Source organism: Vipera berus (genome assembly GCF_964194415.1).
Source record: "Vipera berus genome assembly, chromosome: 1".
NCBI classification, from domain to species: domain Eukaryota; kingdom Metazoa; phylum Chordata; class Lepidosauria; order Squamata; family Viperidae; genus Vipera; species Vipera berus.
The window spans coordinates 308,408,957-308,697,314 of record NC_138202.1 but is presented as its reverse complement, the minus strand read 5'-3'; the positions used below and the strand labels follow the sequence as shown (position 1 = coordinate 308,697,314).

The window sequence follows — 288,358 nt, the reverse complement described above, 5'->3', positions numbered from 1 at the left end:
AGTAAAGACCTTTGGGGCTTTGGGGACTTAATAACCTTAGGGGCACACCAGCAAGTTTTTCTCTCTTTAGCCAACATGTATTTGTTACACCCTACATTTAAAATGTTGTCCCTTGTGAACCTGGAATATATTTTCCATATGTCCATGTGTTAGGAGTTTCATAAAAATGCTGAGCACATAACTTTTCAAAATAATTCTGACAAAGTATGAAACAAGCTTTAAAATATTATGACATGGCCAATTTTCATGGCATTTAAAATCAATAACATGGCATAATATATTTTATATGCATGGAAATGTACTTCATAAATATTCGGTAATGTCAGAGTACTCTGTTTTATATGTTCCCAATTCCTTTTTAAGTATAGGATGTGTGAAGAACATTTTCTGAAATGGAACTCAGACTTGTAAGAAATAAAAGAATAGGAAGGGTTTCACATGGATTTACTATTAATGTTTCTGGCTTTTTAGGGCCTTCCAGTTCACTAATTAACTTACTTTAAGGGACAAAAACTTAGAAATTACAAGCAGGCAATAATTCTGGATTGTCTTGAGGGACGACAGGAGACAGCAGGCACGGTCCAAAACAATGCGTTTATTGGGCAGAGGTCCCGGGCGATGCAACGCCGGGAATCCCCCGTATTTATAGTGAACAGGGACAACAACAACAACATCAAGAACCAATAAACAAACGGGGTTCTCCCGCCTAACAAGGACGCCCAATGAGAGAGAGACCGGCTAAAGGTAGGCGCGGCTGTAGCGGCTTGTTGCCGGGGCCAGCTGGCAGCTTTGACAGCTCCGGCTGAGCTGCGCATGCGCGGTTCTCTGAAGTTTGACAGCTGTCAGTGTACTGCGCATGCGCGGCAGTTTGACAGCTGTCAGAGTCGGCCGGTTTGACAGCTGTCAGTGTACTGCGCATGTGCGGTAGTTTGACAGCTGTCAGAATCGGCCGCTAGCTGCTTGTGTGGGGGGGGGGGAATGCCGTGGCAGCCTTTTGACGGTTGTCAACGGCTGCCGGGGATCCCTTATAGATGTGAGGGGGTTGTTGTGTGTGTGAATATGTAACAAATTCTGTTCAGTTTGGTTACAACCATACTTAAAGTATAAAGCATCCAGGCAAAAATCAAGGTTAAATTTCCTAGTATAATTTGAAGGTTCCCCCAAACCAGCAAGCACTGGAAATTCATGGAAGTGAGAACTGCCTGCCCAAATACAGGATACAAATACACCCCATGGATGTTGAAGATGTACATTTGCCTCCATGTCAAATTACCCTACAGATGAGAATACATGTCAACAAATACCAAGTGCTGTTCCAGGTTATAAACAACTTGACTTGAGGCAATGAACCAAATTGTATGTTGAGCAGATGAGCAAAGAAGTGGGTCACTTTGGTCAAGCTTTAATTGAAGAGCCCTTCCATGTGCCTCTTCCAAGCAGCCGAACCAAGCAAACAGCCCATGCTTCTGATCTGCAAAGAAACTATGCATTTTAACTTTGTTCAACAGAAAGGCAAAGGATAGCAGCCAAGTTGTGTACTGTATGCAGGAGACAGCAGAAGTACCGGTAATAGAAAGATTGTCTTCTTGCAGATTTCAGGTTAGCTCCAGTGGCTGATGAATTTATAAGACCATCAAATGCAAAGGATCGTGCAAAAGGGAAACTGTAAAATTATGTGTTTCAATTTAAATACATTCTTTTAAGAATGCTTTATAAGTGATAATATTCTGCATGCCAAAAATCTTCCATTAAGATAGCTGACAACCAAATTAATTAATTTTCTTAGCAACTATGCACAAATTACATCTTTGTTTACCCTATCCAAAAAAACCAAGCTCCATCTCTGTGCTCATTCATGGACTCAGAAAATATGCCCAAGGATTAAGCCTAAAGAATTGAAAAATTGCAACACATTGTACTGCATGAAAAATACATAAGGGTCAAATTATATTTTCATTATCTTTTGACCATTATTTAAGTGTAACAAAGTGTGTAAGAGTCATATCAAGAGTAGAGTTGGGCTGTAACCACTCCAAAACCTTCTCAGTTAGAATTATTATCTATATTATCTAGTAAAATTTTCATGCCTGCTTGATTGTTTGTTGCCTTCAATTGAGGAAAATGGTATATCATAGGGAGACAACCTTTGAATCAACATACCTCATGTGGGCTAACTTACAGAATGTGTCCAAAATCTGGGACCCCTGAGTCTTGTGGAACTGAAGTTTGAGAAAGCTGTGACTGCTTCAATGCTGCCGCAGTCAGCCACAGTCAGCCACAGTTAGGTGATCGTCATTGCAAATGCTCCTTTGTCAAGCTTCCTATAGGAAAAGTCAATGGAAAAGCCAGCAGGAAGTCAAAGCCTGCTCCCACTCCCACTATTTTTTTTTGCCCACCTATGGTCATTCTAAGGGACGCGGTGGCTCAGTGGGTTAGGACGCTGAGTTTGTCGATCAGAAGGTCGGCAGTTTGGCGGGTCGAATCCCGAGTGCCGCGTAGCAGAGTGAGCGCCTGTTACTCGTCCCAGCTTCTGCCCACCTAGCAGTTTGAAAGCACGTAAAAATGCAAGTAGAAAAATAGGGACCACTACGGTGGGAAGGTAACAGCGTTCCGTGCGCCTTTGGCGTCTAGTCATGCCAGCCACATGACCATGGAGAGGTCCTCGGACAAGCGCTGGCTCTTCGGCTTTGAAACGGAGATGAGCACCGGCCCCTAGAGTCGGAAACGACTAGCACGCATGTGCGGGGGAACCTTTACCTTTACCTATGGTCATTCTATTTCTCTCTTCAGGTAATAAACTATCTCAGAAGTGATGAATCAGCAGGGCATGGGTTGTGTAGTGATAAGCATGATGGTTCATTGCACAGTTGGCCAGATGTTCAGAATGGCTCTGGCACATTTGTCCACTTATTGAGTCCTCCCAAAGACCTGAGACAGGCCGCTGTGGATGTTTGATGGTGTTACATTGTTGTAGGATGTAAGCTTGGAATTGATCGATGGCATTTTTGTCAATGCTAATGGTGTTCAAATGGTGCTCCAGCTGTCTTGGGTTGCACCCAAGGCAGCTATTGTTATTGGTACTATCTTTGCATTATTGTTGTTGCTATTATTATTACTGCTACTGCTACTACAATGTAATACTTTTTTGAAACTCTTTCTCATTTTTTTATTACTTTCAAAGTTGAATCACATAATCAGCTTTCCCTCCAGTAAGTAATGTTTTAACAAACATTGACAACCTTCCAGGGCTTGTTAAGTGTCCTTTATTTTACTGTGGACTCGCTTTCAGAGGATTTTGTGCCTAAAAATCAAATAGGGCAGTATCCCACTAAGTTACTGAAGTTTTTAAATACAAAGAAGCCAACAGAAAAAAAAGATAGGCCTCACAGTTGGAATTCTCCTTCATTTCTGAATGACATTTCTGTTGAAGTACAGCCTTGATACCTGATCTCTTCCGCACTCTCATTTTTCAACTCAGACCCCTTTTTATAACCACAAGATTCCTGCTGATATCCATACTAGGTCAACAAATGCATGTGTCTTTAAGCCCAGCTATTATTGTGAAAGAATTTTAGTGAACCTTGAGCTACAATGTGCCATCTAACTGTGACACGTAGCATTCAGAGATATAAGTTAAAAAAATAAGAGCAAGGGAGTGCCCTTTGGGAAATGTGTTCCACAGCAATCAATTAGAAGCAGTGCCGATGTACTTTCAGAGCAATGAAGTTGGTTGATATGAAAAAAATCGCAATTGCATTAGCATATATTGTGCAGACCACTAGCCAATCCTTGTCTGCCTTGCAAATTAAAACCATTTCTCTTCAAGATGTATGCTGGGTGGGTGGGTGGGGGCAATCCTGGATAAAAAGCCTGACAACTCATTAGGTAGGCACTGGTCACATTTCACAGAGCAGCTGGCCAAAGGGAAAAGCAAAATATTCCAGCATGGAAAAGTAATAAATGCAGAGAACTATACTCCCTATGAGCTCCAGCTGGGAGATACTTCCTTCACTCTTATCCTGCTTTAAGTCAATAATAGAACTAAACTTTTTAGTTCCAGTCACTGGGATTTCAACTAATCATTTATTTTTATGTAGAACTGATTGCAAGTAGTCCCATTTCTCTTACAACCAACACTCCTATTCAATCCCTTGTATTCATATAGAGTTAGTATTAGTAATATCATAATTTTCAAAAGATTTATTTTTTTATTGAAAAGTTTTACAGTACATTTTATCTTTAACAATCCCCCCCTCCCCCCACCCCTACCTAACCCTCCCTATCCCTCCCCCCCATTCCCCCCTCCCCCCCCCCGACTTCCCAGAGCTAAGTACAAGGTATAAAAACAAAGAACAATCATAAACATCCATAAGCTAACAACAATAAACTCTTAATTCTATCGCCCTCTAGCTCATATAAGATAACTACAAGCAATATTAATATTACATATAAAAAGGAAAAAAAAAGAAAAAAGAAAAGAAAACTTATTCAAATGCTAAATGAAATTTTTTAGTCCCATATTTGTTCTGGATATAATCAATCCATTTTTTCCACTCCATAATATAACGTTCTTGCGAATGATCTTTCAAGTAAGCCGAAATCTTTGCCATTTCCGCCAGGTCAGAAACCTTTAAAGTCCATTCTTCTATAGTCGGCAGTTCCTCCTTCTTCCAATATTGACCTACTAAGAGTCTTGCTGCCGTAATTAAATTCAACATCAACTTAATGTCCACAACAGTAGCATCTGTAATTATGCCCAACAAAATCAATTGCGGACAAAACTTTATCCTTTGCTTAAAGATCTTCTGCATATTCCACCAAATTTTTATCCAAAAAGCCTTAACCTTTTTGCAGGTCCACCATATATGAAAATATGTTGCATCTTCGCCACCACACCTCCAACATTTTGGCTGATAGTTCGGATACATACTTGCAAGCTTTTTAGGATCTAAATGCCATCTATAAAACATTTTATAAAAGTTCTCTCTTAGGTTTTGGGCTTGTGTGAATTTTACGTTCCTCACCCAAATCTTTTCCCACGTGTCCATTGTAATAACTTCTTGAATATTCTGGGCCCATTTTATCATACAATCTTTAACAAGTTCTGTTTCTGAGTCAATTTCTATCAATGCAAGATATATCCGTTTGATATGTGCTGGACCCTGATTTCTAATTTGCTTTATCAAATTTTCATCAGTCATTGCAAAACCAGTTTTCTGATCTTCTTTCCACCTGGCCCGTAACTGAGTATATTGAAAAATTTTCAAAAGATTTAGAACATGATAGAGGTTAAGATTTTGCAGAAAACACACTCATAATTTTTTTCCTCACATCCCCTTACCCAAACCTTCCTAGGTTTGATCTAAAATCAAACTCTGTACAAAATAGACCCAGGGCATTTTGGTTTGTATTCCATACAATTGTTCAGTCCAAATCCCATCTGCTACAATATCAAAGATTTTAAAATAGGAAGAACCAAATTCTGGATCCATTATTTTCTGCCTCTGGGGTGAATGAAAGTATTATTGTTCCTCTGCAATAGGTGTATATAATATTGAGTCTTAACAGCATTTATAGACCTGTCCTCACCTTGTCTTGTGTTAACAAATTCCTCAGGGAAATTATGTGCTGTGTGAATAATTTCTTCCTTCTGTCTGTTTCTAATCTCCTTCCAATCAGCTTCATTGGATGAATCCTGAACCTTAGAGAGAGAGAAAAATATTCTCCTTGGTCATGTTTCCCCTGAATATTTTAATGTCACCCACAAATTTGACCAGCTCTCTGCTTATGAACAAATTAAATGGCACAATTCCCAATCCAGATCCTTGATAGCATGGGCATCCTTTGGGGGCAGGGGTGGGAAATGAAGCATACACCATAACCAGTGGTGAGATTCAGCCGGTTTGCGCTGGTTTGGCAGAACTGATACCTAATTTTTTGTTGAGTTCAGCAAAGTTGGCCTTTCCATATCCGTTTTTTTCCTAGTTTTTTCAATCCAATGCTAAGGTTTTCTCTCTCTCAGCTCCTTCCTTCAGCCATTTGGGTCTTGCCGCTCTCATACTCCTCAAAGCACCGACTGAAGCTGATGCCTTGTTCCATGCCCATCACCCTGCAAGAAGAGGCAGGTGGGAAGACAGGCGATCCAGATGGGCTGCATGATGGCAGCAAGCAAAGGCAAGCAGGGGAAGGCTTCCCCTCTGCGTCTGCTTGCTACTGCCATGTAGCATGTCTGGATCGCTGACTTTCCTTCCCCCCCCCACCTCCACTTGCAGGGTGAAGGAGGAGGTCTCCCTTGGGCATGGAACAGGGTGTCAGCTTCAGTTGGTGCTTGCAGGGTGATGGAGATCTCCCTTGGGCTTCTCCCACTTTCTCCTTCTTCCTCCTCCTTTGAACAGCCCTTTGCTCCCATTGCTGCTTTTTCAGTCCCGGATCTTGGTTTGTCTGGAGCCTGTGCAGAGGGTCTTTGGAAACGAAGTCCTGCAGCGATTGGGTGAGATGGGAACCATTCCCTTCACTTTTGGACTGGTTCTGAGATGGGCTGGAAGGAGTGGCCCGAGGACTCCAATCTGGCTTTGCAGCAAGAAAGGGGATTGGAAGCATGTGGATGTACACTAGTCTGGCATCTAAAAAAAAAGGGGTTTTTCCCCCCTTGCTGGATTTTCGCTGCCATGCTGTTTAATTTTCTTTAAAGTTTTCCCGTTCTGCATCAAGTAAACTTTAAAAAAAAGTTAAACAGTATGCCACAGGAAAAATCCAGCACAGGGGAAAAAAACCATCTTTTTGAGACGCCAGACTAGCATGCATTCACGTGCCTCAAATCCCCTTGCTTGCTGCAAAGCCATACTAGAGTCCTCAGGCCGCACCTTCCAGCTCATTTCAGAGCCGGTCCAAAAGCGAAGGGAATGGTTCCCACCCCACCCGATTGCTGCAGTGCTTCATTTCCAAAGACCCTCTGCACAGGCTCCAGACAAAACTCTTGGGACTGAAAAAGCAGCAACAGGAATGAAGGCTGTTCAAAGGAGAAGGAAGAAGGAGAAAGTGGGAGAAGTCACTACCAAACAGGCAAGGTGCGACGGGTGTTGGGACATGGTAGGCTTGGCTGCGGGGGCCCTTTGGCATGGTAACTTGTAGGGTGCATGAGGCAGCTCCTCCCTCCCCCACCTGACTCATGGCAGCACCCCCCTACTTCCCCCCAGTTCCCCCCTCAGAGAACTGGTTGTTAAATTATTTGAATTCCACCACTGACCGTAATATTATCACATGGAGAGCAGAACATTCATTGTGACATCACAGTTTACATATCAACATTTTGCAAAACCTCAGGTTGTGGAAGATTCTGCTTCAAACATTCCATTTACTACTTCCCTTCACTGAAAAAAAAATCTTTTATTCCTACATGTATATGAACATAATGCCAGTAATAAAAGAGAATGTACTTAGTTACGCAGTCCTGACAACTGTGTTGCGTTTTTGATTTTCCTGAAAATTGGTGAGTCAGGATTTCCCTTTGTAGAATCCATGCTGATTTACCTTTATGAGGCTTGTTTCTCTATCAGCCTATTTATTATTTTTTTATTATTGTCTGTGCCAATTTTTCTCCAATAGATTTAAGTTACAACTTATTTAGATTGGCTTTGTCACACAGCTGAATGCCTTGGTGATAATGATTACACTCATAATCATTGAAAATGTTGCATTGTGTTTAAACTTTTCATGTTTTATATTTAGCTGCCTCAATGGAAAGTTATGATATAATCTGAAATAATACATTTTTGTTTGTTTATTGAATTTCTACACTGTCCATCTCATCTAAGTGACTTTGGGTGATTTACAAATAAATACCAACAAAAGATCACACTTTTCATTACTCAGGACATGACAAACAAAGAAGAAATTATTTCTTTAGGAATATAGCAACAGTGTTTGGCTACAATGCAAAGTGCACCATTGGGAGACTTGAAAAAACAAGTTACAGATAGATTGTCATAAAGAAAATATCTATATGGTCACTAGGATTTGGAAACAACTAGATGGCACATAATCAATCAATCAATCAATAATGTACATTCAAGGATGTCTGGTTGAAAGTTGGTTTTCATCTTGTTAATTGAGACCAAGATCAAAAACAGTTCAGTGATATATTTTCTGTAACAGTCTGTTTTATTTAAAGGCATTATTTATTTAAAGACCATCCCTGTCCAAAATCTGAAAAGGGATAGAGACCTTAGAATTAGTCCTAGCCAGCAGACTGAGTAAGAAATATGTCCCTTGATCCTTAAATAGATTTGCCTCTAAGGGATATTTCTAAATCACAAAGATTGTTGTCAAATAAGGCACACAAAAGTAATATATTCTTTTGATATCATTTTCATTATGTTTTACAGGCCATTCTATATGATATAATGTTGGGAAAATAAAAGAGATGAGATGAAATTAATATATATTGTTAAAATATGGAAAGAGAATCCAAAGTTGGTGGGTGAAAATGATGAACCGGAGAACTGATAAGATTAGGACTTTCTGAGAATCTAAAACTATTAACTTTGGAAAGAAAGATATGACTGTTGATCTACTATCTCTAAAGCATATATAGTTGTTTCAATTATTAGTTTCTGAAACAAGCCAAGTCGAGGACAATCATCATTTATCAAGAAATTTTATCCTAGAGCTTCCTGTTCTTGGATTCATTTTCTCACATTAGATTTACATGACAATATTAAGAGATAACACCCATTAAGTAATATCTGAAGTCTCAATAGGCAGATATACGCTTTTTACTCAGTGACTAATAGCCATAGAGCTGTCTTGCTTTCAGAGATAAAGCCAGTGAGAGAGAAATAAACTTGCTGTTGTCTTTTGTCAGAAGAACTGCAGATAGTTCAACCCTTCATAAACAAGAGTGTCTTAACTACATTTATTGAGTGAAGAATAGCATAACTTTAGACTTTGGTGGGAAGAGATTGTGAATCATTTCTGAATTTCTTGGAAATGTCTTCATGATTCAAAATAACTCACCCAGCTATTTGGACAGTTGCCAAACTCCTGAAGAATACAGCTATACATTATCCAGAATTGGTGGCATTTCATTGGCGGCAGGACATGGTTGCTACCTATCTGATTTAGTAAATGAAACCTGGAATGTTTCCTATCAAGAACGTGATGGATGGCTAGTAATGAAAATACAAACCAGGGGATCTGTAATGTTTTCATAACCACCTACTACCTTCTGGCATATTTCTAAAAGCAAGTAATAGAAAAAAGCACTGTCTCACCTTTACCCTTATTCATGGGAACAGTCATTATTATGCATCACTATGACAAATTAATTCTTGCAAGCAACACGGGCAAAAGAGTGCTGACCTTAAAACACTATAGACTATGGCTCAATTTGAGTCTATCACTGAAATCAGAAATTAATGGAAGTCTAGTGTCTTCTAGATATTATATTTAGGAGGGATAAAAAAGTCAATTTCCTATTCCGGGAACATACACACCCCTGCTACGTGAGCTATACTGGTTGCCATTTGACATCTGGGTGCAATTCAACGTGCTGGTTATTATCTTTAAAGTTATACATGGCCTAGATATTTGAGAGGCTGCCAATTGGCCATTTAATATGTTCCAACTGAGTTGGTTTGCTTTGAACCCTATCAATGATGTAATGTCATCTAGTGAGACCCAGGAAATGGGTTTTTTTCTCTTGCAGTGCATGCCTTCTGGAAAAGCATTCCATCAGAAATTTGTATGATGCCCATCTTGTCCAATTTCAAGCTATCTTTAGAAAGTTATTTTTACCTCAGGCTTTACGATGTGATAAGATGTTATGTTGTCCCTCAGACAATGGATATTGTCCTTTTAACTTGTGAAACCCTCCAGATTCATTTTGGAGTTGGGCAGCCTAGAAATCCAGTAAAGAAACAAACATTGTAAGAACACAAGAAAAATCACTGATTTTGTGTAAATCAGATTTTATGAATTTCAGATCTCTAGAACTATAAAATAACAGGACACTGAGGCAAAAAAAATATATAGTATAGCAATTCCTGATGTCAGAATCTCTAAGACAAGTATAAATTAGTCTGATATTTCCCATAGACTGGAATAAATATCTAGGAACTAAAGTTTTTCTCTAATTCTGTAGTGGTAACCATTACAATAATTGATAGTGATTAAGTGATTTGAGGCTGAAGCAGAACTTACATTTTTCTCCTGCTTCAGATCCAATGTCCTTTCTCCCATGTCTCTCCTTTAACAGAGTTCTTGTCTTTACCTTGTCGCATTCAGACATTAATGCCCACTGCACATTTACATTCCCAGGATTGCTGTTCTGAGAATCCATTGCCATTAAGAGGAACCTGGAGTGACTCCGTTTCAGGTAATAATACCTGGTTTGGAATAGAAGTATTTTAGCACCCAGTGCTTAAAGGTATTATGAAGGGTGACATATCTCTAACATTATGCTTTAATTCAAAATATAAATTACTAATCACATACAGATTACACAGTTCTGGGAATTTAGATACCCTGGAAATCAGATATCCCTGGCTTCTTGCATTGAAGAGACTGTCAGGATTGCATTCAGCAAAATGGAAGGCAAACTGGAAAATGTCATTTCCAAGACACTTACATCTCAACTATATAAACTGGGAGTCTTATGTTTCTAAATATGGATGGCATTTTAGATCACTTTGTTTCAATGACCCAGTATCAAGAAGGAATAAAAGCATCTTTAAAAGTTTTGAGTAAAAAGGATAGCAAGATAAGGTTTCAAGGCTCTTGGGTATGTTTCTAGTGTAATACCATGAAAATGAAAGAAATCTAAATAAATCATGAGTTCATATCATGAACTCATTTTAAGATCCTATCCAAAGTTTGGTTTATTGTCACAAATAAGGAATGTTTCTATATGCACCGAAGGGAGTTTAATAACTACAATAGCTTAAGATCCATATTGCATCCAAAAAGGCTACAAATTTAGTCATTACAACAAAGTTTAATGCCATGGATTGTAAGCTTAAATGCATTTCTACTGGAATAGTAGTAAATCCTAATCAGAAGTGAATTTAAAAACCACACTCAACCTTGACAATCGTCTTTAATGTTCCTGATCACTGCCAATTTTATTTAAATGTACACACTCATTTAAAAATCAAAATTGGTTTTAATCAGTATTACTTGTGTTTTGCATTCAAAGAACATTCTATCCCGAACATATTTTAAACACTACACAGGAAATATGTTTCTGGGTCACTATTCCAATGCTGCCAAAATATTTCCCCTGAGATGATGGAAACAGCACCAGAAATATCATGCAGCTGTGTTTGTATTAAGAGAAGCAAAGACATCCACGTTCAGTATAGCAACATTTGGGTAGACAGGATGCAACTGGCAGACCTGGGATTTAGCATTCTCAGAACATTTTCACCTGCAAATTATCTCCTGTGACCTCTATAAGTATAAATGGGATATAATGTGCTCTTCAATTTGTTTTAAAGAGCAAAACTGCCAGTATCAATACCCATTAACTAGTCCCAAGACCAGAAAATAAAATTTCATATGTGATCTATGGTGTGTATAATATTGCAATAAATTATAATGTAATATATTAATAAATTTTAAAGTAACAATTATTATTCTTCCATAGTACCTAAAATCAGTTGCTTGAAATAATACCTCATTCAACTTAAATAGCCTAAAGACAAAGAAAGAAAGTTGACACATCCTTCTCCTGAAGATTTGAGATGTATTTTTTAAACTACATAAAATTGTAATACATAATTCACATATAGTTTTTTTAAAAAAAAATTGGTCTAGCTTTTTTGCAGTTAATATGACATTGCATGTCTGAACCACTGGGTTTGTGTAGTTTTTAGTGAGCTTTCTACAACCATAATTCTAGTAGATCTTTCAATTCTTCTTTTCAGTTAATGAAAATAAGATAATAAATAGGGCAAATAAAAAAGCTGATTTAAACATATGCAAGATTTATTTTAAAAACATGATGATGAAGGTTAATGGTCTAGACCCAATAGCCTAAGCTGAAGTAGAAATATTATGCAAAGACTGCAGATTCTATCTGTTAGATACTGGGTTTGTTGCTTGATTGATGAGACGAGGCGAGTGAGTTCAACAAAGATCATTGTTTATTTGGTTGCAGGAACTGAACTGAGAAACAGGGCTGCGAATGCAGCAATTTATACCCTGGCCTCTAGGCGGTGGCCAATAAGTTTGAAGCAACCTATTGCTGCCCTAGAGGCAGCCAATGGCAGTGCTGGAGACGGGTTGTCTGAGGAGCTGGGAGCCCTTAGCCAGCTTCCCTGCTTAAGCAACCTTCCAGCAATTAACCCCACGTGATATTGCAAAGCAAGACAAAGCCCAATACATTAAACCCCTCCCCCCTAGAATGTACACAAATTATAACAACAAAGGGAATGATTACAGCAATTACAAGTTTTACAGCGATACAGAAATAGTATGCAAACGTACACATTTTCCATACTTGCTAATACAGAGGCTCTCCTGGCTAGCAGCAAATCAATGACACATACAACATTATAGCTTCGTTATTTTGGAACAAAATCTTGTAATGCAGGAGGCTTGTGAACCTTCGTGGAGTGCCTGGGAAAACCTGGGCTTTGCCCCCCTACAACCACCTCCCCGTTGCTCTGACTGCTTGCGAACCCTCGTGGAGTGCCTGGGAGAACCTGGGCTTTGCCCCCCTACGACCACCTCCCCATTGCTCTGACTGCTTGGGAGCTCAGAGCATATGGATTGATCAGCCTGGCTGCCAGTTTGCGGTTCATGACTGGAACCTGGAACGAAGTCCTCGCTTTGTGGCCATTCTGGAAAACACTTTCTAAGCTGATTGATATGGTGACGAATGACTCACCCGCCCTTTATGCCCACTTCGTATGACAGAGGGCCTGACGTTTTGGTGATTTTCCCTGGAACCCACAAATTCCCATGCCCATAGTTCTGGGCCCACACCCTGTCGCCCACTTGCAGCCCCCTCGGGGGTTTTGGGCAAGAGGCCTCAGCTGCCACTCGGTCTGGGTGCAACCTGTTCGTGATTAGTCGCCTCCCCCAGCACAGCTCTGCTGGCTTTTGCCTGTTGCCGTGCATGGCGTGGAATGTTGGCAAAGCAAAAAGTTGGCTAGTCTGTGCTGCCAGTCTCTGGTCACTATGCGTTTCAATGATTCTTTTGTGGTGCATACCATTCATTCAGCTTGACCATTACTATATAGGTGAAATGGAGCCGATGTCACATGCCTAATAAGGTTTGCCCTCAGAAAAGCCTGAAATTCAGCCGCAGTAAATTGGGCCCTGTTATCGGACACTATGACGTCCAGTAGCCCGTGCGTTGCAAAGAGTTTCCTAAGCACCTGGATGATCCTAGCAGTAGTCATATTTGCGATTGGTATAACTTCCAGCCATTTAGAGTGGCTGTCGACCATTATAAGAAAGAGCTGTCCCTGAAAGGGCCCAGCAAAGTCTATATGAATCCTCGACCAGGGTGTGTGTGTCTCCTCCCACCTGTGGACGGGAGCATGTGGCATTTCAGGCCTAGATTGCTGGCATGTGTAACACCCATGTGCTTGAGCCTCAATGGCTTTATCTAATCCTGGCCACCATAAATAGCTTTGTGCCAAAGCTTTCATGCAAACAATACCCGGATGACCTTCATGAAGCGATTGCAATACCCTGTTCCTTAATGAGGTGGGAACAATGACCCTGTTTCCACAAAGAATACAGCCCTTATGAACTGAGAGCTCGTGTCTCCTTGTGAAGTAGCTCTGAAACTCAGGACCTGGGCTTTTATCTAGCTACCCCATGTGGACCCAAGATAGCACTCTGCTTAGAGTCTTGTCTGCTGCCGTTTCTGTGGCTATGTCCCCTGCGTGGAGGGGAAACTCTGGCAAGTCCTGAATGGACAAAATGTGGGCCTCTGGGGCCAGATCTGGCTCGATTTGAGGCAGTGGAAGCCTGCTCAGGCCATCTGCATGGCCCATATTCTTGCCGGGTTTGTGAATTAGCTTAAAACTGCAAGCCGATAAAAAAATGGACCATCTTAACATTCTAGGGGATAAGATGTGGGGTGTCTGTCTGTCTGTAGTGAATAACCCCAGTAGCGGTTTATGGTCTGTGAAGACCGTGAAGTCTCTGCCGTATAAGTGGTCGTGGAATTTTTTTACTCCAGCTACTATGGCCAATGCCTCCTTGTCAATATGTGTGTAATTACGCTCAGTGGAAGACAGTGTCCTCGAATAAAAAGCAATTGGAACTTGAGTTCCATCAGTCTCCAAGTGACTTAGGACAGCCCCCACCCCATATGGGGACGCGTCACATGCAAGGCATACTGGCATTGATTCCTTAAAGTGAGTGATCGTGGAACTGACTGACAGAAGAGCCTTCAATTCCTGAAAACTTCTTTCATGAACACTAGTCCACTTCCATGCAGTATTTTTGTCCAAAAGCTGGTGTAACGTCTCTGCCACTGCAGCTTTGTTAGGAAGGAATGCATGGTAAAAATTTAGGAGGCTTAGGAATGCCTGAAGCTCTCCCTTCATTTTGGGGCTGGGTGCCATCTGAATGGCTTTAACCTTTGACTCAGCAGGGTGGATGCCGTCAGCATCTATACGGAACCCCAGGAACTCAATTGAGGGAACTCCAATACTACACTTATTCTGGCATTCTGGAAATCAGTTAGTATAATGTCAGATGGCCTCAACTTGGCCCATCTCTTGCTTCGGTTGCAGACAAAATTAAATGTCTTGAGTGAAATAATGGATACGGCTGAACCCGTGTCCAGCTCCATCTTGCAGGGGACCCCTTGCAGCTCCACCTGAAGTTTAAACTTCGGCTTAATAGGATGGTGAGCTCCTGTACAGCAAATGCTTCTGCGGCTGGAGCAAAACCCTATGCTATACTGTCCTGGGGCCCCGGTACCTCTCCTGGTCAGGATATCCGACTGGCAATTCAATGGCCGGTCCCTCTGGTGACCTCTGCAGACAGACACAATGTGGCCAGTCTTTCCTCAGGCCCAGCACGTGGCTGTCTGGAACCTACAGTCCATGCGTTGGTGGCAGTCGCCACACCCTGGGCACCTAGGAAGAGATCTGCCCTGTAAGTCGCCCCTTGTTGCTTGTCTCTGTGATGCTGTTGGTCGTTGTGTCTTTGTAGCTTGTCAACTTCTGTGTTGTCTTTGGGGTCTTCTGCATGTTCGGCATCGATGGACGGCTTCCTCGTGCTGTGCTGTTTTGGCAGGCCGCATGGCTCATACAGCCCCGCCGGCAGCTTCATCCACCATGATCTCTTTCAGTGCATCTGGAAACGACAGAGTCTCTTTGGCGAAGAGTTTTTGCTGTAACTTTCGATTCCGGGGACCGCAGACAAGCCAGTCTCATAGCCTCTCCTCGATGTCAGAGAACTGGCACAGGCATGCGGTCTGCCTCAACGCTGCGATGAATTCAGATGCTGTTTCCCCTGGTTGCTGAACTCTCTGTTCGAATGCATGGCGCCAAGCGATTACTGATAGCTTGGGCTGGAAGTGGTCTCTGAGCCTTTTCTTCAAGTCTGTGAACGTTACAGACTCCAATGGCATTGGCGTGAACAAGTCCTCCACGATGTCGAACGTGGCTGGGCCACACACAAACAGGAGCATAGCAGCCTTCAGGCCGTCCTCAGCAACTTGATTCGACCCTGGATAGATATGAAGACCATCTTTCCGAGTGAGCTATGTAAAATTCTTCCAGCTTTCTGACCTTTGCCATTTCTGCTGGTCTTCGCGGCTGGGGCTCGTTGTCTTCTTGTCCTGCTCCTCTGTTGCCCAGGGACTGGTCCTCTGGGTGCGTGGTTGCTAGCGTAGCTGTGCTAGACCGACCGTGGGGGGGGAATTGCTTTTCCCGTCAGGCGTGTTCAGCCTCTACCCTAGTGACTCTTCAGCTCAGTTGGAGGAGCAGAATCCCACCTTCGTCGCCCGTGTTAGATACTGGGTTCGTTTCTTGATTGACAAGACAAGGCGAGTGAGTTCAACAAAGTTCATTGTTTATTTGGTTGCAGGAACTGAACTGAGAAACAGGGCTGCGAATGCAGCAATTTATACCCTGGCCTCTAGGCGGCGGCCAATAAGTTTGAAGCAACCTATTGCCGCCCTAGAGGCAGCCAATGATGGCGCTGGAGATGGGTTGTCTGAGGAGCTGGGAGCCCTTAGCCAGCTTCCCTGCTTAAGCAACCTTCCAGCAATTAACCCCACATGATATTCCAAAGCAAGACAAAGCCAATGCATTACACTATCAGTGTCCTTACCCCCATAAATATACAAGGCCTGACCTATTTTCTGAAGAGTAGAATCATGCAGCATCTCAGATCTTTCCCAGATTTGCAAATTTTGGCCAGAAAAAGAAAAAAGTGTGGCCAATATATATAAAAGAAATGGGCTAAGTTTTAGTTTATATTAGTATTGATTGTTCTGTTTTGCAATGGTCATAGCTCAGTAATGGACCACAAGCAAAATTATGCCTGCAAGAGCCCCTTGGTGTTTTCTGTTTGTACCCCAAACCTCAGGTCAGTTGCTTATATCCTGTGTAGAAGTGAGAACAGTCTCTGTCTGAAAGCATGAGAAAACACCACTAGTCAGGCAGTTTAGCCTTCTCCAAACTGGGTGGAGATGATATGAATTTTAGTTCCTCATATCCCAAAAGCTGAAACATAAAGGCAAAGGGTCATTTAAGTCCCTAAATTCAACCCTCTGAACAGTGCAGGAATCCAGATAGATGAGCTTGGTAACCTCTTCGTGAATGATCCAAACTCACCATTCCTCTGAGTAACTGGTTATACATCCAAATGCTCTTACTGTTGGGAATTTGCCTTAAATATTTAATCAGAATCTGCTTTCCTAGAATCTACATTGATTGTGTGATGTCCACTCCTCTGGCAAGGGAGGTCTTGACTTCAGGACATCCTTTCAGGTATTTAAAGAGTGCTATCAGATTGTCCCCTGTCATCTTTTCCAGAGCTAAACCTAACTAGCTTCTTCAATCCTCCTAGTTTGTAGTTCCCCGATCTCCTTTTTTGCTTCTTGCTGTTCCGAATACTTATTAAAGTGGGGTTGCCGAACTAGATAGATAGATAACCTTTATTGTTATTTTTTACTGTGGGCACATTGGCACACATTAAAAATGAAATTTTGTTGCTTGCTCTCAAAAGTGTAGACATATATAACATACATTTAAACATTCTATATACAACATATGTATGAACCTACACCCTTACATATAAATAAGATATAAATATTAATCACTGTCCATCTTGAATACATAGCAGAAAGAGGAAGGTTTAGAGTTCACAAGGTTAATACTATATGGAACAAAACTGAATCTGGATGTTCTGCTTCGGATACCACGAAGCCACCTTCCTGAAGGTAACAAGGAAAACAGGTCGTGAAGAGGATGTGTAGTGTCCCAGACAATCTAGCGGACCCTGCTCAAGCAACACTTATGTGCTATGTCCTGGATGGAAGGGAGGGAACTGCCAATAATCTTTTCTGCCATCCTCACCACTCTCTGCACTGCCTTCCTGTCTGAAGCAGTGATGCTTCCAAACCAGATTGTAATGCTGTATGACAGGATGCTCTCGATCATCCCTCTGTAGAAAGCAGTAAGGACAGGGGAAGGAAGAAGTGCTTTTCTCATGTGATGCAGAAAATGCAGGCGCTACTGTGCCTGCTTCACCAGTGTCTCGCTGTTGAGCCACCAAGCCAGCAGTGTACTTGAGATAGGATTTGACTAAAGTAGAATAAGATGGAATAATTATTCCCCATGACTTGGAAATTAAACTTGTCCATGAAGCTTAAAATGGCCTTTGCCTTCTTTGCAATCACATCACATATTTTGACTAAAAGAACCAGTGACCTGCTTCAGCACAAGGCAATTTCCCACATTCCAAAGATGCTCTCAAGAACAGAAGATTTTGTTGCACTTCATCCTCCAAGCCACACTCTTTTTCTTATGGCTTTGTACATCTGGGGACCGTAGCTGACTCTTTGAAAACATTCAAGAACTGGTTCCTGGGTGAAGGTCTTCTCAATCCTGCTGGCTCAGATTAAGCCCTAGAGGAGAGCCTGGTTTTGTTAATGCTCTCCTGGCCTTTATTCATGTCTTCCATCTGAATTGTTTAAGGTTTTCAGCTGCATGCATTTAGCTTTCTGGCTGCTTTGTTTTTTGGCTACCAGGCTTTTCTCAATCCACACATGTAAAACAAAATCTTTTCTTAAGTGTTTCCAGCCACATTTTTCTCACATTGTGTGACCGCTTCCCTTCACTGAGTTGCCAGCCTACTACAGCCCACTATTTATCTTACACCTCTCCCTACTGCTAGAGGCACCTAACAATCATCTTCTAACTGCCAACAAAATATGGGAACAAACATTCAGCTTGCAAAAACATGCAGTTGTGAACCATTCTGTAAGGATTGACCTCTCTGCATATGGATTCATCTGTTTTCTCCTTGGGCAGTAGATTTCACAGCAAAACTCTTTAACTGCTGGAAAGGGATTTCTTCCATTTATTCAACTGGACAGAATCCATCCCTCTCATTCCCTTTTGACCCCAAATATACACTTTTTTAAAAGAAAACTGCACTATGCAATTTAGCCAGACATGAATCAGCATTCTTGAAAAATCTAGATTCTTTCTCCACCAGTCCAGGAGGTGCACATAGTTAACATGAGGAAGAGTTGTACACATTGCGTTGAAAAGATATGAAGATGAACTATATAAAGCAATATTACTCAAGCTTCATTACTTTAAGGTGTATGGGCTTCAACTTCCAGAATTTCCCAGCCAGCATGAATTTTGGGAGTTGAAGCCCACCCATCTAACCCAGTATCCTAATCCATGACTGCTGATCCTTGAGTCTACAGTACTAATAGGATCAAGTTGCTCCTGTTCTCTGTAGCAGGTTTCCAGTTTCGAGCATCTTCTGAAGCATTTTGCTTTTCAGGGTTCTCTTCCAACTTGATTGTTTTCTTAAGAACTGAAATGATTAGTCATCTTGGGAAAAGTAGATCCAAACATTCCTGCTGATATCAAAGGCAGTGGGACTTTATGCCACCAAGTGATAGTCTTGCAACAGATCCATAAGGAGCAAAACACCCCAATTTCTTCCTAGCAGGATTTCTAAAAACTACTGCAAAAGAAGAAAAGAATGGAGAAGAGACAAACACCTATCTTTTTATGCTCTATTGACTCCCTAACCTTCTTATTCAATAGAATGCCCAACATGAAATAACCCTGGCAATGTGAGTAACGTTATTGGAACAATCCAGTCCTCAATGCCATCCATCCAGGAAAAATAAGTACAACTTTCCTACTGAAATCAAATGGATTTTGAAATGCTTAATGACAATTGGATTGCACTCTATATTTTTATAGTCTGTAACTGTTATTTTAAACTTTTACAGAACAGCGTTATAAGCCACCATCCTCCACTTTGGCTAAGAGGCTCTAGCCTGATAGAGTCTGAAGAAACAGCTCAGCACACTTTAATGGTATGATTTAAATAAATATTAGTAGAAGGGAAAGAGTGTGGTCTGCCTTTTATTGCCAATTATAGATTTACAATGTTAGCAAGCCTAGGGAGTATGCTAATTAACAACAGTTTCCTCAGTTCTGTTCAAAGTTTACTATTCACCAAGAGGGCCTTTGTTATACAGCAGAATCATAAGATATGAACATTTAGAAGGACATGGAATGTTGGCGATAGTGATGAATATCTGTAGCTCAGATGTAGGGTGAGGGTGGAGGTTCGTTCTCTGAGCTTGTGGGTTGGTTTCTGAACATTTCATTACCAGGCAAGGGAACATCTTCAGCAGAATTTAGGGGATGTCACTATCAGGGTTCTTCTGTTTATAAGGGCTTTGTGTGGTCAGCAATGATAGTGAGGTTGTGTCAGGTGGGGGTCACATCAGGGCAGGGCCTTGTGATGGGTCTTGTGGTGGGTCTTGTGATGGGGAGGTTACATCAGCTGAGAGTCATTGGGGGGTAAAGTGCTGGTTGGGGGTGCTTGTGTAGGTTGATTCAGAGTCAGTGCTGTCTCTGATGGCTGAGTGGTTGATTTGAATTCTGCGGGTTTCGTACAGTAGGTCAATGTGTCTGTAGGAATCTCTTAGCTACTAGTAAATTTGTAAGGGCAGAACACATGAAGGTTCTACTTAACTGTGAGAAGTCTGTTTAACACAGACACAACTTCTGCAACTAGAGTGGCAGATAGAGGTTGTCTCATATATGTTTTATTTTATGGCAAAAGAACCTTAATCCAACTTTCTGAGCTACATTTTTAGATTCATTGCTGCTGTGTTTCCCTTCTTTACATGTGATTCTCCAGAAATACAATACACTGGAAGAGGTAGCCACATTTGTGGGACCAAAACAAAACATTGGCTGTAGGGTCAACTAGCAGATTAGCTGTGGCTGCAAATGTGAGTTGAACATACATGAAGCAAACCCCTGCCATTCCAGTCACCACATTCCCAGAATACAGGCTGTTTTGGCAGAAAGGTCCTATAGATGTTTTGATTTATGGGAAAGAAGGCTTGCCTCAAAGAGGTTTGTTTTTCTTACTTGACCAAAGCTTGAGATTTTCAGCCATCAAAACTTTTCATTTTATGAAGAGTCTAAAAAGGCTTATTTCTACCAAGATGACTTGAGCACCTTATATAGAACCTGAAACATATTTCTGGTTGGGGAAAAATGGTTTGTACAGCAAGATTTATAAAAATAGATTTTCCAAATCACTCTAGGTAATGAAAGAAGAACAGGTACTAGAACACTATTGAAGAAGGGCAAAGGGTGAACCCAGCTGAACACAAATAAGAGACCCCATTAGGAATCCCATAGAGATAAGAGGAATGGTAAAACATAGTTATTATTCTGCTGGTTTGTGCCCAAAGGTAGCCATCCAGCAGATCTGTTTCAGGTGATTTAGTATTTGCTTTATGGAAAAAAATATAAAAAATGTTTGACAAACAAATATATTCCACCCCTTCCCTTCTTGCTGATTTTTAGCAGCCTAGTTTAAAAGAAAAGAAAGTTGATTTGATGAAGGCATTAAGGCACCAGGAGACTGTGACTTCTAGTTCCATCTTAGGCACAAAGAAGCTGGATAGCGTTGGGTCAGTCACTCTCTCTGAGCCCTAGGAAGGAGGCAATGGCAAACAACATCTGAAAAACCTTGCCAAGAAAACTGCAGGGACTTGTCCAAGCAGTCACCAGGAGTCAAAAATTGATTTCTAAAACAGTTTAGAAGAAAAGGTTTTCTTTTTTCTCTTCTTCCTTTTATTTAAATCTTAGGAGTTTGACTCATTGCTGATCCATCACTGATAGTCAAAGGCTAATTAATCATAATCACAATAGTAAAGTTGGAAGGGACCTTGGAGGTCATTTAGTCCAACCCCCTGCTCAGGCAGGAAACCCTATACCATTTCGGACAAATGGCTGTCCAGTCTCTTCTTAGAAACTTCCAGTGTTGGAGCATTCACAGCTTCTGGAGGCAGGTTGTTCCACTGGTTAATTGTTCTAACTGTCAGGAAGTTACTCCTTAGTTCTAGATTGCTTCTCTCCTTGATCAGTTTCCATCCGTTGCTTCTTGTCCTGCTTTCAGGTGCTTTGGAGAATAGCTTGGCTCCCTCTTCTTTGTGGCAGCCCCTGAGATATTGGAACACTGCTATCATGTCACCCTTGGTCCTTCTCTTCATTAAACTACACATACCCAACTCCAGCAGCCATTCGTTATATGTTTTAGCCTCCAGTCCCCTAATCATCTTTGTTGCTCTTCTCTGTACTCTTTCCAGAGTCTCAACATCTTTTTTACATTGTGGTGACCAAAACTGGATGCAGTATTCCAAGTGTGGCCTTACCAAGGCATTGTAAAGTGATATTAATACTTCACGTGATCTTGATTCTATCCCTCTGTTAATGCAGCCTAGCACTGTGTTTTTGGCAGCTGCAGCACACTGCTGGCTCATATTGAAGTGATTGTCCACTAGGACAATGAGATCCCTCTCACAGTTATTACTATTGAGCAAGTTACCCCCTATACTATACCTGTACATTTGGTTTTTCTTGCCTAAATGTAGAACCTTACTTTTTTCACCATTGAATTTCATTTTGTTAGATAGTGCCCAGTGTTCAAGTCTGTCCAGATCCTCCTGTATTTTAAGCCTGTCTTCTGGAGTGTTGGCTATTCCTGCTGCTTGGTGTCATCTCCAAATTTGATGAGTTCCCCATCTATCCCTTAGTCCAAATTGTTGATGAAGATGTTGAAGAGCACTGGGCCCAGAACAGAGCCCTGGGGCACCCCACTACACACTTCCATCCATGTAGATGCAGTTCCATTGAGGACCACATGCTGAGTATGGCAGATCAGGTGGCTACGAATCCATCTGGTGGTGATGCTATCTAACCCACATTTTTCTATCTTATCAAGTAGTAGGTTGTGATCTACTTTATCAATTGCCTTACTGAATTCCAAGTAAATTATATCCACAGCATTCCTCTGGTCCACTAATTTTGTCACTTGGTCAAAGAATGCAATAAGATTTGTCTGGCGTGATCTGTTTTTGACAAACCCATGTTGGCTTTTCGTAATGATTTTGTTTGCCTAATTAAAGAATTCACTTTTATTTTCTATCCACCCTGACTCCATAGGACATTATTCTTTTCCCAAAACATTTTGTACTGAAATATAACATTTGTGAAATCCACGGAAATATCAAATGAACAGTAGCTTTTTATTCTTTTTTAAGACTGGGCTCAGAGCTGATTTTAGCTATGACATTCAGGGCTGAAATGCACCCTTATTTACTAATACCACATTTCTTGTCTACAGCTGTAAAACCTTTTATTAAAAAATAACTTTCCACTGTTTCCCATAACCAAGCATCTTGTGACATAAGTACCCTAGAGGCAGCTATGGTTTTGATATCCTGACCCAAATAAACTATGCACAGTTCCTAGAATTCCTATCATCTTCTAAACTAGAGAAACATTTTGTCCAATTATTCTGAACACAGGATATATACTGTATAACAATCGCAGGCTAATGGTATGTATAAAAGAAAAGAAACAAGCAAGTATAATAAACAACATCATGTTTAACTAAAGCATCAGAGCTGGATCATCTACCCCACAACTGTGTGTACATATTGCTGCTTCTTTGGGAATGATTAAACTCTGGCCAGAGTCACATGTAATGATGATATTGAAGCTATAAATATCTCTCTCCTTTAAGCAAAATGTGGTATTTCTTCAATAGATCCATATACAAAAACTTCCATGCTTTTATTTCGGAATCAGAAGTAGACATTTTCAATTTCTTGTTCCTCTTACATCCAATTCAGCATACATTAAAGTTTCTAAAGCCTTAAAACAGTTAGCAACTGAATTAGTTAAAATGCATCAGTAACTGAAGTAGTATTTTGCAGTTGGAGCAACCTTTCCCTAAGTCTGAACCAAAAACATATACAGGCAGTCCTCAACTTACAACAGTTCATTTACTTCGAAGTTACAACAACACTAAAAATGTGACTTATGACCATTTTTCACAGTTATGACCATTGCATAACATTTGATCAAAATTCAGATGTTTGATAATTGTCTCCTATTTATGACAGTTGCAGGGTCCCAGGGTCATGTGATCATCTCTGGCAACCTTCTTACAAGCAAAGTCAATGGGGAAGCCAGATCCACTTAACAACTGTATCACTAGCTTAACAACTTCAGTGATCTACTTAACCACTGTGGCAAGAAAGATTGTAAAATGGAGCAAAACTCACTTAACAAATGTTTCACTTAGCAACAGAAATTTGGAGTTCAATTGTGATCATAAGTTGAGGACTATCTGTATTCAAATCATGAATGAATTCTAAGTGGCAACTCTAAACTGAGACCATAATCAGAAGCCATTTTCAATAGCCATTGCAATATTTTCAACATTGGCAGGATTTATATTGAGCTTATACTGTATACCTAGGAAGAAAGCCCAAGCAATTCTTTAAGAATATTCAAATTTCTGGGGGGAAATTGTCATTGTTGACTTCAGAGTATAAAACTCATTGAATTGTCCTCTTTTAAAGCTTAGAAAGTTGCTTTTGAATAGCAACCATACACTTTTTTTCAGTGGAGTGGATAGCTTTTTTATCCTATCTGCATACATATTTTGTATTTATCTCCTGGAAACTTTATATCTGCCTGTTTACTGAAATTATCATTCTCAACAAGTGGCAAATTGTAGCATAGCTATAGTACTTTTTTATTCATTGTTCTGTCTTCTTGACAAATCTAATTTTTACTATTTAAAACCAATTTTATCTATTTCCATATTTTACCGTAATTGTTTTTGTAAAGCTTAGCCTTAGAATTTTCCTCAGTAAGAATCACCCACAAGTATGGTACCTTTTCCACGACCTAAAACCAGTTTTAAATTCCAGTTACTTCTGATCTTCCACCTTTACATTCTTAGTCAGTATTGTCGTCTTTGATTTATTTATTCTTAAACCTGCCATTTCTCCAAACATTTTAATCTTCCTCATAATATGTTCAATGTTCTCTAATGGGTCTTGCACAATCAATACCAATCAGCAAATGCATGTAATTTGTAATTATGCACTTTAATTTGTAGTCCTTTTGCTCTGTTATCCTGTCTAATACCTCTATTTAACAGTTCCAACACTAGAATAAATAATAAAGGGGATAGGGGACACCACTGTCTTGTTCCCTTCTGGATTTCAACCGGTTTTGTCAAATCTCCATTCACCATGATTCGATTGTTCTGTCTTCTTGATCATACAAATTGGACCCAGACTCATCAGTGATGAGAGGATTTGATTTTCCATTTGATTTTCCATTTGTTCTATTCTCTGCCACTTTACATGATAAATTTCACCATAAACTACCAAGAAGTTGGTAGTACTGTACATATTTCCTGAGTTGTATATATTTTTTCCTTTTCTGAATGGCTTTATAAGTCTACAACTCTCAACTCTGCTGGATATGAAGAACTGTTTTTGCTTGGATTTCTGTTTGGGGATATTGGAACCAGAAGATTCTGAAGATAAAACACATCTTTGAAAAAGAAGAATAAAATCGGTTTTCAAAAATGAAATACTGTTCTAGGTAAGAAAATGAATCAGCTCTGATTTTGAAAGTAAGCACTCTTTCGCCTAAAATGATTATGTGGAACTTCAAAAAGATGATTCACTTAAAAGAAATGTGATTGAATCTCCCCACTGAATTGAATCAAATGCCTTTAAATTGCTTGGGACAGAGTCAAAGGTAACTTAGATATTTAGCACTTTTTTCAGCTTTGCAGTGTTTCAAACATAGCTGTAATAATAATAATAAAATGGGAAATTACCTTGGAGGTCATCTAGTCCAACCCCTGGCTCAGGCAGCAAATCCTATACTATTTCAGACAAAAGGCTGTCCAGTCTCTTCTTAAAAACTTCCAGTGTTGGAGTATTCACAGCTTCTGGAGGCAGGTTGTTCCATTGATTATTTGTTCTGTCAGGAAATTTCTCCTTAGTTCTAGGTTGCTTTTCTCTTTGGTTAGTTTCCATCCATTGCTTCTTGTCCTGCTTTCAGCTGCTTTGGAGAATAGCTTGACTCTCTCTTCTTTGTGGCAGCCCCTGAGATATTGGAACACTGCTATCATGTCACTTAAGCTCTTAAGTACTTTAAGTTATTTATTGTTCCTTATTGATAGATTGCATCTTGCCCAACTTAAACATCTGAAAGACCAAAGTCAGTCATTAGATATTCAGCTGGAATAGTGAGTGGACTCAAGCAGAACTAATAGAGGCGTTACATTACATTCTTGACTTTTTTTACCAATTCTTTTTCCTGCTGATGCCCATGTTGAACCAAACCTAATGGTTTAATTATCAGTATGTTTACCCAGTAATATCCCTACAGTTTGAAGTCATATTCACATTCTTGTGTTAATTTTCTATCAAAACGTGTCTTTGGAAATCATGGATTTCTTGAAGCAATGGCTTGACCTTGGATGTAAACCAAGCATGGCACCCACCCAACTCTATCCAGCATTTAGGTAGTTAATTTGTGATGGAATGGAAGGTGTCTGAACTCAATTCTCTTTCTGCCTTTCAAAAATTAGTGGAGTTTCACACTGAAAGCTTTGTCATCCAGTCATTCCAGCATATTCCCTGGATGTTTTTCCAGGCTTTTCTTCCAGACTGGATGCCTTCCTGAAAAGGCTGTGGTTTAGAATTGAAGAATAGAAACTGTTGATTTGATTGAAATGGGTACAGAATCTTATTAAATGAAGAAAATCATTGCTCTTATTACAATGTCCTGAAAAAATTGCTTTGTTCCCATTTTTGCAATTAGATTGAATAATACTTCACCTCTCCTTTAATGACCAGTGATCATGACAGTGCACATTCTAATAGGTCAATATAGAGAATATTAAGAATATATTGGTCCATAGGGCATAATTTAATTGTTATATATTCCTATAATGGTGAAATATGATAGGCTGTTACAGTAACATCCTACTATTATAGAATACAATGTCTTTTTCTGGTTTTTTTTTCTTTTTCCTTATCTAATTATACCCCAGGAGTTCCCTGGTGATCCCTTTCCAAGTTTTAGCAAGATCTCGCTATGCCAAACCTTCTAACTAAGGTAATCATCAGCTGATAACATTTTTAAAAATAAGCGAACTATTTTAAAAGCAGAAGATTCCATAGCCAGGAAAAAAGGTCAACTCTTTAGCAAACATATGCCAGATATCTTTCAACTAAAATGCTGTAATTCAGGCCAATAATATGATGCATGACCCTTCTATTTTATTAAAAAGTGGGATTTAAAAGAAAATGAGTATCAAGTCAAAAGCTGTTTACTCACAATGCTACTGATGATTATTTCACCTTTTCTTTCTCATTAGGGGTTTGTTGTGTGAAGGGCCTTGGTGGAACAGTGGGCTAATGCCTCCTTAAGTAACACCAGCTGCCTGCAATTAGTGCAGGTTCGAGTCCCACCAGGCTCAAGGTTGACTCAGCCTTCCATCCTTCCAAGGTAGGTAAAATGAGGACCCAGATTGTTGGGGGCAAAAAGCTGACTTTGTAATAATGCCGCTTGGGGGGGGGGGTGAAAGCCCTAATAAGCAGGCATATACATAGAATGAAGGCTATTGCTAAGCACATTGATTTGTGCTTCTTAGATTGTAAGCCACCCTGAGTCTTCAGAAGAAGGGCGGGATATAAATGGGATTTTAAAAAAAAGATAATATAAAATGGAAGAAGCAGGGAGGAACCTGGGCTGAAAGGCAACATTGCATACCTCCAGAATAAAATTATTTACACACAACAGAAGAGTAATCAAGAAAAGCTGCATCTATAATCAATCTTGGATTCACTGTGTCATTCTTTGCACTGCTTCAGACAGCAAAAATCTTGACCTAGCTTGACACTCTTCTTCTAATCTGGGATGCTGCATTTTTTTTATTCAGAAACCCTAGTTTTTAATCAGCACAATGGGAATGTAGCCTCATTAATGATGTGTTTTTTAAATAATGCAAGTTTGCTAACTTTTCCACGGCTGGTGAATGAAGTTAGAACCTAGTATTCTGGAATATATAATACACAAAAGCAGAAAAACAATTTAAGGAGTTAACATTTTCCAAAATAAAATTTCAATGAATAGACTATTCTGTTCTTGCACCTATTTAGGTAAAGGAGCTAATCTCTCCTGCCATCTGCAATCTGTTTGGTTCAATGGTGGGATTCAGCCAGTTCGCACCAGTTTGGCAGAACCGGTAACTAATTTTTTGTTGCCCAGGCCCAGAACGGACTTCCAGAAGTGGCATCCACACAGCTAACCGGTTGTTCACATATTTGAATCCCAGCACTGGTTTAGTTTCTCATGTAAATCTAAGGGGAAACATCGGGAAAATTTGTGTGTGTGTGTTTGCTAAAAGGATATCATCCCCCAAATTTCTCTACCTTACAAATTTAGTGCAAGATTTTGTGTCGATCACTAGATGGCCTACTTTAGATGATATTCTAGATGGAATTTAACCAGTGTTCACTTCCTCTTACAGCCTCCAGGCACTCAGAATATTTCCTCACTAAAGATTTATAGCATCTTCCAATGATTGCCGTCTGATATAAGGTCATTCTTTATTAGTAATAAATTGCTACCCAGATGCTTAAATGGCTTTCTAAATTGCTAATGAAGAACTGCTCAGAGCCAGATAGAGGGAATTGCCAGAAACTGGAACTGTTCCTGTAGCAACATTGCTAATGCTGGAGGGTGTCTTTTGCATTAAGCCTATTCTTTAGAGGGAAAATTCTTGACAGAAATCAAAGGGAAAGATTCTGTATATGATCATTTCAATGGGGCACCTATAGGTCAGTACAGTTAGTAAAGAAGGATTATGATGCCCAGCAGCTACTGTGACTCACTGACAAACCACCTGGAAAACACCAGAGGGACAGACAATTTGCTGCACCAGTTTACAAAGTTATCTATGTGCACTTTGGTCTCTGTATCATTGTTAATCACTTATTGGATCCTTTAAAAAAAAGAATGCAGCTATTTCAGGAACTAAACTTAGGACCTTTATGTAAATGATGCACTCTATGACTGAATTACAGTTTCCTGTAGAGAAGGAAGATGGTGCTAAAATTCAAAATGGCAACCATACAAAGCTCCAACTTTGTTGCGCATTAATAATACATGTTGAAAGAAAAATCTTCACCAGGTCGAGTCCAAGCCAGGAATAAACAAAATGGAGACCACTTAGGAAAGAAGGTTCTGTTTATTGAATTGCCACAAACTTGAGTAATACAGCACGTTTATAGGGTAGCTGACAAAATGGAGCTGGGAGTGGGTGGGTTTTTATACCTTTTAGGGCAGGCATGTCAAACTTGCGACGTCATGTGACGTCGCGCAACGTATTGGAACTTTTTCCCATTGCCGAAAATGGGATGGGCGCGGTTTCTCTGTGATGCTCCGGCCCACGGGCCGGCAGTTTGACACCCCTGTTTTAGGGGTTTTGTATTTGGAGTTGTTCCTGTTTGAGGTTGTTCCTGTTCCTGTTCCTGTGCAATGTACACAATGTAAAAAAGATGTCGAGACTCTAGAAAGAGTACAGAGAAGAGCAGCAAAGATGATTAGGGGGCTGGAGGCTAAAACATATAGGGAACGGTTGCTGGAATTGGGTATGTGTAGTTTAATGAAGAGAAGGGTGAGGGGTGACATGATAGCAGTGTTCCAATATCTCAGGGGCTACTACAAAGAAGAGGGAGTCAAGCTATTCTCCAAAGCACCTGAAAGCAGGACAAGAAGCAACGGATGGAAACTAGTCAAGGAGAGAAGCAACCTAGAACTAAGGAGAAACTTCCTGACAGTTAGAACAATTAACCAGTGGAACAACTTGCCTCCAGAGGTGGTGAATGCTCCAACACTGGAAGTTTTTAAGAAGAGACTGAAAAGCCATTTGCCTGAAATGGTATAAGGTTTCCTGACTGAGCAGGGGGTTGGACTAGATGACCTCCAAGGTCCCTTCCAACTTTTATTATTATTATTATTATTATTATTATTATTATTATTATTATTATTATTATTATTATTATTATTATTATTATTATTATTATTATTATTATTTTGACCTGAGCTTTTAGTATTCTAATGGTGGTGGGTTAATCCTATTATGTCCTAAAGGTCATGTTCTGTCCTTGGGAGTCTTTGTTTTTCTAATCCCATCAGCAAAAACCTTCTCTGGGGCCTGTGACTGAAGGCATTTTGCTTATGAATAAGAGGCCCTGTCTTTCTGAATAGGATTATCAAATCACATTTCTACAGAGCTGGCCTGCTCAGTTTCTCCCTGGGGAAACTTGGACAGAAAAGCCTTTTAAGAATTTTTCCTCCATTATTCCTTTGGGGAAATATAATCATCTGCCTTTTTTAAATATCTCCCAAAATATTTCCTTCTCTAGGAGGGGGGTGCTGACTTCCTACATACATTAAAAGGGGTGGGGTTTCAATCATGTTATCTTGAATTTTTGGACCGCACACATTTCTTGCAGATATCACACTTCCTTCTCCCCTGCCTCATAACCCTGTTCAAATGCCTGGGCTTTTGGGAGAGCTCTAGGGCCCATTTAGCAAAATGTACTGCAGAGTCCCCAACACAGTGTGCTTAGCATACTGTCCTTTGAGTTAAGATAAGTCTTATACATTATGATCTGGTTCCAAAGGCCAGTATTTTAAAATGTAACAAGCTAAAAAGAGGTCTATTTGTGAACAGACCTTTCTTTGGCATGTTGATTGCAAGCATGGGGACACAAAGGGTTAAATCCTGCTAGTCTCTTTTTTAAAAAAATTGTCTTTAAAATTGCCTAATTGAACCATCATAATCAACATGCAGAAACTCCATGAGAGAGCTATCATGGTTTCTTTGGCAGATTAGCCAGTATGGAAGAGTTCCTTGGCGTTCAGAATGGTCTGAATCCTGAATGCTATGAAGCAAAGCTAATTCAAAGGGTTATGTCTGTAATTACATGCTTTGGTGCTGATTTTTTAAAATGTCAGTTAATATTCCCTGAAGACAGATGTTTTCCATTACAAAGAAGAGGTTCCAGGTGAAGATTTTTCTAGATGTGTTGACAATTTGCCAGCATTTTTTTTTTGCTGTTGTTGTTCAATGTGTGGTTGAAATTGTTGAAACCTCTTATGAAAAATAAGAAGTATGTGCTTGATGTGGTGAGAATGGGAGGGAGAAGCATTGTTATGAATGCTAGAGTGAAACTTTTGATTCTGGAAAAGAATGGCCAATAAACAAAGTATTATTTAATTTATTCAGTGAAGTCTACACAATGAAAAGAACATATAATTCACTTTTTGAATAATTTAACTGGATTTGGTAAAGGCTTCAGCTGACACGATGGCATTGCATACAATTTTATCCTGCATAAAAATTGAAGAATACAAAAAAGTTGCACATACAGAAAGGGCATAATCAAACTCCATATAGCTTTGTTTGAATAACTTACTGATGTATAGAAGTCAATGAATCCATAGACATTTTCCATGTATCACTGTAGCAGCTCAGTATGTAGCTTGCTCTATGGATGGACACTTCATTTAAACTTCCTTCCCATTTAAACAAAGAACAACTTAGCTTTCTATAAGCCATTCAGAACCTTTCAGCTTCAAACCTTCAATTAAATAATATCCTTATTGGGATCGGCCAATATAAAATCATATGCAATTTTTTTAGTCCTCCAGAAATTCTTCATTAGACAAAAATGTTATTTTAAAAAATCAGGGAAACAGGGAGGCACCAAGGAACAAAGTGAGATCGTGATGTTTGTCACTTGACTCAGACTGTAAATTGAACATTTGTTAAAATGCAGCTGGTGTTGAGTTTCACCTAGTGCAGGGGTTCCCAACCTATGGGCCACAGCCCACCACTGGGCCACATCTTCTTGGCCAGTGGACCACAGAAATGGCTGGGTGGTGTGTGCATGCGCACACTCCCCACCACTCACGCTAGCACCCATGGCCCCATTTGCGCTTGCTAGCACTGGGCAGGGTACACATGCCGGGCGGGTTTGTGTGGCCTGTTTGCACATGCATGGATGCAGCCGCTAGCGTCGGGTGGGTGTGCGCAGCCCATTTGGTGCACATGCACCAATTTGAAACCTGCTCTCCTACACTCTGGGCCACGAACCCGGAAAGGTTGGAGACCTCTGACCTAGTGTATGGAATACTGAAAACTGAGATTTCCCCTGATTGAATTATCTACAGATATTACTCAACTGTGAACTTTTGGGTTTTTTCCCTCTTCTTACAGATATTGCGCTCACAGGAGAATGGATAATTCTTTTGTCTTGATGCATTTATATGTAATATTTTAGAATCTAAATCTGCTTTGACATTATCGATGGACTAATTATGGACTAAAGAGAATTCTTGAGCCACAACCATGGCAGGGGCCACAACTGTTTCTCACTTTATTGTTTGCATTTCATTAATTGCTAAATGGTTTGCGTGTTATTGTAATTATAAAGCTGTCACTCATTTTAGGGAATCTAAACCGGTCTGTTTAGCATGTGATGCATCCCCTTATGGGGTGGGGGCACTCTTGAGTCATTTAGAGAAGAATGGAACACAAGTTCCTATTGCATTTTATTCAAGGACACTGTCCTCTGCTGAGCGTAACTACACTCAAATTGACAAAGAGGCCTTAGCCATTGTAGCAGGAATTTAAAAATTCCATGACTATTTATATGGCAGGGACTTCATGGTCTTCACAGACCACAAACCACTACTGGGACTCTTTACAACAGACAAACAAACACCCCACATAATTTCCCCAAGGATGTTGAGATGGTCTATTTTTCTATCAGCCTACACATTTAAACTGGTTCACAAACCCGGCAAAGAAATGGGCCATGCTGATGGCCTGAGCACACTCCCACTGCCACTAATTGAACTAGATCCAGCCCCAGCCAGAATCCTGTCCATTCAGGATTTGCCAGAATTTCCCCTCCACACAGGGGACATTGCTGCAGAAACAGCTACTGATAAAACACTTAGTAGAGTTCTTTCATGGGTGCACACAGGGTGGTTAGATAAAAGCCCAGGCTCTGAATTCCAGAGTTATTTTGTTAGAAGACATGAGCTATCAGCTCACAAGGGTTGTATCCTATGGGGAAACAGGGTCATAGTTCCCACTTCACTGAGAGATAGAGTTTTACAGTCACTACATGAAGGCCATCCAGGCATTGTCTATATGAAAGCTTTAGCAAGAAGCTACCTATGGTGGCCAGACCTAGACAAAGCCATCGAGGCACAGGTGCATGGATGTTATACATGTCAGCAGTCAAGGTCTGAAATGCCACATGCTCCAGTTCACAGGTGGGAGGAAACGCACACCCCCTGGTCTAGAATTCAGATAGACTTCGCTGGGCCCTTTCAGGGACAGCTCTTCCTCATAGCGGTAGACAGCCATTCTAAATGGCTTGAAGTAATCCCAGTTGCAAACATGACTACTGCTAGGATCATCCAGGTGCTGAGAAAACTCTTTGCCACACATGGGCTGCCAGATGTCCTAGTTTCAGACAATAGGGCTCAATTCACTGCTCTTATTTTATCTGGTGTATAATTTTAGAAAAATGCATGTTTGAATGAAGTAGATCCTAAAAAGATGGAGGCAGTGTTGTAGCCAGTTGGTGTTTCCTTAACTGCAACCAATATTTTCCTGGGACTGAACAACTACCTTATGAGTCCAGAAAAAGACATTGCTTCTTTAAGAAGGTCCTGACAGATAAAGTATGTACATTCCCATCAGAAGCACTTTTCCCATTTAGGATTCAACTAACTGCTGATCTGTAGTTCTAAAGTTTTAATTCTTTAAAAATCTCATCTTCCAATTGAATAAGAAAAGGACAGAATGTAATAATTACATCAGCATGATTAAGATAGTCTACTACAAGGAAAAGGGCTGCTGAGATCACGCCAATTAAATATAAGAAAAAATATTTCATTAATTGGGGCTGGTGTAAATTATATTTTAAAATATATGTAATCATCCACAAAATAAATTTAGAAGAAATTGTACAATTTTGATATAGGTTCAAGATCATAGGCTCCCAAAATGATGAGTGTACTGTCCTCACCCTAAGGCACGGGTGTCAAACTCACCACATCATGTGATGTGTCACAACGTATCGCAACTCTTTTTGCTTTGCCGGCAATGGCCGGCAATGGCCCAGCTTCAGTATGATGACACCCTGTACTAAGGCAAGCAAGAAGTATGGATCAGTCCTAAGCTGTCCTCAGTTCTCCTTACAGGTGGTCCTTGTTTAGCAGATGCTTTATTTAGCAACCATTGCAGTTACAACAGTCGTAAAAAAAATAACTGATTGACTAATCTTCACATGTCTGTAAATCAAAGAAAAGCTGAAGTAAAATCATAAGTAGAGTCACCATTTCATTTATCATCCTCTTCCCTTAATAACTGAGTTGTTGATTCTAACTGTGCTTGCTATACTAGGACTACTTGTACTACTGTATTATTGAACTTTGGGGCAGACAACACAACCTTGCTGCTGAAAAGTAGACAGCTATATAAATCAAATAAACATTTTTGTTGTTCAATAGCAGTGTCATAATTAGATAAGCAATAGTTGAAAAGGTGAAACCAGGCTATATTTCAGAGTGCTAGAAGTATAAAATTTAACAGTTTAAAAGTATGACAGGGCAGTTTCCTATTCAAACATTCTTGCTCTCCAGCATTTGGCAGCATAAGTAGCCACCTCTCTACGTATTGTCTGTTGAGTTAAGAAAAAAAGTGAAAGGAACAAATATGAGCATGATTTGTGATTGAGAGCCTCCAGCTTTCTTAAAAGGATCAACTGTCCCAAACCTAGCCCTTTCCCATTGCTTTGAAACACATGCAACTTAGAAGAAATGCCAAGATACAGGAGACACTGATTATCCTCCTTCATCCATCTCATTTGTCATCTAACTTCATAGCAATGGGATTCTTCCTCTTTTGAAGAAAGAAAGAACCTCATCAATATGATCCAGAATATTTTTGCTTTTATTTTTCCACCTTAAGTGAGGAATGTTACAATAAACATGAGTCTTGGCATTAGATGAATCAATTGCAAAGATGCAGGGTTTATTCAGTTAGAGGTGTTCTACTTGCTTGGATGAATTTCAAGGAGTGAGAATGCTGGGCTTTGTGGAGGAGGAGGAGGGGTAGTCTTAAGAAGATCAAGTCCTGCAGAGAATCACCATCTGTGGTGACTGGGTAGTGAAACTGCCAGTTGAAAGATGGCAACGCTAGGTACTTCCTGGCAAGTTATATTTCAGCAAGAGAAGGGGGGAGTGAAGGAAGAGATTGAGAAAGTACAGATGGAACAACAGTTCCAGGCAAAGCTCAACCTCTCCTTTCTTCTGCTTTCAGGAGCCTTTTCCATCAAGAAAACAGAATTAGGAATTATTGTAGGGCCAGGGCGAGCTGATATTGATTAGAATGTAAAAATAAATGTTCCTGCTCCTGTAAAGACCCATTTGTTCCTTTGTTCCTATATTAGCCAAGTGTCTGTGCTATGCTAGATCTTCCTAGGTTCCACCCAGTTGCATAACTTAGAGAATTTACTAAGCCCTCAAAGGAGTTTATGCTGGCAGCAAAAGAAAAGGATATATAAGGAAAAGATCCCTTACAGAAACAAAAGGCATGCGGTGCCATATCATTTTGAAGCCGTTGCCAGAGAGTTACGACTCTAGTAGAATTATTAGAGGACCCTTTCCTAACTGGAGATTCTCCAGACAAGTCAAAGTGCATATTCCAATGGCCTTGCTAGCTTTGAATGCTACCAGTTGCCTGCTGATTTTTCAGTGCACAACTTGAAGAGCACAGAGGATGGATCAGTTAAGCCATCATACTATAACAGAGGCAACTAGCAACCAAGATTCAAAATCCAATTTACAAGATAAAGGTGTTTAAATTAGCTTGATTAGTCATATTCAGCCTAACGTATCTGACAGAATTTATATAAAAGCAAAATAACAGAATACAGGTAATCTTCAACTTGCAACAATCCCTTTAGTGATCTGTTTTTTTAGTGACTATTAGTGGCATTTAAGAATCTGTCAGAGCCCATGCACAAATTGTGAACAAAGTTTACAGGACAGTTTAAAAATGGTAGTATCTCCTTTAGTTTTAGTTTAGTTTAGTTTAGTTTTATTTAATTTGTATACCGCCCTTCTCTTTGGTAGGGACTCAGGGCGGTTCACAGGGCATATATAAAAAGACAATACAAAAATTAAAAAAGATTAAACCCATGCCCAGTTAAAAACAGTAATACAAATCTAAAACGACAAATTAAAACCCATAATCCCCCGTCAGGCCAGACCAGCTATTTCAAATAGGTGGGTCTTCAGGCCACGACGGAAAGTTCGGAGGTCTGATGCCGTCCGGAGCTCCACCGGCAGTTGGTTCCATAATGCCGGAGCGCCCACAGAGAAGGCCCTCCCCCTGGGGGCCACCAGTCGGCATTCCTTGACTGGCGGCACCCTGAGGAGGCCCTCTCTGTGGGAACGCACAGGGCGGAGGGGAGTTGATGCCGGCAGCAGGTGGTCCCTGAGGTATCCCGGACCCATGCCATGTAGGGACTTAAAGATCGTAACCAAAACCTTGAACCTCACCCGAAAGACAACTGGTAACCAATGCAGCTCGCGGAGCAAAGGTGTAACATGGGAGTACCGGGAAACTCCCAAGACAACTCTCGCGGCCGCATTCTGTACCAGTTGGAGCCTCCGAGTGGTCTTCAAGGGAAGCCCCATGTAGAGAGCATTACAGTAGTCAAGGCGAGAGGTCACGAGCGCATGAGTGACCGTACACAGGGCATCCCGGTTCAGATAGGGCCGCAACTGGCGCACCAGGCGAACCTGGGCGAAAGCCCCCCTAGTCACGGCCACTATATGATCTTCCAGGGTAAGCCGTGAATCTAGGAGGACTCCCAAGTTGCGAGCCCTATCCACGGGGGGTAAGAGCTCACCCCCCATAGAAAGAGATGGAACATTTTGAATGTCCCGGGATGCCGGAATGTACAGCCACTCAGTCTTGTCAGGGTTGAGTTGAAGTCTGTTCCTCCCCATCCAGACCCGAACCGCCTCCAGGCAACGGGACATCACAGCGATGGCATCACTGGGGTGGTTTGGGGTCGAAAAGAAAAGTTGGGTATCATCAGCATATTGATGATACCCAACTCCAAAACCACGAATGATCTCACCCAGCGGTTTCATGTAGATGTTGAACAGGAGAGGCGAGAGAACCGACCCCTGAGGAACTCCACAAACGAGAGACCTAGGGGCCGATCTCTGCCCTCCTGCCAACACCGACTGCGAGCGTCCCAGGAGATAGGAGGAGAACCACTGAAGAACTGTGCCTCCCACTCCCAATCCCCTGAGACGCCGCAGCAGGATACCATGGTCGATGGTATCGAAAGCCACCGAGAGGTCTAATAGGACTAGGACAGAGGAATATCCCCTATCCCGAGCCCTCCAGAGATCATTCACCAGAGCGACCAATGCCGTCTCCGTGCTGTACCCGGGCCTGAAACCCGATTGGTAGGGGTCCAGATAATCCGCTTCATCCAGGACCAGAGGGAGCTGATGCGCCACCACACTCTCGACAACCTTCGCAAGAAAGCGAAGGTTGGAGACTGGACGAAAGTTGTTCAAAACAGCTGGGTCCAAGGCAGGCTTCTTGAGGAGAGGTCTCACCACCGCCTCCTTCAAGACGGTGAGGAAATAACCCTCACTCAAAGAAGCAGATATAACCGCCTGGAGCCAGCCTCGTGTCCTCTCCCTAGCTGCATAAACCAGCCAGGAAGGGCACGGGTCCAACAAACATGTGGAGGAGCTCAGCCTCCCCATAATCCTGTCCACTTCATCAGGGGTCACAGAATCAAACTCTTCCCAGGTAACATTGACAAGACCGCCCGTGTCCTGATCGCCTGACTCTGCCCAGCTGGAGTCCAAACCGGTCCGAATCCGAGCGATTTTATCCGACAGATGTTGACTAAATTCCTCGGCACGACCCTGCAAGGGATCCTCCCTCACCTCCTGATTAAGAAGTGAGCGAGTCACCCTAAACAAGGCGGCCGGGCGATTATCTGCGGACGCGATGAGGGTGGAGAAGTAATTGCACCTCGCCACCCTCATCGCTGCGAGATAAGACCTAATATAGGTTCTTAACCGCAACCGGTCGGGTTCGGATCGGCTAGACCTCCAGCAGCTCTCTAGGCCCCGTTTCCGACGCTTCATCTCCCGGAGCTCCGCGGAAAACCATGGAGCTCGCTGGGATCTGCGCCGGGTCAGGGGCCGCAAGGGTACAACCCGGTCAAGTGCCTCAGTGGCTGCCCTTTCCCAGGCTTCCACTAAGGCATCTGCCGAGCTGTGAGCAGTGGAGGCAGGTGGGGACCCCAGCGCCGCTTGGAATCTATCAGGATCCATTAAGCGTCTGGGGCGGTACCATCTAATTGGCTCCGTGCCCCCACGGCGGGGGGTGGCAAAACGGAAGACCAGCCGCAGGAGATGATGATCGGTCCATGACAGGGGCATAATAAATGGAGAGCCCCCACCTAGATCATCCAACCACCGTCTAGATAAAAAAATCAGGTCAAGGGTGTGGCCTCCCTCATGAGTTGGCTCTGAAATTACTTGCGTCAGGTCCATGGCCGCCATGGAAGCCATGAACTCCCGAGCTAGCTCAGATGAACCTCCCAGGGATGGTAGATTGAAGTCTCCCAAAACTATAAGTTTGGGAAACTCAACCACCAAGCCCGAGAGGGTATCGAGCAGCTCGGGCAGGGCTGCCGCTGTGCGACTAGGCGAAATGTACACCAGCAGCAAGCCCAACTGCGCCCCAGGACCAAATCTCATAAAGAGAGACTCACACCCGACTATCTGAGAAACGGTGGTCTCCCGCGGGCATAAGGTCTCCCTAATGGTAACCGCCACTCCCCCACCCCTACCATGAGCTCGTGGCCGGTGTAGCACCCGGAAGCCTGGTGGGCAGAGGTAAACCAAAGGGACCCCACCCTCTGGGCCCAACCAAGTCTCCGTGATGCAAGCCAGGTCTGCATGCTCACCCTCAACTAAATCCCTAACGAGGGGAGCTTTATTAACCACGGACCTGGCATTCAGGTACACCAGCCGGAGCTCAGGAGGCTGCACATCCTCGCTCCCGGGATCTCGGGGAAGAAGCAGAGGGTCGGAGCGCCTCACCGCTTGCAAATAGCGGGGACGGCCCTCCCGGTAGCGATACGGCCCCCTGTCTATCCGCCTGCTGCCATTCCCCGTCGTGGGAATTGATAATCCCACGACCCGCTCATGAGCCCCGGCGACAACGCCACCCCGTTCTCCCCCCGTGCTATCAGACCCAAGGCTGGTCTGAACCATGGTAGATCGGCCACCCCCCATAGCCAAACAACCGCTATCTCCCACCCCGCTCCCTAGCCCTATAAAAAATTTGGATAAAAAAATAATCAGAGGCTTTCTAGATTTACATGGACAGCCCCTGCCCCTGCCCAGCCATCTCTCAGAGACCCAAAACTCGGGCCCGTCATCAAGGTTATCAACGTTTAAGGAGGCAGGTCGCACCCAGGAGAGGGGGGCACCCCTGAGGGCGTACAAACGCGTGCTCGTATATTGCCGCATAAGTATAAAAAAGTCCAAACAGTCCAGGATAGGCATCCCTTAGTTGTCCATGGGAGGATTGAACATGACAGAAGTCTGGATCCCCACCCAACTTCACTGCCACTCAGTTGGGTGGCCCCCAAGACAGGCCGCAGCCCGTTCTCTCACAACGGGTAGAGACTCCGTTCCTGGGGGTGGACCAGGTATCCTCTGGGTAGGCAAACCCCATAGAGCTCCCACCTCTATGAGGTTGCAAATGGAGAAGTCCAGCCACTCTCCCACCGTGGTCGATACCCAGGTATGTCGAAAGTCCAAAGGGAGAGGGGAGAGGATAGGCAGGCAGATGGTAAAAAGTGTGTCCAAGGCAAGGAGGGTAGGCAGGCCAGAATAAAAATAGTCTGAATCACCGGCGTCACTGCAAGAGCAGTCCAAAGATGATACACGATGCAGGAGCCCCATGTCGTCCTTGCTCCGGTAAGATAACTCCCGGTCGTCCTCTTCGCCACCCAAGCGGTCCGAAGACGCCGTCGCCATAAGAGGCGGCCTGAAGCAAGGGTATAGGTCAACCATCGTCGCCAAGGTGAGTAATAATAGTCGCCCTCTTTAATTGTTCTAACTGTTGTAAAATGTGTTGCAATGTGGTCAGAACCTTTGAACTCCCTTTTACAAGATGGAAAGACTGAGCCATTTTATTATTCTCTTTGGGAGTTGACCTCAAACACTAACCAAGACAACCATTTAGAGCTAAATGTAAACCGTGGGTGGGCATAGTTCCTGCTAACTCGACCTCTCTCTTTTTCACAACAGTGAAAGGAAATTGTGATCTGAAGCTGACATTTCCTTCAAGCATTGTTCCTCTGAGGCCACAATTCACTGATAATACAATTTTGAAGTACCTGGATTTAATCCAGGAAACATTGGACAGTGTACAGAGAGGATCTGGTTCAGATTAACCAATTTATATTTTGCCACACATGCTAACTTTAGTCTTTTCTTTTCAAAGCTCTTTGTCTCCTGGCCAGCAGATCCTCAGCTTTTCACTTTTGGCTCAGTGGATAATATTTCTTACTCAAATACTACATTCCTTTGTCTTCCATAAGCTTTGGGTGTCCTTTCTGTTCCCTAACCAGTATATCTAGCCGCACAATATTGACACCAAACCTGAAGCAAGTCATTTAGCAAGCAGTTATAGCAGCTACTTCCCTGATTCACTGTTACACAAAGAAGGGAAGGGGAGGATCAGACTTGGAAGGCTCTGTTATTATAGCCAATCTCTCTCTCTGTGTGTGTGTGTGTGTGTGTGTGTGTGTGTGTGTGTGTGTGTGTACATATACACACAAATATTTATTTCTAGAGCAAAAGACATCTATTCAAACTGAGTAATCAAACTGCTGTAGAGAGACAATCAGTCTCAGAATTTGAGAAGATAGAGGAAAGGTTTAATATTTCTCACCAAGCTATGTTCCTCACAAAAACTGTTCCCTATGAATGACTATTTCTTTTCTTTTTTTAGTTGACATTGCAATTGCTTTGGGTTTGGAGATGGTACTACTCACTTATTGACCACAATTAGGACTGGCAATTCCATCTGCAAGCAACATCATTGCAAAATGAAAAATCACCTGACCACACCCAACTTATGGTGTCAGTTTGTCAGTTCCAGCTGCTGTCATTAAGTAAATCACAGGTTATTAAGCACAATCTCATGAAACCCTGACATTGTGACTTCCTGCCAACTTTTTCATTGATTTTGCTTATGGCAAGCCAGCTATGAAGGTACAAATGACAATCACTTGTGTGTGGGACACTGTAACCATTATAAATGCACTTTGGTTGCAAAGTGCCTAAATTGCAATCAGAGACAGTGTGAGAGCCACAACTTCAAGGACTGGCTGGAAGCCTCCTTTTTCACCACCAACTCTGAACAATCACTGAGTGGTTGGTATGTGGGACTACATTTTCTACATACAGACTACATTTTCAGAGAAAGTTCAGCATCACAGAATAATTTAATAATTACTGGATTATTCAATGATTCCTTTTCCTCTACTCCTCCACTCATTTAATAGAGTCTTTTCCGGGAGGGAAAGACAAGTGTGACATTGTCATTATGCCAATGGCCACAACTTGTATCAGATGTTAAGATGCATCTAATTCATAATAGCATTCACATGATGATACTATTGTGCTGACATTATCAATTTGGTATTCCTGCAGTTAGTTGGTACCTCCTTTTGTTTGTAGTCATATATTCCATGACTACCATCTGTATTTGAAAAATACAATAAAAGTGATGAAACTAAAAGTCATGTATTTAGTGTCATGTGCACTTTATGAAATGTACCAGCATGATGCCACTGATTCTTAAAGAAGTAGATTTGGGTGATTCAGTAAAATGGATTCTTTGGTGAACTGATAGTAACATTAAATGGAGTCCTTTAAATGGTGGCCTTTTGTAAAAGATATGCCTGGAAAGAAATGTGAATCAGGAGAAATTTTCTTTTAAAAGCTTTACTGGGGAAAAACTAGCTTTAAAAACCACATACAACAGGGAAACCCTGGCTCACAAAAAAAAAGTTGTGAAAAATGAAAATACAGACTTCAACATCATCTATTTTACTGTGCATATTATTTTCTTCTAATAATCTGGAAAATAATATGAACTGCATTTACACCGGCCCCTAGTTTTGCCTCCAAAGTTTAGGACCACTCAGGACTTGTATCAAATTGGTGAAATCTCCAGCCATCTTGTCTAACCTCTGGAAAGCTGTTTATCACCGGATTTTGCCTTGTGAGGAAAAATATAATGGAGAGGCCTTCCTAACATACAATCAGTACCAACCTTTAGTTAACATAAAGTCCAACTGGTTAGTGCCAGGTTATTTGTGCATCCACCTGTCTCCAATCCTTTCTACTACTCCATTGGGCATGTTCCAGGCCCCTTCCATGAAGCAGTGCCATCTAGGAGGATACTATTTCTGCCACAGCACCTGCCCTATGGAATAGCATCCCTGAGAGGAGGATGCCCCCAGCCCATATCGTCTTCTGCAAGGCATTAAATATCTAGTGTTGCACTCAAGTATTGGGGCTGAGTTGTTAGGTGAGCTCAGTTGGTTGGTTTGCTCTTTGTCTGTCTGCTATTAGATTCACAAGAATTGAAAGATTTTATTGGATCTCTGGTACATTGACTATTGTATTTAAATGTTGTCCTAATTGTTTTTAATAATTATAGGCGGATGTTGCTTTTGGTTTTTAACTTTCTGTGAGCCACCCAGAGTTGCATTTGCAAGATGGACAGGCATACAAATTATTTAAATAAACACACAAATAGTGTTGCTGTAATAACTAGATTTGATTATCTAATAAATTATATTGAAGTTGGGCCTCTCTAGCCATCTAAATATAAAGGTGTTTCCTTGTGATACTTGTATATATAGGAAGATAAAGTAAGATAAATGTGATTCATAAATTTTACACAGTATTTTGCATGCAAAATATTCAATTTGAGCATCACTTTCTTTTATACTGCCTGTTTAACTCAATAACCATACAGTTAGGAGCATCTGTTTCCCAGTGCAGCTTAGCCAAGCTTACGTTTTCTCTGAAGATCAGCATGACATATTAAGTGAAACATCAACTACTATTAAATTTTCTAAGCAAACTTGAAATAAGGGTGATCCAGATATGAAAAACTTCAATGTTCAAAGGAAATGGTGTTTGGGAACATTTTTAGCAGAGTCAGCTACATACTTTGTACCATATTTCTAGCTTCTGATTTTGATTTGCAAGACATCACACACTGCACTACATCGAGATTACTTTTATTATCTATCTATCTATTTGTCTGTCTGTCTATATATCGTTTATCTATTACCTATCTACCACCATCATCTACCCATCTATTTATCTATGCCTACAAATGTGGAGATCCAGGTTTTAATCCTCAGACATGAAAGCTGACTTGGTAATTTTGGGCCAATCACTTTCTCTCAGCCCTAACAGGAAAATAATAAAAAAAAACATTTGTTTACCAATGCACACTAAACCAATAGATTACAGTCCATTATGAATGAAAGAAAACTTCAAACTGTAGATGAGTCATTTGAGCTGATAAATACATACATAGACATAGACACACAGAGAGAGAACTATATAGCAAAGCCCATTTTTTAGTATGTTACTTACAACACAGCTGTGGCTAATTAGCAGAAATAAAGGCATGCACCAAATATATACACACATTCTCAAACTCCCAGAGAGAACAAAACACAAAGAAACAGATTGCTGGTTTAACAAAGCCAACAAATATATTTCCAGAACATAGGTTCCTAAAATGGAGGGCTCTATTATATCCATAGTCTTCCATCTCTTGGGTATCTTTTTCAGTCCATTGACTGACTGGGTACTTTATATGATCGATACTCTCTGCACTGTAGGGAGTAACACCATGTTAATCCATATGGTTTCCAGAAGATCTTGATTTGATCACAGAGAATATTAAATCTTCCTCTAAAAGTATCTGCCTGAGGTGGTGGGTAGCACAATACTGACAATTATAATGTTGTCACATTCATACTTAGTCTTATTATTCTAGACTCTCCAAATCTCCCCACTGATATCAACTCCTGTAAATTCCTGGCCCTTTCATCTACTCTTTCATCTAGCTGTCTGCACTGATTTGTTTGATTTAACACCTCACATTTAGCTTATAGCAATTCAGATCTTACCAAAATCATGAGCTGTCTTCAAAGGTCTTGCTGGGCAAAGCAAAGTTTTTCCAATGATTCAGAAGTTTGTATAAACCTAATAAAAACTGCTGTAGAATTGCCATCTTTCTAATTTGTTGGAATAAAAACTTCCCAGAACAGCATAGCTTGAGGATAATGAGGGTTAGGGTTAGGGTAAATCTACCAGTAAATCTTGAGAGCAGTAAGTTGGGCAAAGCTATTTTATAACAAAATGTAAGTCCATCATTTCAGATATCCATTCATGGCCATAATTTGATACAAATTACAAATACATTTTATCTTCACCATTGCTCATAGTACTGCTAAGCTTGTAAGCCGCCCTGAGTCTTCGGAGAAGGGCGGGATATAAATGGAATTTTAAAAAAAACTGTGACTGTTAGGAGTTGTTGTTTATTAAGATTCAAGGTACTAGTAATGGTGTTTAAAGCCCTACATGGCAGGGGTCCGGAGTACCTTAGGGAACACCTGCTGCCGGCATCAACTTCCCTCCGCCCTGTGCGTTCCCACAGAGAGGGCCTCCTCAGGGTGCCACCGGTCAGAGAATGTAGATTGGTGGCCCCCAGGGGGAGATCTTTCTCTGTGGGCGCCCCAGAATTATGGAACCAGCTACCAGTTGAGCTCCGGACGGCGCCCGATCTCCGCTCCTTCCGCCGCGACCTAAAAAAATACTTGTTCGAACAAGCCGGCCTGGCCTGAGGGGGGATTGGGGGGGGTTATTATTATTTTATTGGGGTTATTTATTATGTATTAATTGTTCTTTTAACGGGCATATATTTAATTACTTTTAACTTTTGTAATTTTGTATTTTACTCTTGCCCTGTACACCGCCCTGAGTCCTTCGGGAGAAGGGCGGTATAGAAATATTAATTAAAAAAAATAATGGTCCACATCTATTTACATCTCCACTTTCTGTACTTCTCATTTTCTCAGCCTGGAATAAAGTCATCTGCTCCCAACATATCTCTATGCTGCCTTGTTTTCCCACCTTCTATCAGCAGCACTGCAAAGTTTCCTTTCGCGTTATTCTTTTTTTTTTTCACCTTTAATTTGCAGTGTAAGAATTTTTCTGTGAAGCTAAAGTAACCGTTCTTCCAGGCTACGTGTTTCCATAAACCTGTAGACAAATGCGCAAGAAAAAGAACAACCTTTTTCACTATTGCATTGAATATTGTAGCGTCAGAATTATGATGGTACTATATCATGGGCGGGATATCTGCTTTAGCATCAAAGGAGTTTTATCATAGACATACAAAGGCATCCATGGGCATAAACTTCTGGAAAAGTAAAAGGAAACCACAGGTACTAGTGAGGAGGCAGGATTGGCAGGGATGGGAAGAACAAGAAGCGAAGGAACAGTGAATCAAATCCTGCAATGGCCAAATTGAGCACACCCATGTTGCAATCCAGACTGAAATTTTCTAAAATTGGCTTTGTGTTTGTTTGCTTGTTTGCTTGCTTGCTTGCTTGTTTGGCTTTTCAGTCAAATAATGTGATTCTGGGCAGTGTATAAAAAAAAACGGTTTAAAAACCCACCAAATAAGAGTATAAGAAACGGGCAAGACAGCATAGGATGCCGTATATAACTGACAAATTTAGGGCCACCTTCCTTTCAGATAAGTATGAGTATGAGCAAACAAATCAAATGCAGAGCCCTCCAGTTACCTCATTTCCGGGAAGCAAAACTTTCATGAACTTAACTCCCATTTGCAAGGAAATCTCCTTGCTCAGAAGGCTGGAATGCATTTGACCGTGACACTAATCATTATTGCTCCCTTTTCCAGGTGATGCCTTCCCAAGAAACTTGAAGCAGGAGTTAGGTTTAAATTCTCACATGTCAGCCAAGCCAATATTTTAAGCTGTATTCCACAGTTGGGGTGACACAAGAGCTCTCTCACAGCACCTAGTTTATCACTTCCCGTGGCACTGTACCAATCCTCTTGTCTTTCTTCCCGCTCCCCATCTGGAATTCCTAGTGGGAACCCTACCATCATGATGCCTGTGCGTTGGAGACAGCTTCCTTATTAATGGTTTTGGCAAGAACCTGAAGACTGTTTATCAAGAAGAGGAGGCTGAAAGATGACACCCTCATTCATACTTGAAGGAAGAACCAGATCAGTTCCTCTCCCACACGGCCTTGCCCCCACATATTTTTGAGCCTAGCTGTGTTGTGTTTATGATGATCGATTTCAGACATTCTTTAGCTGCTGACACCTTAGGTTCATGGCATGGCAGCTGATAGATTCTTTCTCTTTTGTGGAAGAAGAATGGCTGACCTTTATTTCTCCCCAAACTCCTATCACAGGCTAGCCTATTATCCTCTTTCTTGGCCCCATGCCATGGGAAAAAGGATGTAAAGACGTTCTGAAGCCCAATGGCACATGTTTGATGGTTGGCAGGAAGAGAAGAAGGGGAGCACTGAAAAATCATTGGGTACTGCAGGATTCCCTAGGCTTTTATCAAGAGGCCATTTACCCACAGTCTCTGCCCAGCTTTTTTTGAAACCAGAACCACTTTCAAAAACAGTAGTTAAGAAATCTATCATGCTTGTAGCATAAGTACTCCTCTACACCAATCATTGCTACAATTCAGTTGAAAGGACGGATTTCAGCTCCGCTAGTAGGCTTTCCTGAGATCACTTTGTATGCAGCCTTTTGTCAGAGCATCAGATGACACAACTGTGAAAAGGATAGTTAAACAGCACCAGATTAACACAGGAGCAATTTACCAAGCACTGTTTCTATTCTACCGTGACAGGAAGCATACAGGAATTGTGCTGAGGACATATTGGTGGATTGAATTCTCTCAAATCCAGCAATTCAAGGACCAAGTAAACACGATAGTTTTCCCTTTTTTAAGGGCAAGTACTCATTTGTTATGTATTTTGTAGAATTATTGGGCAATATTGGGATGGTACCAAACGGCAGTTTAGTATTCTAAATAAGTGTTTCCTGTTTCTCCAGACAACAGTCTGAATTAAGTCAAACATGTTGGGAAGACAATGGACAGGAGAACCCAGCTTTAAATTAACTGGGGTCACCAGTTGTTGGACTGTAATTATCATCTCCAGGCAGCAGGGACAATGAGCAAGGGTGGTGGCATTTGTAGCCTAAGAACATGTGAGGATTTCAGACTGGAAGTACTTTTCCCATGCAACACATAATAAATTTATAGAATATGCATCCAAATGGTTCTCTGATGTCTATTTACTTAAGTGATTTGAAAATAGGATCCAGCCAAAGACAAGTTAATCCAGTCAATGAAGATTTAACTTCTTCCTGTAAATAAAAATTCTGTCTATTTGAAGCAGAATATTTCTGTGAACCAATGGCTAAGGAAAAAAAAATTACAAGGGAATCCTCATGCTTTGTATATAGACTGCATGGAGACAGATAGCTGGCCATGGTAGAGTCTTGATTTAATCCAGCAGGGTTCTTATTGTTCTAAGATATATTCAGAACTTCTGTGTAAATGTTTTTAAAAGCACAAGGCATTTAGAGATTTTAAAAAATGAATCACAGCAGCTTCCTATGCTATAGGCCAGGGGTAGGCAACCTTGGCTCTTTTATGACTCGTGGACTTCAACTCCTAGAATTCCTGAGTCAGCTGTGCTGGCTCAAGAATTCTGGGAGTTGAAGTCCACGAGTCATAAAAGAGCCAAGGTTGCCTACCCCTGCTTTAGGCAAATAAGTTCAAGTTGATTTGATAGCACTGTCATTGACCAGGGTTGATTGCACTTGTTGACTTCTTACAGCCCACTTCATCTCTGGTCAAGCTGCTGTTTGAAGTACTACATTAATCTGCAAAACTGTTTAGCCAGGCTCGCTGCTGCTGCTATTATTGTACTTTTCTTCCTCTCAGAAATACCCAGGGTGGATTACCAACAAACAAGAACAATCTTAAATAAAACCATGCTTAAAATTAACAATACTTAAAAACTTTTAAGTATAAAAATTCTGTTTCAACACCCTACCCAAACTGCTGGTTTTAACCTGTAAAGCCATAAATATCTCTAAGGGGAAAATATCCAGAACAGAATCTCTCATATCTTCCAACCATTAAAGATGGCCAACATGGTGCAATAGTTGATTTGTTGGACTAGGACAGGGGTCAGCAACCTGAAACAGTGAAAGAGCCACTCAGAACTGGTTCCCTCAGAAAAGGAAAAACTGGGAGCCGCAAAAAATGTGTGCACATGCACGTACATGCACGCATGCGCAGAACAGGGTTTGACTGAAGAGTGGAGCCAAGGCGAGATATGCACCTACCCTGCATATTTGAATTGATTGGTTGAACTTTTTTAGTCCCACTTTTTTTTTTGGACTGCACATGGCAGAGGACCGGGAGCCGCAGGAGATGGCTGAAAGAGCCACATGCGGCTCCAGAGCCGCGGGTCTCAGACCTGTGGACTAGGACCGGCAAGCCTTCAGTTCTAGCCCACTGCTAGCCAGGAAAATTCACTGAATAATTTTGGGCTGATTTTTCTGTTTCAGCTCGATACTAAAGGGTGGGTGGTGGAAATACTAGAGGAGAACATGCTCTGTATGTTGTCTTGAACTCCTGGGGTATAAAGCTAAAAACTAAATACATTCCCAAGTTGCTTCTTCAGAGGGTCTTGCTGAATGAAACAAGTCAAAGAACTACATCAGACTGGATCTGGTGTGGCACAACTCAAATACTGTACCTTCCAAATATTGCATTACTAAACTTAGCACACCAAATAACATGCTGGTTTGGCCTGCAACTTGCTGTCATTTAGCAAATGGTGACAGATGTCTCATCCTGCAGCAGCTACAGTATTATTCAGGATTAATTTCTTTTCCTTGCATTACTTTGTGGTCCAGACATCATATGAACTATTATTACCTTTAAAAAAAAGTCAAAACACTTCACACTTGGCTATCAGCAGCAAAAGATGCCCAACGGTAATGCCTCTGGAGACAAAGGTTCATCATTTCAGCTGATGACCCAGCATGTGGCAGCTGCAGACACTTTCTCAATCTTGCCACAAATTATCAATCTCATGTGTAGATCATCACCAGTTTACAAACTATGAGGGAGGCAAATCTGAGGCAATGATTTGTCTGCAAATGAATATGTATATCAGAGGTGTTTAAAGTTTTTCCCAAACAACAGAGCTTTGAAATAACTAAAAGATATTAGGAGTTCACCTTTGGCATACTTATAATATCTACAGGAAGTCTAGTGTCTTTGTTAGCCTTTGTGCCACCTAGTGCATGCAAACCAAATAGAAGATCAGGCAAATCTCATACAGTTTTCCCCTGCATTTGATTTGTTAAGATGCGCATGTAATTTTATTAAAATAGCTTTAATAAAATGTTTTATGTTTGTTGTTTTTATTCAAGATGTAAAAATCCTAATTTGAAATAAAAGGTTAATTCCAGGAATTAGATTAGGTAAAGAAAAGTCTGGAACTCTACTCTTAATATTTATAATACACCATGGAAGGTTACACTTAATTCCCATCAAGCTTTTAATTATTATTATTTTGAAAAAGAAGACCTCTTGTTCACACTATAGAATTATCACATGTACAAATTCTTAATTTATCCCTGTGAAGCTCAGAATTCATTGGAAATTCCAGTAATGTAATTTAAAGAAGTCAAACCAAAATATTAATGTACTATAAAGTGCTGATTGTTGAAGAAACATAAAGGTCTTGTAGCAATCTAATTAATAAAAACTAATAATTTTATGTTAATGTTATACCCAACTTTAACTACCACCAGCAGCAGCTGCGGGTAGATTATATGCACAATTGTGCAATCAGAGTCCTGCCTTAGGATGTACATATGACATCAACGCATGTACAAAAGGAGTGGGCTTTGATTGCAAGGTCCCAGCTGCCATATTGTCATTTTTTGACCCTCCTGTTGTGATTCTGTGCTAGCCTGTGATCCCGGCAGCTGAGTACAGGAAATCTGAGGAGGAGGAGGAGGAGGGGCCTGGGGAGCCTTCGGAGTCGGAGGAAGGCTCTGATGAGTTCCAAGACTTACATTCCAGTGAGGAGCCTGGCCCTTCCGCTCATGCTCAGATGAGATGCAGCTGTGTGGGGAGGCTGGGTTGGACTCAGAGGACACACAGCTGGAGGACATGAGAGACGCCCACAAATGAAGACAGGCCAGGAGAGTAGGCCAGAAGGAAGCAATGGGGCGACTCCAGGGGAGGGGGAGAAGGCATTGAGAAGCCATGCCTTGAGGACTGAATTACAAAAAGGGAATGTGTGGGCAGTGCTGGTTGCTGAAGGCAACCATTGCAATGTAATTCATGGGATCATGTTCTGTTGGTATTGCCGGTGAATAATTCTCTGTTTTGCATTGTGTTTCATGTGGACAATTTTCTCCGTTTGGATTGTGTTTTGTTACCTTTGTTTTTGGACCATTTGGCAGGTTTGTTACCAATACTAAAAGGGGTTTTGTTTTCTTCTGTGTCTCCAGCCTACTTGTCAAAAAGGAGTTTGTTTTTTTCTGAGTTTCCAGCCTACTTGTCAAAAGGGGTTTTGTCCTTGTGCATTTAACAAGGACATACATAGGCTGGGACCTATGTATGTCCTTGTTAACACCTCCCTTGTGGGTCCCCATCTACCAAAATGTCTAAATAATCACATATGTATGCCCATTTGATTATTTTTTTAATTGATATGTATCAAGTCAGTGAGCAGTTAATTAATAGAATGGCATGCTTTTTGGAGTTGTGGGTGCTCCGTCACTAGAGGACTTTAAGAAGAGATTGGACAGCCATTTGTCTGGAATGGTATAGAACAGGGGTAGGCAACCTCGGCTCTTTTATGACTCATGGACTTCAACTCCCAGAATTCCTGAGTCAGCTGACTCAGGAATTCTGGGAGTTGAAGTCCATGAGTCATAAAAGAGCCGAGGTTGCCTACCCCTGGTATAGAGTCTTCTGCTTGAGCAGGGCTTTGGACTAGAAGACCTCCTAAGGTCCCTTCCTTCCAGCTCTGTTATTCTGTAATTCAGTGTCCATTCTTATCCATCCATCCATCCAAATGAGAATGATGGAAGTTCTAGTGTGATACATCTGAATCATCCTGGACTGGGGAAAGCTGGAAATGTGCCACTTCAAAACAATGTTCTTAGTGCTCCCCCTCCCCCTTTGTTTTTTTTTTTTCTTTTTCTTTTATAGCATCTACAGGCTAAGGCTGTAATCTCATGGGCGTTTAGCTAGGAATAAGCCAAGTATTTGCATATATATGCATTCTCAGTTGGCATGCATACAATTGCATTATTGGTGCAATTGCTGTAATATCTTTCTTATTTGACTTTTGTCTTTTAGTGAAAATGCTGTTTCTGATGCTATGGCTGGGTTTTCTGGTGCCCTTTAAAAAAGCATATCCAAGTGACACATAAATGTTCTAAATAACTGGATCAGCTAGTCATTTGCTGCCATGCAGGAGTTTTAAGAAAGCAAAAGATTGACAAAGGTGGTGGCTTCAAATGTAGCTTACAGTACTAAAATAGGAGAAACCAGGGAACGGGTGTTTTGACACTTTTTCAGAAGTTGGTTTTGGCCTGCGAGCGGACCTCAAATGAAAATATCTATGAAATCCTGCCATCTAGTGGCTAATGGATATTTGACATGAAACTGGTTAAACTATACTTTTTCCAGAGTGACTGAACTCATTAGCCAAGGAACCTGTATATCTCAAAAACAGAGATGATTTTTAATCTCTAGAATTTATATTTCCAAGTACATTTACAAAAACATATTTCCTTCATCTTACTAGCTTACAACAAACTGTATTGCACGCAAAGCATATTCTGCACCACTCAAGACCTATTTAACACTAAAAAGAATAGAATAGAATAGAATAGAATAGAATAGAATAAAATAGAATAGAATAGAATAGAATAGAATAGAATAGAATAGAATAGAATAGAATAGAATAGAATAGAATAGAATAGAATAGAATAGAATAGAATAGAATAGAGCTGGAAGGGACCTTGGAGGTCTTCTAGTCCAGCCCCCTGCTCAGCAGGAGAATCTATACCATCTCAGACAGGTGATTGTCTAGCCTCTTCTTAAAAATCTCCAGTGATGGAGCACCCACGATCTCTGGGGGCAAGCTGTTCCACTGGTTGATTGTCCTCACTGTCAGGAAGTTTCTCCTTAATTCCAGGTTGCTTCTGTCTTTGATCAGTTCCCAACCATTGTTTCTCGTCCTTCCCTCTGGTGCTCTAGAACACTTCCCCTTCCTCCATATTTTTTTGCCTATCCCTATCCATAAAGAAGAGTTCTTGAAATTGCAACACTTCTCCCCTGGCACAATTTCCCCTTCCTAACCAAGTTACCTGTGGGCGGGGGGGGGGGGAGACTGAAGTTAGAAAATTACATCAATATTATTCTCTCTCTTTTTCTAAAAGCAGCTTCTAGTCCTTATCTTTGAAAGAGAGTGGTCAAAATACTACCAATAATGTCTTCTAACATGAGTAGGGATACCACAATCAATTATCCAAAATATTAAGACTCATTTTAAAAAGTCAGAAAGGAAAACTTACTTTGAGTAAGCATGGATCAAAAAGGGTATTCTACTCAACTTAGGTTTCACTCCAGAGGGACAAAGGAATTAATAAACCATAACACAGAACATAGAATAATAGAGTTGGAAGGGACCTTGGTGGTCTTCTAGTTCAACACCCTCCTCAAGCAGGAGATCCTATACCATTTAAGATAAATGATTGTCCAGCCATGGTGACTGGCTTTCACCAGTGAGGAAATTGCCCAGAGCATCAACTGGGGACGATTGAGATTCAAGAATGCAGAGGAGAACTGAAAATGCTACATAGCCTAGCTATTACTTTAGGCATTTGGCAATATAAGAGGAAAGATGATTTGTTTAAACCTGTACTGTGCCTTTGAATTTTTGCCACATTCTTATGCAGACCACCCTGTTAGATATATATAGGAGATGAAAAGAATGAACTGCTCTGAACAAGTGTCACTCCAGGATACCAAAAGATTCGTATCATTTGTTCAAAAACACGATATGGTCTAAAGTACCTGCACAATAGTATTTGTAGAACTGCAGAGTTGTAGTTACTTTAATACAAATAGTAAGCAAGAACTATGACAATCTAAATTAGAACAGAAAATATGAACAAGAAAAAACAAAAAAAGCTAACAACTCAATAAGAAAGTAAAGTAGAATAGAAGAACAAGATACCGAGGAAGATAAATATTTAGAGAACCGGCTTTTAATATTCTTCACAGCAATCATATTATAAGCAGGTTATATTTTAACCTCTCTACAGTTCTATCATGACTCTCTTCTTTCTGTAATCTATGCCGTCAGAGAAACAAAACTTTATTTTGGTCATTGACCAATAAAATACAACCAATAAAATTAAAACAATAATTAAATAATAACAAGAACTATTAGTAACCAATTACAGATAAGGTAGACAAATTCTGCTACATTTAGAGAAATAAATTTATCTTATTTATTCATCATATAGTGCAGATAAGTGCCCTGTAATCCTGTCTAATCATCAAAATCAGAAATCACAAGTTCATTTCTTATCAATTCACCAACCATTCCTCTATAGTGGGTAGTGCCGAATCTTTCCATTTTTGTGCATTATAATAATCTCACCACAGTAATCATATATTAAAATAATTTCCCATGACTCTTTTCTAACAGTGTATCCATCAATCTTAAAATGAAAAGTTCTGGCATCAATTGAATATTAACCTTTAAAATCCTCTGTATCAATGTATATATTTGAATCCAACATTTTTTAGCTTTTTTACATGTCCATCAAGCATGATAAAATATCCTTTATGTTGTTCACATTTCTAACATACATTTAAAGTGTCTTTATACATTCTAGATAATTTTCCTGGCATCAAGTGCCAATAATACATCATTTCATTTAAAAAAATCTTTAAAATCATAACATAATATAAATTTCATCCCCTTTAACTATATATCTTCCCATCAATCCATCTGTATATTGTAACCAAAATACATGGTCCATTTTACATCTTTAACCTGTTCTTGCTCTGTTTCAAATTTCAACAAAAGTTCATATGTTTTAGCAATTACATGTTTATCCTCGGTAGTTGTACCTCTTATTTTGCTCCATACTGTGTCTTTTTGCTCATTTTAAATCTTTCTGATAACTGTAAATGGAAAAATCATTGGCAACTATATCTTTCTGCTATTAGTTGCATTCTTGATTTAATCTTAAATTCCCCTGGATGGTTTTCCAATAATTGTCAGTTCATCAAAAAATTTGCTTTGTTTGCTGTTTCTTTTCTATAGAATGCTTCTTGAGCTGAAATTCAGGGATGTTTTTGAGAACAACTTGACTTTATATCTGTTCCATATTCTCAATATGGCACATCTCATAAAATGATTTTTAAAATTTATATGAATTTTAGCTGTATTGTACCATAAATATCCATGCCAACAAAACTTCAGGTTGTGATCTTCTGGCTCTAAAGTTCTCTTATTTCTCAGCAACATCCATTCTTTTATTCATCATTTTCTTTTCAACAAGTGAAATACAAGTTCGAATCCAGAAAACCACATCCTTCTCTTTCTTTTACATCCTGTAACACTTTATATTTAACCTTTTATATTCCCTCCTTCTCCCAACTTACAAATTTAGATACGTCTTTTTGACATTATTTGAATGGTACATCAGTTGTCAAAACAGGTATGATCTGAAACCAAAATATCATTCTAGCAAAAACATTCATTTTAATATGATTTTATTAACTTTCAAAAACACGAATAAAAAGTAAAGAATCAAGAGAAAGAAAGTACAAAAAACAGATAAAAAGCACAGTAAGAGGAAAAGGAAAAGCAAAGAAAAAAAGAATGGCTTCTGCCTTTGTTTGTTATAGATATACAGTAGATAAAAATGCATTGAATGAAACATTTGTTTTTATCACAGAGATTACTCCCAACATTGACAAATTTAACTTCTCCCATCTTAACATGTCCTTCTTAATTTCATTCCATGTCTTAACAGAACTATTTTGAAATTAACATTCAATTTATATTTGTCACAGCAATACTCAACTTTTACTTTTTTCTCAGTAACATCTATTTCCTTCATTAGTGCTATTTGACCTTTTAATTTCATATTTTTGTTAACAAAACAAATTTCAAATTATCCACTAATTTTTTTTAAAAAAGGGTAGTTTACCTTGTGTATTTTTAATATTTTTCTCAGAAAGTTGGGGGTTTTTTTGTAGGGAAACCACTCTATTCCACTCTCCATAATTTGTCCATGAGTCTCTGCTTGGGAAGTCTCAAAAAAAATCCGGCTTCTCAACCTCAGGGCAGCTTTGGGTATATTATAAAATACTTAACTGCATTTTACAGCTTGTCTCAATCTGTAGTCTTTTGGGCTTCCCACGTTTCAGTTAAAACTTCAAAGAAGATACTGTGAGAGTATTCAACCTGGGTTGGTAGGGAGTGAGGGTGTCAAAGTGATTGCAGAGAGTAATAAAGAAAAGAATGACTAAAACAAATATAACAAGAATTGTAAATTTAACAGAACATAAAATAAATGCAACAGTCTATATTTGCATTCTTGTCACCAAAGCCCTTCAGTGGTGATACAGAGTTAATCTCATGAGAAATTTTGGGTTACCACATATCTCTTATTTTGCCATATTGGATGTGTTTATTAGAACTGCACAGATACAAGGGTTACAGAGATTTTCTTTTGCTGGCTGGCAATAAAAACATATTGCATAAACTGGCCGTGTATATCAGAGTGTGGAATGGCCATAAATATTTTATTTCATTTAAAAAATAAAACCCTGTAAATATGAAGGGGCCGAATAAGATAACTATTTTGTAAAACACATTTGGTTTGTGTTATAAAAATGACTATAATGAATATTTGCAGGACTCTGTGGTTAGAGCATGGGGCAGTTCTTACAATCTTGCCTTTTGGTTAATACTCTTTAGATAGATGCCTATTGACTCATGCCTTTGAAGCTTCCTTGCAGAAATAAAAAGATGTTTTAACAGCTGGCAATGGTTTATAATGAAATGCAGATGTGAGAACATGTGGCTTAAAGGTGTCTTCTAGGAGGAAACTGCCTGGGACAGAAGTATGTTTGATAAACCACCTCATGATAGTCTGTAAGATAGGTGAACTTTCTTTCTTCTTCTATATAGGGAAGAGGCTCACTTGTCTGATTTTTTAATAGATGAATATTATGGCATCTGAACAAAAATTAGGGCCAACCACCCACCTTATTCACAAGTAATTGGAATTTACATTGAGTTTATTACTTTATCAATGAATTGGCGCATATGGACTGAATTGGTTTAGGTCAATTCATACCTTCATGTTCTGGATTGTAAAGTGGGAACAGAATTCAGAATGAACTGCTGAAAGTAAGTTTAATCACCTTGCCTAGTCTTTGTATATGCTATGTCCTCCTGTCTGATGTTCCACCAATGTTTGGGGACAATAACTTTCAGAAACTCCCATCAGTGCATAGGCCAATGCATCTAGAGCAGGGGTTTTCAAATGTGGCCATTTTATGACTTCTGGACTTCAACTCTCAGAATTCCTCAGCCAGCATGCCTGGCTGAGGAATTCTGGGAGTTGAAGTCCAGAAGTCATAAAAGGGCCAAGTTTGAAGACCCCTGATCTAGAGAATATCAGTTTAGGGTTGGTGGGATTACTAGAAGTTCTCTGCATGGCTAGGATGTTTATTTATTTAATTTATATGGCCACCTAACTCACACCTGGTGACCCTGGACAGCTTACAATATTAAAAATATGCAACCTAAAACCTCTAATCCTCCTACACCGGGAAAAGAACTTGAAAAATTAGTTCAATCTTATTCATTTTGGTCTCTGTGAGAGTGAAGAGCTTTGGATTTATAGTAAGGGGTAACTAAGAGATGAGAAGCATGTGGGAATGCAAAGTAGTGATTCATTTAGGTCAGAGGTGTCAAACTGCCAGCCCGCGGGCCAGATGCATCATAGCAAAACTGTGCCCACCCCATTGCCAGCAATGGCAAAAAAAGTCACAATACCTCACAACACATAACGTGACATTGAGAATTTGACACTCCTGATTTAAGTGAATTAACCTCAGCTCAATAAGAAAGTCCAGGCCAAGGACACTGCAAGCATTCCAGGAGTGCTACTTTATTATTCCAGGCGAGGGGTGTCAAACTGCCTGCCCACAGGCCGGATGCGTCATGGTGAAATTGTGATAAGTCACAACACGTTATGTGACATTGCGAGTTTGACACCCCTGTTCTAGGGTATAGTAACTGAATCTTGAGAGCCAGTCCAAAATTTTCACTACCCCTTTTGAAAGACAGTAAGATGAAGGCACAGTTATTCTTGGGTCTCAGAGCATGAGTAACACAAAGCACCCCAGAAGCTTTCAGAGCTGAGGCCAGACCTGGTTGTCCCTAAGTCCCACTAAATCTTACCTTTCTTGTTCAAAATGAGATAAGCTACACTGGTTGCTTTCAGAATTGAAAGGTAATTGGTGCTCTCAAAATATTTAATTTAATTTCTGAAAAAAATTCTAAATCATTCTTCTCTTTTCAAGAAATTCTTACCTGGCTCATGTAAGATGGAATGACATGTAAATGAAGTTCCATCTAACAACACCAACCAGTAACTCAGCAGCCTTTGGAACAGATAGCTATTAACTATTGATTTTCTGTTCCAAGAAAATGCATGTAACTGTTGGCTAGTTTGCAGAATTAATAGGTGAGTTATGCAAATGTGATAACGCATAAATGAAATGCTTCTTTTAGAGTTTTCTGCTTAGTATATTCAAAGAGCAGTTCCAAAGTCTTGTTGGTCATCTCATCAGAAATACAAATAGAAGCTTACACTGCAGGTATGTGAAGTAGTTTCTAAGATGGACAGATATCAGAGCAACTTAGTTCATTCATCCTGTCCTCTTTTGATAACTACATATAAATGGGTTAGCAATTTGCATCAATGGTCATGGAAAGTGCTTTATGAACTGTCAAAGAAATGAGCTGTGTTACTTAGAAAAATCAGTCTTTCCCTTACTGTAGCTTAAAAGTAGATACTTTATCCAGATTACTTGCTGATTCTGCAGTAATGATTGGCAGTCATTAGAGAGAAAGATATTTTAGGAGATAACTTGTAAATCAAGAACAGGAAGCTTCCATCCTGCCAAACCAGACCACACAATATATATATAGCTTTGAATAAGGCTCTCCCCCATCCCCAAAGATCCACTGTTCCTCAATAACTAGGTTACTTCACTTGTTTCATGCTGTTCCCCCTTGGATCCAACATTCCCTACTTCATCCAGCATAGAACAAAGTAGCTGTTGTAGATGAAAATTGACTGAATCGCCAAAATAGTTCAGGCTAAAGATGGGCATGTATTCTTCAGCAGGTGTTAAGCTCTATCAGAAAAATGTTTTCGACAGAAGGCAATGACAGGAACCTGGTTTTGACCCAAAAGTGTGCTTTTCATAAGGCTAAAAGTGAGTGCAATTATTCAATTTTATTACAGTCTCTGACCACTCCTGGAGTTCATATTCTCAAGAGACACCATGGTCAACATACAGAATTGAAATAAAATAACATAATATTTATACAACTAAAACTCTCATGTCTGTAACTTTTAACTGAGCAAACCAGCATAGGGCAAAAGTGTGACAAAAAGGGCAAAAGTGTGACAAAAAGTACCTCAAATTTGTTAACTTACAAAATATCAGGGCCCATTACTCCCAAGAGGATGACATTTCAGATAGTTGTGGCTGTTTCAATGTTGTCAAGCTGCTGCGGGCACATTTGCCTCATTTTAAACATTCTGTGATAGTTTCCTAGCCACTCACACACTCTCTTGTTCCTTTCCCCACTCATGGCCCCCTGCACACCTTCCCCAATCCATGCAGCACCTCTCATGCACCCCACATGTCTTTCCCAAAGTGCACCACCTGCAATGTGCCCTCTCTGACTCACATGGCACCTCTCACATACCCCTGCACACCCTTTCTGCATATCCATACACCTTTTCCAATCCAGGTAACATCCCTTGCAGGGTCCCTTCTTGACCCTCATAGCACCTATCACCCACCTCCATATGCCCTCCCTGACCTGTGCTGCCACCCGTACTCTTTCCCAACCCGCACTGCCTCATGTGCTGTCTCTGACCTGCATGACACTGTTCACATACCACTGCAGCCAACATGCCCATACTTTATCCATGCCACCCCCACTCCCACGCTCCCTACCTAATCCATGTGGCACCTCTTGCACATCCCCTTGCATCCTTCCTGACCCACACAGCACCTTCATGCAACCCTACATATCCTTCACACCCCATACCCCATCCCTCCCCCACTTGGCAGCAGCCTGCTGGCCTTAAAGTAACAATTTCCTGTGATTTCCCCATTAACTTTCTCTGCAAGATTCCCAAAAGGAAAGTAAATGAGGAAGCTATTTTTCCCTAAATATTTATTATTCATTCATTTGTTCATTCAATCATTTGATTTATACAGCTGCCCATCTCACAAGGAGGTAGTTGGTGAGTTAGTTCGTTCACAGTGCTTCATTAGCAGATCCAACAAGCATCAGGCAAAACTTAGCAAAAAAACAAACAAATCTTAATCTGAGCAAGCAAGGATTTTGCAAATTTCTGGATATAACAAAGTAGCATGAAAATTCTTCTAAAAGGAAAAGCCAGGGAACATGAACTAGTGTTTCAATTACATCTCCTCCACAAGAGAAAAATCTGTTCTAAGAAGATTTTTTTTTACACCCGGCTTCTATCTATGAATGCTGAGGGAAGGGAATTAAAGAGCACAGATCTACAATATTTTTCTATAAAAATGTGTTCCAAATATCTTGCAGTTGAAGCTTGAACATCCTATTTTAAATTATTGCATATGAAGAGCCATCTCTACTGTTTGTCAATAACAATTTCCCTCAGTCTTAGTACTTTTAGCAACCAAATCCCATCCTCAGAAGCATCTGTGGGATAAGTCCTGGATGAATCACTTTCTTCTTTAAACCCTCCACCTTTCAAAGGTTTCTTAAGAACGCTTAAGCATGCACATTTCCTGATCAGGCAAAAAGTAAAAGAACAAAGATCTAACTACCTTTTTACTGAGATTATCAAACGTTTAATTGCCTGTCTCTGGTTCTTTTTTTCCCCTCTGTATCTTAGTTCTGACGCACAACTTATATCAAACATAAATGCTTCAATCATAGCAAACTCTGTTACCTTTGAGCTGATTGTCATTAAGATCTTTTTTTTTCCAAAACATTATCAAGGACACCAGGCAATATTGCTCAACCTTACCTATGATACTAATATATTCAGCACAGTCTAATTGCTAAGGAAGGTATAGGACTGTAATTTTTCAAAAACTAAGACATATTTTGAGTGGGTTCTGTAAAAATATTTATGTCTCAGTTTTATAGTGAGTTGCTTACTAGACAAAATAGCTATGTTATCAATAATAAAACATATGAATTGAGTATTATTTGCAAAGAGCAGAATTAGAAATAATGTCTATAATTTAGAAACGACTTCAATATATTTTATGCTAGTGGAGAAACTTTGTTGGTCTTTGTGCCTGCTTAATCTCCTGTTTAGGGCATAACTCAGTAGTAAGAAACCTGGGTTCAATTGGCCCCACTTTCTAGGAATGCCAAGAGTTGTAGTTCATCAACATCTTAAGTTCAATAGGATGCTTATCACTGGGTTAGTTGCAAAAAAACAACTCTTGCTCTCCATTTTTTTACAGTGATATACTGAACCCAGGCAGGAAAACCTTCAAATAGAGAATGTGCAAAGTACGACACGCAACTGTCCTAAATTCAGCTATCGGAGTAAAGTTAAGAGGAAGAAAAGTTTTCATTTTTTAGTCAAGCATCTAATTCATTAATGCTGACATAACTCAACTTTTCATATACTAGCATGGAGTATTAGGTATGTTTCACGCTTTGAGTTATTTATAAAAATAATAAAGATGGAATATAATGAAATCAATAGGTAAAGGTAAAGGTTCCCCCGCACATGTGTGCTAGTCGTTTCCGACTCTAGGGGCCGGTGCTCATCTCCGTTTCATAGCCGAAGAGCCAGCGTTTGTCCGAGGACGTCTCCGTGGTCATGTGGCCGGCATGACTAGACACCAAAGGTGCACGGAACGCTGTTACCTTCCCACCATAGTGGTCCCTATTTTTCTACTTGCATTTTTACGTGCTTTCGAACTGCTAGGTGGGCAGAAGCTGGGACGAGTAACAGGCGCTCACTCTGTTATGCGGCACTCGGGATTCGACCCGCCAAACTGCCAACCTTCTGATCGACAAGCTCAGCGTCCTAACCCACTGAGCCACCGCGTCCCTTACAATGAAATCAATAGAACTCTCCAATATTTCCTCCATCCTTAAAAAAGCTGTATAGGTACAGGACATTGGGAGAGTCTTCACAAACATCTAACTTTGCAGAGTTAAGTGGTCTACATGCCTCTTGGTACCTGCAGGCATAATTCAGCTTTAGTAGTTGAAGCCTATGAAAGAAACGTTTGGTTGTTTAGATCTGAATTTCCTATAGCTGGAGGAATTCTAGGAGTGAAGTTCACAGATTTTAGAATTGTTGAGATTGAGAAACACTTTCCTATAACATTTTTGGCACATACACACACGGGCACACAAACACACACACACCACTTCTGTCACTATTCCTCAGTCAAACCACAACTGTTGAAGGTAATCAGTGCTGTAAACTAACATTTAGAAAGATTATTATTATTATTATTATTTATTAAATTTTTATACCGCCCTTCTCCCGAAGGACTCAGGGCGGTGTACAGGGCAATAAATATCAAAATGTAAATACAAAAGTTAAAAAAGAGTTAAAAAGAATTAAATAATTATGCCCAATATAATACAATACTAAAAGTGTGTTAAAACTAAATCCAACCCCAAACCCATCAGACCAGGCCAGATTGTTCAAATAAATAAGTTTTTAAATCGCGCCGGAAGGAGCGAAGGTCGGGAGCCATCCGGAGCTCAACCGGCAAGCGGTTCCACAGGTCTGGCGTGCCCACAGAGAACGCCCTCCCCCTGGGGGCCACCAATCAACATTCTCTGATCGGAGGCACCCTGAGGAGGCCCACTCTGTGGGAGCGCACTGGACGGAGGGAAGTTGATGCCGGCAGCAGGTGCTGCCGTAGGTAATCCGGACCCATGCCATGTAGGGCTTTGTAGGTCATAACCAGCACCTTGAATCTCACCCGGAGGGCAACTGGCAGCCAATGCAGCTCGCGGAGCACAGGTGTAACATGGTAGTATCGGGAGACCCCCAACACAACTCGTGCGGCTGCATTCTGCACCAGTTGAAGCCTCCGGGTGGTCCTCAAGGGCAGCCCCATGTAGAGAGCGTTGCAGTAGTCCAAACGAGAGGTCACGAGCACATGAGTGATCCAGACCCGAACCGCCTCCAGGCAACGGGACATCACGTCGAGGGCATCACTGGGGTGGTTTGGGGTTGAAATAAAAAGCTGGGTATCATCAGCGTACTGATGATAACCAACTCCAAAACCACGAATGATCTCACCCAGAGGCTTCATGTAGATGTTGAACAGGAGAGGCGAGAGGACCGATCCCTGAGGAACTCCACAAACAAGGGGCCTCAAGGTCGACCTCTGCCCTCCTGCCAACACCGACTGCGAACACCCCAGAAGGTAGGAGGAGAACCACTGAAGAACTGTGCCTCCCACTCCCAACCCCCTGAGGCGCCGCAGCAGGATACCATGGTCGATGGTATCGAAAGCCGCTGAGAGGTCTAATAGGACTAGGACAGAGGAACAGCCCCTGTCCTGAGCCCGCCAGAGATCATTCACCAGCGCGACCAATGCCGTCTCCGTGCTGTACCCAGGCCTGAAGCCCGATTGATACGGGTCTAGATAATCAGCTTCCTCCAAGAACAGAGGGAGCTGATGCACCACCACGCTCTCAACAACCATCGCAAGAAAGCGAAGGTTGGAGGCCGGACGAAAGTTATTTAATACAGCTGGGTCCAGGGCAGGCTTCTTGAGGAGGGGTCTCACCACCGCCTCCTTCAAGGTGGCGGGAAAACTACCCTCCCTCAGAGAAGCAGTTATCACTGCCTGGAGCCAGCCTCATGTCCCATCCCAGGCTGCATAAACCAGCCAGGAGGGGCACGGGTCCAACAAACACGTGGTGGAGCTCAGCTTCCCCATGATCCTGTCCACATCTTCAGGAGTCACAGGATCAAACTCCTCCCAGATAATATCGACAAGATCACAGTTGCCTCTCATCAAATAGGTACATTTGTACTTTCTTCCTGGAAGAAGGCAAAAAAAAAAATAAACTATAACAGAAAATAAAATGACAGACCTCAGGAGGTAGCTTCTAAGAGCCCATAAGCTTGTCCCAGTAGAGATTTGAGAAAGAACAAACACCAAAAACAAACAGGAGGGGTGGGGGGGAGGATGAATATAAAGCCACCTTTGGTTTCATAAAAAAACTTTGATTCAACAAAGACATTTGCCTCATTTGTCCATTTGTTACCCCAAAGTGTTAATGATGAGGCTGGCATGGGAACACTTTAACTGCTTCATCTGTCTTCTCAGGCATGCCCATTCCTTTGCTTCAGGCAGAGACACTTTCTGGGTAGGAAGCATCTCAGCCAAAGCCAAAGCTGCCAAACACTAAAAGATCTTCCATTACAATTTCTGGAGGCAAGCCATTCCACTGATAAATTGTTCTCAGTCAGGAAATTTATCTTTAGTTCTGGATTGAATCTCTCCTTGATAAGTTTCTATCCGTTACTTCTTGTCCTGCCTTCAGGTGGTTAACCCTCTCTACTTTGTGGCAGCCCCTTAGATATCGGAAGACTGTTATCATGTCACCCCTTGTCCTTCTCTTAATTAAACCAGTTCAGGTAACCTTGCTTGTCACTTGATTCTTAACCAAGAGCTGAACACAAGAAGGCAAAAAGGAGGAGCAGAGAAGAGATGGTGTGGAGCAGCAGCATGGCCTATCCTGGAAAACTATGTCTGTTACAAAATCCCAGCTATTTCAAATGATATTTTTTTAAAAAACTCTGAATAAATTATTTGGTGCATTTTTTCTCATAAGGAAATAACAGCAGTTATTCAAAGCTTTAGGAAATCTCAGTTCTCAAGGTCTTTGGAACATATTTCCTCAAATGAGGTGCTCAAATAGGTTTATGAGGGAATAGAGGTCATTTTGTTCCATCTTCCTACTCTGTGAGATCCCTCCCTGCTTTCTCAAATGGCATTTACCTCAGTGGTAAAAGTGATTGGCTTTGTTTATGACATGTTTGCTTGCTTTGTAGTCACGTATGTTTTGGGACTTCTTGTTTCTCCAATTCATGCTGAATTGTCTGAAACAGAAGTAACAGATGAGTACAGAAAAGGAGAAAAAATATTTGTGAACAAAGCAAAGACTCTTCTTTTGGGGGTCTTTTATTTCCATATAACCAAAAAGCATCTTGCTTACACTTTGAAATCCAATATAGTATGCCTTATTTATATTCCTTATTTATTTTTATATTGGATGATTCACTGTGCCTTTTAACTATCTTCTTTAACACGAGGCATATTCAGGCAAGGTCTTCATCTATTTCTCTCATGGAAAATTATGGATATCTAGTCAACACTATAGGGTCGCCAATGAAGTGGGGGATGGGCAAAAAAAGTCTGGATGATGGCCACAAATATGCAACTCAAGCCTCACCTTTTAACTCATCATGACATATGTAAAAAGGGGGCAGGGCTTTGAATAGCTTTTAGAATCCTTATGGTTGCCCAATATATGTTTGGGACTGCCATCTTGATTTTTTTAACTCATTCTGCAGACACCTGCAACATTGCTTCCATTTGAAACACTGCTGTATTTTTCTCATTATTTTACATTTCTTTCCCCAGAAAGCCTATTAAGGATAAAAGGACTGAATGGCTGTAGAATTTCTGTTAGTTGATAGCCCTTTCTAATTAGAAACATCTACGAGAAAACAGGTCCTTCTGTCATTTAGATAGTCCACATGAAAGGATATCATACAAAGATCTGGTTGCTGAGGGAGAAAACAATTATTTTATTAGCAACCTGGTAGAAGACAATATGATAGTGTGTTCATCTGAAGTGCTTCTGCTCAGTGGCTGGTTCTCAATTTAGTGTGCTGTATCAATGTTGCTCAGTCTCAGTGCAAATTACTTCCAATGTCATAGATCAAGATATCCTGTTTCAAGTGATCCTCTATCCTGCCAATTGAAATTTTACTAAAGCTTTCAAATCTATTCCCAAATTGAGACCTTCAGGGACAGAATGAGATATGACATGGAGGGCTGTAATAGAAAGGAAGGTGATGAAAACTGGTACTTCAGTAGGCATATATGACAGCTCTTTCTATTTATATTTTTTCATTCATGCCTTATATCCTATATTTCTCTCTACAACACACTTAGAAAAATAGTTCTCTAAGTTTCTACATGATAAGAAAGGAATCTATTACCTTCCCCAATAACTGTTACTTAGGTTGTTAAAATCCAATCATATATAAACTGTTTTTAAAACTATATATTTTAATTTCTAAAATGTGCTTGTTAAGATGCATACTTTGTTCTAATAATCTGAATAATTGAAAGTGAAAAAATTGCCTGGACTAGGAAAAATGTTTTTAACTCACTTTAATGAGACCAAAAAATACAATGGGAGGCAAGTTTCCAACAAGTCCACTTCAGAAGAAATGGTCTGTTTTTGTTCCTTGTCTATCATTAAAAAAATATAATATAACTCTGGCAACTCCACCTCTCCTCTTATTGTTTAAATCAGGGGTCTCCAACCTGTGGGCCATGGCCTGGTAGTGGGCCACGGCCTGCTGGCCCCCAGGCTGTGGAACAGGCTGGCCACTGCACGTGCGTGTACACACACATCCCCTCACTCACGCTAGCGCCACAGTCGTGGGGCGCCAAAGCAGGATGCCTATTCTATTTCTGTGATTTCAGAATATTCAACAGATTCTTTTGCAACAAGTTATTGTACAGAGATGAGGAACTAACTGAACAAAAGGGACAAAATGGCTTTAGATAGTGAATTTTGAAATGACTCAACTAATAGGACATAACTCAGCAGGTTCACCTTGATAAATTAGTACGATGGAGTATTATTTTGATTCATTGCCTAGATACCAACATTGGCATGTCTGGACCAAGTTGGCAGTCCAACACTGATAAACCCCAAATTATTTTTAAAAATTGTACCGCTCAATTTCAGTAACAAACCTCCACAAAAAAAGCCAGATGTATTTTCTATTGTGTTTCAGAATAAACAAAGAACAAGTTTGTATATCTTAAATTTGTCTTAAATCATCAAGAAAATCAAATTCCCTCCACTCCAATCACCAGACCTGCTAGCCCCACTTATTTCAATGAAACAACTGCACCACTGCTTTGTCTGCTGCCTGCCCTCTGACTATGAACGTGTCAATCCATCCTCTGAAAAAGTGTTTGTCTTTGCTCTAAATTGTGCAATTCTCATCTTCTTATCATTTTTTAAAAAATTGTGTTTATTTCTTCCTTTGAGGGGCTTGCAATCTGAATTAAGTAAAATATTAATGCACTTTTTTCTTTAAAATGCAAAGACTGTTGAGTAAGTCTTTGCATTTTAAGTCTATGTCCTGCCTTCACAATTTCTGGCAAACAAAGTTATAGCTATATTATATACCATGGGATAATGAGTTCAGAGCTATATAATCTAGAAAACTTTTACTACATGAAATGGTATTACAGGCACTAAAGTTGAAATATCATTTGTTATCGTTGTTGCTACAGTCTCTAAATGTTTTGAAGCCTGGCCAAGGAACTGTCATACTGAATCTGAATAATCTGAATATTCTGGTCTATTAATTAGATGGGAAATACAGTTCACCTTTATTAATATGATATGCTTATAGACCAGTTCAAATTCCTCAAATAATATGGGATACAAACTGAAGAGGGTTGCTTCAACTTACAACATCAAAAATAGTCTGGTTTCCAGTCAAGGATAGGCAGCTGGTGTCCTCCAAACACAAGACACACAGCCCATAGTTGCAGTCCAAAAGATCTGACGTGTATCTCATTGTCTAGACCACGGGTCGGCAACCCGTGGCTCCGGAGCCGCATGCGGCTCTTTGAGCCATCTCCTGCGGCTCCCAGCCACCCGGTGCACGCGCACCTCTTCAAACGGGCAGTGGTGCGCGCGCACCTCTCCAAATGGAGAGTGGCACCGACCATTTGGAGAGGTGCGCGCGCACCTCTCCAAACCTTTGGAGAGGTACACGCGCACCTCCGCCCGAACAGGCAGTGGCGCCGCTCGTTGGGAAAGCTACTGCGGCCCGTTTGCACAGCTGCTACCTTCAGAGGAAGGTGGCAGCCTGCAAACGGGCCGCGGCAGCTTTCCCAACAAGCGGCACCACTGCCCGTTCCGAGAGGTGCACGCGCACCTCTCCGAACAAGCGGAGGTGCACGCGCACCTCCGCCCGAACGGGCAGTGGCGCCGCTCTTTGGGAAAGCTGCCGCGGCCCGTTTGCACAGCTGCTACCTTCAGAGGAAGGTGGCAGCCTGCAAACGGGCCGCGGCAGCTTTCCCAACAAGCGGCACCACTGCCCGTTCCGAGAGGTGCACGCGCACCTCTCCGAACAAGCGGAGGTGCACGCGCACCTCCGCCCGAACGGGCAGTGGCGCCGCTCTTTGGGAAAGCTGCCGCGGCCCGTTTGCAGGCTGCCGAAGGCGGCAGCTCTGCAAACGTGCCGCGGCAGCTTTCCCAATAAGCGGCGCCACTGCCCGTTCCGAGAGGTGCGCGCAGTGGCGCCGCTTGTTGGGAAAGCTGCCGCAGCCCGTTTGCAGAGCTGCCGCCTTCCTCCGAAGGCGGTAGCTCTGCAAACGGGCCGTCGCCGTCGCGCAACCGGTTCCATCATACATTAAAAAAATGGCAACCGCGCGCGTCCGCGCATGCTCAAGAAAAAACGTGTGTGATTTTTTTTGTGTGTGATGGAACCGGTTCCCAGTGGCTCTTTTCCTTTTTCAGGTTGCCGACCCCTGGTCTAGACTTATATTCTGAGTATCCTTTATCCTGTATCATGAGTTCTAGTCCTGACATATCCATGAAAACCAGCTGGGTGTCCTTGCAGCATTCACTCTCTCAACCCAAGTCACTTCACAACATTGTTGTGTGGGGGAAATAGGAGGAGGGAAGCATGTTGGATATGTTCACTATCTTGTCTGTGGAAATAATAAAAGTGAGATACTAACAAAACAAAACAAACAAATCCACTGAGGAAAGCAGGAACTGATTAGCACCAGAAAATCAATGGTGGAACAGCTTTCTCACAATCACCATTGTCAGAGTAATAGAAATAAATGGAGAACTGCTGAAAAGTGCTTAAAGAAACAAGACTCTGAACTGATAGTTGAGCTGCCTATGTAGGCTGTTGCTCTTTTTTATTTGCACAATTTGATAATATGTAAAAATACATCGTATTTTGATTTTCGCCTATAAACTATGAAGCAGATGAAAAACAAACCATGGGCAAAGAGAGGATCAAAATGGCTGCCTCAACAATGGACCTATCTGAGCAGATCTCCAGTTGCCTTGGAGCCCCAGGCCTGACAACAAAACCAGGTTTCAAAGTTTTTTCAGAATATCAAAAGAGATGGAGCTGATTTAATTTTGAGAATAATATTCCATAAATCCACAGCAAAAAGTCCAGATCTCCTGGAACCCACCAAATGTAGGTCCCTAAACAGTGGTATGTGCAGCATGCCTTCTCTTCCAGATCTAATGGGACAGGTTGATTTAACCATGGAGATGCAGTTCCTTAGGTAACCCAGTCCAGTGTCATGAAAGGCTTGAATTGTACCTGGAAGCAAACTGATAGCCAACACAGCTCACAGAGCAGAGGTGTAACATGTGCTGTTCTAAGAGCATATGTAACTGCCCAAGTCACTGCCTTTTGTACTAGCCGAAGCTTCCAAATATTCTTCAAGGGGAGCCCCATGTAGAGTACATTGTCATAAACCAATCTGGAGATGACCAGGACATGAGTAATTGTGACCAGGACCTGCCAATCCAGGAACAAGTGCAACTGGAGCTCAAGGTAAAGCTGAGCAAAGGCACTCCTAGCCACAACTGCCATCTGTTCTGTGAACAGGAGTTGTGAGTCTACCCCCAGTACAGAGAGGGTCTATCTGGGATAGTGCAACCCTAACCATTCTCCTCATCAAAGATGATATAGTCCTGGAACCAGTGAGGCCTCCAGATCCAAAGCTACTTAGTCTTGCCAGACAATGTCTTTTGCCAGATGTTAAAAAAGAGAAGAGAAAGCACTGAACCCTGTGACACCCCACATAATTCATTTAATTGTCCATTTGTTGCCTCCACGCATTCGTGTTATGATGAGGGTAGCATGGGAAGGTTTATGTGTGACAGAGACAGTATAATATACACGCCCCAAAAGCCACAGCTCTCCTTTCACAGGCACGCCTGTTCTTTTGCTCCAGGCAGAGACGCTTTCTGGGTGAAAAGCAGCTCATCTGAAGCAAAGCCAAGAATCCAGCACCGAGGATCTTCCATAACAGCTCCAGAACCTGCTCTCAGAAGATGCAGGTCCTTCCAGAAGGCAGAGAGGAAGAGGGAAGACAGTGCAGAGGAGCAGCGCAGGCTGAATGATCCTAGACTCCTGTGGAAAATTACTGTGTGCTTGCATTTTCTTCCATTCAGTCATGTCTGATTCTCATGCTACAAAATACCAGTTATTTTAAAAAGTACTGTTTTTAAACCCTGAACAAAATGGTGTGCTTTTTTTCCCAAAAGAAAAATCAACAGAGTTACTCAAAGCTTTGGAATATCTAACTTCTCAGAGTCTTTGGGAATTATTTCTTCAAATGGGAAGGTGCTAAAGTAAATGTATGAAGGAATAGGGGTCATTTTGCTTTAAGTGAATGTTATGAATGTGATAAAATACAAAGTGTCACTACACGTCCTCAATGAAAGCAAGCACGAATCTTCAACAGGAACGTGTGACAAAACAGAAGATGCTTTATTCAGCTCTAATGCACATAAAGTGAAAATAAAGTCAGTGTTGGTAGCACATCGCTCCCAACGCTTATATAGTTGCCAGGTACAGGGCTCTGCCCTCAATCCATAGACCAACATCTGCCCACAATCCCTTATAATCCCTCCTCCCCCCCCCACAGCTCCGTTTGTTGCTGTCTCCAGACACCATCCCCATGCGCGTTCGTCAGCCTTTCTCCCCCCTATCCAGCGGCCCACCCTCAACCAGGAAGGAAGATCATGTAACCCCCACCCTTACCCCTCTTTCTGCCGCGATCTGAAAACCTATTTATTTGAACAGGCCGGCCTGGTTTAAGGGTTTGGGGTATTTTTAATTATTTATTGTTAGGGCTTCATTAATTTAATTTTACTTTTAACTTTTGTAATTTTTGTAGTGCTTTTATTGCCCTGTACACCGCCCTGAGTCCTTCGGGAGAAGGGCGGTATAGAAATTCAAGTAATTATTATTATTATTATTATTATTATTATTATTATTATTATTATTATTAATAATAATAATAATAATAATAATAATAAATGTCCAGCCCCACCGTGCCCAGCTGCACAAAGGACGGCGCAGCCTAAACCACCCTCCGCAAACCCGGAAAAGTCTGTTCCTGGGCTCTTCTGGCTGGCAGCCAACCCGGCAGGGAGCTCCAAATGCTTCGCTGCCCCCCCACTGAGCCCCCACACACACAGCCGGTTGGTGACGGAACCACCAGGACACTCCAGTTGCTGCGTAGCCCTCTCCAACACCTCCTGGATCAGCTGGTCAGTGGCAGACCTGGCAGGGAAGGCCAGTGGCGTCCGTGGGAGGAGGAGAGGGACACAGCTGCTCGGCGGTAGGCCCCACGGGGAGCTCGGAGGTGGCAGGGGGTGCAGGCTGGAACCGGGGGAGAGGCACCAATGCGAGAGACCACCTTCCCCCCGAGTGTCGGGCCCACAGGGCTCGACACAAAACTTTTTTAATCTGTCACATGTAAAATGGCATGTATATTCTCCCAAAATACTCTTCAAAAAATGTGTTTCCAGTTTGAAATGAGTGGACAAAATATAAAGAAAGAAATAGACCTTGATATTTCTAAAAATTATTTAATAGATAGCAAAACTAGTTGTGCACATGAAAACATATAAAACTTGTAAAACATTAGTGTCATATATTGCACTTTTATGTCATTTTCAACAAATAAAGTGCATAAACACAAGAACAATTGTACATATTATGGTTGGTACTTAAAAACCCATAGAAATTATTGTCAGAATTAAAGTTTCAAACTTCCAAACAAATTTCAGTTTCACAGGGTGTCTATGCTGTTCTGATGGAAGACAAAAGTGACTTCAGAGGAAGTCATAACATAAACTTTCATTTAGTGAAGATGATGCATTCCAAAGGTGATACTTCATCATAAATATACAGTTCATAAATATTATAGTCAAAAGCCATAATCTGATAATGAAATGTACTAAACTTCATAAAAGTGATTACATTTACAGGATTCTTTGTAATATTCTAATTAAGATTTTTGTAGGTTTTTGATCTTATTTCAGACAAGAATCAAATCCTGTGCCTCTCCTGATATCATAGCTGTATCAAGGCCAACAGGAACTCCACCAAAAAGCAAAGAGAAAAAACTTGGTATACAGTATGCATGATTTAGTTAGTGGAAGAATGTAGCCATACATTCATCCAAATGTCAGTAGACCTAACTGCTGAATGATATCAGGGTACTGCCAATAAATAAATCAATAAACCTTGTGACAAGTCTCGCCTAAATAAAATTTATAATTTATAAAATTATAAATCTAATCAGCACAACAAAATCATAGAAATGCCAGGTGTGTAGAGTAATAATTTTACAGGAAAACAATTGCTAAGTTCTAAAGAGCTACTTATACTGAGAAAGCAGCATACATGGTTGACCAAAGTCAGATCAAAACGATAGTAAGAATTAAAAGATGTTTCTGTGGAAAGAGCAAGTTTTAGTGGGTCTTCCCAACTTGTAAAGATTCAATAATACAGTAGAGTACTACAAAACACCATTTAAGTTTCAGTTTGCTCTCATCTGACACAGATCAAACTCAAACATAGGAAATAGTAGTAAAATTTTGTGTTTTATTATGAGGCATTTGCTTTTCATTGATACAGAATTTGAAATTGGTTATCATTGTGCCCCTTTATTTGTATATTTCTACAAGCCCTGCTGTTTATCCTCATCTTCAATGTTCTAATTAAGAATTACAGTTCAAAAAGTCCAAACAACTAATGTATTCGGTATTTCTTTAAAATACAGAAAGAGCATTATCTGTATTTATGAAAACAATTTAATACTTCTTTATTATATACATTTTGGGAATTAAAAACAACTACCATCCCAGCAAAGCACTGTTGCCCATTTGGAAATATTTTATGCAATAGTTTTAAAAAGTATTTCTTTAAATGGTAATTGTCGTTTTAGAGGGGGAAAAATTTAGAGGAAGAAAATTTCTATTTATATTAAAGCAATATAAATAGGCATACATACATACACACGTACAATGTTACTATTGAACACATAGTAATCCCAGTTTATGCTACAAAAATGCAAATACAACAAACATTAAGTTAAAATGAGAGAAAAATACACAGGCAGCAAGTACAATCATTTATTTTCCATTAAATTTTGCCTGGAACAGTATTAATTTCAAACAGCAGCATTAATTTCACGGGTTATACCCAAGGTTCATTGCCAGTAGTTTTATTAAAACTTGCCCAGAACTTTTTTGAAGTCTAAATTTCTAATCCTCAACCTGCAAAAGCCGAGGGTAAAATTAATAACATTTAGTGAAACATACGTAAAATAAAAATACAGCTGTGATATCGCACACAGAATCTGTTTAGTAGGGTTACATTTTGCTGCCCATAATAATAAGACCAAAGACCAGTGTACTGACTGGATAGGGGTGAATTACATTCAGTGGAGACACCTTTTCTTCCATCCCCACCTTTTTCATCAGGACTAAACCCTCTGATAGCCAGACTCTATGAACTGAATTTTAGCTGCTTACCAAAATTTCTAAAATAATTATGTAAAATTTTCCAGGCAATTTTATTTTTAGCAGTTTTATATTTATATTATATTTATTTAGCAAATTTATATAGCCACCCATCTCACAAAAAGCACAATAATTCATATCACAATATGAAAAACATCAGACATAAATAACAACAAAAACCTAGAGAAAGGAATACATGAAAAAAAACCTCAAGATAGCAGAAGGACCATCATCATTCAGCCTCACTCAACCACTTACATGGCTACAAGAGCAGTATTTAAAGGAGGCATTCAAAGGGTTCACAATTACGTATATTTAACAGTGTTCCGTGCGCCTTTGGCGTCTAGTCATGCCAGCCACATGACCACGGAGACGTCCTCGGACAAGCGCTGGCTCTTCGGCTTTGAAACGGAGATGAGCACCGGCCCCTAGAGTCGAAAACAACTAGCACGCATGTGTGGGGGAACCTTTACCTTTACCTTTATTTGGATTGAGGTTTAAATCAGGCCAGCAAGTCAAAGATCTAAAATTCTAAAAAAATGTCTTGAAGGAAGTTTCATAATTTCAAAAAAAAATCCATTCAATAGCACCATATTACAAAAGAAGAGAGAGAAAAAAACAGTATCTGAACTGCTCAGTGTACCCATAGGATTACTTTATTAAAATAAACTCAGAGGTATGTTCTACCCTCCATAAGGCAAATGTAAATCCTTACTTCTCACAGTTTTACTTCTTTGTTAATTCAATATAAATGATGTAAGTGCACATTGAAAAACACACACTTTATCTCTCATGGCAAATAATGCAATAAATTATTTAAAACGTTTTCTAAAAAAATATTCCAGCATTTTGTAATTACTTGGATATGAGGAAAATGTAAAGGCAGTAACTGGAGAAAATAAAATATTTTGAATATCTCCATTCATATTTTAGTAAGAATATAGTTCTTCATTTGTGAACCACAAAAGGATGCGTTAATTGGTCCTTTTGCTGATTTAACTCATTTATTCCCTACACCATGGAGCCTATTTCCTGACTTTTCTCCTTTTCATTGATCTCAAGTAAACAGAAAAACAAAGTTCAATGGAAAATAAAGATATGTCATAAGCCAGGACAATCATAAAGTAGTAGGCTTGCAATCTGCATCCTAATTAATATATTAAACCAGAAGAAAATCTCAACGTTCTTGAGATTTCTACCTGCATCCGAGAGATGTGCAGATTAACAATCAAGACAAGGTTTGAAGAGTTATCTGAGCAGAAGACACTTCTACTCATTGACTAAATGCTTTACCCTTTTTTCTTTGCAGGACAGGGTAGCAAATAGAGTTCGCGCTGCTTATTTGCCCAACATTAGGTAAATGGCTGTCCATTTCAACTAGATCTTAGAAGAAACCAATGGTATCTGTTTTAGTCGTAGTAGTACGTATACACATGGTATTCAACTTTCAACTGCTGCCTCCCAGAAACATGGCAAACACTCGCCAACAGCTACTTCTTTTTCAACCAAAGGAAGCTTTGTACAAGAAAGCTCCCCAACTTTTTTTGAGACAAAAGAATTTAGAATACATTTACCCCAAAGTCTAAAATTGAGTGTTATTTATATGTGGTGTGTTTTCACTTTTTTCTTTATAACTGTCCTTGGAGCAACTGTTCTTTTTGACCTTATCTTCAGCCCACGTGGGTTCCACAGGAATTTCGACGGCATCTTTTTTTTGGAAGACCTTCTTCAGTGATGGAGAAAAGCTGCCTATTGTTTCACTGTAACCATTCATCTGAGACAGAAGAGCGTCCTGCTGGTTGCAGCACAACTGAGGATCACACGATCTGGAGATACACGGCGTACTGCACAGGACCTTAGGACAATTATGGTCTAGGTACTCTGGCTGGATGGTCACCGAATGGATCCCTTCTTCATGGAACACCTCCCTGATTTTGTAGGAAGCAATCAGGTAGTCAGAAGTAGAGTGACACTTGACGTGGAGTGTGGCAATATTCTTCCCCTTGACAAATTCCCAGATATGCAGCTCATGAATGCTGCTAACACCTGGCACCTCCAATAATTTGTTTGCTAGGAAGAAGAAAAATACAAACAAGGTGATAATCAGATTTTATCCACACTCCATAGTATTCCATTTAATATTTAGCTGCATCTACAAACACAAAGCATGCCTCTTAGAATGGACAGAATAAGAACTTGATCATAACTTCTCCAGGCTGCACAATAATGTAGGGCTGATAAAACAAAAACCAGCCCCTGCTGAAACAATGGGTCCATGTTGCACAGTGCCTAATATTGTTAGCAACTTCCAAGTAAGAAATATGGAGACAGAGGATATTGGGTGGAACCTGTTGAAATTCCTCCTGCCAACATTAATAATTACATTGGAAGAAACAGAAGTAAGTCAACTTCTGCTGCCTAATATCCTGCAAATTGTTTGAGAACTATGGGAGCTGAATGGGAACTGGAGGGCACCAGGATAAACTAAGTCACAAGATCATATGACCCAGTAAACTACAGCCTGGTAAACAGTGATATGAAGTTAGCTCTGAAAACAAATGAATGAATTAAATGTGAAATTTCAAAATTAGATACCTCTTAAATAACACTGTATTCTGAATATATATTGGGTATCAGCACATTTATTAGTATACAGCAATAAGTATTATGTGCATGACCCACATGAAGCTGGGGGGAAAACTATCAATTTGTAGCATATTTCAGTTTTTTATTCTGTTTTTTTCACTGCTGCTTTGAAGTATATCCTTTAAAAAAACTGAAGAATTTCTTTGTTTCACCTTATGATATATTTCATTCAAAATAAGGATTGATTCAGCAAGCAAACCCCATTCCAAAATTCCAAGTTCAGAGGAGTGAATTCAAAAACAAAATCAACCATCACAACTTACATATGTCATAAATATGAGATTGTGATCCACAATGCATAACAATAAATAAACCAATCTATTTATATTAGTAGTTATGGACTACAAATGTCTACAAGTGTGCACAGGAATTTCTGCAAACAACAGCTTGATTCTTCCTATGTGGCCAGTTCTCAAAATAACTGTACATGCCTTTATTAATCCTCTAAGACTTGAGCCATGTTGCTAGGAAGTACCACTGTGTGACCCTTGAGCATGTAATGCTGCAGCAAATGTATAATCCAGAAACAGCACCAGCTTTTAAAGCTCATAACAGTCCAAAAACAACTTACCCAGTATTTGCATATTCACGTTTTGGGGGACCATTTGCAACAAAATGGTTGCTGTCTCCTTAATAAGTGGAAAGGCTGAAGACAGTATAATAAAGACCATAACAACGGTCAGACTAGGATCAATGTAACACTGCCAGTTACAAGGTGTGTTCTCATCCAGAGGAAGTATATAGAATATGGACGCAGCAACCACAACAATAACTGAGCCAAGAGCATCTCCCATCACATGCAAAAGAACACCTGAAACAAAGCATAAGGAAACCGTTGCATCCCAGGGGAAAAATTGGATAACTGTATTGGAATACATTAGATTCCAAAATTTGGTATAAACTTGTATAGAAAGCAACTATAAATAAGACTTTATCTCTAATTATGGCTGTCTTATTCTAGAAAAATCTTTCATCTCTATTGTAGTACCTCTGATGTTCAAGGCTTCAGACTTCTTTTCTTTTTTCTGTTTCTGATCCTCTTCAGGCTGTTTCTGGGGATCTGCAGAATCACCTGCATTCAAAGAAGAAACGCTGTGTTGTGCATAAATTCTACAAACAGAAAGATACAAATCTATTCAAAACCAACTTATCTTAAACACTCAGAACCAGCAAGTTACTTGTGACTCATGCTTGCACACACTCTACATGCAAACTGTAGTATAATTACAAGCCAATAAAGCAACAATTGAATGGAATTGTTTAATATTCATAAAGACCACCTTATACAGCCTGATATCTAATTAATTCTGAAATCTCTTGCCTACTATTGAAGTATAGAAAAGATGACTTATAATATCAAAAGACTGCAGAAACAAACACTAATTGACACAAAAAATGTTTCAATGTTACTTTAATGTTACAAATACAATTATTTCTCTGGCTTTATTTAGTAATAAATCATTATACAAGTACACTGCCAGTACATTATTATCCTTGTGATGTAACCTAGTGTGTGTGTGTGTGTGCGTATTAATGTGATATATATTATATATCATTCTTTTCCAATAATGTATATTGTACAATAAAAATAAAGGGAGAGAGAGAAGAAATGCTGTGGGGAAAAAGCAAGAATAACAAAAGGGGAAAACGGCATAGCTACAAAGTTGCAAAGATAAGTAGTAGCTCAAATAAGGAGGAAAGGTCCAAAAGAGTAAGGATGAGGAGTATAGATAAGAAAGGGCAAGTAGAATAATCAGAAAAGAATGAATAAGAATTAGCACTTTCAAAGAAGCACATGCAAATACAACACTTCCCAAAAGAAGATGGGAAATAAGAAAGGAAGGGTGAAAAATAACCGAAGAAATACCCAAAAGGCAAAGAGACATTGGGTGAAACTGCAGAAGGATGGAGCGGAGGGAGACAAGAGAGACATTTTTTTTAAGGCAGCTGAAAGAAAAGGAAGGAAGGAAGGAAGGAAGGAAGGAAGGAAGGAAGGAAGGAAGGAAGGAAGGAAGGAGGGAGGGAGGGAGGGAGGGAGGGAAGGAAGGAAGGAAGGAAGGAAGGAAGGAAGGAAGGAAGGAAGGAAGGAAGGAAGGAAGGAAGGAAGGAAGGAAGGAATGCGGGGTGGGGTGGGGGGAGAGATGCTGCGAATGGCGAGCTGGGAGGCAACCGAAAGGCACCTGATTTCGGACGGGGCTCAGCGGCGTTGCCGCTCATTTCCACCATCCCCTCCGAGGCAAATGAGCTGCTACAGACGGTTCGGGTTGGGCTCTCGTCCTCGGGGCTAAGAGAGGGAGGTGGCGGCGACCCGCCGCTGCCACAACAGGAGCCCCAGTCCTGGAAGACGAGGAGCCCCACGAGATTGACGGCCAGGCCGATGGCGCCCACTACGAGGATGAGCGTGGCGTTGCTGATGGACTCCGGGCTCACCAGGCGCTGCACCGCTTCCACCAGCATGGTGAAATAGAGGGCGGCTAGGAAGACGGCGTTGCAGAGGGCGCCCACCACCTCGGCCCGCCCGGAGCCGTAAGAGGCGCCGGGGCGGCGTCGGCGTTGGTGAGACAACCGTCCTGTGACGAGGCCCACGCACAGAGCGAGCACGTCGGACAGCATGGTGAAGGAGTCGGAGACCAGCGCGATCGAGTTGCCCGCGTAGCCCGACACCAGCTCGGCCACGAAGATGCTCGCTGTCAGTACGAGCATGAAGATCAGCCGGCACGTCTTGCCGGTGTAGCGCCCCATGAGGAGAGCTGGAACCGCCCGCTCTTCACTGCAGGTCTAGTTTTTTTTTTCAGGACCCGCCCCGGACCAGGCTGTTATGGGGCTGCCTCCCTCCTTCCTCTCCTGCGAGCGGAGGGCGCTGGCGACTCTGCGTTTAGCTTTTATAACGGCGCTGGGAACGCCCTCATTGCCAGTTCCCTGAGTAATCTGCAGGTGTGGTCTGGACATATTTAGTAAATTACAGCCATATAACAACAAATTAATCTCAAGCAGAACATAATTTTAAGTTTTATGTTATGCGGAAAATCCAGAAACAGTTTCCGGATGGAAACAAAATTACATATATATATTCTTTTCTCTGACTAGAACAGTTGATTTTGCCATCTCTGCTAGGTCCGTCATTTTTTCCCATCACATTGTGGGGATTGACTTTTTTTCCCCCATTTTTGTGCATATGGAATTCTCACATGTAGTCAACGTATAGAATAACAAAGTTCCCCTTTTTTCACGCTCCTTATCTAATAATCCTAAAAGGAAAACTCCTAGTTTAAATTTTATATTCATTTTAAGAATCTTCTGCATTAAAACATGAACTTGGCCCCAAAATTTCATTGTTTTGTCACAAGTCCACTAAAGCAGAGGTCCCCAACCTTTTGGGCACCAGGGACCAGTTCCGTGGAGAGGGGTTTTTCCGCGGACTACAGGGAGCATGGTTTGGTGTGTTGCCTGTGTCTCACAGTGGGGCTTTGTTTGTGTGAACCAGTTGCTGGCATGCTGCGGACCGGTACTGGTCCACAGACCAGGGGTTGGGGACACCTGCATTAAAGATAATAAGTGGTTCCTTCTTTACAATAACATTTCCAACATTCATTTGAGACAGCTTTATAGATCTTTGACTGTTTATCAGGTGTTAAGGTAAAGGTTCCCCCGCACATGCATGCTAGTCGTTTCCAACTCTAGGGGCCGGTGCTCATCTCCGTTTCAAAGCTGAAGAGCCAGCACTTGTCCAAGGACGTCTCCGTGGTCATGTGGCCAGCATGACTAGACACCAAAGGCACACAGAACGCTGTTACCTTCCCACCGTAGTGGTCCCTATTTTTCTACTTGCATTTTTACGTGCTTTCGAACTGCTAGGTTGGCAGAAGCTGGGACGAGTAACAGGCGCTCACTCTGCTACGCAGCACTCGGGATTCGACCTGCCAAACTGCCAATCTTCTGATCGACAAGCTCAGTGTCCTAACCCACTGAGCCACCGCGTCCCTTATTATCAGGTGTTAGGTACTAACAATAAATCATCTTGTAAACATTTTCTTTCAGATTATAGTTTAGTGTAAATTTGAAACGATTTGTCCCCATGATTTTCCATTGCTTAAGCATTAATTTATCTGTTGCCAAAAAATATTTGGCTTTTTCCAAAGAATTGAAACTGAATCTTTCCTAGTGATAGGTAAAAAGGAAAGGAAAGCGGTGGCATTGCAGCTCCAGAGAACCCTGGAGGAAATGGATTATCTGGAGCCTTTTCAATCAAGTTTCAGGCTCTGATATGGGCCCAAATGCATTGGTCGTGTTCATGGATAATCTCTGGTGGGACTGGGATGGAGGTGATGCATCCATCCTTGCTCTCCTTGACCTCCTAGTGGCTTTCGATATCATCAAGCATGGTATCCCTTTGGGCAGACTTGGGGAGTTAGGGGTGAGCAGCACAGTCTTGTGCTGGGTCACCTCCTTCCTCCAAGGCCAATAGGGAGCGAGAGGTCCATCCCAGCCCACGCCCCCTCCTTATGGGGTGCCACAGGGTTCAGTACTTGCTCCAGTCCTCTTTAACATCTATATGAAACCTCTAGGTGAGATCATCCATCATCACAAAATGAGGTATCACCAATATGCTGATGATACCCAGCTATATACCTCCACCCCAGGTGAATTGTGTGATGCAGTGGACATTTCGCATTGCCTGGAGGTTGTAGGGGTCTGAATGGGGAACAACAGACTTCAACTGAACCCTAGTAAGACGGAGTGGCTATGGATGGAGCCCTCTTGTGTCCAGGAGTTCATCATCTTTGGTCCTCAGTGGAGTTGCATTACCCCAGACAGACTCGGTGTTTAACTTGGGGGTCCTTTTGGACTAACAGCTCCTGCTCAAAAAGCAGGTAGCATCCGTGGCCAGGAGGGCTTTTTCCTAATTTCATATTGTGCACCAGTTATGCCCCTTCCTGGACAGGGAGACTCTCTGCTCAGTCACTCATGCCCTGATCATCTCCCAATTGGACTATTGCAATGCACTCTGCATGGGGCTGCCCTTGAAAAGTATCCAGAAGTTTTAACTATCTATGCTCTTGGTTATTTCCTTTAAAGCCTTTTATAAAAGGTTCCAGGGTATCTGAGGAGCCATCTTGCTCCAGTGGGATTGGCCCATCTAGCAAAAGAAGCCTACTTTGCTCTATCAAAGAATTTTAACTGGCGGGGTCTAAAAGAAGACATTTTCTGCTGTGGCCACTGCTCTCTAGAATATTCTGCTGTAGATGAGGTCCAGCTGATAGCCTAAGCAACCTTGTTCAATTCTATGATTTTCTGAAATGGATGACTGAAGGGCACACTTACACTTTCCATTTAGTGTATAGAAAAGATAGAAGAAAGATAGTGTATAGAAAAGGTCAAGCAGAAATTTCATTTTTTTTAAAAACGGAGTGGACATTTCTTTTTTTTCTGAATCCTTCAATCAACTCCTTCACTATTACTATTTTTACTGTTCTTTGGGTTCCTACAACCCTACAAATAGACTAAAACCAGGGTGTGTCTGCACATGAAAAAGATGCAATTTCACAAGTGGAGATGGAATATTTTATTTATCTTATTTATATTTCCATTGCTGAATTGCCCATCTCCCTCAAAGAGATAGGTTCACGTGGAAGCATTACCTCTGGTTTTATCCATGCTCCAACAGATGGTGGAAGCATTCAGAGGAAAACCTATGATATACATATATAAGTTGTTGCAGGAATCAAATAGGCTGCACTATGTAGAATAGTGCAGAGCCGTAGTCTAATATCAGATTAGTCTGATTTCAAAAGATTTCTGAAAAAGTCTCTAGAGCAGGGGTCCCCAACCCCAGTCCGTGGACCATTACCGAGCCGTGACATGCCAGCAACAGGTCCATACAAAGAAGCAAAGCCCCATCCGCGGGATGCAGGCAGCACACAAAACCTCACGCCCCCCGGTCCATGGAAAAACCTCTCTCCACGGAACCAGTCTCTGGTGCCCAAAAAGTTGGGGACCTCTACTCCAGAGTAATCTGTCTCTTCCCTAGCAGCTATCTGGCAAGACCGGAAGAGGAAAGAAAATGCCATCCAGAATGCCATCCAGAAGGCAGAGAAATTTTTTCCCTAATTGACTGGATTCGCACATCGCACTAAACTGTAGATTATTGAATGCATGAGGATTGGATTCAGACAATAAAAAGCCATGGCCAAGCGAACCATATTATAATTTAATACAATGCATGACCCAAATCAGAAAAAAGAGCTTTATCATTGGCTGTGGTCTTTTATTAAACCCTCTACAGGGGAAAAAAGTTCTTTCCTAATGAGGGACTGTAAAAGTAACTATCAGTATTTGAATGGTACATCAAATCCTGCTTTCCAGGAAAGGGAGCCTTTTAGTTGAAAACATCTTTGACATTTGAAATCTTTTTCCTGCACATCCAAAGCATGTGAACCTTGGTCCCAAAGAATAACTATATAAAGTGGCCTGTTCTTTCAATCACAATAACTCATTGGTTTTTTTAAAAAAAAATGATTATAGTTAACTTGCAGGCTTTCTAATTGACATCTATACAAACACCAAATCATTAACTGCTAGAAAGGGATATCATATGCCCTTGGTCCTCACCAGATTGCAGAATCATCACTAAAGTCACAGGGTGCAGACAGTTCAGGGAGTACAAAAAGTCAGTGAGTGCAGAGTTTACTATATTGCCCTTAAAATTAGCTTCCTCAGCTCCTGATCTCAAGGAATAGAGGCCCATGTATTATCTAAGAAATGCTAATACTTTGCTTAAAGACCCCTGAACCAGGTAGCTCATCCAATTTTGATTTAATTTTTTTAATGGGCAAGGACCAGAATGGGTAAGAATGCTGGTGCAATTATATGTCTGGGAATGGCATGCACTGTGACTCATTGGTTAAAGTGTTAGACCTGGACTTTGGAAATCTAGTTGCAGATTCACCCTCAATCTTGGAAGCCTATTGGGTGAGCTTTGAGCCAATCATTCTTTGCCCAACCTAGTGGGGGAAATTAGAAGGAATTGGCTTGACCTTCAAGAGGAAATGTAGGATATATTTCTAACAAAGCGTGAGTTATACGGAGAGCTCATTCTGTTTTCAGGGAAGCTTCTGATACTGCTTCCTATAAGATTTTTCAATGAGGAACCTCTGATAAGCATCTGTTTTACAGATCTTACAGTTCTATGAGATGAATTCACCACTTTCTACTTAGAAAGTAGACATATCCAATGGTGTGGCTTCTTTCCAGGTGTAGAACCCTATTTCTATGACCTTGTTTTTTGGTATAGCTTTGTATTTAGGGCTCCTTTCCAAGCATAACACCTTATCTGAAAGGTGTTGAGGACTTGGGAGAAAAATATTGTTATATGCCAATTACATATTATATAAAAATATGAGCAAATTTGATGTAACAGCTCCTGCTAACTGCAGGAGATGCTGATTTTAAGAAAAGGAATTGGATTTCAATATTTCTGAAGGAAAATTTCTTCCAAACCTTTCATAGCCTACTGCAAGTTACAAGGTAAGTAATTTAGTTTCTATGATCAATTATATTTGTTTCCCTTTCCCATCCTCCAAAAAAACACAAAGGATGGCATTTAACAAATCACAGTCATGCTCACATACACACATTCCTAGAGCAATACATTATTTTTAATATTTTCTATATATGAATTAAATTATTTTTAAGACTTACATATGGCAGGAATAGGAATCATCACTGGATTATCATTAGCAAAGTAATCTAAAAAAGAAGGAAGCAAAGAAAGTTTTAATATTCTTTGAATGGCTCTTGACCTCATTGCACTGGACACAGCAGTGTTATGGTTTCAGAATGCAATTGGTAACTTTTGTGTTGGTAGAATAGATGCCATGTTGTTTTTTTCTTTTGAGTACTGGATCCATAAAATAACTATGGAACTTAATCTTTCCTAATAATTAAGCTGTAACGGTTTAGTACAGGTACTTAGATATTAGCATTGGGTCTCACACAAAGTACAGGAGATATTCAAACATAATTTACATTTTCCCCCGATAAGGATAATGAGAATATATCTTCTCACTGTATGTGTTACACAGTAGGATCTGAACTAGCTTAGATAGGACCATCCTAGTTCCTTATAATTTGAACTATCTCACTAATGAAATTCATGCTTCATAAAATTGTCTTATATAAGAGTTTATTCCTGTATATAATTTGTTAGTTGCCATCCACACCTTACACTTAGAAAGGTAGATAATTGAATAAACTATTAATCAGTTCAGAATTTTTCTTCTTCCTTTCAATTGTGTATGATTCTTGGATACTGTCTGGAAAAGTACCTGCAAAATTTCTTAGCAAACAAAGTGGGTTGCCCTTGCTTCTTTCCTAGGGCTGAGAGAAAGTGAATGGCCCAAGGTCATTCTTCTGACTTTGTGCTTAAGGTGGGACTAGAACTCATTTCTAGCCTGATGCCTTAACCACAACACTAAACTGGTTCTCATAAAATTTAAAAGATGCTTAAAGCTATGAAACTTAATATGCGTTTAATCTATGGATTCAAGAGTTCATCTAGCCCTCCCCAACCTTGCATGTGACTGACCTGAATCTTGCCCAAAGGAAGACTTCTAAATTATAATTTTTAATATGGCAGAAAAGAGGAAGAATGAAAAACCTAAACATTTTCTTCAGTAGATAACTAAACTTACACAAAATCAAACATAATTTTAAAAAATGTTATTTTAAAAAATCCTAACCCTAACCCCAATCCTAACCCCGACCCCACCCTATTCCTAATCCTATAAAAATTATATATAAATCAAACATAATTTGTCCAGCTTATGTTCATTTTAGGTGTGTGTCCCTATAGCATGTTCAAAATGCAGCCTTCAGCTCCAGAAGAGTTGCATATCCTTAGTATGTAGTTTGAGATTTTTAAGTGGAAGTAGATACAATTATAAAAAACATATCCTATTTAAAACTATACAAATCTATACTCTACTATAAAACTAAATGCAGATTTACTGCATTTACTGCATTTTCACGACAGAAACTCATTTTGAGTTTCAAAAACCAACTCTCAATCTTTGACGAATGAAAACAAATATCAACCTTTGCTTTTAAGTATTGTTATGGACGGGACATGCTGTTATAATGTTACTTACCTGTTTCCACATCTTGGTCTACAGAACCATGGCAGTAACAGCAGTCCAGAAAGACGACATAACTAAACACGTTGAAGAGCAGACCTATGATTCCGACAATGAGAACATACAGAGCCTGTTCCGTCTTTACTGGGTTGAGAAACCTCTTCACGGCTTCAATCAGGATGCTGAACATCAGGGCAGTGGCAAAGACAGAATTGCCAAAGGCTCCTACAACATCGGCCCGCAAAAAGCCATACGTGTTGCTCTTATGCCATCGTATGTGACTGAAACGGACACCAAGCAAGCCAATAATCATGGATATCAGGTGGGACAGGACTGCAAAGCCATCAGAGCCTAGTGCAAGAGAATTGCCCACATAGGCTACTGCCATTTCTACCACAAAAAGTATAAAGGTGATAAAGGACATAAAAAGAAGTCGACTGCTTCTTCCTGTGTAGCGTCCCATGGCTTCAGCACTCCAGTGGGGTTCTCTGCGTCTAGGGCAAGCACCTTAATAGCACTAGCAAAGATTTCAGCAATTGTCTCCTTTTTATCATCTTCTGCTGGCTGTGTTTAGACGTTAATTTTTATAAGATGCAATAAAACAATAAATTCTGCTTCAAGGGCAATTTAGCAAGAGGTTATCTTGCAAAGACCGTTAGTAGAACATAATGCTATCTGCCTCCTCTAGCTGGTTGTTTATTCCCCATGATAGCCAAGGTACAACATTATGGAGATTTTTGTTTATGTCACTCGATCTAGTCTTTTAATTAAGACTAGAATAAACAAGAATAAGTCTTTGGTTTCATTAGACATATAATCTTATATTGTTGTTTTTCCTGCCTTCTTTTCTTCAAATAGATGGATAGTCAGATAACAAGGAAGGGAGATGTTTTACTGCAGATTCCTCCTCCATTTATTAAGAGATTCTATGCCAAACAACTACAAAGCATAAATGAAAGTGTTTTCTCTCTCCCCAACTAAAAGTCTGCATTATTTGCTTGGTGTATATAAAAGGTCAAAGATCTTTACATCGGTAACATACCCAAAGTCCATATTTCTCAAGCTTCTCAAAACTATATCACCATTTTTTCTGAATTAAATTTGAACATGCATTTTTGTTTCTACACACCATTTAAAAGTTTGAGAATACAAGTTAGTCTTGCATAAAAGCCAACAAGGTGCCATTTATATGGGAAAGTTCTTTTTTTTTTGTAGCCTAGTCTACTTTATGGGAATATTGTGGAAATAAAATAAGAAAACCATATTGGTCATGGGAAAAGGTTATAAACAGAGCCAAATCACTGGTTTGTATGTAAAATATCCCAATCAACCTGAAACAAAGATAGAAAATTCCTCCTTCTTTGAAGTTTTGGTGCCAAGTAAAAAAACCTTCTAATGCAGGTCCCTCCAGTTACTTTGGAATATCCTTCTCATTTCTTCAAACTATCCACACTGGCTGAATAATAGAATAACAGAATAATAACATTGAAAGGAACCTTGGAGGTCTTTTAGTCCAACCCCCTGCTCAAGCAGAAAATCTTATATCATTTCAGATAAATGGCTGTCCAATCTCTTCTTAAAAGCCTCCAGTGATGGAGCACCCACAACCTCTAAAAGAAAGCTGTTCCACTGGTTAATTGTTGTCACTGTCAGGAAATTTCTCTTTAGTTCTAGGTTGCTTCTCTCCTTGATTAGTTTCCATCCATTGCTCCTTGTCCTGCCTTCAGGTGCTTTGGAGAATAGGTTGACCCTCTCTTCTTTATGGCAGCCCCTTAGATATTGGAAGACTCTTATCATTTCAGACTAGATATACCCAGTTCCTGTAACCATTCTTCATATGTTTTAGCCTCCAGTTCCCTACTCATCTTTGTTGCTCTTCTCTGCACTCTTCCTAGAGCCTCAACATCTTTTGTATATCGTGGTGACTAAAACTGAATGCAATATTCCAAGCATGGTCTTATCAAGGCATTACAAAGTGTTACAAAAACTTCACATGGTTTTGATTCTATTCCTCTTTTAATGCAGCCTAGCACTGCATTGGCAGCACACTGCTGCAGCACACTGCTGGCTCATATTTAGGTTGTTGCCCACTAGGACTCCTAGATCTCTTTTGCAATTACTGCCATTGAGCTATGTGCCGCCTATTCTATAACAGTGCATTTGGTTTTTCTTGCCTAAGTTTAAAATCTTACTTTTCTCACCACTGAATTTCATTTTGTTAGGTAGGGTCCAGGGTTCATGTCTGTTGAGATCCTTCTGAATCTTGAGCCTGTCTCTTGGAGTGCTGGCTATTCCTGGCAGCTTGGTATTGTCTGCAAATTTGATGTGTTCTCCTTCTATTGCCTCATCTAAATCATTTATGAAGACATTGAGGCTGGAAAATTATGAAGCCCAATTTATCTATGAGGCACTAGGTGTCATTAGAAGATACTCTCAGTCATATTTGGAAAAAGCACAAGTAGTCCTTGACTTACAACCATTCATTTACTGACTGTTTGAAGATATAACACTCAAAAAAGTTACTTAGAACTGTTCCTCACACTTACGACTGTCACAACATCCCCGTGATCATGTGATCAAAATGTGGGCATTTGGCAACAAGCATGAACTATGATGGTTGCAGGATCTTGCAGCCACATGATGTCATGTGCAACTTTCCAAGCTGGCTTCCAACAAGCCAGGTCAATGGTGGAAGCCAGATTTGCTCAACAACCACATGATTCACTTAACTGTAGTAATTTGCTTAACAACCATGGCAAAAAGATCATAAAAGTGGACATGACTCACTTAACCACTGCCTTGCTTAATAACGGAAATTCTGGTCAATTGTGGTCATAACGTGAGGACTACCTGCATTCCTAAAATAACCAGAAGCTCCTCACAGGAAGCAAAGATGTAAATGCATTTTAAAATGTTTTTAATGGAGACTATTCTGAGTTTCTATAAGCAAAATTCATTCTGAACGAATCTCTTGATTAGACCATGACAAAACTAGCACTATGATTCAGGCATCTGAATAAAACTACTTGAATGAGCTAAACACTATTAACTGAGCTGGAGCTGAGTAGAAGCTGCTTGTTTAGATGCAAGCAATAATGCTGAAGAGCCATTGTGAAACTGTATGGAAATTTTTTCTGAACTCAGTTTATTGTTTAATAACATTAATGCTTCATTTTATGAATATGATAGATAAAAGGAAATACTTCTTCACAAACATGTTAACTTACAGTATATATTTACTGTCACAAAATCTGGCAATATTTCAGAAAGATGACTTTTTAATAGAAGTAGAGACATGTTTTCAAGAAAAGCCTATTGTCTGCTATGACTCTTTATGAACTCCAAGATGTAAAGTTGGAAAACCTCAGCAAAAAGACCTAGTGCCTGCATGTCTTGTTGTACAGTTCCCAAAGGCATCTTGATTGTGCAACCAAACATTGTTCTCAATAGGCCTTTGATCTATTCCTTGGTGCATTAACCAATGTCCTTAGAATGGGAACTTCTGAGGTAGCAGTTAACAGATTGAATTATAAAGCAGGAGGCCTTCCAACTGATTTTGTCTCTCTCTTATGTGAATTCAGCAGGTGACATTGACACACACACCCATCTGCTTTTAGGTGAAATATTATTTGAGAGCAAATATTCCATAATCTAATACTATAACTAATGCACACTGAATAAAAGAGTAGCCAGGGAGATAGCGCTTACAATATGAGTCCAGTTTCAACATTATATCATCATTTGTGCTTAGTCAGCTTCTAGAAGTTCCCCCAGATGAGACTTCAACTGTTTCTGCATTAGCAATTAAACTTGGCTGATTACATTGTTTTAAGGAAAATGCTCTGAGTTATATTTAGAGATGTGTTGTACACAGGGCTTTTTTTCTCATAGAACGCTCAGAACGGAGTTCCGGCACCTTTTTTGGATGGAACATTGTAGGGTAGGCAAGGCGGGTTGTATGACATGTGTGAGTTTCGGCACCTTTTTCTTTTAGAAAAAAAGCACTGGTTGTACAAGTGGGACACTTTGCTGCTTTGCATATGGAATAGTCTCACTTGATCTCTCCTTATCCAGATTCAAAAAAAACCTTGTTGCACTAACATAGTACTACAGGTTTTTCACCAGAGCACCCTAGCATCAAATAAACCTTATTTGAAGAGTAAGGAACTACTAGTGAGGCAACTAATAAAGTTAGGGATAGAAAACAGTAATGGAAAAGCATAACAAGCCACTATTTTCTTTAGGCAAGAAAAACCAAATGCACAATACCTTGCTCAATAGTAGCAACTGTGACAGGGATTTTGGTGTCTTAGTGGACAATCACTTCAATATGAGGCAGCAGTGTGCTGCAGCTGCCAAAAAAGCCAACACAGTGCTAGGCTGCATTAACAGAGGGATAGAATCAAGATCACGTGAAGTGTTAACACCACTTTACAATGCCTTGCTAAGGCCACATTTGGAATACTGCATCCAGTTTGGTCACAACAATGTGAAAAAGATGTTGAGACTCTAGAAAGAATACAGAGAAGAGCAACAAAGATGATTAGGGGACTGGAGGCTAAAAGATATAACGGTTGCTGGAATGGGATATGTCTAGTTTAATAAGCGAAGGACAAGGAGTGACATGATAGCAGTGTTCCAATATCTCAGGGGTTGCCACAAAGAAGAGGGAGTCAAGCTATTCTCCAAAGCACCTGAAGGCAGGACAAGAAGCAATGGATGGAAACTAACCAAAGAGAAGCAACCTAGATCTAAGGATAAATTTTCTGACAGTTAGAACAATTAATCAATGGAACAACCTGCCTCCAGAAGCTGTGAATGCTCCAACACTGGAAGTTTTTAAGAGACTGGACAGCCATTTGTCTGAAATGGTATAGGGTTTCTTCCTAAGCAGGAGGTTGGACTGGATAACCTCCAAGGTCCCTTCTGATGTATTTATATCTCATAACCATTGGATCTCCTACATTCCTGGTTTTCTAGAATGTATCCATTCACAGGTCAAATTTAAAATTATAATAATAAGTGTTCTCACAAAAGACAGAAATATAGTTTTAAACAGTTTAAATGTTGAGCCTTTTCTTTAAGTGAAGCTTATAAATTAGAACAAGTCTACATATTCGATGGCAGAATGCCATTCTGAGTCTGTGTTTTCATTATCTGTAGAGTTTGGCAGGTTTTATGTTTATTTTGGCAATCAAAATGCCAATAGGCTTGAGACAAATTGGTCATTTAAGGTAATGGACACAGTCAGCTATTTAGTAGTTTTATGCAAACAAGTCTAAAGTTGTAAAGGTCAGATTCTTTACGATGATTATTAAAAATTAGGTCTTCCTAATGCTTTTTAAGATGAAGCCAATGCCTGAGTAGGCTGAAAATTAGAGACACATTGCAATTTTTTCTTTTAATGCACATTAATCGTTAAGCTGCATTTTCACTATACAACATATTTTAACTAGGCTATTCTTTTATTCCTGGATGTACATTTCTTGGCCCAGATCTTCATGATAGCACAAAATCCTACTAAATGTTTAGAATTTGACACAAGTAACTATTTAAATGAATAATTTCCATTGTAGAACTCAATCACTCTTTTTGGAGCTATTTGTGCAGAAAATTGGGAGACATTCCTCAGCAGGAGAAGAACTAAAAAACCCCCAGAAAAACAGTGCTGTATTAGTTACAGCACCAATTTCTGGAATAGCCTGCCTTCATCTTGTTGGGGATCCAGGTGGTGTCTTGTTTCCTGATACTTAGGATGGCCATTGAAACTGAGTATTAATAAGATTTTTGAGAATTAAAAGGGTCTTGTTTTTAATTACCCCATCAAACAAAGTATCCACAAGACTGAACTGTGAATGAGAGCACTGCCTTCATATATATATATTGCTGAGAGCTGGCTAGGAATGGAGTAAATTTCTCACAGTTCTATCCACTGGATTAACTGGTAATGTGGTCTGTAGAATTCCACCTTACTATTGTCTCTTTAGCTCTCAAACTACCCCTATCAGCTCCACTCGCAAACCTCTGTCTGCTCACCAAACTTTCAAATCTGACCGCTGACTGCACAAAATACACGACTTTGATTCAGGGTACTTCAGTAGCAATAGCAATATCACTTAGACTTATATACCACTTCATCATGCTTCACAGCATTCTCTAAGTAGTTTACAGAGTCAGATACTGCTGCCAACAATATGGCTCCTCATTTTACTGACCTTGAGAGGATGAAAGGCTGAGTCAACTTTGAGCAAGTCGGGATCGAACTCTGGAAATGGAAAGAGTTAGCTTGTAATACTGCATTCTAACCATTGCACCACCAAGGCTCCTACCCTACACTACACACTGCCGCCACCAAATTTAAAAAAAAGGACAGTTGATATACTGCTAATTTTATTTACTGTTGCTTTGGCTATAGGCTAGTTTGTTTTCTTTAGGGTTTAGCAAGTTTAGCAAATACAGATTGATTAGTTTATGATTCAGTTGACTCTGCAAACCCAGAAAATATTTTAATCCAGTAGTCAGATTTTGTACAAATGCAACCAATAATATGGACCTATCTCAAAGCAAAAATGCATGATCTATTTCCCCAACCTACCAGATAGGATGCTGAATTAGAGCTTACAGTATCCTTTCTGCTAATGCTCTTAATTCAGCAGAAAGACTGCGGTGGATAGAATGCCATTGCCATTGCTTTACCTGCTGCTGAATTCAATAGATGGAATGACAACAAACAGAGCAAACAGCTTTCTCTTGCATCTCTGGAAAACTTTGTGCTTGGGTCTCCCTGGAGCCTATCAGTCTGGACATAATTACAGTGGTGCCTTCCAAGTTCCCTTGTCCCATTTAATTTAGTTTTTATTATTATTATTATTATTATTATTATTATTATTATTATTATTATTATTATTATTATTATTATTTTAGGGTCTTGTAATTAAAAGAAATTGGGAAGCTAGCAAAGTGTAGTGCCTCTTTATTTTTCCAAGAAAATTTCGGATCCTCCCAAATATTCTAGAGGCATTATTTTAAATATATATTTTAATTTAAAAAAAAACTTGTATACCCCTTCACCAGTTCATAATTGTAACTCTAGATATATAATGTAAGATTAACATAAACTGACTAGAAAGAACATAGCCAATGGCAGTTCACAATCAATGAATTCTTAATTATCATAGATGAGTTGATTCAACTACCTGCCCATGCCCAATAGAAAAGCTAGACCCTCAAGTTCTTGCAAGAGAGTAATCGGTTTAGACCATCTGAATCTAGGAGTATGGACAGATGCCATAATACTCTAATACCAGAAGACACTAATATAGATTATAGAAAAGCATGTCAAATCTTGTGGGACAGGCAGGGATAATTAAACATAGACAGACTTGCAAGTACTTAGCCCTGAGTATTCAAAGGCTTTAGGGCAGTAACTAGCACCTGGAATTGCATCCAGAACCCGATAGGAGCTAGTGCAGTTCACGGAGGTATTATATGTTATATTCTGGACCTATATTGCAGCTTTTGGATGATCTTCAAGAAGAGTTCCACAATAGAGCACATTATAATTATCCAGATGGTAGGAAACCAAGTTGGAACTGTGACTAGGACAACTGGCACACAAAATGAATCTGTGTAAGGACCCTCCTGGCCAGAGCTATCGCCTGCTTTTGCAGCAGGAGTCAAGAGTCTAAGATGAATTGTGCACCAATTCTGTCTGGAGAAATGCTATCTCATTCAGATTGAAAATCCTGAGATTTAAGAGGGCTCAAAATCCACAACCATTTTTTTTACAATGAACAAGCTGAAGCTTATTGTTCCCCAATAAGCCTACAAGCATTAGAAAAGAATTGTGACAACATGACTTTGTGAGCCAGGATGGAGAATTATTGATGTACAGGATACTGGTTATGCATGTCAACAAATTATTTTACTCAACAAATTCATGTTAAATAAGGAAGTATAGAATTTTGAGGGATCTCACAAAATAGAAATATAGAGATAGATCTCTCCTCCTACCAACACTGATTGGAATTGGGCCTAGAGGAAGAACCACCAGAATACTGGGCCCTTCCCTCAATCCTTATTGTCAATCCAAAAGGACACCATGATCTGTGTTATTGAAAGCTGCTGAGAAGGGCCAAGGTTCCATCACTCCCATCCAGATCTCATCCATAAGCCCAACCCACACTATCTCGTTGATGAATCCAAACCTCCCCTTCCCTCTGTTCTCCCCTCCTCCCTTTTAGTATCTACATGAAGCCACTGCTAGTGGTGGTGGGTGTTTAATCAGTTAGCCTGAGGTCAGGTATTATCAATATGCTCAAATAAAATTTTTATCAAGAATTTTAATTACAATAGTAAAAACACATGCAAGTAAACTTAAGAGAAAGAGAAGAACAGTTGGGCAATGGCACTGCCAGATGACTAGATATATATACACCCTGGCCAATGGTGTTGGTTTTGTTTGAGCATTTCAGATTCTGCCATTTTTCTTAGATTCACTCTCATTCTTAAGATCAGATTTTATTCTTCTGTCATCAACTATGGTATATTCCAACCTTCACTGATTAATTCTTGCTGTATTTTCATTCTGTTAATGGAGTCTGAGTGAACCATTGCCTACGTATTTAATTACATTTTTCTTACAATAATTGTCTCAAAGATGGAAAGCATTTGAAAAGAGAGGCTAATGGTGAAATTGTTGAGCAATTCCATGCTTTTATCAAACTTTGAAGCTGGTAAAAAAAATAAGTTAAATCTTTTCCCTAAGTATTGTTAAGCTTTATTGATTTCAGTGAAAATTAATCACGTTAACTATTTCTCCCTTTAAGATTAATGGGATCTCACAAAACGTAACTTTTTTATTTTTTTTAAAAAAGTGACGGTGGATGCACGTTTCATTATCTGAGATAAGTATATTTGTTAACTGTATGATCTCCAGTAAAGATCTACCACATTTGAACAAACAATATATGTCTGAACAAAAAACATGTTTGCTAGAATGAATTTTTATATCCATATATAGAAATTTTTAAGTTTTACAAATAATGTCATTAAGCTAAACCTCCCCAATAAATATGCTAGAATGCTCATGGAGAATTTCTGCTATTTGCTCATCATATGGAAGCTTTTGCATATAAATATTTCTGTAAATCTATTCAGTAAAATAGATTCTTTCAAACTGGAATCAGAGCTTGGTGACGTTAAACATTGGAAGAAGTGAATTATTACTAGGCTCTCTTAAGGGAATATCCATATAGTCATTTTGAGACTCTTGCTAATTACTTTTGCAAATTTGCAGAGTCCAATTTCAAGTATTGCCTTTGAAATAAATCTCAAATTATATTATTCACTGTACTTTATTTCTTTGATATTGTATTTTACGATTTTATAGTAGTCCTTGACTTACAACTGGTTGAAGCTTACAATGGACTTCCCTGGAGGTACTTACAATCTTTTACCGAAGAATGGCTTCATGACCGTACTTTGGGTGATTGGCAACTGGCCAGCAATCACATGACTGTTTTATGTTTTTTCCAAAACTCAGCATTTACTGAAGGAGCTTTCTGACCATATGAACAGTAAGGCAATAGAAAGGGCTACCATATGTAATAGTGAATTCTGATTGGAGACTGAATGATCATCAGTTTCTCTAGTGGATCTTACACTGAGCAGGAGGTAACACATTGTATCTTTTCTAAACACTTCTCCACCTGTACGACTCTATGGTTACCACTAGATAGGTAAGTTCTCACCACTGGTACAAAAAAGAGGGCAAGTGACAGATGACAATACTTATTTATTATAGAGATACTGTATACAGAAAGGTTTATGCAATACTGTAAGTTTCACTGAAAGGGTATGTCTCTCTCTATGGCTTTATTAGTCACCATTTTAAAAAGTAACAACAAAAACCTGGACAGTATCAGGGAACATCTCAGTCTTTAATTTAAAAAGTTGAGTTGAAATATAAGGAAACTATCGTTTCCAACAGTAATTTAATAACTGCGTCCAAAGAGAGTGTAAAACTTTGCAGGGTTCTTGTCACAGACACATCTTGCTCCATTCTGCAGCTCAGAAAGTGGTTTAAAGGGGATGCAGAGACTTTTTGCTCCCATGGATGGAGCACCAGGTTCAAGATCTTGATCTCTGAAAGAGAAAGCAGGTTTTTTTGTACAATTCCCAGCTTATTTAACAGAATAACAAAAAAAAAACAAAGAGTTGGAAGGGATCTTGGAGGTCTTCTGGTCCAACCCCTGCTGAGGCAGGAAACCCTACACCATTTCAGACAAATGGTTGTCCAATCTATTCTTAAAAACCTCCAGTGTTGGAGCATTCATAGCTTCTGGAGACAGGCTGTTCTACTGGTTAATTGTTCTAATTGTCAGGAAATTTCTCCTTAGTTCTAGGTTGCTTCTCTCCTTGATTAGTTTCCATCCGTTGCTTCTTGTCCTGCATTCAGGTGCTTTGGAGAATAGCTTGACTCCCTCTTCTTTATTTAATTTGGAACAGTTTATATTTGTCAGATAGAAGTTGTCAGGTCTGACCTAGTTAGTGCTTGCCTTACAATAGTTAAAACATCTTTAAGCAAATAAATCAATTACATTCTATTAGCCTTGAAGGGTGTCAGACTGCCCCTGAAGGTCATCTGCTGGGAGATTTCTGGGCTTCTTTCTCCAGTTTGCTGGCCACTATGAGAACAGAGTGCTGGGCTAGATGGATCAGGGGTCTAATCCAGTAGGATTGTTCACAACCACACACAGCATGTCACCATCGTTTCATACAGAGGTATTTTTCCTAAGTTAATTCTTTCTATTAGTCACACATGCAAGTTTTTACAAAATTTCCTACTGGTTTTCAAACAGTAACACATACAATATATTGTAACTGAAAAATATGCATTCTAAGATGCCTTTCTCTTTTATTCATACATGTCACACATCTCCCCTCTTACCTGGCAGTTGTTTTTTTTATCCAGTCCTCACATTCTATTTCTCCACAGAAAGGAATCTGCACTATCTGAAATAAGACAGCATGCATATATTTTAGAGTTCATGTAAAAAGAATTACTTTTTAAATAAGAATTTTATTAAATTGTAACAATATCCATTGCTTTAGTGGCTCTCTATTTAGTTTTGCAATACCAAAGAGCTAAAGTAATTCCAGCTATCTTAAAAGAAATCACACTGACTCTACTTTCTTATAAATTGTCTTTGTATATTCAGTACGCAGACAACTACTAAGATTTATTCAGTGTTTTAAGTCTTGTAAGACTTTAACATGCACGATTAATGAAAGCATAAAGGGACCTCTTATTACTGAAATCACATAAAACAAATTAAACCACAGGATTTTGGGGAGAAAGTCTAATCTTTATAATAAAAAAAACCCTAAACATTACAAAGAGACAAATATAGATATCATCCTTATTTTAACAAAACAATGGAAGATAAAAGGCAAAAATCCTGCTTTAATTTTTGATTCTATTTTCCAAACTTTGATATCCATACTATTCTAATAACTTTCAAAATTTCCAGTGCATTTTCCAGATGTGATAAGGCAACATAAAGTTTATCTTTTCTATTTAACAATGAAAAGAAAAAACTTCTTTGCAAACATTTTCAATAATTTCTAGTATTCTTGTAAAAAGTGTGGTCTCTCCAATACATTATATTATAGTTAAGTACTGAAGCAATTTATATATTCATTACTATCTTCAGTCAGAGTAGAGCTGGGACCTTGGAGGTCCTCTAGTCCAACCCCTTCCTCAAGCAGGAGACGTTATATACCAGGGATCTTCAAACTTGGCCCTTTTATGACTTGTGGACTTCAACTCCCAGAATTCCTCAGCCAGTGTGCCTGGCTGAGGAATTCTGGGAGTTGAAGTCCACAAGTCATAAAAGGGCCAAGTTTGAAGATCCCTGTTATATACCATTTCAGCCAAGTGGCTCTTCTTTAAAAATTCCAATGATGAAGCACCTCCAACTTCTGAAGGCAAGCTGTTCTACTGGTTAATTGTCTGCACTGTTAGGAAGTTTCTCCTTAATTCCAGGTTGCTTCTCTCCTTGATTAGTTTCCATCATTTCTTGTCCGGTCTTCTGATGCTTTGGAAAATAAGATGACGCCCTCTTCTTTGTGGCAGCTCCTCAAGTACTGGAATACTGCTATCATGTTCCCCCCCCCACCCTTCTTTTCTCTAGACTAGCCATACCCAGTTCCTGCAACTGTTCTTCATATGTTTTTGTCTCCAGGCCTGCAGTCATTTTAGTTGCTCTTTAGTAGTGATTCTTGGTATAAGTAGTTCTCTCAAAAAGATATTCAGTGAATGTTGTAACTCTCATCTATTTTACCAAAGTTACCAACTTATGCATGCCCTTAGTTTAGAAAACAGAGAAAGACATTAAAAGTTCTCAAACTCTATGACTGCTTACTTCTCAAAAAACGGGTATTGCATCGTGTTTTTCTAGCCATAAAAATTTACGGGCATTTGCTATATTTTATTATTATTATTTTTAAATTCCATTTATATCCCGCCCTTCTCTGAAGACTCAGGGCGGCTTACAAGCTTAGCAGTAGCCTTCATTCTATGTATATGCCTGCTTATTAGGGCTTTCACACACACCCCAAGCGGCATTATTACAAAGTCAGCTTAATTGCCCCCAACAATCTGGGTCCTCATATTTGAAATTTAACACATATTTTATACGTAGAAAAGTTAACTCAGTTACTCTTTGACTTATGACCACAACTGAACCCAAAATTTCTGTTGCTAAGTGAGACACTTGTTAAGTGAATTTTGCCCCATTTTATGACCTGCCATAGTTATTAAGTGAATCACTGCAGTTGTTAAGACAGTAATGTGGTTGTTAAGTGAATCTGGCTTCCCCACTGATTTTGCTTGTCAGAAGGCCGCAAAAGATGATCACATGACCCCAGGACACTGTAACCGTCATAAATATGAGTCAGTTGCCAACAATCTGAGTTTTGATCACGTGACCATAGTGCAACAGTTGTAAGTGTGGAAAACGATCATGGCACTTTTTTCTAGCCACATCCATCACTGGAAGAGAACAGAGCTAGTGGATCAAACTATCCATTCTTCCCTTTACTTCTCCAGCATTTCCTCCCAAGTCTCTATTATATCTGATGAATTCTAACTGAGATTGCCTTATAAATTGAAAGAATGCATACTTACATATCTATCTATCCCCCTTTATTCTAAAGGAGGTTACATTTTACATGTTATGCCAAGTAGGTAAGTGGTACCTTAGAATAAAAGTAAACCTACTGTAAACTTTGCTTTCTATAAACCAACAGCAATATTTTATTGCATGGAAAAGTGTTTTATTGCTGTATCATATAAGTTCCAATAACCTCTTATCATTTGACATCTTTGCATGCACTTGATGATCCTTATTTAAATCAGATAGAAATGGTTTCTTGACGTAAGTAATGTGTCCTATGAACTGAATGCATTAATTATATCATTTTAAATTATTTTACAATTATTCCCATTGAATTTATTACAGGGTCTGAACAGACATTCAACTTGCTGTTTTATTTTCTGCTGATAAAGCAAAGACAGCAAGTGTTCCGATGGTGGGGTGACAGTATTCACCTTTACAAATGTTTTGAAAAGGATGAAAGTAGTTGCTATTCCTATGTTATCTTTCTGATAACTACTTGCCATAGTTCACCTCCACTGCCACTCTGACAGAAGAGAAACATCACCACATAATTTAGATGTCCTGTATTATGTTCCGTATTAGCGGTCTGGTAAGGAAAAAGCTTGACAAGAATTCTCTTGAAACAAAATATTCAGCTTGGCTAACTGCAGCTTTTGTATTAATTAAAGCTAATAGATAAACACGTTTCAAAACAAATAACCAAACAATCAATCTTTGGCTTCATTGCTGGCATATACGTTACTCATTCTTCCACATTTACAATTAAAAGCACTATTTGCAATTCTTGAACTTTTTTATGTGGGTCAAATGTTCCTTATTAGGGATACATAAGGCTTGTTGCCCTGGGATTGAAATATTCTGGAAACACTAGAATGCTTAGTTTCTCTCCAGACCTGCCAAACTTCCTTCTACATAGTGATATTCCAGGGGATGTTCTGTGATTCCCAGAAGTAAATCCTCCCAACTTGAAGTAATTGGAGATGTACTAGACATGGCATTCCAAGTTCTATTTCCATCCTTAAAACACTTTTGCACCACTCCGGTTCTGACTGTTTAAATAAGCAAGCTGCATTCCACAACGGCAGAGTCTGGGAAAAGCTTCGTGGTTTGAGGGAAATGGAGCATTTCAGAATTCTCCAGAATACTCTGTTCCAAGATCAAGAAAGCTTCCAGAATCCTAGCAGTTACATTTTTAAAAAAACACAAACAAACCCATGAATGCATGTTGTACTGCATTTATGGTTTACTAGGTTTTAAGAATGGATAGGTAGGGACTCGTAGCCACCAGTGCAATGGCAAATTATTTACCTTTCCAGAATCAAGTTCTTTCTGAAACTCTTCCATGGAATTAGCCACCACCATATGACTCTTAAGATCTTCAGCAGCTCTAAGATAAAGAAAATGTTCAGTCCAGTCACAGATAGTCTTGGATTTATGGCTGGCCACTTAATGACCGTTCAAAGTTATGACAGCCTTTATGATCAGTTGCAGCATCCTGCACCCATGCGACTGCAATTTGTTAAGTTTTTAGCCGGTGTCCAGCAAAAGTCGCCCATTTGGCAAAATGGATTCATTTAATGACCACAGAATTCAAAACAACCATGTGATTTGAACTTACTACCGTGTGGTTTGCTTAATGACTGACGTAAAAACGGTCAAAGACCGAGTCACATGGGTGCTTTGAATTATGACCACAACTTATGACCACAATTCTGCTCCCAATTGTGGTTATAAGTCGAGGACAATCTGTAATGAGCATATGTTGCGTAAGTGTACTGAATCAGGTTGTCTAAAACATTAAAAAGGTAAATAATCTTTTATAATTCTCCCATATTCAAATTTTCTTGAGTATGCACCTAAGGTTCATACATTTAATTTTTTTCCACATATTAAGTTTACATGATAGGTAAAGGTAAAGTTTCCCCCGCACATGCGTGCTAGTCGTTTCCAACTTTAGGGGCCGGTGCTCATCTCCGTTTCAAAGCCGAAGAGCCAGCGCTTGTCCGAGGACATCTCCGTGGTCATGTGGCCGGCATGACTAGACGACAAAGGCGCACGGAACGCTGTTACCTCCCCACCATAGTGGTCCCTATTTTTCTACTTGCATTTTTACGTGCTTTCGAACTGCTAGGTTGGCAGAAGCTGGGATGAATAACAGGCGCTCACTCTGCTACATGGCACTCGGGATTCGACCCACCAAACTGCCAACCTTGTGATCGACAAGCTCAGCATCCTAACCCACTGAGCCACCGCGGGATAGTCCTATACAAAAGTGTAACCAAATCTCACTCAGAAGTACTTAATGCAACCAGCATAGATTACAGCTGCTAGACTGCTGATTGGGTATTTTATTATATTTGTATTATATCTGTCCTAAACGGATTAAACTGGCAGTCAGTCTGCTGTCGGGTCAGATTTAAGGTACTGTTATACAAAGCCTTGAACAACTAAGGGCTAAAATTCCTTATTTTTTAAAATTAACTAGCCTCCCAATCATGCATGTCCTTCAAGGCAGGTCTTGCTCTCTGGACTTGGACTTGCAGATGGCTGTTTGTTTGTGACTCAGTGTATCCTCACCAAGATGGCACTTATCCAACAGTAGGATCTCCAGCTGTATGGAAAACCAAACAACATTCTTTTTCTCTGGACTGTGTAACTTTCAGAGGTGGCCTAGCTGTTTTCCACAAATTAATCTTCTGATTGGAATTCAGATGCCCTTGTTTAGTTCTTATCTTTCATTTATTACGGTAAGCTTAGTTTATGTATATCTGAAATCGTGTGACAGGACTGCAGATGCTGTTTATCTTCTCCATTCTATCACACTCCCCTTTTCCCCATCCCCACGTTTAACCTGTTATAAAGGTTAAGATGGATTTCTTCAAGAACACGTCTCAGCTGGTCCACTGCTTCATTCTCAGAAAAGGTCAGCTTTTCTCCTGTGTCCCTTCTAACAGCTACAAACTGATGATTCTTCATATCGCGTGGCCCCACTTCAAGCCTGACTGGAACACCCTATAAAACAAAAAGTCACAGAGTGTTTTGTTCCTCTTCACATTTTCCGGACATTATTAACCAAAACCTAAAACTAAAACACTCCTTTGGGTTATGCTGAAGACTCCCAAGCTTAGATCTACTGAAATGTAACATTTTATGTAAATTATTCCTCAATCCAATAGCCAATATTAAGGAACTTGTGCCACCAAGGACAGATTAGGAAGCTTGGTTTATAGCAAAAAAAAAAAAAACAACCCCCCCCAACTTTTTCCAAGACTTAGCAGTGAGGTAATAATTACTGACGGATGGAAACATTCATCCCATAGAAACTCAGGAATGGATGATTCCTCTCCAAATAGCAGGTGGCAGGACATACTCATAGATACACAATTTATCAGTATATACTGATTTTTACATTTACTTTACATTTTTACATTTGTTTTCTATATATATGCTTCTAATACCAAATCATATAGATGAAAAAAGCCTGTAATGAAGAATTAATCAAAAGAGAACAGAATGAAAATATTTACCTTAAGCTCCCAGTGATTGAATTTCCACCCAGGTGAATAGTTCTCTCTCAAGTCAGTTCGCACACGGATGTTAGCAAGGCGCAATCTCTTACAATATTCATTGCATTTTGTCAGTAAAGCCTCCTTCTCTTCTTCCAAAAGGGAATTAGTGATACCACAGGGAATAATCACCACCTGAATAAGGACCCAGTAGTTATAAAGCTAGACAGAAGAAAGCCTCTCTGAATGAAGCTGTTCTGTAGCTGCATGTATAAGGAGCAGTTCCTAAAGGAGCTGCATGATCCTGGAAAACATATGCATCTGCTTCAGGAAAGATGTCCCAGATATACAAAGATTTGCATAGTTCTATTAATTAGTGTACTACTTTATACAGCTATAAAATGTGCAAGATGGATTTTTATTTTATAATCTTTAAGGAAGGCAATCCAAAAACTGTAGAAAATTACTCCGACTATCTGATTCAAAGGAAAGGGATATAAAAAATAAAATATATTATCAATATTTTCACCATATCATGCTATTTCTCCTATCCTTCATTAATGACAGCTTTTCATAATTCCTCTGTCTCAAAGAGAAAGCACTGTAAATAGATAACTTATCATTCTTAACTTTCATACTTGCAGTCTAATACATATCTGAACAACTCTTTCAAATATTAGAACCTTTTAAACATTTTTCCCAGTGCCAATAATTGTTTCCAATTTTACTTTTTGTTTGCGCATATTTATTAAAGCATATAAAAACAACTAAACAAACATCAATGAAGTATCGCAATCACACCAATTTGCTGAGAAAGGCAATAGAACATCAGGAATATTTTTACCTAAAACCAGAATCTCTACTTTAGCCCTTTTTTCTCTACTTGTCTATTCAAAACCTCAGGCCAATTTATAGAATGCAATAGCAACACAAATAGTTGCATCTCCTTGCACTTTTCCCTGCTGCCACAGCAACACAGAGATGATGGTACCACACCTGGTAATGGCCTTCTTTGCCCCCTTGTGGTACCAGATAGAAGGTTACTATTGTAACCCTCTTTGAATAGCTTTCCCTAGCTAAATTTAATTGCCAATTGTTGAAGGATTGAACACAAATGTAAGTGGGACTTAATTAAGAATGTTTAGGATTCCCTGAAATTTACAGAACAAATAACTACAACTCAAGTAATTAGGACTTCAGAACAAGTTTTCAGCTATGGCTTAACCCTAGTTTGTCTACATCCCCTTTTCTACAAAATGGTAAGGAAAAAAGGAAAAAGCCATCAGAGATGTGCATCAATTGAGGATTTTTTTTTAAACTCACCTGAAAACATGCTACTCTAGGTGGCAGCACCAAACCCATGTTATCTCCATGAATCATGGTCAAAACACCAATGGTACGGGTTGTAATCCCCCAAGAATTTTGATAAGCAAATTGTTTCTCTCCTGGTATTCTGGGATCTTCAAAGACAATCTCAAACATCTTTGAAAAATTCTGTCCCAAGTGATGAGATGTTGCTCCCTAAAATACAATACAAGAAAATAAAAAGCATTCAGCAAACTGAATATATGCATGAATATATGGTAAACAACAAATTTGGTATTGTACCTGGATAGCTCGCCCACTTGCAGATATAAATGCCTCAACTGTTGTGGTGTAATCTCCACCTGCAAACTTTTCTTTTTCTGTCTTTCTTCCTTTCACAACAGGAATTGCAAGAAGTTCTTCATATACACGAGCATATAGATCGAGAATCTGCAATACCTAGCAAGCAAAAAAGTTAGAAACTAGTTTTATAAGTATATATACTAAAAAGGTTTTAATATTTGATAGTGTCCTATAAGCCCAAGAATGCTCAATCGGATACAAACCAATTGTCCTGATTAAGATTCTGCCATTAACTGCAGGTTTAAATTGTATTAAAACTACAGTCGCAATAAATACTACAAAAGATTCTTGAAAATAAATGTTCAGTTGTTCTTGAACTTCATAGCTCAATACCTAAATTAAATGTGATTTTTGTTTAATTTTGCATTTGTCTTCTCCTACTAAGATTTACATCTTCAACAGAATCATTTTAAAATATATTGATTTTTGCAAGCACCAAGAAGAGCAAGTAGCAAATTATAGCAATCAAATATATTACTGTAAACCTCACAGCATACAAAAGGAAAATACAACTAGATTCACTACTGCACTCCATGTATTCTCAAAAGCAGGAAAATAATTCATTAATTTATCTCTGTTCTCCCCCAGGAAGCATGGGTACCTTGCACATGGGGCAAAAATAACATATGTGGTATCATAATACAAATGGTGCAACTTGCAGACCTGCATCAAACTTTAAGTATGTAATGGTGGCATTTTTGTGATCTGTGCTGTTTCTGCAAATGCACAGAGAAGCTTCCTCGAGGAGATAGCTGTTTTGGGGGGGGATGATGATGACGATGTTAAGTCTGTTGCAGCAGTCCATTCCAATTATACTATGTAGGCATATATCTTCACCCACATAAACAAGTGTATGTGCAAAATATAAAAATGTTTGTTCTATGTGTAAAATAGCTGTGAAATATTTAGGCAAATATTTCAGAGTTATCCTTTGAAAGCCTTGAAAAATAAGCAATGATTTTTTAAAATTATTTGGCATGTAGTACCTCTTCAGCTGCTTCTTCGTAAGTAGAGAATGCTGTGTGTCCTTCTTGCCACAGGAATTCACGAGTACGCAAAAATGGCTGTGGATGCTTGAACTCCCAGCGCTTCAATAAATTTAATAAAAATAAAAATAAGTCTTTCTTCAAATCATAATCTTCATCAATACATTTACTTTTAAAGACACCTTTTGGGCGTGACTCAGAACTATTATTTTTGATGTGAAGTAGTGATTTCAGAAATTAAGGGATCTACAGTTTCACTCACATACTGTGAAAAACCAATTTAAATGGGAATGATCTGAATCACTGGAACAATATATTATGTTCATTTATGATTACCTTCAGCTAGTGGTTTATACAGGTAGTCCTCAACTTATAATAATTCATTTAGTGACCCTTCAAAGTTACAACAGTGCTGAAAAAAGTGGTTTATGACCAGTTTTCACATTTACGACCATTGCAGCACTCCTGTGATCAAAATTTGTGTGCTTGGTAACTGGCATATATTTATGAGATACACTGTCCTGGGCTCATGTAGTCACCATTTTCAATTTTCCCAGCCAGCTTCTGACATGAAAAGTCAATGGGGGAAGCCAGATTTACTTAATGACTGCATGATTCACTTAACAACTGAAGTGATTTAGATGATTAAGGGCCTGGAGGCAAAACCATATGAAGAACGGTTGCAGGAACTGGGCACAGCCAGTCTAGAGAAAAGAAGGACTAGGGGTGACATGATATCAGTATTCCAGTATTTGAGGGGTCCCCACAAAGCAGAGGTGGTCAACTTATTTTCCAAAGCACCAGAAGGCAAGACAAGAAACAATGGGTGGAAACTAATCAAAGAGAGAAGCAACTTGGAATCAAGGAGAAACTTCCTAACAGTGAGGACAATTAACCAGTGGAACAGCTTGCCTTCAGAAGTTGGAGGTGCTTCATCACTAGAAGTCCTCCAAGGCCCCTTTCAGCTGTATTCAGATTGATTGATTTGCTTAACAGCTGTGGCAAAAAAGATGCAAAATGGGGCAAAAGACACTTAACAACTGCCTTGCTTAGCAACAGAAAGTTGGGGCTCAACTGTGATCAAAAGTTGAGGATTACCTGTATAGGGATGTCTCTCAAGAAAATTTCAAAACAATAGTGGATCAGAATGGAGCGGCCAGGTTTCCATTTGGGGATTCCCACCAGGAATACAGTATATGAAACCTGCTGTGAGTTTCTGTAGATATTTGAGTGAAATCCAAACTGATCAAAGTGATAGGCAAAATTTCTACACTGTTGTTGCCCGCTTGAGGAACAGCTCCTGCCCTCTGTTGCGAGCCAAAAGCTTTGAGTGCCCTTTAAGGATTTAATGTTGGTGCCATCATGGAGGGACGCCTGTTTGGAAATGAAACTCTTTACGAAACTCTTTAATACAAGATGTTTCCTCTATGGCTGGTTTTAAGACCTTAAACACTGACTTCTATAGTTTTTCTTCATTAAAATTACATTAACACTGATGCCCAGATATTTAATGACAGAAGTACAATTTTTCTACTGTTCATGAATAATATAATGCATTATATTATTAGAACATTATTTTCCCTGCCTATCTTTTCCCATTCTCTTCTCCTGTTTACCTGCAACTTTCCCCCAGGTAAAGTTGCAGGTAAGGGCTTGGGGAACAAGATGGTCAACCTGGCTAACTATAAAGACAGCCATGTCAGAGAAAATGCCCAGTTAGGTCCAAATTAGCTATCTATAGATGTTGTGTCGCTTAAGTCAAAAGGGTGTGACCAAACAGGCCAGCTTTGGACATTTGTGCCATATATAGCCCAACATTGTCATATATGCAAGTAAAATGGACTGGATCAGTTAGGCCAGTTTTATGTGGAACTGTTCAGGTAAGCCATGTCTACCAGCCCAGGTCCAGCAAGGCTAGGCTGGCTAGGTTCCAACAAAGCTCTTGGAGGACTCATTCAGGCTTTATGGGCTAGGGGTAGATGAACTGGTAATGGTAGCAAGTGCATGTCTTCTTGGCAAAGCTGGACTCTCCAGTTTCTTGAAGAAGTCAAGCTAGATAGCTTGACTGCACTGCTCCACTGCACTTGGCAGAGCAGATTATTACCATACAGTAATGAGAGGCAAGAGCAAATAATCAAGTTAACTAGCAAATAATAAAGTGCACTCTGTAAAAACCTGTACTTACTACAACATTGCACCACTGATTGAGCTTGATGGGAAGATCTCTGTGGGACTGAATCCATTTTGCATATGCAGGATACATAACTACAAATCGAAAACATGGAAGATATTATTTTTTTGAAAGATTGCAATGTAATCTGTTATTTATTTTGAAATTAAGTTGATTTTCAAGATATCAGTTTAGACTAAGGGTCCGCTCCCTCAGTGCCTGTCCATCAAATAAGATCTAGTAGAGGTGTCCTCCTAAGCTTGCTGCATTTGCCATGTGACATTCCAAGAGGACCTTGCTAATACAACTCCCCATTTAAATACAGTTGGTGTTAAGCCTTGTAAATTTAGGGATTAGTTTAACACATGTATATATACTCAGGCATTTGGTTAAATTGATGTTGCTGTGCTCGTGATCTGGTTTAGTATTTATGGTTTTTACACCTTATTTGTATATTGTCACCCACTTTGTAGAATTTTTAAAAGTAGGCAAATGGGCAATATAAAGTTATAATCCAAAGATAAATATTGTATTTTAATAAATTTATTGATTTGGATTTAGTCTCAAATACATCTCGTTAAAAACCAATCCATATTTTCCATCTCCTTTTTCCTTGAAATAGTATGCTTCTGAGCAACACTCTAATGCTAGCTCTTGGTCTGAATCAAAGACAATTCCATTCTTGTTTCAAAAGCCACTGTCATTAGCTTGCAGTAACACCATATTAAGGGAAGATTTAGTGTTTTTTTTCTACTGCATTTTACACCATTCACTGTTACCTGTTTCACTAGTAGGACGTACAGCAATTGGTTCTGCCAGCTCTGTTTTGCCAGACTTTGTAACCCAGGCAACCTAAAAAACCACAGAATGTTTTGTTTTTTACAAATGTTTTGTTTATATACAGATACACACAAAGTCTTGTTAAGAATATGGGAAGTACAATTTAATTAATACTGCTATAAAAAGATCTATCTTCCTATACTATTGTTTTTATACTGATTAACTGAGAACCTAGATATACAAGCATTCAAAGACACACAATTCAATGCCCAGTCCAAGAATCAGCTCCGTTTTTGCTGGTCACAAAGTTTTATTTGGGGCTAGTCTTTTGAAATTTTTGCAGCATATTCAGAGCAAAGGTGAAATTAATATAATATTTAAATTTACCTCCGGGGCAAAATCAGCAATGTGTGTCTTCTCTTTTTCCAATGCAGCTTGAGATACAAACATGGGAAAGTAGCAGTTTTCCACTCCAAGTTTCTTTATTTCAGTATCAAAAAAGTCCTTGATAGCTTCCCATACTGAAAAAGCCCATGGACGGAGAATGTAGCAGCCACTCACGTCATAGTATTCAATCATCTCTGATTTTGTAATAACCTTTATTTTTAAAAAAAAGGTTTGGTCATGGATAATGTTGCCGAATACGCAAAAGAATAAATATTCAAAATATAGTGCAATGAAATAAATAAGAAATATTAAAGTGAAAAAAGACAGACAGAAGTACCCACAGATAGAGGGGTAAAACAATTTTAATACAGACTGCAGAAGTTTTCTGTAAAATGCCAAGTCACATGGAATTGTAGTGGAGTATAAATAATATACCGATAACACATATTTATTTAGGTTGTGAATACAATGGAATCAGTATTAGAATTAAATACTGTATAGCCCACTGATTCCAAGGAAATTGTGTTAGGTTGAAATCACTTTTATCAGAAATATACTAGCCAAATTCCCTATAAAAACTAACTATATTTTTTTAAAAAAATCCCTATCCCTGGTAGCATCAGCCCACCCCATTAGGTGTGGCAGATGTGTTGTAAGTACCAGCTAGAGACCTTCATTCAGTGATTCACAAGAGACATGCCTTCTCTGCCATGGAATCTGCCACCTCCTTATGGAACATTCTTCTTCCCCCAAATTACAATACAGTAGCTAGATCCCTTTTAATATTTCAGAAGTCCTTCAAGACCTGATTATGTAATCAGGTCTACAACTCCCAGGGAACTAGTTCAGATGGCTCCATTGGTAGGTGGTCATTCTTATCCCCCCTTTGCCTAGGGTTGGTATATTTGTTTTTATACTTTCCATTTTTATTAGGGATTTTTTTATTTTTATATTGCCTCTTTTTATATTCATTATTCAATTTATTATTCAACACCCAGGGTTGTTTTATGAAATGGGCTGTTATAAATAAACAAAATAACTTTGCATTCACTTCCATTTCAGCATTGTAGCTTTTTTCATGTTGGATTTTCTTTTACATTCTTTTTATTTTGAGCAGTAATTCACAGAAATTAATGATTTTCTATTACTTCAGTGTTGAACTCTGGATCTGACCTAATAGATTTAATTGTTAAAATATATTGAGATTTTGAGTTACCTTTCGTATTTTAAGAATATAATTTATATAATACCAATTACTAAGTTGTTATAAGCAAACCATTTTGGGGGAAATATATATCCATTTGAGATATACTTGCCTGAGAATACCATTCAGCTAAATTTTCTTCCTTCTTAGCTTCTAGACCCAATCTGCAGCAAAGGGAAAGTAAATTAATACATTTTGGTCAATAATTGTTGAATTAATAAAGCAACAGTTTACTTGTTTTAATCTTTTACCTCAAAATAAATTGCATATACAGTCCATAATCCAGAAACAGAAAATAAAATTTTAATGTTTACTTTTTATTACATCCATATTAAAAAAGAAAATGCCTCATTTCTGTTACTATTTGTTCTGGGGGGGAAAGTCAGCTTCCCTCTTTCAGTTGTGAAGTTCTTTCATGAAGCATTATAACTTCAAGCATCATAATTATATCTTTATTACTTTCCCTTCTTTCATCTTTGTTATCAAAGTTGAGATTATCACATTTTACACAGGACCAAGCAAATAGCTGGTACTGAATAAATTTTAAACAGAGAAAATATAGTTAAAATTGTTCAATTGCAATTGAAGGACAGAAAAAAAATCCTTGCTATAGTATGTTATCTATGAAAAACATTACTTCATGCATATCATCTCTGTATGCACAGTAAAATCTTAATTTTCATAGGCTAACAGAGCTGTTGGTACTAAATTATATCAAATTTTGTAAGCAACATATAATTATGCAAAATGATATAAATTGCCTGGGCAGCTTTAGAAGCAACACATTAGGCTTTATTATTATTATCATTTGTTGTTGTTTTATTTATTGGTGAAGCCTGTATTAAAATTGTGTCATTTATATCCAAAGTCTGCTGAATAAAAAAAAAATCAATTCAATCCAAAAGTTTAAAATTGAAATCCAAACAGATTAAAACTATGAAACAGCTGTAAAATCAAGCTAGTCCGTGTAGTTATTTGAAAATTAGCTTCTCTGTTTAACACAACGTTCGTATTAACACCTTCACCTTGTTTGTTTCTTAGGTCCCTGACCATCTCCTGGTCCATCAGAAGACAGACTGTAATTACTTCCTTGGTCTTTCTGCATTCCTTTCTTCTGTCCCTCATTCTGTTTTTGTTGCTTATTTTGCTTTTCAGATTTGTTCTCCTTCTCCTTCTTCTTCTTCTTGTCTTTATCTTCTGCACCAGTTGTAGAAATTGGCTTGTAGTCTACTCCTGTGAACAACTTGTACTGAGCTTTTAACTGAAGTAGTTTTTGTACTGCAGTATCAACTTTATCCTTTGGGAAGGGAGCATTCCCACAGAATTATAGGCAATAAAAGAGAAAACAAGAAGATAACTTAGTTGCATCAAATATGTAGTATCTTATTATAATTGATAAAGTATAGAACAAAAGCGTGAATAAAGGAGATGCGGTGAACTTAAAGAGACACCGATTTTTCTGGGTTCTTAGAAAAGCATCATTATTATTTCATTTTAACTACAGAAAGTTGAACCACTGAGTGAACAGAAGGCATGAAAAATCTTTGCCCATTCTTAAATTCCTATCTTAAACAAAAATATAAAAGATCTTTATTAAAAAATCTTTTTTGCTTACAGAGTTGCACATAAAATTTTGGTACTCTGTAGGCAGACAGTTAACATTATTCACTGTTAGAACTTGCACCCAAACAGCTATGGAGTAAGATGGATGCAGCCCTCTTGTTAGATGTGTTTTTTGTGAATATCGGTTGTTATCCAAAGAGTCTCTTCATTGCTTTATTTTGTATTTTATGCATTTCATGCATCTTATATGTTGCTATTTCTGTTTAAATTTTGTGACCATCTCTTGCCGGTGACATCCACCCGACCCACTAGAGCGGGGAGGCAAGGAAAATGTTGATCACCTGACCCCAGGACAGTGCAACTGTCATATTATAAATGCATGCCAAGCATCTGAATTTTGATCACATGACCATGCAACGGTCTTCAGAAAAATGGTCATGTCATTTTTTCAGTGCCATTGTAACTTCTCCTAAGGAGGTACATCTAGCAGGACCCAGAAGAAGGATCTTCTCCGTAGTGGCTCCCTCCCTCTAGAACATTATCCCTCCAGAAATTAGACTGCCCACCCCCCGACACTCTTTAGTAAGGTCCTGAAGATGTGGTTTTGCCAGCGGGCCTGGGGAACCCAGAGTGGGATGTAGTTAATTAAATGGTTGATTTGAGTGTGTATTGGCACCGAGGGGGGTGAGTGGGTTATTTTATTATTATTTACTTGTTATTATTTTTATTTTTTCTACATTATTTTTATTATCTGTAAGCTGCCTAGAGTCGCTGTGAGTGAGTAGGCAGCTATATACATTATTTATTTAATAAATGAAAAAATAATAAAAAGGTTTCCAGGCTTAATTCAAGAAAGTGAAAGATAAAAGAATCTACTGTAGGAGACTGGAAGAAATGTTTTTTTTTCCTTGATATTTTAAACAGCTGTTGCCAATCAGTGACTATGTAGGTAGTCCTTGACGTATGACTACAATTGAGCCTAAAAGTTATGTTGATAAGCAAGACAGTCATTAAGTGAGTTTGTGAATCACTGCTGTTGTTAAGTCAATCATTTGGTCATTAACAAATATGACTTTTCCCATTGACTTTGCTGGTCGGAAGCTGGCTGGGAAGATTACAAATGGGGATCACAGGACAATGCAACTGTCATGCTATAAATGCATGCCAAGCATTTGAATTTTGATCATGTGACCATGCAACGGTCTTGAGAAAAATGGTCATGTCACTTTTCCGGTGCCATTGCAACTTCAAATGGTCACTAAAAGGAATGGTACCTGTATCAGTCTAGATTAATACATTTCAACCGTGGTAACTTTTAGCTGTATGGGCTTCAATTTTAAACTTTTGAATTGCATTGAAGTCCACGCAGCTTAAAGTTGTCAAGCTTGAGAAACCCTAGTCTAGATGGAGCAATTATATTTCAATTTAAGTAATATGCTTTAATATATTAAACTATAGTTTCATATTTTATGTTTTGTATACAATGTATTCAAATACCTTATACAGCATGGAAATACACAGAAATGTCTTAAAAATGTTTTTTTAAAAAAAAAAGTAAGAGAAATTTTTCTATTCTTCCTATACTGCCTGACACAGTAAAAAATGATACTGTAAATTCCTTGGAAAAATAATCTAGATTTTTCTTTATATTTGATGGCAAAAAATGTATGTACATTTGCTGAACAACTAAATCCTGATGAAATACATTGGACAAGATCTAAATTCATCCTGAAAAAAGATTAAGATAGTTTAAAAATATGTGGCATGTTTCTGAATGATACAGCTAATTCATCACACAGTAAAAATAAACTAGTAAAAGAGTGGAAAAACAATTATTTTTGTTTTGTTCTGTATATAAGGACAAGTTGTTTTGCTGACAAGGGATGGGTCCCAGGTGAACCTTCAGAGAAAATTGGAATTTTTTTTTCCAGAAGTTACCAAAATTACTGATTTCACTAAAGCTATTTGCAAATATTGTTGAAGTAATTTCAGAATGGTTAGAACACGCAACACTTAATGAGAAATCAACTTATTTTCAAAGAATAGGATGGCAGCAAAGAATAAAAATGAGTGCAATACGTATTCCAGGCTCACTTCCAACTATATGAAACTGTTAATTAATATAATTACCTTTTCTGCCTTCTCCAATTTTAATTTTCGAACCTCTTCTCCTTGGAGAGCAACCTGGTTAAAAATAACTTGTGCTTCTGGAGAGTCAGGACTACTGGTTTCTGTGCTTTTTGGGTGGTTTAAGTCAGATGTCTGAGATGAAGGTGGCTGTCCTGGTTTATAGTCCTGGCCAGTCTTTTCTTTATATTCTGCCTTTAAGGAAAGGAGGAGTTTGACAGCTTCATCCACTTTATCCTATGGGAGTAATGTCAAGAAAGAGCAAATAAGTACAACCACCTCAAAAACTATCTGCATACTTTCTTTTCTTTACTTCTCTGTTCTTTATTATCAAATAAACAATATGTTCGTGGGCATCTTAGTAACATACTGTACTATTTTATGCAAAAGATTTATTGCATGGAAATGAAATGTATTTGTTGAAATACATCTGCTTTATGCAAATTAGTAAACTATGCAAAAAAACAAAAACAAAACCAGGAACCAAAAGACAGATGGAGCAGAGATGAGGTCTTCTTACCCTATTAACCATCTCTAGTGATAAGCACCCTCTCAGGGCCCCAAGCCAAATGGCAAAACCAAGTATGACACTCTTCTGGAAAGTCAAAAGAATAGGAACAGTTCTCAGCTGTGGTGCTGGAATATTCCACAGGGTCAAGGCCACAGCAGGAAAGACTTTTCTCCTTGATTCCCACCCCCACCCCAAATTCCTTAGCAGACAGGATCTGTAGCAGGCCTCTTCTGCTGGCATGAGTGGGGCGGGCTAGTTCCATTGAGGTGAGACAGCTCCTCAGATACCCTGGATCTATGCCATATAAGGCTTTAAAGGTAATAACCAATATCTTGAATTGGACCCAGAAGCAAAATGGTAACCAATTCAGCTCAAGAACAGTTGTGTTATTATGTGCCATCTCAGAACTAGGCGTGTCGCTGCATTCTGCACCAACTATAGCTTCTTAATACTGTTCAAGGGTAGCCTCATATAGAGTGCGTTCCAGTAATCCAATCAAGAGATGACATGGGCATGAATGACTGCACAGGACTTCATGATCCAGATAAGGGCACAAATGACACACAACATGAAGTTGCATTAAACTAGGCCCTCTAACTACGACTGACACCTGTTCTTTGAGCACGAGTTGTGAGTTGAGAATCCCCAGGTTGTGTCTGGCTTAGTGTAACCCACCCATTTTTCTTTAATTGTTCTTGTTATTATCAGTTTCTGCATGTCACTTTTCAAAACACAGATTTTTTCTCATGACAGTCTAATGTACACAAATTGGTCTCCATATATAAGAAAAAAAATAGAAATTACTGGCTCTCAGATTCATTTAAATATCTAATACAAAGGTAAGTCAGAAAGCTAATGCTTTAGGATTAATGCCTACAATAAGTTCTTAAAGTGGAAGAGGTAAAGAAAATAGCTTTGCCCTGTCACAATGACTTTGAAAGAATAATTTTTAAGCAAACAGTGTCAAACATATACAGCATTAGGTTAAACACTTATGAAATATAATTTCATGCTTTGAAATATTTGGGGGGAAAGGGAGCTTGGGAAAATATTACTGATAAAAATAGAATATTTGATGAAAGGCAATAGGGTGGTGCAATAGATCAAGGGGTTAAGATGGTGGAAAGTTGACAGCCCAGGTTCGAGACCCAAGTGTCATATGACAGGTTGAGCGCCCGTTCTCACCTAGCTCCTGCCCACCTATCAGTTCAAAAGCATGCAAATGCAAGTAGATAAATACTCTTTGGTGGGGAGGAAACAGCACTCTGCGACATCATGCTAGCCACATGACCGTGAAAATGTCTTTGGACAGAGCTGGCTCACGGCCTTGAATCAGAGACGAACATCACCCCCTATAGTTGGCAACGAGTATCAGGAGAATCCACAGGGATTCCTTTCTTTCCTTCCTTCCTTCCTTGAAAGGCAATACGGTATTCTCTCATAATACTGCATTGTATTGTTGCAGTTCTCTGGTTCTGGTTTTGGGGTTGCAGATATTAAAGTACACTAATGAAGGGTAGGATAGTGTAAAGGAATGTAGACCTTAGGGAACATCTGAGCAAGCCGTTGTGGGAAGAAGGAAGGAAAACCATTTGTGGGACTTGTTGAAGAGTTTACAGTCCTGGTTCTATTATTCTGCCCTATACAATATAGAACATAATTTACATGAGGCCTGAAATGAGAGAGAGAGGGGGGGGAAGGAGAGAGAGGGAGGGAGGGAAGGAGAAGGGGAGAGAGAGAGAGAGAGAGAGAGAGAGAGAGAGAGAGAGAGAGAGAGAGAGAGAGAGAATATTTATCTTTATTCTACCTTGGAAACCTTTTCTGCTTTGAGTCTCCGCACTACCTCTCCTTGTTCAGCTACTTTATTATACAGAGCTTTTTCATCTATTTGGCTAGAAGATGTCAAACCATTCATAGTTAAAGAAGTAGAATCAGAAGCATAAGACAAGGAGGAAGGAGGAAGAGGAGCTGAAGGTGGATGTCCAGGCTTATAATCGTGACCTGTCTTTTGTTTATATTCTGCCTTTAGAGCAAGAAGCACTTTTACTGCAGCATCTATATGATCCTGAAGCAGGAAGAGAATACATCACATCAGTAATTGCAGAAATATTTTTAAAAGTTTTCTACAGAGTAGAATAAAAATGACATTAAACTCATTCAAAAGAAATGCAAAATGTATTCGTTGTTATGAGGAGGAGCCAGAATAGGAGTCTTAGGCCATGAGGCTCCCTTTTCTCCACTCTTTTTAAACTGGAAACTGTAATTAGATAAAAGAAAAAAACAGAAACTATCAATCATTCTCTGGCAGAGGAAGAATAGCACATGAACTTATTTATAGGTAACAAATTTCCATGTGAATGTCAAATATTTTCATTTTATGAATTATGAAGCATATAAATGCTTCTTAAGTTAAAACTTTCTAAAACCAGTCTTTTTCTGCAATTGGCATGATATGCTTCACGTTGATCTAAAATATTCTATTTAAACTTTAAACAGAAAAGCAATTAACAGTTTTTGTTCATATCCTTTCTCCAAGCCAAGTGATTTTTTTTTAGATTTCTTTTTAGAATGGAAGGCTGGCAGATTTGGATATAATTCAAACAAGACCTTTTTTTCTCTAAATAAAGATTCAATAAAGAGAATTGTTGCTATGCCGAGAAGGCAGCAGGACATATGTTTTTGATAAACTAAAATGAAGTAAATGAACTAAAGTGAAGTAAAGCATTTTTGTTCTCCCTTAAAGTTCAAACTATTCTGTATTTTCTCAATGTGAAGAAAATAATCATCTGTTTTGTATGCAATAACATGCAACTACATAACACTGCAGTAAAAATAAGCTATACTAAAAGTAAAGCAAGGAATGCTTGCTATCATTTAACAATATATTTTTTCAAAGATCTAAAAACCATTTGCATTAGCCTATTTTACTTCCACTACTATTATACTTTTGTTCAAGTATATCTATAAACCTCTTCATTTAGCTACTTTACAATCATGAGTCCTGCCCACAAGCATCCACAAAGAGAATTGAATTAGGAAAGTTCAATTTTTGGTGGATTGTTAGTTTTTACTCTTGGCTGGTTGTTTTTTTCTTTTTCCTTTTTTTTTGCTTTCAGAGCTGGGAACACTGTGACAGAAGTATCTATGTGAACTTAAAACCAGAAATAAAAGAACACACTTAAAAGGGATTAAGACGGAAAAGGGGAAAAGGGATACTGATCTAAAGATATACATGGCCAAATTTGAAACAAACAATACAACTAAAGTATTTAATTATTTTAAATTATTCACACAAATGTAATGTTTAATAACAAAAAATATGGCTGCCCTCTCACAATTAGGCAGCAAAAAAGTGATACACTTCCAAAACCAAGTTAAATATTTGCTCTTTTGTTAAAAAGAAGATAATAGCTGGAACTTGGGAGGATCCAGAGAACATTTTCTCTCAGGAAAACGTATGAAGAGATATGTATGGAGATTTCAAAGGTTATAATGGAGCACATGGGTTCAGACAGAATCACATAACAATAATTTAAGGCAGCCTAACTGATCTCTTTACTAACCTTGGCAGCTTTTTCTGCTTTAAGTTTTCGGACTACCTCTCCTTGCTCAGCTACATTATCATAAAGAATTTTGCTGTCTACATTGGTAATGGCGACCACCTCACATTTGGAAGACTGGATGGCATCTGCTGCAATTGGAGGGTTTCCAGGCTTGTAGTCTTGACCAATCTTCTCCTTGTATTCTGCTTTCAGAGCCAAGAGCTGTTTCACAGCAGCATCAATGTCCTCCTTTGCTGCTTTCTTCTGTTTCAAATCGCGGACTACATCACCCTGAGCAGACACCCTTTTGTAAAGAGCTAAGTGATCCTGGGCTGAAGGGGAAACTGAAGTAGGAGAAACATCAGCCCCAAGCGAAGCAGAATGACTTTTCATTGTAGCAGCAACCTTTGAAAAGAAAACCAAATTATGCATTTACAAAAATGAGGAAAATAGTGAACTACAATATGCACCACCATTTGAGGAGGGGTGTGTGTGTGTGTGTGATAGTATTACCTGGTATCCAAATCCCATTCTTAAATATGAAAAAGAATGATGTGAAAAATATTGTCTCTATTCCTGACCTTAACAAGGCAACACTTCAAAGAGGGAGCAAAAATAAAAATAATTTCAGCAGCATCTATGAGTGGAAGAATGAGCAATTTTCTTGGAATAAATACTGTAGGCAGTCTTACATGACGAGCCAAAGGCTAGACTGAAATAAAGAATAGAAGCAGGAAAATATTGATGATTTATCTGTTCATTCATTTAATCTATTTGCATGGCTGCCCATCTCACGAACACAACTAATAAAATAAAGATGGATATAAGCAGGAAGAAAAGGCAAAAACAACCACAAGAATTATATTTTTATTTTATTTTTTATTTTATTTTATTTTATTTTATTTATTTATTATTTATTATTTATTTATTTATATTTATTTATTTTTTATTTAATAAAATTTTATTTTATATATTTTATATTTATATATATTTATCTGAATCTGCAGGAATTAGATAAGATTCTGCTGGGTCCGGAGAAAGGGATGATACCTAAGTGCTATAAATTGTTCCTAACTAGGGTAGTAGGGGAGGAGGTGGTAAAAGATGCGATGATTGCCTGGGGGAAGAATTTTGGTTATGCACTTCCACTTGAGAAATGGGAAGAGATTTGGTGGCCTAATATGAGGCTGGTGGTTTCCATGTCATATAAGGAGAACATATACAAAATGCTTTATAGATGGCATCTCCCTCCGGCTAGACTTTCCAAAATGTTCCCCGGATTGTCGGCCGATTGTTGGAAGTGTGGTAAAGGGATTGGCACATACTATCACTTATGGTGGACATGTCCGGAAGTGGTTAGATATTGGATGAGGATCCAAAAATGGATAGAGGAAATCACAGGGTGTTTAGTTGATCTTAAACCAGAGACGTATCTGCTTGGCTCCAGGCCTGGAAATATTAAGAAGGAAATATGGTATTTGGTTTTACATATCTTAACGGCGGCAAGGATGGGGTATGCTCAATTTTGGAAGGCAAATTATACCCCGCCGGATGAAGTTATAATTAGGAGAATATTTGATTGTGCAGAAGCAGACACATTGACCAAGAAGTTGAAGGGTAAAGAAGAGACACCAGCATTTCTATCATGGAATAAATGGTATATTTGGATGGATAAAAGATTAAAGAAATGAGGGTGGCTTGGAGGTTGGTCAAAAATGAAGTGATATAGTCTTTGTTAATGAATAAGCTTTGGAGTTGAATGGTTATAAGAGACTTAATGAGTGGAATATAATTGTTAGTTTAGAAGTAGATATAATGTGGAATTTTTGAAATGGTTTTCAATTTTTTGATTTCTTCGTTTTTTGTATATTGTAAATGTGTTTTTTTGTCTTTGTTGGTGTATGGTGTGTTTTTAACACGAAATGTAAATAAAGATTCATTTATAAAAAAAAAGAAAAGAAAACTGAGAGCGGCAAGGGTTGCTTCATAGGGATAAAGATTTAACTGTTACCAGTAATTACAATGATATGGATGGTGTTTTTTAATTAATTCATGTTGTATTTAATTAATTTTAATGTTAGCCACATTGACTCTGCTTTGGCAATAAAGAGATGGATGTTCAAAAAAAAAAGAATTATATTTTTACTGATTTAACAAACATTAAATTAAGTATTTAATAGGCAAATGACATTGAGTATAATCTTATCCCAATGTAATACAGTACCAAACTTCTCACTAATTATAGAAAAAATGGACTCAGTCAGTTATTTGATTTCTTATGGCCTTACACCAGCATGAACAAAAAAAACATACAAAATAATAAGTACCGTAGATTCCGGCGTATAAGACTACTTTTTAACCCATGAAAATCTTCTCAAAAGTCAGGGGTCGTCTTATACGCCGGGTGCTGAAACTTTAGGGACAGGGCTGGCTGGAAAACCTGGAGCGGATCTTCCATTTAGTCTGCGCAGGGAAAGCGGGACCAATTGGAGTAGAAGCTGCAGTCTGTGATTTTTTACAGGCTGGGGTCTGGGCTTCTTTCCTTCTAAAGTTGAAGAGCAGCTGTAGGCAGGTTGGGAATGCAAGAGCAATTTGAAAGGCAGGTGGGGAATGCATAGCCAGAACAGCAGCTTAGCTCTAAGGACACATTTGACTCAGGAACTGGGCGGGCTGGCTGGAAAACCTGGAGTGGATCTCCCATTTGGTCTTTTTTTTTAATCCCATTTATATCCCACCCTTCTCCGAAGACTCAGGGCGGCTTACAATTTAAAGCACAAATCAATGTGCTTAGCAATAGCCTTCATTCTATGTATATGCCTGCCTATTAGAGCTTTCACCCCCCACACACAAGCAGCATTATTACAAAGTAAGCTTATTGCTCCCAACAATCTGAGTCCTCATTTTACCTACCTCGGAATGATGGAAGGCTGACTCAACCTTGAGCCTGGTGGGATGAGAACCTGCACTAATTGCAGGCAGCTGGGGTTACTTAAGGCTCTGTGCAGGGAAAGCTTTAGAGTGAATTAGGAAAAGGGAAAAAGTGAATTAGGAAAATAGGAAAAGGGTTGCTGGAATTGATGTGTAGTTTAATGAAGAGAAGGGTGAGGGGTGACATGATAGCAGTGTTCCAATATCTCAGGGGCTGCCACAAAGAAGAGGGAGCCAAGCTATTCTCCAAAGCACCTGAAAGCAGGACAAGAAGCAACGGATGGAAACTAGTCAAGGAGAGAAGCAACCTAGAACTAAGGAAACTTCCTGACAGTTAGAACAATTAACCAGTGGAATAACCTGCCTCCAGAAGTGGTGAATGCTCCAACACTGGAAGTTTTTAAGAAGAGACTGGACAGCCATTTGTCTGAAATGGTATAGGGTTTCCTGCCTTAGAAGGGGGTTGGACTAGATGACCTCCAAGGTCCCTTCCAACTACTACTTCTACTACTTCTACTACTACTACTACTTCTTCTTCTTCTTCTTCTTCTTCTTCTTCTTCTTCTTCTTCTTCTTCTTCTTCTTCTTCCTTTTTCTTTCTTCTTTTTCTTTTTCTTTTTCTTTCTTCTTTTTCTTTTTCTTTTTCTTTTTCTTTTTCTTTTTCTTTTTTTTTCTTTTTCTTTTTCTTTTTCTTTTTCTTTTTCTTTTTCTTTTTCTTTTTCTTTTTCTTTTTCTTTTTCTTTTTCTTTTTCTTTTTCTTTTTCTTTTTCTTTTTCTTTTTCTTTTTCTTTTTCTTTTTCTTTTTCTTCTTCTTCTTCTTCTTCTTCTTATTATTATTATTATTATTATTATTAAGTTTAATCCACTTGCACTGTTTTATGTTTACATGTTTGATGACAAACAGCCTTATGTTTATAAGTGACAGTTTTCCTACTAAGTACCTGCATGTCATAAGCATTTGAATTAAAATTACCATATTAAAATCAAATCTGATGTTTTTTAATTTTTATTTGGTGTGCATTGGAAGAGGGGTAGTCTTATACGGCGAGTATAGCCCAAACCCTATAATTTAACAGGAAATGTAGGGGGTCGTCTTATACGCCAGAAAATACGGTATCCAAAATGCAGACAATACCAGCTGAAAATAAATTAGTCAGCAATTTCAAAAGATATAGAAAGTAAAAGAACTGAGTATATAACTATATTGTTGTAATCACTTTTTGATGATCAATAGAAGTAATGGCTCCATGCCTGGCCATTTTCATAAAAATTGCTGGAATTTGGTGCACAATAAATACATAAAACATATTCAATAGAACAGTAAAAATTAGAGAAGTATTGATAAAACAGAACAGCCTCAGCAGAGGTTTATAAAATATATGAATTTAAATAAAACCAAAATGTGGAGTAATTGTTTTTTAATTGTATCACCTTAATGACTCATGATCAATTTGTGACTGATTATAATCCTGAGATTTTTTTTCAAACATTATGCTCCCAGATCATATATTCTGCTTCCTATACAGGTGCATTTGTTATTCCAACCCTGACAAATGTCCCTGTTGAATATTAAATAGTTTATGATCACGTGTTATAAGCAACACTAATGCCCATCAATATTATTTTTGATGAACAATATATATCAACTGGATCTGCTTACCTCTTTCTTTGCTGTTTCTGACTTGGTTTTCTCCTTTGAGCCAGATGTTGGCATTTCTTTTGTATGCCCATCAGGAATATAAATCAAAATGCATGGAGCTTCTTTACAGCTGTATGGACTAGAAACAAAGATTTTTAATTCATTAATAATAATAATTGAATAGACAAATGAATCAATATGAAAAATTACCACTTAAACTTTAAAAGTTTATAGAAATAAAAGTGTTTGTAAAATTATATTTGTAAGGAAGGTACAGAACAAGACAGCAGAAAATTGACATGCAGGGTTGTGTGGATCTTGAGTTAAGCTTCAACAATGAATATCAAAATATTCTTATTATACCTCACCCATGTCCACAGCTGTAAATCCAGGAGAAAAATGTATTTATTTGGTGAAAAACAGAGAAACGGACAGAAGTAGGAGAGGGAAGGCATTTTCTTACATTTCCATATAGCGTACTTCAAAATGATTTTTTGACAGCAATAACAAACCCATATTAAAGCCTCATGAACAGTCAATATTGCAATTTAAATTATAGTTTTTAAAGTAACAATCACTGCTTACTTATAAAGAAAACTTTAAATTTGTAATTTGCATATTCCATAAATGGGGAAAAATGTCACTGAAAGTAATATAGGTTGCTTAGCTTTCAAATGTTGTTAAACTGTATTATCCCACTTTCCTTTGTTAAATACAATGTAATGATCTTCTATATAAGTAAATATAATGCAGAAATATAGACTTTTTATGGACAGCAGCAGATACATTAATTCTACTTCAACAATTTAGTCCTGAAAAAAAATGGCCATTCCAAATTTCCAAATCTTATACAGCTAAAATCAAGCTGGTTTCTATATACTCACCTAATAGGCTCATATGGTTGATCACAAATATAAAAGCCTCTTCTCTGAAGCTGTATGATGTCTCCTTTTTTCAAATCTTTTAGGCAAGGATCGCCTAACATCAGTTCTTCTTGCTATAAAAAGATTAAAAATAAGTTGTATAACTTCCTAAGAACAAAATTCTGTACATATTAAGAATTACTGTACTTGTGCCGAATTACTATAGTTAACATGAAAGTTAACTTTTCAGATGGATGTTGAAAATCCTCAATTCCCCATGAAGCAACTCATGAAGATCCAAATGAGACTAAGAAAAAGCAATCTTAGAATTATAATTATGGCTAGCCTGATGTTTCCCAATATGTGACTCTTGCCCAGTGCTTTTTTGTAAAAGAAAAAGGTGCCGGAACTCACACGTGTCATACAACCCGCCTTGCCTACCCTACAAGGTTCCATCCAAAAAAGGTGCCGGAACTCTGTTCTGAGCGTTCTATGAGAAAAAAAGCCCTGCTCTTGCCAATAATTAGTGATGGTAGGAAGCTTAGGAGACATCATTTTATGGAAGATGGGCTAGAATGCTGAATTTTAATCAGGAAAGTAAAGGATAAAAGCTCAGTTCAGCCATAGAGTTTATTGGGTCAATTTGAATTTAAGTCAGGCTTAAGGATGAGTGATAGGGACGCGGTGGCTCAGTGGGTTAGGACGCTGAACTTGTTCGATCAGAAGGTCAGCAGTTTGGTGGGTCGAATCCCGAGTGCCGTGTAACAGAGTGAGCGCCTGTTACTCATCCCAGCTTCTGCCAACCTAGCAGTTCGAAAGCACGTAAAAATGCAAGTAGAAAAATAGGGACCACTACGGTGGGAAGGTAACAGCGTTCCGTGTGCCTTTGGCGTCTAGTCATGACCACGGAGACGTCCTCAGACAAGCGCTGGCTCTTCGGCTTTGAAACGGAGATGAGTACTGGCCCCTAGAGTTGGAAACGACTAGCACGCATGTGCGGGGGAACCTTTACCTTTACCTAAGGATGAGTGAGATTTAAAGAGGGAGGAGGGCTCATGTATTCTACATGGTTTCTTGAAACTATCATTTTGTGGCACAAATGCAACAGTTGATAATAATATGAAAGTTACTTTGCTATTTCTGTTAATGTACTGTTTGAAGTCTTCTTCCTTGCCTAAGACAGGCTTGGTAATCAAGTGTTCATAGTTCACACAGATTGTCGGAGTGAGAGAAGCAGAAGAGGCTTCTGCTAGCCAAGTGATTTTAGTAGTTTTTTTGTAATCCTTATTCTCCAAATTTAATTTAGCATCCATAGATGTGATTTTCCCAGTGAGGTTCCTACAAAGAAACAGAATATTTTGATTATCTGGGTGTTTTAAAACTAAATGATAAAACCTTGCCCAAGAAATCAATGGAAATTAACTTAAGTTTCCAAGAGTTAGTAAATCTTAAGAAATGGCAGTCAAATTTAATAACCCAAATCTATTATTTAAATTTAAGAGGATTCCTATATGGCTTAGGCCCGGGATATTTGCAGGACCGTCTGCTGCCAGGAACGACCTCCCATCACCCGGTGCGCTCACACAGGGAGGGCCTTCCCAGGGTGCCGTCGGCTAGACAATGTCGGCTGGCGACCCCCAAGGGGAGGGCCTTCTCTGTGGGAGTGCCGGCCCTGTGAAATCAACTTCCCCTTGAGCTCCGGATGGCCCCGGATCTCCGGTCCTTTCGTCACGGCCTTAAAACATTTCTCTTCCATCAGGCTGACCTGGACTGACGATAGGGATTTTTAAATAGAATATCTAAAATATTAATATTTTTAATATTGATAAAATATTAATATTGATAAAATATCATTTTATCATTGGGGCTTGTTAGTTTAATCTTTTTTAACATTTGTATTATTGTGTTTTATTGTTGTTAGCCGCCCTGAGTCCTTCGGGAGATAGGGCGGCATACAAGTCCCAAAAATAAATAAATAAATAAATAAAGAGAAAGAGCTTGTGGTCACACAAGTCACTGCATCCATCCCCTGTCATTTCAAGCCTCATCTCTCTCTCTCTCTTAATATAGTTCCCTGCTTCACCTACCATACGGTTTCCAAGAATTTCAGATGCAGTGAAAAGGATAACAGGTTTTGAAGTGAATTATATACTGTAACAATTCTACCCACTAGACATTTTAAATATTTAAGGAGAAATTCCAAATACGATACCGAAACATAAAATCCACTGTAAAACATACTTGTGTATTTTGGTGATGATTATGTTGCCCCAGTTAATGAATGTAACCGTTTCTCCTTCTGTCAATGTCTCTGCATCTGCTCCATCAATCAGTACTTTGGGACTATACCAGATAGGCTTCAAGCCAACTTCAGCATTCTGGATATTAACAGAAAAGGATAAAGAGCTGGTTCGTGTTAGAAAAATTACAACACAATAAACCATTCTGGAAGAAAAGGCAAAAGTTGTATGTTTGTCATTGTGGTAAATTGTTTTTTCTTGAACCAAGAGGAAACAAATTTTTTGGATATCTAAATCTAGTCCTTTTATAGTCCACAGGCCACATCTGGCCCACAGGTGGTCCATATACAACCTGTGGTATCAGTGGCATTAGGGAGCAGGGCATTGGAAGCACAGCAGTGGCACCAGAGGACAGGACATCGATGTTGGAGGACAAGGTGACAAAGCATCAGCATCGGGGGCAAAGTGGCAGTAGCAGGGGGTGAGGCAGCAGCTCTTCAAAACAGTCCCAATTTCTCATGTGGCCCTTTGGAAATTGCCCACCCCTGATCTAAGATGTATCTCAAGGTACACTAGAGCTATAGCCCAAAAAGTAGGTGAAACTGGACAAAGATGCGGATGGATTCCAAACCTAAACGATCATTATGTATAGTTTATAGGGCTTTTCTTCTTTTCTTCTCTTTTTTCTTTTCTTTTCTTTTTTCATGGACTTTTCTCCAGAATTGAAAACTCTATTATCTAATACTTCAAATCTCAGAGCTAAACAAGGTTATGCCTGGTTAGTACTTAGATAGGAAGATAGCCTGGAGATTGCAAGGCTATAGACTAGGAAAGAAGTTGAACAAGAAACCAGGAAAAGGCAGTGGCCAACCATTTCTTTAAAAAAAACTGTTAAGAAAACTGCATGGATGCAGCAACCAGGATTTGAACTCAGGTTGAAGATATTTACATTTTTTAATCTTTTTGTTAATCCATCTGCTTGCCTTCCAATTGCTAAGAGTCTCTTACAGTATTCAAACTTGATAATCTGATTTTGCTTTCTTTTCACTGGGTAGAAAGTCCTGTTGGTTCCAATGTTTCAATATTTTTATTACAGCATTCTTTAAACAAACCTTTGGATGTTTGGCCACTTCTTTCATCTCTTCTTGAGCTTCAGGAATATTTACGGTGACTATTTCATCCTTTAGCAAAGCAGTGAACCGAGGTGCCACTGGGTCTATGACCTATATCCCAAGGATAATAATTAAGAAATTCTAATTATTCAAATATTCATGTATGTTTCAAGCACAAATCTTTAAAACAAAGAGTTATATGAATGAAAAAGTACACATATAATACACAAAAACCATCTAGGAATATTAACTGGTATTCTTTATGTTACTGCACTGTTGACTGCAATTAAAGCTTCTTGAATTTAAATTATAAAACAAAGCCAAAAACAAAATATGCTTATGTAATTTTCCTGTCCTTTGAGAAAAAAATGTTTTAAAATCACTTTTGGGGAGAGAGTTTGTAAGCATATGCATTCCTACCTGGAAGAAACTATAATTAGGCTAAACATACACACAGGAACTGTAATTAGGCTAAACGTGAGTGCTAATTGTAAACTTTTTCTTTGGATCCAAGGTATTTTATCACTCATCAATTTTTAAAACAGGCATGTATGCATTACATTATCATTAATATATCACCTTTTCTGAGTCTGAAAAATAGGCAGAATCAGAATATCTGTGGAATGCTCTTCAAACATGAAAAAAATGTATTAAAATGCCAAATGGCACTCTGCAATTTAAAATACTTTTATTTGATACTTTTTCTTTTATATACAAAATTCCACAATTTTCTCCTTACCAAATCTCTAGCTTTAAAGCCATATATTTTCTATAAATGTATTCCAAAGAGTGCATTCTAGCATGATTATTTAAATACAACAGCTTTAGAGCACTATAATAAGGCAACATTATGATAAAACCATTTTAAAATGGCCTCTATTTCTGCTTCATTGAGAAATTATTTTTCTAACTTACTCAATACTCAAGATAGCATCTTCCACCAATATTGTTTCTGTTGTTAACACACTACCAAATCATTTATTTTAAGCACTACCACCTTACTTCAATGACTTATTATTTTATAAAACTGGAGGTTTTAAGGAAGCATGAGAAACCTTTGGTCTTCCAGCAGTTCTCAGGATGTCAATTACAATCCCCAGAATTATAATAGTTTAAAGAATTGTTAAAAACTGCTACTTATAAGGATATATATTCTTTGAGGGGAAAATCCCTCCATATTTCATGCTTAAGCTTATATAAAACAAGAGCACTCATGACTAATAAAGACTATATTCTACGTTCTTGGAAATACATTCTTAGAAATGTCTATGGAGATTATCAGTCATCCAGGTCATGGTTATCTTTTTTCAAGAGGCAACTGGACTTTCTTGTTTTTCTTTAAAGATGTTTTGCTTCTCATCCAAGAAACCTCTTTGGCTCTGACTAGATGGTGGGGAATGGAAGGGTTTATATACCTTGCAGACAGCTGATCATTTGCATTCTTTTAGAGAGCCAATGAGGCCACTGTGAGGTTTATCTGTGTCCTGAGGGTCACTCCACGGATACAACACCCAGAAACATTGTATATGCAATACAGTGCAGTGAGAAATGTGCAGATTTGTACATGTGTGGAAACAAAAAATCATTTCACAAACACATTGCACAACATAAAAAAACCCCCATCAGGACAATTTTCAACAGTCCATCTGCATTTAAAAGACAAAGTCCACTCTTTTGAAGACAGCAAAGTCCACATTTTGGACAGAGACTACTGCTGGTTTGAAAGAGGGCTGAAAGAGGCCATCTATGTAAAAAAACTTAACATTAAGAAAACCAAGATCATGGCATCCGGCCCTCTCAATTCCTGGCAAATAGATGGGGAAGAAATGGAGGTAGTGATTTTATTTTCCTGGGCTCCAAGATCACAGCAGACGGGGACTGCAGCCAAGAAATTAAAAGACGCTTGCTCCTCGGGAGGAAAGCCATGGCAAATCTAGACAGCACACTAAAAAGCAGAGACATCACCCTGCCAACAAAAGTGTGTATAGTCAAGGCCACGGTTTTCCCAGTTGCAATGTATGGATGTGAAAGGTGGACCATAAGAAAGGCTGAGCGCCAAAGAATTGAAGCCTTTGAACTATGGCGCTGGAGAAGACTCCTGCAAGTCCCTTGGACTGCAAGGTGATCAAACCAGTCAGTCCTAGAGGAGATCAACCCTGACTGCTCTTTAGAAGGCTAGATCCTGAAGTTGAAACTCAAATACTTTGGCCACCTAATGAGAAGGAAGGACTCACTGGAGAAGAGCCTAATGCTGGGAAAGGTTGAAGACAAGAGAAGAAGGGGATGACAGAGAATGAGGTGGCTGGATGGAGTCACTGAAGTAGGCGTGAGCCTAAATGGACTCCAGAAGATGGTAGAGGACAGCAAGGCCTGGAGGAACGTTGTCCATGGGGTTGTGATAGGTCGGACACGACTTCGCAACAACAACGTATAAAAATTGAACAGCCCTCTCAACAGAGGGAGAGGGATACAATATTATATATTTCCTGTCTACAACACAGTCCTTTCAGCAGTTCCAAGAAGGCTGCACACCCATTTGCACTACTCATGTGACTCTGAGGACAGATAAACCTCCAACAAGTGGCCTCAACAACTCTCTAAAAGAATGCAAATGACCACTTGTCAGCAAGGAATATAAATCCTTCCATCCCCCATCATCCAATCAGAGCTGAAGAAGCTTCTTGGATGAGAAGCGAAATATCTTCAGAGAAAACCAAAAAAAGTCCAGTTACCTCTTGAAAAAAACACCTTTAGGATATTCTTAGAAATAAGAGAAGTATCACTTTTGCCTTTGCTGCCTATCATAAATACAAGCAAATAGTTAACGTAATAATCCTTACGTTACAGGTTTCAGTGTCAGTTCTCTGGTTCTGGATGAGATTTACACACTAGCAACACTTATGTGATTAAAAAGTTGGTAATGATATAAATAGTTTATTTTATCCACAATTTTTGGAAAAACTCAAAATCTTTAATTAGTCCATGTCTGACCAGCAGATGTCCACTGCATTACAAAAGAAGGATTCTGCTCTGCTCTAATCATTAAATTTTGCCAATGCTTCTACTGATGAATTTTCCTTTCTTGAGAGCCAATAGTATCTTATAGGAAATTTAATACTTCAGCTTCATTCTTGATCAATGAGACATCACTATACAGGTAAATGTACAGCTCTAACAAGTATGCAGTCCAACAGCTTCAGCTAAAAATTATGTTTTGTAAATGTATTACACAACTAATGCAGCAACAGAAAGAACCAATTGATAATCCCTCAAATAAATGAAAAGAACAAAGTAAAAGAACTATAGGACACTACAAGACACATGCCAGGCAAGCAATTACTGGAATCTGAGGAAAAAGAAAACCTATTTGAAAACAAAGATCCAGATGCAAATTAAAAAATAGAAGCAGCCATATAATTGTAGAGCAACAGTTCGCCTTATTATAGTGTCCAAGCACTTGCTGCCAAAAAGTAACTAATCATGTGAAGATGCAGTATTCCTTCTTTAATCTTTCAACTGAAGAATAATGAAAGAACTTTACTGATTATCTTACGAAGGAAATATTACAGCCTTTTGTGTACTGCAGAAAGGCAACCTGGAAAAAATTTAAACTCTCTTCTCTATTGAGAAATCATGTTTTTCTCTTTAGCATAGGAATAATGCATTTGTATGGAAATATATATAGCTCTTGTTATGTAAGCAAATGTGACTGTGTATGAGTAACTGCATGATTGCTTATGCTATGTATGCTTACTGTAAGCTATATGCTAAGGCAGAAAAAGCATTAAGTAATACCTTCTTACAGATAGCTCGCAGCTTGATGGCAGAAAAATGAAATGCAGAATTTCATATCAGATTTACAAAATTAGCAAAACACCATTACCTTCCCAAACAGTTAAAAAACAATTCAACTGATTTTGCAAAAGCAAGTAATATTAATGTAAGCCTTGTTAGCAAGAAGGACATTCCATTTTCCTGAAAAAGAGGCAGATGAAGCAACAAACTGCATTCACTAGCCTTGGAAGGGCACTCAAAGAATTCTGGATTCACTATCCACACCAGAGCAGGTTTCCCCTTGAAATGTCATCAAATTAAAATAAAGACAAATGTACCTTTCTGTTAAATGACCAAATTTTATCCCATTCCATATTTACAACTGATCTTGAAGAACCCTGTAAAATATAAAGGAAAAAATGCATTGTCTGAATAAGTAATAATTTGATACACAATTTGATACACAGTGATAAATGGTGTAAATGGTGTAAAGCCAATCCTGGCTCTATTGCTAATTGGTCAAGTATCTTGCTCTTATGTATATTTAATTATTTAAAATATTTAATTTAATTACATATATTTAATCAGTCAATTAATTTCCTGTGTTTATTTTTGTTTCTGTGTGTTTGTGTGTATAAACTATAATTTTGTAACATGATAGAAATATCTTTTTAACAGTATAGCAATATTAATTATTTTGAAAAGATAAATCAATTAGAGAAAATGTTTTCATAATTAATATTTTTCTATTGCAAAACAGCTTATTTAATAAATTGAAATAAACTTTCAATTCTTCAGAAACTATGCTAACTATACTAAAAACTAATTTTCAAACTGTGTATCACTCATATAGTACAAAAATATTTGCTTTATAAAATATTCAGTTTCAAAATTATGTTTGCCAAAATAAAGGTGGGATATAAATGAATCATAAAACAAATGAAATTATTTTTATAATTCTTAATGCTACTACAAATGTTAAGAAGCTGGGATTTTTGTCTAACTCCAGATCAACTTTTCCCATCTGTAAGCCTAGCAATGAAGGTAGCATGCTTCTCAAAAGAAATACAGAATCCTCTCTGATTTTCCCCTCTCCTTACTGCCTCACCCATTTTCCTCAAATCTTGTCCCAAGGGAAGCAGGTGATCTCTCAAAAGAAATTTGGGGAAGGTGCATAGGTTGCAGGAAATTCTGCAAGTCAAAGATAAGCAATGGATTCCACCATAATTTTACAAAGGCACTGTAGCAATCTCTTTCTACCTAATTTGAAAATAAAGACACTTACCTGTGCAGCTATAAACTGTTTCAATCCTTCTACTGTCATACCTCTTCTAAGGACACCACGCACAGTTGGAAATCTTGGGTCATCCCTTGAAGAAAGGGATCAATATTCAGTTTAATACTAAAGAAATGGGATGGCTAAAAAAATATGTTTATGAATTCAAAACACCAGCTTGTTCTCTAATCCACAACCTTATCTTAGACTGGATCAGTTCCAATTTTTAGTATTGGCTAATTCTTAGTATCTGTTTAATTCATGGCCTTTTCCCTAGAAATAACAAAAATATCAAATAAACATAGAAAACTGATGGCAGAAAAAGACCTAGTGTGGTCCATCAAGTCTGCCCTTTGAGTTTATTTTTAATCATTTTTATTTTTAAATTTTTGTTGGATGATGGACATGTGTTTATCCCAAGCATGTTTAAACTCAGTTACTAATGACTAACCCACTATCTCCTCTGGAAATTGGTTCCAAGCTTCCGCTACTCTTTTTAGTGAAGTGATAGTGATAATTTATAACATTATGTTTGAACTTTCCTCCTGTCAGTTTGAGGTTATGCCCCCATGTTCTTGATTTTTGCTTAATACTGAAAATGGAATGGAATGGAATGGAATGGAATGGAATGGAATGGAATGGAATGGAATGGAATAGAATAGAATAGAATAGAATAGAATAGAATAGAATAGAATAGAATAGAATAGAATAGAATAGAATAGAATAGAATAGAATAGAATAGAATAGAATAGAATAGTTGGAAGGGTTGTCCAATTTCTTCTTAAAAGCTTCAGTGTTGAAGCATTCACAACTTCTGGAGGCAAATTGTTCCACTGATTAATGTTCTGTCAGGAAATTTCTTCTTTGTTCTAGGTTACTTCTCTCCTTGATTATTTTCTATCCATTGCTTCTTGTTCTGCCCTCAGGTGCTTTGGAGAATAGCTTGACTCCCTCTTCTTTATTTAATTTGGAACAGCTTATATTTGTCAGATACAAGTTGTCAGATCTGACCTAATTAGTGCTTGCCTTACAATAGTCAAAACATCTTTAAGCAAATAAATCAATTATATTCTATTAGCCTTGAAGGGTGTCAGACTGCCCCTTACTGCCAGTTTTTAGAAGACACTTTCTCAAGCAGTAGTACAGGAAAAAATCTGCATCTTTCCAGACCAGGATTTTTATGCAGGACAATGTTCTATCGCATGCATCAAAGTACTACACTGTGTGGCTAGCCAGTAAAGGCCTTAAAGATGAAAGAATAATGCCATGGCCCCCTTCCTCACCTGACCCAAACCCTATTGAGAAATGGGCCCTTCTTAAACAGGAGGACAACAGTACACCTCTGAACAGCCTCTGGGAGGCTGTGGTTGCTGCCACACAAAACGCTGGCTGTCTACAGATCAAACAACTGACAGACTCCATGAATAGAAGGCTTATGACTGTTATTGAAAAGAAGGGTGGCTATATTGGTCACTGATTTTTTTCCCCTGAAATATTAGAAATATTTGTATATTTTGAATTGTTTCTTTATTATGCTCACTTTAACAGATGCAAATAAACAAATGTGGGCAAATTTTTGTTTTTCATTTAGTTGCATGATAATTCTGTACACTAATAGTTGCCCAATAATTGTACACACATATTCTCCTAAGAAAGCCAAAACCTCACTTTTACTTTCTTAAATATTCAGGTTTGAGGTTTACTAGCATTTTGGATTGACCGAGAGCACTGTAGTTGTTCAATAAGAAAATTAATCCTCCAAAATACAACTTGCCTAATAACTGCCCACAGCGTAGTGATGCATCTTAGAATTTTGTTTGACTCCACAGCTGCCTGGGCACACTGCTTGCTCCTTTTGCAGTTATCTATGAGAAACCTAAATCTTTTTCTTCTGTTCTGTCTAACACTGTATTCCCAATACTAAACCCCCAATACTGTACCCTGCCAGATGCATTTTATTGGGCAACTTACTACACGTTATCACAAGAGCATTAGGGAAGAAACAGAGCCACATTAGTGGCTGTAGAATTTTTATGGACTTTATATACACTCACACACTACTCCCAGACACTGAAAATCATCCTTTCCCCTCAAACAAATTCTTTTACATCCTTTCATATTGACCAAATTAATATCGTACAATATTTTTGAGTGCTTAAGGAACCACAAAGGAAACAGGAGGAACAGAAGCAGAGAGGCACCTGAAGGCCTCATGTTTATTTTTAATTTTTGTATGTTGTATTTTATCGCCCTGTACACCGCCCTGAGTCCTTTGGGAGAAGGGCGGTATAGAAATTCAATAAATAAATAAATAAATAAAGTCCATGAATTAGTAATAACATTAAAAAACATGAAAGCCAATATTTTTGAATACTTATAAAAGCACAAAGTCTAAAAGTAATTTATTTCTTCTGTTAACAGTAAACACATAAATGTGATAAAAGCATAAGGATCATATTTAATTTAAAAAAATTATATAATTGGAGGTTTTATTTATTAATAACATGTAAAGTTACAGTACGAAGGAAAGAGTGAAATAATCTGGTACACATTTTAGAAGCATCCATACAGACACCACCAAGCTAAACAACTTTACTTACCAGCCATCTACCAGCCCTTCATTGACAAACCAAGTGAGTTTTCTTTTAGAAAGCAAAGTATTGTTGAGGTTTAAACGGCTGTACTCCCAGATGTAAGGCTTCCTTATTCCCAAGGCTTCAATGATCCAATAGAATTGCTCATCTCTATCATGGTATTCTGTTGTTCTTAATGCATGAGTAACACCTTCTACACTGTCCACTATGGGGCAGGCAAAGTCGTATGTGGGGTAAATACTGAAAGTTAAGTAGAGGACAGATTTAACCTCACATCTTACCATTAATAAATATCAAAAGCAATCACTGAAGCAACAGTATTTATCAGTCTGTTGATGCACGTTAAAAACAAGAAAAAGAAGAATGTTTAAAGCAATTGAAAACTTTTTACTGTACCATATTTTCCGGCGTATAAGACGACTGGGCGTATAAGACGACCCCCGACTTTTGAGAAGATTTTCAAGATTTTTCGTCTTATACGCCGGAAAATACTTACATGCCAGTTGCCAAGTGTCCGACACAAGCCCGATTCAGCCCCGTCTGATGCAGATGGTGCAAAGCCTCCCTTTTGAAGCCCAAAGGGGCTTTTCCTTCCACCCACCCTTTGGAATAAACGCAAGAGCTGCGTTCACACGACGCGCTCTTCCAGGCCAGACTCTGCAAACGGCACACCAGAAGCCGCAACCACCGCGGGAACTCCGAGTACCCGCCTTTCGGCAGCCTGCACAGCCAAGCGCAATCCGGCTTTGAGAGTACATTTGCAGATGGAGCAGCCGCCGCGTCTGGAGCCAAGCCCCGCCCAGGAGGCGGTCGGCCAGGCGGGCCCGGAAGACGTGCTGGAGAGCCGGGCTTGGGGCGGCCATGCTGAGGCCGGCTGGCGAGGGCCACTGCTTGGTCTGCAGGCGAGAGGGGCGCCAGGCCAAGTACCGCTGTCCAGACTGCCGGGAGAGATAGCGGGTAGCAGGGCGCGCTCTGCTTATGCTCAGATGCCACTTGGGCGAGGGGGAAGGGCTTCTTGCCGTTCCCGGGGTCTGGCGTTTGCAAGGGGGAGGGGAAGGGGCTTAGAGGCTCTTGGGGGTGGGAAGGGAGAGTCACTTTGGAGGGGGGACTGGACTAAGGAGGCTTGAAGTTGCTTTGCAAGAACAGGGGCGCTCGATTGATTTATGTACTATTTTCCGGCGTATAAGACAACTGGGCGTATAAGACGACCCCCCAACTTTTGAGAAGATTTTCATGGGTTAAAAAGTCATCTTATACGCCGGGAAATACGGTATTTGAATAGACTGATAGTAAAAATCAGTTATTCCTAAAATGTTAAGGAGTTTTTGGAGAATCTATTATGAAATCTGGGTAATATGTTATTTCTCATAATAACATATATTCCAGAAATGAAGGACATAGATACGTTTTTGATTCATATAAGTACAGGAACTCATACTTAAATATTAGTTAATATAGCAAAAATTGGTTTGACAGAATATTCCAGAAAATAAATAAATATCAGCAAATAACATTTCTCCAATTAACAAGAGTATGTAGAAGCAAGAGAGCAATTTTAGTGAAGAATCAATATGGAAGAGAAACATTCTTACTCTTTCTCAGGATCACTACAAAAGTTACCAAATCAAAATTTATCTTCCTGAATTTAAAATGTTCATGAGGAAAAAGGCTTTATAATATTAGTTCTTGCTTTTTTAGTTCAGGGTTTTTTCCTCTCTTTTTTTAAGAGAGATAATTCACCCTAATAGACTCCTAAATTTCTCAAATAAGACTGAAAAACTATTTTTCTTACATTGCTCAACTGCGTACTTATGAAAAGTGCAAAGAAGAACAACTAAGATGATTAAGGGCCTGGAGACAAAAACACATATAGAATGGTTGCAGGAACTGGGTATGGCCAGGCTAGAGGAAAGAAGGACTAGGGGTGACATGATAGCAGTATTCCAGTATTTACCACAAAGAAGAGGGGGTCAACTTATTTTCCAAAGCACCAGAAGGTAAGACAAGAAACAATAAATACAAACTAATTAAGGACAGAAGCAACCCAGACTAAAGGAGAAACTTCTTAATAGTGAAGACAATTAAACAGTGGGACAGCTTGCCTTCAGAAGTTGTGGGTGTTTCCACCACTTTAGGTTTTTAAGAAAAGACTGGACAGCCAACTATCTGAAATGGTATAGGGTCACCTGCTTAAGCAGGTGGTTGGACTAGAAGTCCTCCAAGGTCCCTTTCAGCTCTATTCAGATTGAATATCTGAATAAAAGATGATCTAAAACAGACATGTCAAACTCACAATGTCACATGACATCACGAAACGTATCAGGACAGTTTTGTCATTGCCGGCAATGGGGTGGGTGGGGCTTCTGCGTGACGCATCCGGCCCAAGGGCCGGCAGTTTGACACCCCTGATCTAAAAGAAGTACTTATAGAATTTCTTTGTTCCATTCTGCTCATCTTCAGGCTCAGTAGATGAAGAGATTCGTCCTGTCACTAACCTCTTTCTCATGGGAATAAATGATTTAGTCCTAGAGTTTAAGAACTTAAAATTGCTACTTGTCTTAAGAATAGATGTTCTTCAATATATATTATAGAATATAGAATAGAAATAGAATACAACTTGGTTTCTGGTTTCTTGGAAACAAATTTAACATTTCAGGCCTTCTTTATTTTTGTAGAGTTTTATAACCTGGTAGAATCTGATACTATCTATCTATCTATCTATCTATCTATCTATCTATCTATCTATCTATCTATCTATGTCTATTCAGTATCAGATTCTACCAGGCTATAAAACTCTCTACAAAAATAAAGAAGGCCTGAAATGTTAAAATTGTTTCCAAGAAACCAGAAACCAGGTTGTATTAATTTAAAAAAAAATAGAGTAGAAAGTCTAAGAAAATAAAAGGAAGTTCTTCAATACATACTTGTACTTATTTCCAGTACGTGGGTGTGGCTGATTTTTACAGCGATAAAGAGTTGGGTCCCTCATGCATCCATTATTACTATTCATATCAATTTTTGCTCGTAGACAGCAGGTCTGCCCATATTCTGTTCCTTTTTTCATTTCCTCCCACATCTGAAAATTCTTCTCAACCGCTATCAGATTACAAATATTTAATTAGGATTACATTTGTTCTAATATTATGATACAATATTTACAAATGAAAAATAATTTATATTTATCTATAAAGTAATTTGCATTTACCTACAAAACATATGTCTTTGAATCTTATCTCAACATTATTTCCAGTTGGTTGCACATTATCCAATCATAAATTAAACCATAAACCATTATTCATATATCCCAGTGGCTTGATTCATGCATCACAGTCAGCCAAACTCAAATAGTATGTTGGCTTATATGATACGTAAGTGCAGCCAACATCTCATTATCTCAAACACAGAAGGTTATGTAACTTATGCTACTGACATAATTACCAAATATTAGATATGTTTCATTAACTCAATTAAAAAAGGATAAAACTTTGATAAAAACTTCTTACAATTATTCCTGTGTTTAGATTCTATTCTCTGTTCTCTCTCCATTTTCATCTGTTCTGCTGGTGTATCATCTACATAAGCCTTTCCTTCATGAATGAGTTTCTCAGCATATTTCATTATTTTTTCAAAATGATCAGAGGTGTATGTAAATTGGTTGGGCTTAATTTGAAGCATTGCAACATCTTCCAAAATCACCTGCATATATGATTTTTAAAACATTAGATTGGTATTTAAAATTGTTTACAATTATTATTGTATTAGAGATGGCAACCTCTACTAAGTTGCTACATTTTATCATTTCAAAGAGCTGTAAATGTGTAATTAAAGAAATAGAATTTTAGAAAAGCCAACGCTGCCTACTTAAAAGACTATCAGAAGTTTCACAAGTTCCCTGTCAACATTTTAGTAAATTCACCTAAACTGTTTATGGGTTGGATTCTTTGTCCTTAGAACTTCAGCATCACCCAAAACTGTTGTAAAGCATTTGGGAAATCACTGCTGCAAAACCTGAGAATAAGCAATGAACTATATACAAGCAGAACACTGCACAATACTGCATATGTGTACTATTTGGGCTAGAGAATCAGGAAGCAGTAAGAAATAAGGCACTCTGCATAATACATAGTAGATATTGTTAACATAACCAGGCACTGTTAACACACAAACAATGCAAGCCTAGACTGCTATTAATGAGAGCATTTCAATATTTTTTAAAAATTGGATTCACTTAAAATTAGACTTGTAGTGATGTTATTTCATAGTAATTTATATGTTCTATAACATACTCTTCCATAGACCTCATTATTTGTTATTCTAACGACATAAGCAATTTGCAGTTAATTCTGTGTCATCACAAGGGCATCAGATTGGCTAGAAATGAAATCCTTATTCAATTTTCTAGCCCACATTAAAGCAATATAAAATATAATAGTAAACTGTTTTGAAAGGTAGTAAATTTTAACTCAATTCACATGGACCTGTTATAAGCTACATAATTCTGCAATCTTCTCAAAACGAAACCTAATCAAGATTCCATGCACATCAACTACTTAAAAATATCTCAAGAAATACAGTGTGATATTTCCTCACTTTATACCTCTACAGCCCTGAAAAATATCATCCAGAATTTGTTCATTTAATTAGGTTCTAATAACGTTTCAAATATTACCATAGAAGCATGGGAACATGCCATGGAAAGATATTCCTTAGTCCAACAGTAATGAATTGGAAGGCAAATGTTATATAATTTCAAAATAGTAAAAACAATGACATATTATTTTTTTAAAAAAAACAAGCTGAAAATTCATCGGGGAAAAAATTCATTACATTAAAATAGATTAGAAATCAACACTGCCCACATTTATTTTAATAACTGTACTGTCATTTACTTTTAAAAATGATTTTTTTCAGCAATCCTATAAAGGAACTGCATTTAAAGTGATTTATACCCTTTGAATATACCCAAGATCTGACTTATCTTCCTAATTTCAGTTCTAAAATAAACCATCCGTGAATGTCTGAAATACCTTTTCAAAGTCTTCTTTTTCTTTCTCTGGATTTGTATCATCAAATCTCATGATCAATTTACCCTTGAAGGTGACCTGGTAGTGCTGATTCAGCAGAGCAGCTTTTGCATGACCAATATGCAAGTAACTAGAAACAAAATCAGAAAAGAAAACAACATAATTTAATAGTTTCAATATGAACGGAAAAAGTAAATATAAAAAATATAAAACAGAAAAGAAATGAAGAAACATATAAAGTCCTACTACAACAGACTCCATACAGTTAATATATATTTTGTTTAGAATAAAAAACTTGTCAAATGTTTAAATTTCAGCCACAATTTCATAGCTTCATGAGTCAATAGCCAATGGCTTTCTTACATTAATTACCCTATCCCTTACTATCTGTCAACCTTCACAGTACATGATGGGTGAAATCTTCTTGAACAAGTTTGAGTTCATGCAGGATAGGACTAAGGACATATAAAGGAGCTCTGAAGTTACTAATAAAATAAGAATTTCCAAACGGAGTATTAATCAGTTATGAGTATCACAGACACAAATTATTTCTTGTAATGCATAATATTGATGCGTCTACATGAAACTGCAAAAGAATGCTACTTTAAAAACTAATGAAAAATAATTTTCAAACGTCATTTTGCCCATATGAACAAAGCAGTACAATATTACCTATTAGAATTAAGGTTAATATTTCCAAGCTCAAGAAGAGGTGATCTTTACTGAAGCTTTGAGCTGGGAGGGACTAAGGCAGAGTGGCTTCAATTGGGATATGTCCTCACCTAACGACCAATGGATTTGCTTAACCATAGCAACGGGGAGTACAAAGATTGCCATCACTAACTAATGCTGTCATGTGATGTCATGATTTAGGAATGCATTGCTTAGCAATGGACGTTCCAGTCCCAATTACTGTCATAATTCAAGGGCTACCTGTATGCCTCTGTTACTTTAAATAAATATTGTGTGAGCTCCTCCTTTACTATCTCCTCCAAACCCCAAACTATGAGTATAATACAGAATGGAATGCTGAATCTAGCATGCAAACTACTTAGCATATTCTAATTTACATATTGCTTGTCATGTACATTAGACATTTTAAAAAGCAGTTTTATAGAGAACATTTTCATTGCACAGTAATGATTTATCTTATTTTATTTTTTGTAATAGAAATGGAAAGCAAATTTAATTGCATGTTCTTCCATTTTGTCAAAGGCACGTAAAATTGAGTTGTTATAGAACAATTCATCTTACCCACTTGCTTCAGGAGGAAATCTAACAATGACTTTTCCCATCTCTGCACCTGGGAGATCAACAAATTTTCCAAGATCTTGTTTCTTTTCTGTTGTCTTAAAATTAAAATACAAAGGAAATTATTCAATTGCAAATTTTAAAGCCAGGAATTATTGAAAATAAATAACAGGTCTACTATTAAATAATTATATTTAATTTTAATTTAATTTATTATCATTTCTATACCGCCCTTCTCCCGAAGGACTCAGGGCGGTGTACAGGGCAAGAATAAAACACAGAAATTTACAAAAATTAAAAGATAATTAAATGCATGCCCGATTAAAATACAATTGATACATAGTAAAAACCCCAATAAAAATGATAAAAAACCCCACCAATCCCCCCTCAGGCCAGGCCGGCTTGCTCGAACAAGTATGTTTTCAGATCGCGGCGAAAGGAGCGCAGATCGGGCGCCGTCCGGAGCTCAACCGGTAACTGGTTCCATAGCTCCGGGGCACCCACAGAGAAGGATCTCCCCCTGGGGGCCACCAGACGGCATTCTCTGACCGGTGGCACCCTGAGGAGGCCCTCTCTGTGGGAACGCACAGGGCGCAGGGAGCTTGATGCCGGCAGCAGATGTTCCCTGAGGTACTCCGGCCCCATGCCATGGAGGGCTTTGAACACCATTACTAGCACCTTGAATCTCACCTGGAAGACAACTGGCAACCAATGCAGCTCACGGAGCAGAGGTGTCACGTGGGAGTATCAGGAGACTCCCAACACAACTCTCGCGGCTGCATTCTGTACCAGTTGGAGCCTCCGGGTGGTCCTCAAGGGAAGCCCCATGTAGAGAGCGTTGCAGTAGTCTAGACGAGAGGTCACGAGCGCGTGAGTGACCGTGCATAAATCATCCCGGCTTAGATAGGGCCGCACCAGGCGAACCTGGGCGAAAGCCCCCCTAGTCACGGCCACCATGTGATCTTCCAAGGTAAGCCGCGAATCTAGGAGGACTCCCAAGTTGCGAGCCCTATCTACGGGGGGTAATAATTCACCCCCCATAGAAAGAGATGGAATATACGAATAGACCCGGGATGAAGGTATGCAAAGCCACTCGGTCTTGTCGGGGTTGAGTTGAAGTCTGTTCCTCCCCATCCAGACCCGAACCGCCTCCAGGCAACGGGACATCACGTTGAGGGCATCACTGGGGTGGTTTGGGGTAGAAAGAAAAAGCTGGGTATCATCAGCGTACTGATGATACCCAACTCCAAAGCCACGAATGATCTCACCCAGCGGTTTCATATAGATGTTGAACAGGAGAGGCGAGAGGACCGACCCCTGAGGAACTCCACAAATATGAAAGCACTACGGCATATTCTGATCAAAGATATCTTATATTAAGGTATCATATACTGTATAACAATATTCTGTTTCTGCACCAGGCAGATCTACACTTTAAAATGGAACACGTATTTGGAACACCAAGCAATGATCATTTTATTAATACAGGCCTGTAATTCAATTTCTTAATTCAAACCAGATATGTGTATGTCCTTCAGTTTAATATTTAGTGATTCAAAAGTGCATTAGTTTTAATTCAACATAAAAGGTTTTAAAAAGCTTTATTTTCATTCTGAATAAGCATGTTTATGGTGTGTACAAATATGTATTTGCCTGCATGCCTCTATATGCATATATTTGTTTCATTATGATATATGTACTAAAATGGCTAATTCAGGTATTATCTATCTATATTTTGATACAGATTGCTGAACACTTACCATTTTTATTTTTCGAACAGAGTCTCCCACAGTCCATTTGGAATCTACAGATTGAAAACTATTTTGTGCTTCAAGAAACTTGTACCAGCGTTTTACATGAACAGGACCATTATTTTGAGGTAACTGCTCCTGCCATATATTGTTGCCTATTGGAAAAGAGACAGATTTATTGCAAACTAGGAAATATCATGTGGCAAGATAATATAACTAACCAACTTATACCAAAGATGACATAATTAATAACTGCAACTTAATTATAAATAATAATTGGGCAAATAGCTATTGCAAAGAGAGCATTTTAATATCTTATTTTACTCTGTGGAGGAGGTAAAGAGAGTCACTCAGGCCTAAATTCTCCAAGATATTTAACTACATTTTGAGGGGGGGGGGGGAAACAGTCAGTACACTTGTTGATGGAATCATGAAAAACAATGGTCAAAGAAAATGTATTTAAACTGTAAGTTCAATGGGTTGTATCAAGCCTTTTTCCTCTGTGAATACAAAGGGGTTGCATTTACAAAATGTGAGCTGAATTTGTGGAAGAGATAATTCTATATAATGAATGGGAGCATCTTCCAGCTTTTATGAAAATATTATCATGCTACTGTATTAACAGCAGCAAGGATGCTTTATGCTTTTATGTGCAAAAGTGGAAAGATACTTCAATTCCTACAATGGTTAAATGGTTGAGGAAACTGAGGGAACTAGTGGAGATGGTTAAATTAAATTAATCAAAGAAAAAAACCGCATCCAACTTTGTTTCTGCTTGCAAACCCCTTCTGGATATTGTTCTTGAAATAAAAAAAAATGAAACTTTACTGCTACATTTTTTGTTACAGAAATGGTTGGTACATATTAAGTATATAAAAGTAAAAAGTTGAGATTGTAATATTACTATCTTATTCTACTGTGCTAAAAAGGGTCAGGAGTCACTGCTTTGCTTTTCTTCTTTGTTTTGCCATTTACCTCTTTCTCTTCCCTTTTCCCTCCCCTTTTTTCCTACTATTTTCATTTTATTTTGTATTTTATATCTTGATAAGCTTAATTAATCTTAATAAGCATTTTAATTAATTTATATTTAGAATCTTAATTTATTTTTAATTCTTTAATTTTAATTTATTGCACAGATGATTTCAATTTTATTTTTATCTTGATATCTGTACTTATTATATGTTTTGTTGTTAGCCACCCTGAGTCCTTCGGGAGATAGGGCGGGATATAAATCCCATAAATAAATAAATAAATAAATAAATAAATAAATAAATAATCATTTTAATTTAAAAAAAGATATGACCAAGCTACTGTGTTTACTACGTCCCCTTACCTTTTAATGCTGCCCAAACACTGAAATCTGCAAGGCTCAAACAGTTGCCTACTAAATAGGTTCTCAGAGAAAGGGAGTTATTGAGCTCTTGGATGGCTAAAGCAAACTCGGTGGAAGTGGACAGTTTTGTGGTGCTGAATTCGATCCAATGGTCAATCTTTGAAAAAGAAGAAAAAATACACTTGATAAATTACATAAAAGATTGAATTATAGCAAATAAAACCTATACATTTAATTAGGAAAAATCAGTAGTAGAAATAACTAAAGAGAGTTATTCAGATAATGCAATTCTAGAATTTAAAGAGTTATCAGCTAGCACTGATAAAGGTACATAGCTTGAGTGATGAAACCTCTGCAAGAAAACAACGAAGCTCAGAGAGCATCATACACTCAAGTGCTGCTGCTTTGGAGCTATCATTTCATTACAGGAGCCCCTCTGAGCAGTTTAGAAGGAAATAAAAGATGAGTTGCAAACAACAGATGGGAACTAAAAGGGAAATAGAAGCTCCATGAATGTAGTGCAAGGTAGTACATTTCCACAGGGAAGGGGGAGAACCCTGATTGCAAATGTGCTGATACCATAAGCATCTGTAAATTCTAGCAATTTCATCACATAAACAAAAGCAGTATTGCACAGTTGTGATACAAGCTCCAACTGTTTGTACATGTATGCAACATCACTACCTATACCCAAAAGGGGTGGAGCTTGTATCACATCAGTGCAATGCTGCTTCTCCTCAATTACCCTTCTTGTCTTCTACTCCTCCACCTCTTTGGATATGTTTTTTTTTCTGACATACAGATTTCAAACAGTAAGGAAATGCTGAAATTGAGCACAGACACCAAGGAAACCTTTAAATGGAAAATGGTTTACCTTTAAATAAAAATTGCATTGCTTAATGGTTCATTCTGCTCTAGGAAAAGGCCCATAAAGGGACGAAAGTATACAGTATTAGATTTCAAAAAATAAGGCTTCTATAACATGAGAACTGCTAATTCCTGGGGCATACTGCTAGAAGATTTTTTTAAAAGCCCATCCTGTATCTCCAAGAAATTAAAAGATCATTTTTTACCTCAGTGTGCTCCAGCAAATTAGATCCATATAATCCAGCAGATGTGGCAATTCTAGCCAGATAACGAGCTATAGAATTCACATCAGTGAATGTAATTTGGCTGTTTAAAAAATTGAACATATATGTTTATCCACGTTTGAAGAAAGATTTATTGGAATTCATTATAATATGCAACCCAGCATGATGTTTCCAGATTAATTCATAGCCATTCTACCCCATAAATTAAATACAGAAATCACAGTATAAGCTAATTAAAATTTAACTTTTTAAACATTTGATAAAATAAAAAAGCTATTTTAAAAGGCTACTGAAAATTGAAGAAACCTTCACTTTATTTTCCATGCATAAATGCAACCTTTCATAATTAACGAATTCTCATCATCAGGAACGTATAAACAACGGTTGATTGAACATAAATGGGTCATGGGGTTGGTCCTTCATTGAAATGCAGCACTGTCCATTTTTTAATTTCCTGACAATAATAGATTGTGAAATGCTGCTTTTCTGTATTTTATTTAAAATTGTGTGGTGCATTTAAAAACCATTTTTATGTGACTGAAATGGTCAAAGGAGAATAAAATAACTAATTATATTTTCCTTGAAGGGACAGGGAATACATCACAAAATGTAGGAATGATTTATATCACTAAAATTCTGTGCATATTAAGTGACTGGATTTTACATAGTACTTCTCTCTACTTCTCTTCCTGGGATGATAAGGAATTTTAAAGGTTTTATCTTGGACTACAAGACTAAGTGAACATCACAAAAGTCTCCCACAGAAAACTTTTTCTGCAAACCTAAAGGAGATCTCAGAGCCATAAAATTTCTATTTTTAACATTTTAATTTTAGCAAGTTCATGCTATTAATTTTATTTTATTCCTAAAACATTTTAAATTTTCAATGCTTCATTACCTACAAATCAGTTTCCCATGACTCTGTAATTTCTTTTATAAAAATCTATTCCATTATTTCACAGTGGAAAAGATGGAAAGGATGACAGTCTCAATGCAGCATAATCTATACCTTTGCAGCTACTAAGAAAAGCTGAGTTAGGTAGCAGAATTAACTATTCTCTTGGAAAGCTAAGCAGGTTCTGACTTAGCAATTAGATGAGAGATCACTCACCTAGACTAAAATCAGTAGTTGAAATAAGGCATAATGCAAAAGCAGTTAAGCTCATCTCAAATGACTTCTTCCTTTACAGCAGAAGATGACCAGTTTTTGGAAACACACAATAATGAGATCTCATCTCCCTCCCAAAATGGGAAGGTGAGACAGAAAAGTAATGGCATTCTAGATGTACAATCCAAGATATTACTACCTATATCAGTCATATAATCAGTTTTATAATTTTATTTTCTCTGTTCCTTAAAATCCAACTCAGGCTACCAGATCTCATAGCAACTATTATACCACTGGTCAATGAAAGGGAAAATTTACAAAAGCATTGTTTGAGTCTAATGTCAGTTCCATAATAAGGCTCCAATAAAAGAAATAAAAGTTAACACATATATCTGAACAAAATTTATTTCAGGGTTTTTTGGAGAGAAAACAAACCAAAAGAAAAACATATATATGTATGTATATAAAAGTCATTTTTCAATGCAGAAATGATTAGTAAGTACTAAGAAGTGTAATAATTACATTTCATCCTTCAGGGTAATGCACAATGAGCCTTTCTTCATTTTCTTAACAGCATCAATATTATAGTAACTAAAATTTAAAAGCAATAACAGCAAAGACACAAAAACTTACTCAGATATCCGTAGACTGGTTTCTTTGCCTTCTTCAACTGAAATTTTAACATGATCCTTTACATGTTCTACAGTCAGCAATGCTCCTAAAATAGTAACAAGGCTTATTTCACAGATATATTTTTTTTAAAAAAATTCTCATAGCATTTCCTCTTTTACCTGAAGTTTAGCGGTCAGGAAAACATTAGTATTGTATCAATTCTCAACAATCTTTTCGGTATCAAAGAAAATGTATAGCAAGAGAAGCTCCCCCTGCTCCAAAAGCTGCCAGAGCAGTGCACCATCACTTCCATGCCCTCCACATAGTCAGCCAACTTGACTGATAGGATCCAGTATTCCTGAGGTTATGTTGAGTATGTTTTTGTTTTAATTACTGAAATAATCATTTGCCAGTTTGTTCACGTACATTGTTCAGAGTCAATGAGAATGGACTGGTTTATAAGTAATGTCAAATGAGTATATAAATTAAACTTCATGGGCCTATGGAGTAAGTCCCATTAACTTGAATAATTACACTCTACATGTAGAGAGCTGACAGCTATGAAAACCTGGGAATGGGAGAAATAATGCAGGGTAATTTAAGTCTCCTCCTTTTAGAAAAAGCAGAGTAATTTCCAGTGGATTTATGGGAAGAAGAGAATACCAAAATGAGGATTACTGAGCAGCCGTGATGGCTGGAACTTGAAGCTGAAGCCTAGAAATACCAAGTTCTCAAAAGCCAATTGAAGCTTCCAAGTACTGAAAAATTATTGGAGTTCTTGGAATACAATAAGAAACTACCTACTGTAATGTAGTATCATGTTAAAGTAATAAAGATGTGTTAAATTTGCAAATCAAACCTTTTTCAAAAATCCACTCCTGACTGCAATGTACAAATTCCCACAAAAGTACAACAGCAGCAACATCAGATCCTAGTTGAGTATGAAAAAATATGGATGTGGGCTTGGTTAGTACTTTAATGGGAGTTTACTGCAAAATCCTACACCTATAAGCCAGGCTGAGAAGAATTCTGATAAGATGACAAACCACTTCCAAATTATTGATGAGAATCATACATCCCATTACGAGATGTTGAGCTGAACTCAAGAGAACCAGTAGCATTTCATCTTTCAAAACAATGATTTAATGTTGTAGCAAAATTTCTAACTATATGGCATGCAATACTGAAAGTTCAACATTTTATATCATTAAGAAGCATCACAGTAGGCAAGATTATTTATTACAATCTAGTCTCTTTGGGATGCAGAATGACAAGCTAAAATTACACACTTAGAAATTCCATGACTAAGCATAAATGCTCTTGAGCTACACCCTACTATGCCTGTGGCAGCTCAGATTTTAAAAGGAAAAAAAATTAAGGAACTTTTATTAAGGATTTATGCCACAAAAACATTTGTGCCATGTAAAAGAAATGTTTCAACATACAGTAGTCACTATTACTTTTATAAAATTGTTAGATTTTTAATTTTTGCTCAAATGTCAGTGTTCCTCTGTAGAATATATTCTGCTTTATAACATTAGCACCTTATGTCACTGCCACATCTTATTACATTCAGCAGGACTTATTCTAGATAACAGGTTAAGAGAATATCCCAAAAGATCGCAAAACTAGAAAGATCACATAACCTTGGAATAGGAAATATAATTTATAGTGGGACATATTGAAGGCATAACTTGATATTTGGAATTTCGTTTTTAAAATCCAGGACTTTTAAGTAGCAGAATATAAATAATCGTGACTATTGCCCAAGAAGAAAGTGACCAAGCAATGCTGTGATTGAAAAAAAAATGCAGCAGGCAATCTGCGTATTAAATATCCATGTTTAAATATCCATGTGATAACTGGTCTGGGGTTGCACTATTACATTCACCACTAGTACATTCAGAAGCCACACCTCGGTGACAAATGAAGCCAAAATTTTACCGGGCAGGGGGATGAAAATGCGTTAAATAACCCAGAAACACAAGTTAGTGGGTGAGAAATGCCCATGACCAACGTTTACTCCTCCAGAGAGTCCCCCGACAATCTGTGCCACGTGTCAGTTGGCCTTTCTCTCTAATCCACCTCCACTGAACGTCTGGACCTCTTGGCCCGTGTCTCTTATCAATGTCAAAACCCTCAAACTCCCTTTCATCATCTCAGCCCCACGACCCGACGATCCCTGCTTTCGTTAGCCACCCTTCCCCCTCCCTCCCCCCACACACACGCACATACACGAACACCCGACCCAGGTGATGGGAGTCTTTCGCCCATCGCTTTGACCTCCTCTAGAAACGTTACCCAGGAACCGGCTTTAGCGAAAGAGAAAGAGGCGGATGAATGAAGCGTCGGCCAATGGCTCCCCGCGTATGGTGCCTGATGCAACATGGCAGCAACACCTGGCCCGGACAAGGCAGCCGGGAGGAGGAGGTGGGGTGTGTGTGTGTGTGTGTGTGAAGGTTGAGGCACTCACAACCGGCGTGTATTTCGGGCGGAGGACGTGGGAGCAAAAGGAGCGGGAAGTCCTTACCGAGAGGCAGATCGCCGGGGTTGACCGTCAGGCTCAGCGCCATTCCAGCAGCGGCAGTAGGAGAAAGAACCGGGAAGGAATGCGACGCGACTGCGAGGCCGAGAGGGCCCTCCCTTTCGCCAATCAGGCTCTGGTCCCGCCTCCCATCCTGTCAGAGGGCTGGGCCAGCCTCGTCCACGCCTTCGCCTCCCTCCTCCCTGCCGCGCCTTGGAGTCTTTCCACACGCTCTCGGGACCCGCAACGCCTATTCGCAAGTATTGGTTGCAGAACGTGTGCGCGCAGCCCTTAATTTTGTTGTTGTTAGTTGCGAAGTCGTGTCCGACCCGTCGCGACCCCGTGGACAACGTTCCTCCAGGCCAGGGGTCTTCAAACTTGGCCCTTTTATGACTTGTGGACTTCAACTCCCAGAATTCCTCAGCCAGCAAAGCTGGCTGAGGAATTCTGGGAGTTGAAGTCCACAAGTCATAAAAGGGCCAAGTTTGAAGACCCCTGCTCCAGGCCTTAGCCCTTAATTAGACCCAACAGAATGAAGCCCAGGCTTGCTTCTATTGAGCTTGGCAAAAATTGGAAAGCTTTTGGTCTTCAGAAACGTAACTCACGAAAAGGGACCAACTGCCAGACCTTTGTCCGGCGCCAGCTGCTTTTGAGAGCTGCACCTGTTTCAGATGCAATGCAGAGGAAGGACCACTAATTCAAACTGCTAGTTTTCAGGTTCAGAGCTACCAGTCAGACATACAGGCATAAACCAGGAAAAGAAGAACCCTTTTAACTGAGGTCAAAGCGAGCCAAGCCCACGAATAAAAACTTCACAAATGTTATCAACAAAAATTATAATTTTATTTCAAGACTGTATTCTTCAGCATATAAAAGCTAAAATAGGTATATTTCCATATCTCTATACAAGCATCTGAAACTGGAGGAAGGGGGAATTAGGCACAGAACAGACACATCCCATGCATCCACGTATAAATGATCCCTTCAAGTGAAGCATGCATGAATGAGTCTTACATACAAAAGGCATTTGAAGTAACTGTGGTTCACTTATTTTTTTTTTTGTCTTCAAATCAAGAAAGATTGAATAAGGATTTGATAATTGGATAGGTGAACATATAATATTAATAAGCAACTTGGACAAATTTACTGAAGTCACTAATATTCCAACTGAAAATTAAAATCTCAGATTTACCAGAATGTATATTAAGTCAAGCAAGCAATAAATCTCTAAGTAAAGATAATGGAACTGGCCTATCAAAAATCACAATTTATTTCAGCTAAGAATTTATTTCCAGCCAAATGGAATGCACAATCCTCTGCATTTTTTAGGGCACAAGAGCTTCTTTGACTGCTTCAGGAACTCGACTGGCATAGTAGTCATGATTTTTTAAAGTAGCAAGGACTCCTCCTGAATTCATGTGTTTGACCTCTTTATTATAATGAAAAAAGTTCCCATGGATATCAGTAAGTTTGCCTGTGAAGAAAGAAAAAGACTGTTTGAATTTAGACATGGTATCTGTATTTCTACAAAAGGACAAATAAAAGTAGTTCACAAAACTGAATTTTCCTATTCCAAATTACAGTTGGCTAAATTTGATTTTTTCCCTTATGTTTTAGTACAGGGGTCGACAACCTGAAAAAGCAAAAGAGCCACTGGGAATCGGTTCCATCACACATAAAAAAAGTGGGAGCCGCGCGCGTGCATCCACGCACATGCATGCGCATAAAACAATGTTTTGCGCATGCGCACGCATGGATACACGTGCGCGGTTCCACTTTTTTATGTGGACGCACCTGCACGCCAGCGGCGACGGGTCTCCGTGGTGACGGGCGCTGGGTTGCGGCGCCGCCTTCAGCCCGGGTGTCGCCGGAGCCACCCCCGGGACCTCCAAACTGCCGCCCGACCGCCGCCCGAACACCAGCAGGTCTCGACACGAGTGTTCGGGCGGAGCTGCGCGCGCACCTCTCCAAAGGTTTGGAGAGGTGCACGCGCAGCTCCGCCCGAACAGCGGTTTGGAGACCTTTCTGGTGCCGGTTTAGAAAGCTGCTGCGGGCCGCGGCAGCTTTCTAAAACGGCACCAGCAGGTCTCCAAACCGCACCTCCGCCCGAACACCAGCAGGTCTCCAAACGGGTGTTCGGGCGGAGGTGCGAGAGAGGTGCGCGCGCAGCTCTCCAAACCTTTGGAGTGGTGCGCGCGCACCTCCTCCCGTTCGGGGTGGTGCGCGCGCACCTCTTCCCATTCAGAGAGGTGCGCGCACACCGGGCGACTGGGAGCCGCAGGAGACGGCTCAAAGAGTATAATCAAGTATAATCAATGTGCTTTAATATACAAAATTGTCAAAAGATTAGTATAATTCTCCTGACTTTAAAAATGGTTTAAAGATAGATCTTTTCTACACACATCAAGCCCCAATTCCCCATCTCATAAAGAAAATCAATAGTGGATTAGCTGGAGAACTAATAGTTATCTGAGTGCACTGTAAGGTTATGCTTACTCAGAAAATTATTTTGAAGCAGTACTTAGGACATCTCATGATTAGAGCAGCATTTCTCCATTTTCTTTAAAGCATACATACTTTAAGACATTAACTCTTAATAGGATTCTTAAAGCAGCTACTACTTTTGTCAGACTTTCCTAGAAGCCTAAAGATAATAGCCTACTTTAAAAGATAAGACCAGGTTTTTATGTTCTTTTGGGTTCTGAAGCACTTATTTCCAGTTTTCCCAGGTTGCAGAGGCCAAGCATTCTATAATAGCATAATCACCAAATTTTGTTTTCTTGCTTATTTCTTTATATTTGAAAAAATAAGAAATTGCTTTTTCTTTTATTCATATCTGTCAATATCAACAGATAAATAAATATGAATAAAAGAAAACTTAATTTAAATCTGTGCTACATACATACAAAAAATATCACTATCACATGATCACTATCACTATAATTATATCACATAATTAAAGGTTAAAATCCAAAAGAGCAATCATTGTTAAGCTTTTGTTCAGCTACAGAAAGAAATGTAGCAGAGAAGATCATCAGCTAGGAAATAACATATATTAAGCCAAATACATCTGTATGCTTCATTGGAAAAAATATAAACATATTTTAAAAATACTAGGTTTTAAGTTAGCATCGTGGGCCTCTTAGTTGTAGTTCTTTACAAAGAGAGGTGTTTATAAATCTTGTTTCTATTTCTCCAATATATTTATTAACTCACCTCCAACTGCATGCAAAATAGCCTCTGGTGCACATGTATCCCATTTCTTGCACCCAGGACTGGCAAATACATATGCAGAAGCTTTGCCTTCGACAAGTTGAATGATCTGACACAAATAAAAAACCTCAGTCATTTAATATGCACACATACAATGTTTTTAAAGATAAGGAATGAGGTCACAAACAGATCAATGTTTTAGTTCTTGATTACTTTCTATGGCTTTTTTCCCATTGCTCTTATATATACATAACAAGCACTTTCTCTATACATATAATTATACAAATTTTTCAGATGATAAAGGTATTATGATTCAAATGGCAAAATTTACCATTAACATTTTAATTAGGTTATGGCTTATGAGAAATTACCTACGGGAGCACCTACTGCCGGCGTCAACTTCCCTCCGTCCTGTACGCTCCCACAGAGAGGGCCTCCTCAGGGTACCACCGGTCAGAGAATGTCGGCTGGTGACCCCCAGGGGGAGAGCATTCTCGGTGGGCGCACCAATCCTTTGGAACCGCTTACCGGCTGAACTACGGATGGCCCCCGACCTTTGCTCCTTCCGGCGTGATCTAAAAACTTATCTATTCGAACAAGCCGGCCTGGCCTGATGGGTTTGGGGTTTTAACATTATTTTAACTAACTTACCACATTGGGCACAATCATTTAACTTTAAATCTTGTATCCTGTATTCTTATTTTTATTGCCCTGTACACCGCCCTGAGTCCTTCGGGAGAAGGGCGGTATATAAATCAAATAAATAAATAAATAAATAAAATAAAAACAGAACATTCTTGATGAGAGAGGTGAGGACATTCTCTCTAAAAAAAGTATTGATCCATTTCTAAGTCACTCTTAAGAATCTCCACCACCTTGAAGGTTGCAACATAAATATGACATACAAATAAATAAAATCCCAAAGAGGCCAAAACAATTAACATTATTTTCACAATTCCTATGCCCCATCCATACAATGTGGTTAAAATCAAATTGAAAGATGTATATCATTTATTGGAAAACTTTGTGGCACTATTATAAAAATGAACGTCTCGTCTTTGAACTTTTAAAAAATTAACCCTATTATCATGGCATTAAAATTTAGTGGTGTCCATACCTTATTACCAGCACCTCCAACTCTCACCACACTATCAGGCTTCATTGCGCTAATGCAGTCATTTACCATCTTGCTGCTGTGTGACCTTGTGGTGGTAATGATGTGCTGCCCAGCTGGTACCTCTTTCAACTGAAACCCAAAGGCGCCCAAACCAAGGATTCCCCATATTGTCCTGCCTAGAACCGCATCTGCACCTGCCTGCAAGAAAGATTTGAATATTCTAGTCTTATTTTGAAAAGTAAACAAAAGGAATTAGTATATATAATAGTTGGGCGTACTGTATTTCTGTAAAAGAATAATGATCCTAAATTTAGCATATTCCCTTCTCCAGGAAGGTTAGACAAAACTAATCTGTTCCATTACATTATTGCATTATCAGCAGGTTTAATATGAACCATTTAAATATATGCTATTTGCAAAGATACATTTCTTTCTTTCAGATAAATACTATAATTCTGCTGCTGAAAGAATAAGACTTACTGTTATGCAAGTAGGTAGAGGTTTGCAACTTTAGTCTGCCTTAATTATCTAACTGAAGAACTTCATCTATACTTTTTGTTGCAGGAACCAATTGGTCACCAGGACCAGAGGTTTATTCTTCCAAGCCTTTGGACTCAGAATGTGTGAGACTCAGATTTGATCCTGCCTGTTTGTCCTGGGACTCATATATTTGCCTTCATTCATGAGAGATCCTTTTTGTTATTCAGTATATTTTCAGCTTTACTATTTCAGTTACCAGTATGTTTGTTCTGCATTATTTTCATTTTGTCATAACTATAGTCACCAATATAGGCAATCTACATATGGTACATTCTCAAATAAATAGAAATTAAATTAGTAAGAAGAGAAAGCATATCCACAGATGTTTAAAATCTAGAGTAATCAGGATAGGGAGATACTTTGTCAATATTAGCTTATTTCTGCAAAATTTTCAGAATGTTTACTGAATTCAGACCTCACCTTAACAAAATTCAACACATACTATAATTTTGTATAGGAAAATGAGTTGTTAATTTTTGCAGCTATACAAGACATTTTCCTGATTCCTTTGTTGAAACCAATGAGAATATGAAAGGATTATTGTGCTGAATACCAAAAATATAGTATATGTCAAGCACAGGAAATCAGGAATCCATACAGTTCAAATGAATATAGGTTTATTGTAAGCCAATGTTCTCTACAAGAATCTGAACTACTAATAGTCAAAGTAAATTGGCAGCAGATAAGAGCTGCCAATTCAAGGCTGACTGGACTTAGATCTCTTGCCGTTGTGAAGGGACTCGAGACTGACCCATCCCTTGGGCTCAGCTCCCACAGTACATGCAGTCTGAAATTTGGATTTATGCTAGTCCCAAATATGCCATGAGTGAACATACTTTTAATTAGGACCCTTTAGATAGAAAAAGAAAGTAACTTCTAAGTAACAAGTCAGTGAACCCCCTTATTCTAGCTAATTAGAAGTGATAAGCAATTAAATAGAAGAACATTAACTGTTTAAATTAGATGGAGAAAAAGGTTTTGGAAATTAAAGCATTTCCTACCTCATAGTTGTAATATGGTTGATTAATAACCCCTGCAATCGCTTTTCCTTGGTAAGCAATACCAATAAGAACTGTTACATGGTCAAGAAGTCCTGAAAGAGATAATAAACATCTGTCACTGGGAAATGATTCAAGTTTCTTCTAACTTTTGATACTTGACTTACATGGTAGTCTATAATTTGAGTAATTGTTTATACTTGATCATGTTCATACACTAAGTTGCTTATCTATATTTGTTAAACAAGCCACAATTGGTTGGGTTTACACAATATGCAAAACATAAGTCAATAAACAAAGCCAGAACTAAAACAAGACCCAATTAAAGTTTTGCACATTATAGTACAGAAACTTGCTGCATTTTACTACTGCCATTTATAACTCAAGGTCATTTTTCTTCCATTTCATTAAACAATAAAGCAGAACCCACACCTGCCTTGCTTTAACACGGTATCTTCCACTTCACTACTCTCTGGGATTAAATCCATAGAACATTTCATGATTTCTAATCAAGCAAAATTGCCAAAGGCATCAATTCTGTAGACAGTGACCATGATACAATCCCAGATGTATCTATTGTTAGATCAAGAAGTAATTTGCAAGTATCTTTGTGATGTTTTTTCAGTTTTCTAGATCCCCATATACCTCAAAAAACAAACAGGTAATGCAAATAGCAATTAGAAATGGGGCTGATTTGTGCCTGTTTCAATAATGTAAGTACTGAAGAATTACTTGTGTGACTGCATTTAATTTATAGTATGTTTGTGTAAGACAGATGGGAAATCTATAATCATCCAGAGATTCCTGAATCACTATTTTCAGTATCCCTTACCACTGGCTATGCTGACTGGAACTCTTAAGACTTCAAAACAGCTGGAGTATTTTTTTTATGGGCCTCAGTCCAAGATTGCTTAACAACTGGAACCAGGAGTATTGGGAAGGGGTGCTTCCCCATTATTGAGTGAAGCAGTCACGTGGAAATCTCACTTAACAACTGCTTTGCTCAATGACTGATATTCTGGTCCCAATTGCAATGATAAATCAAGAACTACCTATACACCAAACTGGCTCTCAAAGGGCTTTTAAGTTCATTGTTACATAAGAAATTAACAAAAGACCAATTGCTCAGGTTAAGGATTTTAAGTAACTAGACATCCACTTCCAACTGTCTACCCCTGTAATAATCAATTGGATGAACTTTCTATTAGAACTCAAAAACCTTTCAAATGCAATGTTAAAATATGATAGCCATCATGGCAAGAATTATGTCCTTGCAGCCATAAGGCTACATAAAACAAAAGTTCTGGGCTTGTTTTATGGTACGGTACATAATTTTCAGCTTAGTGTACCCCATATTAGAGAGGAAAGAGAACCACATAGATATCCTTGATTCCTTACAAAAATATAATAATTAAAACAGGTAAAATATGGCAGTTACTGTTTTAGCTGGTAGCTTCCAGGACAAAAATACATCCACATAAATTTATAGTGTAAATGCACTGCTAAGGAAAAACTGAGCCTCAGTCAGTAATGAAGAATGAATCATTCAGTTATCTATTCTCATTGCACAGTTTCTATTGTATTACCAAACTTCTAAAGGGTGACCGTGACTTCTACATATTTTATGGTCACACATAAATGATAGATATTAATCTAGAAGCCAGACAATTGTGGATGGTTTTGTCATTAAGTATAAATGAAAATGTTTACTAAATACAAACACGCACACACACACACACACACATACACACACACACACACACAAAACAAAGGACAAACCTTCAGTATATTCTTTTGTTCCATCCAGAGGATCGACCCATACAACAAGCTTGAAGGAAACAAAAAGAAAAGCAGAAAGTTTCAGAAGGGGAAAGTGTAGAGAGTAAATCATTGCTAGGCTGCAATGGCTGCCCAGTTGCAGTGAATTCATAGTCAATCACTTCTCAAATCACAATTCATTCCACCCCATAGTTATTACTATTTCTCATCCCGTAGTTGTTAATTGTCTGGAAAATAAATCAGGGATTATATTAAACAAAGCCTTTTAAATACCTCTTCCTCTTTGATAGCAGTATACTGTGGTGGACAGGTTTGCTTCAGTATCTCCTCACATTGGCTTTTCTCAAGTAAGTCTTCACAGACTTCTTCACAGGGAAGATCCTGTGTTTTTGTTTTTGTTTTTAAAAAAAGTATATGCAATTAAAGTCAAAAATCCTTATTCATTTATATTAGCCAACTAGAGGCAAGTTTAGATAATTTTAATGAAAGAGAAGTTTTTGAAAGCTGGACTTTTTAGTGCTGCAGTATGCCTAAAATTACCAGCAAAAGTCTATGCAATAGATAGTATAGATGGGTCTGTAACGTTACCTGCAAAATTGGTTACAAATGATTACAATTTGGTTGCAATGATTGGAAAACAGTGTTAACCCAAGATGTAAATTGCAAAAATAGTCTTACTACTACAGTTGAAAATGCAATATAACTAATGTGCTTTATTAAATGCACACATGCAAGCATTTGTAATGAAAAATAAAATGGAGGCAAGACAAATTTCAACAATGCTAAATGCTTACAAATTTCATGTTAAAATGTTAAAAGCATGCAGACTATACATCAAACTAAGAAAGATGAATCTTGTAAGGTAGGACCCCCAAGTTCAGATGTTACCAAATAAAAGCTTTAAATATTTAAATGCATTAGCCATTTGAGATCAAGGACTCTGCTGAAGACCTATTAAGAAATCAGTTTACAATTATCCTCATTTAATGACTACTTAAGGGACGCGATGGCTCAGTGGGTTAGGACGCTGAGCTTGTCAATCAGAAGGTTGGCAGTTTGGCGGGTCGAATCCCGAGTGCCGCGTAGCAGAGAGCGCGTTACTCGTCATAGCTTCTGCCAACCTAGCAGTTCTAAAGCATGTAAAAATGCAAGTAGAAAAATAGGGACCACTACGGTGGGAAGGTAACAGCGTTCCGTGCACCTTTGGTGTCTAGTCATGCCGGCCACATGACCACGGAGACATCCTCGGACAAGCGCTGGCTCTTTGGCTTTTAAACGGAGATGAGCACCAGCCCCTAGAGTCGGAAATGACTAGCACATGTGCAGGGGAACCTTTACCTTTACCTAATGACTACTTAGGGACGCGGTGGCTCAGTGGGTTAGGACGCTGAGCTTGTCGATCAGAAGGTCGGCAGTTTGGCGGGTCGAATCCCGAGTGCTGCGTAACAGAGTGAGCGCCTGTTACTCGTCCCAGCTTCTGCCAACCTAGCAGTTTGAAAGCATGTAAAAATGCAAGTAGAAAAATAGGGACCACTACGGTGGGAAGGTTCCGTGCGCCTTTGGCGTCTAGTCATGCTGGCCACATGACCACGGAGACGTCCTCGGACAAGCGCTGGCTCTTCGGCTTTGAAACGGAGATGAGCACCGGCCCCTAGAGTTGGAAACAACTAGCACGCATGTGCGGGGGAACCTTTACCTTACCTTTACCTTTAATGACGATTGCAGCATCCCTGCAGTCATGTAGTTGTGATCAGGGTATTTGGCACCTGGCTCACAATTACAGCATCACAGCATCCCACAATCATATGATGACTGTGTGACCTTTTTTGGGTTCTACAAGCTAAGTCAATCAGAAAACTGGTAGGAGATTACAAATGGCAACCACATGACATCCTCACTTAACAACACCATAGGATTTGTTTAATAGTGGAAACCAGGAAGTGCCAGGACTGCCATTGCTAAGCAATGCAATCTCATGACTTTACAACTATATCACTTAGCAATGGAAATTCCAGTCCCAACTGCTATCATTAATTGAGGATTATCCATATATTTTTACAGTGGTTTTAATTTTTGCATACCACCCAGAGTAACTGCTGTGAGATTGACAGTTCTACGAATGTTTGAATTAATAAACAAATGAATTCCAAGATAGTTGAAGCTTTTTTATTTCCAAGTAAACAATATTATATATAGCTGCTGTTGTCATGATATCTGTTCTAGTATTATAACCCTCATAATAGTAGTTAAGAGTTCTTATTACAGTATTTGAATGCAAGTTACACACAAATGCACAAAGCAGCAGAGTCATGATCATATAGAAGAAAAATCATAGAGTGACTAGGATGAAGATTATCAACGGTATATATCACACTGGTTGGTGGTGGGTTTTTTTTTAAAAGGATAAAGGTAGTGTATCAAATCAAAGAAAAACAAAAGAGCATGCTGACTCCTCACCTCTTCACCTATGATTGTCATCTTAGGAAACTTCAGAAGCAAGGACGAACAAATACTCATCTGTACCAATCGATCAGCTTTAGTCTGCAGGTCATTAGCTCCACACTATTAAAAAAGAAACCTGATCAATTTATAGTCAAAATAACAACATAGCCAAATCAAATTGTGTCATCCTTAGAAGGATCTGAAATTACTGGAGGTGCTTTTTGCAAAATCTATTTGAGAAAATCCTAGGGGTTGTGTAAGTTTTCAAGTGTATGCATCATCTTACTATGATGTACCAGCAGGTAAATATTTTAAGATACTCTTCTTCAGAAAAATATTTGCCTTGAGCAATACTACTATATATGCCTAGTTCACTAGTATGTACTGATCTTATTTGCAAATACCATTTTTAAAATCTGAGTAATTGTATGATTTTATATAAAATCATATTTATTGAAGGTATTTGAACATACTGTATGGATGTCATCACCTCTTTAAAGATTATACTATATAGAATATATTATACATTTTATACATATACAATATATGTATATTATATCTAATATTATATAATATATAATCATTAGAATGTTGGAATGTAGCTGAAGAGACCAAAGATGGAAGTCCTTATTTTGATTCTAACTAGATACCATTAAGTGAGCCAGTATCTTCCCAGGCATTGTAAGGATAAAGGTAAGGGTGTGGGAAACAAGCCTTGAGCAAAATGAATAAAATATAATAAATATGGATCAATTATTTTTTCTTTTCCTGTGTGAGAAAACTGTGGTCCTCTAGATATTTCTGTATGACTTTCAGCATCTTTCAGTAGTAGTCAGACTAAGTAGGGCTGCTGGAATTTGTCACTGCGTTTTTTTCTGTTTATCCTCTTCAAATTTCTTCATTGTTACAAATAATACATTTTGGCTTTGAATTTCTCATCAATGATATATTGTGTATCAACTGCACAACTTTTGGAACTTCTTGGTCCATTTACTGGTATAATATCTTTTTTTCTGTTTGTCAGCTACGCACGTCTCACTCTGTTTTTCTGCCAGCTGCATTGTAATCTTATCAATGTAACCAAGGTGATTGTCACATGTCCAGCCATGTTATGGTTTCATGCCTAGAACTGCTATTAAGTGCGCATGTCTACAAAAGTTTTCTCACTTTACTTTTTTTCTTTTCTCTTTGTATTCTGTCTGATGAGAGGATGTAGTCAGTTAGGTTTTTCCTTTGCTTTCCAATTAAAGTTTTATATACAGTAGAATATGCCTCAGGTTTGATGTTTACCATGCGTCAAATGAACCACGGTTCATCGCCCTCTGATAGGGAAGTATTAATTTATTTCCCTGACAATGGTAGCAGAGGATGGTTTGTTTTTTATATTCAAGATTTATTGCTACTGATAAGCGTATAGGCAATTAGTCAGCTAGTTAGTCCGGTGACTGAGGAACGCTGTGGTTAAATTGCTGCAATATGCAGAAGAAGAAGAAGAAGAAGAAGAAGAAGAAGAAGAAGAAGAAGAAGAAGAAGAAGAAGAAGAAGAAGAAGAAGAAGAAGAAGAAGAAGAAGAAGAAGAAGAAGAAGAAGAAGAAGAAGAAGAAGAAGAAGAAGAAGAAGAAGAAGAAGAAGAAGAAGAAGAAGAAGAAGAAGAAGAAGAAGAAGAAGAAGAAGAAGAAGAAGAAGAAGACCCATTATCAGTCTCCTGCGGAGGAGACAGTTATTTCACAGAGATATCTCCCTTCCAGTTTACAGACTCCACTCGCATACTCCAATAACTCGAGATCCACACATTTCCCAGCCCTAATCTAAGTTGTTAAATATCTGAAATATTTTAACATCCTTGGAAAGCAAGATGTTTAGTCTTTTTTGTCCCCTGTCATCAAGAATATTTAAAGCAAGAAACTGGGCAAACAGGCAGACAAAATCATAGACACGTTATAGATTATTTCAACAGCTATATAACTTTATATATAACTACATGTCAGCAAATGACATGTTTGTCCAAATGACTAATATTGATGATAGAATTGTAAAATATTTGATGAGCCTTTTTAATGGCTATTCCAACAGCTGTTGTCTGGGCACGCAAAGAATAAGTTCCACTGGCACTTTGAGTAATCACTACTTCAAAGAGTGGATCCAGAAGGATGGTTTAGTTGCAGGTAAATTGCCTCATCAAATTATATATTATATCTAAAATAAATGAGGTTATAATGCTAAACTCCTTTATTAATACAACAATCTTTACTTTTGAGCACAGATGCAAAAAAATTGTTCTGCACATTATACCAGCATCATCCACTTCTTTATTTGGATATATAAGGTCCAACTAGAAATACATAGGATTCTATTGATCATTTACCTTCTCCACTATGTCTAGTTTTCCTCCAGACATAACTTCTCTGACAATTGTTCCCGCTTTATTAGCCACAGAATATGCTGAGGCCACAAGACGCATCAATACACTTGGATTAGAAGCCATGATTTCTAGGTAGAAAAAAGAACAACAGAAAACAAAAACAATCTTGTAACACAATTTTCTTATGAAGGAATCTGATTTACACTGGAAAAGATTGAAGAATAATTTTGAAGTCAAAATATATAGTTATTATAAATCTTTTAATTATATCTCCTTCTTTCTAAAAGAATCCTGTTAGGAATTTAATAGCTTCAAACAGCTGGCACAGACATTTCCAAATGCAGAGGACACAGACAGTGGCCATGAATGACAAGAGGAAGAGTTACTATCAAGGTTTCTTAATATGGTCTACCTTGGAGGGACTATCTCAATACACATCTTGAGGTGAATTCCTGTCACATACAAAAAGGATGATGAAAAAAGAAAGATCTGATTTTTCAAGGCAAAGGGCAAAACTGCCAAAGTTTGGAGTTTTCTGAGATTTGGAGTTTCTGAGAAACTGGGAATTTCAAAAAAGTGAAACAGAGAAATAGATGCTTCAAATAGCACTATTTCTGAAGTGTTAACGTCTCACAAGAATTTGTGTTAGGATTTTAAAACCTGCTTTAAGGTAATTAAGGTAATTATGTCACCTCTATATAAAATATAGTAATAGCAAAAACATTTAGATTCATATATCGTTCCATGCTATTTTGTAGCACTCTCAGAGCATTTTGCAAATGTCAGCATATTGTCCTCAATAATCTGGCTCCTCATTTTACCAACCTCAGAAGAATGGAAGGCTGAGTCAAACTTAAGCTGATCAGGATCGAACTGCTGGCAGTCAGCAGAGTTAGCCTGCAATACTGCATTCTAACTATTGCACCACTAAATAGAATTGGAAGTTTAAACCCCAGCCTATATCCATTCTTCAGATTGAATATTTTTACTTGCTGCCAATCAGTGGCGTAGCGTGGGTTGTCAGCACCCGGGGCAAGGCAAGTAATTTGCGCCCCCTAACCCGTGGATTTTAGCACTCGAGTCTCTTCCACTAGATTAGTTAAAGAAACCCTTACCCCCTAAGCACATGTATTGTTTGTTATGAAAATACTGATGTAATTCAAGTAAAATGCATCTAATGCGCCCCCCCAGATGTTGCGGCCGGCCCCCCCTGCACCCCCCCCACGCTACGCCACTGCTGCCAATGCTATGTAATAATAACTTGGAATCTTTTTGCAGGATCTCTTTTGTGATACTGACTGAAAGTGTTCATTTGGGGCAGACCAGTACTACCTGATGATCTGCATGAAGCTTTCTATTTTCCGCTGGATTTTCTTCTGTAACCAAGCTGGTCAGCTATATAATTTACCTTATCACCAATAAATGTTTATATCAAAACTGTAAAGACAAAATGTGGGTTTTTTTGCAACTTAGCTTTTCTTTTTAAAGAAAGTGTGATTTTGATCCCCAGTGAGATTGTTCTATTTCCCAAAGAGGCAAGGGCCAAATCATCTAGTCACACATGTCTTCAGTACATGGCAAATGTACTTTTCCTTTTTGCATTTCTATTTTTCATTGTCAGAAAAGTAGCACAGCTTATAAACTCTCTTATCTCATACACAGCTGGGATACAGAGTGGATGTCACATAAGACACCTCTGGAAGATAGATGGTGGCAACAGGAACTACCAAGCTGCTACCCCAAAGCAAGACAAAGCGAAGTTGTGAAAATCCCAAGGGCTTCTAGAAGACATTTCAGACCTTCAGTTTTCCACTTCAACTGCTAAAGTCTGTAGTAAGATATAAGTAAACAGGAGCAGATGTAAAGTAGCCAGTCCAATAGGAACAATTAGAGGACACTGACAGAAGTTTTATTCAAGTCCTTGTCCAAGACCAGGAGTCAAATCTGATATAACAGTTGCAAATTGTCATAATTTTTTTCAGCACTGTTGTAGCTTTGAATAATCGCTGAATGATTGGTCAGCAAGTGAGGTATGCAGTAAAGCAATACAGATTGGATCTATATACAGTATTTCACTGAGTCATGATTTGCTTACCCAAACGTATTTGAATAAGCTACAATTTTCTGGGCTCACACAAAACAAACAGTGGCTAGATACACTAACTCAAACAAATCATATTATGGTTTTATGTGCTATATGAACTCAGCATTTTAAGGAACCTCAAAGAATAACAAGCTTATACAGGTTACAGTGCATTTGTCCATATTCTTATTTGCCTCCTCTTATATATGCTTTTAATTATAACTAATAATCATAGTTTGAAACTGCAACTCCAAAGAAGATGCATATGCAGATTTGTTGTCAACTTTCTTCTCACATTATAAAATTGGAAATATAAACTGTCTACTGTTTATGAAGGCCAGGTTACCTTCATATCCTGACAGCCCCATGATGATGGAGAGGATCAGAAGTAATCCTGTACTGTATTTCCAATCTGACTCCCTTTAGAGTTCCTTTGAAGATTGGGAGGTTCTTGTTCATGTATTGCCCTGAGCCAATTTTTTTTGTAGTCTCACCTCTTCTAGTTGAGAGCATGCCAAGCCCAAGGATAGGTAAACAATGCTCTATATATTAAATTTCATTGTTACATATGTCTTTGTCTATTCCTCAAACATTGAGAAAACTCAAGATTCCGTTAGTAGAGCAAATTGGCAACTTAAATAGTTGTGGACATGCAAAGGAGTTAATAAATACTGACAATTATCGCATATGTAATCCTCTTCCCCCACTGTGAATTATGCAACATTTTAAAAAAATCCTAACTTCCGTCTCATGTTAACAGAGAAGGTAATCTGAGAGCTAGCAACCTTTAAACTACATTCAGTTTGTTAAATCAACTAGCTTTTCTAGTTTAAAGCAGAATATATTTTCCAATTCACAACTTCCTTGTAAATTTTATGTAGCTACTTTACATAAACTAACTACCGTATTATTCTTTTATCATGACAACTATATGGTGAGCACTGAAGAATCATTTTTGAAACAACTACACCTGCGCTGAGCAATGACATAAAATGGATAGGAGCCTCACACACATGAACATATTTATTCTTGTGTTCCGAGTTTTACCTGATGCTTATAAAAGCTATTAGGCTGATTTTAGGATGCTGGCAAGAGTTTTTTTCCCCTACCTCATATTAAGGGAAATGCCAACTTTATTTTTAACAATTATGCTGTTGAATCTTATCAGAGCACTCACTGATCTCAGTGGACCAAAAATATCATTTATGAAATACAACTGTCGGCCTTTGGTGAAAGTCTTGGTGAGGATTTGCACATTTTACCCCATCTTTCAAAGACAAATCTCCTGGTTTAACACAGGAACTTTTTAAAATTGTAAAAATTTAACTAAAACATAAAATATTTAAAACAACACCTACTGAATGGAAAACTTTCTGAACAGTCATACATGTAGGATTGACCCCAAAAAGTATTTTTCCACTTTGCTCATATCTGTTCGTTGTTTTTTAAGTTCTAATTCATTACAGTAACTATGATACATATTTTTAAAAAAGCAGCTGTGCCATATCTAGTCACTCAAATGAACATAACACGATCTTGAACATGCCACTAGAATAGTTCTAGCTAGCCTGCCTATCTTCTCTTCGCGACTGTGGATGTCTTCGAGGACATTTCCACGACGGGAATGAAAGAAAAGCCTTATTTCGCCACCCACCTCTCTCACTATCACAAGATCTTTAGCGATCAATATCTAGCAAATAATCCGAAAAGGCAAGAGAAAAATGAAAATAGCATACCTCCGTTTCAGGCAGCCCCACTCTTACAAAACACTCGCCAGGATTACCCAGTGCCGATTTCCTATTCTTTCTCCGCCCCACCTACCGGGTCCTTATTGCCATTAACTCGGCTCTCTTAAGCGGCCAATAACGTTTACAAACTTTACATGTGCTTGCAAAGGGGCTCTGTTCCTATGTCATGCACAGTGAAGACTCATTTAGGTAGTTGGGCCACTATTTTGGGCTGCGAAGCTGAACTGATGCTGGGGTTCGGGGCACCCCACAGCCAGAGCCGACACTTGCAAGGGTTCTCCAGATAACGAAGGGAGGAGGACCGAACTCTAGGGGGCGCTGAGGATCCCATCGAAGCCGGAAAAGCACCGGGGAACGACGTTTTGCCTCGTTGCTCGCCGCGGCGTTTCCGGACGTGCCCGTGGAACCGAGTGCCCGCGATGTGGGTGCTGCGGGCCCCGCCGTTGCTTAGGTTTCCCAAGCATGTTGGACGTTGGGCCCGCGGGACGGTGTCCGCAGGACCCAGCGCGGGCCAAAAGGCGAAGCCGGACTCCAAATACCGTGAAACGATTTTATTGCCCCAAAGCGAATTCCCTAGCCAGTTGCCTGGCCGGCTGCAACCCGAAACTGAATTGGAGATACAGCAGGTAGATGAAGAATAAGGAACAGGGGTGGAGGTGCTGAAAGTCGCTGCCTAGATACATCTGGAATTAAAATCCAGAGGTGCACCTTTCGTCAAGTGCAGGGGTCTTCAAACTTGGCCCTTTTATGACTTGTGGACTTCAACTCCCAGAATTCCTCAGCCAGACACGCTGGCTGAGGAATTCTGGGAGTTGAAGTCCACAAGTCATAAAAGGGCCAAGTTTGAAGACCCCTGGTCAAGTGTATGCTTATCTGTGGGGAAACGTTTGCAACCCGGAACAAGGGATGCGCTGAAAGGATGCGCTGGCTTTGCCTTTCTCTCCGTGCCTAGGTAGCTTGTTCCATTGCTGTTATTTACCTTAAAAACGCCATTAAAAACACCCATCTGAGAATTTAGTCGGGCCCTGCAGGAAGGAAAAAGGTTCCCTAACTAGATTCTGCACCTTCCTAGACTTTTCTCAGACCACGCTCCATATCGTCGCCTGTTGGGTAAATAATTGGAAAGCTGTTGGAGAAGGCGGCAAGATCAAGTTTAGCTGAGTGGAGCTGGGTGCAGAACTAGAGATTTGCTGATCCTCCCTTAGGCATGAAAGCTTTGGGCTATAAACTCATCTCAATCCCATCCCACCTCAAAGGGTTGGGGAGGGGATAAAAAGCAGCTGTTATCATGTGCACTGCCTTTAACTCTACAAAATAAAGGCAGGCTATAAATCTAACAATACATATTGGGCCAACCTGTGCCACAAATTGAAGCCCAATTTTAGGGTTGCCATATCTGGGCTGCAAAAATTCAGACCTTCACTAGAGAACAGTGAAAAATATACTGCAAACTTTTAATTTGTTACTGCCATACTGCCTGATGTGGTATCCCAATTCAGTGAGAAGAAGCTTCCATTCATACTTAAATACATGCATAACAATTTGGTCATCTTCCCTTCCAAAGCACTGTAATTATATAGCTGCACTATAGACTTATGAGTTTAATGATAAGTCTTTTTCTCTGGGTATCTCTAAAAAGGAAATTTGATGAAAAGAGATAAAATTTTATTTTAAAACAATGATTGACAGTTACACACGAATTTGGGTACTATGAAACTGATGCAAGTTTGTATGTCATCAATATGGTTTGTGTTTATATGTGCATGTTGTCATTATGCAGACATCCGTTCTGCATTAATACAGGTTATATTGGTCAGTATTTAATTTATGAAGTGATTCTGGAAAAGTCCTGTTTGACTAGAATGGCTAATAAATAGTTTCCTCAACTCACAAGGAGAATTTTTAGGATAGAAGAACAATTGTTTAAATTGAACTTTGCTTGCTTACTTTTGTTGTTACTTGTTACTTGGATCAATCTAATGTCTGTTAGTTTGCAACCTGAGAATTGATCACCACAGGTACATTTGGAGCACTGTAATGTAGAACACTCTAACTCAGAGACTTACAGATACATTGGCAGAGCATACTTGTAGATTAAATATATTGTCATGTTTAAAAAATAATTTATTATGTAAGATGTAGTATAATAATTCTAGTGTATTCTTTAGAAATGTGGCTTTTCAGAACTGTATTCTTGGCAAAGACAAAGGAAAACAAAGCAAGAGTTTTGTCTTCATGATGGACCACCATATGCCAATGGAGACCCACATGTTGGCCACGCTTTGAATAAAGTGAGTATGTGTTTTCCTAAATTAATTGATTTATGTATTTATTTAAGCAAATTATAAAGCCATCTAATTTATAGTAGTGACTCTGGATGGCATACAAAACTTAAAACCATCATAACAATATAATCCTAAGAGCTCCATTTAAAGCTGCAACCACCAAAATAAAAAGTCTTGTCACTGATGGAGCTTATCTGACTTCCTGGCCCAAGTACCTGGGGGAACAGTCCAATTTTCAAAGTTAAAAGGGTCAGCACCATCCACAGCCATAGAGAAAACATGATCCCAGGTCCAACAAAATGGCTTTGTTTGATATAAGGGACCTGGAGCATGCCCATCCTTTGCGGGGAGGGCATAAACAATGGGAGATAGGTGGTCTCACAAATCCTGTGCCATGAAGGACTTTATTGGTAACTACCATCATCTTAAACTGGGTCTGGAAATCTACTGCAGCTCATGCAGCAATGGTATATGAGAGTATTAAGAGAGTCCGAATACTGTCCTGCTTCATTATAAAACATTCTAGAAGGTATCCAGTAAATACAAAAACATTTTTGCTGGATTAACTTCAACTTTAAATCATAGAAAGTAAGTTTAGTTTTCTTCAAAACTTCAGTCCATTGATTTGTAAGGACTGGAATTTCCAATTCTTGATTCCAAGCAAAAATGCAAGTATCCTGGTGAAAGCAATAGTATTTGGCCATCAGACCTGTATTAATGTGGAATTTTTGCCACGTTGAAATGTAATGTGGAGCTTTGTTAAAAATTGGAGCCTGTCCAAAGACTTAATATTTTTGATTTTATGGATATCTTACAAGTTATTTGTGTGGCAAGTGTCTGTAATTTTATTTAAGCGTTCTTAATAGAAGGTACCTTTCAGAATAGAAATAAATAGAAAACAATTTGTTAGGGTATAGCTTGCAGTATAAATATCGTAGAAGCCAAGAAAATTATAAAGCAGGATGGAAGTATGAATTTGAATATCTATTTCGCTCTCCTCTCCTTTCAGATTTTGAAAGACATCACAAATCGGTTCCATGTGATGAATGGCTATAAAGTGCACTATGTCCCTGGATGGGATTGCCATGGGTTACCCATTGAGTTGAAAGCATTATCAGAATATGGAGAAACAAAACATCTTACACCAATGGAAATCAGAAAGAAAGGTATCTTTCCTTTGATAAACACTTCTAGAGAGGTCTGTGGATGTTATTCCATGACAGACATGTCAGAGAACAGCAACATCGTTCTACTTTCAGATATTTGAAAGGTGCCTTCTAAGATGAGATACATAATTTAAAACATCAATAGACAAAGAATGACCGTCAAATGTTGTTGAAGTACCACTTGCAGTATGCATTACCATTGACCATAATGGATGAAGCTACTAAAAGTTGGTTTTCAGTGACAACTGAGAAACCATAGTTCGCCTACCTGCTTTTTAAAAAAATCTTAATTTCTTACACGTATATTACTATCGATAAGGCAAGCAAACATGGGACAAATTAGGAGTTTAGAGATAGTTAGTGGAAGGAAGAATTGCAAATGTGGCAATAATGTACTGATTTAGGTTGCCGGTTACCTTTACTCTGAATAGAAAAAGGTGCTCATCTGCATGTCTATGTATTTATTAATATATAACACACAATACAATTTAAAATGCACTCTGCCCTGTTTGTTTAAAATTCAGAGTTCAGTCTAACAGGGCTTTGGATACAGTTTTGTTTCTCACCCTTTTTAAACTAATATTTGGTAGGTTGGTTTTAATCCTAAATGTTTATTTATTTAAAAGAATTACCATATTTTTCAGACCATAACACGCACCTGACCATAAGACGCACCCAGTTTTTAGAGCAGGAAAACAAGAAAAAAAATATTCTGAACCAAATAGTACCGGTATACTAAAACAGGGCTTTTCAACCTTTTCATCCATTGTACCACTTTTAGGACAAGGCAATGTCTGAGTACCACCAGTCGCCCAGCAAGGTGTCAAAAACTTGACCCCCACCCCCCAAAAAGGAAAAAAAATGATAAAGTACAGGTAGTCCTTGATTTACAGTGATTCACTTAGTGACTGTTCAAAGTTACGACAGCACTGAAAAAAGTGACTTATGACCATTTTTCACACTTATGACCATTGCAGCATCCCCAGGGTCATGTGATTTACATTTGGATGCTTGGCAATCGATTCATATTTATGATGGTCACATTGTTCCAGGGTCATGTGATCGCCTTTTGCAACCTTCTGACAAGCAAAGTTAGTGGGGAAACCAGATTCACTTAACAACCATGTTACTAATTTAATTTCTCTCTCTCTCCTTCTCTTTCTCTCCCTCTCTCCCCCTCCCTCTTTCTCTCTCCTCTCTCTCCCTCTTTCTCTCTCTCCCTTTCTCTCCCTCTTTCTCTCCCTCTTTTTCTCTTTTCTTCTATTTCTCCCTCTTTCTCGCTCTCCCTCTATTTCCCTCCCTTTCTTTCTCCTTCTCTCTCCCTCTTTCTCTCTCTATTTTTCTCTTTCCCTCTATTTCTCCCTCTTTCTCTCTCTCTAATTCCCTCCCTCTTTCTCCTTGTCTCTCCCTCTTTCTCTCTCTCTCCCTTTCTTTCTCTCCCTTTCTTTCCCTCTCCCTCTTTCTCTCTCTCCCTCTCTCTCCCTTTCTTTCTCCTTCCCTTTCTCCCACTCTTTCTCTCCCTCTCTCTCTCTCTTTCTCTCTCTCCCTCCCTCTCCCATTGTCCCTTCCTTCTTTCCTTCCTTCCTTTCTTCCTTCCCTCCCTCTTTGTCCTTCCCTCTCTGCGTTAGAGCAGTACCTGCAGAGGCGGCCCTGCGGCCCGGCTTTCTCTTGCAGAAAGCAAGCTGAAACGGAGCGAGGGAGATTGCCAGGAACACGAATCGGCTGATCTCGCACTCCTGCAATCTCCCTCGCTCGGTTTCAGCTTCCCTTGCTACAAGAGAAAGCAGGCTGAAACGGAGTGAGGGAGATTGCAGCAGCACGAGATTCGCGTTCCTGGCAATCTCCCTCACTCCGTTTCAGCCTGCTTTCTCTTGTAGCAAGGGAAGCTGAAACCGAGCGAGGGAGATTGCAGGAGCGCGAGATCGGCGTTTCTCAGCACGTGCCGATTCATGCTCCTGGCAATCTCCCTTGCTTTCCACTTGCAGAGGTTGGGGCTGGCCATACAGATCACCTTCGGACCATAAGACGCACCCTCGTTTCCCCCCCCACACACTTTTTTTTGGGGGAAAGTGTGTCTTATGGTCCAAAAAACACGGTATATGGCTGCCCATCTTAAACAGGTCTGCCCATCTTAAACAATAGCAATAAAACCAGTAACTATAAAATGCTCCTTAATCATCTTCTTAGATTTTCCCGCAGAAAGCTTCAATTATCCATATACCATTCTTTCTATTCCATTCAGAATGCCAGGTGCCTTGGTAAAAAGCCAAGTCTTGATGGTCTTCTGGAAGGTTAAAAGGTGGGGGCCTGCTGAATCCCTAGGGAGAGCATAGGAGGAGCCATAGAAAAGGCATGCTTCCAAGATCCCACTAAGAGGTAGAATTTCAGGGAAGGGATGTGGAGCATGCCTGCCCTATCCAATCTAATGGGATGGGCAGATATTCTTAGGGAGCTGTGTCCTGCAAATAACCTGGCCCCATGCCATGTAGGGCTTTGAAGGTGATCACCACCATCTTAAATTTTACCCGGGAGGAAATGGAACCAATGCAGCTCATGCAATGGAGATATAATGTGGGTAAACCTGTGAACAGCCAATTTGGTGTGTACTGCTGCAGTCTGGACCAGTTATAACTTCCAAGTAGTCTTCAGGGGCCCCCCTGTGTAAAATGCAATGGAGTAATCCAAACAGGAAGTGACTGAGGCTTGTGTGATTGAGAGCAATACCTCCAGAAAAGAGTGCAAAGGCCCCCTTAGCCACAGCTGCCACCTACTCATCAAGGGAGCCATGAGTCCAGGAGGACCCCCAAATTGTGCACCAGCTCACTCCGGAGGAGTGAAGCCCTGTCTAGCGCAAAGATGACAAAGGTGCACAGAGTCTACACAGGCAAGATTTGCTCCAGCACTTCTGCCACATTCTCATTCCAAGCAGGAGTAAGGAAAAACCCCAAATTCCCTCGGAAACTGCATTGGGTCCATTAGGCGCCTGAGGCATGTCCATTGAACAGACCCCAGTCCTTGCAGTGAGGGACAGCTGCTGAGAACCCTAGGACCAAGAGGGCAGGACATAGTTAATGCACTCCTAAATCCATCTCACAACACACTGCTATGCACCGAGCACCAGATCTCCCTATGAGTTGAACTATGAATAAGTGAAATGGATGCAAGGCCACTCTGGTGGCCATGAACCTGTGCTACCTCGGACCCCAGGCCAAGAGACAGTAAGTTGAAATCCCCCCAGAGCCATAAGCCTGGGGACCTCCATCATCAGTTCAGACAGGAGCACAGACAGGGATGCAGCTACATTGCAGGCAAGCAGGTAAATAGCAGCAATCCCCATTGTTCCCTCTGGCTCAGCTTCAGAAAGAAGGCCTCACATCCAAAGATATCCAGGTCAGAGCCCATGGAGGTCACCAGAGACTCACAAATAACAACTGCCACATCTCCACCTCTGCCCCAGAGTCTCAATTGAGGTCATACTCAGACCCCAGGAGGGCACATTTCAGACAGGGAAAAACGCACTCTGTGGCCAACCAAGTCTCAGTGATACAAGCCAGACTGGCCTTTGGGTACATAGTCAGATGTCATGGATGAGGTTAGTTTTCCTGCAAGTTGATCTGGCATGAAGCAGCTGCTGCCAGAAACCAGAATCAGATCCTGAGACCGAGCGTGGAAGGGCAAAACACAGTACAGGTATTGCATGTTTTCTTTAATAAAATGAGCTTCGTAGGATAAACTAAATGTTCTAGTTCTTCTGGGATTCAATAATGGATTATTTATTACATTTATAGTTACGCTAATTAGAAATATAATGATGTAAAATATATTTGTAGAACTAATTTGGCATAGTCAATAAGGCAGCTAGCTAGAAACTAGGAGCCTGAGTTCCAGTCCTTCCTGAGGCATGAAGCCATCTGAGTGAGCCAATCACTCTCTCTCAACCCTAGGAAGCAGGCAATGGCAAACCACTTCCCAAAAACCTTACCAAGAAAACTGCAGGAATTTGTCAGGTAGCCAGCAGGTAGTCAAATTCAATTGCTATCTTTGTATCGGTCTACCTGGAATAACTAAGTAAAATAAAAACATTTGGCTTCTGATTATGCTTTAGTTTATACTTTTGTTTTCAACTTCACCTAAGATTGGGCGAATTCATGTTAAAAATGACTGTTCCTTCTTCAGCCAAAGCATTTGCAGAAAAGGTAATTGAGAAACAGAAATCAGCATTTATCCGCTGGGGCATAATGGCAGATTGGGAGAACTGCTACTGCACATTTGATCCAAAATACGAAGCAAAACAGTTGAGAGTTTTCTACCAAATGTATGAAAAGGTAGGTTCATATATATTGGTCAAGGGATATTTACATTACATACAAGGTGAAATATTTTTGATTTCTTAATTTTTGTTTATTTCCTAGGGTTTTATTTATCAAGACTATAAGCCAGTGTTTTGGTCTCCTTCAACAAAGTAAGATATTAACATACTTTTTACTCTTGCCTTTGGGGATGGAAGAGCTTTGCATTAAAATACAATTCATGCTGATTCTTCATTCAGTACAGCTTTGGCTGAAGCAGAACTTGAATACAACCAGCAACATACTAGTCGAGCTGTTTATATCAGATTTCCCTTGCTGAAACCCCCTCCCAAACTAGCCTCTGCAGTAGGTATGTTTTATATATGTTCTGAATTAATTTTGTTTAAATATACTTTTAGTGTACTTACGATAACTTGTGCTAAATACGATTCTACCTCTAGATGGATTAACTGCAGTGAGTTTGATAGTCTGGACCACCCAGCCCTGGACTATTGCAGCCAATCAAGCTGTCTGTTATATGCCAAATCTGGAGTACGTATTTATTTACTTTATCATTGGAGCATAGTGTTCTTGAGATCTATGCGTTATTTTGGTGAAGATCACATGGCATTAGTATCTTACGTGTGGATATTTTAAAGGAAATGTTATATTTAAGATCACCAAAATATCTGTTTTTTCCATTTCCATTTTTTCCCATTCCCTTTATTTTTACAGGTAATATAAATCTTCTAATTTTCTTTTTATTTTATAGCCCTTTATTTATTCTTATATGCCCAGCTGTAGAAAAGATGATTTTATGCTGCATGTTAGTATAAACCATGCCTAGTCTCCAGCAATTTTTCCTCTATGGTCACATAAGAAAGAAACAGTATATGGAATATCTAAGCATCATATAGTTCTATCTGTTGCATGTTTAAAATGGATTAAAAGATGGCAAATATAATGTAAGAAAATAAATGTAAGTTTTGAATTTAGATTTCTTCTTTGTGATCCCAGTTGTCATGAGGAACTCTGTGAAAATTCATTGATATAACATTCCCATTTCCATGAGACGTTTTTGTATCAGTAGCAATATTAGCAATGAAATGGAAGCAATTTCAATATTAGGTTTTGGGTATCTTTCCAATGCTTTCCTGTTTTTAATATAACAAGATCTAAATGCATTTGTAGGTATTGCATTGTGAAGTGTGCCAGTACTGGGGAGCACTTTGTAGTAATTGCGGACAGAGTTCAGTCTATAGCAGCTGTTTTGGATACACAGTTTGATGTGATTTCAACATTTAAAGGTAAAAATGCATGGCAATAAAATCATTAATTTTGAATAAATGGTACAATAAGAGAGATAAATGAGAGTGAAATTGTTCCTGGCCGGGGAGTTCTAAACTGGCAGTTTTCTGGCATTCAAGAACTCTACAGGCACATTTAGATTTTTTTAAAAATATGGTTGTGAGAACAATACTAAATTGTAACTTTTAGTAGGAAAATAGGGAAAAGGTGGTTTCTAATTCCCAGTGGCCAACCTCAATCTTATGTTTATTCATGCTACCAACGATGGATGATGTTGCTGTTGTGTTTTTATTGCAGTTGCTTTCTCATCCTTTATCACTTTACAGTAGTTAAATGGACCGTAGGAACATCCTTGACTTTCACGAGAGTTGAAGTAGCTAGAAGATTACACTTTTGTAGCTTGAGTGAGATCTTCATATATTGCAATTCAAGATAATCATCCATCTTTTAAAAGTGTATGTGTGTGAGAGAGAGTGAAATTTATTTTGAGAGATCTTTTAAGAGAGCAGGCAACAGAACAGAACTGCAGTAGAATTGTTTTAATACAGTCATATGATTGAATAAAAAAATCTTATATGAATAGAAACAGACATTTTGAACAAGAATGATATTTGTGTTTTATATTTTTTTAATGTGTTTATAATGGGAACTGTTTTTAATATTTTTCTGCAAAAGGGTAGGGCTAAAATCATGTATTCGTATTATGGCACAATTGCAGGTATTCTATGTAGGGGACTTTTTATCTTGGATCAAATTGGTACACTTACCTATTAGAGGCACTAGAAGCAAATATGCTAGTGTCTGTTGTTCTATTCATTGTTTGTAGGCAACAATGACCCAGCCTGTGGCTGAGTTCTGAAGCCACAGTACAGACAGAACATGGTGAAACAGACTGTTTCTAGGTTGGCAACGTAGTGAGACAAGGCTGTATACTCTCCCCTTATTTATTCAGTCTACATGCTGAATATATATTAAGGAAAGCTGGATTGGGAGATATCCCAAGAAAAAAAAGTATTATTGATTTTGCACTCAGCCAAATGTTTAGACTGGATTTGGCATTTTTATTCACTTATTGGGTCATTCCCAAGGGCCTGGAATAGGCAGATGTTGTTTGATAAAATAAAATGTATCATGGCAGTTTGTAAGCTGTTCTAGGTAAAGCTGCCTTTTGCAATTGACTGATGGAGATTTGGTCAATGATGATGGTGTTCCAATAGCAATAGCACTTACATTTATATACTGCTTCACAGTGCTTTACAGCCCTCTCTAAGCGGTTTACAGAGTCAGTCTATTGCCCCCAACAGTCTGGGTCTTCATTTTACCTACCTCGGAAGGATGGAAGGCTGAGTCAACCTTGAGCCGGTGAGACTCGAAATGCCAAACTGCTGGTAGCTAGCAGCCAGCAGAAGTAGCTTACAGTATTACATTCTCACCACTGCACCACCACGGCTCATAATGGTAATCCAGATGCTGTTAGTTATTTAAAATATAATTGGTTGTTGTTGTTATTGTTATTATTATTATTATTATTCATTTGATTTGTAATCATGCCCATTCTAAATAATACCTGTTATTAGTGAATGTAGCCACCTGCATCAGAATAGTTTAAAAATATAGTATCCATTTTCAGTGTGAGAGTCTTATTAGTTGTGTAATTATTAAAACTTTATTTCCCCCACTGATAGGCAGAAAATGGCAGACGGTGAAGAGTTTTAATTTTGCTGTTTTCAGGTACAGATTTGGAAAGTGGAATTTGTTCCCATCCAACAATTCCTGGAAGGCAGTCTCCTCTTTTGCCTGCAAACCATGTGACCATGTCAAAAGGAACAGGATTAGTGCATACAGCTCCAGCTCATGGTATGGAAGATTACAGTGTAGCTTCTCATCATCAACTGCCCATGGTACTGTGGTCTTATTTTGCTTTGCTTTTAATCTTATGCTTTTCCTGCTCACACCAAAAATATCATGTAGCAAAAACTTTCAAGTTGAAAAGGAAGAGTTGAAATCTTTTAAAATCATTTTGTAGCTACCTGAACTATAGCTAAAAAGTGAGAAAGAAGGTATAGTAGTAGACTTCAAAAAAGGGGAAAAAATAGATCCAGGAAATTACAGATCTATCAGCCTGACCTCAATACCTGGGAAGATTCTGGAAAAGATAATCAAACAACAAATCAGTGAACACCTTGATGCGAACAAAGTTATCACTAAAAGCCAACATGGGTTTGTCAAAAACAGATCATTCCAGACAAATCTTATTACATTCTTTGACCAAGTGACAAAACTAGTGGACCAGAAGAATGCTGTAGATATAATTTACTTGGACTTCAGTAAGGCATTTGATAAAGTAGATCACAACCTACTACTTGATAAGATAGAAAAATGTGGGTTAGATAGCATCACCACCAGATGGATTCGTAGCTGGCTGACAGGCCGTACTCAGCGTGTGGTCCTCAATGGACCTACATGGAAGGAAGTATGTAGTAGGGTGCCCCAGGGCTCTGTTCTGGGCCCAGTGCTCTTCAACATCTTCATCAACGATTTGGATGAGGGGATAGATGGGGAACTCATCAAATTTGCAGACGACACCAAGCTGGCAGGAATAGCCAATACTCCAGAAGATAGGCTTAAGATACAGGAGGATCTGGACAGACTCGAACACTGGGCACTATCTAACAAAATGAAATTCAATTGTGAAAAAAGTAAGGTTCTACATTTAGGCAGGAAAAATCAAATGCACAGGTATAGTATAGGTGGTACCTTGCTCAATAGTAGTAACTGTGAGAGAGATCTCGGAGTCCTAGTGGACAATCACTTCAATATGAGCCAGCAGTGTGCTGCAGCTGCCAAAAAAGCCAACACAGTGCTAGGCTGCATTAACAGAGGGATAGAATCAAGATCACGTGAAGTACTAATACCACTTTACAATGCCTTGGTAAGGCCACACCTGGAATACTGCATCCAGTTTTGGTCACCACGATGTAAAAAAGATGTTGAGACTCTAGAAAGAGTACAGAGAAGAGCAACAAAGATGATTAGAGTTCTGGAGACAAACATATAAGGAACGGCTGCTGGAATTGGGTATGTGTAGTTTAAGGAAGAGAAGGGTGAGGGGTGACATGATAGCAGTGTTCCAATATCTCAGGGTCTGCCACAAAGAAGAGGGAGTCAAGCTATTCTCCAAAGCACCTGAAAGCAGGACAAGAAGCAACGGATGAAAACTAGTCAAGGAGAGAAGCAACCTAGAACTAAGGAGAAACTTCCTGACAGTTAGAACAATTAATCAGTGGAACAACCTGCCTCCAGAAGTGGTGAATGCTCCAACACTGGAAGTTTTTAAGAAGAGACTGGACAGCCATTTGTCTGAAATGGTATAGGGTTTCCTGCCTGAGCAGGGGGTTGGACTAGATGACCTCCAAGGTCCCTTCCAACTTATTATTATTATTGTTGTTATTGTTATTATTACCGGTATTATTACTTTAAATCACATCCTACAAAGCTTTTCTATTGCCTATTTGTCTCATATCTTTTATAATGCCAGGCCTGAAGGTTGGAAAACATCCTGAAAGTCATTGAACGCACTTTCCCGGCTTCTTTCCAAATCTGCTATAACTCTTTAGAATAGATTCACGACTGTGAATAAGGGAGGGAGAATCCCTGCTTCCGGACGCTTCCGTTCCATTGGTAGCGATGTATGGTCAAAACGCAAATTATGTGAACCAAGGCTATTTTCTAAAATAAATAATATAAATTTTAAATGAAATAAGAAAATGCTTTTCATTTTCTTTTGGCTTAAGAATTATGTTTCCTCTTAGAATGGTTAATTAACTCCTTGCCAAAATCTATGCCTCTGCAATCATTAAATATCTCTGTTACTTCCAAAGATGAAAATTTAGTGGCTTATTTTGCAGGGAAAATATATATCCTCAGTATTCTAGTTGTAGTTAGCCTGATCTTTGTGAAATGATATCTGATGACAAATTTGAGAACTTTTTTTTTTAATAAAGATTTAAACATTTTTTCTTTTCGTGACCAGGACTGTCTGGTAGACGAAGCTGGGCTTTTCACAGAAGCTGCAGGTTCAGAGCTCCAAAAGAAAGATGTTCTTGGAGAAGGAAATGAGACTGGTTTGTATTACATTTTACACTATAAATTGGGTATGGCAAAGAATATTGACCTATTTTCTTATACCAGAGATGGGCAACTTCTTTTTTCTTTCAAGGCCCACATTCCTAGCAGAATAATCAATTAAGGGTTACATTGCTGCCCTCAGTTATGCATAAGCCTTAGAAATCTTTATATAAATTACACACACATAAATAAGTAAACAAATAAACAAACACATGGCATACATGAGTATTAGGCAGGGCTAGAGCAAAACTTAGCCAAGAAATTAAAAGACGCTTGCTCCTCGGGAGGAAAGCCATGACAAATCTAGACAGCACACTAAAAAGCAGAGACATCACCCTGTCAACAAAAGTGGGTATAGTCAAGGCTATGGTCTTCCCAGTTGCAATGTATGGCAGTGAAAGTTGGACCATAAGAAAGGCCGAGCGCCAAAGAATTGAGGCCTTTGAGCTATGGTGCTGGAGAAGACTCTTGCGAGTCCCTTGGACTGCAAGGCGATCAAACCAGTCAGTCCTAGAGGAGATCAACCCTGACTGCTCTTTAGAAGGCCAGATCCTGAAGCTAAAACTCAAATACTTTGGCCACCTAATGAGAAGGAAGGACTCACTGGAGAAGAGCCTAATGCTGGGAAAGATTGAGGGCAAGAAAAGAAGGGGACGACAGAGAATGAGGTGGCTGGATGGAGTCACTGAAGCAGTAGGCGTGAGCTTAAATGGACTCCAGAAGATGGTAGAGGACAGGAAGGCCTGGAGGAACATTGTCCATAGGGTCGCGATGGGTCGGACACGACTTCGCAGCTAACAACAAGAGCAAAACTAAATGGGGCTGCCGTTACCATTTTCACAATTCCTTCTTTCTTCCCTACAAAGTAGATTTTCAGAGGACAAAAAAAACTTTTGGTAGAGGTCTGAACTGACTGCCTACAAAAGATTTCTGAATTAAAGCTGAAAACAAGTGATATATTTTTTACTCTTCCATAGTTATTGAGATGCTTCAAGCAGCAAAGAATTTATTGAAAGAAGAAAAATATGTACACAGCTATCCCTATGAATGGAGGACTAAAAAACCTGTGATTATTCGGGCCAGCAAACAGTGGTTCATTAATACAGAGAATCTCAAGACTGCTGCTCAGGTATTTAATGTGTTTCCTGATACAAATGGACCTCTGGCTTTCATTACACTTTATGATACTTTACCATTTTTTATAAATTCAGTTTATATCATTCATGGTTTGCATCGTATCTACTAAGCAACGTCATTGTGCCACTAAAATTAATAGTGTAATTTTTTCCTTTTTTTTGTCTGTTGAGCACAATTGGTTAACTCTCAAGAAACCTGCTAAAATTCTGGCCCCACCCACTCACATTATGTTATTACTTTACCATCCACAATCTCGAGAGCTTTCTGAGTCTTGGTTGTTAAAAAAATAAAAAGTATGGTCTCCAACTGGTAGAAGACACTTAACTTCTATCTTAAATGATCAGCTGTATGAATTTTATTTCTGCATGCCACTAGGTGGGGTCCTGACTTTTGGTCTGTATGTGATCAAATGAAAACATATCTGCCTGCCTTTCGTGTAAAATAATGTATAGAGAGCTAACAGATTAAAAATCATACAGACAATAAGAAGCATTTATTAAGAATTAAATTCTAGGCTTCTTTAGCAACATTTGTGAACAGTGGTTGAATTGTTACATGCATAGTGTCTAAAATATTTTGAAACAGTATACATTTGATTATCAACTTAGTATCAGAGTTAGTATACTTTTCAGCACTTTTTTTTTTACCATGACTATCCACTAAAGCAGGGGTGTCAAACTGCCGGCCCATGGGCCGGATGCATCACAACAAAACCGGCAATGGGGAAAAAGTCGCGATACGTCGCGTGACGTCGCGAGTTTGACATGCCTGCACTAAAGAATAGTGATTCTTCTTCTTCCCTTAGCATATAACCTTTGGTATTTCACCCACATCCTTTTTCAGGAAGCATTAAAGAAAGTAAAAACTGTCCCAGCCTCAGGAATGAACAGAATGCTAGAAATGTTGGAGAGACGAACGTATTGGTGCATATCAAGACAGAGGCGCTGGGGTGTCCCCATTCCAGTTTTTTACCATAGGTCAACAGAGGAGCCTTTAATAAACAAGTGAGTATTTCACAGACCTATGATTTTGGGGGGTGGGGGATGGGGGGAGGAAAATATAATAATAGTTGGTGCAGAAATACTGTTTTCATTTTTCAACATAGCAATAATTTGTAAAGTGTTGCATCTGCTGTTCTGGTGATAGAGTTGCTCTGGTATGGATATGGGATTTGCAGCTCCTGTTCCTATGTAGTCAGGAAATTATCTCCAACCCTCCTGAATTGCCTTTCCCACAGAGGTTGATATGGGATGTAATCCATTCCACAGGGGCTTGTATGGTGTGTAATGCTTTCTTGGTTCTATGTCCATTATTAAATGAAAAAGCTCTCGTGGTGAAGCAATTTAGATGCACGTCCACATTCTTATACACCCCAATGGGCATAGGATGGTGGTGCTTCTAAGCAAGTAATTGATGTGGCTGTAAGAAACTAGCTAGACAAGAACACATTACAGTGAGTGGAAGAACTAGCGTTGTCATAAGACTGCACAGATGCCAGTCCTTTTCACTGGAGACACCAACAAAATTCAACCTCAGAGATAAAGGATTGTTATTATTTCTCAACTGAACAGATGTCTCTCAAGGGCAATATTTTATTTATGTGATGGGGATAGGGGGAGAACGTAATGAAGTTTTGGGAACTCTAAGATCTATATGTACATTCTACTTGTTCAAATCTGGTATTTGATCATTCAGTAATTGGGAATATGGGGGGAGAGAGAGAGAGGCTTTAGATCTTATTGGACTAGATGTTATTGGCTGTATTGAACCCTCCAATACAACCTAGTCCTAATCTCCTAACCTGCTGGGCTTCTCCAGAAAAAATAAAGAAGAGGCTATGTCAATTGTTTCTATGAGAAATGCTTTCCCATTTGTTCATGATTGGGGTGCTCAGGGTTGTCTGAATGTAAAGGGGGGGGAAGATTGTTTTTTGAGCTGGGGTTAATTGTTGAAAGGAGAAATTGTGTTTGCCTGTTTTGTGCATTATAAGAGCCCACCAATTTGAGAGTAAGAGCCTTGCTTGTTCCTCAGTGTTTAGTTATAAACGGATTTTGAGACATATCTCAATCTTTTTTTAAAAAAATTAAATATGGTTTTCTGGAAGCTTTGTCTTGATTTGCTTGTATAAACTGCCAGGGTTCTGATTTTAGACACACCTTATAATTTGCCCTTGTACAACGGCTTAAACTCCTCCTTGAGCAAATATTCTGCAACAGATACAGGTAGATGTTTTTAAGAGCAGAGTTGGATAACAAAGGTAACCAGGGTTCAGAGGGAGAGCAATTTTCAGTGAATCACCTAGTGCTGGGAAGTCACTACAATTCTTGCCAGTACCTGCTGGAATTAGTGGCTTTGATCTAATTTATTACGTTCGTATACAGGCGCTTTTAGTAGGATCACTTATGTCAAATAATTATGACTATTGAAAAAATTATGCTCTCTTGCTCTGTACATTTTAAAAACACATTAGTGAATTAAGAGGTTTGGGAAAAAAAAGAACAGACTTGTAAGACTGAATAGATGTTGCTTCTGGTGTAGAAATTCCAGGGTAATGATAATGAAATATTGATAAGTCTCCCCACCAGAGGAAGCCTTTTCAGACCATGAACATCTCAGTGGGCCAACTACTCTTAGAGCTTTTGAACCCAGAGCAGTTTTGAAAGAATGAGCTATGCTTTATCCATGTTAAATCACTCTTCGGTTGGATTTTATCATTACGTGTGCTCGCTCTGGTTAATGTGAATTTGTTTAAGCTCCTAAAGTCATTCAATCCATCAGTTTATCACTGGTAACTGTAAACATCAGGGAAGAATTCAGTGAGCCGAAATTAAATGGATAGCATAAATCTTGTAAGTACAGCAACCCAAATCAGATCCCGAATATGCTGTCCTGCTAATATGTTTGTGCATGTATACAATTTAAATTAGACACAGGCCTTTTTTTATGAAGAACCCTTTAAATCACTAAAGCAGGGGTCTTCAAACCTGGCCCTTTTATGACTTGGGGACTTCAACTCCCAGAATTCCTCAGCCAGGCACACTGGCTGAGGAATTCTGGGAGTTGCAAGTCCACAAGTCATAATAGGGCCAAGTTTGAAGACCCCTGCACTAAAGCAAAATTATATCTCTTCGTAATTTCTTCAGATAGAAAATAAAGGCATTTCATGGAGGTAGCATTTAATTTTTCTTTTTTTGTTTTAAGCTGTAAGCTATATAAATACATTAGAATAAATCATTAAAACATAAAGAGGACTTTCGTTTTTAAAATTAACTTTCTTCATTGATATTGATTTATATATGTTAACACAGAAACACGCGTTCCTTGTAGAATAGTGAACATGCAGAGTATTGGCCTACAGAAATGACAGACAGACTTAGATACCACAGTCTGTCAAATCATAGGTCATTACCCTAGACTTCATTTTGGGGTAGAAACGTTGATTGAGTCCTCCAGAGCTCTCTTGCTGAATACATGGTTCTTCAACTGAAAAAGCTGGAAGACTTAACATCGCTACAAAAAAAAGATGCTTGGAAAGATTAAAAAAACGCAGAATTACCAGTAGAAGTGGTATGTAGGTAATAATACGTAGTTGGAATAACAAATTTGGTGGATTTGAATTCTTCTCCACATAATTTACTTCTTCAGTCAATAGATCAGTGGCTTTCAAAAGTAACACCACCTCCACTGGAAAGAGGCTTATTCCACATGGAGTTGCTGTTACACTTGATAACACTGTTGAAGAGCCATTAGTTATCTGCCTCTCTGAGCCTACATGGGGAAAAAAATTACCTTTTCTTTCACATTATTGCAAATTGGTTCTCTCTCTCCCCTACGGATACCCAAAATTAATGTTGTGAGAATTTGGGATTGTATATATTACTGCCACTCCATGAGCACTGTGTAAAATGACATAAACAGCCGCAGGTGTCAGTTGTCCAACAAAGGTTCTGTAAAAAAAATAATGGAAACTGGGTTTGAAAATAGGCAAGTCTTTCTAAAGAAACAGCCCTTTGATATTGTGATAAAAGGGCATAACGTATACTCTTTAAAAAACAAACTGGCTATAACAGAAGTTTAGGGATGAAACATACCTGTGAAAATAAAACAATGATTGTGAAGGACTTACGTATAAAGCTTAATGCAATAATTTCTTGAAGTGTCTTAATCTATGAAGCTATAAGTTTTAAATATTTTCAGCTTTAAAAAGAAAATACCACAGATTGGTATATAGACGAATGCTGAATAATTTTGAATACATTTAAGAACGTTCATGGATAAAAGTAATCAGTTATAAACTTGTAATTAGTATAAATATTTGTGTTGGTATGGCTCGAGTTTAAGTTGAATTGCTTTATTTGCTAAAGCAGCTTCTTTCTTCATGCTCCAGTTTAACTTGAAAAGCAGGGTTAAGAATGTGTTAAAGATTTTCCAGATTGCTGCCCTTTGCTTAAAAAAAAATACCTTAAATCAGCTTGAATCATCTAAACCTTCAATGTATATTACAGTCACTGTGATCCAGAATACAAGTACATTTTGTAAATAGACAATATCACTATTCTTAAATAGTTCGAAAAATCAGATGCATGTAACATTAAAATAAAGAAGTTACCTGGCACTCCGAGCTTTTAAGAGGAGCAAGGATGGTCAGCATCTGTTTCTTTCTGTGCCTGAAAAATATCTCAATGCTGCTTAATTTCTCACTAAATAAGCATTTGGCGGAATCAATATCAGGGTTCAAAATGATTGGCTGGCGTCATGGTAGCGTGAATTGCTCTGTGGATTTCCAGACTAGAAACCTAGAGAATGACACGTAATAGGAGTTCTGCCCAATCTGGCATATAGAATGTAGGGCAAAGTTTTATAGCAGGGCTCCTGTTGCTTACACTGTGAATTATGGTTCTCAAACTGAGGCCTGCCATTTGTAGAGCGATAAGTCGTTATTTGAGGAAGGTGTTGAATGTACACTGCAGAGAGAACTTTTAACTTAAAAGTTGTTGGGTTGTTTTTTTTTTTTAAAAAAATACAAATTATACAGTTGCGAACAGGAAACATATTTCTCATATTTGTAATCATTTTGGCAAGAGCCACCGGAATGGCTTCTAAGAGAAAACAAACAGGTTTTGGAAAGGTTTTAAGGATAATCTAGTGTATATTCCTCGGAGGTCTAATAACGTTATGAAATCATTGCAAAATCATTGATTTTATAAGGAGCAAGGACAGTGAGCTATAAATGATTATAGTTAGTGTTTATTGGCACACATGCTTTTTTAATTATAAAAAACTTTTTTTATACTTTATGGGATGTAAGAGAATCTTTGGAGACTATATGATGTTTTATACAGCATGTTAATTCTAATTTCTTCAGTAAATAAATCTGAAAATATATACTGGCTTGTGAGTTTAAGGAAATTGGTATACCATACCCTCAGTGAAATTCTCAATTTTAAAGCACAGCTACAAGCATTTCTTTCTTCTATGTAATTACCTTTATGCAGGCAAAATATGGCATTAGAACAAGTCATTTTCCATGAAAAGAACCTTGAAGCCAGAATTAGAAATATTTTTTTTTTATTGTGAAATCTTGAAAAACTCTTTTTAGGATTAAATCTCTATATATGGGCAGTCTTTTCCCATAAAAGCCTAATTTCTCTAGTCACACAAATTGAGGACCTTGTGATTTTTAAACCTTTTTTACAATGTTTTCATATATTTTTCCTATATTTATTAAATTGTTAAAGGAATCAGAGCATAGCAAGATGAGTAAGATTATTTGTGGAAAAGATCCATTTATATATGTTAATAATGAAGCAGTTTAGGCTTGTATTAATTTATATTACTAATTCTATTCTAAATAAAACCTTAAAATGTATTTTTCTGAATCTTAAACAACTGCATTGCTGCTTTCAGTAGCCCCAAATAGATACATTATTTGATGTTTAGTTTTATATATCTTGTTACATCCCAAAAGAATACATGTATGGTAGGTAAATTTAAATGCCATTAATCATATTACAATTTTTACATTTGCTGTTCTTGGTATGATATCATTAATTTCTTTATTCAGAGTATTTCATTATGGATTAGAAGTTGTAGGAACAGAACAGAACAGCCCACCCTTTGAAAAAAAATTTTTTTACCTAATCAGTTTTATGGCAAATAACTGATAGAATAGCATGCATGCATTTTTAATATTTGCAAGAAAACTACAAGTTGTATTATTTTTTTAAATTTGATAAAGGATTTAATTTGATAAAAAGTGTGCCTGTTAAATAGTTGAGACTCACTTCAACCATCTTTGTAGGATCACCACAATATCCTCATTCCATACCCCAGATGATCTTTAGAAACTTGATGTCTTCCAGATGTCTTTGTTCATTTCATTATTAGCCATCATGGCTAATAAGCAGCATTTGGAAAAGACCATTCTTGGTCAGGAGTGTCAAAACTGCCGGCCCACGGACCAGATGCTTTTCTAACGTTAGGCCTAAGCTGGATGATCTAAGCCTTTGTTGATTTTAAAATGCTTTTTTGTTTTTTAAACAGCATCATAAAAAGGGGCTAAAAATTCTACTCTTTCTCTTTTATGAGGTCATCAAATCACCATCATCCCCCTTGCAGCTAATAATTTTTTAATTTTTGTTGCAGCTGCAAAGGTTTCTTTCTCCTAAGCTAAGGAATATACAATACTTGATGAAAAACTTAAAAAACAGGTTATGCTTCCTCTGCAAGTGAGGAGGGAATGACTTTAAGAACACCCAGGGCAGGGTTGTCAAACTCACAACGTCACGTGACGTGTTGTGACGTATCGTGACATTTTTGCCATTGTCGGCAATGGGGTGGGCACGGCTTCACTATGATGCATCCGGTATATTCCTTAGCTTAGGAGAAAGAAACCTTTGCAGCTGCAACAAAAATTAAAAAATTATTGGCTGCAAGGGGGATGATGGTGATTTGATGACCTCATAAAAGAGAAAGAGTAGAATTTTTAGCCCCTTTTTATGATGCTGTTTAAAAAACAAAAAAGCATTTTAAAATCAACAAAGGCGTAGATCATCCGGCTTAGGCCTAACGTTAGAAAAGCAAAGAAAATTTACAGCAATGAAAATCCATGATTCTCTAATGAATTTAGGTGGGAAATCACCTTGAGATTCAGAAAACATGTGCAAATCAAAAGTTAGGGCCCTTATTTAACTTTGGTTAATAGCACAAAAACATGGCACATCCAGAGGAAGAAAAGTTCAAGAGTGCTAAGATTAGGTATTATTAAACTGAAGCATTTTGATTAATGAGCAAGGTGTGCAAAAGTAGCTTTGCACAGCTGTGTTTTTCACCGACTGGTTATTTCTTTCAGTCCATTCACTGTTTATCTTCAATAGATTGCCCATAATGTATGTATTAAAAAATTGTTTATTTGTAATTTACACTGTAGCTCTTACATGTGAAAACATTTAATGGCTGCTGGTTTTCCAAATTAACGTTATACTACAGAACACAGATTGATAATGTCCTGTCTCTCTCTCACTGATTCCCTTCTTTTCCTTGTAGAAAAAGCACTGAGAATGTTATTAAACTAGTGGAGCAACATGGCAGTGATGCCTGGTGGACACTTCCCATTGAACAGCTTCTTCCCAAAGAAGCTCTGCCAAAGGTAATTTAGGGACAGTGGAAAGCCCTCTGTGAAGATCTGAGCTACAGAAGAATAACTGAATTAAAAGGCAGGACTCAGGAAATCCAAAGGCCTGGCAAACCAAGGGTTAACCTGAATCTGATTCATAGTAGTGGGCTAGTCTAAGTGTTGTTGCTGTAACGTTCTGGGGACTTTCCAACAAGTACCGTGGTTCTAAAGTATAGGCCAATGTACTTTGAATGTAAGCCAACATAGAATACTGCATTGGCAATTATTTCTGGGGAAATGATTTCCCAGATCTACCCAAAGGGGATATCATGAAACAGCAGAGATTTAAGGCAATATCATAAGCTCCTTATCTGTACAACTGTGTGTGTGTGTGTGTGTGTATGTATGTATGTATGTATGTATGTGTGTATATACAGTTACAGTCAGGTGAAAAAGTTACATAATAAATCAGGTGCAATGGACTGTACTCCAAGAAGGTTTATTGCATAATTTGTTCATTTTTAAGATGCCAAAATAGGATAGTCTCTTGGTCTCTTGGTTTCATTTTTGTAACGTGCATACAAATAAACATCCAAAATACAGCAATATTCTCTTATTCGTGTTGCTGTTAAGAAAATTGGTGATAATGCTGTTACTGGTCCTTTGGCGCAGAAATAGGAATGGAAGAATTTAAGTTGTCCTTATTTTCTTAATTCATGGTTTTAACTCATATATTTTTGAATCAGGCTGCTAAACCTGATATCCAGGAATATGTACAAGGACAAGATGTGTTGGATATTTGGTTTGACAGTGGGACATCTTGGGCTCATGTTTTAGAAGGTAAGAAGTTCTGAATTCAAAAATATCTCAGAATTGCCTGGTAAATTTTAAACATAGCTGGGCTTGCACTTCATGAAGTAACTATAGAATCAGAATCATAGAAATGCAAGAGACATTAGAGGTCATGTGCTTAGCGAAGGATCCACTGGATTATCTCTGACCTGGAAATATATTAAGCTACATCCGGTGGCAATTAGAGAAAGGTGTTTTAAGATGACAATGTGTTACTCAATTTTCAGGCAATATAATGAATTTTGAAAATACAATAATAATATGGAGAAGACTTTTATATATATATGGTAGGAAGCTCCAGTGTAGTTTGGAATCAGAATTTAGTGTAGGGTATCAACTGCTTTTGAACTTTAAACCAAGAGTACACAAATGTTAGATAGCAATCTTTTGAATTGTAAAACATGCTGGCCCTGGAATTTTTTTTTTTTTAGTTTCCTTGAAACCCAGGGAAGCAATAGTATCATCAAGAATGAATTTATCTAAGGACTTTTTGCACTTTGATTTGAAATTGTTAAGCTGTATAAAATTCACTGTCCTTTAACTTACTTGTTGTTGTAAAATTATTACCATATTCCGAGAAACAAAAAGACATGAAATTTGAGGTACTAAAGTGTGAAAGGTTTGGTGTTGGTGTTCACACATTGCATTGTATTTTGGTTATTTTTCCTTTCTTGCACATATCACTTAAGTAGATTCAGAAGCCATGTGATAACCACTTAAAAGCTCTGATATTCTTCTCTAGCCATGAGAGGTAATGACTGTTCATTGTCTGATCACTCAACAGCCATTAGCCCAGCTCTATACTAAAAGTCCGTGCCCTATAGGTCAGGGGTCTCCAACCTTGCCAACTTTAAGTCATGTGGACTTCAAGCTGGCTGAGGAATTCTGGGAGTTGAAGTCCACAAGTCTTAAAGTTGCCAAGGTTGAGGACCCCGCTATAGGTAGTTGTTTCCCAGCAGTTCTACAGGAGCCATCCTAGAAGACTTCACTGGTTATTTCAGTTGGTCATTTGGGTTTCTTTAAATTCCTCTTTCATTTACAAACAAAATAAAATCATTAGAATGAAAGGTTACCTATGCTTGAGACTTTAAATAGGATTATGAAATTAAGTTATATATTACTGGTCCTGAGCCTATGGCATCTCCTGTTAAATGTGTGCTTTATTAGGAGAATAATAGGAAGGTGTGCAGAAAATTCCATCAGTCATATTTCCTCATTTTCATGCTATTGGGGACTTCTTCAGGCATTCAGACATTCTCTCCTCAGAATCCATGTATTCAATTGGAAGTTTGGTGGAATACAAATAACATTCAGTATGGCTGGGAACTCTGCTTTACTAAGGTCTAAGCTAATGCAGAGAAGTATGTTCTCATCCAAACCAATGTAAGTCCAGTATCCCTTCAGTCTAGAAATGTGGCAGTAGGCAATAAAGTTACTCTTTGCTATCCTATTTTAATGTCCTCCATGTATTCAACTGAAGCAAAGGTCAAATCAGGCTATAAGCTGCTCTGTTTCAGAGCCAGGAGTAACTGTGGATGTGTAGCATATTGCAGAAGCCTGTTAGATTGCAAAGCAAAGCAATGAAACTGTTCTCCTCTGTTGCACATTAGAATAGAATAAAGCTGGAAGGGACCTTGGAGGTCTTCTAGTCCAGCTCCCTGCTGAAGCAGGAGAATGTATACCATCTAAGACAAGTGACTGTCTAGCCTCTTCTTAAAAATCTACATTGATGGAGCGCCCACAATTTCTGGGGGCAAGCTATTCCACTGGTTAATTGTCCTCACTGTCAGGAAGTTTCTCCTTAATTCCAGGTTGCTTCTCTCTTTGATCAGCAGTAGCAGTGATAATAATAATAATAATAATAATAATAATAATAATAATAATAATAATAATAATAATAATAATAATAATAGTAATTTTAATGGGTTTTTTACTATTTTATCGTTGTTGTATTTTAATTGGGCATTGGTTTAATTTCTTTTTAATTTTTGTACTGCTATTTATATATGCCCTGTGAACCGCCCTGAGTCCCTCGGGAGAAGGGCGGTATAGAAATCGAATAAACTAAACTAAACTAAACTAAACTAAACTATAATAATAATAATAATAATAATAATAATAATAATAATAATAATAATAATAATAATAATAATAATAATAATAATAATAATAATAGATGACCTTGGAGGTCATCTAGTCCAACCCCCGGCACAGACAGGAAACCCTATACCATTTCAGACAAATGGCTGGCCAGTCTCTTCTTAAAAACTTCCAGTGTTGGAGCATTCACAGCAGACATGTCAAACACAAGGCCCAGGGGCCGGATCCGGCCCACAAAGTGGTTTCATGTGGTCCGCGAAGCCATCCTGGAAACAGTGAGGGAAAGGCCCCCACTGTCTTGGCCCCGGCCCAGGCCGGCCAGGAGCCAATGTACAATTTCGTGATGGCCATCTATGCTGAAACGCATTCAGTCTTAGCTCCACAAGGCCGTCTGGAAACAGTGAGGGACCAGCCCCTGCCACGTCAGCCCCGCCCCCTGGGCATGCACTGGGGAGCTATCACCCTTTGTGAGGAATAAAGAAATGCACCATTGCCTGGAAGTGGCCAGTACATGGCCCTGCCTACTTCAGGCAGGCTAGGGGCTGGGCAGCATTGTGCTTCTCTTCAGATTCATGCCACCCGGCTCAGCCTCTTGGCACTGTGAGGAGAGTGCCCTGCTGCCTGCCAAAATCGGGCAGGCTGGGGGCTGGGCAGTATTGCACAGGTAACATCGACTCTCATGCTGCTCATGGCATCCCCTCCCCCAGAGCCCACCAAGCCGAATATGTGAAGTAGGCAAGGGCCATGTGCTGGCCACTTATTTATTATTATTATTATTTATTAAACTTATATACTTCCAGGCGATGGTGCATTTCTTCATTCCTCACGAAGGATGACACTTCCCCAGCTGCGTTTCTTGCCTGTTTTTCTCCCTCCCTCATCTCAAATATGTTCCCACCACTCGAAGAAAGGAAGGAAGGAAGGAGAGGAGAGGAGAGGAGAGGAGAGGAGAGGAGAGGGAGGGTCTGAGGGAAGTCCTGCCTTAGTCCTTCCCTGCTGCCCTTTCATCATGCCCTTGCCCCCTCCTCCTGGCCTGTCCTGGGTGTGGGGGTGTCTCCCATCCTATTGCTAAGGAGTCTTTGGATACAAAGCCAGGTCTCCTCACATGGAGAGGGAGTGGGCCTCCCTCCTGACTTTGTCTTCGTACCCATCATGAGCAACCTGGCTAGGGAGAGCAAGCACAGCAGCAGCAGTAGCCTTGAGGAGGAGGTAAGTGCAGCTGGGCACCCCCCTGGGGAAGTGGGGCTGGGCTTAGTGCTGCAAGTGCTTGAGGGCTGGGGTGGGCATTTGACCTCCGTACCACTGTCCAGCCGCCCCCCCTGCATGGCCTGAGAGGAACAGTGAGGCTCCTCCAGTGGACCATGCCTTGGCACTTGCCCCGGTCCCATCTCCTTCTGCCAGAGACCCTCAGATCTGTCCCACTCCTGCTCAGGCCCCCATAGGCACCCTTGACATGAACAGTGTCATGCCCACCCAGTAGGCCACACACACTCCAGCCACACCCACCCAGTAGGCCACACCCACCCTGGCCACACCCGTCCTGCCCCCCCCAGGGCAACCGCAATGCTGATGCGGCCCTCAATGAAATTGAGTTTGACACCCCTGATTCACAGCTTCTGGAAGCAGGTTGTTCCACTGATTAATTGTTCTAACTGTCAGGAAATTTCTCCTTAGTTTTAGGTTGCTTCTCTCCTTGATTAGTTTCCATCTGTTGCTTCTTGTCCTGCCTTCAAGTGCTTTGGAGAATAGCTTGCCTCCCTCTTCTCTGTGTCAGCCCCTGAGATGTTTCCAACCATTGGTTCTTGTCCTGCCCTCTGGTGCTTTGGTGAATAAAGTAACCCCCTCTTCTTTGTGGTAGCCCCTCAAATACTGGAACACTGCTATAATGTCTCCCCTATTTCTTCTTTTCTTTAGACTAACCAAAGCCAAGTCCTGCAGCTGTTCTTCATATTTTTTAGTCTCCAGGCCTTTGATCATCTTAGTTGTTCTTCTCTGATTTTTTTTCCAAACTCTCAACATCTTTTTTGTGATATGGTGACTAAAATTGGCTGCAGTATTTCAGATGTGGTCTTACTAGGGTTTTATAAAGCGGTACTTAATACCTCACCTTGATTCTTAATACCTGATCTTTATTCTATGCCTGTGTTTATACAACCCAGGATTGTATTAGCTTTTTTTGGCTGCTGCTGCACATTGCTGGCTCGTGGTTAAAAGATCATCCACTAGGATTCTGTGCCACAGTGTTACTTCAAAGGATATTTTTCTTGATCCTCTGTCAAGATCAATGCACACATAGTCATGTGTGCATGCGCGTGAATTGAACTTAGAATTGATTTAGTAGCTGGAATATATTTATACAGTTGGGCTAAAGTGGGCTTTCTTGCAAAGCAGCATGCTGCTTTTGATCTGTCTACCTGCATGAAAGTCACAAATTGAAATTTTAATGCAAGATTATGAGCTACTAAAATTTCATAATTTTTCTTCCTGCACAATTAGGCCAAATCTCTAGTTAAAAATGGAGAAGCCAGTGTAGCATCAGTTAAAGAAAACATGTGACCATCAAGATCATTTTCTAGAACTGATAAATGCAGCAGCCTAATTCCCTGCAGAGCTATCATACTAATGTTTAACTAAAAGAATACTGTTTTACAATGCCTAGCTTTAGTGCTGACAGGGTATTTAAAGGAAAAGGCCTAGATAATTGTACTTGCCATTAAAACACAGTGTTTAATCTATGGGTTAAAGTCTCTTATCAAAGATACACAGTACATTGCTCAAATAACAACAGAAAAGGATTTTAAGACCTATGCCCTCTAACTGTAAATAATAACTCTAATTAGCTTTATCAATTGTTAAAGCTTGTGATCTTTGATAAACTGCAAGATGTTTGTTGGAGAAGAATGTAGCATCTAAGTTAAGCAGCACAGTATATGCAATTTAACAAAACATTTTCCATTTGCATAAGATTTTTCAATCTCAAATGAGGTATTTGTAAGAATATATGAAAGCTACTGCTAAGCTTGTAAGCCGCCCTGAGTCTTCGGAGAAGGGCGGGATATAAATGGAATAAAAATAAAAATAAATAAAAATAGATATTGGATCCAATATTTTGGAAAGACAGGGAAATGGTGTAACGTTTTCATAACAATGCCTGGATGCATTCATTATTTTTATCACAGTATTATATTTGAATTTATCAAGGAACAATACATGACAGAGAACAAACATAATTGAAGTGTTAGAGGGAAAGGCAGTCTTAACAACTTTATCTGGAATTTGAATAATTATGGTGAGCAGATTTATAAGGAACATTCGCTTCTAGTAGCTTTGTAGAAAGGAAAAAATTCCAATTTTTCTTTCCTAGAACTTCAGGGATACAATAGCTGCATTTGTCAGAGGTTCTGTCTTCTTTCCTTCTATTATGTTCACAGTTGACCTGGCAAGTCAATAATATAACATAATTACTAGGTATAAGAGTCTATAAATTAGGTTTGCCTAACAGCAACAAAATTCTGATTTTTTTAAAAAAAGAAATTAAATCCATTATAAACACTTCAGAATTGCCATTTGAGTAACAGAGTACTATATTTTTTTTAAAAAAAAACTTAGTAAATGTTGCCATATTTCTGTTAGATGATTTCCACTTCAGCTGATTCAACACTGAAGTAAATAGCTATTCAAAATGTTTAAGGATCTCAAATACAAATACTAGATTGCTTATGTTTTTAGATACAGGTGAAAGAGCTGATGTATACTTGGAAGGAAAAGACCAGCTGGGAGGTTGGTTCCAGTCGTCCCTCTTGATTAGTGTAGCAACACGAAAAAAGGCACCATATAGGTAAGTTGGTGGATGAGTTTTGGGGCAGCTATGGTAATATACGCTGTCTTTCAAGAATGTATGTAGAAGAAATCTAAAGGAAACATGGGATTACCCAGAGGTCTTTATTCTAGGACTCTTATTGTTCATGGATTCACTGTTGGTGAAAAAGGAGAAAAGATGTCTAAATCTATCGGCAATGTGGTTGATCCAGATGTTGTCATCAATGGAGGCAATGTAAGTAATTACATAGTTCTACTTGCCATCTGGAAATGCAGCCTATTGGTTCAGTTTGGCTTCAGTTATTTCCTTCCTGGAAATATCTTTTTGGCATTCAATCCTGCTCCCTCTCTCCAATTATTATGGGCAAAATAGTACTTTGGGCAGCTCAATATATTTTCTAATGTTAATACGGTAGTAGAGTTAACCATGTAAGGATTGCAAAATTCCATCAAGCCACCAGATGGCAGCACGGTGCTACACTTTGGGGCATAAATATCTGCTTTTTGCTATCTCATGGTGATGGAGATTTTTGCAATTCAGAAACAATAGCCAAATGAATAGTCTTAGTATGCCTGGAAAGCAACATACAACAGATTGTTGGTCTTGGTAGTTTAAAATGTGGATGATGCATTTAACATAATTTATTAACCTCAGAAGTTTTTGATTTTGCTCTCATTGCCATGCGGGAAAAGTCCAAAGCTCCTGATGAAAAGATAAATTCCTGCCCCACATATCCCTTGAGTTAGATTTTTTTTTACTGGTAAACTTCCTTATATATCCTCAAACAATCATTTTCTCATAGACCTGAGAGCATCAGCTATAGAAACCAATAGTAATAAAAGTGAACAGTTTTATTGCTGCTCAGTTTGCTTATGAGTGGTTGCTCTGTGGGGAAGAGAAGCTGCCAGGCCTGATAGCTTTAACCTTAGCTGGAGCTTCTTCTTTTTTTTCCCCAACCAGGTGTGGGTCTATGTTGTTACACCCAATGCACAGGGTTTTAGTTTTTTAAAAATTTCTGTATAGAGACTGGCTTCCTTTTTCTGCATCTTTCATTCCTATGGCACATAAAACAAAGTGTTAAGCTAAACCAGTGGCAAACTAGGACTCAGCAACAGTGTGCCTTGCCATAGTTTGTTCACCTTTAAGAGCTTTGTGAATGAATTTACTCTGCACTAGATGAGTAAAAAACAACAAACAGATCAACAGGCAGGATTGCTTTGAGGATCTTTGTAGCATTTCATTTGCACAAACTGATGGGAGGCCTTTTGTGCCTGGCTCACGTAGAAGTGACTGTGCTGGTGGGAAGGGTAAGACGGTTGTTTTGGTGAGTTGGAATGACTAACGCAGTAAAGTACGGTGGTTGAGCTGTTAGGCTACCGATAAAATACCAAGGTTCAAGTCCACCCACAGCCTAGGGAAGTTCACTGGGTAATTTTGAACTGGTCACTTTCTCTTAGTCTCACCTACCCTATAAAGATGTTGTGGGGGAAAATGGGGAGGGGGGGTAGTACCAATAAATATGGTTTAGTCTTATGTGCCAACCAGCCATAAAGGAAACAAAAGAACGACCTTTTTCTCCCCAGTGGGCTTCTGCTATCTTGTCTCAACTGACTACTGTATCTTGTAAGATTTAGGGTTAGGACTTTTGATCAACCTTGTTCAAAAAGAGTCAATCCTGATTTTAAAATTCAGATTTACCCGTGAGACTGCTATTAATATGTAGGAAATGCTTTATATAAGTTTTTCTCAGTCTTCAATCCCTCGATGCTGGACTTGAGCTTCATGTCACTATTAGCCAACCTGGTTGGCATGAAGGATTTAGAGGTTTGGTTTTTCAATAAGATTACCTGGGAGGCATTTATAGATCATGAAAACTGCACTTCAGAATCCCCTCCTGAACTGTTGCTTCTTTTCTATTAAAGTAGACCACAGGAGGAAGCCATCCTCAAGCAGTTACATCAGCAGCTGCTTATTGCTTTACTCATTTTTTTTTTTTGTAGAGGAGCTCAGCTCAGCATACATAGTGTTTTCCCTTCCATTTTTCCGTTTAACAATCCTGTGAAGTAGGTTTGGGTCAAGAGAGAGTGACTGTTCCAAAGTTATCTGGTGATCTTCCAGGGCCAAGAATCTGGGCCTGTCTTATCACCATATCACAATACCGCATTGTTTCCGTTTGCTAGGATATGAGAATATGTGTGCCCATGTGCACGTGTGTGATATTTTACAGAGCAGCAAGCAGGACACTTGTTTTCTGGCATTGCCCCTCCTTGACTGATGTCAAGGTTGTTCAAATAGCAAACATGATTTGACCTTCCCCTCCTTCTCACTTTGCAGCAGGCAACCAGTTTGGTGTAGTGGTTAAGCTGCTGACCTAGAAACTAGGGAGACTGTCAGTTCTAGTCTGAACTTAGGTACAAAAGCCAGCTGGGTGACCTTGGGCCAATCACTCTCAGCCTAACCCACCTCACAGAGGAGTTGTTATGGAGAAAATAGGAGGGGAGAATATTATGTACTATATTATGTACTGCTTTGAGTTACTTATAAAGGTGAGATAAAAATCTAATCTAATAAATAACGTGAGCAGCTGCTTGTATTTTGGTGGTGCATCAGTCATGCTTTGTAGAGTTACATTGTTCAGCATTTGACTTTCAGAAGAGTTGTCCAACGAATACCTTCTCAGAGGTTTATTTTTTTGATGATTCTTGACAGGCTCTCTACATTCCTCTGGGGAAATGTCTTTATGGCCAACTTTGCTGCACAGTTACAAAATAATATGTTGAGTTTATTTTGGAGAACAGGGGCTCATTGAGCAGTTACCAGCACTGAAAGCTGTTTCCTCTCCATCTTGTCAATGTATAGGACCATAGCACTGAGCCACCATACGGGGCTGATACTTTACGCTGGTGGGTGGCTGAGTCCAATGTTTACACAGAAGTGCAAATTGGACCTACTGTGCTCAGTTCTGCTCGTGATGATATTAACAAGGTAAGCAAACGAACACTCTGATGCCTTTTCCTAAGTAGGAGCCACTACAGAAATAGTTCAGCTTTCCGGAATGTGTAGTCAGGAAAGAAGGTGTCTCTATAATATCTCAATAGTAGTTTGCCCTTCCTTTGCCATTGGAAGTTTTCACTTGTGTATCTTCATATGATAAGATAATAGTAATGACTTTACCCATCATGGTTGTATTTATTTATCTGTACCTTCAAGTTAACTCTTAAGAAATACATGGACAACAGCTTGGAATTTTATTGGCAACATTTCTGAAGTGCTGAGCTTTAGATTTGCCATTGCCTTCTTCCTAGGGCAGGGAGAAAGTGTCTGGCCCAAGTCTGCCAGCTAACTTTTATACCTGAGGCCGGATTAGAATTTAGGATCTTCTGGTTTCTACTCTATTTCTTTTAAGCACAAACTGACTCTTGCCCTTCGTGGTTATTGATCCTAGGATAATTGTCCCATGGATTTGCTCTTTGGAACAGGGATTTTAATGCGCCTTTACAGCTAGATAGGGAAGTTCCCCTTGTCTGTCTGTTCTTTCTTTATGCAGTATTCAATGTATGACGTTTTTAAGCTGCAAATTTCACTAATTATTGGTATAAAAATATTGGAACTATGTTGCCTGTATTTAGGCCTGAAGTGTAATAGACCTGTCCCAGTGTTCTATTATAATTAAAGGACTTACTCGTCATTAATGGGAATTGAGACAGCTTTACTCATTAGGAATCGCCCCTTTCTATATCACTGCAAACCAAATCTTTGGAGAAGAGACTGGTGAAAGAACTGGAAGAAATATGGTGGCTATTGGGAATCATCCCATCTTGCAGCTCTCCTGGATGATTTCCAGAAAAGTTCTAAATACTTCCATTCCATCTCACCCTAAATCTCAAAACAAATCTTGTGGTAGAAGAACCTGTCTGAATGATCTCTTTTTTTTGCCTCCCAAAATAAATAGCACATTTGAAATACATAGCTTTTACATTGATGGTAAAAGTTTTTCAAAAATTACTTGAATTTTACAAACTATCTTTGGAATTTGTTGATAGCTTCGAAATACACTTCGTTTTTTGTTGGGCAATCTGGCTGGCTTCAGCCCCGAGACAGACTCAATCCCCACATCAGAGATGTATCTGATAGACCAGTACATACTCCATCTACTGCATGGCTTCGCTACCAAGGTAAGCACTAGGACTAGGGAATGGCTGGGACTATGGACACTAGTAGCACAGAGTGGTTGATTTGTGAACTGGATACATTTTTTGAGAAAAGAACTCTTTTAACTGTTGCATTATTGTACTAGAACTGCTAAAGAAATCAACTTGCAGCTTAAGAAAATCCTGTCCAGTAGACCAGACCTCCGGTCCGTGGACTGGTACCTGGCCATGGCATGCCAGCAACCGGGCCGCACAAACAAGCAAAGCCTCATCCATAGGATGCAGGCAGCACACAAAATCACACACTCTCCGGTCCGTGGAAAAACCTTTCTCCATGGAACCGGTCCCTGGTGCCCAAAAGGTTGGGGCCCTTTGCAGTAGACCACAGCTACCTGCTGCTTTTCTGCCAGCATTTATATATATAGTTTCTCCATCATTTCTCCACCTAGTAAACATTCTACCAAGTAGAAAACCTTAACATTATACTTACCAAATCCATTAACAAAATGTGAATAGAGAAGGAAATTACAGCTTGAAGGAGAAGTCAGGTAGAAGGCATGTCTTCGGAGACCAGCATCTGACTACTAGCATCCTATCTTCTGTTGTGGATGTTTGCTGAATTAGGTCCTGCATAGCCAAGATTGTTTGACTACTTTGGCAATGCTACAGTTAGACATCATCTTTCTTCCTTTGAAGATGCTGAAAACAAAGCATGGGCAATCTAAACCACTATTATATCTTGGAAGGAGTAGGGATGGACTGTCAAAACCTAATTTTATTATAAGAAGGGACACAGTTATAGGACTGGAGAAATCTTGGGACAGGGTAGTATGGAGGAGAAGGAAAGGACAATAAATGGCTGGTCTGGTATTGCTTTGAGTAGTACAAAAGGGCAAAAATGATTAACTAGCTAAATGTCTAGGGAGATTCTCAGTCATCCTGGTCATGGTAGTCCCAAAGGTGCTTTTTCAAGAGGCAACTGGACTTCCTTTGATTCATCCAAGAAGTCAAGAGGTGAAACAGAAAGTCCAGTTGCCTGTTGAAAAAGCACCTTTGGGATTAACAAGCTAAGTCTGCCAATAGTTTAGATGATTAAAGATATAATTTATACTCTCTAACTTTCAATTTCTGGTACTTCCTGTCTCCTTTCCATCTTTATTTTTCTTTGGGATCAATTATTTGCATTTTTAATTAGCTGTTGTTTTCTTCTCCTTTATTCCTTAGGTTACACAGGCATATAAGGAACATGACTACGGAAAAGTCATCCGATTACTTCAAGCCTTTTGCAGTAAAGATCTCTCCAGTTTTTATTTTAGCATAATTAAGGACAGGTATGTGAACTTTTGTATCCTTAAGGAAGCCTCAAAAAATGAAAAATGTATGCTCTGTACTACTTGTCCCCAAGATAAATTTTTCCTGAATATACAGAGTGGGATGGATTGTTTTGTTACTAACATAAACAGCTAGTTTCTTCAGCTCACATGTATTTTGATACACATAAATTATTCCAACAATGTTTAATGCTTAGAAATTGTTTCCCCAATTATTTTCCTTCCTAAAATCCAGACTTTATTGTGAAGAGGAAAAAGATCCTAAACGCCGTTCGTGTCAAACAGCTTTGGCTGCAGTTTTGGATACAGTGGTTCGTTCTTTTGCACCAATCCTTCCACATCTGTCTGAAGAGGTATTCCAGTATATTCCATACAGAAAAGGTATGAGAGTTATAAAACGATTAAGAAAACAGACTCTCTGCATCCAGTCTAGAGATTCTTCACATAAACCTCTTAATGTGTTGAATTCGTTACTCATAATTTACATTTGTTTTGTAAAAAATAGAACGATCAATACGTATTAATTTTATTTAGTCATTAACATTCTTAGCTGTAGGATGAAATCTGCATGTACACATTTTTAAAAAGGAGTTATATGAAATGATGTCTGAACAAGGCCAGACAGCTCAGTGTTGAAGCAATCCCTTCCATTACTGCAATAAGGGACAAGATACACAGTTCTGCTTCCCTTCTAGTCACACTAGTACCTTAATAAAGTAATTGTCCGTGCAAGTTTGCAGATTTATGGAATCATAATCAGATCACTGAATTCAAACCCTTGCTCCGTGCAAGAATTAAAATTAAGAGCCCTCTTAATAGATCAGGTTCTGAATTACTGAAAATTATTGGGAAGCAGGTACAAGTGTGGCCACTTAAGGCAGATGGGGAACTTTAATTCATAGAACTCATTTCCTTGATCAGAGACAAATATTGGTCTGGAATCTAATGAATTAACCTCAATATCTGCATCAGCTGAAGTTTTTGAGTTGTGTTCAAACAAGCCCACATAAAATTTTAACCCTTATTCTTAGCTTTATATAGTACAATGCTGCAACTATTACAGAGCTATCTAATGCATTCGTCTTCCCCCACTCTTTTCTTTTGCAAGAGTCAGACAGCGTGTTTCGTTCCGGATGGATGACCACAAGTGCTGTCTGGAAGAAGCCAGGCCTGGAAGAAGCAGTGGATGGAGCATGCACAATGAGAGATGGTTTCCTTGGCTTTATTGCAGGCAAAAATGCTGCGGAATATCAGGTGATTCTGGTGATTGAGCCTGGGCTGTTCTTTGAATTAATGGAGGTAAGCAGAAAAATCATAACCTAATATTACATCTCAACTGGTGCTTTAATTTTCAAATGTGAAAACAAAAACCATTTATAATGCCTTAATTCAGAAAGACTTCGGAATATAAAGGGATATTCAAAGTTAATTACAGGTAACCCTCAACTTATGACAATTGGGACTAGAACTTCTGTCACTAACTATGCCGTCATTAAGTGAGCCATGCCCAATTTTATATCTTTTTTTACTGGGGCCGCCTTCTCCCGTCGACTTTGCTGGTTGGCTTTGCTGGGAAGGTCCCAAATGGCAATCACGTGATCCCAGAATGCTGCAAGGATTATAAATACATGTGGGTTGCCAAGTACCTAAATTTTGATCGTGACCATTGAAACATCGCACTGGTCGTAAGTGCAGGGATTGGTTCAAAGTCACTTTCAGCACCATAGTAACTGAATAGTTATTAAAGAATGGTCATAAGTTGAGAATTACCTGTAATGGTCTGACTCAATAGAAACCTTCATTTATCAGATTTTGATAAGCAAGATATAGAATCCAAAGACAAGATGTAGAATTATTTTATTTGCTCAATTTCAACCCTATGATTCTATGATCTTGAGTTGAAAAGTTTTTGGTTTTCTTGCCCCAGAGACTTCCTTTGACTTCCATTATTTTTTTGCTGGCTTTTCTACTTTTAGGGGATAGGATATGCAGTTCAGTAATATTCAACCTTGGACTCTTATTTTTCATAACCATGATTTCCCCCACTACTCCATTTTTATTTGATACTTTTAGTTTATTGAAATAGAGGCAAAGTATTTGAGGATTCAGATAACCCGTTTGTAAAATGACTGTGTACTGGGACTGTAGAGCCCTAGTGTATATCTACAATTACGGACCAACTTGATGTAGTTATATATGTCTTGGAGTTCTTAAATTGTAAATAAGGGTATACTATTACCATAAATTGAAATTATAATAAAGTCCTCTGCATACATCCAATATCATAGTATTAAGCCTGAACAAGCCATAGTAGACTTAAGTTTGCATGTATTGCCACCAAATCACATTGTGGCTCAAATATGGTAAACCAGTCCTAGCTTATTATCTTAATAAGAACTGTCACTGATTTGTTTGCATCTGTACCCTTTTCAAAAACTAGTCAGCATGATAACTTATCATTAGGCGCTGCAACCTGAGGAGTGCTCTAGTACATCTCAATTAAATGAAATAATGATGGCATCACAGACAATGCTGCTGACTGAAGTACCTAGAGATGTGAATACTGACGATATGATTCAAGGCACATTTCTGATAAACCTAGAAGGTAAGTAGACTTTTGTTACACATCCACATATTGAAAGTGTTTGGGCCACGTGATGATAGAACTATAGGAGGACTTCCCTTGCTTTAGAGATAAGTCAGCAAAGAATGGGCTTTAATGCGGGATTAATTCAAATCTCTTCTGAAATAGGTGGCGATATCCGAGAGGAGGCTGCCTATAAAGTCATTGTTCTACCAGCTGCCAAATCTAAGTGCCCTCGTTGTCGAAAATACATTGCTGATTCAGCAGAGACTCCATGTGCACGCTGTATGCAAATACTTGGTGAGAAATGATGCCTGTTCCCATAGCGGTCAAAAGTTGGACCTGCTAAAGCAAGATTTATATTTTCCGAAAACTTGGAATATAGAAGTATCTATACAGAAACCAACATCTTGTTTCTCCGAGAGCTGGAAAGCTAACTTTAAAATTCATGTGTATATATTTAAGCTTATACACTTAATAAACTGCTTACTGAAATGCCCGATAGTCCTTTTCTTTCTAAGTCTGAAAAGCAGCACACAAGGAATTCAAATCCATGAATAAGCTGGCTTCTTTAGTTCGGTTGACTTTAGACTTTAGCACGTAAGTGGTGCAGCTTTATTGCAGTTCATGGACCTGCATGAACCTTTTTTCTATAGTTACTTCCAACACAATCAAACACCACCACCCCACCCCACAGATCTCGTATCAGTAAGAAAAAGGTATGTGGAACTTTCATCCTGGTCTAGATTTCTCAATCATAATTAAGAAGTTACTTAGTTATGTAACTGTTTGCAACTGTATAGTGATAGGTATGGGTGGATGGCTCTTCCTTTAGTTTTGAAAATTGTAGTAGCCTTTTAATGAGAAACTCATCTGATCCGGGTGTCAACAGTTTTCTACAGAATGGGTGAAAGTTCAGTATTCAATTAATTACTCACTGTGATTGTTAACATTTTAAAAATGATATACTATTTTACAAAGTCTCCACTCGCCCTCTACAACAGACAAATGGAAGGATCTTCGTGAGTTTGGTTCTATCACCCAGTCCCATTGAATTTCAGACAACTCTGTTACAATAACTGAAGGACTACTATAGCCTCTTTTTTCCAGACCAAAAGCTACCCAGCTGCTTCATCTATTCTGTGCTAACTTTAGCACTCCCTCGTCCAAGGCTTTTCAAACTTGGCAACTTTACACAGACTTCAACTCCCAGAATTCCCCATCCAGCATGCTGGTTAGGGATTTTAAGTTAAGCCATACTTCTTAAAATCAGTCCAATTTCTCAATGTTAACACTGTCATATATTGGAATAGTTGTGGGCCAAATATAAAATTCAGCATAGGGAAGACATTTGAATATATCAAATTACAGTAAGCTGTACAGCAGGGGTCTTCAAACTTGGCCCTATTATGACTTGTGAACTGGCTGAGGACTTCTGGGAGTTGAAGTCCACAAGTCAAAAGGGCCAAGTTTGAAGACCCCTGCTACTGTATACAGCAAGGAAAGTTGTAACAAATGAGACCAATGCTTTTACAGAAGTGATAAAACTAAAACTAGACTCCAGATTTTATTTGATACTTAAAACATGAAGAGGCAGCATCTTTCTTTTTGTTCTACAATGATAATTTTTCCCACTAGACAGCTTGATGCTGTTTTTATAGTGAAAACTCAGCCATAATATAATTGTGGAAAGTCATCCTTTAATGCTGTAACCTGGTGGCCAATTGCCTCTTGATTAAATGTAATTAGGCTATCACTTTGAAGAAGTATTACCTAACCAGCATACATAATATGTAAGAGCTCTGATTTCTTGGCTTCTGATTGAATTCATCTCGCTTTAACATTTAAAAAGCAGTCTATTTTCTACCACATAGGAAATTCTTAACATGTTAATTTGAACAGCACTAAATTGTTCTTAAGCAAACTATTACACAAATGCTTGGTATTAGAAATAAATATTTAGAGTTATACACAAATATACACACTGTTGGTATTATCCACCAAAGGTAGATCTTCACATCTATTTATCATCTCCTAAAGTCTTGAGCTGTTAGATTACCAAAGATGCTTGAGACTGTTTCATCAAGATGATTCTGGTTCTTATATACTATTAGAGACCTTTCTAGTCACCGTGCTTCAGTTTTAGTCTTCTTGTCATGACATTCCTTCCACAGCTTCAATTAGATGCAAGGCAACACTGTACTGCCCATGGTTTTCTGGTAGGTGTTCTATCACTTTATTTACTAATTTAGCAGTTGTAGTAATTGGCACTTCTACATTTTTAAGATCTTGTGGATCCTGCAGAGAGAATTGAGACAATCTTTAGATTTTCTACTAGAAACAAGATATGCCAAATAATTTCTAAAACCCAACCGATGGACCTAAGAGAATCTCTATTCATGATTAGGAACAGCCCTGTAAGCTAGTTTAATGAATTCAGTGAGGAATATAGCAGATAACTACTGCTGTAGCTATAGGATCATTTCGAAGAATTTTCAGCCCTGCCACAGTCATTCTTAGAAGATAAAAGATGAATGACTGCAGGCTTCATGCTTTATTTAGAAGTGTGACCAGCTAAGACAGGGAAACTATAGTTATGGAACACAACCTCACCAGTTTACTTCTGGAGTTATAGGAAAAACCATCTCAAAAAAGACTGCTCACCCTACCCTTAGATTAACCATACCTATATCATCAACTCTTGTCTCTGTTTTGTGCAGTGCACTGAAGTGAGGTAAAGCCCCTCCTCCAACTACTATAGGTATCATTTAGACTCAATATGAAGATGTTTGCGTGCATTGTTCAATACATTTATACAATAATATAGATTAAATGAAGAAGCCATCTCCATCCTTTGCACCATCCTTGTTCCAAAAAAAATGCAAAATGTTGAGTGTACTACTTGTACTGTATAAATGACTCATTAAATTCTCAGAAATAAATTACACTCTCTCTCTTATGCTTCCACAGCGAAGTTCAGATTCCACTCCATATTGACTGTTAATATTTAAGCAGAGCGTGCTATTAGGGAAATATTGGTGTAATTGTTGTGTTGGTTCCTATATTGTCCATCTAGGTTAGCATGCTCAAATAAGCTGACCCTGCATTCCTGCTGCTGAGCAACATATATTACTCTATTTTCATTTTCATGTAAGAAATCTTTTCCCCTCCATTTCATTTTTTTTGTACGGCACTAATAAACAAAAGTACTTATCAACTTCTTCGATTAAGGCTTTCTGAATACACTGATCCTTATTGTGCAATATGTTCAAGAGGCAGTGGATCTTACCATAGCTTTAAGCCAAGTGCAAAGTGTTGGAGGTAATCTGGCCAACAGCTCCATGCCTTCTTTTGTTTGAGTGTGCAGTAAGGCATAGGCCAGCCTCTGTCCAGCCAGCACCAACAACTGTGATGCAAGCACTTCTTTGTCCTCTACCTGAAGAATAGCCTGCATATATAAGAGATTAACTAGGTCAGCTGTTATTCTTGCAACACAACAATACTTGTTTTCAAAAAAAAAAACTTTTGAAAAGAAGCCACTAACAAATGGAGGTACATGCAGGTCAGTCCAAGAAGGTACCTCCTGATCAAGCTACTTTTAGTTTTAAAAGGTACTCTGTCAAATGTTAAAGTATTACAGACCTGTTTGTTCGCCAAAATTTAATACTGAAATGTTCAACTGTAAAAATTCTTAAAGCCAACATGCAGAGGTAGCCATGTTTAAAAAAATAAAACATAACTCTTTCAATCCCTGCAATACTTACTCATTGCAAAGCTTCACTCCATTGTATAATACTGTACTGGCAAATCAAAAATGGGGTGCATAGGAAAAAAAAGGGTGAAGGTCACGTGTGATCGGTTGTATTTGTGAATATGTGCATAAATATCATATACTAAAAAAATCCCTATGTATATATGGCATGAAAGAAGCACCACTACACAAACATAAGAAGCTTTCTTGATCCACAAACATTTACATGCATAAGAAAGTGCAATTAGTACCAAATTTGGAAATACACAAACTTGGAGGTTTCAAATGTCTCATAAATAAGATCTCTTGGCTTCAGTGTGGCTAGTTTCTGAGCAAATGCCCAAGAAGGGCTCACAAGCTTTTTCTTTTCCTGTTAATAAAACCTAGACTTAATTCCTACTCTCCTTCCTATTTTCTGCTACAAGGCACAAAGATTGGAGGGCAGAGTCCTGAGGACACAGATGCGCTGCTCTTTTCTGTGCTATGTGTAAGAGGGCATCTTTTCTAGATGGCACACCAGATGAATCCCCAAAATGCTTTTTTCACAAGGCAACTGGACTTTCTTGTTTTTCTTTGAAGACATTTCACTTCTCATCCAAGAAGCTTCTTCAGCTGTGACTCAATGGTGGGGAATGGAACAATTTTTATCTTCCTTGCAGACAGCTGGTCTTTTGCATTCTTTCAAAGAGTCGTTGAGACCACCTGGAGGTTTATCTGTGTCCTCAGGGTCACCTGAGTGGTGCAAATACAGTAGGTGTGGAGCCTTCTTGGAAATGTTGGAAGGACTGTGTTGTAGACTGGAGATAGATGATGTCATATCCCAGATAAATGCATGCAAAAACACCGGTGCCGGTGCCAAAAGTTTATTTTGGTGATAGGAGAAATCCCTCACTCCTGTTAGCTGCACCGGACCTCACTGGATCATGGGTGTTAAAATCAGAATTGTACGTAACAATGTTGCCTGGACATTTTCCAGGATAGTAATCTATAGTAGTACACAACTGAATAGGTTTCTAGTACTATAGGTTCCATATAGTCTTTAAAGGTAAAAGGGTGTAGACTATACTTGCTCCTGCTCCCCAACCTACACCCATATAAAAGATGCTGCAGTGGAGGAAAAACACATGAACAGTAGTATAGAGCAATGGATCCTGATTGACCAGAATTTCATCTAAATTTGGAAGAATGGGGTGATGACCATGGCAGCTAATTTGGGAAATGTTTTCTCCCTTAAATAAGACAGTATTTTAACATCATAATGGTTGTTCTCTACTGTCTCTAATATGCTCTCCATAATCACTCAGAATAAACTTTTAAATCTGCTACAGTGCACAGAAACTGTCTGTTTATCGTTTCTTAAGATATAATTCTGCAAGCTTTTTTAATCAAAGGTATTCAAACTGCATCTTTTCATTTGCAGAAATAAAAACCAAGGCAGGATTTGAAAGCATGATTTGTACATGAGTTTCACCAATAACCATAACAAAACTGTACAACCTTGTATCTGCTGCTGCCCTCAACAGGCAGAATTTCATGCCTGCTGTACTACATGCAAAATGTGTACCTCTTCTCCAAGATGATCCAGGCCATAACTATAGAGCTCACACACATAGTGCCGTCTGATAATATCCTCAGCAATTTGAAGATGATGTGCCAGATCCAAAGCCAAGGCAGGCCAATCCCTGTCCTTCAGCAACACCGCAACTTCTTCTTCCGGGCTGTCTGTTGTCTTAGATGGAGCTTGGGCCTGGGCCAATGCACTCACTAGTTTGGTTAAGAACTTGCAAAGAAAAAAATTATCAGTAGCAATTTGTAAAAAGTACACGTATGCTTGTTCATTTCCTAGCCAGATTTAACTTACTTGATGGCGTAAACTAAGCAGAGTAGGATCCACTTCTCCACTAGGCAACAACTGAATTGAAGTCAAATCTTTGAAAAAAGCATTTTTACCCTGTAAGAATGGAAGACAGAGGGATTTTGGAACCAAGATAAGAAAGTTACACTTGCTTAATGTAAGTATACAATATGCAAAAGTTGTGAGAAAATGAACAGATTCCCAGATCAACTCAGCATTATTATTTTTTTTAATCCCATTTATATCCCGCCCTTCTCCGAAGACTCAGGGCGGCTTACAATTTAAAGCACAAATCAATGTGCTTAGCAATAATTTCTGCTTGGAATGTATAAAGTGGATTAACCTTGATTCCTATGTAGGTGGATGAAACACAAAATCTAACTCAGTACAACTGCCCAAAAAAATTCCAGCAACTTGTAGAGTTTTCTGCTTCAACCACAGCTTCTCATTCAATGTCCTGCATGAGTTTAAACTTTGGCCTTAGAGATACATCTCACATTCAGTTAACTTGGATCCCTCCTTCCAGAGGCAGCAGCTTTCAACAAAGTGTCTTTTCCGAATACCTTGCTATCGAAGAGAGAGAGGGGCTTCACGTTCTTCAGTGAGAACTTCATGGTTCCATACAAGACTATGCAAAGCACAGACTGGTGCTCAACTAGAGGATAATGGATGTGTTTCTGTTCAAGTGCTAACTCCACTAACGAGCTGTGCCCTTCAACAGACACCCAGGCATCTTCTGTGTCCAGCACAGGAAGTGGCATTTCATCACAGCATATGTCAGCCTGATGTAGTAAGAAGAGAAAAGCATTGTCATTTTAAAAATAATTGAAAAATAGTCGCACAATGATCACGTTCAAAGAAACTCAGAGGTGAGTTGGAAAAGGAGGAGAATTATCAGTAGGACCAGTGGTAATAATAGCATCAAGAAATCTTACTTGAAAAAACAGCTAAAAATGAAAACATTTATTCAAGTGGAATGTGGCTAAAAATTTGCATTCTATTACTATCTTCTGATTTACAGGAATCTTTGGCAACAATCCTCACATAGGTTTTAAATGTACAGAACTATTGACATTACTTTGAAAGTGTTCAGATTGATGAGGGATGATGAATTAGAAATAATGTACAGTTTAGGTTGAGGAAGGAACTGTTACCTCCATGAGAGTCTGAAGAAGATCTGAGCAAGAGCCAAGGAAACAGGACACTGCATTGTCACTCATCCCTACATCCTGTTTGAACAAAGAGGAATTCATTTGTTAAAAAAAAAGAACTTTTCTTGAATACGTTTCAAAATATTTGTAGCTGGAAGAGGCTGTAGTCATAGCAAATCCCAGAAATCAACTATACACTGAATGCAAAAAGAAGTATATCTCAACAGTTAAAAAAAATAAATGAGTCACGCAAGCCTCAGAATTCAATGCATAAGTATTTTTTTTAATTTATAAAGTTCTTTGACTAAATGTTTTACATATTTTTGTATTTATTTCTATACAATTCATCAACAGTTAAGTCAAATTTATATTTAAATAAATTGAAAATTACTAGATACATTTATCTGTCTCCAGTAATTTTTCAGTGGCATATGTTATTGGCAAGATGAAATCATAACTAAAAAATTAACCTCGAGTACTTATAAAGGCCTGGCCATGTGAGGATAATGAAAATTGTTTAGGATTTAAATGGGTGGGTGGGGAGGTACATTAGCTGGCAGCACATACCAATCTAAAAGGATTTTTAAAGGATTGCAAAATATCCAGATTAAAATACGGGTTCTCTGAAAAGGCCCTAATCTGAATGTTTCCGCACCTTTGCTAAAGTTTCAAAAATTTGAAAAGATTGCAAACACACAGGTGTATAATATGTAGTTTGTGGGCTTTCAATCATAGTTGTCTCTTTAGGGGAAAGATGTTGAACCAATTCAGCACAGAGTTGCTCAGGCCTTTTCCTAGTTTGTTCTTCCAGTTGGACTTTAAAGGAAATCTGAGCAACTGGCATAAGCATCATTTCTAATACAACAGAGGTGGATAATGGATATGGAGCTTACTTTGTCAGAAACAATTCTGCATTGCTCAGCCAAATCTTCTGATTGAGAAAAATACTGGGCCAGCAAATGCACTTGTTTGTAGGTAGTAATAAATTCTTAAATGGGCGGATGATTGAGCTAGATGGTTTCAAAAGATTCCTTCCAATCTTAATATTTAGTGAAAAAGTTTTTGTTTTTAACTTTCTAGAGAAAACAAATGAAAGCTCCTCATTCAAACCTTAATATCAGAACTACCTTATTCTTGTAAAAACATGCTTAAGATGGAGGAGAAAAAATGAACGGAACAGTACAAATCTGCTCGAAGTCATGTTTGCTTCATAGAAAGTTGTCAGAATCTTAAAAACCTAAAATAATAGGTGTCCTCTCGGGCTGAGCTCAGAGAAAGGTGAGCCAAATAAAATGATTAAATAGCTAGAAGCCAAGGCTATGACCTTAGCTTAAGTGGGTAGAAATCCCCAATTTCTGGTTATCACAGATGTCATCCGATCTTGTATTAGGATAATCCATATTTTAAATAAAGAAAAAGGATTACTTGCCCGTCTGCATAACCTGTCCTTTGGTGCTTTTCCAACCTATGACAGAAATGTGTTTAGTGCAGAAGGACTCAATGCACTAATATATTCCATCTCTACAAATAGGTAAGTTGCCACCTCTTTTCACCACAAATAACATTTTTTATTTTTTTTTTAAAAAAACCTCATCAAAGGAGAAAAGGCACTGGTTTCCTGTCCTATTCCCCCCTCCCCACATGTTTATGCGTATGTGTGAAATAACAGATCTTTTAAATTATGACTAGTAGCTAAGTCATAGTGCTTTGCCTCAGAACTAATTATTTCAAACTTTTAATTAACTAATTAGTAAATCAATCCAGCCAGACTTAATCTTAGTGATCAAGTGATGGGGGGAAAACAAAGTTCACCGATGGACTTCAACAGCAGCAAGAGACAAGATGTTACAAGTCACTGAGAAACTCGGTTTGAAGAGATAATGTGTTCAGTGGGGTTTTTTTCTTCGTAGAATTCTCCCGCGAGTGCAGGATCCACTTTTGGGGAGGGGGGAGAAGAATCAACCGAGTTTTGATCTGTTGGTTGCAAAAGGAATTGACTGGTTGGCTTGTCACCAATCCAGATGCCATGGGCTGAGAGAGAATGACTGGCCCACAGTGACCTAGTTGCCTTTCATGGCTAAGGCAGACTAGAATTCACAGTCTTATTTCTAGCCTTAAGCATTCTCCTGAATTGCTGATCCTAAAAGCTGCTGACTGCCTACTGACAGGAGTAGGTCTGTAATTAGGGGTGGACTGCATGACTACCATGTGAATCCAGATAAAGATTTAGCTTGTTGAAGTAAGTGTTGACAGATGTAGCAAGCATGCCCACATCTCTTCTGTAGCATGTATTACTTTTCCTAATGGCTTTCAATTCACAAGAACCAACAGTTCTACTTTCTAATGTTTTGGTCAGACATCCCTTTGTATGCTCTGTGTTGTTTTGCACCCCACATATGGCAATAATATTCAAGTATCTGAATGCAATTCACAAAGAAAGTCAAGCTCTTTTCTCCAGAATGCCAACAATGAGATAATGCATTAAAAGAAGGCAGATGTCAACTGAGTATGAGAAAAACAATTCAGTAACAGTAAGCAGTGTTTAATAGTGGAACCAAATTGCCCTCAGAAGTAATTAGCTCCTCTTCGTTGAGTAGGCAGAAGTAGAAGCCTAATAGCTTCTACCAGAATTGTATAACTTACAGTAGATTCAGTCATACGAAAGGTTTGAATTTAGTGATCTAAAAGTCTAAGCCCATAGAGCTAACCAAGTTTCATTTACTGAACGACAGCCCTTGTACCGGTATGAAAGTGATATCAGATATTCTATTTAACTTGTTTTTGTAACACAATGCAATAAGTACCTTGTCCATTAAGTAGGTAGCAGCAGAAAGCCTTTTCACTATGAAAGTGTTCCACATCATTAGAGCAATTCCTGAAATAGTTACACAAATTTAGGTCTGGCTGAAAGCAATATCAATGGTTTTGCCAGGTGAATTCATAGGCAGCACATTTTAAAAAATACTAATAATAAATATTTATACAGTTTACTTATATATAAATACCAAGCAGTTTCATTAACAATGTAACAGTAATTGATTAAGGCTGGTACTAACAGTTTCAGCTTATGAAAGCCAACCTAAAAATATGTGCTTTTAGAGAACACTGAAAAATCTAAAGTGTCTGGATCTGATGTACAGCTAAGAGTATGTCCTTCCACAGAATCAGTTCACCACAGAGGTCTACCTGCAAATGGCCATTAAGTGCTAACCTGATAACCATGGTTAAAGATCCATGAGGGAGGTGGGGAGTTGAGTATCAATACTTTGTGAGAGGCTCAGCCTTTCTCATATTTCCTGTATTTGCAAGTAGTAGTGTGTTTCCTTGAGAGATCTACAAATTATTTATAAATTAATAAGCAGTACTAATATAATGGGGCACTGACAAACATGACCTACAATGTTTATTGTGAACCAAGTCCAGCTTTGACACCAACTTGAGATTACTTCAATATTTCCAAGCTGTTTTAATTTGCAGATAAAATGACAGCTGTGGACCCAATACACAGATAATTCTGAATCAAATTCTCTACTTCACATTGACACATCCAAAATACTTTCTTTATTCTTACCATGTTGAATATGAGCATTATCAATGCATCTGAGATGTTCTATGGATCTTATAAGAAAACGTGCTTCCTTGGATTAGAAAAACAAAAATAACCAATATTACTCAGTGCAATGAAACACATAAACAATAATCTTCCCAACTACTTATTAAGTATTTTATTTCATTTCAGATTTTGTTATAGAGAATGTTTTCTGCATACAAATCTTTATGACCAGATAGTGTAGGCCATGACACACACAAATGCTATCTATTCACAGAAACAAATAAAAAAACTAAGATTCTGTAATTGTTTTCAGCTTTGTTCAAAAGTTATTCAGGAAGAAACAACAGCAGCTGAATTCACTCTTCTCAAAGTTTGAAGGAAAAGTTATAATAACCATAAAGCAGCATATAATGGGACATATCTTATAAATAATTTCTAAATATTCTGATATATTATTTAAGGTTATTTGTTATACTGTATTTCTATTTTAATTACCATACCTGGCAAATTGCAGGAAAGTTGTAACATGATAAAGTACAAATTGTATAGTTGACATATAACCTTTCATTGAAATAGTTTCCATATAAACACAAAGTGTCCTTTGTTTCAATCTTTATAACTGTGACAGCTCAATATAGTATGCTAACTTGGGAAGGGTATTTTTATAATATCACATCTAATAAATTATGAGAATATCAATGTGCAATATGTGCCTTATCACTGTGAAACAAAGAGGATATGATACCCACATACCAAAATAAAATTATCATACAATCATAAGGCTGAATGGGAACTTGGAGGTCTTCTAGTCCAACCCCTACCCAAGGTAGGAGCCCTTATACCGTCCCACATAAATGGTTGTCCAATCTTTTCTTGAAAACTTCCAGCAATGGAGCATCCATAACTCCAGGAGGCAGCTATTAGTTGTTTTCACTGTCAGAAAATTCTTCCTTAATTTCAGTTTGAATCTCCCTCTGATAAGATTCCACCCATTGCTTCTTGTCCTGCTCTCAGATGCTATGGAGAATAAATCAATCCTCTCTTCCTTATGATGGTCCTTCCGCTATTGGAAGATGGCTATCATGTCACCTCCTAAGTTTTTTCTTCATTAGGCTAGCTATACCTAGTTCCCTTAACTATTCATCGTAGGATTTAGCCTTCGGATCCTTTATCATATTTCCTGCTCTTCTCTGCACCCTTGCTAGGGCTTCACATCTTTTTTGTATCGTGGCAACAAGAACTGCTTGCAATATTCCAAGTGTGGCCTCACTAGTACATATAGACCAATCATATCACTTCCTGTGATCTTGATGCTATCCCTTTGTTGATGCAGCCTAAGACTGCATTGGCTTTTTTGGCACTTTTAAAGCAATTTTTTAGCCTACCTATTTTCTACCTACAGAACCTGAATAAGAAATAATGAATTACTTTCATTATCTGAAAATGTCAGGTAAGATCATGTGTATCATAAAAAACACAAGGAGTAAGGAAATGAAAGGCTTCCTTTACCTCTGGGTCTTTGTTCCACTGTACAACATACTCCCAGCAGGAATGTGCATGGAGTACATCCATCTCCAGGCTGCAAGGAAACTGTTCATATGCTAAACGGAGTAGTTCTGGGAACATGTTTTAAAAAAGGATGGGTATTATTTTGCATTCCATTGCTGCAATAAACAGAAACAAAGAACATGCCTGAAGGTATTTTTTACCTAATATGGACTTCATGCTGGGCTGGTCTTCTTCATCCTCACCTACAAAATTGCTGTCAGTCTGCTGTGGTTCCTCCTTGCTTTCTGCTTCATTTTCCTGTCGACCTAATCTGAGTAAGGACAAACTGAGGTCTTGCTTAAAAATCCATTTGGCTACACTGTCAGCAATGCCTCCTAAAGAAAAATCGAAACAGTCTAAGATCAGTTTGCAAATACCCAGAAAACAATGGTTCTTCCTTTCTACTGTAACCTTAAACTATGGAATTTGCTGCCATAGGATATAGTAATGCACAAATAGGGAGACAAGACTAGACACATTCATGGAGCGCTTAGTTCTCATTGACTACTACATTAGGGATTTCCTTTTAACTATGAACAGCTAAAACGTTTATAAATATAGAGGCCTTATGACTGTACTACTTCCTAACTTACAAGTGACTTGCATTAAAATACTATATTTTAATGTGGGCTCTTTAAATAGTTGATCAACGTCTTGTCCATGTTTGTGCCTCTAGGAGTGTGGATTGCTTTTCTGTGCACATTTCAATGAGTATAAGATGAAAATAGTTGGAAGGACAGTGCCTGGGGGTTCAGCATAGTCAGGGAATGCTGGTAGCCTTCTGAACTTCCCCTGCTTCTTTTCTACCTCTCACGCTACTCAACCCTTCTCAGACTAGCTGGCCCTACAGGTTTTGAGGAGACTATAAACTTGTATCAAGATGCTACCTTTCAAATCAGAGTTCTTACATGAAAACCACACCAGATTCCATTGCATGATGGAAGAAGTAAAACTGGAATGAACTGGACCGCTCAGGGTGGGAAGGGGAGTCATCCTACACAGAACAAGCTTCATGTGCCAATGTGGCAATTAGGTGGGCTATTTATTTTTTTGTTTGTTTGCTTGATTATTATTCTATGTGCACAGCCATTTGTAATTCTATTTGTTATGGAATTTGGACTTAAGGATAAAATGGTTGAATCCAGCTCAGACTGTTCACAAACAAAACTATTCATGTCATGAAACTATCCCCAAGTGGATTTCACTGGAAATATACTGACTGTATTTCTCAGTCCCCTCTCTTTTCTTTCAATTTCCTATTCCATTTCACACATTATTCTGGGGATTTTCTTTCGCCGAGTCCCATGTAGCTACCTCGGGAGAAGAAATTAATGAAAACTGCCACCCCTTTCTAGCCCAACCCTTTGGGGGGGGGGGGAAATCACCTTTTCCTCCTTCAAGCAACTTCTTCACAGAAAGTCTCCCGAGGGGCTCAGCCTGCAAAGAAGAAGCTGGGCTTGTCTTCTTGCCCAGTTTACTATTCAGAAGTGTCTGAAGTATTAGGCAATCCTCTAACTGTTTCAGGAGAAGCTTCCAGTATTCTATATCAAGAGAGAGGGCTTCCCAGGAATCTGTATCAGCACCTACAGTTATTGGGGAAAACTAATAAAAAATTGGCTTGTCAACTTCTCATATTATCAAGCTGACATTTTACATATTGCGCGCAGAAAGTCCAGATTTACAAACTTCAAAGATGAAAGAAGAAAACAAATTACAGCTTTCCGACATATGTTCAGCACATATGTATTCTATTCATACTTGCTGTTTTTAAGAAGGTTCCCTTAGAGATGAAAAATAGCAAGAGATGCACCTTCAGTAAATACACATAAGATGTTTACACATTTCATATTAAATTGCCAGAAGTTTAAATTGAGGATGGAAAGAAGCAGGCAGTGCTGCTCTGCTTAATCTAATAATATAAAGGGTAAAGGGGGAGGCCTACATCCCTTCATCTCCTTGCAGAAAGGACATGATAATATAAATATGTGTATTATTATCTGTGTTCACAGAAGGGCTGAGACACAGCATGAGCAAATTCAAAAACACTCAACTTTTGTTTAGTAAGAAGTAACATTTTTATCTTGTTTACATTGCATTTTTCTAGCAATACTGATGCTTAATGTGCTTTTTAACAATAATAAACTATAAAGTAATTGTAACTTTAAAATGTAAACAAATGAATCAAGGCAAGATAAAAGATATCAGTGCTGAGCCAGTTAAAATTTTCTTCTAAAAACAAACCAGGAGATGCCAAAATTTTGTTGGCATCTGCTAGTGAGAGAATTGCAGAAATCCTAGCCTCTTTGAACAGCAAGTTCAAAGGCCTGGAAGTAGCTGTATAGAATTTAGTATAGCCATTTCATAGTATTCATAATGGGTAAGTAGCATATGAAATTCATTTGCATACAGTATTGCCTGTATAAATAAATAATGAGACCTCACTTGTACATTTTTTCAAAATAATTTATAATTGGATGTTTAGCAGCAAGTATTAAGAGTTGGTTTTTTTATTTTTTTGGGGGAGAGCCATTTTTTGCTATGTAGGCAAGGCAGAATCTGAAGTTACCTACCTTTTTTTCTGCAACGCTATCACTTATCTGTGCTGTTACTGAATGCCCAACATGCGCAAATACCAAAGCAGCACCGTTATTCTCAGACTGAATACAGGCTGTTCTCATCTGCTGCCACCAGGGGGAAACGGACTGAGAATCCCATGAATCCTCTATTTCAACCAAAATAAAAAAAACATGCATATATGGGATGTCAATAACAATTTAAAAAATGCATTCACTGTAGATGTTTTATTCCCAAATATTCACTTATGAGCAGGGAAACTTGTTTACTGATAGACGAAGAGAATCTATGAAAAACAAAGGGTTGGCCAAGGATATCTATACATTTTTGAGAGCATTTGCAAAGTCTGTCAGCTGAGCATGTGCAGAGAGTATGGAAGATGACCCTGATGGAGATTTGCAAAGATCCATTAACAAAGTGAAAGGGTGACAAGAAAGGAGAGGAGATACTGCATATCAAGCTTGCAAGATTGATTTCAGCTACACAGGAAGGCTAAAACTACATTTATTGAGAGTGGCTATAATACCAGAATCTTACAAGTCCACTCATGCTATATCTCCTCCTCCTTTTTATAACCTTGTGTGAATTAGGGGGTCGCTACCTGAACCTCTTCCATATTTTTTATCCGTGTGGACTTAAGAAGTATTTCACTGCCATAGTAAGAGATCTTGGATATCTCCATCAAGGTAATTTTCTTAACTGTCAATAGTATGTGGGCATTCAGATCTTCTCAACAACATCACAGGAATTAATTATTTGCATGCAGTGTTAGGTCTTTATTAACAGCTATAATTTCTGTTTTCAATCTCTGGCAACAGCCTGTTTTCAGAAACTGAGCATATTCACTGAACTTCTCCCACCTGTCATTCGACTCAGAAGTGATAACGCAGCTTGAAGGCAGCAAACTGACTGGGTTCTTTGAAGAACTGTCTTTTCCTTGGAAAGCCACACACTGAGCAGAAGAGACTAAAAAAAGAGATAGGAAGTTTGGAAAGGTGATCTCCTAAATCCATTCTCATTAAACCTCCCAGTAAAATTTAGTAAAATCTTCTAAACAAAACAGAAGTTATTTCAATGATAATCTGCATTAATATCGTTATTATCCTCCAGAGACGTACAGTATTTCAAATGATAGTCATGTGCATTTGTTCAGTCATTCTTTCTCATTTTAAACATGATTTAATTGGGACCCCAGTCCCCTTAACTTTCACATTTACATTCCACAAAGAGTTATTCTAATTTTGTAATGCCAAACATTTTTCTGATGTTTTCAATCAATTTTACTTAATCTGATTAAGCAAAATTGCTTTTAATTCCTCTCGCATATGTTTCAACAAAGTAGATAATCTCAACAGAATTTTAATCCATAAAATATAGGGGTTTTTTTCATTTTAGTTACATGGCAACTAATTGTGTGTTGTATGTATCCTGTCAAAGAATCCCCCCCACCCCGACAAAGGTCTAGGGTTCAGTGGTTTCCCATGCCTCAATTAAATTCCAAAGAAAGATACCATAAGGAAATTCCTTAGTATGGGGTTTCTTCAAATCAGAAAGCATGAATAATTGAAAAGAGTACAAAGAATGGAAAATATGTTTAACAAGAAATAAATTGAAGCGGTCTTAAATCTTGCAACAATAATTAAGATCAAAACAATTATTACACATGTATCTAAGTTCCCCATGAATAAGGTAGAAAATGAGAAGCCTCTTTTAACAGGGAAAGAAAACTGCGGAAACTAAGAAATTTTAATGAAATTAAAATAAAAAATAAAATAAGAGATAAATTTCAGTACAGCACTTCATGGAAGTAAATTAAATAATATGTGCCTCCAAGTTAGTCTTCCCTCTTGGTAACTGCTTGGGCAAATCCTTATAGTTTTCTTGGTAAGATTTTTTATTTTTAACCCTCCCTTTATTATTTCTATAAATAACTCAAGGTGGCAAGCATACCTAATATTCCTTCTCCCTCCTCTTTTCCACACAACAACCCCATAAAGTGGGCTGATCTGAGAAATTGATTGGCCAAAATAATCCAGCCAGCTTTTATGCCTAAGGCAGGGCTAGAACACTGTCTCCTGGTTTCTAGTGTGGAGTCATAAGTACTAGACCAGGAGTAGGCAACCTCGGCTCTTTTATGACTCATGACTATGCTGGCTCAGGAATTCTGGGAGTTGAAGTCCATGAGTCATAAAAGAGCCGAGGTTGCCTACCCCTGCACTAGGCCAAAACTGACTCTGTAACAAGTTAAGTATCCCATTTTTATGACAGAGATATAGAAATATTAGTTTTATTATATATGTCTTTTGTTGCAGATTAATAATCTAATTATTAATTCAATTAAATTCAAAACTCTTTAAAACTCATGGAAATGGGCAAATTGTTTCTATATACAGTAGTGGCCAAAATTGTGGAAACCTTTTGGGAAAAGTGTACAATAGAAATGCCACCTTTGGTGAAGTTTCCACCAATTTTTCTTCTAATTTCTTTATAACTGTAGCCTTTTTCACTTAACAATACTATTTTACATTGCTTTCTGGGCAACCAGTCAACTCTTTGCACCATTACTTTAATTTTATTACGTTTTACAAGCTCACTAAATGAAAGAACACAAAAAAACCCAACCAACTTGATAGCGATCACATAACACACTGACAAATGTCCTCTCAGCTTCAATACATGACATCAATAACTGAATCCTACTGTGATCTGATTGGCTCATTGTCAAAACAAGATGACACCTAATTGGCTCTCTAAACACTCATGCTCATTGGCTACAATCAGATGAAGGAAAGCTACCTGGTATCAACCTAAGCAAGTTGTGCTTCCTTTTTCTGGTTATTTGGCTATAACTTTTCATAGAATGCAGTACAGATAATTGAACAAACTATGTTGCATTACATTCTTGATTAGATTATCTTTCCATTGATATATAATTTTATGGCACTACTCCAAAAAAAGATGGTGTTATTAGCCATCAAACCTCAAAAATACACTTTCCCCCAAAGGTTTCCACAATTTTGGCCACTAGTGTATAAATGTCATCTCCCCCTCCTGCCTCTTCCATGTTTTAATTCTCTTCCCCACCCACTTTATGCTGTAATTATGATTCTTATTCATCTATTTCTCATATATTGGCCATAAACCAATGAGCAATTAGAATATAGGCCTGATGACCACAATAAAGAATGAAACAGGCAACACTCACCAATAATATCTGGGGGCTAAATCCTGCAGACTTCAGAGTTTGACACATTTCTTCTATTGAACTTTCTCCATGTAAACATTTCCAGAAAAAAAAACCTCCTGTACATACACATAGAAGACATCAGACTTTTTTTTACTTATTCAACCCCGTTTCACCCTTTACATTCTTTCTGATTGAAAATAGAACAATCTATCAGAAGGTGGAGATCAGACCTATTCATAGTGAGAGTAAGTTACATTAATGAGAGCTATTTATATTATGCATTCTCCTTCTGTTTACAGGTAGTCCTCAATTTATAGCCATTCATTTAACAATGGTTCAAAGTTATGACAGCTTTGATAAAAGTGATTTACAATCTGTATTCGCACTTATGATTACTGCACTACCCCCATGATAACATGATCTCAATTTGGGTGTTTGGCAACTGGCTTGCATTTATGATCAGCTGCAGCATCCTGTTGTCACATGACAGCAATTTGCAACCTTTCTTCTGCAGATTTGCAACACAAAACACACATCGGGGAAGCTGGAGTCACTTAACAACAATATAATTCACTTAACAAGAGGCAGAAAACCTGGGTCCACCTCGACTTATGATGGAAATTCCAGTCCTAATTGGGGTTGTAAATTGAGGACTATTGGTATACAATCTTGTTCCCAATGTCATTTCCATTGCATAGATCGAAGGAAATCTTTAGTCTGCTCTGTAAAACATAAAGAGTACTTCCTAATATTAATGTTTTCAGGGGGCTCCTTCAGAAAAACTTTCTAACTAAATTCAAAAAAAGAAATCTATTACGCAAGTGGAGAAGCTCCTTAGCCAAGGTTACCTTAATAATCCGAGCTCCTACCTAAAGCCACGTATTCCTTGTCATCTAGTTTTTTCACATTAATTGCATCTTTTTCATAATCCAGGTAATCCAAGAAAATTTTCACAGGCAGCATTCCATCTTTATCCTCCACAAAATGTACTGAAGGCTGGGTATTCTGCTCTTTGTACCTCTCAAGCAACATCTGCAGCCGAGTGAATTCTTTTTCATCTAACCGGAGTAGTTTAGCCAAGATCTTAAAAGCATGAAATAAGAGAAAATCAGATATGCCCTTGAAACCACTCTCATATTCACTCATCACAATTTCTCTGATAATCAATTTTGATTTAAGATATTTTGCTAAGTAGTTGTTATGTTGCATGGTTGAGGATACTTTTCCTAATATTCCTTGTATCATTCAGAAAATACTGAGAGGATCTTACACTAAATTTATTTCATGCAACTGAATTTATTGATATTTCTAAAAAAATTGCTTGGACATCTGGTACAGATCACATTTCAAATATGTAGCTGCCCATTAGTTAACAAATAAAGATGTTAGAAATATTTACAATATATTCTATTTTGAACTGGATACATACACTGAAGTAACCTGGAATACTAATAGAAATAATTTAATTCTAGTCATAGGTCAAAGCTTTCCTGAAGAAGACTATTGAAAAGAGCATCCTAAAAGAACTTCAAAGCAAAGCAAAAAAGGTCTCCTAAGAAATATAGTATACCACAAAAAGTGTATTACACTGACCAATTACTGCCCAATTCTAGTGCCATTAATTTTTAATCCTTTTTTATAATTTTATGCCTATAAAAAGCATAATACATAAAGGCTTGATTTCCCTTAGGTTGTTATGTTAAACACCAACATAATTAAGATGCCAGTTTTTTGATAAAATATTTCCTTAATGAAAAATATTGGCAGTTCCAATTTCAGAATAGTAAGTTCAAGGAGCTGAGTTCAATGCCACAGATCCACCTGCATAAATGGGCTTCCTTGTGCAGTGCATAGAAGTCCAAAACAGAAGAAGCAGAAAGACTGTGGAAATCTTAGTGTGGTTGTTTGCTTGCAGACATTTTATAACTGAACTTGATTAGTGCTACAGGAAGCACTGATGATGTGACCTAGTTGGGTAATGAAACATCTGCAAACCAACAACCAAGCTTAGACAGCACTCCACAATTCAACACTGACCTACAAATATTGTCTTCTTTCCTGGAGAACTCTGTTGTGCTCACAAATTCCACAAATGCATGACTCTTATATACCTTGAATATATGTTTGATTTTTATGCTTTCTTTTTATATATACATGTCTGCATTTCAAGAATGTTTTTCTTTTCATAAAATCAAAGTTTCACAGTACTTACGTTATCAGATGGCTCTGTCTCAGGTTGCATATCCTGCGAATTTAAATTGCTGACTGACTTGTGAAGCTGCAGCAGTTTTAGTTTATTTGTACAGAACTGTAGCAGCCCTTCATCAATATAATCCATCTCTAGTCAGAATGACAGAAATAAAATAATGCCCATTAGTCTCAATGAATGTGCAACTGAGCTGTTGAGCCTTTCTGCAGCTTCATCAAACAGCCTGTTAAGTAAGATATTTTCAGTGCAGAACAGCCTGCAAGAGGATACCGTTTCATTATGTTAGATCCTGGATAGGTTTTGCCTATAGGCAAGTAAATTGTCAACTCCCCTTTAAACACACAGTTGAAATCAAATCCAAATCAAAGAAAAAGCAACATTTGAAAGCTTGTAATAACAAGTATCCAAGGAATATGTTTCTATGAATTCTCCAGCTTACAATACTCATCCACAAGATGAATCTCCTACAAATCTATCTCCTAATCTTTCTTATTTCATTTTATTTCCATAGTCGCCATCTCAACGATTTGCCTTCCAGTGTTGAAAAATGAACATTCAATCTACGATTGTTAACGAGTTCTCCAGATTTTTATTTGAACAATTTAATATTTTTACTGTACCTTTTCCTCCTGTAGCAACCCAAGCCTTTCGAACAAGAAGTGTGGGCTTACCTTCATAAATATCATTAATTGTGTTGTCTCAATTTCTTATTTTATACAGCTGGAACCATGTCATAATCCTTGGGCTGCCTTGCAGTCTTTATCTGCTTTAGGATCCTATCTAAAAATTGTATCAGTTTGCTAGAATTCCCTGGTGGATTTTCTAGCCAGCACAACTGTCCTTTCTGCTGAAACCTTGGTCTCTCGCTTCAATTAGATGGCTGATATAGTCATTCTGGATACCTTCCCTGCCTCTATTACTAGTTCAAAAGACCTTGATATGAAAGAATATGGAAGACAGCAAAACTGGAGGTGGAAGAACATGAAGATGATTAGAGCTCATCCTCAATGCAAGTTAAAGAAAGGACGATGCTACACAGAACATTATAATGGATCTTAAAATGAATTTATTTGACATAAACTTCAAAGGAAGAATACAAGCAAATCTCCAGTGATATACTTATGAAAATATTTGATACAATCATTCATTCTAAACAACTCATTGCATATGTTTCCAGCGAGCAATTTCCATTTTTGAATGATGTCAAAACAATCCCTGAAGGGAAGAGAATTATTTGATTCTGAAATGTTTCTGCCATATACTACTGTGTTCCCTTGTTGTCCTGCAAGGGCAGGGGTCAGCAACCTGAAACAGTGAAAGAGCCACTCGGAACCGGTTCCCTCACAAAAGCAAAAACTGGGAGCCACAAAAAATCTGTGCACATGCACGTACATGCGCACACGTACAGAACAGGGTTTGACTGAAGAGTGGAGCCAAGGCGAGATATGCACCTACCCTGCATATTTGAATTGATTGGTTGAACTTTTTTAGTCCCACTGTTTTTTGTTTTTGACTGCACATGGCAGAGGACTGGGAGCCACAGGAGACGGCTGAAGGAGCCGCATGCGGCTCCGGAGCCGCGGGTTGCTGACCCCTGTGCAAGGGTATCAAAATGCTACTTAGGTTCAGGAAAAGGCAATTAATTTCCGAAAGGGCCACATGAAAAACTGGGACTTTTGTGGAGGGCCACCAATGCTGCCATTCCATCCCACTACTCCACCAATGCCCTGCCCCTCCCACCCCATCCCCAAGGGCAACACCCCCCCTGCCAACGCCAATGCTGCAGGCCAGACAGCGATAGCCAAAGAGCCAGATATGGTTCCTTAGAGAATTGTACTTGTTTCTTTCAATTATCCGGTAACAGGAAAAACAAGACCCACAATATTATCAATGACTATTATATTCTTTCAAGGGTCCATAATTCAATCCTTATTCTGTATATTTTTGTGACATAATGGGCAGAAAAGAAATATTCACTTACCCTGATTTTTTAAGGTCTCTATCAGTGCTTGTGTGATGTTCATCAGAAAAGATAACGGCAAGCGTTCATTTGTCAGGATGCTTTCTAAAGCCTATCAGTAAAATATAACACAGACTTTCACATGTCATGCTACTATTTTTAAAAATAAACCTAGTAACAGTTTACATACTGGTATGTATCATATGCTTCTCTATTGCTTAACTTTAGTATCTCTTGAGCTGGAAACTTTGCTGGTCCTAAAGTGGAACCTAGGAGACACGCAGCTATCAAGAGAAAATATGAAATGGCCAATGAAATGGCTCCTTGGTTTATGATAAGTCTTACTACAGAAATGATCGTACTTTATAAACTAGATTTATGCACTGTGTAAACACAGGAACTGTGTTGTAAGTAAATTCAGTTCGGAATTATTTTTAAATTATTTCATGTTATGCAGTCTTCCTTCAGGCAGAGCAAGCACAGTAGCTGCTGAGGGGCTAAAATCAAATCTATAACAAGCAGGAGAGAAAATCAAGACCCAACACTGTCAAACCTGCACAGTGACAGAAAAGAATGCAGCACCCTTTCTTATAGTCTCTCTTCCAATTTAAATAATTACAATGTGTGCACAGTATTCAGCTTTTCTTCCAGTAAGTATTGCCAAATTCCATCCTGCCAACACCCAGGAGGGCAAGAATTTGAAGCAAAACACTACTAGTAAAATACTCTAATCACTAATATAGCAGTGTCTTTTAATATGTTCACCGCCCTGAGTCCTTCGGGAGAAGGGCGGTATACAAATAAAATTAATAATAATAATATAAAAATGGAGTTCAAAACAAATTTTAACAGAAACAGACATTAATTTGCAGATATAAAGCAGATTAACCTGCCAAATAATGCATTTCCTAATTACCTGTTTTTTAGTAGCAGGATATTTAACATCCAGTATTAATTCCTTTACTTCAACCTCAACCGTATCTGGAAAGAAAGATAAAAGATAACAAATATAATTTCAAAAAATCACTGAGACATGTCCTAATCACAGGAGGTTCTATATTCAAGTCCTTTCTCTCATAAATAACTGGGAACAGAATACTATTTGCTTAACGCCAAATACTTTACAGCTAGCTACTTCTGACTGGCATAAACTTAAAATTCCTGGTTTTTCTGCTTTGTCACAGGACATCGTGATGAAGATGTTTGCACTGCAGACAAGTCAGGATATGCTCCAATCCAGTTAACACCAAGTAAAATAGTCTGTGTTTCTTGTAATCCTCTTATCTCAAGTTATCTGTTGAAATGCGTTTCTCCAGCACCCTGACTGCTTTGAGGAGTTAGCTTCCCCATCTTCACAACAACCTCCAAGAAGGTTCACTACACTGAAGCCATAGAACTGTGATCAAAACTACCACAACGACTGGCACAGGAAAACAAGAAAATAGAGTAAGACAAATGAACTCTTGAGAAAGAAATTCACTGATAAACTGATAGTTCAACACCCCAGGCATACTTCCATAAGGTAGACTTATATTATTACTATATTAGATTTTTATCCCAGATTTATTACTTTATTAAATAACTCAAGGCAGTGAACATACATAATACAGGTAGTCTTCAACTTAGGACCACAACTGAGCCCAAAATTTTCATAATTAAGCAAGACAGTTAAATGAATTTTACGAAGTTTCTTGACACATTTATTAAGTGAATCACTGCAGTTGTTAAGTTAGTAACATGATTGTTAAGTGAATCTGGCTTTCCCCATTGACTTTGCCTGTCAGAAGGACATAAAAAGTGATCACATGACCCTAGGACACTGCAACTGTCATAAAGACATACCAGTTGCCAAGTGCCCCAATTTTGATTACATGATCATGGGGACGCTACAACGGTCATTAAGTGTGAAAAATGGTCATAAGTCACTTTTTTCAGTGCTGTTGTAACTTTAGTCAATAAACAAATGGTTGTAAATCGAGGACTATATGTATAAAGCAACACTGACAGGGAAGGAAAACAGGCTGTTACAAAAAAGATTTAAGTCTGGGGCACAGAGGTGGAGGCAGTCAGGAAACATAAGAAAGAAACTCAGACTAACTTTGCCTTAATTACCCTAGATCACGGGTCGGCAACCCGCGGCTCCGGAGCCGCATGCGGCTCTTTGAGCCGTCTCCTGCGGCTCCCAGTCGCCTGGTGCGCGCGCACCTCTCCGAACGGGTGGAGGTGCGCGCGCAGCTCTCCAAACCTTCAAGGCGGCGCTTGGCCCAAAGAAGCGGGAACTGGAGGGGCCACGATTTCCCCTCCAGAGGAAGAAGGCGCTGGATGCGGCCGGCTCCGCGGGGAAGGGGGAGTGGCGGCGGGGGCGACGGAAAAGCTGCAGAAACGGTAGGAGAGATGCTGACTGGCGGCGGCCTCGGAGGAGGCGGAGGGGGAGGAGGGAAGGGTGACCCGGCGGGGGGGGTGAGCCAGAAGGAAAAGGGAAACTCATCCCGCAGAGCGGTTGCGAAAAGAGGGAGGAGATAAGCCAGCCCGGTACCTGGATCCGCTTCCTGTGTCTCCTCCGCTCTGCCATGATGTCCCCGTTTTGGTCTCCTTGTGAAGTGGGGCTGAGCCGGAAAAGGGGGATGGGGAGACCGAGGGAGGGAAGAAGGAAGAGAGAGAGAGAGACGGAGCCAGCGGGCTCACGAGGGGCAGGAACCTTGCGAGAGGCCGCGCGCAAGCCATTAGGACGCGCACGAGCCCTTGGGGAGGCAGGGCGGGAGCGCGGTCCGGCCGCTGGGCTTCCTTTCCCTCTTGTCCGCATCGCTGCAAGGAATTGCGTTGTTTGGGGAATTTGTTGAATTGGAGCCATGGGCTAGTCGTGGTTAAGGCACTTGTAGGCGAAGCAAATCACAAAAGCCCCCAAATCCTTCTAAATGCAGCCCACGGGCGAGCTTCCCAAGTTGTTTTAATTTAGTTTGCACGTGGCAATAGAAATAAGCTTTTTTCCTCCTCAGCGGATCGGTGCGGTGAAGAGGCTGGGCTTCCTTCGGGGGGCCTTTCATTCCTGTACAAGGGGAAGGGGAACTCTCTGTGCTTTTGTGTGTGTGTGTGTGTGTGTGTGTGTGTGGCCCATCTGCAAAGCTGCCGAGGAAGGAGAAGCGGGATACTGGTTGGGTGGGGGAGCGGCAAAAGCGGGGGGGGGGGAGAGAGAGAAACGGCTCCGCCTTTGGTTCCCCCTCCTAAAGCACAGGGGCGCTAGAGAAAGTTTGGAGTTGGGTAAGGAAGCGCAAAATTCAGGAAGGAAAGCGGGGCGGCGGGCGAACGGGAGACCTGCCGACGTTTGGGGAGGTTTGGGGAGGTGCACGCCGGGGAAAAGGCTGGGAGAGGAGGGGGTCCGGGCTGGGGGGGAGGGATGGGGTGGGGGAGAAGGAGGCTTCCCGGGCTGGGGGGGAAGCAGAAGCGAGGGATCAGGACTCCTCCCGCTTGGCTGCTGCCGCCGCCGCCACCACTCCTACGGCCGCCGCCACCTGCTCTCTCGGCTGGTTGCTTTCTGCTTCTCTCACCTGCCCTGCCCCCCCCCGCCTGCCCTCCTTCCTGCCTTCCTTCCCTCCGCCTCGCCTTCCCCGCTCCCGCGTTTTCCCTCTCCCCGCCTCGGATTCGGGGTGATTCCCCGGGAGAGGGCGATGGGATTCCAGCAAGCTTTCAAGCCTTCTCGGCGGTCTCCGGCACGGCTCAGGAAGCGTTTCTGTGCCGCCCGGCCGGAGCCTTTGCCTCCTTCCCTCCCCCAAGCGAGGCGTCCTTTTTCAAGTTGCAAAACCAAGCGGGGTGAAGCGGGCTGTCGGGAAAGACATTGCCGCCTCCTCCTCCTCCAGCGGCGACACCTCCGGTCGGGCCCTGGTGGCGGAGGAGGCAGTGGCAGAGGCGGCCGCAGCACCGGCAGCCTTCCTAGCAGCGGCAGAGACAGAGGCGGCGGCGGAGGAGGAGGAGGAGGCGGCGGCTGCAGAGGCAGCTTCCTGGCGGTCTTCTTCCTCTTGGCTTCCTGCCTCTCCGCCCGCGGTGCAAGCTCGGATGTTACGGGGCTGGCCGGCCCGGACTGGGTCGGGCGAGTCGATCACCTCCTCCTCCTCCTTCTCCCGCTCCCTCTCCTCTCCAGGATGACCCTCCTGAATGTCTTTCCCGACAGCCCGCTTCACCCCGCTTGGTTTTGCAACTTGAAAAAGGACGCCTCGCTTGGGGGAGGGAAGGAGGCAAAGGCTCCGGCCGGGCGGCACAGAAACGCTTCCTGAGCCGTGCCGGAGACCGCCGAGAAGGCTTGAAAGCTTGCTGGAATCCCATCGCCCTCTCCCGGGGAATCACCCCGAATCCGAGGCGGGGAGAGGGAAAACGCGGGAGCGGGGAAGGCGAGGCGGAGGGAAGGAAGGCAGGAAGGAGGGCAGGCGGGGGGCAGGGCAGGTGAGAGAAGCAGAAAGCAACCAGCCGAGAGAGCAGGTGGCGGCGGCCGTAGGAGTGGTGGCGGCGGCGGCAGCAGCCAAGCGGGAGGAGTCCTGATCCCTCGCTTCTGCCTCCCCCCCAGCCCGGACCCCCTCCTCTCCCAGCCTTTTCCCCGGCGTGCACCTCCCCAAACCTCCCCAAACGTCGGCAGGTCTCCCGTTCGCCCGCCGCCCCGCTTCCTGAATTTTGCGCTTCCTTACCCAACTCCAAACTCCGCCGGCAGAGGCTCGATCTGCCGTTCTGCAAGCCTCCGCCGCCGGTTAATACCCTGTATTCAGCTCTGGGAAGTGGGAGGGAGGGGGAGTTTGGGGGGAGGGGGAGCTCCACGGTGCAAAAATAAAGCCCTGCCGCTCTTCGCGTTGCTTGCCCGACTGGCTGTCACGGGACCAGCCCTGCCCCCATCCACCTCCAGTATGGATGGCTCTGCCAAAAGAAAAGCAGCCGAAGCAAGTCTCCCATTGAGAGAATGGGGCGGCGGCGGCTTGCAAAACGGCGGATCCAGCCTCTGCCGGCGGCAGAGGCTGGATCCGCGCTCTGCAAGCCTCTGCCGCCAGCAGAGGCTCGATCCGCCATTCTGCAAGCTGCAAGCGTGTCTGCCGGCAGAGGCTGGATCCGCCTTTTGCAAGCCTCCGCCGCCCCATTCTCTCAATGGGAGGCTTGCTTCGGCTGCTTTTCTTTTGGCAGAGCCATCCATACTGGAGGTGGATGGGGGCAGGGCTGGTGCACGTTTTGCCTTGTTTTGCGCATGCGCGTGCGTGCATGCACGCGCGTGCACATTTTGCGGCTCCCACTTTTTTGTGTTTGTGACGGAACCGGTTCTGAGTGGCTCTTTGCCTTTTTCCGGTTGCCGACCCCTGCCCTAGATAGAAGACTGGCAACCAATGCAACTCACAGAACTAAGGTGTAACATGGGCTGTTCTACAACTGCACATAACTGCCTACACCCCTGCATTTTGTATCAGCTTAAATTTTTATGCTGCCCATCTCCCCAAACCGCTTGGTGGTTACATGTTATATAACAAATATAAAAATAATTAAAACATTAAAAGTACACAGTTTACACCCATGTAAAGCATATTACAGTAGTCCATCCAAGAGGTTACCAAAGCATGAGGGACCATGAGCAGAGGCTCTCAATCCAGAATGTGTGCAACTGGTGCACAACAAAAGCTGTGAAAAGTTTATCCTAGCCACGGGTAGGCAACCTTGGCTCTTTTATGACTCATGGACTTCAACAGGAATTCTGGGAGTTGAAGTCCACGAGTCATAAAAGAGCCAAGGTTGCCTACCCCTGTCCTAGACTGTCACCTGCTCTTCAAGATTATGCAAGAGGTCTCTTTGGGAAGCACACACATATACAACACAAACATTCTAGCAAGGTAGCTAAAGCATTTAAAGCAATATATCAAATAACCTATGACCTGATTTTCCACAATTACATTGCCAAAATAATATTGAACTAAATGCAATTTTAGAAATATTGTAATTTGAAAGATTTAGTATTTAAACATTTCCTAATCATATTGGGAGATTATACTAACATTTCACTGTGCCATTCTAAGGTGACAGTTATCAAAACTGAGTTCATAATACAGACTGCAATTATATTTATAAGCTGGCTACTACAAAATTAGGCCCAACTGCACAAAGTATTGACATTTATACTTTTTGCAAAGGAGGCACAGCATTTCATTCAACTACACAACACTAAATTAGTCTCAATCACCTTAAATAAAACTGTAGTCTCATCATGTTCATCACCTTTAAAAAGATACCGGTGTTATGACCTTGAATAGGAACAATACAAAACCTACCCAAATTCAATGTTTTAGCTTTCAGCAAGGCTGCCAATTTCTTCAATAGATGCATATCCTTTGCTCGCTCACTCTTCTTGTCGCTGGAAAATATTAAAAAATATACACATTTGTCTGTAACAATACATTTGAAATTGAGATGGAAAATAATAATTTGTCGTTGCACTGATTCCTCTGTCAACATTACTGAACAAGTCAGGCCCTGGCTATGTAATATAAAAAACACCTGTCAGGCTATGCCCACTTCCTTAGGAAAAAATGGATGCATATGTAGTAGCTGTGAGTTCACACTGTTGTGCATATAATAATAATAACGATTTGATATGTAGATGAAAGTGCCAAATCCACAATCCACAATCAATCGAAGAAATTACATAAAATCTGACTGTGTGAAGAATCATAACCATTTATTAAACTTATGTGCCTGCCTGCCTTCCAATATATCCAGGTGGCTCGCCACAATGAAAGAAATTACAAAAAACTAATAAAAGATAAAAGATAAAACATGGCAAGCAATATGAAGCAAGGGGTTCTTACTCTCCCTCATCAAAGACTGGGTGAAGAGCCAGGTCTTCATGGCTCTTCTAAGCAATAGCAGAGAATGGGCCACCTGGATCTTGGGGGGACACCTCATTCCAGAGGTCTGAAAAAGGGGAGTGCACAACCCTTCAAATAACCAATAGAGCTATGTTCAACCTCTACACAGAGAAAGTTATATCCCTTTTCACTGGATATGTCAGAGGCACTACTTAATACAAATGCATATTTCAAGAAACATTATGAGCAAAAGGGTGTAAAAGCTAGATGGTGGGAATTCTTTACTCTTATTTTAGTAATTAAATAATAGTAATACCATTATAAGAAGGGAAATCTGGCTTTTCAGAATGTGCTCTTATTACAAGTGAATTTGCTAGAAAAAATCCTAGCATCTCTCAGAACTGGAAACTGAGTATGTTAGATTATCCAATATCTGCACATTTTTTTTAAAAAACCTCTATAATTCATTTCATAATATTGACTTAGTTCAATTATGCAACGTAAAGTTAAAGAAGCCTTACCTCAGGGCTAAATGGAAAGGTATGTGAACTGTTTTTACCGTTCCTGATACTGGATCAACAAGACAGATCTGATAAGTCTGAGGCTGCCAACCCTGACTTGTTACGCTGTTCAATCCCATTATTTTATAGCCTGGATACAGCAACCTAAATATGGGTTTTGATATATATAATTAAAAACATAATAACCAACGTACACTTTTGCACAAAACTATAGGCTCTAAAATATCAAATAATATTACAGTCTTATAAATAAATAAAGACAGTGCACAAATCTCATATTATATAGGACAATTCCTGGACAAATGCAGTTTGTCAGTTTGCTTGCAGATTTAAAAATTATTATCTCACATTTTTAATTTTTCTGTACTTGTACGTACTTACATAAAGCATATAGGTACTACACAAAGCCCTGAATTAAAACATTTTGTTTTTGTTTTTTTAAATTCCATTTATATCCCACCCTTCTCCGAAGACTCAGGGTGGCTTACAAGCTTAGCAGTAGCCTTCATTCTATGTATATGCCTGCTTATTAGGGCTTTCACACACACCCCAAGCGGCATTATTACAAAGTCAGCTTAATTGCCCCCAACAATCTGGGTCCTCATTTTACCTACCTCGGAAGGATGGAAAGCTGAATCAACCTTGAGCCTGGTGGGATGCGAACCTGCACTAATTGCAGGCAGCTGGTGTTACTTAAGGAGGCATTAGCCCACTGCTCCACCAAGGCTCTGCTCAACTTAATTTTGTTCAACTTAATTTCAATTATTTTTCTGGAGACTATCCTGCCTTACATTTTAAAATCTCTTCCATTACCAAAAATGTCTTACCTGCAATGTTTTCCTACGTTGAAGGCTCCAACCCTCGGACCTTGTTGGGTACTCCATACTTCCAAAATCCCTCTCCTAGGAGCATAAATCACAAGGAACTGAGCCACTCTGCTTGGTCCCTGAGGGATACTAGTTGGAGAAAAGTCTATCTTAATAGATTCTCTTTCATGTAGGTCTTCTGCAATCTGAATCCAACCAACCTGTGCATCACGATAGCCTGTGCATGAAGGATAAACTGGTTAAGATGCTAGATGTATTTGTGTATAATGGCTAGTTACGTTGCTGGACTAAGAGTGAGGAGACCCAGATTTTAATCCTCCTGTAGACATAGAACTCAGTGTGATAACTTTAGACCAGTCTCTCTTAGGCCCTAGACTGGGAAGTTAAAAAACCACTGACCACTGTAATAAATTACAATCTATAATCTGCAATGGAGATGTCTTTATCCTGAGTGGACTGATTCAGGCTAGTAATAATTCTATCTGTGTATAAACGAACTATATGAGAATTCAATGCTACACCGCAATGTTACAATTCCAGAGCTGATCTTTACACTTCACAGTCCTTTGTAAATCTGAATATCTGATATTTTAAAAACCAGCACTCGCTATTTTAAATTCACACTTAAAACTGAAATAAAAATTATCTCTCAAATGCATAAGTGACCATTATTTACCTCCTCCAAGTTATTAAAAGATACTAAAAGGTACCTTTCCACATACGAACAGAAAGACCCCTTGCAACATCCAATAGAAGAACTCTTCCAAAATCATCAGTAATTGCTGCTAAAGAATTACAAGGAGACAAACATATCCTTTCTCCATGTCGACGAGAATCTGGGATTCCAAACCTACATTCAAATAAAGCCAAATGTACAAAACAATCTCTAAATTTGGTTCCGATTACTAAATAAAGTAATATATTTTACAAAATCAGTAAATAAATTGTTCTTTATTATTTTAACTTTTGTGGAAAATCAGTTTCCTGAATAAGATATACTGGAGTACATTCAACTCAATACAAACAACTATTTTGTATTTGGATGATCCTTTCAAAGTACAGAAATTTTAACAAGATTACTATTTCATAATGATTAGCATTAAGCTTAACAGCTTAATATAATTTGCAAGAACCCTTAACAATTATAGAAAAGCTCTAGTTTAGAAAACATATTGCACTTCACATGCCACAAATATACAAGAGTTCATACAACTGTTAATATTTGTTAATGGGAGTTCACAAAACACAATTTGATGCCTTAAAGGTTAATCACTTTTATTATTTCATGAACTTTTGTGCATCACATTTACAACAGATATGAACCACAAAGTTCTGTGTCTCTTTTAGGTCATTCCTGTTGATAGTTCTGCTGTAAAGTATCACAGCTACCTCTTTGGAAATAATGTAATCACATTAGCGTCAGCAACTGGCAGCACCAAGAACCTAAAAAGGGTCCAACTGGCTTATATTCAGATTCGGGAACACCTTGGAACTGAAGGGCTGTTGGCTAGACTGGGAAATCAAGGCAACTGTTTATGAAGTCAAATTTCAGGCTTATGGAAATGTAGAGGTTTTGGTTAGAACTCCAAGACAATCAAACGGGCAGGTGCAAAACATACTGAGTATGTATATTTCTGTTGAACCATAACCTTAGCTTCTTTGTCTTTTTCGCAGCCATTATGATTTGTAAAAGCAATTAATGGCCTTTGAGAATCCAGCCAAATGTAGTTTATTCAAAACCAACCATCCTTTAAAATAATGTTTATTTCTGAGTCCAGAGATTTTTTTTGTTACCAAAATTATCCAGAGCTCACAATTCTTCCACAGAAATTTTTTTTTGTTACACTAAGATTTAATTGCCTTTCCAATGTAAAAGTCCCATATACTCCCACAGTAAAGAGCAAAATGCTAGCTTTCTAAATAGGAAGAACCTCTTCAAGATAAACAAATACAGCAAGAGGAAGACAGAAACTTCTTTATTGTGCACTAAACTGCTTGGATGACATATTTACAGTCTGCAGATATCTCATGCATATATCGTTATGGCCAGTGGTGGGATTCAAATATGTGAACAACCGGTTCTATGTGTGGATGCTGCTTCTGGAAGTCCATTCTGGGCCTGGGCAACCAATAATTAGCTACCGGTTCTGCCGAAGTGGTGCGAACCAGCTAAATCCCACCACTGGTTATAGCTCAACTATCCTCAGAGAATAATGGCAACACTGGTGAAGTATCTCATAACCTCTTTGCAAAAAGTAGCTTAAAAGACTCGCCTCACAGGTAAAGGAGTTGCAGGTTCAACCTTGGGTTTCTGCTTCTGCACAGGATCTTCTTCCTGTTTGTTTTTCCAGCCAAGCCAGCCACTTCAATACAAAGATTAAAATATCAATGCTTCCGTTTAAAGAAAACACATGCAAGGAATAAATTGACTGCCCCTTCCATCTATTATACATTACCTAGCAGCATTAAAGAATGCAGATGTCAGCTTACTTGCAACTGTGAAAGCAACATGGGACAGTAATGGCTGTGAACTGCCCTAAAGAGAAGATAAAAATGCCGTTGTTTATACGGTAAATGGTGAAAAATAATTGATTTATTTTTAATAACCTTACTTCTGGGAACCCAGTTTGCCTTTGAGACATAACTAACTTTCATCCTGCATCAACTGCTAAATTATATCATTTCAGAATAAGAAAGTAACATTTCTTTGCTTTTTCTGATAATGTTTTACTATACAGTAAAAGCTGTGAGACCTTTAAGTTTTACAGGCTTAAAAATGTATCATTTGTCAAAAATATATGGTGTCAATGGTGTCAATGCTGCTGTTTTATTTTACAAAATTATTATATTATTCATTAGTAGGAAAGAATTATATTGAGTAACTAATAATAATTGCTACAGAATATAAACTTATATTATCAACTATTAACAATTCCCCATACATAATAATCATCATATTGTGTAAGAGAATTACACAGAATAGGAAAGGCATTCACACACAAAGAAGCCCCAGATAAAAATAGCATTACTGAAAAATATATTCAACTCTTTCAAAATTTCCTAGTGTAAAAACCTAAGCACTGACATAATTGACCAGAGGCAGAAGACATAATAAGGGTAGAAGTATAAATTTCTGCAAAAGATCGGAGAAGACCATAGCAAGATCCTTGAATTGTGATGTGCCATAGCAGAGTTCACTTTGAGTTCAATAACTTATAAAACAGTGTTTCAGAAAGTCAGGTATTAATTGGCAGAATATACACCGAGTCCCAGAATTTATTTTAATAGGGATTACTTTCTTTCTTAAAGTAAGGGTTTTTACAAAAATCTACACAAAGTTCAGTCCTAGAGGTGGGGATAAAATACAGGTAGTCCTTGAGTTACGACAGCAATTGGGATTGCCATCACTAAGCGATCTGGTTGTAAAGTGCAATATCAAGTGGCCACATTGTTGGCGCTAACTTAGAGACATGAGTTGTTGAACTCAAAGCAGATGGAGTCCCAAGTAAGGCGCACAGGAGTTCTTCACGGGAGGCCCAGGGAGGTCCAGCATAGGGGGAACAGGGAGCGGGGAATGTGTGTACGAGCACAGGAAGGCCAGGAAAAGAGGATGCAAGACGCATGCATGCTTTTGTACAAACATGGGGCTGCTGAGGGAAGGCGGACACTGGTGAATGTGTTCCTGTGTGTGTGGGCAGAGAAATCCAGGGAAAGAGGGCACAGAGAATGTGAGTGAAGTAAAGTGAGGAGGGGTGACTTACTGGAATGGCTTGTGGGCTTCCCTGCTGGCTTCTCGACTGACTTTGCTTGTGGGAAGCCAACATAGAAGGTCAGCAACAGCAAACACGTACCCACAGATGCTGCAACTGGTGGTAAGTGTGAGCTGGCTGCCAAGAATCCTGATTCAGTTCACGACAACAGCCAGAATTTCAAGAACGGTAATAAATCCCTTCATTCAGTGCCATCATAACTTTGAACAATCACTAAATGGTCATAATTCAAGGACTACCTGTAAGGAAATTGGACTATAAATGACCGGGAGAGGTCTCACCAAATCTCAATGGAATGTCTGCCTTTCCCATTCAAAAACTTCATTAAAATTAAGACTTAATATTAACAAATAATGATTACCCGTTAAAAGTTTTGAAACCTTGGTAACTGCGACGTCTTCCATGCAGTTCTGTTCCCAGGCTGCATGTTTCAGGTTTAGCATAATATTTCAAATGTAGTCAATTCCATTCTTTTCTCCACCAGAAAGAAATTTTGCTAATTTATCTAAGACATCATACCCAGGATGTTTTATGTACTACTGTGGCAGAGTTTTTTAAAAGACATTACTCTGGTTTCCTGCTTTTTTCCTTTAAAAAACCAGGAATGTGAATTTCAAATTTATAGCTACTGAGGCCTGGTCATACATTATGGATACAATATACATCTACTACAACAATCTTGCAAAAGTTGCTTAGGCAGGAAAACATATGCTAAACATAAAAGAAGGTTAAAAAAAATTAAGTTTCCGAAATGACACCTGGTGACTGCATCCATATAGTTTTCTTGGCAGCTATACAAAAATTGTTTGATATTGCCTTCTTCTAGGAAATATTTTTTAATCTACCCTACGGATATGGAATTTCCAGGCACTCCTCTAAGTTTTATGCAAGCCCAAATTTGAAATTAACCAAGATTGAGTAGATACTGCCCTCTGCTGTGGCCCTCTAGGCAAATTTCGTATCTGAGAAATGTGTGTTCAGCACTAGAACAATGGTTCATTAAATTCTACCCCAGAGGAATTCTTTTTTTTCTCCAAAAGTTCATGTTCAGTTACCTAACTTTGGAGAGGGGGAAGGCACAAAAGGGTTCAATTTCTGCAATTGTTAATTATGTGAAATATTGTAATGTGAACTGGGTCATCCAACCAGTAGATCCTGATCTACAATAACATCATGACGCAGGTGAAAAATTTTAATTAAAAAGTAAGTTGCTCTTAGTTTCATTTTCCATTAGCAGCAAAAAGCAAAATAACTACGAAAGAGTAAACAGTGAAAGAAGTGAGTCTTTTATCCAGCCCATTGCATTTTACATCGACTGACTGTGCAAGTTCTTTACCTCAAGGGCATAGAAGAATCCAGTGAAAGGATTAGACCCCACAGTAATATACTGAGACATAGCAGGAGGATTGTTCTTTATAGCTGCATTAAATCCGCCAATAGTGGAAGCAGTCTTCATTTGATCAAAAGGTGATAGAGTCATGATACCTATATGAAATAATGAAAATAATGCTCTGAAAAAGAAATTTCTAAAATCCTAATATCTGTTCTGGAATTGATCCAAATATGTTCACAATTCTAAGGACCCCTAACTTAAAAAACATAAACAGTTACTATACAATTAAAAGTGTGTTATGTTGAAGCAGACGCTTCATTAATATAGCAAAAACAGGACACGTTCTCCATAATTTTTTGAAGGTTCTCAAAGTTAAAAACTATATTCTAAAGCTCAATTTTGTCCCACTGACTCTTGAAATGGAATCTGGCCTAGCAAGAAAGAGTTACATTTTTGAGATTGGAATTCCAAATTATTCAGATATTAACTTTTTAAAAAACAGCACCAGGACTAATCCCGAATGACTTCATGTAATTTTATTTAGAGTATCTTCATGCCACAGCAATGTTGACTTATATATTATTAAAAAACAAAAATGAAAACAAAACTTTAAAACATTATTAAAACATTAATTTTTACACAATTGAAATGGTAAAACACTTTAAAAAAATTAAAAGGCCTTATCATCTAATGTTAAGTTGATCTTGACCATTCTAGCCTTTCAGAAAGCCTTTAAGACTTGGCTGCTGTTCCCAAGCATGGGGCTGGAAGGACAGCCTATGAAGTGCTGATTAATTGGCTTAAGAAAAAAATGCAATTCCCCAAAACAATGATGTATACATCCTGAAGTCCAGACCAAGGTCAGTGACAACTCTGTCCCATCAGCAATGCCTTATTGAACCGTTATAAATATTATAATGACAGTGTAATGAAATCCTTTAAATTAGGGAAAGGTATCACTTTTCAACTAAAAGGCCACATCTTGCCTTCATATTCTCCGTCCAGGAGTCATATCATGATGATATATCATGAGATTTATTTAGGGAGAGGGGAGAACGGCCATGTTTGAAATTTTAACTTAAATCAGTTTGTTCCTTTTAAGACCCAAACACACCAGAAAAAAAACCCATTTAGTTTCTACAGAAACATTTGGATTTATAGTGGAAGAAATAAGATGACTTCCCTAAGGTCAAGGCTTAAGGCACCCATTTCATGGCTTGACCCTTTATACCTGACCATCTTTCAGCCCTAATTATTTTTTGGGGGGGGGGGTTTCCTGAGGTTTAAACAAATCAGCTGGAAGGCTGCATGTACTCTACTGAATCTTTATTCTAGCCAACGGTCAGAGATAGAATAACAAATAAATAAATAAATAAAAAGTAGAGTAATAGAGGTCATTGTAATAGTTGATAACAAAAATATATTATAACTATGGGAGACCTTTTACTAATTGATGCCAAATTTTCATGGCTCATACATAATATTTTGCTGCTGTAAATGATTTACAATCTGAAAAAAGGATGGAAATGTAAGTATTGTCAGATTGCCCAGGCTACTGATGTAAAAGAGATAGGATATAGGCATTATAAACATAACTAGAACAAATTAGCATATATGGAACCATTTCAACATCCCAATTCTACACAAACATATTTCTTGGCTGGGATTTTATAGTATCTTCCTTGTAGTAATACCAAACACAAAATATTATGCCTTGCCCAAAAGAAAGCTTTCGAATGTCAATAAAGTGAGGTGATTGGCTATTCCCAAAACCCAAGTTCTATGTCTTTGTGAGAAGTTATAGCATTTACTTCTACCTGAAATGTAATGTCATTAAATCTTTTCAGAAGATGGGTTTCATACAATCATGGCCCAAGGCTTGTAGTAACTCTGATGATAGTCCACAAATTAGGGATTTTTTTCATTACATTGTTCCAACTTAAGGGGCGATACTACTACATTCATAGTGGGAGCACTGAAGCACTTACTGGTTGAGAGGATTAGCTGGTGATATCACCCTTGCCGTGGGGACGCCCATGAGGGCTCCTTTCATGTCCCTGTTAAGCTACCCACCAAAATGGTACATGGGTCTCGCCATGGCCATCTCACCATGGGACAACTTGCTGCAGGACAAGAGTTATACTAATATCAAAGAAATGGTGGAACAGAATCATTAAAGAAAGGATGCAAAAGGAGGAGCAGAATGAAATGTGAATGGCAAAAATTATTATTTTTTATTTATTTTAAATAATTAAATTGTTAAATTGTCCTGCGGCGAGTTGTCCTGTGGCTAGTTGTCCGTGGCGAGTTGTCCACAGCGAGTTGGTTGTGGTGAGTTGCCCCATCATTCTTCTATCTACTCATGGTAGACCACTTTCTAACTGTTGGGTCAACAGGAGCTGTAGCAGATGATAGGAGCTCATCCCATCATGTGGCCTCATGGTTTCAAAGATGAGCCTGCCAATCATCATCCTAACCACATGAGCCACCGCACTCCTATCAATCATTATTAATAGGAGAAGTCCCAAGAAGAACTGGACCCTTCAGCCAGTATCAGCCTCCATGCTTTGACCTCAGTTTTAGTCATGCCTGTTTCTAGTCTGAGAAGTGCACTGGCTACCTTCTGAAATAGATCTTAGAAATGTAGTTTGAGGTACTTCAGCACTTCACCTACAGTACCAGGGCTAAGGTTTTAGCTTAAAAGAGTTTTAAAGCAGTCAATATTAATTCATCTCCTTTGGTAAAATAGAATTATTTGATGCCATTTGCAGATCTTAATGCTGTCTGAGAGAAGTCTATCTGCAAATTATCAATTGTTGCTTTAAACTCTCTCCAGTACAATACACATGATTTTTTTTTAAAAAAGTAATTCACGGTGAATAAGGATAACAATTCAGTAAGAATTATCAGTGTAATACTTACCAACACTAATATGATCAACAATAGTGTCCACATCCTGCAAACCCCATTTCTTATAGGCTAATGGAGGTGGCTGAACATTTTCATTGCCTGAAGCTGTAGCTGGCCAATTGATTAGAGAGAAATTAGAAAGAATAATTATTTTTAAAACGTTTAACATGGATTGGTCAACACATAATATATTACAAAAATATTTTTAATTGTAAAGAATAGAATAAATTGCACTGTTTATGTTACGAGTGCCAGTTTGGTGTATAGGTAATCTTTGGGTTACAATGGCAATTGGAGCCAGGAATTCCATTACTAAGCAACAGTCATTAAGCATCAAATCATGTGACTACACTGCTTAACTATGGCAATTCCAGAAGTACTGGTTGCCATCATTAAACAAGGACCATGTGGGTCACTATGTGAAGATTTCAGGTGATCGCAACTTCTGACTTCCTTGTGGCTTCCCCCTTGACTTTGCTTGTGGGAAGCTGGCAGGGAACATCAGAAAAATGATCACATGATCATGGGGACACTACTATTACATGATGACAAGCCAAGTACCAAGTATCTGGATTGCAATGATACGACCGTAGAGACCCTGTGATTATTGGAATTCTGAGGACCCATCATAATTCCCTTCATTCAGTGCCACTGTAACTTTGAATTGATACTGAACAGATGTAGCAACCCAAGAATTACCTGTAGTTAAAGGCTCTAGGATAGAAACTGGCAGACAACAAGTTTTAGTCCACATAAATGCCAACTGAGGAGTTTGGGCCGGTCACTCTCTCAGCCCTAGGTAGAAAGCAATGGCAAACCACTTCTGAAAAATGTTGCTAAGAAAACTGCAAGAACTTGCCCCTGGAATTACCAGGAATCAAGACTAACTTGAAAGCATAAAAAAAAACTACATGAGTTCAAGAAAAGCTACTAAGACTGAAAGCCTATATATAACTTGCTTATAGTCCTCCTGAGCTCAACAGACGTACTTCCATAAAGACATACATACAATTTGAGCCACTCTGGTGCATTAAAGGAGTAATCAAAATTAATCCTTGCTCAACTACATTTAGTTGATAGTGTTTAGAAATCCACAGAATTTGGCAAGGATGTGGGTTGGTACCATAATAGCTAGTTTTTACATTATAAAAGTATTATTTCTTTTTTTCCCTGCTAACTATCTAGAGCAGGGGTTTGCAACCAGGGGTGCGAGATGATATTCCAGGGAGTGCGAAATCTTGGGTTTTCAAAATTATAGTGTATATGCATAATTTGTTGCCATTATTTTGAACTTTTGTAAGGGGTGCGAGAATATATCAGAAGCATTCTAGGGGTGCGGGGTATAGAAAAGGTTGGGAACCACTGATCTAGAGATACCATATGTGAAAATTATTAAGCCCTCTTATTTTTTTAGAAAATACAGCAATAAAAAAGGAATTTATCTAATTCACACTCTTCAGGTCCTAAAATACAAAGTTTAAATTTAAAAAATAAATGGTCCAATCTTTCAAGATTTGGAAGAATTCATTCCTGGTACCTGGCACAATCATACACCAGTATGTCAAAATCTTATAAAGTCAAAAATCTTGTAAAATTTTACACAAGAACATTGAAACCTTATGAGAACACATATGCCATATATTAAATCAAGCTTGTATTAAACTTAGGGATTTTATAGCTCTAAGGGTTTCACAAGCAGTACAAACTGTATGATAGAAAAGTAATGTCCTTTTACTGTATATCAAGTATTGCTAAGAAAGAGACTATTTTAATAAGGCTGGACTTACCCCTGGCTACTTGATTTCGACAAGCCCGGAGAGATTGATATAAGCTAAAACCTTCAATTGTCACAATTGCTGAAGGATACAAGATGCTCAGTTCCTCATTCTAAATAAAAAGAAAGATACCAATCACTTCAAGACAAAAATAATATATTTGCAAGTACCCACATATGCTATCCTGATTACTTGTTTACAATTTCTACAGAAGCACTAAGTTCCCTCCCGGAGAGGCAGTCTATGGACATTGCTGCAGCAGCATCAATATCTGACTCTAGCTATTTCTAGAGCACAAATAGCTGCTGGAATTAATATGTTTTATACAGTGCAATTCTCAAATATTTTGGTGAAGCATATATAAGGTATCACCGGTGCTATCCATAGCTCAGCAAGCAAATAATGAACGGAACAGTATTGTTTATCTCTAGTGTCAACATATTCCAATGAAATACAATCAGACAAAATGAGAGTATTTAAGGACTATATGGCCTAAGTTTAATTCACATTTCTGCAATTAAATTAACCATAGAATGGGCTGCCAATGCTGAACTATGACTTATATTTGCAAATATAAGCATACCTATACATACTTGTAAAAGCACCTTGACTTCGGAAATATTTACACAGGAGAAAAGAGTTAGTTTTGTTACAATTCCAATACTTTGTGTATTTATTTTAATACCTGTTCTATTACTCCAGGATGACGTGGAATCTCATAAGTTCTACATTTCAGCTGTAGGACAGGATCTTCATTTAAAAGCTGTGCCAGAAGTAATACTCCACTCTTTGAAAAATGATAACACAGCAACATGTACATTAATAATTTTATAGGAAGGAAATTCAAAAGCTTTTCTGCTGCAATTCAGTAAATCAAAATATTAGCTCACACATCAAACTTTTCCTAACTTGTATGTTTTATAATTGTTTTAGCTTTTTATTTGTGTTTTGTTTTGCTTTGAGCAAGTGGTTTTTGTTATTTTTAGTTCTCTGAGCCATCCAGTGTCATGTAGAGCCATGATATGCAACTCTATAAATTGAATGAATGAATGATGTTTTGAAGGGTGCTGATGGCTCCATTTTGTTTTTTATGTTTCTCACCTCCTTTCTGAACTTAAATAGTTAAATATTTATGCCTATTTAAAAGGTACAGATTTTATTTTATTGATTGATTGATTGATTGATTGATTGATTGACTGACTGACTGACTTACTTACTTATTTGGTCAATGACCAGCAACATAAAATAATAAAAAGGAAAATAAGCAATAACAATTACAGTTAGGATTGACAGTCAGAAATCAGTACAATTATATATTGGCAACTATAAAATAAATCAAACATGGTATACTCTGAACACTCAAAGAAGTAGCGCAAGATCAGAAGATGTGGAGAGACCTGGCCCATAGAATCGCCAAGAGTTGGACACGACTAAATGGATAACATTATCATCATTTACCTAACACTAATAAATCTAATATAATAAACTATATACTAAAATATATTCCCTCTAACTGTGAAGATATGTCTTTTCACGGACCTGCATGACTGCTCTCCGCAGAGGGCACGATTCCAACTAAAGGAACATTTGGTTTGGGGGGGGTGTGTTTCCAACAGGTGTGACATGCATATCCAGGTATTCTGAATGACATTAATAGTGAGTCAGTGTACACCCAAAATTGGACTGTTTTGCAAGAAACAAGAAAAAAATCTTGAAAGAAGTAGAGCTAAAAACAAAGCCTTTCCATTACAGAATTAACTACCAAGACCTGACAGCACAGAATATACTCTAACCCTACAGTACTCCAGCCATGGCCTAGCTCATGGGAAATATTTAATGAGATCATGAAGACTTGGCAGCAATCTCTTGGTGTAAGAGCTCATATAGTAGGCTCTTAATTGGGCCATGAGTAAGTTTAGAATGTCATCAGAATATGCAGCCAACTATAGGCTTATGGAGAGTTAATTTACCCACAAGAATCATCAAAGTTGCTTTGCATTAATATTCTCTCTTCAGCCTTTCTAAACATGGTAAAAAAGTAATGGTTTGCCTAGAAATTCCCTCTCTTTGATTCTTTTATTTTTTATCCACAATAGCACGAGAGGTAAAGTATGGGCAAAAGAGGGTGCAATTAGTTAAAATGTCCCCAAATTTTATTTATGATGGCTCCAACCTTGGTGGAACTACCATGAGTTTGAGGGGCTTTTTTTTTTACATTTTTAAGGATTTTTAAAAACTGTACATTATATTAACTACATTTTCACCAATGACTTCTATAGGGCTTATAGTGATTGCCAATTATTAAAACACTCCAAAAGGCACATTAAAAATACTGCCATTGCTACCACTCTCCTGCAACTATAAATCATGCTTTTTCTTCACACTGACGGATTTAACCACTAAAAGCTCTAGAAAAGTAAAAGCTCTATAAAATTTTGGTCTGCATGGCCTTCCTGAATATCTAGAGAGAGGGTACCATCCAGATCTCCAAAGCAAGGTTACTCCAGACAAATCAGAACCCAACAATTGAAAAACACTGATTCGGATCTTCCTACTACTTTCTGCCCTTTTAGAACTCTTCAGAACATGTGGACCAGAAGGGAAAGCTATGTTGGATGCAGGCTATCTTACAGTTCGGTGGCCACTTAGTAATGTAAAGGTCTATCTATCTATCCTATCTATCTACCCTATCTGTCTGTCTGTCTATCTACCTACCTATCTGCCTATTTATGTTGCCTATCTGGCCAGAGGCGACTCTAGGTGGCTTACATTCTTTTGCAGGTTAAAAATAGCACTTTGAATTCTGCTAAAAACCCTACAACCACCCATTGCAGAGAATGCCCCAGCAGTTCTCCCCATCAAAAGGCTGGCCGTTGTATCTTGCAAAATCCATGGAATCTGCAAAGGTAGCCTCATGTAGAATACAATACAATAAACTCTAAAAGAGGTGACAATGCCAAGCAACCCAGGAAATAGCTGACGTACCTCAGTATAGAAGCGAACATAGCCAGAGGTGAATCCTACAACAATGCAGGTCCAGTCAGGACGGCCTGTGGAGCTCCTGTCTCATATAAAGAACATGGAATAAATTTTATGAAAACTTATTCTCATATAATGCACAAGCGTAGTTCAGACTTAATAAGATAATTTAACTGTTAAAAAAAGTTTGCACTTACCTCTTTTGACTCGCAAGGGGGATACACAATGCACTGGTTACACATTCACTAGAAGCAAAATAAAAAAATATTAAATTCTTCAAGAATATTTCTCCACATAAGATGTCTATGGAGATTCTCAGTCATTCAGGTCATAGTTATCCCAAAGATGCCTTTTTTCACAAGGCAACTGGACTTTCTTGTTTTTCTTTGAAGACGTTTTGCTTTCCATCTAAGAAGCTTCTTCAGCTGTGACTGGATGGTGGGGAATGGAAAGATTTATCTGTCTGCAGGAATATAAATCTTTCCATTCCCCACCATCCAGTCAGAGCTGAAGAAGCTTCTTGGATGAGAAGGGAACATCTTCAAAGAAAAACAAGAAAGTCCAGTTGCCTTGTGAAAAAAGCGTATTTGGGACTCCACATAAGATATAAAAAATTCTCTAAGTTTTCAAGAGGGAAAACAAATATATCCAAACTGCTTTCCAGCTACTTTTGACCCAGGTAGTGGGACAGTGGTCTCCAGAGAATGTGGCCCAAAGTAACTACAAAAGAATACCTTTAAAAATCTGAATTACAAACATTTATACACAGGCCGGCATTCTTACCTATTCAGTCTTTTCCCTTGCTATTCCATTATTATGTATTTGGTACTTTTTAAACTTACCAGATGATTAGATTTACAATTTTCTAAAATGCCAAATTTGTATCACAGAATGTGCAAAACCATGTGCACATCTTTGGGTGCATGAAAAAGAACTGCAGAGAAGACGTAGGTGCAAAGAAATAGATGCTACACAGTACTTTGTTTTTAACAATGCCAAATCAATTGTCCTTTTTTTCAACAAGTCATGCATGTAAAGAGACAAAATGAAGTACTAATCATGAAAACAAACTTATCATGGGTAGTATAAAATGTTTAAAAAAGAAATAGTAACATGGTACTGATGGCAAGTGCCTTTACTGAAAAAAAATGCTGAAGAGGCACACTAAACGGAGAAATGTCACTGTGCCCCCTCATTGAGGGCAGGAATTGAAACCTTTCTACCACCAGCCAGTGTAGGCAACCTCTGCAGTCTTAACTGAGGACATCCAACCCCACAGTTCCATCACTGTGTTTTTATGTGTTTGCCAGTTAAGCACGTTGCAGTCTGCTCTGCAGCTGTATCATTGTAACCATGGTGAGTGTCACATGTTCAACCATGTTTTGGTTTCATGTCTGGCTCTACTACTGTGTGCATATCCAAACAAAAGTTTCTTCTTTTTCTTTCTTTTTTGCTGTCTGGTGAGACAGAGCATGTAGTCAGTTAAGAGTCTTTCTTTTATTTTCAGAATAAAGGTTTTATAGTAGAATATGTTTCGGGTTTTCTTTCTTTTACCTGTTGTTCACCATGCGTCAAATGAACCACGGTTCATCGACTTCCGATAAGGAGTTTTTGATTTACTCGTCCTTTGACAAGTTCCATCACTGTGGCTCAGCATAATCAGATCCTGCCATTCTTCCTTCAGGAATACAGTTCAGGGTCCACTTCACCTATAGCCTGCTATTCCTTTGAAGATGAAGGACGGGGTACAAATAAAACTGATTCTACAGATGTTTCTTTTCAAGGGAGTAAGGTAAGATATAGGGGCTAAGACCTGGATCTTGTGGATGACATATGCTACCCTGACAAAGAATGGCATGTGGAGGAGTAAACGCAATTGGAGTCACTCTCCCTTTTTTATTTTTATTATTATTATTATTATGGTTAATCGCATAGTCAGCCAGATACTCAGACTGGACTTGGCATTTTTGACTGCCTATTGAGTCTTTCCCAAGGACCTTGGATAGGAAGAAGTGGGTGTTTGATGGTGTTACAGATATCCTTGCAGGATGTAAGCTGTTCCAGTAAACAACTTGCACCCTCCCAATCTTTTTATAGGACTTAACAACTCTGATCATAGTACTACCAGAACCAACTGCATAGTTTCTCAGCATCTAAGGCAGGAAACAATAAAAAAATAAAGACACACTCTCAATTTAAGTGAAATCTTGTTGCCCATCGTCTCTCACTGTGGACCAAGGCCATTCTCAAAATTTCAAGAAAAAGGCCCAGGTAGCAAGAAGTTATCCAACTATACTATAATAATGTGCCATTGGAAAACAGCAAGGTCAAAAGTAAGAATTCCCAAGACCTTCTCCTTTCTAAGCTTACATTTCTTCAACACCGCAAGGGCCATTCCAGCCAAGAGAGCCACTCCAGCCAACTGCAAATTGCATTTCTTCTTTCCCTTTTTCATTCTGTTTCCATTTTGCTGAAAAGAAAAAGAACAATTAGGCAACAAAATATTGCCATATTTTAATTTCAGATAAAATAGAAAACTTTTTAAAAACTTTAGGAAAAAAGAAAGAAAAAAATAACTTGTTAACTAAGAAATCCATCCAAGTCCATCTGTACATTTAGCCTGAACACAAAATGGCCGTGCTGATCCAACTCAAACTAAAAAGATTTCTGTTTGCAGAAAAAAGACTTTCCTGCCTCTTCTTCCTTTACAGCCTGATGTACTGTATACTTTTCCAAATTCTGGAATAGTGTGGAGCATTAAGAAGGGGAATTTGAAAAACTGACAAAATTATCATGTAGCAAGATAATATTTTTGCACGGTGCAAGCCATCTTTGAATCCAAGACACAGTTTTAAAATAAAGGTAGTCCTTGGCTTACAACCACACTTGAGCTCAGAACTGAGCAAAGCAAGACAGCTGTTACCTGAATTTCACCCCATTTTATGACCTTTCTTGCAACAGTTATTAAGTGAATCACTGCAGGTCTTAAGTTAGTAACATGGTTGTTAAATGAATCTGGCTTCCTCATTGACTTTGCTCATCAGAAGACGGTAAGAAATGATCACATTCATAAATATGAGTCGGTTGCCAAGCATCTGAATTTTGATCATGTGACCATGGTCATAAGTGTGAAAAACGGTCATAACTCACTTTGTGCAGTTGTAACTTTGAACAGTCACTAAACAACTGGTTCTAAGTCAAAAACTATCTGTATTATTGAGAGATATCAGGGACACTACTTGGAATGGCTATAATAAAAGCTCAAGTACTTTTACAAATGAGTTTGATAATTTCACCATACTACTTTCCAATTAGGCTTCAACTAACATCCTTAAAAAGAACCTTACCCATTTAAGTTTTGCATTCCTGCTTATAGAAATAGCACTATACTGACATTCACTTTCTTGAGATTATTGTCAATGACTAGAGGTAAACTCCAAATATGAATTAAAAAAGCATTACAGACAATGCTTATACGAATGACAGAAATATTTTTTTATATCTTGGTTTGAGATAGATCGTCATAAACAGAGGACAAGCAAGTAATTAGTTTTCACTAAAGTCTAGTCATGAATTAATTTTATATTAAGACTAGTTATGGTACAACTTGATGGTGAAGTGGAAGGTTATTTTTAGACCCAATTGCTCTATTAAAATATACCGTAATAAAATTCAATACAAGCCTGAGTGATGTCATTTTTATGTAATAAACATCCCTTTAGCAATCTCCTCTGCCACCAGAGTAGCTTTTCAAGATAAAGGAGGGCTCTATAAAGTGGCCTTTCAGTTGAGAATTCAGTGAGTCATCATAATGACTCCATCCAATTTAGTTATTGTAATATCACCATTTATAGTTATGGATAGCTGAGGTGGGGGGAAACAGAACTTCGACAATCTAAGAGAAGTGAATCACTTTGTCCATTTACATTACAAATAACAAGATAATCAATTGCCAATTTGTGTAGGAGCCCTATCCACTCTAAATCATACACACTTATGAAACCATTTTTCATCCAAAGAAAACAAGAGGCAGGTTGGGAAGAAAGTCATAGGAACCACCATTTTCAAAGAAAATAAAAGCAATTTGAGAAACAAACTTCTATCTAATCCTAGTACTAGGGAAATATAGGGTTAAAATGGAACTCAAATTTATTAGCAAAACTTGAGTTATAATCAATATATATATATATATATATATATATATATATATATATATATATATATATATATATATATGGATCTTTGGTCATTCGGGTTTTTCCCCGCGTATAATTGAAGGTGTAGGAGCAACGTTTCAACGGAATCCCATCCGTCATCATCAGGCTGGTGGCTTCAGCTTCCTTCTTCTGGGAGAAGCAGAAGAAGGAAGCTGAAGCCACCAGCCTGATGATGACGGATGGGATTCCGTCGAAACGTTGCTCCTACACCTTCAATTATACGCGGGGGAAAACCCGAATGACCAAAGATCCACATACAAACACCCGCGAAAACCTCAGAAAACATACATACATATATATATATATATATATATATATATATATATATATATATATATATATATATATATATATATATATATATATATATATATATATATATATATGGTTAAAGTATCAAGAAAGAAGGTTTATATATATTTCACAATGTATCTCCTACCACAGATATAACATCAGTTTCAGAGATATGTCTGTAAAGCTAGATTGATTTTAATACAATAGTTATTATGAACAATCATACTCTATTATGATAAACAGAAACATCAATAACTATCAAGGTATGTGGTTTTAATCATAACCTACTCTTATTCAGAATTTTATTTATGAATCTCAATTAAAGATATTTACTGGAATATATTTTCAAATACAGTTGCATAAAACAAAACACTTACGGACAAAAAACACTGCTTTCTGCTCACGAGCTATTACCATGAGATCATTTGTGGGTGACAACGATATTACACAGTCCTGAAGCCAGGAATTTGTTTGTGTTTTAGATGCTAAGTCTTCTTCTTCTTCCTATAAATAATGATTATTGAAGTTATTACTTTCCTGAGCAAAAAATAACTATATATAATTTAAAACAGTTAAGTACAATAATACCAGCATTTAAGGAATGTGCAAATTAGCAGTGTGACTGCAATCTTATTGGAAGATTGAAAGCATTTAAACATTATCAAAATTATACATTTTGTTTTATTAATTATAATATTGTTACCTATCCTCACATGCCATCAAGAGACAAATCACACGTATTTTAACATTATACAATAAAGGATAGTTGTATGGCAATCTATATTCAACCTAAATGTATGTATTATGCATTACAAATTATATTAATGAATTTCAGAGTTTTTAACGGATTATTCAAATTATTTTGATATATATATCAAGCTTGTTTATGAAAAATATAATTAACATAATGGTAAATAAACAGTAAATAAAAAAGCTTACAGGGTCTTGAGTTTCTGCTTCATCCCAGGAACCCCAATTCTCTTCTTCCCAGTTTGATGATTTACCTACATTTACAAAACCTAGTTCAGTTTAGCAAATCAGAGCCATCAGTTACATGTGCTAAAATAAAATGCTGCATCCCAGTGTATATGAAAATGTGATTATTATTTGAATAACAACAATGCTCTAAAAATGCCAGAAATACCTAGCAGAAACGCTAGAATATCTTATAATCACCTAAACTGAGAATAAAAGTATGAGAGATAATCTATGCACATTTTTCTATTAATAACAAAGGTTCAGTCATGCATTGTCACATGTCAAGCAGTTTCCACCTGTTTTATAAAGTGATACAAGCAATAAAAAGTTATTTACAACTTAATTGAAGATTGCCATGTCTCTTTCATAGGGTACATTTACCTTTGGTTACTAGTTGTAAAAACATTTCTAGATGCACAAAGGCTGACAGAAACGGATTCAAACAACCCATTTCTTCCAGGTCCTCTGAAGCTGAACCCTGTCTACAGCCTTTCCAAAGAAGGAAAGGTTAAAGACTGGATGATAATTGTCCAGGACCATTGAATTCAATGATGACTTCTTGATGAAATGACATACCAAAGCCTATTTCAAGGCCCAAGGGGCTAATCCTTCACTCAAGAAAATTGACATCATTGCAAAGACCCAACTACAGGTCACCTCCCGGGCAGTTTTAACTATCCAGGGGAGACCTAGATCTAGCAAGCAGATGGTCAAGATTACAGACTAGAAAACTTTGACTGTTCTTCAGGAGGCACAGAATTAAACTTGCTCCAGCTAACTCTATAAGATCTTACTTGGTCAAACCTTAAAAGACTGTCATGCAGTTATCAGTACATACAATTTCAACAGAAAACAAAGAATATTTCACTGCCTATGACCACACTGTAATCCCTAACATGAGATGGATTCAGTCTTTATCTTTCTCCAATGATGCTCCAGGCATCATCTCCAGCTCATTTCCTGAAGCTCCTTAGAGAACCAAGGTGTGTCCTGGGATCAATGCAGGGGCAGAGGCTCCATATGGACAAATTGATCTAAAAGCCCCACGCCCATTGTAGGCTGTAACTAAGGCCTCAGCTGAACTGCCTATAAGATCCATGTGGAGATCCCTAAACTCCTTCTGAGTTTATTAGACAGCTGGGGGAGGCCAACTTAACAGGCCTCACCCCCTTCAGGATAGGGGGCACCAGTGAGTCAAAAAGCAATCAGAGCAATCTGACCATGGCAATGGGATAATGGCAAATAACATCATTTAAAACCCGAACATGTCTCAACTACCCGGAAACAAAAACCAGATTTAATGTTTAACCCTCAGGATACATCAGGCCTAAAATGACACAGGACAGGTCCATGATTGCCAGCAACTCCTAAGCTGCCCTGGACTCAATGTCATCAGGAAGTAAAATGAAGTTCCTCAAAACCAGGAGCCTCAGGGTCCCAAGTACCAGCCCAGCAATGGAAATCCGGCAGCTTAAGCAAGGTACAATGTTGTGCAGCAGAGAGAGCAGTACAACAGCAACAATCTGATCTGTTCCATAGAGTCCAACTTCATCCAGAGAATTGTACTCATCTGTTTTTCTACAGGGCAGAGCCTCTGAAAGCTTTTTTCATAAGGATGGTGATTGGAAAGGGTGCAGAGTTTGAGGGGGATCAAGATGTATGTGGCATTTTGTTTGTGTGTGTGTGTGTGTGTGTGTGTGTGTGTGTGTATTGAATTCTAGGAGTTTGTTTGTGTCCATCTTTTAGATAGCAGGGATCAGAAATATATTCTCTCTCTCTTTCTCTTTCTTTCTCTTGGTTTCTTTTGAGTTAATTTTGACTCCTGACTACTTCATGGATAGGTCCATAAGGTTTTCTTGGCAACACTGAAAAAGTGGTTTGCCACTGTCTTTTTCTGGGATGTTTTTTAACTTCCTTGTTTAGGACAGTGAGACAGCAATTGGCCCAAAGTCACCCAGTCGTCTGCACCCCTAAAGGAAGATTAGAACTAGAGTTTCTGCTCCTGCTCTAGCACCTTAACTAGGCTCTCTTTTATCTCCATCTGCATACTAATCATTTTATCTATTTCAAGCTAGTTTTTGAATGAACTTTTTTTTATAAATATTTTATTAATTTTCTAATTTTGCAATAAGTACTTAACAAACAATGTGTTGTCTGGATCCATTAGTAATTCAGTGGTACATATTAACTTCCTCAATCTAGATCCAATACTACACCATCCAATGCTTCCTCTCTTTTTCCGGTGGTATACATTTTTCCACACTAGGCAAATACAATTCTTATTGCTGTTAATACATATACAATTGAAAATCAACATCTTTATCACATTTTTCTAATATTATACAAAGTATCAATAGTGTCAGTTTAAAATATCTCTTCTAACCAAAACATATCTCAACTGCATTTGTATTTAAAATCCATTTGTTCAACCAATATCCAGTTTTTCCCACTATTTTTAAATTTTGATTTCCCATCAATGTTCAAAGTGTCTCTATCGCTTATAGTTTTCTCATAATAAATTATATTCAGGGAACCAAAAGCTTCCCTTATTCAGGCCCTCTTAGCATATAATAATAATAATAATAATAATAATAATAATAATAATAATAATAATAATAATAATAATAATAATAATAATAATAATAAGTTGGAAAGGACCTTGGAGGTCATCTAGTCCAACCCCCTGCTCAGGCAGGAAACCTTATACCATTTCAGGCAAATGGCTGTCCAGTCTCTTCTTTTCACATTTCCCTTCTCATACCAAAATATAGTATTCTAGTTGCAGATCCTATCTTTCTAGTTATAATACTTTTATTTCTAACTATTATCTATTCTCTTAGCCATGTTCAAACATCTATTTAACAATATAATATCCCATCTAATGGGTCAAAATCGCTATTTTCTTCAGTCTTACTCTAGCTTTCTTCCTTTGCCAACTAACTTTCCAAGTCAATGCATTTGAATCATCAAGTAGTTCTTCCTCTATTTTTGTGTATATTGTTTGGAATAAGAAAGACAATTTGATTAAAGTATTTTTGGAAGAACACTCAGTCCATTTATATTCATTAAACAGCCTCCCTCCTTCTCCAATTTTCCACAGTTCTCCTAACAGCTTTATCTTCCGTTCGATCAGCTCTTCTTCCTTATCCTCAAATGTATTCTGAGATCTTGACAAGATATCTTTTCCATTTCTGATATTATCGCTACGACTTTTAATTCATTTGTCTGCGTCTGTCTGTTAATTCCTTCCTTTAGGTCCTCCATCTTTGAATCCGCTTCCTCTAATTCTCCTTCTATTTTCTGGGTTACTAACTCCTTCTTTGTAGTCATTTTCTGAATTTGTAGGTTTAGATTGCAAAACTGTGCTCTTATCTCCTTTGCGTTATTTTAGTCTCATCATGAGCTAAGGCAATTGTCTCCTGTATTTATTTCAACATAAAAAGAATTTATTTCTGAGATTCATCAACATTTTCTTGTTGGTATGTCAAGCTGGGATCTTTGAAAACAAGTGTTAGGGATGGTTTTTTACCATTTAAGGCTAAGTATGGAACATCCATTTAGTTTTTGTATGTGGTCTTTATAGGCTAATCTATTTAGGGATTTAAAAAGTTTCCGTCAATTATCATTTAAACTCCAAATTATCCATCCAGACTATCAGTCTGTCCTTAACCCTCCCTTAAACAAATATAACCCCTTCATGGATTTCTGCCTTGTCGTGGCGAAGGGGCTTGCGTAATTCAATGAAGCTATGAGCTATGCCGTGCAGGGCCACCCAAGACGGACAGGTCATAGCCGAGAGTTCTGACAAAACGTGATCCACTGGAGAAGGAAATGGCAACCCACTCCAGTATCTTTGCCATGAAAACCCTATGGACAGTACCAAAAGGCAAAACGATATGACGCTGGAAGATGAGCCCCTCAGGTCGGAAGGCGTCCAATATGCTACTGGGGAAGAGCAGAGGGCTAGTACTAGTAGCACCAGAAAGAATGAAGCGACTGGGCCAAAGCCGAAAGGACGCTCAGCTGTGGATGTGTCTGGTGGTGAAAGGAAAGTCCGATGCTGTAAAGATTTTTTCTCCATAGGAACCTGGAATGTAAGATCTATGAATCAAGGAAAGCTGGACGTGGTCAAACAAGAGATGACAAGACTGAACATTGACATCTTAGGTATCAGCGAACTAAAATGGACAGGAATGGGTGAATTTAATTCAGATGACCATCAAGTATACTACTGCGGGCAAGAATCCCTCAGAAGAAATGGAGTAGCCTTCATAGTCAATAAAAGAGTAGGAAAAGCAATACTGGGATACAATCCTCAAAATGACAGAATGATCTCAGTTCGAATCCAAGGCAAACCATTCAATATCACAGTAGTCCAAGTCTATGCCCCAACCACCGGTGCTGAAGAGGATGAAATTGACCAGTTCTATGAAGCCCTACAGCACCTTATAGAACTAACACCAAAAAATGATGTTCTTATCATCATGGGGGATTGGAATGCTAAAGTAGGAAGCCAAAAGATAACTGGAATAACAGGCAAGTTTGGCCTTGGAGTGCAAAATGAAGCAGGGCACAGGCTGATAGAATTCTGTCAAGAGAATACGATGGTCATAGCAAACACTCTTTTCCAACAACCCAAGAGACGGCTCTACACATGGACATCACCAGACGGTCAACACAGAAATCAGATTGACTATATGCTCTGCAGCCAAAGATGGAGAAGCTCTATACAGTCAGTAAAAACGAGACCAGGAGCTGACTGTGGCTCAGACCATGAGCTTCTCCTTGCAAAGTTTAGGCTTAAACTGAAGAAAGTAGGGAAAAGCACTAGGCCACTCAGGTATGAATTAAATCATATCCCTGTTGAATATACAGTAGAGGTGACAAATAGATTTAAGGAATTAGATCTGATAGACAGAGTGCCTGAAGAACTATGGACAGAGGTTCGCGACATTGTACAACAGGTAGCAACCAAAACCATCCCAAAGAAAAAGAAATGCAAGAAAGCAAAATGGCTGTCTGAGGAAGCTTTGCAAATAGCTGAGGAAAGGAGGGAAGCGAAAGGCAAGGGAGAAAAAGAAAGATACGCCCAATTGAATGCAGAATTCCAGAGAATAGCTAGAAGAGATAAGAATGCCTTCTTAAATGAACAGTGCAAAGAAATAGAAGAAAACAATAGAATAGGGAGGACCAGAGATCTTTTCAAGAAAATTGGAGAAATGAAGGGAACGTTTAATGCAAAAATGGGCATGATAAAGGACCAAAATGGCAGGGACCTAACAGAGGCAGAAGAGATTAAGAAGAGGTGGCAAAATTACACAGAAGAACTATACAAGAATGAGCTTAACGTCCCTGATAATCACAATGAGGTGGTCACTGACCTCGAGCCAGACATCCTAGAATGTGAAGTGAAGTGGGCCTTAGAAAAGTTGAGCAACAACAAAGCTAGTGGAGGTGACAGTATTCCAGCTGAGCTATTCAAAATCTTAAAAGATGATGCAGTAAAAGTGCTACACTCAATTTGCCAGCAAATTTGGAAAACTCAACAGTGGCCACAGGATTGGAAAAGATCAGTTTACATTCCAATTCCAAAGAAAGGCAGTGCCAAAGAATGTTCAAACTATCGCACCATTGCACTCATTTCTCAAGCTAGTAAAGTCATGCTTAAAATCCTACAAGCTAGACTTCAGCAGTATGTGGATCGAGAACTACCAGAAGTACAGGCAGGATTTCGAAGAGGCAGAGGAACTAGAGATCAAATTGCCAACATACGCTGGATCATGGAGAAAGCTAGGGAGTTCCAGAAAAACATCTACTTCTGCTTCATTGACTATGCTAAAGCCTTTGATTGTGTGGATCATAACAAACTGTGGCAAGTTCTTAAAGAGATGGGAGTACCAGACCATCTTATTTGTCTCTTGAGAAACCTATATGCGGGTCAAGAAGCAACAGTGAGAACTGGACACGGAACCACTGATTGGTTCAAAATTGGGAAAGGAGTCCGGCAAGGCTGTATACTGTCGCCCTGCCTATTTAACTTATATGCAGAGCACATCATGAGAAAGGCAGGGCTAGATGAATCAAAAGTTGGAATTAAGATTGCCGGAAGAAATATCAACAACCTAAGATACGCAGATGATACCACTCTAATGGCAGAAAGTGAAGAAGAACTAAAGAGCCTCTTGTTGCAGGTGAAGAAGGAGAGTCCAAAACTTGGGTTGAAACTTAACATTAAGAAAACCAAGATCATGGCATCTGGCCCTCTCAATTCCTGGCAAATAGATGGGGAAGAAATGGAGGTAGTGGCAGATTTTATTTTCCTGGGCTCCAAGATCACTGAAGATGGGGACTGTAGCCAAGAAATTAAAAGACGCTTGCTCCTGGGGAGGAAAGCCATGGCAAATCTAGACAGCATACTAAAAAGCAGAGACATCACCCTGTCAACAAAAGTGCGTATAGTCAAGGCTATGGTCTTCCCAGTTGCAATGTATGGCAGTGAAAGTTGGACCATAAGAAAGGCTGAGCGCCAAAGAATTGAGGCCTTTGAACTGTGGTGCTAGAGAAGACTCCTGCGAGTCCCTTGGACTGCAAGGCGATCAAACCGGTCAGTCCTAGAGGAGATCAACCCTGACTGCTCTTTAGAAGGCCAGATCCTGAAGCTAAAACTCAAGTACTTTGGCCACCTAATGAGAAGGAAGGACTCACTGGAGAAGAGCCTAATGCTGGGAAAGATCGAGGGCAATAGAAGAAGGGGACGACAGAGAATGAGGTGGCTGGATGGAGTCACTGAAGCAGTAGGCGTGAGCTTAAATGGACTCCAGAAGATGGTAGAGGACAGGAAGGCCTGGAGGAATGTTGTCCATAGGATTCATTAGTGTCACTCAAAAGCTACAGAAAGTGAAGAGGAAAATTACAAATACTATATTTAAGTATATTCTTAAGCACCCTTAGGCTTTCAAGGTTTGCTTCATCAATTTCTATGTACACTGCAATAATCTAAAAATATATTGAAGGGAAAATAAGATGTTGATCCAGTTAAATATAATGTTTATGAAGTGATTGAAGTAGTATTTGAAACTATCCAACTCCCAAATTATGTAACCTGGATGATTTTCTAAAGCTTCATAACACCAATCATGTCATAGTAATTCAATTCATTAAAACAGCATGAAATTTGTTAAGGAAGTAGCACTGTTGCATATGATGCATAATGGCAAATATTAAACAGCTATTTCAACAGCTTAGTTGCTTTTAGTATGTGGGTGTTTCTTCACTGAATATTAAATCTATGTCACAAGCTAAAAAGCAGTTGAAACAAGCCTGGTCTTTTAAGTTTTTCAATTTTCCTCATTCTATGAATCATTTCTTTAAAACCATTTTTATAAATTTTTTATCTAAAGCCAATTTTCTTATCAAATTAAATTATGTAAAGGGCCTCAGAAAACTGTTTGCCTAACTATTTGTCCACCAGCAGGATAATTTTTGGGATCTCTAGTGAGGTCCATGATACACCACTGTTTTACCGGCTGCACTGGTTGCTAGTTCGCTTCCAGGTTCAATTCAAAATATTGGTTATCACCTTTTAAAGTTCTTCATAACATGTCCAGGGTATCTGAGGAACTGTCTCACCCCAATGGGATTGGCCCACCCCACCAGTGTCAGCAGAAGGGACATGCTACTGACTCCATCAGTCAAGGAATTCTGGCTGGCAGAGTCCAGGAGAAAAGCCATTTCTGCCATGGCTCTCATCCCCAAGGTGAGACCCCTACCCAACCTTTTTGACTTCCAAAAAGGCCTAAAGACCTGGCTCTGCCAATTGGCCTGGGAGCCCAATGGGGGCATGCCATCCTGGAGATGGTTAATGAATTAAGATAAGTTCCCATCTGTTCCCCATGTATCTGGTTCCCTTCCTTCCCATCTTGTTAATTTTAAACCAACATTAGTGTTATTATTTTAACATTTCAAGTTTTAAACTTGTTGTTACATTGTAAGCAGCCTAGAGTTGCCTTGAGGCTAGATGGGTAGCATATACATTTACTAAATAAATAAGTAAATTCTTCCAAAATCTAGCAGAACAGAAGTAAAACTGGTGTGCAGAAAGAAACATGCAATAGAAATAAATCTGAAAATGAGCTGAATTTAGGAAAATGTTCCCCAATACATCCATATGAAAGAGAAAGTTGGGCAGCTTCTCAAAAGGTTACCAATTCCTCATTCTAAGCCTCCCTCCTACTATTGTTTTGGCCATGTGATATACAGCAGAGGTGTTCTGAAGGGTTAAAAAGAATTGTAGAAGCTATTCTACAGACACTTTCCCTAAATTAAATACCAGTCTCCATAGCTAAGAAAACAAATAGTCACTAGTGAGATGAATCTTACAACTAGAACTATGTTTACAGTCACAGGCAATATTTTCACTCAGAAACCAAGCCCTAAAATACAAACACAATCCCCTCACTACCACAAATTAGGTAGTGAAATTTCCTGCATTTGAGAAAATTGCAGAGATCAGCAAATCTGGAGTGCAATAGATGAGCCTTATCTATATTATCCAACATCTTCTTTTTCTCCTATTCGCCTATAGACAGGTATCTTGATTTTTAGTTTGTTACATTTCACAAAACTTTGTTACAACATATGAAGAAAAAAGAATCCACATTAAGTGCAAAATAAATGCCAGGTGTTCATCATCTCCATGCCATCTTAATAAGCATGGCAGAGCAAATGAATGAAAGATTTGTCTCATCTTACTCATGACCAACTTCCCAGAGCCAAACTGCTATCCACCAATATATGCACTTTTTGTTGTACAGGGTAAGGCATGAGAATATTATGTCATATTACGCATGACAAATTAGTGGAATAAAATAGAGTACAAATAAATAAACTACATGAGAATATATTTTTCCAGAAAGGGTAAACTGCACCGGGGACTGTATTTTGCTTGCTGAGAACTTTTCCAATTCATGGGAAAATATATAACCATTGAATCTTCTGATATCTTGTTTTGGTTAACCATCACTGAAGATAAATTATGATTGTTTAGCTAAGGCTGGTTATTAGAGAGCAAAAGTGAACTTCTTAGCTAATAAAGCAACCCTATTTAGATGTTCCTGTGTTAGCAAAGAATTAGGTCAATTAAAACAGAAGAAGTATGAATAAATTCAGAGACCTTTCTGTTTCTGATTTAAGATTTAAATAGGACTTGTAGATTTCTTCCCGAATTAGAGTATTTCTAATTATTATTACACTGCTCACATTACCCAAAACAAAATTAGTTAAGTATAATAGCTCATTAGCCCATCTACCTTGGCTTCTCAAAATTAGCAACTTTTAACATATGTGGACTTCAACTCCCAGAATTGTGGATGTGATGAATTCAATTCCCATGCAGGCTCATGAACTTGAAGTCCACACAGTTTAAAATTGCAGGTTTAACATGATGTGACTACGTACAAGGAGATTCTAAACTTGGAAAGAAATGTCTGGTGTTTGAAACCATATAGTTTCTTGCGAGATGAGAAGATTGTTCAGAATTGGTTTCAATATACACAGCTACGGGCCAGGTGGAAAGAAGATCAGAAAAATGGTTTTACAATGACTGATGAAAATCTGATAAAGCAAATCAGAAATCAGGGTCCAGCACATATTAAACGGATATATCTTGCATTGATAGAGATTGACTCAGAAACAGAACTCGTTAAGGATTGTATGATAAAATGGGCCCAAAATATTCAAGAAGTTATTACAATGGACACGTGGGAAAAGATTTGGGTGAGGAATGTAAAATTTACACAAGCTCAAAATCTAAGAGAGAACTTTTATAAAATGTTTTATAGATGGCATTTAGATCCTAAAAAGCTTGCAAGCATGTATCCGAATTATCAACCAAAATGTTGGAGGTGTGGTGATGAAGATGCAACATATTTTCATGTATGGTGGACTTGTAAAAAGGTTAAGGCCTTCTGGATAAAAATTTGGTGGAATATGCAGAAGATTTTCAAGCAAAGGATAAAGTTTTGTCCGCAACTCTTCTTGTTGGGAATAATTACAGATGCTACGGTTGTGGACACCAAGCTGATGTTGAATTTAATCACGGCAGCAAGACTTTTAATAGGTCAGTATTGGAAGAAAGAGGAATTGCCGACTATAGAAGAATGGACTTTAAAGGTTTCCGACCTGGCAGAGATGGCAAAGATTTCGGCTTACTTGAAAGATCACTCGCAAGAACGTTATATTATGGAATGGAGAAAATGGGTTGAGTACATCCAGAACAAATATAGGGTTAAGAAGTTTCATGTAGCATTTGAATAAGCCTTCCTTCGCTTTTTCTTTCTTTATTTCCTTTTTTTTTCTTTTTCTCTTTTTTTCTTTTCTATATATATTTAATATCATTAAGGTTTGTATTATCCTGTATAAGCTAGAGAGTGATGGATTTTAGAGTTTATGGTTGTTAGTATATGGTTGTTTATGATTGTTGTTTTTTTTCTATACCTTGTATTTAGCTCTGGGAAGTGGGGGGGGGAGGGGGGGAGGGGTAGGGAGGGAGGGAGAGGGGAGGGGGAGGGGGGACTGTTAAAGATAAACTGTATGTTAAAACTTTTCAATAAAATTGCAGGTTTGAGAAGTACTGGATTATAAAGTTTTCCAATCTAAAATCACTGTTCACTGATAACTTTACTAGTTTATTGTGATGTACAAAACTGGCATAATTTAGTTATTTAATTAACACTGGGTATCACCTCAAAAATCAAGACATCCAGACTTCTGTTACAGATCTTTTGATGCATATGTGGTGTTTGAGCTACACAAAAAGTTTGCAAAGCGAAAATAAACTGTGGAATCTTTTGTGCCTTCTGAGCTTAGTTGTTTGCTTGCAGATGTTTCCTTACCTGACTAGGAAACATCATCAGTGTTGGTAATATCATCAGCATTGTCACCTAGAGTCAGGTAATGAAAAGTCTGCAAGCAAACAACTAAGCATCAAGGACTCTACAGTTCAACGCTGGTTTGGTATGCTGGTCTGACAGCCGCAGATAGGAAAGTATTACAGAGGGTGGTGAGCACAGCACAAGACATTGTGGGCTCGCTGCCTTGGAAGAGTGAGGAAAATTCTCAGGGATGACTCACACCGTGGACGGTATCTCTTTACTCTCCTACCATTGGGTAGGAGATATAGAAGTATAGCCAGCCGTACTAACAGGCTGAAGAACAGCTTTTATCCATGGGCTGTTAGGCTTTTGAATGGGAAATAATTTAATATAATATAATATAAACTTAATAATATAAACTTTATGCATAATTGACTTGCGAGGCCGGTGCGTTGTGCAATTAGCTCACAGGGTGTAATAAGATGGAAGGTTTGTGTCACTGTAAGTTGGGGGTGGGGGCACGAAGGGAGGCTCAGCCAATCTCAATGTATACATGGTTGTACTTTTGACAATAAAGGTTCATTCATTCGTTCATCCATTCATTCATACATATATTCTGCTCTGTTAGAAAATAAACTATCTATAGAATCCATATTCTTCATCAATAGCTCCTAGGCCAGGGGTAGGCAACCTTGGCTCTTTTATGATTTGTGGACTTCAACTCCCAGAATTCCTGAGCCAGCATAGCTGACTCAGGAATTCTGGGAGTTGAAGTCCACGAATCATAAAAGAGCCAAGGTTGCCTACCCCTGTCTTAGGCCTATGTGAATCTTGTGCTAAATCATGTGTGCGTGTGTGTGTGCGCACGCGCGCTTGCATTTAGATGCCTTCATGTATTTTTTACTCCTGGCAACTGCCTGTTCAAGTCCTGGCAGTTTTCTTGGCCAGATTTTGGAACTGGTAAGTCATTGCTTGTTTCCCTAAGGGCTGAGAAGGGGTGACTGGCCCAAGGTCACCCAGTTGGCTTTGCTTCTAAGGCAATACTATAATTCACAGTCATCCATTTTCTAGTCTGATGCCTTAATCACTACACCAAACTGGCTCTCCAAATTGTACTTAGGATGTGTTTGTTTTACTTATTTTAACACAAATGTTGCCATTCAGAGTTTGCTATTCTTTGTGGAAATGCTGTCTTTGATTTCAAAAATCATTATGTCAGATCTAGTCAGCCTAAATGTTTTTCATTAAAACATTGATTAAGTTCAGTCAGCACCTGCAGGATCCACAATAACTCTCCCGATCATAACCAGGATATTAAATAACCAGCCGGCCCTAATAGAACTAGGTTCTTTTATGAAACTGGTACACTGTCAACTTAGTGACTGATTGCTGCAGATTCCACCCACCAGCAGCTGATCCTGAATCAAAAATATGTAACTCAATACACATGTGGTTCCTTATCACATTAACTGGTGCATATAGGTGGAGGGAAAAGGGAAATACATGGACTACTTAACTGCAGTCAAGGATAAAAGCACCATATCTAACACATATATTTACCTTTTCTATGGTCTTTCTACAGGCATAAAAGGTAAAGGTTCCCCCGCACATGCGTGCTAGTCATTTCCAACTCTAGGGGCCGGTGCTCATCTCCGTTTCAAAGCCTAACCCACTGAGCCACCGCTAAGCTTGTCAATCAGAAGGTCGGCAGTTTGGTGGGTCGAATCCCGAGTGCTGCGTAACAGAGTGAGCGCCTGTTACTCGTCCCAGCTTCTGCCAACCAAGCAGTTCAAAAGCACGTAAAAATGCAAGTAGAAAAATAGGGACCACTACGGTGGGAAGGTAACAGCGTTCCGTGCGCCTTTGGCGTCTAGTCATGCCGGCCACATGACCACGGAGACGTCTTCGGACAAGCACTGGCTCTTCAGCTTTGAAACGGAGATGAGCACCAGCCCCTAGAGTTGGAAACGACTAGCACGAATGTGTGGGGGAACCTTTACCTTTACCTTTACATGGGATACATATATACAATAATATAACAATACAATAATACAACAACAGACATTCTGTCTCTCATGGACTATTTTAATAACTATTGGTCATTATAACTCTGGTCTGGACAAAATGTATGACTGCCTGTATGAGATGGTTTTTTTAATCTTTCTCTTCACTAGCTGGAATGCTAAATAGGGAAAAATTGTTTTCAGTTCAACAAAGTTCTGTGAACTGAAATATATATTTTCATAGAAAGAATACAGTAGTGTATCCATTTTTCTTTTAACAATTCACTTTGAAATTTAATGTTCACATTATGTTTGAATGATGCTTTCATATGTGTATTTGTCATATTTATATATTTATCATATTTATTTTTGTTATTTGCTTGTCTCAAACTATATCATTCAATATGGCCTCAAGGCTCTGTGCCATAACATCTGGCCTAACTGCCTTATATATAATGGATTTAAGATGAAAAAAATAAACAAGCTCAGTGTCCTAACCCACTGAGCCACCGGTCCCTTTTACAGGCATTGTTGTTGTTGTTAGTTGCGAAGTCGTGTCCAACCCATCGCGACCCTATGGACAGCGTTCCTCCAGGCCTTCCTGGCCTCTACCATCTTCTGGAGTCCATTTAAGCTCACGCCTACTGCTTCAGTGACTTCGTCCAGCCACCTCATTCTCTCTCGTCCCCTTCTTCTCTTGCCCTCAATCTTTCCCAGCATTAGGCTCTTCTCCAGTGAGTCCTTCCTTCTCATTAGGTGGCCAAAGTATCTGAGTTTTAGCTTCAGGATCTGGCCTTCTAAAGAGCAGTCAGGGTTGATCTCCTCTAGGACTGACCCGGTTTGATCGCCTTGCAGTCCAAGGGACTCGCAGGAGTCTTCTCCAGCACCAGAGTTCAAAGGTTACAGGCATAGACCCACTGAAAAACAGCCTGCCTGGGGAGATTAAGTTGAAGGGATGACGACCCCAACTCTGCTTATACTTCTTTACATGCAAACCTAGAGCTAAAAGAAGTGGAAGGATGGATGAAGGCAAGTCCCTCACGGGCAAAGAGGGCGGGCAGAGGACGTAATGCAAAGTACCGTCACAACCACCCATCTCTTCCCACTCGGACCCAGCGGTCGAGGCTCACCGCCACATTCCTTGGCACCCCACGGTTCCCCCGCGCCACTCTGCCGAAGATGAGAGCACAGGAAATCCCGCGCCGACTCGAGGTCCTGGAAGCTGCAGAAAGGCACGAGAGTGCAGGCCATGGCGTCGCCCGGTTTCCCCGCCCGAAGCCCCGCAGGCTCATCCGAGTCGCGAGCTGGACTGCCAACCCCACCCGGAAGCGGTCAAAGGCCCTGCAGACGCTACTACGCAGGCGCCGAGCAGACCAGGAAAGGGAGGAGTACCAATCCCGAATGCCACAGCGCTGCTCACGTGGAGCAAAGTCTGGGACTGCGGGGCTTTGCTCGGACTTGGCGCAGTGGATTAAGAAGAGGTGCAGGCTAAAGCCTTAAATTGACGCATTTTTCTTTAGCAGCTTCTCAGGACAACGGCAGATTTGCACGACAGGCTTATCCCAACCATCAGTTATTCAGTGAATACAGATTTTGGGTTTCAGGGACACCCGGAACTGTGAGTTTATTCTCCCGGGCTGGCCTTGCGAAAGTGATCGAGCAAGTAGTAGTCCTGATTCTCTTCGTTGAAAGGGAGTTGTGGGCAGATTAGTGAGGGAATACGTACTTCTACCTGCAACAGATTCCCGATTCTAGTTCAGCGAATACGATGTGTTTTTGGTGTACACACAAAGTAAAAGTTCCCATTTAGGGCTATGCACGAAAGGAAAAGTATGTTTTATTTCAAAGCCAAAATAAGCCATAACTTTTACTGAGCTGTTACTGCTTGCTCTCGTTCGGCGGAAACAAAACCTGAAGTCCGAAAGGATCCCAGTGTGAGGAAAAATTGGTGTACAGCATCTCACTCCCTTCTCCCAGTATGTCATATCCCACTGGTTCAGTGACCCCTTCTGTTCCTCCTCTCAGCCACCACTTCCAGAGATGCAGACCTTTTCTGTCTATTGCTTCTCTCCAGAACACCAATATTGAACAGCACTTCTGATTCTGCGCAGAGTATTGAAATATTTGTGTTTCAGCTCAGGCATAGTCTACCCTGAAACAGCTGCATCACATACAGAACAGGTGCCACATTCCTAGTACAGAGGTTCCATTTGATTCACTTATTGTGGTAAGCTGTGACTGAGCAAAACTTTTTAAACAATGATGTTAGTGTGAATCTAGCTAAAAGTGTTTACTATGTGAGCCTAGTCGTGGTTTGTTAAACTTTACTTAAACAAACCTTGGATTAGTACAATGTATGAGCTTAGCAAGAATGAAATGCTTAAGCATTTGCTTATAAGTAGCTCTCTATAACAGATGGACTCATAAAAGTATCAATTATAAGAGTTAGGTTACATACATACATATATTTTGTTGTTGTTAGCTGCGAAGTCATGTCCGACCCATCGCGACCCCATGGACAACGTTCCTCCAGGCCTTTCTGTCCTCTACCATCTTCTGGAGCCCATTTAGGCACACGCCTCTGGCTTCAGTGACTCCATCCAGCCACCTCATTCTCTCTCGTCCCCTTCTTCTCTTGCCCTCAATCTTTCCCAGCATTAGGCTCTTCTCCAGTGAGTCCTTCCTTCTCATTAGGTGGCCAAAGTATCTGAGTTTCAGCTTCAGGATCTGGCCTTCTAAAGAGCAGTCAGGGTTGATCTCCTCTAGGACTGACCGGTTTGATAGCCTTGCTGTCCAAGGGACTCGCAGGAGTCTTCTCTAGCACTGGAGTTCAAAGGCCTCAATTCTTTGGCGCTCAGCCTTTCTTATGGTCTAGCTTTCACAGCCCTACATTGCAACTGGGAAGACCATAGCCTTGACTATACGCACTTTTGTTGGCAGGGTGATCTCTGCTTTTTAGTGTGCTGTCTAGATTTGCCATGGCTTTTCTCCCCAGGAGCGTCTTTTAATTTCTTGGCTCAGTCCCCATCTGCAGTGATCTTGGAGCCCAGGAAAATAAAATCTGTCACTACCTCCATTTCTTCCCCATCTATTTGCCAGGAATTGAGAGGGCCAGATGCCATGATCTTGGTTTTCTTAATGTTAAATTTCAAGCCAACTTTTGCACTCTCCTTCACCCACAACAAGAGGCTCTTTAGTTCCTCTTCACTTTCTGCCATTAGAGTGGGATAGAGTCAAAAACTAACCAGTTTAATATACCTAGAGTAAAATTGCTGGAGATGAGGGAACACGTTTATACTGCCGGCGTTTTTTGCGCTCTGCTCAAAGAGCACGTCACAGGTCTGTTCGCCTCAGCCGGCCATATTGTCCTGAGCTGCCTTGCACTCACTCTCATCCGTGTATTATCCAATTGAAGGCATTATACCGGATGTAAAGCTTGTTAAATATGTAAATTCAGATGCTCTTGCCCTGGGAGCATGAGAAGTCAAAAATGGGGTTTGATCATGATATATATGTTACATCTTCCTAGGTGTGGCATTGCACAAGGGGTCTTGCATATTACTGTGATTTAGGAGATTTATCTTGAAGCGGTTTTGCTTCTTGGTTTGCTTTCTGTGGAGATGTGCTTTTGTCATCTTTAGCCTCCATTAGATGAAAGGCTTTTTAGGCATCTGCTGTAACTTTGTTTGTGGGTTAGGGGAGGCCTTTGCTTATAAAAGGAGGGGACCTAGGTTGCAAGTGAGTATTTTGTTTTTCCTATTTCCATTTCAAAAATATTTGTCTGCCACTTTTCTGGCACTATGCTTATCCTCTATGGCAGACATGTCAAACTCGTGACATCACGTGACATTGTGCAATGTATCGGGATGGTTTTGTCATTGCCGGCAATGGGGTGGATGTGGCTTCTGTGTGATGCGTCTGGCCCGCGGGCTTGCAGTTTGACACCCCTCTTCTATGGTTTGCAAGGACTCAGAAAGGGACTCCCAAATGACATTTGCATCCTCCTTCAAGAGTTCTGGATGCAGTTGTTGAGTTGAAAGTGGATATAAGTCTACTTCATCAGTGGTTAATTTGTGAGGAAGGCTGCCCAAATAGCACTAACATCTGCACTTAAGTTTTCTGTTCCAGCTCATTGGACAGAGTGGAACCAATTTTCCAGAGAGGTGATGGGTTCTCTTTCATTAGATATATTAAGAAAACTAGGCAACTAACTTTTGGGTTGCTTTAATTTTGGGTCCATGCATTAGCAGGGATTTTGGCTCAAAGGGCTATATGGCCCTTTCCTATGCTACTGTATTTAATTCAAAAGCGTGAATTCAAAATATAGGTAAAGGTAAAGGTTCCCCCGCACATGCGTGCTAGTCGTTTCCGACTCTAGGGGCCGGTGCTCATCTCCGTTTCAAAGCCGAAGAGCCAGCGCTTGTTGGAGGACGTCTCCGTGGTCATGTGGCTGGCATGACTAGACGCCAAAGGCACACGGAGCGCTGTTACCTTCCCACCGTACTGGTCCCTATTTTTCTACTTGCGTTTTGACGTGCTTTTGAACTGCTAGGTTGGCAGAAGCTGGGACGAGTAACAGGCGCTCACTCTGTTACGTGGCACTCGGAATTTGACCCGCCAAACTGCCGACCTTCCGATCGACAAGCTCAGCGTCCTAACCCACTGAGCCACCGCGTCCCTTTTTCAAAATATAGGGGAGCGAATTAAAGTAGTAAGATATGGAATGGCTCTTAAGATATCCCACAGAGGCTTCCTTCCCCTCATACTATTATATAGGTTTAAAAAATACAATACTGAGAAAAATTGGATGAAATAAAAGGGGAAGTGGGCTGAGAACTCTAGAGAGCTCTGCATTCACTTATTTGTCTTCAGGAATTCAGTTTCAGAAAAGCCTCTGATAATAAGGGTACCCAGGCTATTCCCATACACAAAAAAATGAAAAATTGTTAAAGTGATGACCTAGAAGCAAAATGAAGATATCTCTTTCACAGTATGTGAACTGAAATATACTCCACAATTGTCAAAATTCTTTTGTAAAGTTTACTGAAAAATAAGTGTTCCTTTTATACAGGCTTTTCTAATATTAATAGTTCCTTCATTGCAAGCCCATTGCTTCCTGTCATTTATGATTCCAAATAGTTAAATACCTTCTCTTATTTACTCTTAGAGTAGTCTTCCTGAATTGCCCCAGTGTGAATTTCGGTTTAATGGAGGGTTAATTACTGGTTCCCGTGCATGTATTTTTCTTTCCTTTCTTTAGCAAAATTGCTGTTCTTCTATAACAGCAAAAAGAAAAAAAAGACATGAAAAAAATCTATCGCAAAGAATTTCCTTGGCAGCACTGCAGCTATTAAGGCATGCTGTTACTAATATTTGAGTTTTTAGCAGCAGGAAAAATTAAAACATCAGGATCTGTAAACAGGAAGTATCCAATAAAAGGCAAAAGGGACTAAATGTTTCACAAGCCCCGCAACTGCTCATGCCCCCACCCTTTTCAAAATCTCCAAATGTTTTTCAGATGGGGGTGGGATAGACTCATGAGAGGATGAGGAAAACCTGAATTGCAGCAGCATCTAAATTTCTCAAAAGAAATGAACGAACAAAAAGTGGTTAGGAAATCTAGGTGGAAAATATAGTATGAAGATTAACAGCTGTCATAGCCAAGTCATTGATTGCATTTACACAACATGGATGCTCAGTGACTTCTATCCTCAGTCACTGCAATACCTGGTTGGGGAATTCTGGGAGTTGAAGAACACATATCTTAAAAGTTGCCAATGTTGAGAAACACTGGGCTAGCTCATAAGAGATGATCTTCTGCATCTTCCCTGTTCCAAAAATCCCAGTTCAAAAAAAAAACACTTTTACATTGTTTGGCTTTTCTTCTCTCTAGCAAAGAGGACCATTATTTATTTATTTCCTTTAGTTTCAAAATTCACCCCACTCCAATCAAATGGCTCTTTGTAGCTTGCACAGAATATAAAACAAGTTAAAGACAATTATAATAATTAATTCATAATTGAATAATTGATTAAAACCAATTATAAACATAATTGTCTCTGCAGCATATACCCCAACCAGCAAGAAATATTATAAACAAAAGACAGTAAGATGTGGATAAAAAAATAAAAAGTAGGGGAAAATAATACACTATACAAACTCAAGAGAATGCCATCTACCATAGTTCTGTTTTCAGCACTTTCTTTGAAAACTAGCAAGCAGGAAGCCGAGATTGATTTCTGTTGAGAGACTGCTCCAAAGGACTGGTTCTGTTATGGAAAAGCAGCACCTGGAACTTCAGCCCCTCCAATCTTTTGGAAATGTGGGACTGTAAGTAGCTTCTCCCTGGATGTTCTAATAGGCTACAAGGTATTCTAGGATGGTGTTTTTTAAATCTGGCAACTTTAAGATGCGTGGACATCCAAATTCCCTTGCTGGCATGTTGACTTGAAGTCCATACAACTTAAAATTGCCAAGCTAGAAAAATACTGATCTAAACACTGCAGCTTTTGGATTTTAAATTCCAAAGGTTACTAGAAAGTTTGTCCTCCAACCAGTGTCAATATGTTCAAACATCCAAGAAAAAACTATTTTAAAGCCCATATTTCTGAGACATCTCCAAGGCTGAAACTAGAAGGGATTACTTATCAATGACAGCCATGTTGCTTTAGGACAGTCTCCTGATGGCGGTCAGGCTAGTTTCCTTTTTGCTGGATTTTAGAAATATATCAAAAACTGAATTATTTCAGACAGCTTTTGGTCATGTTCTTACTTGATATCATCTTATTCTTTCCCCCCCCCTCCCCATATCAATTATTTTTTATTTTGTTTTGTTTTTGATGCTTTCTTTGTCTGGGGTTTTATGCTGATTATAAATGTGATTGGTTATTAATCTGACGGGGTATTTTGCTTTTTGTCGTATTTATTTTTATCATATTTGTACAACCACTCATCTCACATGTAAGTCGTGTACAATACTTAATTAAAAAACATAAATACATAAAAAACTCACAATACAAAATAACTATTAAAAGGCATCCAAGACACAAGAAGATTATATTAACCACAGTAAGGAAGCCATTGCAAAATTTCCCAAGTTCCCTGGGAACCCCCATGCTGGATAACATAGCCAAAAGAGGGAGATGAGCACTTTAGAAATAGAAAATATAAATAAAATAAATAAAACTTGTGGGACTTGCAGAATGTTGAGAGGAATGGAGCTAATCTCATTTGCAGGGAAGAAAATTCACCAAGGTGGGTGCTATAACAAACAAGGACAGCCTCCTGGGATCCAACAAATGTAATTCCTGGCTGATGTGACTTGCAACGTGCCTTCCCTGCCAGACCTGTTGTAATCAGGGAGATGTAATTGGGGAGAGTGGTCCCTCAGATAACCAACCCCATGCCATGAAGAGCTTTAAAGGTCAAAAGTAGCACCTTAAACTGAAGCTGGAAACAAACCAGCAACCAATGCAGCTTGCAAAGCAGAGGCGTAATATGTAACACTCTAGGGCAGGGGTGTCAAACTCAATTTCATTGAGGGCCGCATCAGCATTGCGGTTGCCCTCAGGGGGCCGGGTGGGTATGGCCAGGGTGGGTGTGGCCTACTGGGTGGGCATGGCTAGAGTACGTATGGCCTACTGGGTGGGCACGGCCAGCTCTACATCGTTCGCATCAAGGGTGCCTATGGGGGCCTGGGCAGGAGTGGGACAGATCTGAGGGTCTCTGGCAGAAGGAGGGTCTCTGGGCCAGGGCCAAGGCAGTGGGGGCCGTTCCCTCACTGTTTCCAGGATGGCTTCGCGGGCCGCATAAAACCACTTTGCGGGCCAGATCCGGCCCCCGGGCCTTGTGTTTGACATGTCTGCTCTAGGGGAACAGATAACTGCCCATGCCATTGCATTTTCAAGAAGCTGAAGCTTCCAGGCAGTCCTCAAAGGTAGCCCCATGTGGAGTGCATTACAGAAATCCAAATGGGAGGTGATTAGGGTTGTGAGTGACAGTGACCATCACCTTGATCTAAGGATGGGCACAATTGGTGCACAACACAAAGCTATGCAAAGACCCTCCTAGCCATGACTTTGAGCAGGAATTGTGAATCCAGCCAGATTGCTAACAGGAGATAGTGCCATCCAGCACTAAAAGTAATAGAATCCTAGAACCAGAAGCGTCTAAACTAAGGGTGGGTTGCATGGGTTCAGCTAAAGTTGATTGTTCCCATCCAAACACCAGGTTAAAATGGTCGCACATTGCTTAATTCGTAGTTATTAAATGGGAACTGCCTTTATGGCCATCCAAGTTATACAAGCTAGGCTAATCTACTACCATCTTATTTAGGACAGATCTGGTAGCATGAAGTCAAGGTTTCTAGTATTCAATATCGAGAAACAGGACCAGAAGTGGGAAGCTGCACTAAATTGCTGTCACCCTTTCATTCAGACATTCCTCCCCTACCCATTGTCATGCAATATCATTACAATACCCAACACTAAGTCACTATTGGTTTCTTCAGGATCACTCCATCTTTTCCATTTCCACCATAAAGTTTGCACCCCCAGGAGAGGGAATAGCCATTAGTTAAAGCAGTCTACCTCTTATCAACATTCATACCACCCTCAAAACATTCCAGATTCACCCAAAACATACCAGAATTGCTTTGAGAGGCCACTCCAACTCAGTCCCAGTTAGATTAGAGGGACCCCACTTCTTTGTCATCTTATCCCAGCAGATGACCTCTATAAAGCATAATCACCCAACATTATTCTTCCTCCAGTCTCCAAATTTCTGACAGTTCTAACTAAACATTTTCAGAATAGTATATATACCAATGGTTCTCAACTTTTTTCATCACCACCAACCCTTTTAAATGCCTTTTATGGCCACGGACTCCAAGACGTAACTCAAGATTTAAATCACAACATTTCTTTAAGCCTTCGCGGACCCCAAGCTGAAAACCACTGGTATATAAAACCCACCTGCCTCTAAGCACTCAGAGAAGAGAGACACAGGCATTACATTATGTCATGCCCTCAGGTATGCAGTTTTACATAATTTTCTCTTTTACAAATCTCTCAGGGCAGCGTGTGCATATGGAGGGGAATTTCTCTATTTTTACAGTGTATATCACATATGGTATTTTCAGTAACATGGACCACCAGGAAGCATTGCATGATTTACACAAGTGTATAAGTGGGTTAGGACGCTGAGCCTGTCGATCAGATGGTCGGCAGTTTGGCGGGTCAAATCCCGAGTGCCGCGTAACAGAGTGAGCGCCTGTTACTCGTCCCAGCTTCTGCCAACCTAGCAGTTCGAAAGCACGTAAAAATGCAAGTAGAAAAATAGGGACCACTACGGTGGGAAGGTAACAGTGTTCCGTGCGCCTTTGGCGTCTAGTCATGCTGGCCACATGACTACGGAGATGTCCTCGGACAAGTGCTGGCTCTTCGGCTTTGAAACGGAGATGAGCACCGGCCCCTAGAGTTGGAAACGACTAGCACGCATGTGTGGGGGAACCTTTACCTTTACCTTACCTATAAGTGAGATACACAAATTTTAGGCCCAATAGCTGAGAAATCAAGGTAGCTCCTTTTCTGTTCTGTAGCTGAAACATAAATTATCTCTTCTTCATTTAAAAATAAATTATGTCCAAAAGAATTATAGAACCCCATGTTTCTCTCTCTCTCTCTCTCTCTCTCTCTCTCTCTCTCTCTCTCACACACACACACACACACACACACACACACACACACACACACACCTCTTATTTATTTCCTTTTTTACCATTGAAGCCCTAATGGTTTTTCAGAGGATATACAGATATTAACCTTTAACCATTATCACAGGGCACTTCTACTGTGGAAATTCTCATGCTCCCAATCTGATACTGTAGCATTAAACATTTAGCAGAGAAGACTAAGCTGGAGATAGAAGTAAAGTACTATAGATGCCATAGAGAGATTGATAGGGGAAGGCAGACTTGAGACTTGTATATTAATAGAATTTTGAAATCCACCAGCAGCAGTCAGATGCAAATATTTATTTCAGTAGGCATACTGTACGTGCAAAAAGTTTTAAGAACACATATGCTTTGTCCATAAATTTGTGGTTGGTCCCAGAATTATATCCCTAACTTCTTTCCTAAAAATCTACTCTTGATTTTCTCCTAGTTGTTCTTTTTGAGCAATCTATTTTGTGGTAGAAATATTTATAGATTTGGCAGCTGTTAGTCTTTTGGGAGTCAGAAATTCTACTTTTGCCAATATATCTTCTACTCATTCTTGATTTAATGGAACCGGTCAGTCCTAAAGGAGAACTTATGGTTCTGGGAGATTTTAATCTGCCTTCCCTGGGCGGTACGTCGGAGGTGGCCCGAAAGTTCATGGCTTCCATGATGGCCATGGACCTGACCCAAATTATTCAGGACCCAACTCACAAGGGGGGAAACACTCCTGATCTTATTTTTATCTCTGACTGGGCAGTATCTGACGAGAGGAAAACGACGGGTCTGGCCGAGAACATTTGGGAAGAGTTTGATCCTGTGACTCCGGATGAAGTGGACAGGATCATGGGGAAATTAAGTGCCGCCACATGTCTGTTGGACCCGTGTCCCTCCTGGCTGGTCTATGCGTCTTGGGAGGTTACACGAGGCTGGCTCCTAGCAGTTATCAATGCCTCACTGAGTGAAGGGTACTTCCCTGCCACCTTGAAAGAGGCGGTGGTAAGGCCCCTCCTTAAGAAACCTGCATTGGATCCAGCTATTTTAAATAACTTTCGTCCTGTCTCCAACCTTCGCTTTCTTGCGAAGTTTGTTGAGAGCGTGGTGGCACGGCAGCTCCCTTTGTTCCTGGAGGAAACTGAGTATCTGGATCCGTACCAATCGGGTTTCAGGCCCGGGTATAGCACGGAGACGGCATTGGTCGCGCTGGTGAATGATCTCTGGCGGGCCCGAGATAGGGGTTATTCCTCTGTCCTGGTCCTATTAGATCTCTCAGCAGCTTTTGATACCATCGACCACGGTATCTTGCTGCGTCGTCTTGAGGGGTTGGGAGTGGGAGGCACCGTTTTGCGGTGGTTCTCCTCCTACCTCTCGGGCTGTTCGCAGATGGTGTTGACGGGGACAGAGGTCAACCCCTAGGCCCCTTAGCTGTGGGGTGCCTCAGGGGTCGGTACTCTCGCCTCTCCTGTTCAACATCTATATGAGGCCACTGGGAGAGATCATCCGTGGCTTCGGGGTGAAGTATCATCAATATGCTGATGATACCCAGCTTTTCATCTCCACCCCGAACTAACCCAGTGATGCCCTCGATGTGATGTCCCGTTGCCTGGAAGCGGTACAGATTTGGATGGGAAAGAACAGGCTCCGGCTCAACCCAGCCAAGACTGAGTGGCTTTACGTACTGGCAACTCGTTTACTCCAAGAGGTTCCATCTTTGGTTATAGGAGGAGAGATATTACCTCCCGTTGATAGAGCACGCAATCTAGGCGTCCTCCTGGATTCATGACTCAGTTTTGAAGATCATATTGGAGTCGTGGCTAGGGGGGCATTTGCCCAGGTTCGCCTGGTACGCCAGTTGCGCCCCTTTCTGGACCGAGATGCCCTACGTACAGTCACCCACGCACTCGTTACCTCACGTATAGATTACTGCAATGCTCTCTACATGGGGCTACTCTTAAAAACCACCCGGAGACTTCAGCTGGTGCAGAGTGCGGCCACACGGGTAGTGATGGGAGCAACCCGATACTCCCATATTACACCCCTCCTGCGTGAGCTGCATTGGTTACCGGTTGTCCTCCGGGTGAGATTTAAGGTGCTGGTACTTACCTTTAAAGTCCTACATGGCTTAGGCCCAGGATACTTGCAGGACCATCTGCTGCCAGGAATGACTTCCCATCGCCCAGTACGCTCACACAGAGAAGGCCTCCTCAGGGTACCGTCGGCTAGACAATGTCAGCTAGCGACCCCCAGGGGAAGAGCCTTCTCTGTGGGAGCACCAGCCCTATGGAACCAGCTCCCCCCTGAGCTTCAGATGGCCCCAGATCTCCGGTCCTTTCGCCGCGGCCTCAAAACACTCCTTTTCCACCTGGCTGACCTAGACTGACAGGGATTTTAATTATGTTTTTAATTTTTAACTCTAATTTTTAATTTATTTTAATTTTAATTTTTATTTATTCTACAGGGGCCTTTAATTTTAATTTTAATTTTAACTTCTGTACTTATTGTACGTTATTGTTGTTAGCCGCCCTGAGTCCTTCGGGAGATAGGGCGGCATATAAGTCCCAATAATAAATAAATAAATAAGATCAACCCTGACTGCTCTTTAGAGGGCCAGATCCTGAAGTTGAAACTCAAATACTTTGGCCACCTAATGAGAAGGAAGGACTCACTGGAGAAGAGCCTAATGCTGGGAAAGATTGAGGGCAAGAGAAGAAGGGGACAACAGAGAATGAGGTGGCTGGATGGAGTCACTGAAGCAGTAGGCTTGAGCTTAAATGGATTCCAGAAGATGGTAGAGGACAGGAAGGCCTGGAGGAACATTGTCTATAGGGTCGCGATGGGTTGAACACGATTTTGCAACTAACAACAAGAAGGCTAAAATTATGAAAAAGCCAATTTGATGTAGTGGTTACAGGCTACAGTTCTAGTCCCACCTTAGACACAAAGCCAGCTGCGTGACCTTGGACCAGTCATTCTTTCTCAGCCCTAGGAAGGAGACAATGGCAAACCACTTCTGGAAAAACTTTTCAAGAAAATTGCAGAGATCTGTCCAGGCAGTCTCCAGGAATCAGACCCAATTTGGAAGAAAAAAAATGCTCAAAAAAGTATATCCATATTCTGAAAAATGCATCTGTAGAAAAAAGATTTATATTCTGCAATGCTGACATAAAATACTATTCAATGTTTATTCCATTTATTCTCATTCCATCATTTTATAGTACATCTACACAACACGGGTTCTAGCAAGTGATAAAAACAGAAAATTTAAAAACAGTTTAAAACAAATCCAACAAATTAATAATTAACAATGAGAACCACAGGTCATGAGAAATTAAACAAGCTATAGGGAATAAAGTTTTTAAAAGTTCATTTTAAAGTCATATAAAAGGATTTTTATGATCTCCTGGGGCAAACACTCCATAAGCCATCAATGAAAAGTCTGTAGCATCCATCAAATTAATAGATACTGGCAACAGATCAGAAAGTGCATGATCACGTTTACACAGTATTTTTGACTGAATCAACCTGACAGACATGATAGTATTAGGGAAACAGAAAATATTTTCTATGGCAATGTTTCTCAACCTTGGCTACTTTAAGATGTGTGGACATCTACTCTTAGAATTCTCTATGCTTAAACTTCACACATCTTAAAGTTGCCAAGGGTTGTATAGATTCTTTGTGTAGCACTGCATCAACATGAGTTGTTAGCTATTTCTAGATTATAAAAGGAGATTAATGCAAAATTGTGGAACATCAGAGGAGCATACTCCAAGAAGGCTATTCTTTGGAAGCAATGGCTCACCACATTTATTATTTCTTTGTTTTGAGAGTTATTCAAGTAACCTTTCTAAATTAGCATAGCAAGGATACTAGCAGTCTACAAAAGATTTTACTGCTGGATGTTGGCAGAAGAGATTGGGCAGTTTTTTTCTTTCTGCTAACATTTTCCTGCATTTCTACACTTCTTACAAAAGGATGATGGAAGAATTCTATGACTCTATAAAAATTGTAACTTAAAATCAGTTACTTGAACATATTGCATAGCCCAGCCATAGATATTTGTCCACAAAAGTATGTGGGGGGTTGTTGTTTGTACAGTAATTTGTATTGGCAGGAATGTAAACAACTGATTAGAAAAAAATATTTGAAGCCAGGAAGTGTGCTTGACTTTCTTTTTCTACAGCAGATCTTGTACCAGTAATGCTCTGGATGATCAGAGCTAGAGCTGAGAACTATCAGTGCATTTATCAACCATCAAGAGCTGCAAAGAAAAATAATTTTGTCAGATGTGCTGTTGTTATTTTCATATCATAGCACAGCAATAATAGAAAAGATATGGTTTGCAGATTTCTTACTATCCAGTAGGCTTATGGATCTTCACCTAATATTTTCTTTAGACTTGTTTAAAAATGTCATGCAGTTTTAAAAACCTCCAATGATGAAGCACCAACAACTTCTGAAGACAAGCTATTCTACTAGTTAATTGTCCTCACTGTTAGAAAGTTTCTCCTTAATTCCAGGTTGCTTTTCCCCTTGATTAGTTTCCATCCATTGTTTCTTCCTTCCAAAGCCTTCTAGTGATTTGGAAAATAAATTGACCCCCTCTTCTTTGTGGCAGCCCCTCAAATACTGGAATACTGCTATCATGTCACCCCTAGTTCTTCTTTTCTCTAGAGTAGCCATACCCAGTTCCCGCAACAGTTCTTCATATCTCCAGGCCTTTAATCATCTTAGTTGCTCTTCTTTGCACTTTTTCCAAAGTCTCCACATCTTTTTTGTAATGTGACCAAAACTGGATGCAGTATTTCAGGTGTGGCCCTACTAAGGATTTATAAAGCTATAGTAATACTTCACGTGATTTTGATTCTTTTTTTTTAAAAAAACCCCAAGTTTTATTAATTTTCCAGTTTTACATCAAATAATTAGGAAGCAACGTGGTGATTGGGTAATCAAAAGTCCAATAACAAAATCTTTTGTACACATCTCAGGTTACATCATCAAAAATTCCCTCTCTATTTCCCTTAATTACTATATCACAATCAGGTTAATACATTTCTAATTATAACACAATCAATTAAGACATTTATCAATATATTTTTACTTATACTTATCATGTCCTGTTTTAAAATTTTACCTAATTTCAATTACAGTGCTCCAATTTAGCTTTTAAGATCCATAATATTTAGCTTTCGGGTAACCCAAATTTCCCGTTTCATCACATAGTAGTTATCATATCTAAAATACACATATTGCTTAGTTAAATACATTCTTATTTTATTTTACAAATATATTTCACAAATATATTCTATTTCTCATCCTAGTGCCTCATCACTAATAAAATATCTTTTATTGTCTCAATCCAACTTCCATATTATAATTCAAAACTATATTCTAATAGATCTAAATCCTAAATATTAAATCAATTAATATCTTTTAAAGTCTCCCCTTAGCCCATTAAGTAAAGTTTTAGGCTCTTCCATTATAAATCAAAAAACCCTATTTTTTAAGTCTAACTCTGGCTTTCTTTTTGTGCCAGGCAGGCTTCCATACCAGTGCCTTTAAATCCTAAAGTGGATCTCCCTTCATTCCTACATATGTTATTTGAGTCAAAGTAGACCATCCAGTTGTCAATTTTTCAAAGGAACTGGCCCCTTTGTGATCATTGAATTATTGCTCTAATAGTTCAAATCTCCATGTTTGATTCAGTATATTTGTCATTGGTTCAGTCTGATCTTCTTCTTCCGGTTTCATCTGACTTGGGTAAGAGGTCATGTCCAGTGTTGTAGTTGTTGTTTGGTTGTCTAAATTCTCAGTATGCTGTACTTGTAAGTCTTTAGGACCCTCCATCTTAGTGTTGCTTTCTTCAGCTTGTGTTGTTTTTTGAGTTGTAGATTTTATAGTTGAAATCAAGGTTTGGCTACCAAAGTTCTCAGTAAATTGTACTTGCTCTTTAGAGTCCTCTATGATATTAATTTGTTCTTCTTCTATTGCTTTTTGGATTGTAGGTCCATCAGTTGAAATCAGGGCTTCATTTTATAAATTTAGGCTGGCACCTTTGTCTTTCAGTCTGGAATTCATTAGCTCAGTAGCTTCAAGGATTTTTTCAAGTATAAGCTTATAGTTAAGTTGCAGATAGTATTCCTCCATTTCTAAGGTGTTTACAGATAGTTCTTTAGTGGAGGCTATTTTTAATAGGAGTCAGTGAATGTCCACCTCCACTATTGCTAGAATTTTTTTTAACAGCTTTTTCAAGTTCTTATCTTTTTTAGATAGTGCCAAGGACAAATTTTAGGCTGTAACCAGATCTCACAGTGAAAGAGAAATTTCCTTGCTATACTAGGGTTTGCCACAAGATATCCTCGATAGCATATAAAATCTTTTTCCAGACTCAAATTAGTCTTTTATCCAGTTTACATTTTTTCCCCTTTTCCCCCCAGCTTAACAAATAGATAGGGTAATAGGTCACTGTAGAAATAGGAACTTTTTGGGACCCCAAATATCCAAAAGGTGCAAGTCCAATTATTTAGTTATTTAGTTTAGTTACACTTTTCTTTTCAAAGCTTTAACTCCCCAGGTAGGCAAATGCCGCCATTCCAAAGGGCGGGAAGAAATTTTCAAAACGCTCCCACAGGAAGGTAGTTGGGGAAATAAGAAAGGTAGGGTCTTGCCCAATTCCTCCACATTGCTTTCATTGTGCTTGGTGGTAATTTTGGAAACGGCTTAGTGATTGGCCATGTTGATAGCGGATCTTTTCTTCGTCGTTCCAAAAGAGCTGTTCCGGATCAAATGGAGGGGCTGCCACCCCTCTGCGATCAGTTGGAGGGCCTCCTCAAAGTCATTGCCCCTCCAGGGCGACTTTCAACCCTTTTCAGGGTCTCCCAATGGAGGAAAACTGGATGGCGAAGAGAAGGCTTTCTCTGCACATCTGCCAGCACCACGAGCGCAAACCGGAAGACTTGTGATTTTGATTCTATGCATGTATGTATAGAACGTATGTATTCTATGCATGTATGAATAGTCTCCAGTGCCACTCAGCCAGGATTGCAAATTGCAGGAGAAGGATTGGCTGTGTATGTTGTTATGAGGTCTTTGGAGAAGATGTTCATAAATTAAACAAATGATGCCTTATAAACATATAGATTTCTAGACTGAGCCGCTATTCATATCTAAATATAGTTTCATCGTATATAGATCCTTACAAAAGAATCTTACAGTGAATTTCTAGAGTGTTATATGACTCATCAATACTGCTGAATTACCATCCCAGTCATTGTACAACACTTTTTATACCATTTGTGTTCTCAGGTTTTCTGCCCTTGGTAAACTAACGTCAGTGATGTCTTTTAGAAACCTTATTCTGACGATTCTGTGACATGCATTTTCAACTGTGTCTCAAGCTGTTTATTCTTTTCCTTTATATAATAAACAGGAGTGAGCCATTTCTATGACAACCAAAGTAATATTTTTATCATTTGTGTTCTTACCACAATTTCATAGAGTCAATATATGTTCATCAATTCACATTTTTGTTATTATTTTTCTTTATAAAATGAATGGCTTTTAAAAGGGTGGGAAAGTCCTTACAATATTTTACAACACAGTCCCAAACATCTCTACTCAGCATTAGTTATAATGATTTTATTAAAATTTATTCCCAAGGAAATGTGTGTATGATTGCAACTTTGATTTAAAGCAAACCACAATTTTTAAAATGGCATTTTATTTACAATGCAAACATCTGTAAAGAGATCAATGGAATTAATGTTTCTTCTAACATCAGCCAAAAACCTGCTGGACACTGCTCATTAGAGACTACTTATCTAGAATATGATTTCACATCTTTTATGCAAGCACTTTCCTTGGAAAAAAGGCTGTCTCACTTCTAGGTAGTACACATTTTTCTCACAGCTACCAGAAAGTTCCACTTAGCTTGAAGGCATTTATCTTTTATTTTTCACTAAAAACATTTCTCTAACGTTCCTTTATAAGAACATAAAAATAGTTGAAAATTACAGCTATGATTTCTCTCACAAACTTGTAACTGTAATTACTCCTGCACGCTAAAACGTAAGAAGGCTTTGTCATTCATGTTTAACTTTCAATTTTTGTTCTCCCCTGCTGAACTTGATGGAATGTATACACCAAGTCTTGATGTCACCAGAATAGGCTACAGTGTGAAAAACTTTTAACCAGTGCTTTTTTTGTAAAAGAAAAAGGTGCCAGAACTCACACATGTCATACAACCCGCCTTGCCTACCCTACAAGGTTCCATCCAAAAAAGGTGCCGGAACTCCGTTCTGAGCGTTCTATGAGAAAAAAAGCCCTGCTTTTAACATTTAATGAAATTACTAGAGGAATAGTTTCAGGAGTAAAGTAAGACTTTACCAATTATTCTTCTTAGATTCCAAGTGACAGTCTTCTATATGCAATGGTCATTAACATAAGTGCCTATATAAGTAGTGCCCTCTACAATGCTTTGATCAATCAAGGCTTTCACATTTTGTGGTAGCGCAATGGTTAGAATGCAGTATTGCAGGCTAATTCTGCTGACTCCCAGCAGCTCAAGGTTGACTCGGCCTTCCATCCTTCTGAGGTTGGTAAAATGAGGACCCAGATTGTTGAGGGTAATATGCTGAGTCTGTAAACTGCTTTGAGAGCACTGTAAAGCACCGTGAAGTGGTATATAAGTCTAAGTATTATTGCTATTTTACTTTTTGACAAGACAGAGAAATAGTAAACAATTCAGACCAATTGCAGATCAATTCAAGGTGTGCAATTGGAAAAATCAAACTTCTCGGTTCTATTATTACATACAGAAGTCTTTTCAACAGCATATGGCGTGTGATTAACCCAGCCTCTCAACGTTATACCTACTACTCCCCCAGGCATAACTCATGGTCTAGGTTGGATATGGTATGGTTGTCGGATGGGCTGATATCTTATGCAAAAGATGCCATGATTTTGACGAACGAATGGGCGGACCACAACCCGGTGGCTATTACATTGATAAGGGGGAGTAGAGTGAGGAGTAGATGGATGATGAGCCTGGAGATCCTGAAGGATACGGTTTTTCTACAAAAAATTAAACAAGAGATGAGTCTGTTTTTTTAGAAAATAGGACGGAAGGGATGCCCCTACGAATAGTTTGGGATACGGCTAAAGCTTATTTGAGAGGCTTGATAATAAAACAGATGGCAGTTAAACGTAGGAAGGAGGAGGAAAGTAGGAGGGAAATTGTTGAGCAACTTACTAAGGCAGAGAAGGCTCTCCAGGTAAACCCACAGAAAGTTTACGGAAAGGAGCAGGTGGATTTTTGGAGGCATAAACTCAACCTTGTGGACCAAGAAAAAATAGCACGTCAAATTAGGGTGGTGAGGCAGAACTATTTTGAATATGCCAATAAACCAGGGAGATGGCTTAGCTATAGAATAAGGAAAGAGAAGGAAAGTAGAAGAATTGAGCAGTTAGAGGATAAGAGGGGGACACTGATAGGGGATAAAGAAGGGATAGAAAAGATAGCGATTGAGTTTTTTACAGAATTATATCAGGAAGAAAAGGTTCTTGAGGAGAGGATTAAACAATACCTGACGGAGTCAGACCTCCCTAAGTTATTTCCTAATGAGAAAGAGGCTTTAGATCAGGAGATAACAATAGCAGAAATTGAAAAAGCGGTCAGACAACAGAAATGTCAGAAAACCCCAGGCACTGACGGAATTCCTGCAGAATTGTATAAGGTATTAGTGGAATCGTTGGGAGAACATATGAAAGATCTATTTAATGAAATTTTGGATGAGGCTATAGTCCCACAAACTTGGTTGGAGGCAAATATTAGTTTGATTCCTAAGCATGACTTCCCTTCGAAGCATATTAAAAATTATAGGCCAATATCCCTTCTTAATTCAGATTATAAAATATTTGCAACAATAATTGCAGATAGATTAAAAATTTACTTAAACCAATTCATACATACAGACCAGAATGGGTTCCTTCCCACTAGACAAATAAAAGATAATCTCAGAATTATATTAAATGTTCTGGAGTATTATGAAAGCCGACCAGATAAACAATTAGCTTTAATATTTATCGATGCTCTAAAAGCATTTGATAGGGTTAATTGGGATTTCCTGATGTGTCAGTTGGAACATATGGAGTTTGGAGCTAAATTCTGTAATATGATTAAAGCAATCTATACTAAGCAGGAAGCAAGATTGTTGATAAATGGGAATTTTACTGACAAATTTGATATCTGTAAGGGCACTAGGCAGGGTTGTCCACTCTCCCCACTTTTATTTATCCTAACCTTAGAACCCCTACTGAGAATAATAAGGAAAGATGAGGAGATTACTGGGCTTCAGATAAGAGACCAAATTTATAAACTGCAGGCGTTTGCAGATGATATGGTCTTCGTTTTGGAAAACCCTCTGGAATCCAGCACGGCATTACTAAAAAGGATTGAGGAATTTGGAAACGTGGCTGGTCTGAAAGTAAATAAAGATAAGACAAATATATTGACGAAAAATCTTTCAAATAGAAGTAAACAGATGTTAGAGGACACTACAGGGTTTAAAATCGTGAAGAAGGTGAAATATTTAGAAATCTGGTTGACCGGAAGATGTTCAAGTATTAGGGAGGATAATTATTCTAAATTACTGATACAAACAAAAATGGACCTGGAAAAATGGGGTAGGATACAGTTGTCATTATTAGGAAGGGTAGCCACGGTGAAATCTTATGTTTTGCCGAAATGGAATTTTCTTTTTCAGACAGCACCAGTTAAACTTTCGCTGAAATTTTTAAAAGAGTTAGAGGGGGTAGTTTCTAGATTTGTTTGGCAGGGGAAATGGCCCAGGATTGGGAAAAAATGATGCAAGAAATTAAGGAAAGAGGGGGCCTTGGCCTACCGAACTGGGAACTTTACTATCAGGCTGCCCTCTTAGTTTGGGGCAAGGAATGGATAAGTCTAAGGAATAATTGATTGTTGAGTTTGGAAGGATTTGATTTGCTGCAGGGATGGCATGCAGCTCTTTGGCGGGAAGGTACTCCTCCAAGTAAACAGTTTACTCACCACTACATAAGGGATATACTGATTCGGAATTGGGATAAGATAAGGGCTACGTACTATGCGCAAATTCTGTGTTGGTTATCAACTTTGGAAGCCTTGACCCATCCGACCCTACTTAAGAAGGGAAGAAGACCAACTTATAAAGAGGACCCAGATTGTTGAGGGTAATATGCTGAGTCTGTAAACTGCTTTGAGAGCACTGTAAAGCACCGTGAAGTGGTATATAAGTCTAAGTATTATTGCTATTTTACTTTTTGACAAGACAGAGAAATAGTAAACAATTCAGACCAATTGCAGATCAATTCAAGGTGTGCAATTGGAAAAATCAAACTTCTCGGTTCTATTATTACATACAGAAGTCTTTTCAACAGCAGAAACTTACAAGAAAGAAATGACAGTTTGCAAAACAAAGAAATAGAAAATAGTGTATGTTTGGGCACATATTTAGTGTGCCCTACCTATGTAGTGGCTAAAATACATGCACAGAAGCATGCAGCAATAAAGCTCATATTCTTCTTTCTTATACCAGCCTGCTCTTATCTGGAAAAAAAATCAACCAGTAAGTTTAAGGGAAAGTCTTCTCCTTTATTCTTCCCACTTCATTCAAGCCAGCACCTTTCACCTAATGGGGAATGTTTCCTGCCAAATTCACCTCATTAACCTCCTGTTGGAATCACTTCTGAAACTAAACTCATAGTTTCAAGACTTCACCTGTTTAGTATGTGCCTGTAGCGTTTTGCAGGGAATGTGGGATGATTAAATGGGATCCAATTAGACAAGATTATACCTTCAAAGGAGCAAGAGCTAAAGATTATTCAGAGAATAACAATTATCTGGAGTAATCATATAAAAGCTGCCAACTTTTCTTTGGATTATTATAAGAAACTCAGGATTGAAAAAACTAAGAGGCAGATCCTCACTTATCCAAGTACCATCTCTATTTTTTAGCTGATCAAATTCATGAGAATTTTTTAAGGACCTTTAATAGCATTCTCCAGTCTGTTGACCTCTTGATCTATTGGACTACAAAACCCATAACTCCCAGTCACTATAACTAGGAATTGTTTAGACTAACAATCTAAATAAGATGGAAATCACCAAGTAGGAGAAATCTGCTATTCTACTACTAAAGGAATTTGTCCTCTTACAGCAAGTAATTTGAAAGCTAAACAGTGCAGTACAATATATACTCTACTTCTGAATTTATCCAGTTAAACAGATTGGTAAGCTATTGATAATAGCTCTCTAACAAGAAGAAGAAATTGAAATCAAATGCTTGTTCACTTGGAAGAAACACCCTGGCGTTCAATATGCATTCTTTTCATCTACTTGTCTTAAAGAATGTATACAAGTAGTCGTCGATTTACAACCACAGTTGAGCCCAAAATTTATGTTGCTAAGTGAGAAATTTGTGAAGTGAGTTTTGCCCCATTTTACGATTTTTCTTGCCACATTTGTTAAGTGTATCATTGCACTTGTTAAATTAGTAACACAGTTGTTAAGTGGATCTGGCTCCCCCATTGACTTTGCTTGTCAGATCAGAAAAGATGATCACATGATCCCGAGACACAAAAACCATCATAAATGTGAGTCAGTTGTCAAGCATCCACATGTAAATCACGTGACCATGGGGATGCTGCAACGGTCATAAGTGTGAAAAATGGTCATAAGTCACTTTTTCTGTGCTGTTGTAACTTTGGTCACTAAGTGAATGTTGTAATTCAAGGACTGTCTGTAATTGAGACACATTCTGTCTTTTTCTTGCACTGTAATACAAATCTACCCTAAATTCAAAATCTTAAAAGTTTATTTTCCTCTCCAATATTTTTTTCCATTCCTTTGTATGACACTAGAACTGTGTCCATGCATTAATGGAGATATTCTGTTCCTATTACATACACAGAGAAATAATCCTGAGGCATGGTTATGGACCATCTCATAAAAACATGAATTCCTGGTAAAAATAATGTAGGCAAGCTATAAAAATTCAGATATCTAATGTTAGTTGCAAAGTTGTGTCCGACCCACCGCGACCCCATGGACAACGTTCCTCCAGGCCTTCCTATCCTCTACCATCTTCTGGAGTCCATTTAAGCTCACACCTACTGCTTCAGTGACTCCATCCAGCCACCTCATTCTCTGTCGTCCCCTTCTTCTCTTGCCCTCAATCTTTCCCAGCATTAGGCTCTTCTCCAGTGAGTCCTTCCTTCTCATTAGGTGGCCAAAGTATTTGAGTTTCAACTTCAGGATCTGGCCTTCTAAAGAGTAGTCAGGGTTGATCTCCTTTAGGACTGACCGGTTTGAACACCTTGTAATCCAAGGGACTCGCAGGAGTCTTCTCCAGCACCATAGTTCAAAGGCCTCAATTCTTTGGTGCTCAGCCTTTCTTATGGTCCAACTTTCACAGCCATACAATTGGGAAAACCATGGCATTAACTATTCTCACTTTTGTTGGCAGGGTGATGTCTCTGCTTTTTAGTATGCAGTCTAGATTTGCCATAGCTTTCCTCCCCAGGAGCAAGCGTCTAGATACCTAATATAGGGCAGTAAAGGATTGCATTTGTCTGTATCTCTGTGGTGCCATCTTATGGTAGCCTATATTTCTGTAACTTAGATTCCTAATCCTACATTAGGAATACAGTACAGTATAGAGAAAGAGAAGGTTGGCCATAGTGTTATACTGGAGCAGGGAGTCCCTAATTCTAGTCCTCAGTTTCCAGAGAAACAGGGGTTCAGGGGTTCCCCACTCTCCTGGGTGCGACCCGCCTTCATCACATCCAATCTTGATGACGGGCCCAACCACTGGGCCTCTGAGAGATGGCCGGGCAGGGTCAGGGGCCTCCAGCACATTCCCATCAAGAGGCCCCTGATTAAGTTCTTAGCTAAGTTTTTTGTGGGGTTAGGGAGGGGGGAGGGAGGAGACTATGGTTGCGCGGGAAAGGCACACCTTCCAGCCACCATAACGCATGCCAGGCCCACGGCCGTTCGCGACAGCGTACAACGAGGGCCAGTCGCCGATAACACCCAGTGGCGTACTGACGAACGTCCCATCCCTAGGATGGTGGGGAATGGCAGAAGGTGCACAGACAGAGGGCCGTATCGTCACCGGGAGTGTCATCTCCGCTCTGTAAAGGCGGTGAGACGCTCCGACCCTCTGTTCTCCCCCGGAGGACCCGGGAGCAAAGGTGCGCACCCTCCCATGCTGAGGCTGGTCTACCTGAATGCAAGGTCCGCAGCCAACAAAGCTCACCTCATTCGTGACCTATTGGAGAGTGAGCATGCGGACCTGGCCTGCATCACGGAAACCTGGCTGGGCCCAGAGGGGGGTGTTCCTCTGGTTGACCTCTGCCCGCCAGGTTTCCAGGTACTGCACCAGCCCCGGGCTCATGGGAGGGGCGGGGGAGTGGCAGTTATCATCAGGGAATCCCTTAGCCCGCGAGAGACCACCGTCCCTCAGATGGTCGGGTGTGAGTCTCTCCTACTGAGATTCGGCCCAGGGGCGCAGCTGGGTCTGCTGCTGGCGTACCTACCACCTAATCGTGCAGCGGCGGCCCTACCCGAGCTACTCGATGTCCTCTCAGAGTTGGTGGTTGAATTCCCAAGACTCATGGTCTTGGGCGACTTTAATCTACCGTCCCTGGGAGGATCGTCCGAACTGGCTCGGGAGTTCATGGCTTCCATGACGGCCATGGACCTGTTGCAAATAATTTCTGGGCCGACTCATGAGAGAGGCCACAACCCAGACTTGGTGTTCTTGTCTGGACGGTGGCGTGATGATGTCGGTGGGGGTGCCACAACTGTTACGCCCCTGTCATGGACCGATCACCACCTCCTGCGGCTAGACTTCCCCCTTGCCACCCCCCACCGTGGGTGCACGGTGCCAGTCAGATGGTACCGCCCTAGGCGCCTAATGGACCCTGATAAGTTCCAGGCAGCGCTTAGGGACTCGCATGCACCCCCTGCTCACAGCTCGGCGGAAGCCTTAGTGGAAGCCTGGGAAAAGGCAGCCACGGAGGCTCTGGACCGAGTTGTACCCTTGCGGCCTCTGACCCGGCGCAGATCCCAGCGAGCCCCATGGTTCACCGAGGAGCTCCGGGAGATGAAGCGTCGGAGACGGGGCCTAGAGAGCCGTTGGAGGTCCAGTCGATCCGAATCCGACCGATTGCGACTAAGAATCCTCACCAGGTCTTATCTCGCTGCGATAAGGGTGGCAAAATCCAACTACTTTTCCACCCTCATCGCGTCCGCAGATAATCGCCCAGCTGCCTTGTTCAGGGTGACTCGCTCCCTATTAAACCAAGAGGTGAGGGAGGAACCCTTGCAGGGTCGAGCCGAGGAATTTGGTCAATATCTGTTGGATAAAATCGCTCGGATTCGAACTGGTCTGGACTCCAACTGGGCTGAGATGGAAGAACAAGACATGGACAGTCTTGTCGACGTCATCTGGGAAGAATTTGATCCTGTAACTCCTAAGGAAGTGGACAGGATTATGAGAAGGTTAAGCTCCTCCACATGCTTACTGGACCCGTGCCCTTCCTGGCTGGCCTATGCAGCTCGAGAGGCGACACGAGGCTGGTTCCTAGCGGTCATCTCTGCTTCTCTGAGTGAGGGTCACTTCCCCACCGCCTTGAAGGAGGCGGTGGTGAGACCTCTCCTCAAGAAGCCCACCTTGGACCCATCCTCTTTGAATAACTTTCGTCCAGTCTCCAATCTTCGCTTCCTTGCGAAGGTTGTTGAGAGCGTGGTGGCGCACCAACTTCCTCAGATCCTGGATGAAGCGGTTTATCTAGACCCGTACCAATCGGGTTTCAGGCCGGGCTACAGCACGGAGACGGCATTGGTCGCTCTGATGAATGATCTCTGGAGAGCCCGGGACAGGGGCCATTCCTCTGTCCTAGTCTTATTAGACCTCTCGGCGGCTTTCGATACCATCGACCATGGTATCTTGCTGCGACGCCTCAGGGGACTGGGAGTGGGAGGCACGGTTCTGCGTTGGTTCTCCTCCTTTCTCCAGGGTCGCTCGCAGTCGGTGCTGACAGGGGGACAGAGGTCGACCCCGAGGCCTCTCGCTTGCGGAGTCCCTCAGGGGTCGGTCCTCTCGCCTCTCCTGTTCAACATCTACATGAAACCGCTGGGTGAGATCATTCGCAGTTTTGGAGTAGGGTACCATCAGTATGCTGATGACACCCAGCTTTTTATCTCAACTCCAAACAATATCAGTGATGCCCTAGACGTGATGTCCCGCTGCCTGAAAGCGGTCCGGGAATGGATGGGGAGAAACAGGCTTCAACTGAACCCGGACAAGACTGAATGGCTGTACGTACCGGGAAACCAGGAGATTCAGAACGTCCCACTGCTTAACATTGGGGACAAGTTACTTCCCCCTGTTGATAGGGCCCGCAACCTGGGTGTCCTCCTAGACTCGCAGCTCTCCCTGGAAGACCACATTGGAGCTGTGACCAAGGGGGCCTTCTCCCGGGTTCGACTAATTCGCCAACTACGGCCTTATCTGGACCTGGATTCCTTACGTACAGTCACCCATGCCCTTGTGACATCTCGCCTAGACTATTGTAACGCTCTCTACATGGGGCTGCCCTTGAGATCCACTCGGAAGCTTCAACTGGTGCAAAGTGCGGCGGCACGGACACTCTTGGGAGCCTCCCGATACTCCCATATCACACCTCTCCTCCGTGCGCTGCACTGGCTTCCGGCTGCCTTCCGTGTGAAGTTCAAGGTGCTAACGATGACTTACAAAGCCCTACATGGCATGGGTCCGGACTACCTTCGG

At 39.1% G+C, this 288,358-nt stretch overlaps 5 protein-coding genes across 11 annotated transcripts; 1 reads left to right on the top strand and 4 right to left on the bottom strand.

Moving 5' to 3' along the window:
- Positions 1-74,712: 74,712 nt before the first annotated feature.
- SLC30A10 (solute carrier family 30 member 10) lies at positions 74,713-78,518 on the bottom strand (the record flags this gene model as incomplete). The annotated part of the gene is made up of 4 exons (XM_081314306.1): positions 74,713-75,200; positions 76,348-76,587; positions 76,765-76,848; positions 77,957-78,518. 4 exons carry the CDS (start codon positions 78,516-78,518, stop codon positions 74,713-74,715), a joined length of 1,374 nt encoding a protein of 457 aa, XP_081170432.1.
- A 16,168-nt stretch (positions 78,519-94,686) lies between these two features.
- Positions 94,687-147,784, bottom strand: EPRS1 (glutamyl-prolyl-tRNA synthetase 1). 2 transcript variants are annotated; one of them, XM_081314062.1, is made up of 33 exons: positions 147,662-147,784; positions 145,153-145,237; positions 143,394-143,493; positions 142,321-142,477; positions 140,997-141,142; positions 139,240-139,334; positions 137,989-138,115; positions 136,465-136,657; positions 135,886-136,057; positions 132,968-133,201; positions 130,377-130,461; positions 129,430-129,489; positions 125,318-125,428; positions 124,207-124,343; positions 123,096-123,303; positions 121,987-122,099; positions 121,124-121,241; positions 116,557-116,940; positions 114,801-115,058; positions 112,486-112,719; positions 109,818-110,089; positions 108,905-108,956; positions 107,589-107,798; positions 107,201-107,273; positions 106,437-106,516; positions 104,252-104,353; positions 103,206-103,361; positions 102,921-103,118; positions 101,619-101,792; positions 100,943-101,103; positions 99,400-99,478; positions 95,859-95,923; positions 94,687-95,053 (listed from the first exon to the last, which is right to left on the bottom strand). In XM_081314062.1, exons 1-33 carry the CDS (start codon positions 147,702-147,704, stop codon positions 94,903-94,905), a joined length of 4,833 nt encoding a protein of 1,610 aa, XP_081170188.1. In that variant the 5' UTR covers positions 147,705-147,784; the 3' UTR covers positions 94,687-94,902. The 2 variants fall into 2 exon arrangements, with proteins under 2 accessions (XP_081170188.1, XP_081170189.1); XM_081314063.1 differs by lacking the exon at positions 114,801-115,058.
- Positions 147,785-148,489: 705 nt separating this feature from the next.
- On the bottom strand, positions 148,490-164,196 carry BPNT1 (3'(2'), 5'-bisphosphate nucleotidase 1). The gene is made up of 9 exons (XM_081312938.1): positions 163,926-164,196; positions 160,110-160,234; positions 157,760-157,864; positions 155,576-155,683; positions 155,303-155,351; positions 153,527-153,618; positions 151,986-152,183; positions 150,872-150,977; positions 148,490-149,129 (listed from the first exon to the last, which is right to left on the bottom strand). The coding sequence occupies exons 2-9, from the start codon at positions 160,227-160,229 to the stop codon at positions 148,981-148,983; spliced, it is 927 nt and encodes a 308-aa protein (XP_081169064.1). The 5' UTR covers positions 160,230-160,234; positions 163,926-164,196; the 3' UTR covers positions 148,490-148,980.
- A 130-nt stretch (positions 164,197-164,326) lies between these two features.
- Positions 164,327-201,200, top strand: IARS2 (isoleucyl-tRNA synthetase 2, mitochondrial). 4 transcript variants are annotated; one of them, XR_014024515.1, is made up of 23 exons: positions 164,327-164,563; positions 166,106-166,228; positions 167,232-167,388; positions 171,565-171,713; positions 171,801-171,850; positions 171,938-172,047; positions 172,139-172,229; positions 172,869-172,984; positions 174,717-174,886; positions 177,019-177,109; positions 178,091-178,242; positions 179,094-179,254; positions 185,796-185,898; positions 186,612-186,705; positions 192,547-192,655; positions 192,769-192,871; positions 195,497-195,622; positions 196,681-196,812; positions 198,013-198,119; positions 198,355-198,500; positions 199,228-199,418; positions 200,560-200,724; positions 200,872-200,891. XR_014024515.1 is itself a non-coding variant. In XM_081312935.1 (23 exons), exons 1-23 carry the CDS (start codon positions 164,357-164,359, stop codon positions 201,012-201,014), a joined length of 2,973 nt encoding a protein of 990 aa, XP_081169061.1. In that variant the 5' UTR covers positions 164,327-164,356; the 3' UTR covers positions 201,015-201,200. The 4 variants fall into 4 exon arrangements, 3 of the variants coding, with proteins under 3 accessions (XP_081169061.1, XP_081169062.1, XP_081169063.1); XM_081312935.1 differs by having other exon boundaries at positions 200,583-200,724; positions 200,872-201,200; XM_081312936.1 differs by lacking the exon at positions 196,681-196,812 and having other exon boundaries at positions 200,583-200,724; positions 200,872-201,200.
- A 1,045-nt stretch (positions 201,201-202,245) lies between these two features.
- Positions 202,246-263,105, bottom strand: RAB3GAP2 (RAB3 GTPase activating non-catalytic protein subunit 2). 3 transcript variants are annotated; one of them, XM_081312932.1, is made up of 35 exons: positions 262,924-263,105; positions 248,881-248,945; positions 248,319-248,445; positions 245,801-245,900; positions 243,628-243,675; positions 243,437-243,512; positions 241,137-241,238; positions 240,464-240,563; positions 238,689-238,787; positions 235,770-235,918; positions 233,120-233,199; positions 232,937-233,026; positions 231,374-231,513; positions 230,664-230,880; positions 229,837-229,980; positions 228,779-228,861; positions 223,408-223,472; positions 222,513-222,603; positions 220,535-220,662; positions 219,192-219,405; positions 218,341-218,438; positions 215,996-216,101; positions 215,132-215,283; positions 213,947-214,163; positions 212,723-212,896; positions 212,523-212,629; positions 211,032-211,098; positions 210,265-210,335; positions 208,890-208,925; positions 207,464-207,538; positions 206,873-207,091; positions 206,316-206,405; positions 206,019-206,234; positions 203,993-204,151; positions 202,246-203,001 (listed from the first exon to the last, which is right to left on the bottom strand). In XM_081312932.1, exons 1-35 carry the CDS (start codon positions 263,042-263,044, stop codon positions 202,858-202,860), a joined length of 4,170 nt encoding a protein of 1,389 aa, XP_081169058.1. In that variant the 5' UTR covers positions 263,045-263,105; the 3' UTR covers positions 202,246-202,857. The 3 variants fall into 3 exon arrangements, with proteins under 3 accessions (XP_081169058.1, XP_081169059.1, XP_081169060.1); XM_081312933.1 differs by lacking the exons at positions 248,319-248,445; positions 248,881-248,945; positions 262,924-263,105 and adding an exon at positions 244,985-245,155 and having other exon boundaries at positions 245,801-245,823; XM_081312934.1 differs by lacking the exons at positions 245,801-245,900; positions 248,319-248,445; positions 248,881-248,945; positions 262,924-263,105 and adding an exon at positions 244,985-245,449.
- Between the last annotated feature and the right edge of the window lie 25,253 nt (positions 263,106-288,358).

What these genes read in the sequence shown, in the direction of transcription:
- RAB3GAP2 (XM_081312932.1), bottom strand. Translation starts at nt 263,044, where the DNA reads ATGGCCTGCACTCTCGTGCCTTTCTGCAGCTTCCAGGACCTCGAGTCG. An exon ending in TTAGCCCCCAGATATTATTG is followed by an intron (nt 216,102 to 218,340) that starts GTGAGTGTTGCC and finishes CTCTTTTTTTAG; the next exon opens with TCTCTTCTGCTCAGTGTGTG. An exon ending in CTACCTACTTAATGGACAAG is followed by an intron (nt 208,926 to 210,264) that starts GTACTTATTGCA and finishes TTTCTGTCATAG; the next exon opens with GTTGGAAAAGCACCAAAGGA.
- IARS2 (XM_081312935.1), top strand. Translation starts at nt 164,357, where the DNA reads ATGTGGGTGCTGCGGGCCCCGCCGTTGCTTAGGTTTCCCAAGCATGTT. An exon ending in AATGGAAATCAGAAAGAAAG is followed by an intron (nt 167,389 to 171,564) that starts GTATCTTTCCTT and finishes TTCCTTCTTCAG; the next exon opens with CCAAAGCATTTGCAGAAAAG. An exon ending in TTGTCATCAATGGAGGCAAT is followed by an intron (nt 192,872 to 195,496) that starts GTAAGTAATTAC and finishes GTCAATGTATAG; the next exon opens with GACCATAGCACTGAGCCACC.
- BPNT1 (XM_081312938.1), bottom strand. Translation starts at nt 160,229, where the DNA reads ATGGCTTCTAATCCAAGTGTATTGATGCGTCTTGTGGCCTCAGCATAT. An exon ending in TGACAATCATAGGTGAAGAG is followed by an intron (nt 155,684 to 157,759) that starts GTGAGGAGTCAG and finishes ACAAAAACACAG; the next exon opens with GATCTTCCCTGTGAAGAAGT. An exon ending in TATTTTGCATGCAGTTGGAG is followed by an intron (nt 149,130 to 150,871) that starts GTGAGTTAATAA and finishes CTTTCTTCACAG; the next exon opens with GCAAACTTACTGATATCCAT.
- EPRS1 (XM_081314062.1), bottom strand. Translation starts at nt 147,704, where the DNA reads ATGGCGCTGAGCCTGACGGTCAACCCCGGCGATCTGCCTCTCG. An exon ending in CCCCGGCGATCTGCCTCTCG is followed by an intron (nt 145,238 to 147,661) that starts GTAAGGACTTCC and finishes TTACTATTTTAG; the next exon opens with GAGCATTGCTGACTGTAGAA. An exon ending in AAGCAGAAAAAGCTGCCAAG is followed by an intron (nt 115,059 to 116,556) that starts GTTAGTAAAGAG and finishes TTCCTGCTTCAG; the next exon opens with GATCATATAGATGCTGCAGT.